The 247,925-nt window shown below is 52.4% G+C and overlaps 4 protein-coding genes and 1 long non-coding RNA gene across 15 annotated transcripts; 3 read left to right on the top strand and 2 right to left on the bottom strand.

The window, feature by feature from the left end:
* The first annotated feature begins 8,344 nt into the window (after positions 1-8,344).
* SLC25A47 (solute carrier family 25 member 47) lies at positions 8,345-14,659 on the top strand. 2 transcript variants are annotated; one of them, XM_082648309.1, is made up of 6 exons: positions 8,345-8,484; positions 10,586-10,629; positions 10,939-11,010; positions 11,695-11,877; positions 12,531-12,861; positions 13,160-13,578. In XM_082648309.1, the coding sequence occupies exons 1-6, from the start codon at positions 8,457-8,459 to the stop codon at positions 13,438-13,440; spliced, it is 939 nt and encodes a 312-aa protein (XP_082504435.1). In that variant the 5' UTR covers positions 8,345-8,456; the 3' UTR covers positions 13,441-13,578. The 2 variants fall into 2 exon arrangements, with proteins under 2 accessions (XP_082504435.1, XP_082504434.1); XM_082648308.1 differs by having other exon boundaries at positions 12,531-14,659.
* Positions 14,660-17,750: 3,091 nt separating this feature from the next.
* Positions 17,751-51,160, bottom strand: WARS1 (tryptophanyl-tRNA synthetase 1). Of its 2 annotated transcripts, none has more exons than XM_082682012.1 (11): positions 51,098-51,160; positions 45,533-45,711; positions 39,587-39,800; positions 38,451-38,559; positions 30,343-30,462; positions 29,453-29,635; positions 24,455-24,555; positions 22,433-22,545; positions 22,072-22,245; positions 19,194-19,334; positions 17,751-18,025 (listed from the first exon to the last, which is right to left on the bottom strand). In XM_082682012.1, the coding sequence occupies exons 2-11, from the start codon at positions 45,644-45,646 to the stop codon at positions 17,864-17,866; spliced, it is 1,431 nt and encodes a 476-aa protein (XP_082538138.1). In that variant the 5' UTR covers positions 45,647-45,711; positions 51,098-51,160; the 3' UTR covers positions 17,751-17,863. The 2 variants fall into 2 exon arrangements, with proteins under 2 accessions (XP_082538138.1, XP_082538139.1); XM_082682013.1 differs by lacking the exon at positions 51,098-51,160 and adding an exon at positions 50,078-50,234.
* Positions 51,161-51,284: 124 nt separating this feature from the next.
* Positions 51,285-191,984, top strand: WDR25 (WD repeat domain 25). The gene is made up of 7 exons (XM_082648319.1): positions 51,285-51,332; positions 54,327-55,169; positions 133,142-133,289; positions 145,323-145,453; positions 188,206-188,376; positions 190,793-190,933; positions 191,524-191,984. Exons 2-7 carry the CDS (start codon positions 54,363-54,365, stop codon positions 191,743-191,745), a joined length of 1,620 nt encoding a protein of 539 aa, XP_082504445.1. The 5' UTR covers positions 51,285-51,332; positions 54,327-54,362; the 3' UTR covers positions 191,746-191,984.
* Positions 191,985-197,979: 5,995 nt separating this feature from the next.
* On the bottom strand, positions 197,980-241,164 carry BEGAIN (brain enriched guanylate kinase associated; the record flags this gene model as incomplete). 9 transcript variants are annotated; one of them, XM_082648800.1, is made up of 8 exons in its annotated part: positions 197,980-199,341; positions 200,289-200,372; positions 202,755-202,862; positions 203,318-203,384; positions 204,588-204,749; positions 208,883-208,972; positions 224,368-224,396; positions 241,123-241,164. In XM_082648800.1, the coding sequence occupies 8 exons, from the start codon at positions 241,162-241,164 to the stop codon at positions 197,980-197,982; spliced, it is 1,944 nt and encodes a 647-aa protein (XP_082504926.1). The 9 variants fall into 9 exon arrangements, with proteins under 9 accessions (XP_082504926.1, XP_082504925.1, XP_082504927.1 ...); XM_082648799.1 differs by lacking the exon at positions 241,123-241,164 and adding an exon at positions 225,640-225,699; XM_082648801.1 differs by lacking the exon at positions 241,123-241,164 and adding an exon at positions 225,392-225,415.
* LOC309819419 lies at positions 217,375-218,934 on the top strand. Its single transcript, XR_014296428.1, has 3 exons — positions 217,375-217,482; positions 218,101-218,173; positions 218,518-218,934. It is a non-coding gene; the product is annotated as an uncharacterized lncRNA (long non-coding RNA).
* Positions 241,165-247,925: the final 6,761 nt, after the last annotated feature.

Genomic DNA, 247,925 nt, shown 5'->3' with positions numbered 1-247,925 from the left:
AACCTCTAGGATTGGAGTCTCCCAGAGAGACCGCTAAAATGCAGATTCTAGGGCCCCACCTGGGCCCTCGGAGCAGGCAGAGGCAAAACTTGCATTGAAACTGACCTCTTCAGGGGCCGAGACCGTTTCCAAGGACAGGTTCGGGAAGCTCTGGCTCAGATTTGCTTTTCAGTCTCAACTTGGACCCCTCCTGGCTGTGTGGCCCTGTGAGCCATCTTTGTCTCAGGTTTGTCATCTGTCAGATGGCTTCAGGAGGATTCTAGGGTCCAGAGCAAGTGAAGGAGGCCACGCAGAGTGGGCACAGAGCAGGCGCAGACCCGGCCTTGCTGTCGTTCCTCCAGAGCAAAGTGCCCGGCTCTCTGCCTTTATCCATTGACACCTTTGCAGGAAACATGGAAGATCAGAATTAATTAATCAGCTGAGGTACTGAAGGGTTTCCTAAGGGCCTTTTTTTTTTTTTTCCTAAGGTCTTCTTAAACCCTGACCCCACAGCTGGGCTCCAGGCCCTGGCTCAGGAGGGCCCTCTAATGGCTGCTGAAGATGCTGCAGTGAACAGGCGTGGTGGCTTTGTGCCGGTGCCGATGAAGGGGCTCTGCCCAAGGGGCGTCTTTCTCCCGGTGGATAAACGTCTGCCGTCTGCGTGACCCTCTGGCCTCTGGTCCAGTCTGCACTGGGAGTGACTCAGCCACCCCAGTGAGGGTGTCTGCGCTGGGCCTCAGAGGGTGGAGGGCCTGGGACCCCTTAGGGACAGTCAGCCAGTGTCCTGGCGGCCCCTCCCGAGTCCACGGCGCCCAGAGTTCTCCTGTTGGGTAGATTTTGTGGAATTCACATCTCAGTTGAATTTAGTCATCCCCAAAGCGGCCACCGCGCTGTGTGTGTGGGTTTCTTGCATCTTCCTTCAGCTGCAAACAGTCACAGTTTTCCCCAGGGCCACCTCTCCAAGTGAGCTGTGGCCTCCGCTGCGCTCCGCACCCACTTGGCCTTGGAGTGAGTGGACCGAGAGGCAGGATCGAGGGAGGCTCTGGCCAGAGTATGAGATGAACAGAAACTCAAGATGGGGAGTGATATAAATAGACACGGCAAGTGCTCCTGGTGTAAAAATAGAGCTAAGGGGAAGTGCCTGGGGCGCCCTGGACCCGGAAGGCCAATAGAGGTGGACCCCGGCTTGGGTTGGGCTAACTGGCCAGCACAGAGGGGCTGGGCTGGGGGGAGCTCGGCCAAGCGTGGACACGTGTGCTTGCTGCCCACGGGCCTCCTGGGGCCAGGCCTGATCGGTGCCCTCTGGGGGCTCCACTGTCATGGTGGGGACAGCTGGGTGAGCAGACCGTCCCCGGCTGACGGGCAGTGTGAGCAGGCACCCAGCGCAGTGGCCAGAGGAGGGCCGTGTAACCCCACCCAGGCGGAGTCGGTGGGAGGGTGGGGCCCCGGGCAGGGGTACTGGGTACTGAGCCCAGGGGCGTGTCCGGACAGCAGGGTGGCAGGCAGGCTCCTCGCCAGCGCCGGAGACCACGGAGAAAGGGGCTGAGAGAAAGACATCAGCACCCTGGAACCCAGGAGCCCTGCTGTGGTTGTTGGACCCAGAGTCCAAGCTCCCCTTTTCCAGAACCTGTCCGGGTGGGAGGGGCCTTTGTCAGCGCTGTGTCCCTCCTCCCTCCTGTGGCTTCCTCTGTCCTGCCTGCCCAGCCTGGGGCAGTCACCCAGCCAGACGTGAGCCAGCGCCCGACTGGGGCAACCGAGCAGGGAGAACGGTCCCCTCTGCCCGAGCCAGAATACCCCCTCTGCCACCTGCCCCGCTGCTTTGGGCTCTGCCCTCTGGAGCCCCTGCCACGGGCCCGGCCTTGGGCCCCTTGGGTGCCTGACACTCGGCTCCTGTGCCACTCAGCCAGGGGCCAGGCTCCCCTCCCAGGTGAACCCCTCTCGGGGCCTTGCTGTCCAAATGGAGGGTGGCGGGCCGGCTTCTGTCATCCGCCTTTGAGCATCTGTTGTGCCAGCGGGGGTGCAGGTGAGCCTGCCCTCAGGGGCTTCCTGTCAGAGTGTGCCTCTCTCTCCTTCCCAGCTGGCTCAGGTGTCTCCTCCGCCCTGACACTTTGTCCCAGCCTCCCCTCCTTCACTGGCCACTGCCCCCCCAGGCCCGCCGCTTCCCCTGGATGTGCCCGTGCCCACAACCAATGAGATGTGTCCACATGCTCCAGCCAGGGTGGTCCAAGCCCCTCCCAGTCCTGGCCCGCCTTCGGCCTTCCCCCACCGCGCTCCCTGCCGGTCTCGTCCAGGTCTCATGTGCTGAGGACGCCCGTCCAGGCAAGCGCTCCTCTTGCTGCCTGTGAGCAATTTGTCTTTTTTTTTTTTTTTTGGCTGCATGACGTGGCCTGCGGAACTTCCCCGGCCGGGGATCAAACCCAAGCACCCTGCAGTGGAAGTGCGGAGTCTTAACCGCCGGACCACCAGGCAGGTCCCTCTGTTGCTGCCTGTGCAGAAACCACCCCCTTCAAGAGGGCCACAACTGCATAAAGGCACTGTGGCCGGACCCCGGCTGTGTGGGAAGCTAGGCGCCGTGTTCTGAGCCTGCTCAGGCGGCCCTGTGGAGCAGGTCCATTTGGCCAGGAACTGAGGCCCCCAGCCGACAGCCGTGTGAGCGAGTCAGCCCGGAACATGGTCCTCCGGCCCCCGGCAGGCGTCCGATGGCGCAGCCCTGGCTGACAGCTTGACTGCAGCCTCACGAGAGACCGTGAGCCAGAGCCCCGAAACTAAGCTGTTACCGGATCCCCGACCCTCAGAAATGGTGAGATAATAAACATTTGGTATCATAAGCTTCTGAGGAATTTGGGGATAATTTCTCATGCAGTAATAGATAACGAATACACTCCCCAGCCAGGCCGGGGCTGCCGGGCAGCATCTGAGTCATTTTTGAATCCCAGCACCCAATGTGAGGCCTGCACAAGAAGGTGTGCGCTGGAATGAATGAATGACTGACAGACGTCAATAGCTTGCTCTCCCCACATCATCGGATATGCTAGGCCTCAGGCCCTGCTTGGGACAGAGCCTCATTCCTCAATCCACGCCCCTGGGTCTTAGGTCTGGGTGGTGTCAGAGGTCATCTTGTCCAGGCGAGAAGCCTGAGGCCCAGGGGGTATGATCCTCTCAGCCCTTCCAGCCAGTGGACCCCAGGGTTGAAGATGCCTCCTGGGCAGGTCGTGAAGGGGTCACAGGGGACTGGAAACAGGAGACGCTGCAAGAAGTGACCGGAGGGTTTTGGCTATGGCCTGGGTGCCGGGGAACTGGGGAGACAAGGCCGGCGTGTGGGTGGAGGCAGGGCAGGACTGGAGGAGCCTGACCGCAGGCCCAGGAGCAAGCCAGCAGCGGAGCCGGGCCTGAGGCTGCTGGCTGGCGCTTCGAGGGTCTCTTCTGCTCCATCTGACAGCCGGTGCCTGGAGCCTTCAAAGTCCTTACTGGCATTGGGACTTCCCTGGCCGTCCAGTGGTTAAGACTCCGCGCTTCCACTGCAGGGGCTGTGGGTTCGACCCCTGGTCGGGGAGCTAAGATCCCACATGCTGTGTGGTGAGGCCAACAAAATAAGAAAAAAAGAATTTTAAAAGTCCTTATCTGCATTACCCCTGCCCTAGGTAGCTGTCGTCCCTGTTCGCAGATAGGGAAACTGAGTCATGGGGTCCAGTTCATCGGTGTCACCGGTGGCACAACGGGGCTCAAATTCCAGGTCTTCCCCTAATTGTCACTGGCCCACGGTGTCCTCATCTGTAACACAGGGGTGGCTCCAGGGGGCCTGGCGCTCTGAGCTGAGCTCAGACGTAAAGGCAGCACCATCTGGCACCCCTAGTGGGAGCAGTGGGAGCTGGGGGCAGCCCTTCCTGTTCACCCCGTTGCCAGGGCACGGCAGACAGCAGGGGACGCCCTGTCATATGCTTTGCAACCGAGGCCCTGGGAGCCAGGGCCCTAACCCCTCAGGATATCAGAGGGGGGCTAGGGTGTCTGGGAGAACTGAGGTGGGGACTCTTCCACCCCCTTTCCCCCGAACCAGTCACACCCTAGAGATAGCCTCCCCACCAAAGGTGGGTGCAGCCTTGCCTCCTGCCCGTGGCCGTGTGGTCTGTAGCACCCAGCTGGGCATGGTGCGATTGCGCAGAGCACGGCAGGGGTCGAGCCAGAGTGTACAGGCTTCTCACCCGTCCCATTTTACAGATAAAGAAACTGAGGCTCGGAGAGTCACAGGGTGAGCCAGGAGAGCACCCGGGCCCTCCTGACCTTGTCCAGTCTTGCCAAGGAGCCCCATTTTCTGGAAATGCCAATCTCCGGAGCCAGCCCAGTCCTCCAGTGCCCATTCTGGACTCATTGCCTGGAAATCCCACTGTCCCCCTCACCCCCGCCCCTCTAAATCCTGCCAAAAATGGCAACGTATGTGACAGATAAAAATAGTTCAGGTATCCTTGACCCAGCAGACTCCTCTCTGAGAACGTGCCCACTGAAACGCCAAAGACTCCAAAGCGTGATTATTGGAGCACTTTCTGTAATAGACCGGAGTATCAAGTACAGTCCAAAGGACATCACTAGCTCCAAGGACACCACTAGCAAGTTGAATCATAAGGGTGATATTCAGAGCTCCTGGCTGAAGGCATGGCTCCAGGAGCCTCGTGGCTGCTGACGCTTTAGCTCTCTCAAAGCCATACGGTGGGAAGCAACAGAACTGCTCTCTTACAAAGACACTGAGGCCCCAGCGGATCACACAGTGAGAAGCGCAGGGTGAAGGCCACGCCCGGGCAGCCTGGCTCAGCCTCCTGTCCACCCAGGCCCCGCGGCCACCCCACGGGCACTGTGTTCATGCAGGAGAAGGAAGTGAGTCCCCAGGTGCCACGGTGGCAAGGCGTCCCAGATGTATTGATAAGGAAAGGAAGCAAGTCGCGAAACGATGGTAAAAAAGAACTTGTATCTGCCTGCGTCGTGCTGGGAGGCGGGACCCGCGCCTGGGTGGCGGGGCTCTCACTTCTGTGCCAGCTGCATCTCTTTGGTCTGGACTTTTTGTTAGTAACGTGCAGTCATTCCTTTTGCTATGAAGTGTAAGAACGCGTTTTAGGATGTGTCAAGCTCCTCCATGGCGCCTCGGCCAGCAAACAGCCCCGCCATGCCCAGGGGGGTCTCGCTCCCCCGAGCCCTTTGCATTGGCGGGGCCACGGTTGTCTGTGCCATGTCTGTCTCCCCCTAGAGGGCGGTTCGGAACTCCTCGCTCGGGCTTTGTAGGGCCGCACGTGGTGGGGCTCTGCCGTTGGTGGAGGAGGCCTACAGCCGACCTTGCTGCTAGTAATAGTAACCCTTGCCACTGGGAGGCGTGGCCCCAGCAGCTGCCCATGGGCTCTGTCTCCTGTCATGCATGCAAGACTCAGAGAGGTCATACCACTGTCCGAGTTCACACAGCTGGGAGAGGTGGAGCCAGGAGCCAAGTCTAGGCTGGGGTCTCCCCCAAACCATGTGGGGTTCTCCTGAGCCAAAACCCCTGCCCACCCTGCCACCAGACGGCCTCTTTGCCAACTCCTGTGTCAGGGGTGAGCACATGACCCTGCCCTGGGTTCGTCCATCTGTCCATCCACTATCCATCCATCCAACCATCCCTCATCTAGCTACCCATCCCCCACCTTTCCATCTCTCTGTCTGTCCTTCCATCTACCAGTCCTTCTCCGCTTCCGTCTATCCATCCATCCATCTCTCCATCTATCCGCCCTTCCATTCACTGACGCATTTTTTTCACGCATTTACTCATCCAGTCTCGCCAGGGTGCTCGCCCTGGGCTGGGTGCTGTGGGCTCAGGGACAAGTCCAGTACGACCCTGCCTGCAGAAGCTCACAGCTGGCTGGGGAAACGTGTAGACCGGCACAAAGCAGCCTGAACAGTGAGGTGGCGTGTTTTCTGTTTCTGCTGTGGAGAAGGCTAAAGTTTGGGCATGTTTGTTCAGGAGACAAAGGGCAGGTGAAACCTGGCTGCAGTGACCAAGAAAACACGCCTGTCTCAAATGCCACCTCTTGGGGTGCCCTTTCTAGCACTGTCCCCGCCCCCACCAACACCCCCTGTCCCCTCCCTGCTCTGACTCTCACTGGCACTTATCGCTCTCTGGCAGACTCTTTATTTTGGATATTTATTGTGTTGGTTTTCTGTCTCCTCCCCTGGAACGTAAGAGCCAGGAGAGGACCTTTGCCTGTGTTTACCGCAGTGGCCCAGTGCCTAGAATGTGGCATGTAGCAGGCATGCAGCGTTTGTTGCCCAGGTGGGGGGCATGGGTGGGGTGGGCTGTTGTCCAGGGGTGGAGACCATGCAGCTGGGGGCTGTGCACATGGGTAGCGGGAGTGGATCCCAACGTGAACTTCAGAGGGTTGACCTCAGGACTGGGTGCCTCACAGGTTATGGGGTGCAGGGGGAAGGGTGGCCAGGGCAATTCCTGGGCTCTGGCTCAGGTGCCTGGGGCTGGGTGGCACTTAACTACATTAGACACTGCAGGAAACATGAGACTAGACAGTTCCCTGTTCTTTCAGTTAGACAGCACGCCTCAAGCTCCCTCATCATCCAAGGTTCCGGTCCCTCAACTGTAACATCTGCAGTTGAACCCATGTCCCAAATGGATTTGCCCTGCTCAGAACTGTCCTGTCGTCACCTCCCTCCTTCTAGAACCTATGCTCCTACTAATGCAGCCTTAGCGTCTGGCTGGCCACTCCCACAGGGACACACGCGGGGTTTGCCCTGAGTGCTCACAGAGAGGCAGGCACTGTCCTCATTTCATGGGTGCAGAAACGGAGGTTCAGAGAGGTCAAGGGCTTGCGCAAGGTCTCAGAGCTGGGATTTGAAGGCAGACAGCCTGGCTCCTAACCAGATGCTAGCCTGAACCTCTCTAAAGGCCAGGATGGATATCAGGACTGGCCTTGGAAAGGCTGCCTTTTGCCCTTTGTCCTCTGTCGTGGCAGCGGCCACTGCCAACCTGTGTCCCCCGCCTTGCTCCACAAACAGCTGGGCAGGTGGAGGCAGGGCTCCCCCTCTGTCAGCACCAGTCAGTTCAAGGCCAGCCTGCAGATCCTTCTGTCAGAGGACAGGAAATGGGCGGACACATGGCCCCTGCCCCAGGGCCGCCTGGACAGGGCTGCCCAGACACTGCCATGTCAACACCTCCCCACCGGGGGTGACCCTGGGCAAGTGCACAGCCTCCCTGAGCCTCAGTGACCTCGAAGGGCTGTGTGGGGTCACGTGGGGGCGTGTGGGTCGATGGCCATGAGCGCAGGGCTCACGGGCGTCAGGGCCTGGCCCTCGGCAGCAGAGAGGGGCTGGTTGTGCAAGTATCCAGCGATCAACTCTGGCCCTGCCGCTTGCATGGCCCTGGACGAGCCCCTTTTCCGGGCCTCAGCGGCTCCATCTGTAAAATGAGACCATCAGCCCTGCCTCCCTCCCGGGGCTGTGACGGGGACCCCCTGAGCTGGTGAAGGAGGGCTTGGTTAACTGAAGCGGGCTGCAACTGCCGGGGGGTGCGTCACCATTCTTTACAGTGGTTTCCAGTGCCCAGCAGACAGAAGTGGCCTCTTATTGGAGCGGCGTCCCCTCCAGGAGTGCCCTGGTTTGGTTAGAGGCCAAATCAGCAGCCCCTGCCCCCGTCTTTCTGTTCAGTGAGCCCTGTTCAGAGCTGGGTCCGTGTTGGGCGCTAGGGACTCAGAACAGAGGCAGACCTGGCTGGGGCCCTGGGCGCAGGGAGAGAGGTATGGAAGCGGCAGGGGAAGTGTGGGCCCAGGGTGGTGTGAAGGGCGTGGAGTAGAGGGTGGGCTGCCCGTGACCTCTGTTGGGGCTGCTCACAGAAGGGCTCTGGCCAGCCTCCTGGATGCTTAGTCGTCGGTGGCCTGTCGCCCCCAACTCCCTCCCTGCTAACTGGAGCTCCTTGGGGACAGGGCCGGGGTCTTATTTGCCTCAGTGCAGCCTCAACTCAGATAGTGTTTGTTGAATGAATCAGCGACGGAGCTTTGAGGGTTCCCTGGGCAGGAACAATTCCAGGGGAGTCGAGGAGGCCCCAGGACACGGATAAAGTCTGAGCTTGGGCTGGGAGGGATGGGGGCATCACAGCCTCCCCAGGAGCTGCCTGGATGTGGCCTGGGGCCAGGCCTGCAGGCGGTGCAGACGGTGATCCTGCTTCCCGAGCTTAAGCCTCCCGTGGTCTCCCACACACTTCCCGACACCTGGGTTCTGAGCACACTGGAACAAGGGTCCTTTGGGGTAGTGGGGAGGGAGTCCAGGTGGGCACTGACCTGCCTGCTGCCCAGCACGGCCTCTGCCTTCGGGGCCACTGGTCAGCAGGCTCCGCCCCCCACCGCAGGTATAAGGTCTGAGAGGAGCCAGCGGGGAGCTGTTGAGGCCACCCTGGTGGTGGCAACGTACCTCCCTCAGGCACGCTGACCGCAGGGCCTTCCCTACCAGCCACGCTGTCCATGGAGTTTGCTGCTGGAGCCATCGGAGGTAACAGTGGGGACAGAGGGGTCTCGGGGGGGACGCTGCTCCTGGGGCCTGCAGGAGGGGCTGGAGGGGGTGCTCTGCCCGGGCAGCAGTGGGGTTTGAAGCCCCCCGGAAGTGGCCGGCACCTGGCGTGGGCCACAGGTGCTGGGAGGACAGAGCAGTCTTCCCGGAGGCTCGGGGCAGGCGACACAGGGCCCAGGAGGAGCTTTTGGGGGGCCGGCGGGGGGGAGTCTGCACTGGCCTGGGGGGGCTCAGCCTGGGAGGCTGAGGGGCTGCTGGGTGGGAGCAGAGGGTGGTCTCTGCGTGGCCAGGGGGAGCCTGGGAGCTGTAAGCATGGAGTGGGATGGCGGAGTCATGGGAGGGGAGGGGAGGCTCCAGGAGAGGATGGACAGTCAGGACAGATGGGGCCTGGGTCCTGCCACACTGACTGCAAGGGTGGGTGCGGAAAGGGAGGGTCCCAGCCGAGCCCGGCACCCCCGTCCGCTGGCTGTGTGCACACACAGGGCCAATCCTGGCCTTGCTGACCCCCGGACCATTTTCACTTTCGGGGAAAGGGCTATTGTGAACGCCCGATGCAGAGACAGCCGGCCCACGGGGAACGGGTTCCTACCGGCATCGATCACACACACACAGGCTATTTTGGGCGAGGCGCCCTTGGCCTTGCTCCTCTTGTGAAACAGCAGCGGCTGCCCGTCAATACTTCTGGGAACGGTGTGGGGTGTTTTCAGAAGGGGAGGGCGGTGCCGAGCCAGGAAAGACCAGGGCCCTGGCCTCATCAGTGGGTTTCCTGAGGTCCCGCTGTGGGCCGGGCCTGAGGCCAGCTGCTTCCCTGGACATTAGCCCCCTAAGGAGGAGGCTCAGAGAAGGGGCTTGACTTGCCCAAGATCACACGGCAGGAAGGGCTCCCGAGTCCTGCATCTTTTCTCCAGAGCCCAGGGAAACCCTAGGTGGCAAGGGCTCCTGCTCTGTGCCTGGCTCCGGGTCATGGGGATCAGACCTGGGCCTCTTCCTTGAGGAACTCTAGTTCTGGAGTCAGAGACGGCAGGCGGTGGGACAGCAGCAAAGCCATATGACAGGGGCTGTGACTAACGTGTTTTCTGGCACAGAGGCAGCCCGGAGTATAGGGGTCAGGGAGGGATCCTGAGAGGAGGTGATGCTATGGCAGGCCTTTGATGGATGAGTAGGAGTTTGGTGAGGTATATGTAAGGGTCAAGGAGGGGTAATTCTACCCAAGTCAGTCAGTCAGTCTTTTGCTTCACTCTTTGTTCCTTCACTCATTCATTCAGTTTATTCTTTCATTCATGCGTATTTCGCGAGTCCTGGGATACACAGTAAATAGGGCACAGCCCCCACATGCCTTACTGTCCTCAGATGGCCCTCACCGCCCCCCACAACCAGGGATGAAATCCCAGGGACCTGCCCACTAGCTCTCTGTCTTTCTCATGGCAGTGCTGGGGGCTTGGACGTTGAGACCCTGGTGTCAAGACAGGAGAAGGAGATAGGCGGGTGGCACCTGGCCCTCTTTGCAGGAGGCAGAGGGCCCTGGCCCAGGAAGCCTTGAGTCCTACTCTGTCCCATGCAAACTTGTGCTTCCAGGCAGCTCCTCACAGAGGCCTGGGGTGACCCGGACTTTCCCAGCCCCCAGCCTCTGCTTGGGCTGTGTCCCCCCGCCATCACCCCCAGAGCTGTGAGGCGCAGCTGCCTCCTGGCTTGCAGACAAACCCTCCACAGACTGAGACTTGAGGGCGAGCTCGGCCTGGCTTGGAGACAGGGCCCAGCAAATTTTGGACCAAGTCTCCCAAAACACACCGCCAGAGGGGAGGCCAAGGAGTGTCCCTGGCTTTCAGAATGAGGCCCCAGTGGGCCAAGACTCGGGAAGGAGAAACCACTAGCAGCCTGGCAGACATCAGTTTACCTCTCTGAGCCTCAGTTTCCTCATCTGTAAAATGGGGGTCACGCTCCCTCACTGATGAGACACGGTGTGGAAGAGAAGAGCCAGGTGTGGCCTTTCTCAGCAGAAGCACCGTCAGGGTTCACCCGCCCCCTCTCCCTGGGACGGCTCAGGCTCCCGCTCCTCTCACCGGTTTCTCTGGTTTCCTTCCAGGCGTCTGCGGTGTTGCTGTGGGCTACCCCCTGGACACGGTGAAGGTGCGGTCATCACCAGGCCCCTGCTACCCACCCCAAGGCCCCTGCCTGGGCTTAAGCCCCCCATTCATGGCCAGAAGACCTTTCTAGCCTGCTATTCAGAGCCAGTCGCCCCAGGCTCCTCGGGACTGTAGTGCCCCTTTCTCCCCCTGTGCCTCAAATTTCTCATCTTAAATGGGGCTCACTGTCCCTGCTCTGCCCACAGTCAGCAAGGCTGCGACAATCAGGTGTTGGCTCTTCCCCTCCCCCAGGGCCTGCCAACCTTGCCCCTGGCCTGGAGCCACCCCTTCCTGAAGCCCACTTCTCCCACAGGTCAGGATCCAGACAGAGCCCAAGTACACGGGCATCTGGCACTGCATCCGGGACACGTATCGCCGAGAGCGGGTAGGCCTGGGGAGAGGGTCACGGCAGCAGGATGTTGGGGCCTCGGACCCCAGGGCTGCCACTCACCAACCAGCCTGGCAATACTGAGCTCCTCTCTGAGCCTCAGTTCTCTCACCTTCCAAATGGGAAAAGTTGTACCAACCTCCTGGATTCCTCCGAGAACAAGAGCCAGGGTGTCTGGCACACAGGAGGTGCTCAGAATGAGGTCCTGCCTCCAGAAGAGGGTCTAGAGGGGACATCTGGGGACTTGGAAGGTCTGGGGAGGAACCTGTTTGCATTTCTGTCCCCTCCAGCCTGGGCACCCCTTGAAAGAATGCTGGGTGGAGTCATCAGGGGTCCCAGGGTCCAGCTCGGAGCCCCGTCCAGAGGAGGGTCTCAGGGACACTTACCAAAGTGAACTTGGGAATCAGTGCCGACCAGGGGTGAGCAAAAGAGAAACAGCAACGACCAAGCTGCTAGTTCAATGTCATCGTCATCAAACAGCTGCCCTAGGTCAGGCCTGGCCCCCCGCCCTTCAATCCCTCAGCACAACCTCACGAGTCGGGGGTTACAATCCCCATTTTACAGCCAAGGAAACTGAGGCCTGAGGCAGTCTACATGACTTGCCTGAGGGAGGACAGGGCAGGGGCTCAGCTGGGCCTCTGGCCTGACTCGAGCCCTCGGGCCCCCTCCACCTGCTGCCAGGTGTGGGGCTTCTACAGGGGCCTCTCGCTGCCCGTGTGCACCGTGTCCCTGGTGTCGTCCGTGTCTTTCGGCACCTATCGCCACTGCCTTGCACACGTCTGCCGGTTCCGCTATGGCAGCGCCGACGCCAAGCCTGCCAAGACGGACATCACGCTCTCTGGATTCGCCTCCGGCCTCGTCCGCGTGAGTGGGGCGGGGTGACGGGGTCCCGGGACCGCAGGGGTGGGGAGACGCTGGATGGATCCTGGGGGACTGTGGCTGAGTACACAGCTGACTCGGTAACTGAGGGCAGGCTAGGGAGCCTCTCTGAGCTTCTGTCTCTTCATCTGTAAGAGGGGTGGTGAGGTCACGCACGTGAAGCCACCCAGCACGGGGTCTGACAGGTATGAGCGAGCACGACATGTAGCCAATGTTATTAGTAAAATTATCCTCTATGTTATCTATTAACTTTATCAATGCTTACATTAAGTGTTACATTATTCTTACAGTAAATACTTACATTAATTAAATAATACATTAATATGTCATTAATAGATTAATGATGAGATTAAGCGCTTTCGTGAACTGGAGTCACATTTACCCGACACCTACTGTGTGTCAGGCCACTCTGCCAGCAGAGAACGTGTAGCTAAAGGAAGCACTGGCTCCGGCTGGGTGGGCGCAGCCGCCTTTGAACTCCACTCCACCATGGCCCGTGGGCCAGCCCGGAGCTTCCTGGGGCCCAGGCTCCCTGGCGGTCACCACGGGCCACAGGGGCGGAGGGAGGCCAGGGGCAGGGAGTGCGGGCAGCGGGCAGCGCTGCATCCTCGTCCCTGTCGGCCCCGCCCCTGCTCCAGGTGTTCCTGACCTCGCCCACCGAGGTGGCCAAGGTCCGCCTGCAGACGCAGACGCACACGCAGATGCAGACGCAGCAGCGGCGCCCCTCGGCCTCGGGGCCCTCGGCTGCGCCCCCCACGTGCCCTGCGCCCGCTGTGGGTCGGGCGCCAGGGCCCAAGTACCGCGGGCCGCTGCACTGCCTGGCCTCGGTGGCCCGGGAGGAGGGGCTGCGCGGCCTCTACAAGGGCAGCTCGGCCCTGCTTTTCCGGGACGGTCACTCCTTTGCCACCTACTTCCTCTCGTACGCCGTCCTCTGTGAGCAGCTGACTCCCGCTGGCCGCAGCCGGCCAGGTGAGCGGGGGCCAGGGCCTGGGGCGGTGCTGGTGGCGAGGCTCAGCCTGGCGGGAGTTGACGTGGGGGGAGGAGACGGGCTGAGGTCACACTGGCACCCAGTGCCTCCCAGGTGGGACGCTCATTGCCCTCAACAGGAGTCAGGACAGGCCTGCTCTGGGTGGCCCTGGACAGGTCATGTCGGTGGCGAGAGCCCAGGGCTCCCTCATGGCCAGGCCCCGCCCTGGGTGCCCACCAGCTCTCCTCGGGGGCCCCAGTGCGGCTTCCAACCAACGTGCCCGTGGGGCCCTCCCCGCAGACGTCTTGGGCGTGCTGGTGGCCGGTGGCTGTGCAGGGGTGCTGGCCTGGGCCGTGGCCACCCCTATGGACGTGATCAAGTCGCGCCTGCAGGCGGATGGGCAGGGCCAGCGCCGCTACCGGGGCCTCCTGCACTGCGTGGTGACCAGCGTTCAGGAGGAGGGGCCGAGGGTGCTCTTCAAGGGGCTGTCGCTCAACTGCTGCCGCGCCTTCCCCGTCAACATGGTGGTCTTTGTCACCTACGAGGCCGTGCTGAGGCTCATGCAGGGCCTGCTCTCATAGCTGGCGCCCATCCCCCGGGGCCAACCCGCCAGCAGCTTCCAGAGGCCGCAGGGGCTGGAGGGGGCGGAGGGGAGTGTCGGGGTCTGGGCCCCAGGGGGCCATCCCCCCGACTGACCACGAGGAGGTCAAGGGGCCCAGGGCTGGCCTGAGGGTCACAGGAGCCAGGGAAAAGCGGGCCTCTGGGATGAGGATGCGGCCGCCTGCAGCCGTCTTTGCGTGTGGTCAGTGGCTCGTACCGGCTCCCCTCCCACCTCGTCCCGCCACCCCCTCGGCTCCCCATCCTTCTCTCCCCGCTCAGCTCTCCCTGCTGGGCAGCGTGCTCTTCATTCCTGGTCCTCAGACGCAGCCAACTGGTCTCCCCACCAACCGGAACCCGGGTGCAGCCGCCTGGCACCCGGCACGCTTGGTCCCCACACCAGGATGCTCAGGGAGGTGTCGCCCGAGCCCGGTCACCCCGCCTCACTCCGCCTGTGGACCCGAGACTCAGCGGCGAGCTGTTGCCAATAAAACGTTTCTCGGGCAGTTCGGTGGTGTTGCTCCGTGGTCTGTGGGGCTGGTGACTGGGTCCCCATCTCCAGCTTGTCCTCAGAGGCCAAGCCCTCCAAACCTGTGTGACCAGGGCTCCCACTGCACTGACAGCACGCTGAGGCCCCGCCAGCTCTCCGGCTGGCCCCGCTCCCTCGGCCTTTGGGGCCGGGGGCCACGCCTGTGCGCTGAACCTGCCCCAGGGGACCGTTCAGCATGATGCCTGCTCTCCTCACCACCTCCATCCCAAACCCACCCCCTTTCTGAGTGAAACTGATCTCCAGCCAGTTCCAGACACCAGGATGTGAGCTGCCTTTCCATGGGGCCTGGAGGAGGGAGGCTCCGTGTGTCCTCAACACCGCTGGGTCCGTACACAGGTTATCACAATGGCTCAGAGAGGACCGGCCTACCCAAGGCCACCCAGCAGGGAGAATGGGGGTCTCACACCTGCACTTCTGAGGCCCCAGCCCTCTCTCTGGCATCACATGGCTTCCGGTGACGGTCCAACACGAACCTTCCGGGTGCCCACAACAGCAGCCCTCTGGTAAAGCCAGACAGCACCTGCCTTGATGCTCACTCAGACACTAGCCTTGACCGTGACTTTGGACTGAAGTCCAGTGTTCACTGGTCCACCTCCAGTGTTCTGGCTGAACACAACTTTCCTGTTCCCAGAACACGTGGGTGGACCCTCTCCTCCGGCCTCTGCTGTCGTACGGACCCAAGCATTCGCTTACACCCTGCGCTCCCTGCCAGGGACGCCCTTCCCTCCGCTCTGCCTGGCTAACTCCACGCATCACTAATCCCAGACATCACTTCCCCCAGGAAGCTCAGCTGCTTTGAGGTGTCTCCTGCTCTGCTCCGTGGGGCCTGGTTTGTGGTCTGGTCACTTACCCACCTCCTGCACCCCCCCGCCCCCGCTGCCCCGAGACGGTAAGCCGCGCACGGGCTGCACATGCCTGATGTCAGGGCCCGGCACGCAGCAGGCGCTCAGGGAGCGTGGAGTGCATGAATGCATGAGGGAGTGAACGAAGGCCCGCGGTGGATTCCTGGAAGTTCATCAGGCTGCGGTTAAAGACACTGGGATGCTTTGGCCAGGTGCGGGGAAAAGGGCGTCTCCTAACAAAAGGTTTCAATATTCGTCAAACCCTGTGTCCACTTTTGGCAAGAAGACGACTAGTGTGTCCTCCTGCTTTGGCCCTGGAAGGAGAGTTACTCCTTCCTCATGGGGAGGGTGGGGACCGTCGGTCACGGAGCACCAGCTCTGCTGTGCTGGGGAAGTGGCTCTGCAGGAAGGCCCGGGCCTTGCTCCGGCTGCATCCTCTGGGAAGCAGGGCCCTTTGGAGGGCGGATGTGAAGGGACAGGGAAGAGAAGGGCTGGGCCCAGTGTCAGCGGGACAGAGCTGGGCTCTCCTACTGAACGGGGCCACCCTAACCACGTCCGGGCTGCACCTGAAGTTTCAAATGGGAGATAAAGGGTGGTCACCCAAGGGCTCCCAGAGCCTGTGCTGACTGGGGGTCATGGGGCCTCCGAGCCGCATGTGCCGCAGTCTGCGCAGGGCCTGGCCCAGCTCTCCACTGCCGTCAGCGGGCTCCTCAGTGCCCCTCAGATGCAGCTCCACTGGGCTCCCCCAGACTGGGGACAGAGGCGGAGCAAGGTCTGAGGGGTGGACATTAACAGTCACGGGGGCTGGGGACCGACCTCCCACTTCAGCCCCCAGACACCGCCGGGCCGCACACCTGCCCATCCTCATCCAGGGCATCTCTCGGGGAACTTTAAGAATCTACTGGTTTGCAGCAAAATGTGGCGGGTGGGAGGGTCTGTGGCCCTTACCAGCAGTGACCTTGGGCAAGTCACCTGACCTCTGGCCCAGGGCCCGGCTGACCCAAACATGAGGTGTCAGTGCTCTTGTTTTACGGGCAACGGGGGGTCCCGCCCAAAGTCACTGGCCTGTGTGGGGCCTCAGCCCTGCCCTTCTGTGGCCCTGGGATGACACCCACTCCTTCTGGAGGCTCTGGCTGGGTGAAGGGGCGGCTCTGCCACCCCGGGGACTTTGTTGTGGTCCCTCCTGTGACGTGGACACAATGGAGCAGAGAGAGGTTGTCTCAGCTGCCCAGGCCACACAGCCTCGCCACCTTCTGGGCTCACTTCCACGGGCCACATCCGGTCCAGCGGGAGCTGAGGCCGGGAGAGGAGACGGGATGAGCTCGTGCCGCACACGGCACCCGGCCACCCAGGTGGAAACCTCAGGGCCCTCACGTGTAAAACAGCCTGTGCGAGGAGACAGCACACGAGACAGGATGGGCATGTTTGGTCGCAACTCACTGTGTGGCCTCGGACAAGTCACATTCCTCTCCTGAGCCTCAGTTTGCCCACGTGCAGTACAGGGTGGGCGGGCAGAGCGAGCCCAGGGCTCCATTCCGGCTGGGCCCCTGGCCTGGGCCCTGTCACTACATGGCGCTGCTCTGACGCCCCCGTGCTGTCTGCGAAACAAGGACATCTGCTTGCATTCTCCAGCAGCTGCTGGGGACCTCCAGGAGGGTGGAAACCAGCACGGGGAGACCGCTGAGCGCCAGGAAGGCGCCGCTTCCAGCCTATTCCCGAAGCCTGCACCTCCACACCGTGGGGCTCCTGGGACCACGCTTCCATCCCACACGCATCCCGGTGTGACCCGTGCAGGAGCTAGGGCATCCACGGAGGGTCAGGCGCAGCACGGCCCTGGGCTGGAGCGAGGCCTCTGCTCACCCCTCAAAGCCCAGACGGAGCACAGTGACACAGGCGGGACCAAAGGAAGTTTATCTGTCACGAGCGAGACCAGAGCGGGGCACCCAGGAATGGACCCTGCACCTCCAGTCAGGGCAGGCTCTCGGACCCAGGGCTTCCCCGGGACAGGCCATTGCTTTTCTGAAAGTACACAGGGCGCTTGGTTAAACAGGCCTCCCACAGACACACAGCCGAGGGCCTCGAGGGCTGCTGCACGCTGCCTAGCTGTGCCCACCCGTCTGGGGCACAGGCAGGGCACTGCTCTGTGCAGACAGACTTCCACGCCAGTCAAGTGTCAAAACAAAAGCACCTGCAAAGGCAACAGACTCCCCTCAGCGTCTGGCACCATCAGAGTAAAGCAGCCATCAGTTCTCAGGATGGAGTGTCTAGGATTACTTTGTGCAAACAAAATATTAGTACGTTCAGGGAAAACAGCATGATTTCTGGAGTACAGTACATGCACGGTCTGGAGTCTGGCACGCAAACTGGGAAGTTTCACCCACAGAAGACTCAATTTAGTAAAAACTGGCCCACTCTGGCCAATGTTCAGAAACGTTCAAGGCCGCTTCCAAGCCGAGAGGTCTCTTGGTGAAATGCTTAGCAAAGCTCTTGGCCAGCACTTCTCTTTTGATTTTGGGGGCATTGCTGAAATGCCTCTTGTGCCCATTAAGCTTCCCCACAACAATTTTTCGAAGCACTTCTTTTTGGTTTTATGATAATAACATCTTGATTCCAGGTATGCATACACAGACTACATATTCTTTGATAGAGCACGTTTAAGAGTATGTTTGGATGTAGGATGCTTTCAAACAGGAGCTGTCCTGTGGACCAGAACAGGCTGGCCAGTGGACATCCAGCCCAAGGCTGCACATCCTTGGGGCTGCTTTGTGGGAGAGACTCCAGCTGGACTTGCCTGTGTGACCACTCAGTGTTACCCGGCACCCAATCACCCCACAGGGTTATGCTCACAGGAGACAGGGAATGACATTCAGCAGAAGAAACAGCATTGATACACACAGAGGGCTTATAGACACCAGGCCAGTAATTACCGTGTGACACAGCCTAAGGGAAGTGGTGATTCGACTGGGCTGGGATTCTTGGTAAATTACATCTCAGTAAATGTATAGAAAGTGAGCGTTACTCAAAGTCGTAGGACAGCTTCCGGGGAGTCATGAACTCTTTCACTATCTCGTCTGTGACCTCCTTGCGCCGGGCCTGGTGCTCGGCGATCAAGGGCTGCAGAACTTCTATGAGCTCCTTCTTGAGCTCGCCGGTGAGCATGGCCCCGCTGGTATAATCCTGCCCGGGAGGAGACAGGCCATGTGAGAAACGGCTGCGCACGCCCTGGGTACCTCCCTTGCCCGGGCACCACCCATGCAGAGCCTGGCACACGGGCGGCATAGAAAAACGAGAACCTTAAGCCATGCCTTTCTTAAAATGACTCTGGGCCCTGGTAAGCAGCCGCGACTCAGGCTGGCACAGCGAGGGGAACAACGGGGTCCGCCCCCCACCTCGCCCACCCTCCTGCGGGGTCGGGGGACTCCAAGCCCTGAGCCCGGGGCTGCCCCCTTCAGCCTTACTGGCTTCTCTAAAATCTCTGCCGAATCTTTTTTCATTTTCTGATCGTGATGGTAACATGTACTTACTGAACAAACTTAACAAGGTACCGAAACCACAGAGCAGCAGCAAAGTAAAGAAAAAAACCCCCTGCGAAGCCAGTGCCCAGAGGCTAAGGGCCACTGCTACTATCCTGGCATGTCTCCTTTTAGACTTTTTCTGGTGTGTTGTATTTAAACATAGTGGATCTCACTGCACGTCCAATTTGGGGTCCTTTTATCACTGTCACTGGCGTACTCCCCCGTGTGATCATAAACCTCACACATGTGTGATAATCCCTCCTGACGATTCTCAGTTAAGGTTTCCTCTGTTGTACAGAGTCTCTTCTGAACTTTTTGCTACTGTCATTTTTACCGTCTTTGCATAGAGAGCTCTTTCTTATTCAGGATTAGTTTCTTGGAAAAGATGCCAAGAATTGGAAAACCTGAAGCGGGAGCTATGAACATTCTTCGGGCTCTTTGGCTCGCTGAGAGGCACGCAGGGAACGCTCGACTCACCCGGGTGAGCCCCAAAGCGTCTGGATTACAATCAGTGCAAATACGGCACAAACCCGCTAAATTGGTAGTGGAATTGTTTCAACATTGAAGGCGTCCTGATTTCACTTCTATTTCTCGATGACTCGTGGGATTAAACCTCTCTGTGTGGCTACTCACTAGCGGTTTGTATTTTCTCTTTTGGGAACTATCTGTTCATGAGGTTTCTGGGCACGTGGTCAGAACACGACAGACCTACTCAACTCTAATCTGGTCTAAGCTGAGCGCCTGCCCCTCAGGCACCAGGGACACCGGCTGCCCCCAGCGTGGCTGCCAGGCCTTCCAGGTCCCGTGTGGGCACTGGGCCCCCGCCTCACCTTCCTGATCTGCTCCAGCCTGTCGTCATCCTCCAGGAAGAAGGTCAGGTACATGAAGGACACGTCCACGTCGCAGTTGCCCCCAAACTGCCGGTGCTCCTCCGTGGTGTCTCTGCCTCCGGAGAACGCGTGCTTGTTGACCTGCGCCAGCGAGAGGACACACATGCTCGTCGGGCCGCCGCCCTGCGCATGCAAGCCGGCCCGAGCAGTGGGGGGAGGCCTCGGACGCTCCTTCCCACCGAGCCCGGGACGGGCCACCACGGGGCTCGCTGCGGAGAAGGGGGGACCGGAGGGGGGATGACCCCCCCACTCCCCAGAGACACAGAATAGAATCGGGAAAGCCAAAGCACCACCTGTGCTGAAATTTGGGGAAAATGTCCTGAAGTGTCCTCGGATTCAGTAAGAGGACAGATACGAGCCATCTTCAGAGCAAAAGGGACGAGCAGGGAAGCGCGGCTGCTGCCTGCGAGGGCGCGCTCTTGGCGGAGGACAGGAGAGCAGAGCACCCCCCCACCAGCCCCCCACCGTGGACGGGAGGACGCGAGGCACAGGACTGGGCTCCCGGGAGGGCAGAACCCGTGAGGAGCGCCGAGGTGGACAGGGCCCGCAGGCGGTGCCCACCTAAAGACAGGCACTTCAAGAAGCTGAAGAAAGACAGACTCAGAAACTAACAAAATGGTTTGTAGGATTGAAGATAATCTTAGAGAAATCAGGATCAAGAGGTAAGAGAAGAAAAGCCAAAAAGGGGAGACAAAGTTCCTTCAGTGTTCTTTCAACGACTATTTGAGAAACCTATCACGTACAAATGTCACCCTCATTTTCTTCCGGAAAAGGGTGTGTCAGCAGTCTCAGTGGAGACGTTTGGTACAGCAGGACTCCAGAGAGGATTCCTAACCGGATCATCCAGAATCGCAGACTAACGTCGGGGGGCAGAGGCTGGCGGCCACGAGTGAGGCCAGAGAAAGCTGGACTTTCTGGTGGGAGTGCCAGCGGCTCTGAGGGACAGCAGAAGCTCCGACCTGTCCCTGGGCGTGACGTCCCAGGGAGGTGGGAGGCACGTTTTGGCCCGCATGACAAAGGAGCGGTCCAACGATCCACATTTGAACTGAAATCTTAAATTTGGGTGGTACTCTACAGTTTGCAACCACTTTATATGTGATCTCATGCAAGCCTTGCCCCTAGTCTGCAGTTTTGTACAGCTGCTCCCACTTGACAGTGACACCTGGACAGCCATGGTCACCCACCAATGGCAGGTAAGTGGCGGGGCCCAGACAACCCAGGGCTCCTGCCTCCAGGCCACCCGAGGGCCCAAGCCGTGCGGGACCCGGGTTATGGCCCTGCCCCACTGCTTCCCAGCTGTGTGAAAGTAGGGAAGCTGCCGGACCCCTCTGAGCCCTACGTCCTTGCTTCTGAAATGGACGCAGCCCCCGGGGTGGCTGTCAGGACTCAGTGAGCTCGCACAGGTGAGCACATGGCAGGTGATCACGCAGCCAAGCTGCCGTGTCCCCAGCACTCTACTGTTGTTATTCGTGGGAGGGGCCTGGAGCAGATGCCCCCTCTCCTGGCTGGCGTGGAGATTCTGCTTCTGGAGTTGAAGGTGGGCTTGGGGATTGGGAACAAGGGTCTGGCCTGACCCTGTCCTGCCCCACAGGGTGCTCATGACCCTGGCAGCCTGGGTGGCTCCCGACCCTCCACTCACTGCTCACCCAGCCCTCGGGTCTTTGCTCATCCTGAGTGAATGAAAAATGTCCCAGAGCCAAAATGACTTCTTTAAAACTTCCAAAAACAAAACAAAATGACTTCTCTGCTAGAGGGGACAGGAGCTTCCCGTCCCCTCTAATGCACTCCGTGCTCTGGAATTTTCGGCCAGAAGTGAAAGAGAAAGGAAAGCCCTGCCGAGGCTGGGAAAGCTGGTGGCTACCACTTCCTGGAAGACAGTTCTGATACTAAGGGTTCCCCATTGTCAACCAGAATCTGGGACTTTCCAGAAGGCGTAGGGGCCCGGTGGTCACTCAGATGGGTGCACTACATGCCTCAAATCCAGTTTCTGTCACTCCTGTTGTGATCGTCCAACCCGCAAACGTGCACTTGGTTCCAAATGAAATGTCAACAGCTTTGTGGAACAGAGAGGGGACTGAACACATACTGGCAGTTCAGAACTGAGCAACAGAAGTGCGGCCCTGAAAAGTAAGGAAGTTCAAACTAATTCTGATTTCCAGTTTCTCTGGTGACCCGGAAAATATTTACTGAGCTCCTGCTGCATGCCGGGCCGGGCATAGCACACCCAGGCGGGACCCGACTGTGGAAGGAGGCTGATCAGTCCTGAGTCTCAGTGAGAACGCTCTGGAGAAAACTAGCCCCTACCAGCTTGGTAACGGCAGCTCGTGGGCCGTGGGCCAGGAGGGCATCTCCTGGCTTCCGGTGGAAACCTGGTCAAGCTGGTCATCCTCTCCGGGCCTCATCCTTCTTGTCTTTAAAGGGAACACACCACTATCTCCCAGTGAGAATTAAAACCTAGAAACATAAAGAAAGCACCTGGCCCAGCTCCTGGAATACGGCTGACGCCCAGAAATACACTACATTTTTTCTATTGTTTAACTGTAACTAAAGAAAATTGCCGTGATTTTGCTTCCCGAACAGGGTTGGTGAGGAAATCAGAGAAGAAAAAAAAAGAAAAAAATTCCAAAGCCTTGCCCACATGAAAAGACACAAATAAGAAAATCCCCCTGTCATCTGGGAACGGGGACAGGCTGCCTGGACCCTGGAATTCAGGGCCCCCGTGGCAGCGGAGGCCAAAGGGCAGAGCAGCACCACGCGTGCGTGTCTCCCCGGGGTGTGGCCCTGCGCAGGGGCCGCCCGCGCCCCGGGTGCCGCTCACCTTGGTCTTGATCTGCTTGGCCGTGTCTGTGAGGAAGATGGAGGAGTTGGGGTCGCTGGCGCTCATCTTGGTCTGGGCCCCCTGCAGGGCGGGGAAGAAGGTCGAGTGCAGCAGGGCTGGCTTAGGGTAGCCGATCCTGGGGGCCACGTCTCTGGTCATCCTGAAGTATGGGTCCTGTGGGGAGGGAGGGGACGGTGGGAGGCGTGGGCCAGCTGCTAGCCCGTGAGCAGCCCCAGCTTCCGGTGAGCGCAAAGAGTCAGCCCCGCCCCGCGGCACCTTTTAGACCCTCCTTTCCCACCGAAGAGGGCAAAGAGCCTCGTGCAACACCCAGGATGACACAACCCTGGCCCTGCCTCCTGACCTGGTCAATGGCACACGGGATGAGGCACTGGACATCTGTCCGGTCTCGGAAGATCTGGGGGAACGAGTTGCTGAAGGAGGGAGCGGCCTGGATGGCAGGAAAACTGATCTTCCCTGGAAAGGAGGACAAAACATCTTTATACACGAGACCGCTTCCTGCTGGAACTGTAAAAGGGGTGAACAAAAATCGGCTTTCTCCCCACTGGAAAAGTAACAGTCATTAAAGAAAACCTGAAAACTACAGAAGAGTAGAAGGAAGAAAAAACCCCCTATAGTCCCGGTTTGTGTCTCTTTTCACCCATTTCCTCTCCCTTTCACACTCTGCATTTCAGTTGTGATTCTCCTCCGGTCTGTTTTTACAGGCTCCACTTTGTACCCACACTCTATCCCATCCACGTGCCCTGGAGAGTCAGCGGTTCTCCACCCCCTGGGCGTCTGGGGTGTTCCTCGGCTTTAATTATGATACATTATGACCTCCTGGTGCATAAAACGTTCTCAATATTTTGGATGCTGCTGTTGTTAACACTGCTACTGCTATTTGCTTAGACCTGCAGAAGCGGAACTCTGGGGTCAAAGGGCATGGATCTTGGTGTGACCCTTGATAAGTGGAGCTGGGCCAGTCTACCCCTCTGCGCTGCTCAGGCATTTCCCAGGTAGCCCACGTGGCTCCAGCCCTGAAATGCTGTCTCTGTGATGCTCTTTCCCGGCAGCTGTTCTCTCCCCTCTGCAGAAAGACATGCCTCATTTCTGGGCTCCTTTCTGCCTCTGGGTGTCCGCGTGGCAGCTGCCACTGACACCAGCACCCCATTTACAGCACTGAGCAGCCCCGGCTCTGGCTCAGGGCCTTCCCTGGGCTCGTCTACGCCCCACGACTCTATGGAGAAGGTGTCACTGTCGTCCCCATTTTATGCACGTGGACACCAGGCTCAGACTGCCTCTGTGGTTTCCTGGGACTAGTGTGCAGTCAGTGAGTGGCTGAGCCAGGGTTGGAGCCCGGGTCCCCTGGCAGCAAAGTGTGTGCAGCTCCTCGTCGCGCCTGCTGTCTCCCTACTCACTTGGGCAGCCTTCAGGGAGACACCTCTCCACTCCATGCCGGGATTCCCAGGGTTAAAAAACCCTTTCAAAAGCACCGGGTTTATGCCCCAGTTGTCAGGAATGATCTGACCGAAACATCGAAGGGTTCTGCTTACGTGAAAAGCCTCCCAGTAAGGCCTCTGCACATTTCTCTCTGCACTCTTCCTTACAGGCCCCTCACGGTGGGCCCTGGAATGTGCTCCGTCCCAGCAGGCACACCCGGCACAGAGCGCCTGCAGGCACATCCTGGGAGCTGCCTGGGGCCGTGCACCCAAAATAAAGGGGAGGGGGTCCGGAGGCCCAGCCGCTAGTCTCAGGATTGATTCTCTGCCCAAGGAGCTAAGGGTCTCAAAGGAGAGAAAGCCAACGCATCTGAAGGGGGCGTGGAGGGAGACACAGGGAGAGGGGCGTAAACGTGGGCAAAGGGGCCTATCTGCTGCAGACAAGCCTGGAAGGAGAGAGAGGGAGCGCAGGTAGGGTGGGCTTCCCAGGGCCTCCAGTCAGGACCCTCCTTTTGCAGGTGGGGAAGCTGAGGTCCAGGGAGACAAAGACGGCAGGTTCCGGCCATAGAGCAGGCCCTCCTGCAGCCCCTGGGCCCCCACCAAGGCCTCCCACGCGGACTGGCGTCCCAGGAGCAGGCGGAGGACAGAAGTCATCCGTACCCTTCTCTTCCTTCTAAACCTTAAAACGAACGGATAACTAAGGAGAGGGACAGAGGGTGTCCCGAGGGATAGCTCCACATGGCCCAGAAAAGGGGCCAAAGGCATCACACCAGCTCTTGATGTTCCAGGGAAAACCCACCTATTTAAAGAGACAAACTGCAAATGCTACCACCTCAGAGAGAGCTCAGCCCCGGGCAGGCACCAAGCGCGTCAACCTGCCTCCTGCTGAGCTTGGCTCCTGTCTGAGGGCAGCGGGGCGGGGACCGCGGGCAGCAGCGGCTCCTTACCGATGCAGTCACTGTCAGTGAAGCCGAAAATGCCTTTCACCTGGTTGAAGGTGACGTGCTTCTGTATCTTCACCACGTTCTTGTAGAAGCCTGGGCTCATCCTGCAAAGACAGTCAGAATCAAACTCCGGACCCAGAGGGTGGCGTCCACTGAGGGCAAAGCAGCAGATGGTACAACATGGCAGGCCAGACACAGGCCGGAACACACTGGGGAGGAAGGCGCTGTGACGCCCCCTGTACGCAAAGATGCCTGCGGCAGGCGAGGCGAACACACCTCTACCTGTGGAAGGAAATCAACATGAAGCTGATAAGCAACTAAGGCAAGAACACACCGGATTCAGTGGTTGACTCAGCGGCTAACATGAGATATTGAGATTCTGCCAGGGTCACTGCTGAGCTTATGGGGCTGTAAGTTTGGGGGCCCCAGTGCAGCTTTTCTGTTGAGACGGACCGTGTGCTTTCTCGTGGGAGATTACCGTTGACCCTGGAACAACGCGGGTCCACTTACACGTGGTACTTTTCAGTAGTTAACACTGCAGTGCTACATGGTCTTGGCTTGTTGAATCCACGGATGTGGGGAACTTAGGCTGTGGAGGGCCGACTGTGAGTTATACGTGGATTAACCTTCTCATTGTTCAAGGGTATTTGCAACCTGTTGCTGGATGTAGTGTCCGGATAGCAACTGACGGGCCCAGGAAGGAGGGTCTGTCTCAGTGCAGCTGGTCCTCCCTGCATCCGGCCACCACTGTCCCCTCCACCGTGGGGCAGCCAGGCTGTCTGGACAGGGCGAACTCTCCTGGGTGGTGAGGGGTGTGAATACAAGGCCTGGATCTGTGGCAGCCATTCTGCTATTAGAAGGAACTAGGCTGAAGGGGCAAAACCCAGAGGGGCTTCTTACACTGCATCTTTTGACTGACATATTCAGTAGCTTTTCCTCCAGGCCCTATTATGTGTCAGGCACCATAAAGATAAAAGGAAAAGGCGGGAAAGCTGCCGTTTACTATCGGGGGCAGGAGCTGTGCTGAGTGCGGGAGATACACTGCCACTGCCCCGCTCCCCTGTGAGGAGGCAGCTTTGCCTCCACTTTCACAGAGGCTCAGAGAGGTTATGGTCATAGACCTAGTGAATCTAGGACCTGGGATCCAAACCTAGGCTCGTCTGGCCCCAAGGCCTGTGCTTTTCTCACCACATCTCACAGCGTTTGAAGAGTTTAAGGCTTCTGGCCTGACGGAGGGCCACCGAATGCCTCTGGGCAGGCACGGGGCGAGCGTCAGAAGCGCAGGGATGCCGGCTGCCTGCGTCTAGGGCAGCCACAAGGCAGGGAGGCCGGTAAAGGCCAAGGCCACCGCAGCAGGGTCTGTTTGAGTTGAGCAGAGTCCCACTCAGACAGGGAGCAAGGGCGGGGGAGGGATGGTGGCTTCCACTTCAGCCCTGGGGGCACCGGCCAGGGTGGGAACAGCGCTGCGAGGACGCGCCAGGAGCAATGGCAGCAAAGCGCTCCCAGCACAGGTCACCCCCCCCTACACCCCCCGACGTACACTGAACACACCAGAGAGCAGAGCGGGATAGCCACCTGCAGAGATGCCCGCTCGTTCATCCTGCCGGAACAGGAGCGACCTCCGTGCCAGGGGTCTCCTGGGGGAAAGCAGCAGGCCTCGTGCTGCCTACGCCTGGCGAGGACCAGCGCTGTCCACCACCGGGGGGGGATGGGCAAGAACTCCGTGCATCCTGGGGTTGAGGCGACCGTCAATGCTAGTCCCCTGGGCAGGTCAGCCGGTAGGCCCATCCTCTTGTGTCTGGGGTCGTGCTGCATAAGATGGCCTCCAAGGCCCACAAGGAGGGAAAGTCTACAGCAGCCCTAGTATCAGAAGCAGTGCTTCTGAAGAAGACCGCCTTGACCGTTCTTGGAGGCCGGGTCGCTCTCTGGCTGCACCGAGAGCATGGCCACCCCCCCCCCAGGGATGTCTGTCCCCCGGGCTCGCCCCTGTGCTGATGCAGCGTGACGCACCCCGAGGCTTCGCCTTGGGGACCAGGAACAGACCCAGCTGCATCCTGTAAATGAGGGCTGGGTACCAGTTTGTCCCCCGAGAACACCTGCCCCTCACACTCACATAGCTTGGAGAACATGGCCTGGATTTCCTCACACAGGCAGGCAAATGAGCGACAGGGTTCTAAGTTGGAAGAGATTTTCAAGAGTGACACTGGGCACTCACCAGGGCCAGGCTCTGCTGGAAGCGCCCCACATGCAGCAGTTCAGTGGTCAGTCCTCATGAAGCTGCAGCGTAGGTGCTCCCGTCCACTGAGCTAACCACCCTGTCCTTTCTGTTCTTCCTTTGTCCTTACAACACTCATTCTCACCTGGTTTACTACCTGTTAAGTCCCGTTAGAGAGAACCTGACGGAGCGGCTGGATAACTGTCTTGGCTGCTGACCCCCAGCATCATCTGACATGTAGCAGATGCTCAATAAACACCTGTCCAACATTCACTGCCCGAGTCACACAGGAGGTGGCGGTCAGGATGCGAGCCCAGGCGGGCACTCTGAACCCCTCAGCTAGACCACCCCTAACTAGTAGTAACCCCCACTGCATAGGAAAACGGGAGCTCAGAGAACTGAAGGACTTGCCCACAGGAACCAAACCAAGCCCGGCACAGAGTTGGGTCTGGACCACTGGCTTTCAGCGTCCCGGAGCAGTGTCCTTCCACCCCTCGGGGGTCCTGTCAGGAAGGCCCCTCGGGGCCCAAACGTGTGGGGGGCAGGGTGGCGGGAAGCCTCAGCCCCAGCACCGACTCCTTCCCCCATGGAGCCCCCGAGGGGTGGGGGAGGTTTTGTTGTGTTTCTTGTTCGTAAGGAAGACTGGCTTGGGAAGGAGCTTTATGAAGTCAGAGGTTTAGATTTTGAGTTAAACTTCCAGAAAAACAGTAAAATGCTTGAGTGTTTAGAAGAAACTCTTAAAGGGAAAAAGACACTTGAAAACAGACTTTAACATTTAAATGTCCCTCCTAACTTTAGGTTCAACATAAAATACCTAAGAAGAGCTAGGACAGGCCCTTTGTCTGGGCTTTCATCTTTACCCCACGTTCATAAAGAAAAAGGGAGTTCTTAGGGAGCAAAGGTGGCAGAATTGAAGCTGCAGGTACCAGAAAGACAGGGTGGAGACCAGTCGCCACAGACGCCACATTCTCTCAGAACGAGCTGAAAGCACGTGGGCCATGGTGGTCTTCTCACGCGGACTGTTCAGAAGTTCACGCCCCCGCCCTGACATTCTCACGGACTCGTCAGAGGTGTTTGTTTCTGTCCTATCAACATCTCAGCACCGCAACAGGGGACTTTGTTTTGCTCAGTGCTGTGTTCTCGGGGCCTCGGGGGGCACCTGCCACGGCGAGCACCCCGTGACGGCTGCTTTACTGGTCTAGTGTGAGAGGACAACCCCTCACACTGCACCAGAGGGGGGGCCCGGGGCGCAGGGGGACCAGAGAGGGGTACCTAAATCTGGCTGCAGGAGGGACAGCTCCCAGGAGAAGGTGGTGCTTGACCACGTGTTTGGAAGGCAGCATAGGAATCCGCGGAGCTGGGAGTCCTGGGGTCAGGGCAGAGAAGAGCAGGGACAAAGGCGAGGGTGTGGAACAGCAAATTGTTCTGTATAGCTGCAGGGGGCGGTGACCAGAGAGGAACACAGGTCAAATCACAAGGGGCTGGTGTGCAAAGGAGAAAGCGAGAACTTTATCCTGATGATGATGGAGAACCAGGAAAGCTGTGAGCAGGGGACTGAGCCACACCTGCCTTTTAGAAAGATCGCTGGCTGGTGGGGGACCAAGGCTGAGAGGGGCCACGGTGGGTGGGAAGAGGCTGCACAAAAGGATGCCAGTGACTGTGTGATGCCAGTACTGCCTTGTCCTAAAAAGAGCAGAACCCATGGTGTGTCTATGGGTTCAAGCAGTTGAATCAGGTCCTTTTAAGGAATAGGGGGAGAGAAATAAAACTAAGTGTCATGAAAATGATAATAACGGTGACAACTAAGGTCTCATCTAACCCTATTTCATGGACCAGACTTGCTGACTCACAGACCCTGAACAGAGGAGACCTGGGACTCGAACCCAGGTCTATTTTCCTCCCTTGGAAGGTCATGTTTCTTCATGGACCCCACAATGCCTCTGTGCCCACAAGAGAGTGGTTAAAAAAATGTAATAGGTAAAATTAGAAAATGCATTCATTTACTGGCTGCTAGAAAGGTCAGATTTCATACCAAGGCGTGTATTCCTCTCAATGGCTATAAAGCTCCCCCTCAGATCTCAGTAGTTACAGAAGGGACCCTTCTGGGCAGTGTTAACCAGCAAGCTCCTCTGCACCTACTGCTCACGCAGCCTTTGGTGTTTCCACTACACCCCGTCTGGGCCTCTAACGAATCTCCTAACAGGGGCCACACTCCACCAGCAAGGTGGGCCCTCAAGCACTGTCCCCCACGGGCGGCCAGACCCGTGCAGGGAGCGCCATATCTTAGGGGCTCATGCAATACTTGGTGACCTGAAGAGCATTCTTCTTGGGATGGTGGACAGAGTCTTACTTTTCTAACACACTTCTTGGTAGTCGTCTGGAATGAAGTTCAAAACCGCAGAAGTTACAGTTTGAGGACTTCCAGAAGGAAATCTTTTGGACTATTAAGTGTCTGGTTTAACTAGACTGTGAGGGAACTGTGTCACCAGTGAGTCTTTTCTCTGTAGGGAAAAAGGTACACTGAGAAAGAGAAAGACACCCAAATTGGCACAACTGACCATCCGTGGAGAGAAACTACGACACAGATGCACATCTGTCACAAGCTGAGGATGGAAATCGTATTTGTCAATAAACCAATAAACCAGACCATAACATTTAATAAGGGAAGAAAAACACCTTCCAGACCTCGAGATGCTTCAGGTGTTTCAGCTGCAGCCGTGGCCATGATGACTTGTCTACAATCTGCATCTACTTATTTAAAAGGCAGGCAGGCGTTCTCTCCTTACCCCATGTAGTCAAGGTCAGAGAAGATGAAAGTCTTCTTGATGTCAAAGCCGCAGGCGATGATGTCCTTGGCGTTCTCCACAGCGTAGCCATAGGCCTGGTCCAGGGTCAGGTCCTTCCACAGGTACTTCTCGTCATCGGTCATCTGGATGACCAAGGGCACATTGAACACATCCTGCAGCCACCTAAGAGAGGGGGGGAAGAAGGCCGTCATCTCATTTCCCTGCAGAAAAACGCCACTGTGCCTCTGAAAACACGGTTCCTGCTAACAATGTATGTCAAAACGTCCCTGCCCACAAAATCACACGCTCTGATCACACTGTGAATTTGACTCCTGTTAATAAGGGCTACAACTGTTTATTACCATGTCAGCTCTGTGCTGGTTTCCCTGCACACTTTATTTTGAAGCCTTACAAGAACTGTAGGTGGTAGGTATTATTACTCCCTCTGGCAGATGTGGAAACTAAGGCCCAGAGAAGTAACTCTTCTATGGTCACGTGGACAGGGGAAGAGGAGGACGCAGGTCCACTGACTCCAAAGCAGTGCTCTCTCTACCACCCACATCCCGCTAAAGCGACACCAGGAACAGGGTGAAGAGAAGCCACAAAGGCAGCAACTCCCCAAGACCTTGGTTGTTCAAGCAGATGTGAACTAGTACTGTCTTGTCAGTTCTAGACAAGGTTTGTGACTAACATTTCTTTCTTTTTTTTTTTGGCAAAATAATACATATATTATCTATGATTGGCAGATATACTGCTGATTTAGTCTCTCCATGGTTCAAAAGAATTTCAAAATAACAAAGTAATTTTATACACCATACTCGATCAGTAATGTGACTAACATTTCTGATTCACTAATACAAGTGAGAACAGTCACACGACGCAATACTTACTTTGTGAAGATAAACGGGATGAGATGACCTACGTGCATTGCTTCAGAAGAGGGGCCCCTGCCCGTATACAGGTAAAATGGTTTCTTATTTTCATAGGCATCAAGAATTTGATGCATGTCTCTAAAGGAAAAAGGAGAAAAGAAAATAGTGTGATGTTCTGAGAAAAAAATCGCGGTGTGAATGCTCATTTGGAAATGGTAAACAGACAAAACAACCCGGATAATCACTAGAGCTTGTTATCCTTGGCGCTTATGCTGTAAAAACAACAGGAAACTTCTTCTGAGCTGGTTCTCCTGTGATTGTTTTAAAAGTGGAAGACATGCAGATTGGGAATAATATATTTAAATGTTGGTCAGACACTGGATCTCTCTTGGAATTCCTCCAAGTATCGATGTTGACATACTGCCTGCTTCACACACTTTCCTGGGAGTGACACCAGGCCAACACCACCCAGTCCTTGTGGAGAACCGCACAGCGCCGACACTCTGCTGGCCCAGATGGGGGAAATCACAGGGCTCCCACAGTCCTGACTTAGGCAGGGAAGTGAGGGATGCCCCCAGGTGGAGATCTGCTTTGGGCTCCCTCAGCTACACTGGGACCAGGTGTCTTCATCTGGGAGTTATTCTGGAATCATCCACCCTCCCCAAGGACTGGGGTCCACTAACAGCACACACGAAGAGGCCTCCTCCCTGGCGGTGCATCAGAATCACCTGGCCGGCTGTTTCCACACCACATCTGCCTGAGCTGTGCCTCCACAGACTCTGGTCCAGTGGGTCTGGGGTGATGCCTGGGAATCTGTATTTTTAAAACCCCTGCCGGTTCAGAATGGCCATCATCAAAAAATCTACAAACAATAAATGCTGGAGAGGGTGTGGAGAAAAGGGAACCCTCTTGCACTGTTGGTGGGAATATAAATTGATACAGCCACTGTGGAGAACAGTATGGAGGTTCCTCAAAAAACTAAAAACAGAACTACCATGTGACCCAGCAATCCCACTACTGGGCATATACCCAGAGAAAACCATAATTCAAAAAGGGTCATGTACCACAATGTTCACTGCAGTTCTATTTACAATAGCCAGGACATGGAAGCAACCTAAATGCCCATCAACAGGTGAATGGATAAAGAAGATGTGGCACATATGTACAATGGAATATTACTCAGCCATAAAAAGAAATGAAATTGAGTTATTTGTAGTGAGGTGGATGGACCTAGAGACTGTCATACAGAGTGAAGTAAGTCAGAAAGAGAAAAACAAATACTGTATGCTAAAGCACATGCATGGAATCTAAAGAAATGGTACTGATGAACCTAGTGGCAGGGCAGGAATAAAGATGCAGATGTAGAGAATGGACTTGAGGACACGGGGAGGGGGAAGGGTAAGCTGGGACGAAGTGAAAGAGAGGCATGGACATGTATACACTACCAAATGTAAAACAGCTAGCTAGTGGGAAGCAGCTGCTTAGCACAGGGAGATCAGCTCAGTGCTTTGTGCCCACCTAGAGGGGTGGGATAGGGAAGGTGGGAGGGAGACGCAAGAGGGAGGAGATATGGGGATATATGTATATGTATAGCTGATTCACTTTGTTATACAGCAGAAACTAACACACCATTGTAAAGCAATTATACTCCAGTCAAGACGTTAAAAAAATCCCACAAAACAAAACAAACCCTGCCAGTGACTGCAACGTTTGGCAGGGTATGAAACCACCCTTCCAGGGTGTGAATGTTCTTTGTTTCTGGGCAAAGTATGCCCAAATAAAAGAGGAATAGCTGCCTTTTCCAGAGGTCTGGGTAGGAGAACCCAGACAAGAGTATTCTGAAAGTGACTTCTCCTTATGCCCCAGACCAGGGGCTAACAGTGCTTATCTCTGGGCTGATAGGATTAGGGGGATTCTGGTTTTCGTGCATAGTTTTGATTTTTCCCCAAGGAATGATCACCCAGTGCTTCTGAGATAAGGAAAGAATGAAACACTTGATTTTGGAAGAAAAAGAGTCCTTCTTTGGTTCTCATGAGTAACCAAATCAAACTTTTATCAGCTTATAGAAAAGAAAAAGAGCACAGCCGTCCCATGAGCTGCTCTTTTTATTTTTTTGCCGCACCGTGTGGCATGTGAGATCTTAGCTCCCCCACCAGGGACTGAACCTGTGCCACCTGCAGTGGGAGCACGGAGACCAGGTCCCGGCTGCGCTGCTCCAGATGGCTTTGCAGGAAGTCTCTGAGCACTCACGACGTGCTGTCCCGAGGGGTGCTGTCCCGAGGGCAGGGCGCCGACGAGGCTCCCGTGCTGGGCTCAGCTTTGTGAGGATGGCTTCCCGCAGGGCCCCCTCGGCTGCAGAGGGAGACAGCGCGTGGCAGATCTCATCAAACGCCTACTTCACAGACCTGAGAGGCGTTCTTAAATCTGAGCATGGCCAAAGCTTCAAGTCCTATGCCTCCCTAAACCAAGAGCCCACAGCATTATTATACTGAAGTAAATACGTCACAGGGCAGTGAGAACTGTAAAATGCTAAGATAAAAATTTGATTTAAGATCAACAAAATTGATAAAGCTTGAGCTAAAAAAACAAAAGACTCAAATTACCAAAGTCAACAGTACTAAACACTTTATAGGAGTAAAAAGGATTATAAGGGAATAATACTAGGAACAGCTGTATGCCAGCAAGTTAGACAACCTTGATGTAATAGACAAATTTACCAAAACTGACTCAAGAAGAAATAGAAAATCTGAACAGATCTATAGCAAGCAAAGAAATTGAACTAGGAATAAAAAAAAGTCACACAAAGAAAAGCCTCGGGCCAGATGGCTTCACTAGTGAATTCTCTCAAATTTTCAAAAGAGAATTAACAACAATCCTTCACAAACTTCCAGAAAAATGGAAGAGGGAATACGTCTCAACTCATGCTATGAAGCCAGTATTATTCTGATACCCAAAGCAAAGACATCAAAAGAAAACTACAGACCAATGTCCCTTATGAATACAGATGAAAAACTCTTCAGCAACTCACAAACCAAATCCAGCAACATATAAAAAGGATTACACACCATAATCAACTGGAATTTGTTCCAGGAATGCAAACTTGGTTCAACATACAAAAATCCATCAATGTGATACACGGTATTAATAGAAAGCATGACAAAAGCCACATGATCATCTCAACAGAGGAAGAAAAAGGATTTGATAAAACCCAATATTCTTTCATGATAAAAATACTCAACAAACTCAGAACAGAAGGGAACTTCCTTAAAATGAAGGGCATTTATGGAAAACCCAAAGCTACTCAATGGTGAAAGACTGAAAGATTTCCCCCTAAGATCAGGAATCAGACAAGGATGCTCACTTTCACAAGGACTGTACTAGAATTTCTAGCCAGAGCAATTAGGCAAGAAAAAGAAATCCAAATTGGAAAGGAAGAAGTAAAATTATCCTTACTCGCAGGTGAAATAATGCTATATAACAAAAATGCTCCAGAATCCACAAAAAAAGAAAAAAAAAAGAGAGAGAACGTTAAAAAGAAAACCACAGGCCCAAATGGTACCATGTTAAAGCCCATGACACTAAACCTAGACTTAATATCTGATTTAACTGCACTTTCCACCTTCCCCAGAAATGTAATCTTAATCAACCAGTCTGGAATTTTCTGCTCAGCACCTATGAGGTAAACTGTCTCCTGCCCTACACCTTCGATCCCTCAAGAATCAATCTGCGTGGTAAAACCCTTGCCATTCCCGTCCACAAAAAGATGTCCTGGCCTAAAAATAATCCTTTTTTCCCTTTTGCTAATTCCTCCCTTGCCCCACCCCTCTCCCTGTAAAAAGCTTCCATTTTGTAAAACCCCTTGGAGCACCTTTCTAGTTGCTAGATGGGAGGCTGCCTGATTTATGAATCACTGAATAAAGATAATTAGATCTTCAAATTTATGTGGCTGAATTTTGTTTTTTTTAATAAGAACTAATAAATGAACTCAGCAAAGTTGCAGCACGTACGATCAACACACAAACATCAGTTGTGGTATTTCTATACAGTAGTGCAATATCGTGACTGATTGTAAGAAATATACATTTGGTCTTCGTTCTATCCTGTTTCAAGCACAGAGCTCCTTTAACCATTGTGGGAATTTCCTAAGTGAAAAGAATGATAAAGATAGGAGTGTTATTCATATAATAAGCTCCTTTCAACCACACCAAAATTTATGCTACTTAAGTGACTTTTGGAAAGCCCGTAGATAACCTAAGGAGGCGGGCTGGTTCCCAGGGGAGCTAACTCTGATTAGAGGATTGGAACTTTCAGTCCCCCCTGCCTTCGCCCCACTTTCTGGGGAGGGCGGAGGGGCTGGATATTGAGTTTAATTACCAGTGGCCAGTGATTTAAATAATCACGTCTATGTAGTGAAGGCTCTATAAAAACCCAAAGGACAGCTTCAGAGAGCTTCCGGGTTGGTGAACACATGGAGAAGTGGGGAGAGAGGTGCCCAGGGAGACCATGGAAGCGCTGTGCTCCCACACACCCTGCCTTGTGCACCTCTTCCATCTGGCTGTTCTTGAATTATACCTTTTATAATAAACTGGTAATCTAGTAAGTAAAATGTTTTCCTGACTTACGTGAGATGCTCTGGCAAATTCACTCCACGAAGCAGTCATGGGACCCTCTGATTTATGGCACGGGTAACAGTCCAGACCCGTGATTCCTGTCTGAAGTAGGGAGGTGGGGGGCAGTCTTCTGGGACTGAGCCCTTAACCTGTGGGATCAGACGCTATCTCCAGGTAGACAGTGTCAGAACTGGGTTAAATTGTAAGACACCAGCTTGTGCTGCAGAACCTGATGTGTGGAAACCCCACACATCCGGTATCAGAAGTGAAGCAGAGCTGCAGTGAGCACTGAGCTAGAGGAAACACACAGGAGTGTGCTTTCCCTTCAGAAACAGCAATGAACAATCCAAAAAAGAAATGAAGAAAACGTTATCTTCAACAGCATCAAAAAAAACAAAACCTTAGGAATAAATCTAACAAAAGAAGTGCAAGGCTTGGGGCTTCCCTGGTGGCACAGTGGTTAAGAATCTGCCTGCCAATGTCGGGGACACGGGTTTGAGCCCTGGTCTGGGAAGATCCCACATGCCACGGAGCAACTAAGCCCGTGTGCCACAACTACTGAGGCTGCGCTCTAGAGCCCACGTGGCACAACTACTGAAGCCCACGCACCTAGAGCCCATGCTCCACAACAAGAGAAGCCACCGCAGTGAGAAGCCCGCGCGCAGCAACAAAGACCCAATGCAGCCAAAAATAAATAAATAAATAAATTTATTTAAAAAAAGGAAGTGCAAGACTTGTACACTGAAAACTATAAAACACTGCTGGAAGAAACTAAAGACCTGGTGAATGGAAAGACGTCTATGTGCATGGATAGGAAGACTTGATATTTTAAGATGGCAACACTCCCCAAATTGATCTATAGATTCAGTGCAAAATCTCTACCAAAATCCTAGCTGCCTTTTTTATAGAAATTAGCAAGTTGATCCTAAAATTCACTTGGAAATGCAAGGGACCTAGAACAGCCAAAATAATCTTGAGAAGAACAACGTTGGAGGACTCACACTTTCCAGTGTCAAAACTTACTACAAAGCTACAGTAACCAAGACTATGTAGTATATTTAATAAACCCTTAAATATACGGTCAATTGATTTTCAACAAGAGTGTCAAGAAAATTCAACAACAGTCTTCAAAAACTGGCGCTGGGACAACTGGATATTCACATGCAAAAGAATGAAGTTGAATCCTCCCTCACATATATACAAAAATTAACTCAAAATGGATCAGAGACCTAAATGTAAGGGCTAAAAGAATAAAACTCTTAGAAGAAAAAACAGGTGTAAATATTCATGACCTTGAATTAGACAATGGTTTCTTAGATATGACACCAAGCAACGAAAAACAAACAGAAGAAAACTGGATTTCATCAAAATTAAAAATTTGTGCTTCTAAGGACACTGTAAATTAAGAGCTAATATTTGAAAATCAAGTATTTGATAAGAAACTAGTATCCAGAATATATAAAGAACTATTATAACTCAATAATGAAAAGATAAATAACCCAATTAAAAAGTTGGCAAAGGATCAGAGGAGACAGTTCTCTAAAGAATACATAAAAACAGTCAATAAGCATATGAAAAGGTGCTCAACATCATTAGTCATTATGGAAATACAAATCAAAATCACAGTGAAATACCACCTCACACTTACTAGGATGGTTATGGAAAAACACAAAATGGAAAAGAATAAATGTTGGCGAGGATGTGGAGAAACTGGGACCTTTGTTTGCACTTTGCTGGTGGGAATGCAAAATGATGCAGTCACTGTGGAAAACAGTTTGGAAGTTCCTCAAAAAGTTAAATGGTTAACTTATGACCCAGCAGTTCCACTCCCACATACACACTCAAGAGAACTTAAAATATATGTCCACATAAAAGCCTGTATGCAGGACTTCCCTGGTGGCGCAGTGGTTAAGAATCCTCCTGCCAATGCAGGGGACACGGGTTCGAGCCCTGGTCTGGGAAGATCCCACATGCCGTGCAGCAACTAAGCCCGTGCACCACAACTACTGAGCCTGCGCGCCACAACTACTGAAGCCCGAGTGCCTAGAGCCTGTGCTCCGCAACAAGAGAAGCCACTGCAGTGAGAAGCCCGCCCACCGCAACGAAGAGAAGCCTCCGCTCGCCGCAACTAGAAAAAGCCCACAGACAGCAATGAAGACCCAACACAGCCAAAAATAAATAAATAAAATAAATAAATTTATTAAAAAAAAAACCTGTATGCAAGTGTTCGGAGCAGCATTATTGATAACCCAAAAGTGAAAATACCCCAAATGTCCATCAACTGTTGAATGGGGGGGTATGTCCATTCAATAAAATATTTTTCAGGTATGAAAAGGAATGAAGGACTGACATATGATACGTCATGGAGGAACTCTGAAAACATGATGCCAAGCGAATGAAGCCAGACACAAAAGGCCACATGCGGTATGATTCTATTTATATGAAATGTTCAGAACAGGCAAATCCACGGACACAGGAAGTAGGTTAGTGGTTGCCAGTGGTGCTGGTGGGGAGGGAGGAACAGGGAGTGACTGCTAATGGGTAGAGGGTTATTTTTTGGGGTGAGGAAAATGTTCTGGAATTAGACAGTGGTGATGGTTGCACAACCTTGTGAATACACCAAAAACCCCACTGAATTATGTACTTTCAGAAGGTGAATTTTACGTCATGTGAATTAAATCTCAATTAAGGGAAAAGCTTTGACTGCATTCTGCCCAGAAGGAGGGCTGAGCGGGGCTTGGAGCTCTCGGCCTGTAGAATTTAAAGCTCGGCAGACTGCCGGGCTCTGTCCTGCGCGCTCTCCGTAACCCTGCTGTGCGGGCGGAACAGAGCAACCCGACCTCCGACTACAAACTCCACGAACACGGCCTTGAACCCAGCCCGAGGCGATGTGTGGGGCGGGAGAGGCAAGACCTCACTCAGAAGCTGGCTGTTCTCTGATGTTATCTGCATGGAATTTATGACCTCAGGTAGGGATATTCTGTGCGTGTTCGCTCTATTAGTTTCTCTCTCTTTTTTTAACTTTTTTTTAACTTTTAATTTTGTATTGGTGTATAGCTGATGAACAACGCTGTGATAGTTTCAGGTGCACAGCAAAGCGACTCTTTGGCTATTATTTATGAGTAGGCCAGAACAATAGGAGGAAGAAGTATGTAATTTCAGGAAGCCTCCTGCTTATCTCATGGGAAATGCTGAACTTGGACACGTTGATCTCTTTTGTTTTGTGACATTTTATAGTTTATTGCACGTAACCTGGCATGAATCTCATCTGCTGTGTACTTGACCTTCACCTTGTGAGGTGGGCAGTTTACAGGTGAATAAACTAAGGGCCAGAGGTGAAGGGACGGGCACCATCCCATGGCCAGTCACTGCCAGCACAGGAGGTGGAACCGGCCTTCTGCCAACTGGCAACCACTCGCCGCAAGGGCCTGGAGGTCTGAGGGAACAGCACCCTGATAGTTTTCTTCATTAGAAGAAGAGGAGGGGTGGGAGGCCCTGCAGTGAGAAGACCCTGACCTGTGTGAGAAGAAGATTCCCCTGCGCAGGAAGCGGTGCGGCCTCTGACCCGTGGCTCTCTCTATTCGGTTTATCAGCTCCTTGTCAATTTTACTGCTTCCGAACCGAACTGGAAAAAAAAAGAAGAGATGCCGATCTCAGGTGGTGGGAGGTTTGGTGATATTGCTGAAACGAGAGGGAAAGCCTTGTGATCCACGCACAGTCTCAACAGACCCAGGCCTCTTCAGGCCTGAGGCTCTGGTCCCTTCCACCAGCCCAGAGTGGAGGTCACAGCCAGCAGAACAGAAAATAAATTACAGAACAAAATGCTCTTTTGTCTGGGATGGGATTCTGACAGGAAACAGATCCAGAATGCAGTTTAGCTAGCAACTCCAGGCAACCACACACACACACACACACACACACACACACACACACACACACACACACACACACACACACACACACACGCCCCCGCTGCTGACTGCTCATTAAGCTATCATTTATATTCACTCACAACCATAAATTTAAATAGTCTTTAACCGAATTAACAGCTGTCTTCAAGAGAATTTTCCCTCATTGATAGTCTATAATAAATCATGGAAAATGGCTTAGACTTAGGTAAGAACATTTTAGTTCTGTTTCTTTTTTGACAGCCATCAATGTTCTCAGAGTAAGGATTTTCCTGAGCAGGAAGCCCTCCAGTGAAGGGCTTGGCAGTGAGGACCTGCCCCCTGTGAGGAGTCATCTTTCTTAAGCTGACTTCCAGCTGTTTAGCTCCACACTCAGTATCACACTGGAGGAGAAACCTTAAGTAATCTATGACTGACTTGTACCCACTAAGTTAGAGACAACTTAAGTGACTGTAAAGATGCCCAGTTCCATGGACCTTCCCCAAGTTCTGAATTGCTCAAAAAAAGGAAAAAGCTTCTACCAAGCTCTCTACTATAAATCATTATTTTGAGATTTATTTTATATTGTTATGTTAATTAACAATAATCCTCTGGGAATAAAATGCACCACAAAAGATTTTAGGATCTATTTTCTCCTTGGCATTGAAGCTTGACTGGATGTATGATTAATTCAAATTAGAAAACATCAGTGGAATCAACTCAATGGAATCACTCCTAAAAGCTGGGGCTTTTCCCATAACGTACCGATGAGCTTGTCATAGTCAATGCCTTTTGCACTGCTTGTCTGTACTGTCCATGGGTCCACAAAATCCTCGCCTGCTTCTGTGGCATCCAGGCCACCATCACTCCCAGGTGCCGGGTCCCTTGGAGGGTAGTCAGCCTTGTAATCCTCCCCCGTGGCAGCTTTGTAGCTCATTTTCAAGGATAACAACATCTCCACTGCGGAATCAATTTCATTCTGCACAAAGGAGCAAGGGTGAAGGCTGAGTGTATTAACAACAACTAACATTTGCCGAATGTTACTGCTGTGGGGCAGGTGTTGTGCTAACTGCTTTCACACACATTACCTCCTTTAGCCTTACAATGACCCTACGAGGAAGGCGTCATTGTCACTGTTCTTTTCCAGTTGAAGAACGTGAGACTCAGAGAGGTGAAGGAGCTTGCCCATGGACACACAGCAAGTCATGGGCCTGAACTTATTTTAATTTATGATTTAAAAAAAATCTATTTATTTTATTTATTTATTTGTGGCTGCGTTGGGTCTTCGTTGCTGCGCGTGGGCTCTCTCTAGTTGCGGAGCACGGGCTTCTCATTGCGGTGGCTTCTCTTGTTGCGGAGCACAGGCTCTAGGCGCGCCAGCCTCAGTAGTTGTGGCTCATGGGCTCTAGAGCGCAGGCTCAGTAGTTGTGGTGCACAGGCTTAGTAGCTCCGCGGCATGTGGGACCTTCCCGGACCAGGGCTCGAACCCGTGTCCCCTGCATCGGCAGGCAGATTCTTAACCACTGCGCCACCAGGGAAGCCCCTTTGTTTTTTTTATCTGTTGGTCTAGTGCTACGGATTACTACCACAAACACTATAGGATACGTGTAGCGACACAATTTACACCGTTGTTTATGACAGAGTTAATGTGCTAAATGTTACTTAAACACCACCAATGCCAGCGAACATATGGGACAAGCTCCACTAATCAATTACACTGAGCTCTGCACTGGAACTTGTTTTTACAATCCACACAGGTTGAGATGAATATTTATGGAAACTTAAACAACGATGCCACCAAGGACAGCAACAGCAACTCAAGTAGACATTGTGAAAACAGATAAAGGCAAGGAAAAAATACAGACTTTCAGGTCATAAATTAAGGAGGGATTCACTGGGAAACAGTTATACTACAGCATTTTGGAGTCTTATCAAGCTGTCCAAAGTGTTTGCACATTTAGTGTTTTAAAATAAGCACAAGAAAAACAAATGTAAAATATATCCTTGGGTAAGCTGGAAACCCATTAAAGACCTCCTCTCTTCCAGGAGCCCACACTAGCCACCCCTGGAAGCCTGGCATTTGAAAAAGCAAACCTAATTAAGCAGATCAGTCATGCTACGCCCTAAGGCTCTACTCCCACAATTGGCCTTGCTGGGTTAGACCACAAAGAATATACACAGTCCAATCTGCTTGCCAAGGGAACTACAAACACTTCCATTTAGAGTTTATACATAATGTGCTATAAACTGGGCTTCCCAGTGGAGAAACATCACAGCACCAAACTCCATTCAGAGAGAGCTCCTCTGTCAGGTACGGCACCTGGGCCACAGAGGACTGTTACTGTAGGGTGATTTCGCAAGCACAGATTTGTGTTTCAAACTCCGAAACCATCTGGAATTCATCGTTTAAACGAGTCAGAGTTGTGGCATCAATAGCCCCATGGATAGACCTCATGCAAGAGACAGGATGTTGGCCTACCTTAGACAGGCAAGCATGTTTTCCTCACCTCATTACGGTAGTGCCTAGGCTGTACGTGCAGCAGAATAAAGGCTTAGCAAGCATGATCTATCAAGTTATCTATGGGAGAATTACCTTGCTTTGAAGTGCCCTGAAGTCACTACCCTTTAATCACCAGCTGTGTGACTTGTTTTTCATACTCTATGTGGCCTAACTCAGCTTCCAACCAGGTGGCTCTTTGAAAGTCAAACATCTAACCAGGGTCCCAGTTCAAGGACCACCTGTTAACTGGAATGGGACCAAAACAGACAAGCAGGCTCGTCTTGTCCGTTTTCTTGTTCTCAATCTAACATGGACCAGGACACTGAAACAGATTTTAAAAGCTGATGTTCTGAAAAAAGCCAGACATGAAAGACTCTATATACACTACCTGATTAAATAAAGTTCCAACACAGAAGGAACTATCCACAGTGGGGGAGGCAGGGTGGAGGCCTCTCTTGGGAGAGTAGAGGCAGGGCCTGAAGCGGCCCGAGGGTGGCTTCTGTGCCATTTCTCCAACTGGATGCTGGTTACACAGGTTTGGTCATTTTGTGAAAATTCAGTGAGCTGCCTGTTTGTGATCTCCATATTTTTCTGAACGAATGATGTATTTCAATTTAAAAAGTTTACTTAAACTAAAAGAAGAAGAAAAAAGGCTCTGTTCTCTACCTTAACCCCTACGATCCAGTGTCATTTCGTGAATCCCGCTCTAACTGTCTCCCATTAGAGCCCCCAGATTCCGACCTACCCGCCAGGAGAAGCTTTGTGAGCTACTGTTTCTGAAAGCAGTGGGTGTTATTCTCTTGGTACACGAAGGAGAAAGAACGCCGAGGGCCATGACCTGGACAGACGGCAGAGAGAGTGGAGGAAGAGCCTGCGGCACCCTCACTGGACCAGAGATCCCCGAGTAGCTCAGCTATTTCACTTAAAGTGAATTTCCAAAACATCAGGTGCTTCTAGTATGATACATTTCAGGGTCAGATACAAACTTACTCCATTTAACTCTGGTTTCATCATGTAACCTCTGATCTCCCTTGTTGAGTCAGCTGACTATGCATTAGTCAAAGACCACCCTCGAAAGAGTTATTCTAAACTGTGTTAACAATGTTCATTGCAGCACTACTTACAATAGCCAGGACATGGAAGCAACCTAAGTGTCCACTGACAGATGAATGGATAAAGAAGATGTGGTACATACATACAAGGGAATATTACTCAGACACAAAAAGGAACGAAATTGAGTTATTTGTGATGAGGTGGATGGACCTAGAGTCTGTCACACAGAGTGAAGTAAGTCAGAAAGAGAAAAACAAATACCGTATGCTAAAGCACATGTATGGAATCTAAAGAAATGGTACTGATGAACCTAGGGGCAGGGCAGGAATAAAGATGCAGATGTAGAGAATGGACTTGAGGACACGGGGAGGGGGAAGGGTAAGTTGGGACGAAGTGAGAGAGAGGCATGGACTTATATATACTACCAAATGTAAAACAGCTAGCTAGTGGGAAGCAGCTGCTTAGCACAGGGAGATCAGCTCAGTGCTTTGTGACCACCTAGAGGGGTGGGATAGGGAGGGTGGGAGGGAGACGCAAGAGGGAGGAGATATGGGGATGTATGTATATGTATAACTGATTCACTTTGTTATACAGCAGAAACTAACACACCATTGTAAAGCAATTGTACTCCAATCAAGATGTTAAAAAAAAAACCATGTTAAGTATTGTTTGCTAAAATGCTGAACATAACTGGAGTCACTAAGAGTTACTAACTAAAAGCATTTATTAACATTATTCGAATTTAACGTCAAATGACAAAAATATCACCGTCAGGTTCCTAAAATGGGTTTATAGAGTAAATGATCAACATTTCGGTCCTTTATTTATTTTAGGTTTTCAGATTTTTTTTTTTTAAAACAACTTAGCCTCATCTATTGAGCCCTGCCTGGTGTTGTAAACCCCTTTCTGTGAATAATCAACTCCTTTTTTTGGATATCACTGTTTCTTTCTTTTAAAATGTAATGGATTATTTAGGGTCCAAATAGTCAAAGTAAACTACTGGAGTGACTGTGATATGGTTGATACCATCTGGTGAGAACCTAGGAAGAGATTTTTGAAAAGACGACGACAGGGATTGGAAGTGACAGACGAGGAAGTCATGGACATGAAGAAGCTGGGTGACCGAGAGTGAAAGAAAGTGCTTAGGTGATGGTTACAGACGCAGACTGAATGGGTTACACTTCTAAAACCCACTGCAGCAACAGCAAAGAGATCTTTAAAAAAGGCATAACCCACGAGGACCAAGGGAACAGGAAGAGGATGACAGCAACAAGATTCAGAAGCTGGAAAGCGGAGGGATGAGTCGTACCTGACCGAACACGGGAGAAGAACAAATGCTAAGACAACACGGGGAACCTGGGCAGCGACTGGACTTACATTGCTGTGGAATCCCTGAGAGGTCTGGGCATTGGCGGCCCTAGATACTCAAAGAAGTGAGGGTGAAAGCGGGCTGTAAAACTAGGAGCACTTTGAAAGTCTGTCTAAGAAGCAGTTACTGAGATCTCCCCCCTACCCGGTACATCCCCCCTCCCCCATCCAGAGGTTTAGTGTCTCATCAAGGAGAGTAAAAAGTGTCCAGACTGGAAGCACTTTGCTCAGCGGGGGCGGGGGCGGGGGCAGTGCACAGAGAATGGGGGCTTCAGCGAGCGATCACACAGCCCAGCTCCTCTGCCCCACTCAGCTCACAAGGCTGGCGGCCGGACCCGCACCCTCTGGACAGCAGACTGGAGGAGTCCTCTCCGGGGACTCTATAAGCCTCAAAGAAGAGCTAAAGACCCTGACACTGAAGCCTTCCCAAGGCCAGAGAGCAGCGTGGCTGCCGTCCAGGGAAGGGAAAGCCACAGGACAAGCCCCTCCCAGCTCTGAGCGCTCCCGCTAAAGTGCCGCTACATGGCTGAGCGTCACCAAACACCAGACGACGGCATCTAATACAAAAGGCAGAAGGAACAAAAAGCTAACTTGGAAGAAACCGAGTTTATAAAGTGGGTGGAGAACACTGGAAAAACTATCACCAAGATCTCAGAGACAGAAGGACAGTGTACCCATGAAATAAGAGCAGAGAGCTATGAGGAAAGGCACGTTCAGAGATCAAACGGCTCTTGGAAGCCAAAAATGACAGAATAAGTGAAAAACCATAGGAGGGTTAGAAGTTGACGAAACATACCTAAAAGAAGAACAAAAAGAAAAATAAATGAGGAAAATAAGTCAAAAAATAAAAAATTCAGAGGACCAGTCTTTGAATTAAAAAAATACACAAAGAAACAGAAACCAAAACAAAAAACCCAGGATACATCAAAGAAATAATATAATTTCTGAGAATTAAAGGTCATGAACTTCTGGTTTGAAAGGAACAAACTAAAAGATCCTGTACGATGCAACTAGATCCCACGTGCTATGACTAAGAGCTGGCGGGCGCAGCCAAATTAAAAAGGAAAAAGAAAGGCCAAGCAGGGGCGTTCCCAAGCGGCCTGGGTTTAGGATTCTGGGCTTTCGCTACCGCGGCCTGGGTTTAGGATTCTGGGCTTTCTCTACCGCGGCCTGGGTTCAGTCCCTGGTTGGGGAACTGAGATCCTGCAGGCCGCAAGGTGCGGCCAAAAAACCCCAAAATGAAACAAAGAAAAGCCAAGCAAAAAGCAATTAAGACAACTATCAACTCTGGAGAAAACAAAAGTTGGGCAGGAAAGGAGAAGCACTTATGCTATACCCAGTGGGTCAGCAGCGTTTACATGGAGACTGGGGGGATGGGAAGTGCTTATGAAAGTGCTAATTCCTTGTCGTCCACAGTGAAAGCCCCAAACCCGAACACCTATCAGGAGCAATATAATGTGTGGGTTTTTTTTTTTTTTTTTTTTTAATGTGTGGTTTTGAGAGACGTAGGGGTTATATAGCCAAAGAATCAGCTAAAAGAATTGAAAATCGTTGTTTCTGGGAGCAGGAAACAGAGAGAGGCGGGGTGGACGGCTGCTGTTTCCCAGCGGCTTCCCTTTAGACTACACGCATCGATGCTGATAAAGGAGAAAATACATTTAAACTGAGAGCCAAAACACCTCAGGTGGTGAGGGAACGGAATCCTGGTAACATGACCCTACAGACGTGGCTTGGATGTGTGTGTGTGTGTGTGTGTGTGTGTGTGTGTAGGACCCAGCTAAACGACATACCTTCGCCGCGTTTCTGGCTTTGAGGGCCCTCACGAGCTCCCCTTGAGCAGCAATGTTCTTGAACAGCTCCAGTGGAGACCCACAGCCCTGCTCACCGTTGGGCACATCTGCCATTTTCCAGGACCTGCGTTCACAGCCGGCTAGGGTGTTGGCAGATTTGCTCAGTGGTCCAGACAAGACTGTGGGGGGAGGAGAGAGAGAGATTAACAAACCATCGCAGCTGTTTTTCCCTTACCGTAGCTAGTTCTTCTTTCCAAAAAGGTTGGAGATGGGTTATAATAAAGGGCATAGATAATATAACATTAATAAAAATATAAGCAGAAATTTGGAGCCATGAAACAGGGGAAAAGAGGAAGAACAAATGCTAATGATGAGGTCGAAAGGAATCGCTGTGATATACAGACTTAGGGAGGGCAAAGAAAGACCCCTCCTAACCGAGGGCAAGTGTGCATCTGCCGAGGTGCCCCTGTGCCTCGGCCAGTGCCCAGGACACAGGAAGGACTCGTGTCTGCTCAGGCAGCAAACACCAAAGTGCTTTAGTAACCCTAAGTTCACCACAACTAGAAACATTTGGCAAATGGCTATTTACTCTTTATCTTAATTGCTTTCGGGATGAATTCCCAGGCCTTTGCAGTCATAACCAACATACTGCTGAACAAATGGCTTCCTTTGCTGGCCAGCTGTTCCGTTCTCAGACGAAGGGAAGTCTGGGTGGAGGCAGGGCCTTATCCCTTTTGGGTTCCAAATGAGGTAAGAATCATATACAGCCTGTCCACTCCACATGCTGCCTTATATAACCGCAAACCTCTGAAGGTGTCCCTGCACCTCCTATTGGTCATTATTTACTATTAACCTTAAGAAAGGTGGGGCACATGGCAGGCTACCTGAGGCCGCCTTGGGGCCCCTTTTGGGTTGGTCACTTCCCTTTTCTGAGTGTCAGCTTCCTCAGCTATAAAGCAGCAGCATCGGGAACTCTGTCACCTACCTCAAGGGCTGTTATGAGAAGAAATGAGAAAAAACGACATGGTGGCATTTTACAAAATGTAAAGTAAGGCACAAACCCATTGCAAGTATTACTTGTTAGGGTTCCAGAGCTTGGCTGAGCTCCAGTTCCATCTGTAACTTGCTGTTACACCTTGGACGAGGAGGATGACCGTGACAGTGCGGCTACACCAGAGCAGCTAACCTCCGGCTCTTAAGTGCCTGGTATTCTTCTAAGCACCTTATACATAGTAATTCACTTAAACCTACAGCAATCCTATGGGACAGATCTGTTATCTCTGTTTCGTAGATGAGCAAACTGAGAGGCTATAACACTTGCCCAAGATAACGCAGTTCGTGAGTGGTCGAGATGAGATACAAACCCAAACAGTTTGACCCCAGAACCTATGCTCGCAAACATTACCCTATGGGCTACTTAACTGTCACACGCCTCAGTGTCTCAACTGTAAAATGGGAGTAACAATAACAACACTAACTTGCAGGACTGGTCACGGAATAAGTGTGATAATGTCGGTAAGTAAATAGCAAAGCATCAGCCACAGAGGAGAGGTTTAACGAATGACTATTTTGTGTCTTTGATCATTAAAAATTTTTTTTCTAGCAGCTCTATGAACAAAACACAAATTTGAGGGGTAATTTATTTTTATTCATCCATTTGTTAAATATCTGTTTAAAAAATACGTAAAATTTAAACCAATCTTTATATAAGTCAATGAAACCGTAATACTGAAACCAGGATGGAACAGTAGCCAGTTTCTTTCCCCTCCTTGCTGAGAATTGCCTCAATTCCTGGAAAGGGAGGCCCGTAAAAAAGAGAAGGAATGTGGAAGAAGCTTCTGACTAGCGCTGGAGAGGAGAAACACTCAGGCCCATATCAAATAACCACCAAAGTGATGAAAATTACTTCTAGCCACAAATGCTCAAACATCACGCCCAGATGCTTTACCCATGACCCCCAATTCTCCCAACCTTCAAAGCTGGGTGGTACAGTATCTGCTCTGCATTAGCGACCAGAGGCTGACGGCTCAGGGAAGTTAGAACCGTCCTCTGAGGTTCCATGCCAGAGTAGCCAAACCGGGATCCGATGCCAAAGCCCCCCTCGAGCATGTGCTCTCTCAAATTCCAGCTGCTCCCCCTGCCCGGAACGTCTCATACCCTCCTCTGCCCGCTGTCTTACTAATTCAAACCTCGGCTCCTCTTTGCGGCCTTTCCTGACCCCTGCACCCACGGGGCCAAGCTGGTTGCTCTGTCCTTGGTGATCCCTGAGCACTCGTGAGTGAGGTTATTAGAGCACTCACACTGCATGTAGTTATTTATGAAAATCCACCACACAGAGAATGCAAGTACTGGGTTTTATTCTTTCATGTGCTTCTAGCACCTGGTACAGAGTAGCTCATCAACAGACGTTTACTGAATGAATGTCTCACAAATCATCTAGTTTAATTTTCCCCTTCTGGTTTATATCCTCTTATAATACCTCTGCAGTATTCCAGTTTAAGGTAGATTTCTCCTACCTGGACTTTAGAAGTCCTCTTAGAACGTCCTGACACTGCACTGAGCCTTCCGAGACTTGGGAAGAGCCAGGTTAATCCCACGTACCCAGTCTTGTTTCCTCACCCATTGCGAACATCTGCCCACTATCCTGGTCACTCTTTTTGGAATTCCCTTCGGTTTACCCATGTCCTTCCAAAAATGTGGTGTCCTGAACAGAAGGCAACAAGTGGCTTTTGAAGTCTGCGAGTAGGACCCAAATCAAGCACAGATTAAAATTACCCTTAAAAATTCCTAGGGAAAGCGCCAGGTAGAATGACTTGGTGAGCCCCAGACGGCGAATCTACCCCTGTGAAGGAGCAGATAACTGCAGAGGATCAGCTAGATGAACTGAGCCTGCATTTAGGGTTCCTGTTGTAGGGAAAAACATGTATCTTTAACTGTCAGAATCCCATTTAAGGAAGAAGAGGCACACGGGAATGAAACTTGACTGAGGAAACAGCAGGTGAGGTCTCCCTGCTCTCAGGATCACGAGGCATGTACTCACTGTGTGGGAATCACCCACACTGGAATCTCGTGTGTGTGCGCATGATGCAACTTCCTGAGTGATTACAGTGCTTCGGCAGTGATCAGAGACAAAGAGAATAGAACTATCACTTCCCTCATGTCAGGCATCCTTTCATTAGCCCATTTATGGGCACATATTCTCCTTTTGTCCTCCTATCTAGTCAACGTTCTCCTTTATTTCTTTGTTAACTAACTTTTAGAATTTAATTTAGCTTCAGAGGTTTTTAACCCAGAGTTCAGAACCTCTGAAATGACATCAACGGTTTGCCCGCACGTTTGCGGTTCTAAGCAGAGTATCCAGGTTTTACTACTTTCTCAAAGTGGTCCGAGATGCCAAGAGACTAAGGACCACTGCCTTCAGTGTTTACTGTGTAAACTGCAAATAGGGCTTTGAATTTTTGTCAAGGAAAACTGCTTTATCTATTTCACAAATACTACAATCTAAAACAAAGAAATGAAGCTATATCTGTGAAGTAATGTATCATCTCCTCTAAAAAAGGACTGGGAGTGAAAAGAGCAAAACTGCAGAGTCCACAGCAGGTCAGCACACAGCTAAGGAGGAAACTACAAGACTCTTCAAAATGAACTCTCCGTCCCTCTTTTTAAGGAACTTGAAACTTGTGCTCATTTTGAAAGGGTCCACTGTTCCCAAGGAGCATAACAGGCACCTGAAGAAACTGGGCACAGTTTGGGGATGAGGAATGGAAAGAGGAATTACAGAACTGTTTAACAGAACGGCAGGACAATCCCTTGGGCCACAATGAAACCATCTCACAGATAAGATCAGAATACACTGATTCTGCAATTTGGGGGAAGGGTGGCATTATGCACTACAGCCAATTCTGGAGCAGCTGAGAAGAGTGGGGTACCCAGAAGATCCTGGACGCCTGGAATATTACCAGGAGGTGGGAGACCATCTTCCACATCCTGACCCCTGAGTGTGGATGACAATGGCCTTGGACTGTCAAGTTTCCAGAGGACAAGAAAATGATGTCTTACCAGCTAGGAGTCCTTTAACGCTTCAAACCTTGGAACAGATTGAGGTCACTTTTTCTTTTTTAAACACTGAGAGGAAAGCTTACTTTCCCCTCCAAATAATAAAATGAACATCATCTTAAAAGGCAAAGAGGACATTAATTTATATGAAGCCAGGCATAAGCTACTTATGAGTATCACAATGAGACACCGTGGATGGATATCGACTATTTAAGGAGGGCTCATCAGTGAAAAATAGGATAGCCAACATCAAAGTGCTGAAAGTCAAGCTACGAATCCAAATAGGCAGCTACTCTTCCAGTATCTCCATTCCCTACAGAAGCTGTGAGCCACCTGAACTTTGGGACAATGAGATGAAATAAAATGCACAACACCCTGGTCCTAAGAGATGCTACTCCTCATGCCCTAAGCCAAGGTTTCCAGTACTTTGGGAAAAGGCTGGTAGAAATGCTAATAAACTCTAAGCCTAGCAAAGACGGCAATACATACCCAGGTTGCAGGAGGTGCTGCAGAGGTGGCCACTGGTCACGCTGGGCAGTTGAGAAGCTGAGACTGCCCAGTGCAGCTCGAGCTCGTCTTTAATAGTCTTTCCCTTTTTCTTTCAGTTTCCTTTCTAGAAAAGACTCTTCTCTTTTTTTTTCCTGTTTACCCCACCCTTTACTACTTGCATGTAGGAGCTTCTCGTAAATCACCCAATTTCTCAGAAACACTTGAGCCTCTCGACCAACCTCTTCGATGAGACTGTCCAATCAGGGGTGGGCGGAGGGGGGGATGCGGGTGGGGACCAGGGAAACTCTCTCGGGAAGCAAGACATTAGCTGGTCATTGCATCAGCCACCCCGTATCCCAGGTTGGCCTCCATATAACCTCCCCACCCTCTTCCCGTTCCCTATTCTCAGGATCAGTATGAATAACTGTGTTTGTGTATAGTCTTGGGGCGGGGAGGGAGGGGGTTGGGGGGGAAGGCGGATGGTAAATTCCTCGCCGCTGCTGTTCACGGAGGCGGCACAGGGCAGTGGAGAGATCATGAGTTCTGGGGTCAGACCCGGATTTCAAACCCAGTTTGGGAGTCTTCTTGTTACAAGACCTTGCGCAAGTCACATTCCCTCTCCGCTTCATCCTGCGTTTCCTCATTTGTGAAATGGGCATAAAGAAGCCTCGTAACTTTATCGTGGAGGGGACTAAGTGCGATACTACCGGCAAAGCCCCTGTCACATGGCAGGCACTCGTTAAAAGTGAGGGCCTCTCCCCTCGGCGAACGAGAAGAGGAGGGAGACGATGAAAGGTCGGTGCCGGTGGCAGTGGGCGACAGGCCAGGTCGGCGGCGCTGGGAGGACGGGGGCGATGGGCGCCGTGGCAGCCTCCGCGCACCCCGTGGTGCCAGAACCCGGCGAGCAGCGAGCCGGGCTCTGAGGAGGATACTCCGGGCCTTCGCGTGCAGGCGGCTCCGGGAGGGCCAGGTCATCTGGCGCCGCCCCGGCCTCCCTCCCTCTTTCATCCCCTCACTTACCCGCCCAGCCGGGGCCGTCAGCGCTGCCGGCTCAGCCACGGGTGGCCTCCTGGGCGTCCGTGGAAACGCCTTCCGGCCGGAACAACTTCCGGCCTGGCTGCGCCATCATTGGCTGTTCGCGTCGCGGGGCCGGGCGGAGGCCGCCGCTGATTGGCTGGCGGCCCCGGCGCCGGCAGAACGCGACTGGGTTGCGGGGTACAGGCAGGACAGCCTCCGGGAGGACCGAGAGCTTCCGGTGCGTGTGGTGAGCGGAGGGCCGGGGGCGGTAGGGGACTGGGATCTGGCGGTGGGCCGAGCGCTCCACGCCACTCCGCGCGGGCAGTTCACTGCCGCTCGCCTGTCCTGTGTCTCCGGTTACTTCCGAACGCGCAGTGCTCTGGACGATCCTCACCTCTCACTCTTGACAGCCCGGCTAACTCCTTTGCATTCTTCAAAACCCATCTCTGGTCGTATCTTGTTTGTTGCCTTCATCAGTCTGTGGCCTCCGGCGCAGGATCCGTGTTTTGTGCTTAATCTCTGTCCATAAGACCTAACATAAGGCTTGGCACAGAGTAGGTAATAAGGAAATATTTGTTGAATGAGAATATCCTATTCCTTTTACTTTCTCTGTGCCCCCCCACCCCCCAGGTTGCATTTCACAAATATTTCTAGGTGCTGGCGATCAAACAGTGAACAGAACACAAAAAGTCCTGCCCTGGTGGAGCAGACATGCTGATGACTGCCAATGCCACTCCCCCCTTTTGTAGTCTTATTTCTCCAAAGACGACTTTTTCTTCTGGCTGTTCTTCTTCTTGGTTTAATCGCTCCCTCTTTCCATGAAAAAGTTTCCTTTTCTTCCCCCTTTGCCTTAGAAACATAAAAGGCAGCAAACACTTTCCCCCTAAAGTTTACGTTGTCCCCAGTGGCTCACAATCTTCTCTGTTTTTGCCTGTTTTTCTTGAGTCATCCTTGCCTCCTTCTCTCTCACCCCATTTGATCAGTTTTGTTGGTCCGGTCTTCAGTGTTTTTTTATCACCTCTGCTCCCTCACCTGCAGAGCATCACCTTCTGCCTTAGGCCTGCCTCGGCCTCCCAATGTTAAACTGCATCCCAGGCCCACTACCACGCCTCCTTTTCTTTTCTGTTTTACTTTTCTCCTTAGGATTTCTCACCTCCGGACATGCTCTGTTTCGCTTGGTTCTGATCTGTCTCTCCCCACTGGCATGTGAGCATGGCGAGCACAGGGCATCGTCGACCGTCTCATTTGCCCTGGTGTTCCTGGTGCCTCGTGTGGGGCTTGGCTAGTAGCCCATGCTCTGTCAGTGTTTGTTGAATGACTGAATGAAATGTACATGAAGCAGATAGGGAGCCCGTCAGTGTTTGTTGAATGACTGAATGAAATGTACATGAAGCAGATGGGGAGCCCTATCATCCACCTGCCTGCATTCATTCAGTCCTTGCTGCCTTGCCTTGTAGGAAGTGGGACTCATGGGCCCCAAGCCCACTACTCTCTGATCTTTTGCTGTAGACTTCATCTTTAGTTCTGGTTATTGGCGTCTCCTGTGATTCGACAACTGTGGACAACTGGGTGGGTAGGAATCCATCCCAGTGGCTGCAGACAGGAGCCTTTGTGGTGGGAACCTGGTGGGTTCCCTCTGACAGGACGGAATGCTGTGGTGGGCGGTCCTGTGCATAGGAATTGAGACAGATGAAGTGTCTGATCAGGATGCAGGACCAGACTAAGTAGTGAGAGAAAAGAAATGCCAAATCCTTCACAGTGCACGCTTCCCTTTGTTTATAATTCGTCCGTTATATTAGTTCCATTTGAGATGGGCTGGCTTGTTGTGGAAGTTTTATTTAGATAACGGCTCTGTGTGTGGAAGGTGTTACCTGCCTGGATTGGGCTACAGGTGGGGGTGGGATTTTTGGAGGAGGCAGGCAACAGACATTTTTTGAATGATGACATAACTTGTTTGGTACCCTTTATGGGAAAGGCATGGAAGGGGTGGGATGGTTGATTCCAGGGGACATGAAACCCACTGCCCAGGGGAAGACGTGGGTGATAGACAGGCTGTCTGGAATGGCGTAACCGAGGACCCCCAGGGAGTCTTCAGGCCTCACCTGACCCCACGTGTGGGAAGAGGAGCTCAGGATGGTTTATTAAGGTAGGGGACGCAGGCTTTCCCGGAAGTGGCCTGTTGCCTGAGCTTTCAGGGCTGCTCCACCGCGCCCTCTGCTGTCCTGGATGTGTGCAGCAGCGTTGTTTTCCTCTTGATTACTTGCTTCATGTTAACTGCACAGAATTGAATTCCAGGAGGAAGTACTTCTTTGTAGAAACTAGTTGGCTACAACTGATTCTGTAGGATGTTTCAGAATTCCAGGAAGAGTTTTTTAGAAAGGGGAAGTTGTTGTGTGAGCCTGTGTTTGGAGTGAAACTGGCAGATTTGGTTCACACCCTTGGAATGGGGTGGACCCATGCCTCAGGCACCTCTCCGCCCTGTGTTGCCGGTCTATCTCTCCGACTGGCTTGTAGTTGAGATGGGATATCTGGGGAAGAGTGTTCTAGGCAGAGAGAATAAAAGGAAGGACTGGAGCATAAAGGGAGGACAAAGGTGAGGGCAGCTGCTTTTAGCACATGGTGGGTCCTGGTCATCTTTGCATTTCAGTATTTTCAGAACTAACCTCGCTCGCGTTGATGAGTGTATGCTCTTCTTGTCTGTTGCTCATAAGCAGTGCTGCAAGCTCTCTGTACACCTGTCTTTGCAAACACGTGCTAGTATTTGTGTAGGACAGAGTTCCAAAGTGGGTTGTGGCAGTAAAAGCTATGTGTGTTTAAATTTACAATAGATCCTGCCCAAAGCGCCCTTCCAAAACGTCTCTTTAAAACCATGAGTCTTTCTGTCCAGGCACCCTGTCTCCATTTAGTCAGGTCCTCTTTTATATCTTTCAGTACATTTTTAGTTTTCTTTGTGTAGGTCTTACTATTTTCTTGTTGTTAAATTTTTTTTTTTTTTTTTTGGCCGTGCGGCACAGCATGTGGGGGGATCCCCGACCAGGGATCGAACCCGCGCGTGGAAGCACGGAGTCTTAACCACTGGACCCCCAGGGAAGTCCCAAGGCCTCATTTTTAATGTGTTTATTCTTATGGGTTTTTCAGTCTTGGATTTGCTCTGTGGCACGTTTGCTTTTGGAACGTGGTAGGAAACATTCTGCCATGCACATCTTCTGACACTTTGTTTGACCTTAGGTAGTTTGCCCTTGACGGACAAGGAGAAACTGTGTCTTCAATGGCTTCGCTGGTGGCTTATGACGACTCGGACTCAGAGCCTGAGACTGAGCCTGGGGGCAGTTTTAATCCTGCCGGCCAGATGAAAGATGCTTCAGATGCCATCAGACCTCCTGGGCGGGATTTTGCCTCGGAAGTCCTGGATGCGAAGGACGGGGGCGCACTGCCCACAAAGCATGGTTCTTGTGAAGATGCAGCCAGCTGTCGTCTCCCTCTGGCTCGGCTCTGGAGCAGTGACTCAGGATCTTGCCCCAACCAGAGGCTGCAGTGGCCCAGGACAGAGCTTGAGGTCACCTTCCCCACCAGCCAGCCTGCTCGTCCTTCCCTGTGGACCAGCCATGCTCCAGCTGGCCACGTGCCCCTGGCAGCTGCCCGCTTAAAGCAGGTGAAACTCTCCTGGGGAACTTCTGGCTCCCCTGAGCCATCTTTCTGTGCCCGAACTGGATCTGAAACCCCAGGTAAAAACGGCAGCTCTCTTCAGAGGCAGTGGTGTGAGGACTGTGTTGTACCCTATACCCCGAAAAGACTAAGACAGTTGCAAGCATTAAGCACGGAAACAGGCAAGAGTAAAGACATGGAGCCCCAGGGTCCCTGTGCAGGGCGTGCCCCAGCCCCTCTCTGTGTGGCGCCCCAAGTGTCCGAGTTTATTCAGCCGTATTTGGACTGTCAGTATAAGGAAACCAAGATTCCCAGGAAGGTACTCTTCCATCTGAGAGGCCACCGGGGCCCAGTCAACAACATTCAGTGGTGTCCAGTCTCTTCCAAGAGCCACATGCTTCTCTCAACTTCTATGGATAAAACCTTCAAGGTAAGACTTGAGTGAAATTGCTCTTTTCAGCTGCTCTTAGGAATAAACTGCTGGGCTGTTTTGTTCTTCAAAACGGTGAGGTGGGGCCTGGTTACAGGTTTCTTTTTGGGCATTTCTGGAGTTCTCTTTGTTGCCTTTGGGAGAGGGTTTTCAATGGCCCACCTGGACGGCTGGTGCGTCCTGTCCCATCGCCGCCCCCCTCCCCCGAGGCGGCCTTGCCCAGGCCACCAGAGGATGCTAGCCCTGCCCCCTGCTGGGGGCGCCAGGGGCGCCCAGACACACTCACGCCCCCGGAGGATGAGGTCGCTGAGTGAGAGGGAGCAGAGGGGGAAGAAAGGCCCAGGCCAGGCCCCAGGACCTTGGGGACATCCACTGCGACCCCCACTGAGTGCCGAACAACAGTTAGCTCTGTACCAGGTGCTGTGCCGGATGCAGGGGGTGTAAAGGTCGCTGAGCTGACCCTGGCTTCCAGGCCGGCACAGTGGACTAGGGGCCATGGACTAGCGGAGAGGCGCTCACAAGCCTGCGTCGGGGCCGTGAGGATGGGGCCCCAGGGGGTTCCATGGGGGCTGAGGGCACCCGGGGGAGGGCAGCAGCTCAGCTGGAAAGGGCTTGGTGAAGGCTTCCAGGAGGGAAGTTTCACTTGGTGAAGGGAGTGGGCTTGGCTCTAAGCATGGGCAGCTATGAGGCCCATGATGGGGTGAGGGGCCCGAGGCTGGGGAAGAGGGCAGGGTCAGAGCAGGGAGGGCTCTGGATGCCCCGCCGGGGACTTCCGGTTTACGCAGAAACTCTTTTTTGGTTGTTATTTATTTATTTTAAAAGCTCCCGAGGTAAGGCAGACTTGTAGTAAGCAGTGCCCATGTGGACAGGTAGGTAGTGTGACAGGTGTGTCACACCTGCCTGGAACCTGCCCTCCAGCCCCCTCGCCTGCCCCCCGCCCCGCCCCAGACTGTCCTCTGTCCCCCTCCTCACTTTCCTCGGCCCCTAGCAAAGCCCAGTACATAGTTGGTGCCAAATACACGTGAGCCAAGCAAAAGCTTCCTGGAAAGAAAGTAGCTTTGGAGTTGCAGGGACGGGGCTTCGAGTGCAGCTTTGCTGTGAGTGGCTGGCCAGCTGCCCAAGCCGCCCCCTCTGAGTCTGGAGGCTCATCTGTGAAGGGCCTGGTTGTACCTGGGTCATGGGACTGTGTGATGAAAACGCTTCCAAAGCCCCTGGCGCAGAGGCAGGAGCCCCATAGGTGCTCAATAGATGTCAGCTTCCCCGCCTGTTTTCCTCACGGTTCTGGATCCTGCCTGCCGAGGACACTGTATTTGCACGTTTCATTTTGAGCTTTTTTTCTCAGGAGGCATTTTTGGAAGCTAAGAAAGGAAGCCCAAGTACAGTGAAGTCTTGGAAACGACCTCTGTCGATGAGTGTCATTTTAGGTGGCACGTTTGAGTCCTGGAATGACGTGTCTGTGTTCTTGTCTGCGAGGCTGATGGAGTTCTGTGGGGACAGTGTCGTGTCCCGTCTGCAGCCTGGAGCCCCAGGGTTTACATGCATATTTTTGTTGCTTTTCCTGCGAGTTCGGGGGCCCTGTGGTCCGCTCAGGAGGCTCCTCACGTCCCTGGTGTGCGTTGTCACGTGCTTGGACCCATCCCCCAGTCCTGGGGCTTCTTGGCCCTTCCTCCCGCGAGCCTGCACCTGTCCCTCTGGTCAGGAGCCTGTCTGGAGGGTTCCTGGTGGGCAGTGTCTGGCTGGTCCCTGGAGTTAGAATGATCTGGGCTCAAGGGCTGGCTCCATCCCCAAAGCTTCGTGATCTTGGGCAAGGCACTTGACCTCTCTGAGCCTCTTTCCTCGATGAGACAAGCTTGTGAGACCTACGGCCGGGGCTTCTCAGGTGGGACACACGCCCAGGTGCTGTGTGTAAAGCCCCCAGTCTGATGCCGGGCCCGTGGTGTGGTGGAGTTCTGTGGAGAGTGGCATGGTTACAGGTGGGCCACCTGAAGGGCGTGGGCAGCCCCTTCCTAGGACCCCAGGGGGTGGGGCCAGTCTGCCAGACATGGGCAGCCCAGGCTTTTGTGTGTGTGTATATGTGTGTATAGTATGTGGCGTGATGTGTGTGTGTGCACGAACATGCAGGTATTTAAATTTTTCTTTTTTCTTCCTATTTTTTTTATTTTTTTATTTTATTTTTTTATACAGCAGGTTCTTATTAGTCATCCATTTTATACACATCCGTGTGTACATGTCAATCCCAATCTCCCAATTCATCACACCACCCCCACCCCGCTGCTTTCCCCCCTTGGTGTCCATACGTTTGTTCTCTGCATCTGTGTCTCCATTTCTGCCCTGCAGGCCGGTTCACCTGTACCATTTTTCTAGGCTCCACATACATGCGTTAATATACGACACTTGTTGAGGAGGCGGCAAGCTTGCCGGGGGCCTCAGAGGACAGGCTGGGTCGCTGTGGGCAGAGCTGGGTGGAGGGATGTGTCTGCCCACCCGCCCTCGGGGCTGTGTCTCCTGGTGGGGAAGGGCAGGCCTGGAGCCCTGTGGGGACCGGTCTGCACCCGGCTTCAGTCAGGTGCTCTGCGGGCCCTGCTCCGGTGACTTTTGCCCAGAAAGTTTAGATTTGCTGAGCAGGGGCATCCCATGATAGTTTTGGAACACAGAGCGTCTGAGTGACGCCGCTGACTCGGGGCGTGGTGTTTGTTCGGCCGTGTAGCGGGTGTTCGCGCAGAGATGAGCCTGCGGGCTGTGTGCTGGGGAGGCGGGGAGGCCCCGCGGAGGGGACCTGGGAGCAGCCAACCCGCTGTGACAGCTCATGACCAGAAGAGGGCGCAGTTGGTCCACCTTGGGACGGCTGCTCAGGCAGAGGGACTATCTGTTACAGGAAAGCAAGCCCTGCTTGGGGCAATTCCCTGAGGCCTCCCCTGGCCGTGGGGCTGCCCTGGGCGGGGCCTGGCACCGCTGCGTCGCCCATCTGTCCCGAGGACGGTGGTGTGTGCTGCAGGCAATGACGCGGGCACTGGCTCCTTGCTTGGCCTGGCACCCTCCAGGGAGCCCTGCCCCCGGCGCTGTCCGTCTCTCATGGTGGGGCTGCAGAGTGGCGTTGGGGGTGGCCCCAGGGGCAGAGTGTGGCTGCCGTCATGGCTGCTGCGGTCCGCATCTCCTGACCATTTTCTTACCGTGGGTGTCTCGAAAATCAGGGCCTCTACAAGCCATAGATGCAAATAGTCTGGCCAGGGTCCTCTCTGCTTTATGATGTTTGACAGTTTTCAGTGACAGAATTATTTGGCAAATCGACCTTAAGCAACTTTTCAGTGTGAAGACCTTGAGGCAGGGCTGGAGGAGCCAGGATGGGAAGATGGATGGAGAGCAGCTGGGGGCGGGGGGCTGGAAGCCCGGGAGGGAAGTCCCGGCTGGGGCCTTGGAAGCGCTGGGTCCTCAGGGTTGTGTGTGTACCGGTGGGCAGCTGGCAGCTTTTCCCTCCCTGGTGTCGGAAGGTGGGCCACGTGGGGGTCCTTGTGGTCGGGTAGGAGCTGGAGGGGTGCTTGGGAGGCGCTGCGTGGATGCTTCATCTGAGGTGGGGACAGGATCGTGGGCGCAGGCAGGAGTCCTGGCTTGCTGCAGCCCAGTCCTGGGCGGAGAGCAGATGCTGGGTGAGTAGGAATGAGCTAGAAGAGGTGGGTGCGACAGGGCACGCCCCCCCTCCCCTCCCTTCGCCACTCTGCACTCTCTTTGGAGGGTACCTTCCCCTTGTCTTTCAGTTAAAGTCTACCAGAGTGCCTTCTTACCGGCCCCCCCCCCCCCCCGCCTTGGTCAGGAAGGAGGGGAGAGCTTGGGGGCTGGGGTCCTAGGACTTCAATTTGAATCCTCCCTCTGCTGCTGACTGGCTGTGTGATATCAGGCAAGTTACTTCACTTCTCTGAGCCTCAACCTGTGTTATGTAAAGTAGAGGTAGTTATGCATAGCTTGCTGGGTTTTCATGAAAAATAAATGCTATTAGTTATGAATTACCTGGTGCGGCTCCTGGCACATAGGAGGCACTTACTGCGTGCTCCCTCTCTTGCTCTCCCTGGGAATTTTCACCCTTCCTTAACCATGGGGTGGTATCTCTTTCTACCTGCATTGCCATGGAACCGTGTCTGCTTGTAGATTTTAAACTTCTTGAGCATGGGAACTGTACCAAATCCACTTTTATATTCCCCAGAGCACCTGGCACAAAGTTTTGTACATGTTAAGTGATCAATAAAGATTAAAAAATTATTTTGGATTTTACTTCCAGCCTTTGGGAAAGGATTCTCTTTGACGTGCATAAATGCTCTTTGCCACTAGGGGGCACAGTAAGACAGTATAAGCTGCTCACCCAAGCTTCTAGAACGTGGAAGAATCCTTGATTCAAGGTAACATTTACAGAAATACGATTTCTTTTCTGATCAGGAGAAAAACAACACAATCCATGTGATTGATCTAAAGAACGTGGCGCGCCAGTTCCTTCATTGCCTTAAAATGCAGCTTTGGAATTCATAAAGTTCAACTGGGCACATTACAGCAGAAAGATACTTATTTTAATATGTTCTAAATGTTCTGTGAGCGGTAAATTATGGTTATATTAGTTTTGAAAAATTTACAGCTGGAGAAATTAAGTAAAACAAAACAATGACTCATAATTCCTCATCGATGCTCCGTTTTCTTTCCTGCCCGTCCCTCCCTGGCCCTGTCGGTACTGTGCGTCTGTTCCCGTAGTTGTAATCCCAGCACGAATACCCTGCTGTACACTCTTTTCATTTCCCCCCTGTCTTCACTTGGCTTAACATGCTTGAATACCCATTCCACGTAAAGGTAGACTTCAGACTTTGAGGCCCTTTTTGAAGGAAAAAGCACAAACGGAATGTATCCTGCTTTGGCCAAACACGGGCAGCCCTGATGGTCAGCCCCGTGTGCAGAGCCCTCTGCCAGGCACCGAGAAGACTCCCAGAGGCATACGGCATGTTTCTTGCTGCCAGGGACCGACTTTGAAAATGCAGAAAACTCGAAGAATGAAGGAGAAAACAGAAATCACTGACAATCCTCACCCGAGCCAGCAGCTCATTAACACAGGGAGCTCCCCTGGTCAGGACAGCGCATCCCTCTGCGTTTACAGAATCGGTCTGGCGCTGCAGAGCGTGTGTGGTTTTGACTGTGCGCTTCCCCACCCGCATCTTTTTTTTTTTTTTTTTTTTTGCGGTACGTGGGCCTCTCACTGTTGTGGCCTCTCCCGTTGCGGAGCACAGGCTCCGGACGCGCAGGCTCAGCGGCCATGGCTCACAGGCCCAGCCACTCCGCGGCATGTGGGATCTTCCCGGACCGGGGCACGAACCCGTGTCCCCTGCATCGGCGGGCGGACTCTCAACCACTGCGCCACCAGGGAAGCCCCCCACCCGCATCTTTTGTACTGTTTGTAAGGGGCATTTTTCTACCTCATTCAAAACTTTCCCCAAACATATTTTTCTCACTCTCTCAGATTCCAAACTTTGCTTGGTCATTTCCATGTTGTGTCCTATTGTTTCCTGCTTTTGTTTTTCAAATAGTCAGTACGGCAGTGAACATGGCTATACATAAATGTCTTTTTGCTGCTTTAATGCAGTTAAGGAGGGCTTTGATTTGAACGCAAGCTTTAGCTGAAACCTTTGTGTGTGGTGAGTAGAACCTGATTAGATTGGCCAACCTCCATCAGTGCCATTGTTACTCGAGACTCCTGGGTTGCCATTTCGTATCTGTGCTTGGTAGCTTTGTGACTTTGGGAAAACCACCTAGCCTCTCTGATCCCACATTTTTTTACTGGTAAAATGGGGATAATGGCTACCTGTTAGGGTTGTTGCTGTGGAAGAGAAATGAGAAGATGCAGCCCAGTGCCTAGCAGTGGGAGGGGCTGAAGAAACAGGTTCCCGACTCCCCTGCATCTGGATCTGTTAATTAAAAACAACTGGATGACAGAGAAGTCACCCAGAATCCTCCGACTTCATGTAACTCTTGTTCTTGTGAATCTCTTCATAATCTGTCTATAGCTATATAGTTTTCAAGAGTTTCAATATTACTTCCTGAGATGGCTACTTTTAAAATTTAGAAAGTTTTTGAGATTGTCTGTAGCAAGCCATTTACCCGCTCCGTTTTCATGCACCGTGCGCTTGGAAGTTTACATTGGAGGGCTGGGTCCACGTCTCCAAACTGATCGCGTTCAAGTGTGATGGAGGAGCATGGACCCAGCGACATTCGCCAGTTTGCAGAGTGTTTCTGTGTCTGGGCCTCTGGCAGTGCTGGGGGCAGCGATTTCCCACCCGAAGAGACCCAGGAGAGTGAGTGCCCGGTAGGGTAGGTGTGCCGCCAGGTGGGCCTCGGGTCCCCTTCTTATGTACGTTGTCCTGGAGGCTGCGACCTCTGCCTGTGATACAGATGAGAGGATGGGGAGAGCCAACCATCCTGGAGCGCCCCCCACCTGCTAGGCACACCCCTAAAACACCCCATCTCGTCTTCATAACAGGCGCACAAGGCAAGCGCTGTTATTATTCCCATTTTACAGGTGCGGAAGTCGAGGCACAGAGGGTTAAGGGATTTGTCCACGGTGACACAGCTGGTGAACGGTAGAGGCAACTGGCTGTCAGGCTCCAGAGCCTGAGCAACAAAAGCTAGAAGACCCATTCTGCTCCTCTGCCTCTGAGAATAAAGGATGGAAAAGCGTATCCCCTCGCCTCGGGGGTGCCCAAGCACTGCCCAGCTTCAAAGCCTTGTGGTTCTTGTCAGGGGCATCAGGAGACGAGGTGATTTCCGTGGTGGTTTGGATTTGCATTTTTATGTATTACAGGATCCCGTTGATTTGTCCTTGTTAGCGTATCAGATGATGTTAGGGTGTCTTAGATGTGCTTTGTAGCAAGTAGTGTATCTCAGATTCAAAGACAAGGAATTTATGGATTCAAGTGCCAGAGTGAGGGTTTATTTCAGTTTTGAAAGAATTATTCTTGACGGATTTTACAAAATGAGATTGAGAAAGGACGTGGTGTGTACAGTGAGGAGTCGTGGAACATTATGCAGATGACCGGCAATGTATTCCAAGCACGAGGCAGATCTATTGGAAATGAGAGCCGCACAGCTGGGGAGGAGGGCTGGGTTGTGGTGGTGGGCGTTTGGTATTTGGGGAGTGAATGATTAACAGTGCATCGAGGGTAATTAGGTGAAGGCGAGGAGAGAATGGGTGGTGTGTGCGCGCGTGCGTGTGTGTGCACGCAGAGATCATCTGGTTCCATCTGCATTTGACAGAAGCCCAGAGAGGGGAAGACACTTGCCCGAGGGCACGCAGGGAGGTCAGGTGTAGGAAGTGTTCGGCTGCTTCCCTCTCTGTACCCTACGTTTGCTCCTCTCTGTTCCCATCTTTTAAGGGTTTTCCTTCCAGGGAAAGTTCACGACCATCTGAATTGTAACAGACCGGGGAGTGAGGGCTTTAGACTGGTCGACAGCAGGGCTGCCGAGCCTCCGGGAGGAGCTGTGAGATCCTGGGTTGGAACCTTCTCCTCGTGGGAAGTGAAGTTTTGACACTCCTCTCCCCCATATGAAAGCTGCGACGTTTCTGAGGCCAACAAATGAGATATTTCCCACTTCTCCCTCGCCTGCCAGAAGGGCCTTGTAAGCTTGTGACTTGCAGGAAAAACCCTGGGTTGAAAGAGGGATAAGAGAGGAAAGTGTGGCAGAACCCAAGCTGTGTTTTCTTTATGTCTTTTGAAAACTTCATTCGGTTTAACTTAAACAGTTCAGTGTCCCCAGTGCCAGAGGCTGATGGGGAGAAAACAGTGCCGTGTGAAGGTGCAGACTCTGTTCTCCGGGAACCGGCCTCATCCAGTCTCATCTTGTGTCATTAAGGGAAGAATAGAGCAATTTGGGAAAATGCTTTTAATGTAATTGAAAAATGCTGATTGCAAAATTGGCACACTTAGGAGTTGAGACAATCTAGTAAATTATTTCTTGCTGCTTTTAAAACTTGGACACCGAAGACTCTTAAAGGCCCCTATCTAGTGCCCAGTGATGGCTTTGTCCTCCTTTTTTTTAAGAAAAAAGGCAGAAAATTAAAGATGTAACCATAGACCCTCCACTCAAACATATGGACTATGAACATCGGGCAGGGAGTGTTTCCCTCCAGTCTTTTTCCCCCTGTGCATCAGCTGATTTTAATCATAGCCTAGGTACTTTATTTGTGTAACCAGCATTAAAAACTGTCATGGTGGTCATTTCCTCTCCCAACTGCTAGGATTTTTATCCCTTAAAAGAAGGAGTGGATGAGTCTCTCCAACTTCTCAGCCTTTTCTCCCGGCTTCCGCAGTTTGTAGTTTCGTATCTCTCCCAGATGAACACGGCTCTAGCAAAGACCCCACGAACTGGGGGAGTAGAGCGGGTTGCAGGGGCCAGAGCCCTTGAGTGAGGCCGCGGTGTCAGCCCAGCATCCCTGGAAGCCTGCCTTCACATAGCTTCCCTTTGGCAAGCTTCCTGAAGTTTCTTTACTCGACAAGAAAAAAGAGAGCATGCTTCAGCCCCCTCACAAGATACTGTGACCCAGCATGAAACGGAGGAGGGGCAGGAGGGCTTTGGAAACCTAGCACCGGGGAGGGTGTAGCTCTGCTTTGCCAGGGGTCTTGGAGCTGGTCTAGGGCTGTCTTTCCTCACGAGGAGTGAGGTGTGGGGACCTCAGGCCCTCGCAGGGAAGGGGGGCCACGGGGAGATGGGCGACACCCCCCGTCTATTGCCGGTCAAGGGCGTTGACTCTGGGACTCTGATTAGTTAGATGATCTGCGTGTCCCTGGATTGCGCTTCTAATTTTTCTTACCTAGTTTTCTGTTGCTTTGCGTTTCTGTTTTATTTTTCTGGGGAATTTCCTCCTTTATCTTTCAATCCTTTTTTTCCTGGGATTTTGTTATTTCTGATGTCCTATGCTTAAACTTTTCTACTGAAGTATAACATATATTCAGAGAAGTATTCGGTTCTATCATATTTTTACATTCCAAGAGCTGTTTATTTTCTGAATGTTCCTTTTAAAAGATATTTATAGGGTATTATTTTTTATTGCATGTTTACAAGGTCTTTTCTTAGCTCTCTGAGTTCTTTGAAAGTTTTCCCATGTTTTCTGAAATGTTTCTGTCTTTTTTCAGCTCCTTTTGTCTTTTTTTTTTTTTTTTTTTTGCGGTACGCGGGCCTCTCACTGCTGTGGCCTCTCCCGTTGCGGAGCACAGGCTCTGGACGCGCAGGCTCAGCGGCCATGGCTCACGGGCCCAGCCGCTCCGCGGCATGTGGGATCTTCCCGGACGGGGGCACGAACCCGTGTCCCCTGCATCGGCAGGCGGACCCCCAACCACTGCACCACCAGGGAAGCCCTGTCTTTTTGTTTTGGTGTCTGTGTTTCACATTAGAGATTTTCTGCTACTCATTCTGATTCAGGAGGGAGACCCAAAAAAGCTGATGTGACCATAGGCTCTGTGTGTGCGTGTGTGCGTGTGTGTGTGTGTGTGTGTGTGTGTGTGTGTGTGTGTGTGGCTTGTCCACAGTGACGTTGTTGCAGAGTGATGAGGTAAGCTGGACCCCCACATGTGAACATCTCTGATGATTTTCTCTCAGCCTAGTCAGTTTCCCAGAGAGGAACCTTCCACTCCCTGGGGTGCGCTCAGCCCTGCTACCTGCATTCTGGCATCTGAGTGGGAAAGAGGACTGGGGTCTTTGTTTAGCATGCAAACTGCCCTCTCCGTGCCGTCCTCCAGCTGGATTTTTCACTCACGTGTGGTGCACATCTTTCCCTCTCAGTGCCCAGATCTACTTCCTTCTTTCTTTTTTTTTTTCTTTTAATTGGCGTATAGTTGCTTTACAATATTGTATTAGTTTCTGCTGTACAATGAAGTGAATCAGCTATATGTATACATATATCCCCTCCCTCTTGGACCTCCCTCCCCCCGCCCCCAATCCCACCCATCTAGGTCCCCGCAGAGCACGGAGCTGAGCTCCCTGCGCTATACGGCAGGTTCCCACTAGCTATCTGTTTTACGCATGGTAGCGTATATATGTCATTCCCAATCTCCCAATTCTGTTTATGGCACACAGCATCATTTACGAATGTGATCATGTCTCCTCATCCGTGACAGCGCTAGAATTATTACATCTTTAAACGCTTGCTAATCTAGTGGTATCTTGTTTGAGAACCAAATGAGTTCATTTATGTGCAGCTCTTTTAGAACTGAGCCTGGCACCTCGTTAAGGCTGAAGGAGTGTTTGTGGTGGTGGTTCTTGCCCATTAATCTCCTGTAGTCTTGGTGTTTCTCTTACCAGAGCAATTTACATACTAATGCTATTGACCTGTCAAAATAATCGCCCCTCCCCACCCCCTGCCATGTGGTGTTTGACTTTGGTATTTCATCGTTTTATTTTATTTTTTGCAGAGAAAACCTAACATTTTTTGTGGTCAAGTCTGTGGACCTTCCCCTTTGTAACTGTCCTCTGGCTTTAGAGCATGTCCTCTCCCATCCGGGTGCTGATAAATAGTCACCTATATTTGACCTTCATCTAGAAGTGATTGGCTGGGGCCCGCTTCAATTCTCGTCATCTCTCCCCGGCTCTCCGTGGGTCTGGACAGGCCGTGCGTGCTGTGATGGATGTGGTCCGGGTACCAGCGATCGATGGGTATACCAGGAGCTGCCGCGCTTGGTCACGCTCCCCACACGGATGCTGGCTACCAATGATTCAAAATGACCTTCTTCCCATCGGCTGCTTCCATAGGGCACGGATACACCGCGGCTACCCAAGCCATTCCTCCAAAAAGAAATGTTGTTTTTGACCATAAAAGAAATACACATACACTATGGAAAAAACAGGAAGGCATAAAGAAAGAAATTGCCCAGCGTCTTTCCACCCAGAGGCAATGACTGCAGACTTTTTAGTGTATTTCCATCCACTCTTCAAAAAAATTCCATGTTGTTGAGTTCCAGCTATACATATCATTTTAAATCGCCCCCTCCCCATTACAGCAGCAGTTTTCAATGCTGTAGTTTATTGCAGTGGTTTTCAGCGTGTCTGCAAACCCCTAGGGGTCCTCGAGACCCTCTCATGGGGGTCTGTGGAGTGAAAATTATTTTCATAATAACACCTAGAAGTTCCTTGCCTTTTCACTCTCATTCTCTCATGAGTGTACGTGGAGTTTTCCAGAGGCTATGGGATGTGTGCTGTTGCCATTGATTAAATGCAGAAGCAGCTATGAGAACGCAGCTGTCTTGTATTAAGCCAGCCATTAAAGAGATGGCAAAAATGTAAACAGTGCTTTCTCACTCTTTTTTTTTTTGCCTTGGAAAACAGTTATTTTTCATAAGAGATACGTTATTTATGTTAACGTGTAATGAGTTTATTATTGTTACTTTTACATAAATTAGTAAATATTTTAAAATGTCCTCGGTTTTAATTTTTAATATGCTAAATGTGGAGGGATTAAAACTCACACAAACAGCAGCTCTTTGGAGTCCTCCCTCGCTTTAGAGAGTGTCAACGGGACCCAAGGGTTTGAGAACTGCGGTTTTATCCTCATCTGTAATTCCATCTGGGGGCATGTTTGTAGTGTTCACAACGGTGTCACATCCCCGCTCCGGCGCGTGTGTGCAGGTCAGCCCCAGCTCTGCCACTGCCGCCTCCTGTTTGGTTGGATTTCCAAACTGTGTGACCGAAACACGACCCTGCAGGGTCCAAGCCTCCCTCGGTCCCCCTGCCTCTCCTCCCTGCCCTCCATTTTGCCCTTTACAAAGATGATTTAACAGCATTACAAAATGATGGGGGAAGATCGCCCAATTCCAACGTACACTAAAATTATGATTATCCTTTTAACACCCTCCCATCAATTTCTGGTCCATATGGGCTTGTGTTTCTCACAGGGTGCACGCACAATTTTGCAGCCTGCTTTTCCCACTTAACATTCTCTCCCAGCCTCTCCTGCCACAGCGCTACCGGCTGCCTCTGAGTCGTTGGAGGACCGTCAATTTCCACTGGTTCCATGATACTCTATCGAGTTGATTAACTGTAATTTACTTAGCTGTCCTTGGACACTTAGGTGGTTGCTAATTTTTGCTATTATAGATAATGCTGAAGTGGTTATCTTCATGCATGAAACCTTTTCTGTTGGATTATTTCTTTCAGATTGATTCCCAGAAGTGGGACTGCTGGGTCAAAGGGTTGTACATTTCCATGGGTCCAGATACATCTCCTGTCAGATTGCTTTCCAAAAGGATTATACCAATTTGCACTGCCACCACAAAGCCTGCGTAATAACCAACTATTTTGCTTAACTATCATGCCTAGAATTTTCCCTTGGAGCCCCGAGGGGGCAAAGGCTCTTATCTAAGTGAATGTGACCTATAATTATTTAGACTAACACCCAAATTGCTTTCAGAACATTTTTAACCTGCTGAGTTTAGGATTCTAATTCACATAGGTGCCAGCATTAAGAGTTTCACAAGTAGCAATTTCTCTCTCCCCGCTCACAGTGTGTTTACACAAGCCCTGGCAACTGGAGGAAAACTCAAGGGCTTTTATAAACAGAAGTGGTTTCTTTCTAAACTAGCTGAAGTGTTATTTTGAAAGGTACAAAAACACAAATTAAAACTCATTTTCATTGTAACCTTTGGTTAGAGAAGTTGTTTGTTCTCATCCTGGTTTCTTTTCATGTTCTTTTGCTCTCCCCCAAGTGTGTTCTGAAATGTCCTGGCTCCTCAGGGTCTCGTTGTGATGCTCTTAGCCAGGTGGTGGGGGGGACGAGTGGGGAGCACGTGGTGCTGGCAGGGCCTTGGTGGGGAAGAGGAACGAGACGCACTCTGATTTGCTCCTAGGGCAGGAGCAGGACTAAAGGTGGAAATTGCAGGGGACAGAGTCAGCACAGGGGAGGGAGAACCTTCCAGCACTCAAGAACTGGTCACCATGGCGAGCGGATTCCTCTCAAAAGGGCTGAGGATGGAAGGGTTCAGGGCAGGCTGGAGCCCACGTGGCCAGTGGGCAGGGAGGTGGGTGCGGGTGTGTGTCGAGGCTCCAAGGCCCCTTCTGGAACAGTGGCTCTGCTGCCCACGGCCAGCCCCAAGCTTGGTCTTGACACGCGGCAGCCCTGGCCTGCCCGTGTTCAGAATAAGGTCGCGAGTCCTCCCCTGATTTGTCTGGGCTTCCGTGTTCTCATCTGTGAAATAGTTACCTCACAGGGCTGTAAGGATCAGATGAGGTTAGATGTGTGAAACCACTTTGTAAACTCTAAACCCTTACAAATGGAAGGTATTATCAAGAAGCTTCAAGCCAGGGTTTCTTCTGTAATTGCCTACTAAGCCTCGTTCCTAAGCACACGGGGCTGGCGGTCCAGTCTGCCTCCAGTTGCCTCGATTTGTTGAACGAATAATCTGGCGGGCGCCCACTGACGCCAGCAGCCTCTCCAGGCACCTGGGCTGCGCCTGCCTATTTTCCGGCTCAGCAGCATGACGTCGGCCGCTGGTCATTGGGGTGTAGACTTGGGACGTGCAAGCCAGGCCTTCTGGACTCTCTGTTGTACGGCCAGTGAGTTGCTCGGACCTTGTTTTAGGCTCTGTCTGTGGTGTGAGCGGCGAGGGCCCCAGAGGGGCACCAGGTGCCAGAGTGCATGAGTTGCCCCTCCGAGTCTGTGTCAGGAGACCTGCTTCCCCTAGCACTTCCTTTGATTGAGCATCCGTTGGTCCAGCCATTGATTAAATGCTGGCTCTGGACAGGCTCGGAGGGGGTCAGACACCCTTGCTGGCACGAAAGCTAATGGGGGACAGGCATCAAAACAGACTGACAGTGTGACAGGCCCTCCAGGGGCCCCCTGTGCTGGGGACGGGAAGACAAGGGCAGTGGGGTGGCTCTCTTGGGGACAGGGGCTGAGGGCCAGCCAGACTTCAGGGAAGGGGAAGGTTGAGCCGGGTCTTAGAGGACGAGGCGGTGGGCAGCTGGCTGGGTGACAGGGATGACCCTGCGCTGTGCTGACTGCCACACTGTAGGGGGGCCAGGGAGGGTGGGCCTAGGCAGTGCTGGGGCCCACCGAGGGGAGCCAGGCGGGGGTTCTTGTGGGCTCTAGGCCTGGACAGTCGGTGGCATGAGGCCAGCGGCTGTTTCCTGTGTTGGGTCAGCCTCCATACGGGCTTTTTCATCTCATTTACCCCCAGCTGCGGCACAGGGCAGTCAGCAGAGCTGGAGTCTCACTGTGGTGGGTGAGGGTGTGTGCTCAACCCTGGCCCCCGCACTTTCTAACTGTGTAGCTTTGAGTAAGTTACATAACTCTTGGGACCTCAGCTTCTCCATCAGTACAGCAGGGGTAATCATAGCATCCATCTCAGTCATCTGACAATTAAGCAAGAAAACTCGTGGAAAACTCTTTGGCGAGCATACAGCAGGCGCTCCCTAATGTAAGCTGGCACCGCCATTAGCAGCATCCTTATGTCCATTTTACAGGTGAGGAAACTGAGGAGCAGAGAGGGGCAAGCACAGAGCTGGTATGTGATCTCCCCTCTCTCTGCTCTTGCCTTCTGTGGTTGTTCCCTGTGCCCTTCCTGCTTGGGAACTCCAGAAGGCAGTCACGTGTGTGTTGGCAGGGCCCTTAATCTTCGTGAGTCTTAACTAGTTCATCTGTGAAATGAGAAGAACTCTAATAACAATTCCATGATGGCAGGCAGTTTATTTTCTTCCTTTGTCGTATCTCCCCTTCTGGGAGGTGAGCTGAGCACATAGTAGGTGCTGAAGAAACATTTGGGAATGAATAAATAGCACCTACTCGGTCTGCCACACTTTTGTGGGCCTCCTTGGACCTCAGGGGCATGGAGGCTCTTGGGGCTGGTCTTGTCCACACACCTTGACGCCGTCCCCCACCTCCAATCCGTGCAGGAAGCATCCCTGCAGAGGTGGCTGGGCTTTGGAAAGGGCTTCGAAGATCATAGCTGGACACTAAATCAAAGCAATGATTGTTCCCCATCTGTTGAGATGTTTGCCTGTACACTCTCAGGTAATGGGCTTGGGCCGACGCTTGCAGCTTGCATGTTTATTTATTATTTATTTATAAATCATAAATCGAGAAAAGGTTTGAGGAGGCTTACTATAAAAGACACGAATACAGTAAAGCTGTTAAAACAAAACACAGCATGAAAAGCCACCCTGAACGGAGAAGGAGGCACCTAAATCAGGGCTGAGCACCGCCGTAGGGCTGGCGTGGCTCTGCGTGTCCTCGCGGCCCCAGGGCAGGGGTGCAGGGATGCGCAGTCTTGCTGCCCGAGCGTAGCCACAGCAAGTGGTCCCGAGCCGGGACGTGGGCTGGCAGGACGGTGGGGCTTGGGGACAGGCATTTTATTCCAGGGCCTTGGCTGCCCTGCGATGAGATCTGAGGGTCAGGGCGGAGGCTTGGGGCAGTTGTGTAGAGACAGCCTGAGGAGTTCGTGTGCTCTCCCTGGGGCCCTGGGCCGAGTGGCCTGGGATGCCCCTCACTTTTCTGCACCTCAGTTTCTCTCCTGTCAAATGGTGCTAAGAATACGTACCCGGCTCGGCGGACTGTTGTGAGGATTAAACGTGGCCCGAGACCTGGCACTTGGCAAGCGCAGTTGTTGCGAATCTGACCTGTGTGGGCTGATTCCCTTGATGAATGTGGTCCTGGGCAGGTCCTCACCCGGGGGCCCCGCTGGAGGCGGTGGCAGGACGGGGTGCCCCCGCATGTCCTCGGCTCGTCCGTACTGACGCCGTGCACACGGAGCCTGGCCTGTTCGTTACTGCTTATAAACACTTAAGGAGTTCGAAGCAAAGAGAACATACTTTTTAATTATTTCCCTGCTTGTCTCCAGCAATGCTGTTGTCAAGGAAACCAAAACCTTTGAAAAGCTTTTCAGCTCTCTGGTCAGAAGAGGATACTTGTGCGGGACTCGTGTTATCTGTGGAAATGAACCCGTCATTCTGTAACAAAAATCTGTTTCTCTTAAAAGGGCTTGCTTCCTTCACTTCTGACAAATAAGACCTTTTTGACCCTTTAACGGACGATGGAAGGTTGTATACTGGTATTTTCTCTTTTAAAAGAGTTGCCCATATTCTTGACTCTGAGGCTTTCATTCATTGAGTATCTGTCCCAAGACTTGGGTGCTGGGGATGGCAGTGGGATGCAGAGACGAATACAGCGTCTCACCCTTCCTTGAAAGACTCCTGACCTCTTTGGGAGAAAGAAACGGGTGGACGTATACTTCTAGTGCATCATAGCTGCTCTGGTGGGTGGAGGATAAGATGCCATGGGGCACAAAGGATAGCCCTGGGTGCGCAGTTTCAGCCTGAGTCACAGGGGGTCTTAGAGGATGGGTAGAAGTTGTTCAGCAGGAAAGAGATGGAAGAGCATTCGGGCAGAGGGAGTGGACTGTGTGAAGGCTGCGACGCGTGGAGGAGCCTGCAGATTAGGCAGGGCTGGTCGTTGGACCCATGGACCGAGGGGAGCGAGGTTCTCTGGAGAAGGCTCAGGAGGCAGGGAATCCAGAGCGTGCAGTGTGAGGAGGTTGTAAAGGCAGGCTCTTCAAAGCTGTTCTAGTTCTGTCAGACAGAAACCTCGCTCCTTGATGCACGGGGACACGCCACTCCTTATATCCCAGGTGCAAAGCGCAGGGACACTGCTAACATGTTCCGAGTTCAGTAATTCACTTTTGCTGCAGGAGTACAGCTTTCGCTGTAATGTTTCAGTCAGCCTTCCAGGAAAGCTTTAGGATAGTTAAACCCTATCAAGGGCGTTGGTTTTCTATGAAAAAACTAAATCAGTGGGAGAAAAACAGGAGTCTCGTTTTTAAACAGACCTCGTTGTTTTTCTTTGAAAACTTTAAAAAATAATTTTAGATTTATAGAAGAGTTGTAATCCAGAGAGTTCCTGTATACCCGTCCCCAGCTTACCGTGGGGCGTTTGTCAAAACCAAGATGATAACATCCGTATAATTCCGTTCACTAAACTATAGGCTTTCCTGGGGTTTCACCAGTTTTTCCCCTCATGTCCTTTTCTCTTTCAGGATCCAAGCCAGGATCCCATGTTGCATTTAGAGCGCTTGTTATTTTTATTTGTTAATTATCCACTCTTGGGGGGGGAGCTGGGGGGACAGGAAGTGGACTGAATCTTGTCCTGGCCACTTATTCTGAGCTCCTTGCACTGAGGCCCCCCACCCCCTGTCCCCCAGTCCCTGGCTGCTATCCCCTGTCAGTGCCCTACAGCCAAACTCAGGCTGGACACTTTTTGGTTTTCAGGACCTGTTTCCTTGTGGAATCTCGAGCAGGACCCGCAGGTTGGCCCGTTAATGAGGCTCAGCGAGCACGCTCACTCATCAGGCACCAGTGGGTCCCTGTCCTAATGGCTGTAGGTCAGTGATAGCAGGTCTCCGGGGCCTTTTCTTTTTTCTTTCTTTTTTCCTTCTGGATTTAAGCCAGCCAGACCTTTGGGCTGATGTTGACATTAGTGAGGGTTTGGAGTTAGACCTCTCACTGCACTGACGTTTTTACACAGCTTTCCTGGGGTTTATCAGATAATTGAGCGTGTCTCGGGGCACTGACTGAGAGTTGAAATGTGTTACATTTAATGACTGAAACTAGAACATTCTTTGCGGACAGATAGAAGCACATCTGTAGGTGATTTGGCCTGACTGAAGTCTCAGCTTCTGATGTTTCCTCCCCTCCCTTCCCTTCCTTCTCTCACACCCCTCCCCACATTCCCCCATCCTTTCTTTCGCTGTCTTTTTCTGTACTTCCCCCCCGCCCCCCCCGCCTTCCACCACGTCCTGTCCCCGTTTGCCCTCTTTTTAGCTTTTCCTCCTTTCCACTCCCCCCTTGCCTCTTTTCCCTCTCCCCCTCCAGTTTCCTCCTTCCATTCCTTTCTGTGACAGGCCAGTGAAGCTGTTACCACAGAAACAGAAGCCCAGCAGAAGCTCTGCTCTGCTTTCCGGACGCTTCTAACGATGATGACGCAGATAATGTTGAGCTCTAGAATCAGCTGAGCCCCGGCCTGTGGCCTTCAGAGTCCCTTCATTTATCAAAGGCCAAGCTGGTACCACGGCTCGTAAGTCTGTTCAGTAGACGGTCCCTTTTGATTTGGCAGCTTCAAAATTTTGAGTCATCCACTTCCCCGTGGCCCCAGAAGACTGGTTGCAACCCGTGTGAAGAATACTCGGTGGAGTTTACTTATATTAACGGAGGGAAAACGCCAGGGGAACGGCAGTGGGGCTGCCCGGTTCAGAGAGTCATTTACATTCCACCTGGGAGGGGGGTGCTGCACGGTGGTCGCGTTCTTGGGGTGGGTGACTGATTGCTTTTAAAGGAGGTTGGGGGAAAGAGAAATACAGTTGGGGCCTTAAAAAAATCTTCAGATACTTAGTTTCACTCAACAAATGTTCAGTGAGGACTTGCCAGTTCCAAGACAGGCGCTGCTCCTCTGGAGAAGCCCATACTTGAGTAACAGAGCTGGGGTACGTGTGTGTGTGCATGTGTATGCAAGAGTGCACGCGCGAGCACCCCCCCCCCACACACACTTTACTGCAGAGTCACATTCCTTGATATTTGTCATAGTAATCCAGTGAGTCCAGCTGTTGTCAGTTCTGCGGAACAGCCCGCATGCCTGCACATTAAGTAGGCTTTGTGGTCCCCTCAGAGGGCTATTGGCTTCTGCGTCTTCGTGGAGCTGGTTTATAGTGGTGGCAGCGTTGCTCCTCTCTGTTTGTTCAGGGTCTGACTTAGGCCCAGCTTATTGGCATTAGCTCAGATTTGGAGTTTTGCCATTCAGCCAATAACCCAGCTAATAACCCAGCAGGGAAGAGTTAGTTCATGGATTATATTTAAGTTAGTACTTATTCCCAAAGGTAACTTTACTTAATGAAAACCTTAAGCCTTTATTACTGTGCTTATGGGTATCTTAGCTCCAGGGTGTAAAAATAAGACTTGTAAAATCCAAGCATTATTTGTGGAAATGCAAAAACATTTTCATTAATAGAGGGTGTGATAAAAAGCAAAAGGTGCTTCTCGTTGATGCCTAAGTGGTCTTTCCGCACTCGGGTCTTTTTATTTTCATAGTCATTTCGAGCTTATTTAAATATCGTCCTTTCAGCGGTGAGTTTTAAAGGAAGGAAGCTTTGGTGTGTGAATAACTTTATCACAACCCACGGTATTTCCAGCCAGTTGCTGTGACTTAAGTTGATAATGGACCCCACACAGCAGTCACTAATGGCTGATAATCTGGAGTGTTTTTGTTATTGTGGTTTTTATTTTAGAAGAAAGGATTGAAATTAGCATAGTAAATCTCTGTGGGATCTTTGCAAATAAAAGAATATTCACGTTAAAAACAACTTTCAGGAAAGATGTATGGTAATGAATAAAACATCAGTGAGTGAAAATAAGCGTGTTTAATTATTCAAGTAGAAGTAGTAATTTCAACTAATTATTGCTTGCGGATTTCATAATTCAGTTTTCGTCTTGCAATAATATTTCCTCTGGGCCTCTGGGGCGCATTGGCGGCTGCTCCCATTCCCGGGGCGGGGCCCCCCTCCCTCCCCACCACAGCCCCTTCTCCTCTGAGCATCTGCACGGCCTCCTGGGTGGCCTCGGGCCCGCGTGGATCCCCCCTTGCACTGCTTGATTAAGCATTTCCTTGCTTATGGCTTTCTCTGGCTGCTTCAGGGAGTCCCAGACCAGTCCTGCCCACGGGTCCCAGGTGTTATGGGGGTAAGACACCTCTCCCCGCCGCAGTGTCTTAGACTTCTCTCCCCTACCCTGGCAGAAGTGACCCCAGGGCCCACGTCCCTGCATCCCCAGTTCTTCACGAGGCAGGTCCTTGCCTTCCTGGGCTGCCGCGAGTTCCCTCTCTGCTGGATGGCCATCCTCACCCCCTGCTGGAATTGATCATTTCTTTCTCCTCGTAGCTTTGGACCAGTAGGCTCTTAGGACCAGTGGTCCGTTAAAAAATTTTTTTGTTTGTTTACAGTTTTTTATTTCTTTGGCTTTTCACTTTGTTTCTGATTCTAAAAGAAAAACATGTTCATGTGGAGGAATTGAAAAGTCCTGGAGAGGACAAGAAACTGCGGGTGATGAATTGCCCGTAACTCGCGCCTGGGCCTCTCTCCTCCTTCCGCAGCTGCCCTCTGCCCTCGTAGTTCAGCTCATCCTCTGCGTGCTGGTGCTTGCCATCTTCCCCCTGGATTTTGGGGGGTCATCTTATTTATTTATTTTTGGCCACACCGTGCGGCTTGTGGGATCTTAGTTCCCCAACCAGGGATCAAATTCGGGTCCACGGCAGTGAAAGTGGACCGGGACCGCCAGGGAATTCCCTCGGGGTGTCATTTTAGCACGACTCCTGGGAGGGGCTCTAGCTCACTCTCCTTGGTGCACCTTTCTGGGGTCTGACTGGCATTAGTAGGTGCTGGGGAAGGAGTAGTAAGTGCTGGAAAGGACTCGTGCTCAATCGTATGGGGCTTTTAAAACCCAGTGATTACTGCTGCTGCCATGAATGCCTGCGATGGTGCGGGAGCTCTGGAACCTCCCTTTATTACACATATGCCACCCTGAACAAGTCTTGACGATTCAGGTGGATTATTATTCTACCCCTCAGAAAGTAAAGGGAAAGCTTTCTCTTTGTAACTTCTTCTTCCCAAGTGCCCTCTGTCAAAAGGTAGTGACATCTGCTCTCCTGACATGTGACAGCCATTATTAGCTTGGTATAATCACACACCATTCCATCTCATGCCCAAAAGCTTTCCATCCATCATGTCAGGAAGGACAGGCTTTATTTAAGACACCCCCCCTGCCTCTGTTATTACTTTTTCCTAAAAAAACAACCTTCTGATTTTACAGGCATGATCTGGGTGAGCAAGTGACTCATTTCTTTGTGCAGCTATTACTGTGGACGGGAACAAGACAGGAGAGCCACGGGGGTGGGGAGAGCCGTGGGCTGGCTGTCGGGGCCGGAGTCCACGTGCGGATCTGCGTCTACCAGCTGAGACCCTGAGAAGTCAGGCCAGCTCTGGCTTTGGTCTCTTATTGGGAAAACAGGAAGGTTCCACGGATCTCCAGGGCCCTTTTAAGTGGTTTTGTGATCTGCAAACTAACTTTAGCTAAATGGGGTAATGAGAGGATTACAGGTGTCACCCCAGCTCTTGCTGCAGAGTCACTGAAATGAGCTTTCCGGATGCTGAATCGGAAGTCGTTAAGCGAGCAGGGAAGTTACTAACACCTTGTGACCACCGTGAAAGAAAATGCCACGGGGATGAAACCGAGGCAGCAGCACCGTGTGGGTCCTTACCTCTCGGAGGAACTGACGGCTGAGTTTCACTGCCTTTGTGACCTGTCTGGCCGAGCTCAGGGCCTCCATAACACAAGAGCCCAATAAATGGTTGTTGGGGTGAATGAAATTTTTCCTGTAGATCAAATCTCATCTCCCCTATTTGACTGTAAGCTTCCTCAGGAGGAAGAAACCATTTTTACTTATGTCATTAAAAAACTTATTTTTAAGAGTAGAAATACATGAATTTGGTACAAAATTCAAAAGAAATGGGTGAACTGTTTTTAATTTTTTTAGTTTAAATAACTTGGGAAAAAAATAGGCAATTAAAAGAAATCAAAGGAGACAAAGGATGTACAGAGAAAAATGGGTCTCCTCCTCTCTGCCCTCGTGCCCCCCGGTCCCCTGTCCTGAGTCTGGAAGAGCCACTCATCACTCATCTCTGAACCTTGGGGAGCAGTCCGCCCAACCGCAAACTGACTTGGGCTCAGTCGAATTAGAAGGACCTAGCTGCCTTTCCAACCAAAGCACTTATGGCCACATATTGAGAGAGTGAACTGGAGGCAAAAGCCTTCGGAATTATTGGGATCAGTGGGACTCCTGGAAGAAGCTAGCGGACTTGTCCTTTAGCGGCCGGTCTACCTGGGGCCTAGGGAAGGCCCTTGGCCTCTCTCTCCTGTGTCTTGTGAAGTGAGGCTAGTGCCACTCCGCCTGCAGGGCTGCTTTGCACAGTCAGCAAGATGGCAGCCCTGAGTGACGCCCGGAGCTTCGCGCAGCCATGGTAACTCCCGGTTCCTTCCCGGTGCTTAAAATTCAAGATGGAGAATGAATATGCATCGTTTTGAATGATAATGTAAAATCATTGTGGAGGTGTGATTCCATTAATAGATTGCTGATTAACTCAACTTTTTAGGAGCCCATTTGTTGCCCAGGGTGAAGCTGGCTGGAATGAAGTGGAATTAGAATGGCCAGCCTACTCTTCTAATTGAAACGTACATAAAGTGCTTGGCCCTCAGACTTCCATCGAGATGATTGCGGCGATCAATATTCCAGTTTGTTTGGCTGGCAGCTTGCAGGGAATAGAATGGATGACGGACCTAGGGAAGCACTGCCAAACGGAGCATTAAGTTAATTCTCGTTGGCCTGGTTTCTGCCTTGCCTGATGAAGTGTCTCGAGGAGAAGGGGCCCATGCTGGTGCAGACTTTACCATGGGCCGCCTCTCGTATCACCAGAACTCAAGGTGAGATGGAATTTTGGTGGGATGATAAGTCCCACTGGCTGAGATGAATTTTGGTGGGATGATAAGTCCCACTGGCTGAGATCCCACCATGTTCCCAGCTCAGTGCTGGCATCACACACATGATCAGTCCTCCCCGAACCTCTGAGATGTTGATGGTCTGCCCATCCTACAGTCAAGGAGCCCAGGGCTCAGGCCCATCCTACAGTCAAGGAGCCCAGGGCTCAGAGGGCCTAGGGGCTTGCCGCTAGCAGGTGGCGGAGTTGGGACTGGAGTCCGCGACTGTTTACTTCCAAAGCCAGCGTTCTTCCCACCCTCGCGTGCTGAGTAAGTCACATATTTGGATTCTCCCAAGGCTTTGAGGCTCCAACTCAATCAAGACGTGTGGGCCCCGAGTTCAAAGCAAAGGACGGAGAAGGGAAGTCTGAAGTCCTCGTGCTCACATGGATAGACGTGTGCCAGCACTGAGACCTGGATGACTGGCTTTGGAGGCCGGTTGGGCTGCTGAGTACTGATGGAGTGGGCTCGCTGCAGGAGCACAGGGCAAGCGTGTGTCCTGGTCGTCATACACCCAGGAGGGGGTGTGGGACGATTCAGTGACATAATTCAGCAGCAGCTGTTGACTGTTCACCGTGCGCGTGGACCTTCGTGTGGATAGCCCCCACTTCTTCAGGAGCCACTTTTAGGTGTTCTGTCTTCATTCTGCAGTTGAAGAAATTGAGACTTAAGCTGGCGGTGTCTGTATTTAGTGTGAGGAGCTGGGAGTTGAGTGGGAAATGCACGTGTGGCAGCAGGTACCAGGTCCCTCCTGGGCGGCTTGCCCAAGGTCAGGCTGCTACCGGTGGTAGAGCAGGAATCCGTGCCACCCAGCTTCATTAATCCCCACCCCTCCCCACGCACCTCCAGAATTTGTGCCTGTCGTATGTGCGCAGCCTGGGTCCCCTGATCGTCTTCATGTCCTTTTGGACTGGGTTCTTTAAGGTCGGGGCCGCGTCTGCACTTCCCGGGCTCTCTGCCTTGCACAGGGTGGGTGCCGGCTAGGCATTGGTGCCGTGAGTGAATGAATGGCACACCATGGGGACAGAGAAAGGAGGGGCGGGCTCAGGGCAGTTGGGCAGATGTGAAACATGATTTAAAGACTCGGCAGTAGATCTGTAGTTGGGTCCCCTCCTTTCTCCATTCCCTTCTTTTTTCCTCATTGTGACTCAGAATTGCTGTCTGGGCAGGGGGCCACCGAGCAGGACCAAAGGTGGGGACCTGGGATGAGCCCAACTTGTTAGGGAAGCCCCGAGGCGTGCGTTGTGGGGATTCAGCATGGTGGTGGCTGCAGTTTGGGAGTGGAGTGAGTTAAGCGCAGAAGACAAAGTTTGCTGAAGTCCTTTCAGGGGAAGAAGCTCGATGCTGGGCTGAGTCTGCAGTTAACGTCGTGATAGTAACCAAAGAGTTTCTCAGAGATTAGGTATATATATATATATATATATATATATATATATATATATATATATATATATATATATATATATATATACTGATGTATGTGCAGTGCTCATTTAATTTGCATTGTGTCCTATATTCCTGAAAAGTTGCTTTCACATTCTTATTGATGTGCTCCCATTCTGCGGGGTACTTGTTCTCCTTTGACATGAATAACTCCCCTGTTTACTCTCAGGCCCACATACCTCTCACAGTCCGGGGGCAGTGAGGAAAAGCTTTTAATTCTAAGCGCTATTCACCTTCCCAGCTCAGGGGAGATGGGGATTGGAAAGTCAACTTGGCTTCGATCAGCGAGGCTGGCTCCTGGCTGGCTGCTGTGGGCTCCCTCGACTCCTTCTTCAGGGTGCCCTCGTTGGGAGCTGGTGCATTCCCAGGGCAGCTGCTACTGGTGGCTGCTTATTACATGCAAATCAGAGAAACCTGCCAGGCCACCTGTACTCTGGGAGCTCTGGCTATGTCCTTTCTGGAGGCTTTGGAGGCAGCTGTCCCCTGAAGCATAAATGTATTAAGAGCGGGGACCACAGTTTCACACTTTGGTGCCCAAACAGGCTCCGATGCCCAGTATTGCTAGGTTGAGTCTGGGTGCCAGAGATTGGAGCGGGGACAGAGAAGTGGCCAGGCCCTCCCCTGAGCGCTCATGGTGTCTGGTAAACGTCCAGACAATTATAATAACGTGGGCTGTAGGAAGGACCCTTGGCTGGCGTAAACCGGGTGTCGGGGAGCAACGAGGAAGAGAGCCAGTCCTGATGGGGGCGGGAGGGGACAGGTGAGCTGGGCCTGGGGGTTGGGAGGTGGTTGGGGTGGGAGAGAGACTGCAGGCCGAAGGCCCTTGGGTGCAGAGTACAGATGCCTGCACATCAGAAGGGGAGGAGGGGTCTGGGGTGGGGAGCCGTGGTCATGGTAGTGGCCTGTAGTGGGGGGTCGGGGCTTTGTGGGGCATGTGGCTGGATCTCAAGTGTTTCGTATAAGAAGTGGGAGCCGTGGCGAGTTTGTGTACTGGTGTGTACGCAGTTGGAGGGAAACCCCCCTGGGGAGGCCTCTTCTGAGGCTCCTGCGATAATGTAGACCCCGGGATAGAGCAGATGGGGAACGGGTGCGGCAAGCCCGGCTTCAGACAGCTTTGCCCACTCCTTTATTGCAGACTCCCGAGATTTAGGTATAAATGTAATCAAAATTTAGGGGCTTAAAAATGCCTGCATTTACTGAAAATCCACTTGTACGTATATTGAGCTCCAGTATTGCCTGGCCCTGTGTGGCGGATGTTAGGGGTGAAGAAACCCGAGGTGCGGGAAGGCCAAGATCTTTCTGGAAGCTTCCACAGAGCCCCTACCCTCTTAGTGCCGGCTCTTTTCCTTCCGGTGCCCCCCCTCCCGCCCCCAGTCTCTAAAGCTGAAGGCGGCTGGGGTTATGAGTGTTTACGCAGGCCTGCACAGGGCTCGGTGACGCAGCAGAGAGCCGCAGAGCGCTGGGTGACTCATCAGACCTTTCCAGACGCCGTGGTATTTTGCTGCTCTGAAGGGACGAAAGCAATTAGCTGTTAACGCTGGCAGATGACGCTGGAAGAGTACAAAAACCTTCCCGGCTGGTCTCTTCTGTGCCTCGGGTGTTTTTGTTTTGTTTTTTTTAAAGCCATGTGAATTATTTTCTTTTTAATAATGTTTGTTTTCTTCCGGTTATTAAAATAATGTATGCTTATTGTATAAAATACACAAATGCATTAAATAGGAAATAAAATGCATGAATTATTTTTCCATTACAGTCCTATTAAGAGCGTTTTGCTTGTGCAAAGGAAACTCGGAGCACTAGACTTATTTTATTGGAGGGTCCTGTCGAGATAACTCAGATGGTTGGTTTGCAAACTGTGCTTTGGGGGCTCTGAGGGCTTCATGGAAATTTTCGGGGGCTGCCGCCAAGGAGGGAGAGCTGGGGGGCTCGAGCACCCTCCCCCCTCGCCCCGCATAGTTCTGCATTATCTGTCTCAGGTGGGCTTCCTCACATGGCTGCCTTGGAGCAAATGGCTCCGTGGCTTATATCAGGATGGGGACTCAGTGATCCGAGCCCAGCCTGTCATCTCACAAGTGAGGAGTCTGAGGCCGTGGGGAGATGTGTCTGGCCTAAGGTGACATGGTGGCTTGGGGCTGGTCTCTGTGCTTTCTGACTCTGCATTGCCTTTTAGAATATGCATCAGAAATATTGGCAGACTTGAATGTCGTTATCCCAAGCTATGCCACCGTGCAGAGATCCCCCGCAGGGTGAGCAAGGATCTCTAAAGGGCGTGCTTTGGAGGGAAGGGGAGACCTCAGAGCAGCTGGCCCTCGAAAAGATGAAAAGTAAAGCTCCATCATGACTGTTAGGCACACAGAGGACGAGAAATTGCTCTGGGTGATCCCTGGTTGTATGAATAATGAGAAGAAATTAAGTAAAGGCCGTGTTTCCTGACACTGATGTATTAGAACACAGAGTAGCTTTCTACAGGAAATTGGAACAGGGATCCCTTTAAATTGAATTTGAAGCTGTGAATAGCAAGCCTACATTGGCCCTGCTTGTCCTAAAGCAAGTTAAGTAAGCAGTTTCCTGGGTAGGAGTTAAGTACTTCAGGGATACAGGTTAATGCTGAGGCCAACATGGCACGAGTTAATAAATGACCTCTCCCGTGTACTATCTGTGAAGACGCAGAAGAGTAATTTGCTGCCCGCAGAGCCGCGCCAGATTTCTCCTACTTGTTTTATTAGATTTTTGGCCCAATACATTTGTTCCCTCTCGTTGGTTTCGTTGATAATAATTACCCACCCTCCTTCCATCTCCCCATGGATCGCTTTCGATTTTAATTGTTCGCAGTAGCTGAAAAAGTTTACCATTCTAGAAAACAAGTGTTTTAAAATAAGAACAGTCGGGGCCAGAGCCCTTCTGAGTTTCCAGAGGGAGATAGTTAAAGCTCTGTTTTAAAAGGGATTCTGAGGATGACAGCCACTGAGATCAGGAAAAAGAGCAGCCCCCATCTACCGTGTGAGGCCAGTCCCTGGCCTCAGGGAGCTGCTTCCCGGTGTTTGGAGCTGCTCGAGGGCCTCGCAGGGGAGGATGGAGGCCAGAGCGCACGGCCTCCACTATGCTGCTCAGGTGTGGCTCTTGACCCTGCGGGCCCAGGGGAAGACAGCCGTTGGTAATGGCAGCCATACGCACTGAGGGCCTCCGGGGTGCCAGACACCATGTGGGGCCGCTGTGCCTAGCTCACAGTCTAATAACTTAACTCATTTACAAGGTAATTATAAGTAGCAAAGCGCTCTTTACTGGGAAATAGAGGAAAATGGCCAGTAGGTAGGGGAGGACCCGTGGAAAGACAACATGGAAGCTGAGCTTGGAAGTGTGAGGGGAGGAGCGAGAATGGAGGGGGCAGGGCAGGCGGTGGGGCACGGAGGCTGGGGCTGGGGGTTGGTGTGGCAAGGAGGGAGACAGATGCAAGACCCGGCTCGTCCTCAGGTTCTCCTCAGACGAGGCATTTCCTGTATAGTTGAGTCTGTTGAAGTTTCTCAAATTATAGGACACTCTTAATTTTGGGCCACAAAGTTTAAGCAGATCTTTTGATATTTTGTCTATCACTTAGTTTGTTCCAGCCCATCTCTCTCTCTCTCTCTCTCTCTCTCTCTCTCTCTCTCTCTCTCACACACACACACACACACACACACACACACACTCATACACACAGTCTTGATAAAGCATTTAGCAGTAAATGCATCTGTGAAGGCCATGTTGCTTTGTGCTGGGTTTGGACCCCAACTTCTTAGCTCTGTGGTTTTGGGTGAGCAATCGCTTGGTGCCTCAGTTTCCCCATCTGTAAAATAGAGACAGTGGTGCAGAGGGTCTCAGTTTACAACGCTCTTAGTGTCACAGTAACGTCTCCCACCTTTCTCCAGGCCAAAGGAAGCCCCTTAGTGGTCCTGTTTACTAAGGAGTTCGGGCCAAACAGCTTAAGTATTTGTGTCCTAACAGCTCGGCACCTGTTGGACACGCACAAGTTCTCCAGTGTCAGGGGCGGGCCGGGCACTGCCACCCACATGTCTTGTTCCACCTTGATTTTCATGTGATACTTGCTTTTTATCACAGAACCTCTGATGAAAACCCAGCTTTGCATAGATATGACCATGGAATATAGAAACGCAGAATGATCTAACGTTGAAACGGTTAACGACCTCAGCTAGCAGTCTGCATGGGGTCAACAGATAGTACTGCATTTCCTTTAAAAAGTTAAAATATCTCTTGACACTCACCCTGGTGAGTTTGCTGGTGTGCCTTGGGGTGCCCTGGTGCAGAGTTTGGGAACTGCAGTGATGTTTACCTCTTGTGGTTTTGTGAAGGTTTAAATGAAGTGTTCATTGCAAATGCTCAAGGCAGTGCCCTATACTAGGTGCTTAGTAGCCGCTGGGTTCCCTTTTGGACACGCGTAGAATCGTCTCCTTGGAGTGGTGAATACACTGATCTTGAGGAGGCCTAGGGATGGCAGTGGAAGGAGACAGTATTTCTGCACTTGTCATAATAGGTGATTCTAAATATGCGTGTGTGTAAGTTAATAAATTAAATATAAATATAGATATTTGATTATTTCCTCAGTATCTCTACAAGTGTATATGTTCAAGATGGCCTCTCTCCTTTTTGTTTTGTTTTTAATCTTCTCATTGGGAAAATGAGGGAGTTCCCTACAGTTTGCCTTAGATTTGGGATATTAGCAAAGGGGAGAGTGGTGTGAGTTGAGGTTGGTGACTTAGGCAGGAACCAGATTGTGAGAGGCCTCGAAGGACATGACCGGGCCTTAGGATTTTGTTTTAGTTTTTAATTTTTTTGCTAGGCACTGTTTTATTTATTTATTTATTTTTTCCTTTTTTTTTTTCTTTAACTTTTTATTTTATATTGGAGTATAGTTGATTAACAGTGTTGTGATAGTCTTAGGTGTACAGCAAAGTGATTCAGTTGTACATATACACGTATCTATTCTTTTCGATTCTTTTCCCATTTAGGTTGTTACATAATATTGAGCAGAGTTCCCTGTGCGGTACAGTAGGTGGGATTTTATTCATAATGAAGTAGAGAGGTTTTACATTTTTTAAAAAGTGAATTAACTTTATTAAGGTGCAATTTACATGTAATGAAAGGCACCCATTTTAAGTGTGCTGTTGGATGAGTTTTGACAGATCTGTACACTTGTGCAATCATCCACCCCTTCTGCATCATCAAGATACGGAACATTTCCACGACCCAGAAAGTTCCTAGTGTCCTTTATCAGTTACCCTCTTCCTCCTAACCCCAGCCCCAGGCAACCATTGATCTGCCTTGTTATTATAGATTAGTTTTGCCTGTTCTAGAATGTCACGTAAATGGAGTTATGCAGCGTGTAATCTCTGTGTCCGGCTTCTCGCACTCGGTGTAATGTCTTGGAGGCTGGTCCACATCGCCGTGTGCATCAGTAGTGCGTTCCTTTTTATTGCTGAGTAGTACCCATGGCATGAAAATGCCACCATTTGTTTATCTGTTCTTCTGCTAATGGGCATTTGGTTTGTTTCCAATTTGGGGCTATTAGAGTTAGGACTTTTATGAACACCTGTGTGTGGACATTTGTTTTCGTGCCTCAAGTAAATATCTAGGAGTGGAACTCCTGGGTTGTATGGTCATTGTACGTTCAACTTTGCAGGAAACCACCTATCTTGAGCAGGGGTGCGACCTATTACCTGTGGGCATCTGCTGTGCCGGGCCTGTGCCGACACCAGCTGAGGGAGGAGTGCTTTATAGCAGGACACTTAACACATGCTGGGGGCTTCGAGTTCCTCAGTCTCCCATCACCCAGCGAGTCCCTGGGGAGGCAGAGGACCTCAGGCCTGCAGAGCTAGAGTTGGAGCCATGTTTGGGGCCAGGCTCTTTCCCACAACCTGGGTGACTTGCCCCGAAAGGGCCTGAGCCTCCAGGCTGTGGATCCAGCCGCCCTGGCCCTGGCCCTGCCCCTGCCCCGATGCTACTGTGAGCATCTCCCTCCCACAGGAAGGAGAGCTGTAAGCATTACCTCGTCCTGCGGATAGGGGTGCTAGAGACCGAGGCTTGTGCCGGCTGCGTCTGCCTGCGAGGTGGGAGAGCGAGCCTTTACCTCGACGCTGCCTGGTCTGTCTGTGTGACAGACACAGAGCCGCCATCGCATTTTCCGCCCGACTTCTCTGGGGCCGCAGTGACCCTGAGCTGTTCCTGGCCACTGCCATCTACCTTCCACTGTCTCTGTGATGGTGACCTTCTCCCCGCGCTGGGCCCCGACACTTAAACTCCGTGCGTGTACTTTTAGGTTGGCATGAAGGTCATTACTGAATTCCTCACATTCTGCTTCCCTGCCCGTGATTTTGTACATTATGCACACATTGACGGCCCTGCATTCACTTCCCTGCATCTATTAAAAGTGACGACTTTGAGCAAAATGGTGCCGTAGTCCCAGCCACGTGCGTAAAAGGCAGGATGTGTGACTGGGACACACACCTGGGACAGGCCTAGGGGTCACCGCAGGCCGTACTGAGTGGAAGTCTCCCCCCTGCCAGCATCACCCCCGATGGCAGAGCGGGCCGGGGAGTGGTCTCCACGCCGCAACTCACGTGAATCCCGTCCCCTCTCCTCTGTTTTCTCACGTGGGACCCCGGCCCTGAAATGCCGCGCTCCAGGGCAGCTCTGTTCCCCTCTCCGAGGGGGCTTCCTCTCTCTGGCTTCCTGGTGCCTCTCACGGCCTGCCTCTCACTGCCTGTCCTGTAATGTGATCTCCTTCTCAGGGAGTCTTCAAATGAACAGTTTTTAGAATTGTCAAAAGCTCTGTTGGAAAACAGAAAAGGCTATTTCATGGGAAGATGATGCCCTTTTTAACTATAATTAGGCAATTCACAGAGGTTTCCAGTACAGTCCAGCATCTTGCCTGGTTGAAATTCGGGGAAAATTCTATGGTAATGTCTTTGGGGATGTAATAGTCTTTAACACATTAACAGTTTAATTTCTTCTTGAAGGTTTGGCAGCCTGGTGTTTTCATTTAGCAAGCCGAGGTGGAGTTTTACAGTCAGCCACGTTAATATAATGGTTATAATTGTGAGCAAGTCATTTCAGACACTGACATCAGGAGTTGTTTTTCTAGCGGGAGGAGACCTCAGGTGAGAAGGTGGAGCCCCACGTCTAACGCCCGCGAGGAGCGCGATGCGGCACACACAGGCGGCTCACGTCTCTGGGCTAGACGTATTTCGGGCCGGGATGTAAATGCTCGGAGACTCTTTCTGCACTCAGTCCTCAGAGAACACGCGTAGTTGAAGTTAATGGGAAACTTGCTTTTCTGAAGAGTTTCAAGTACGTGAGCCCATGCTCTGAAATTCCTTCTGGACTCTTTGTATCAGGTTGCCCCGTGCCCCGGGGTTGTGTGAGGATGCACCTGGGAGGGGGCAGCACCCACCGAGTCCCACGAGAGCTTCCCTCACCAGGCTGTGTTGCCCAGACCTCTGAGGGCCCCTGGCAGCCTGGAGCTGCCATCTTCTGGGCAAGGAGGCTGTTACTCCCCACCCCCCGGCCCCCTGCACCCCTCCCCTCCGCACGCATCAGGCCCTGGCCGCTCCCTTTCCTCTCAGCTCCTTTTGCTGGCTGGGCCGTCCCTGCCCACAGCGAATAACCTGGGTTTTGTGTTTCACCTTTCCCTTGTGAACAGATTTTTTACAGTTCTGTAGGTATTATTCATATATCATTTTGGATCCTGTTTCTGAAGCTTAATGTCTCTCCCTCTTTTTATAGCCTTCCAAATAGACGTCTTCTTTCATGTGGTTGCACCACAACTTACTAAATCGTGTCCCTATTGCTGAACATTGAGGTTTGTTCCAGCAGGTTTTTTATTGTTGTTTTATAGGCAAGGCTGCGGTGATCATCTTTATGTACATAATGTTTAGCTTCTGTGTAGTTATTTTCTTGGGCTTGGTTCCTAGGGCTGGAATTTCTAGCCAAGACTCGGATCAACTTAAAGAAAAACATAAAAATTTTCTTATCATGGTAACAGCATTTGGAAAATAGGAAAAGGGAGAAAAGGGAGAATAAAGATGGCCAGTTGTCCCCTCACTTGGCGTTTGCACCCTGTCGACTAGGAGTGCCCTAGGCTGCACATAACAGGAAACGCCCCCCCCCCCGCCCCCCCAGGGCAGCTCAACCAGGTGGAGGCGCGTGGCTCAGGGGACAGGATGCTCGAGGGGGTCCGTGGCTGGCTCCTGGGTACCGCTGAGCCGTTAGAGGTGCTGCCTGTTCTCTTCCACCCCCATCCTCAGTGGCTTGGCCGTGGTCCACAGCCCGCTTCCTCGTCCTCTGCTCAGCCTTCCCCATGCAGCAGCTTCCTCCTTGCCTGGCTGCAGCCTTCCCCATCCCTTCCTCTGGATGAGTCTTTTGATTTCTGTCCGCTTCTGCTCCTCAGACAGACCGTCTCCGTCTCCTGCATTTGGGCTGTTATTATAATGAGATATTTGCTGCTATTTTCTGTACCTTCTGCATTTGCAGCTGCCTGTGTTTGTGACATACCGTTTGGCCAAAGCTGCAATCTTAACAGTGTCCAGGCAGAGAAGGGGGAGCCGTGCGCCTCAGGCCGAGGAAGGGGCTCGTCTTTCTCTTTAGTGGAGCTGTCTTTCATCCTGCGTTTTGAGGCCTGCCGAGTCCCTTGGGTTAATTAGCGCATCTCCTTTGCTCTCTGCTTGGCTCCCATGCACCAGGGGAGGGAATGCACTCTTCCTGCGGCCTGTTGGTTTCTCCGGTCGACCTGGCAAAGGGAAGTCCGTCAAGCACCAACCGCGTGCAGTGGCGATCTCGAGCACAGTCCTTGCCTCAGGGAACTCCCAGGAGAGTGGAGGAATCAGCCAGAAATGCCATCACCAGCCTATCATCGTGTAAACCAAGCTGAGCGGCACAGAAATGAGCAGTTAGTGACCTGCTCTAATCCTACAGAAAATAAAAGATAATAAAAGGCTCCCATGGACCCCCACCGGATCTAACTGTTACTAACGTTTTGCCGTGTTTGTGTTGGGTCCCTCTTCTTGTTTTGTAAGGAGTAAAATATTTCTGATATAGCCAAAGGCCTGCCTCCCTCCCTGGCAATGGCTGCTCGCCTGAGTCTGGTGGATCTGCTTTTGAACTTTACTGCATGTGCTTATCCATAAACAACGTGTAATATCGGCTTTGTACTTTAAAGATTTATGGAAATATTACCATGCGCTATATCCTTTTGTAATTCGTAAAACATTAAACATTATGTTTTTGCAGTTTTTCCACACACACAAACACACACTCGCATCTGTCTGTTTTTCTGGATTATTCATTTTTAACTGCTGTGTACTATTCCACAGGATGGACTAACCTATAGTTTGTTTATTCATTCCGCTACTCATGGAAGGTTGTTTTTCGCTTTTTATCTCTTGCAAACAATATTTCAGTGAACGTGTTCCAGTCATCCACTGCTGTATAATAAAGCACCTCCAAATTTAGTAACTTAAAACAGTAATGTTTCTTTTGCTTGTGAATCTGCAATTTGGGCCGGGCTTCGTGGGGAGAGCTCATCTCTGCTCTGCGTGGCGTCATGTGGGGTGGAGTCATCTGAAGGCTGTGCGCTCACATGGCCGAGGGTGACTCTGGCTGCTAGCCAGGTCCTTGACTGTGCTGCTGCCTGGAGTGCTGTGGCCTGGGCTTCCTCACAACGTGGCGTCTGGTTCTGTGCGCAAAAGAGCCAGGCCGTAACGGGATTGCTTTTATGATCTTGGCTCAGAAGTCAGGAAGCGTCCTGTTTGCTGCATTCTGTTCGCTGGAAGCCAGTCACCAAGGCTGACTCCCATTAAGGCTGGGGGGGATCCGGCTCCATCTTAACGGGACAAACGTCACAGCTTTTAGAGCTGCTTTAAAACCGACAGCCTTAGCTCTGCTTCCTGTACACACCTGGGAGGGGCTCTTGGACCCCTCTGGGTGGGCTGACAGGCCTTGGCGTGTTGCCCCTTTGGCCCACCCTGATGTTGCCAGATTGCTGTCCTTGGTGTTTGTTCTCCTGACGCCACCACAGCACTCGAGAGTTCCATTACTTCACACCCTCTCCAGCCCTTGCTGGTAGGGATTTTGAGTTTTGCCCCTCTGGTGGGTGTGAAACAGGATCTTGTTGTTTTAATTTGTCTGTCCACCAGTGAGGCCAAGCGCCACACTGCCTCCTGAGATGGTGTTGTGTTCCCTTTCCCAGCTGGTTGCCCTAAAGAACACAGAAACGTCAAAGGGCTATTTTTTTGGCTTATGATGTCAATTTTTCAAAAGAGAAGTGGTGAGTATCCCACAGAGTTTATTGAAAACTATTATAAAGACCTTGGAGTTATTATTGGTGTGACTCACTTATGAAAAAAATATGATCTCAGTAACTGCAGGCTGAATTTGTAATGTGATAGATTTTCATTTAATCTCTCACCTCTCTATAATTTGCCCAATTTAAAAATGCCCTGAAGCTTGCTTTCTCCTTGTCTGGGAGTCCTGTTCTTGCTGTGTGTTATCACAATAATAGTAATAAGAAATGATGCCGATATGAGTCTGTCTTCGAGCCTTGCTGCCTCCTTGGTCATTTAATTACTTCTGGTACCGATTCCCCCACCCTGGTCTCCTGCTAGAACAGCGTGTACGTGAAGCTTCTGGGCAGAAGGCCATCCAGGACTGGTAGCCATCGGGGTTGGCAGGCCCCAGGTTGGGAGGCTCACCGTGACCCCCAGGCTGGGTTGGGGTCCTCCCTGGGCCGCCTGGCACCCCACCACTCAAACACACCTTGCTTAATGACGCTATGAGGTCCAGTGGGCAGTCTATCGCCTTCAGAAAGCCTGGCACCTGGGAGCGTTCAGGAAATGCTCACTGAACCAAATAATTCAAAACGCTTGATTATTGTAATGATCAGTCTGACCTACTGGCTTCTCTCCCAAACATCTGGAAAATAGCCACATCTGATCACGAGTTTTAAAATGAATCCCTAGGCCTTCCTTGAAAAGCGAACTTTGGGCTACTTTTAAATTTAATCAGGTTCCGTCTGAACACTCTCTCCGCGGCTTGCTGGAGAACATTATCTTCTCCATCGCCCTCCTAAGGGGCGCTCGGCTTCTTATCTGTGCTTAGAGCCGGAGCCTCTGTGCCGGAAATGAGGCCTCGTCTGTGTGCTGAGAGCTGGCTCAGATCCTCTGCAGACGCTCTGGAAGCAGCCTCTGCCTCCAAACCAGGGCCCCCGGTGAACCGTGCATGCCACTGCCTGAAGCTTCTAGGTCGGGTGCCTGCAGTGTCCTCATGCCATCGCTGCTGCCTTGCTGTCCAGACCTTGCAGCGGGCGCACAGGTCACTGCAGGAAGCTCAGGGGAGCTTCTGTCCTGGCCAGGCTCCATGCTGGTCCTGGGGAGCTGGTGATGGGTGTTGCTTCACAGAACAGGGCGGCCAGCCAGGACTGTCAATGCTGGTCTCACGGGGCTTGCCCTGTACCAACCAGAGTGGGTATAAATGAATAGTTCATTATCTGTATTTTTCAGGGGAGGAAGGCTTTGTGGTGGTTCGTTCGCTCCTACGTGGAGCCGCTGGGTCCTATTTGGGTTCTACTTGGGCAAGGCCTCCTAGGCTGGGGGGGTGGGTGCCCGCAGCTCAGGCACTCCCAAGACCATCCCACTTCCGGGGAGCCAAGTTTCAGAGCCTGTGGAGTTTTCACACCACATTCCAGGGGCCAGCAAAAGTCTAACAAGGGCAGGGCATTAGCTCTATTTTTGTGACAAGTTTGTTCACGGCCTAACAGTTTGTATCCCGTGTAAGCAAATACAAGTACCTGCTGTCTTAAACTCAGACCTCATTTGCATAAGGAGAGTAAGCAGGACATATCCTTTGCTGTTGGGGACCTACCCACTGACCCCAGGGCTTCCTTATCTGATGACCCAGGTGTGACCTGACTATGCTTTGCCAAGGGGCCCCAACCTCCTGTGGGTCTTGAAGGCGAGGACCCTCGCCGTTGCTTGGCATTTGGGCCGGAGCATCCTGGGCCCAGGGGTCTGGGGCCTGCGTTCTGGGACAGCCCTTCCCAGCTTGGGTCTTGGTTTCCTAGTCTGTGAGATTCGTGGGTTGGGCTGATTTGGGGCTCCACCAAACAGCAGCTGATGCTGTCATCACCTAGAGGGCACCCGCGATGGACCAGCCTCTGCCAGGTACCTTGCAGTCACGCAGGGCAAGAGTTTAATCATTCATCGCCCTGGTAGGGATACGTAGGTCCAACAAGGTGATACCTTGCCCGGCACACCCGCCCCTCCTGCCTGCCCCTCACAGCGAATGATCCCACCTCCTGCTTGGTGGTTGGGTGAAGATACAGATGTTGCTGTGGGGTGCACAGCTAATAATTAGGGAGACCAGGATTTGGACCCACATCTGTTAGATTCCAAAACTTCGAGGTGTGATGGGGAACGATACCCAGGCCAAAGCCCGCCTTGTGTATTTCGAAGGAAGCGTCCCTGGCAGCCTGACTCGCCTCTGTGTGAAACCCATTAGGCAGGGCCGTCCCATGCTGACGACGGTGGGACCCGTCCCGCGTTGACGCGCACTCGGCAGGCTGTTATGAAGGCCTTGGCAAATTTTTGTTTTAAAAGAGTTCTCGAAAATGACAGCCGTCATTTCGGGGGTCTTTGTTAATCTAACAGTGTTTCCTGGCTGAACAGTGTGGACTGTGTGGACTGTTTACCAAAGTTCTTGCACATAATGAGCTCGGGGCAGAATTAAAACAATTCTGGCTTGTTTCAGGCCCGGTGTGCAGCCGGAGAAGCCATCTGGGGGAAGGAGCCCTCAACACGAGCCCAGGGCTATCCGGGTGGTGCCAGGGTTAGACCTTGAGGCTGTCGAAGGCCCCGTGCTAACATTTTCACCCCCAAGTGGATTTGCATCAGCACAAAGCAGTGCCCGGTTATTCTCCGCACGGTGTCACTGCACATATGCATTCCACGGCTTCGCATGGCGTAGTTTAAAAAATTAATAGACGAGCCTTTATTTCTCTCTCTGTGAGCCAATGCTTAGAATTAATTTTTTCTGGCCCACTAACTCCTGTGGTTAAAAGTACAAATTAAGCTTTCTGGGAGAATCCATCACAAAATTATTGAAAAGTCAGTGTGGAGAAGATAATGGGCCCTGTATTGGGTTATGTCTATAGGGTTATTGTTTTCTGCAATTACGCTTTTCTTTGTTTTTCTTCTTCTGTGCTTTGGGAAATCAACCCTAGAATGGTCTTCCAACTCGGAAGAGTTATGGGCTATTTTTCCCGAATGGGATTGCCCTTCCCGAGAACAGTGGGCATCTATTTGACAACAGGTTATAAATTTGTGCTCCATGTTCTCTGAAGAAAGCATGAATCTCAGACAATGGTGCTGTGGTGCGATATTTCAGGCGGGCGTGTAGAGGTGTCAGAAGTCAATAAAGTCCTCAGGCTCCAGCGTGTACCCAGGCAGCATCTGTCAAGCATTCTGTGTGGACTTTGCGCGGGATTAGAAGGTGGATTACAGCGAGTTCTCCAGCGTTTCTTGCCCTGCAACTTCCCTGTGCCCCAAAGCCCATCCTAGAGCGTGCTCCGCTCGAGCCCCAGCCCTCTGGGGGAGTGTGCCCGAGCCGCGCCATCTGTCGGCCACGCTCACAGCATCTTTCCAGTCACTAGACCCTGCTGGGTGCCAGGCGTGGGGCCGGGCAGTGGAGCACACAGAACGCAGGTGTGCCCTGCCCCGGAGAGCAGCTCCCCTGCCAGGTGGGCCCTGTGCCTGTTTCCCGCTCATTTCTCTAGTGGCAGCTACTGAAGTTGCAGGCAGAGGGGCTCAGAGGTCCTTGATCACTCCCAGTCTTGCTTCAAACCATCCAGAGGTGCCCCTGCATCTCCAGAAGAGAGTCCCGATTCCCCCGTGCGCCTCTGAGGCCTTCTGGGGCCTTCCTCTTCCCTTCTGCGGTTTCATCCGCGTAATTCCAGCTGGACCTTTTCCCAGGGTCCACCCCCCCACACTGGGTTGGGTGCCCCTCCCAGCGTGTCCCCACTGCCCCTAACCTCTCCCCTCACCACACTTGTCTGTCACCTCTTGGAATGTGTCCCTTTGGTTAACATGGGGGCAGGGCCGCGGGGTCTTTCTCATGGCTGTGTCCCCAGCATGATCATGGTGCTTTGTCAGTGTTTGTGGAGTGACACACGGTGCCCTGCGGGATGGCGCCGGCTCCGTGGGCTGAGCGTGACGGCCCAGCAGCCGCCAGCATGTTAGCGGGGGTCTCAGGGAAGGAGCTGGAGGTGGCGTGTAGGTGAAGGATGTGTGCTGGGGTCCCAGTCATCACTTTCTTTATTAAACTGGGCCTATCACTTGACATCCTTCGCCACTGAGGGAAAAATAGCCTGTTTCAAAGTACAAGTTCAGGGGTGTCTGGGCTGCTGCCGCTGGGAGAAAAATGACTCCTGGCGAGAGTGCTGGGGTGGGCGGGGCTGCCGTTAGGCTGCATTGACGGGCTTCCTTCCTGCTGCCCGCTCCGCTGTACCCACAAGGACACTGGGGCCAGAGGGCAGGGGGAGGAGCTGGGGCCCTGGCTGCCTGACTCCTGGTGCAGGGCTCCTTCCTGCTGTTTTTCCAGGCAGCGGAAGGGCCGAGCAGGCAAGAAGGCAGGCCTGTGCGCTGGAGTGGATGTCTTTGGCCCAACGGCCAGGTGGGTGCTTCTGGTGATTCTGCTGATGCCCCGCCTGGGGTGGGAGGCTCCTCCTTTACCGTTCCCAGCCTGGTTCCCCTGGGGAGCGCCCACCAAGGCCACTTTTCCCTCCCGGGGAAACACCTGTTGTGTGCGCCCATCGCGAGATTTGAGGCTGTGCTGTGGGTTCCCAGACGCCGGCTAGAGGCAGGCGGCGTCCCCTCTGCCCCTGGACGGTGAGGGTGGCCTGGGGCCCACGGGCAGAGGGCCGGGACGACTGGGCTCCGGTGTGGGTGGGCGGGTCAGCGTGGAGTGCGCGCTGGTGGGTGTGCGGAGCCACTGTCCCGGCCCCTCTGGGCTCCGTCCCCTCGTCTGCGGAGGGCTGGCCCCTGAGCTCTGTGCCTGTCGAGGGGAGCAGACCCCTCCGTGTGGTTCCTCCCGGTGCCGTGCCCTGCCTGCAGCTGCCCCTGAGCGGAGCCCTCTCACTTCTCTTTAATCAAGTGGATGCACATGTGTTTTGTTTTTTTAATCTATAATACGTTTTTCAAAAGTACCGCACCTTAGTTTTTATTCTACTTTGAATGTAAGTTTAATTTCAACGCACATTTATATTTAAAATCTCATATGTATTAATTTCATGATACTGGTTTGCTTTTCTTCTCACCTTCACGAAGCAGTATTATTGAGCGTTCTCCTGCCTCTCTGGCACCCGCGTCATCACGATCCCCCAGGCCACTCTGAGACATCTGATAGAGTTTTCCAGAGCGTGGCAGCTTCACTTCCACCTAAGTCATTTCAGATCCTGCACTTATTGAATCAGTGAACGGTGCTGTCACTGGAAGCTTTCTACCGGGCCGCAGGTGCTCATTTGTAAAACTTTTGGACATTTTGTTTTTCTATTTGGCACTTTGTGGACGTGGTCCACCCACCTTCTAGAACTCTGACCTTCAGCTTGTCACCACTCCCCCTGTCCTTGGGGACCAGGGAGGTATGGGGGCAGGGTAGCACAGCAGAGGGAAAGGGGGCCTTGCATACTCCCACCGCTTGGGGCTCACAGGAGACCTACCTACTAGCAGGTGAGCAGGGCCCAGAGTGAAAGGAAAGAGATGGTGCCATCCCCTCAGGGTTCAGGGGCTCGAGTGGTACAGGATACAAGCCTGTCCTCTTGTAGGACAATCCACTGTTTATCTGCAAGATGCCTTTTTTTTTTTTTTTGAGGTACGCGGGCCTCTCACTGCTGTGGCCTCTCCCGTTGCAGAGCACAGGCTCCGGACGCGCAGGCCCAGTGGCCATGGCTCACGGGCCCAGCCGCTCCGCGGCATGTGGGATCTTCCCAGACCGGGGCACGAACCCGTGTCCCCTGCATCGGCAGGCGGACTCTCAACCACTGCGCCACCAGGGAAGCCCTGCAAGATGTCTTTTATAAACAAGGTCCCAGTGGCTTGTGGGGAGGCCTAGGCAGTCCTACACATACAGCTTCTAAGAGCCTCAGAAAATCAAAGATTCAACCCAGTGATGTATGTGAAATGCCATGTCTTAGTCTGCCCGGGCTGCCATGACAAAATACCACAGACTGCGTGGCTTACACAACAGAAATTTATTTTCCCACAGTTCTGGAGACTAGAAATCCAAGATCAAGGTGCAAAGGGTTGGTATCTGGGGAGGGCTCTCCTCTTAGGCTGCAGACGGCCACCTTCTTGCTGTATGCTCACGTGGCCTTTTCTCCTGCATGGAGAGAGAGTGAGCAAGCTCTCTGGTGTCTCTTACGAGGACACTAATGCTGTCAGATCAGAGCCCCACTCTTATGACCCCATTTTATCTTATTTACTTCCTTAGAGGCCCTGTCTCCAAATACAGCCACGCTGGGGGTTTTAGGCTTCAACTTATGAACTTTGGGGGACACAATTCAGTCTGTAATATGTTTAGCACATTGCCTGACACATGGTGGGTGCTGCTCAGTGAACATTTGTTGCACGTGAATCTGAAACGTCTTAGGTAAGATGGAATTTGCCCCAAAGGCTCTAGCCAAATCCTGAAGATCAAGAGGCCCTGGGGAGTGGTGTGTCTTCCTAGGAAGGCACATCCTGAACCTGTGCCCTTTAATCTGAGCCATCTCCAGATGCCTTGGTCTCTGACTTCCTGACCCTCCTGGGGAAGTGGAAGAGTTGCAAGGTTTGACCAAGGTGAGGGGATGATACTAATGGGGCCAAATACTGTGAAGCCCAAATTCTTAGTCTGTTTGTTAATCATGATACCTTATTTCTGAGGAATTAGCTCCAGGAAAGCCAGGAGTTTGACTGTTTCATGACCAGCATGTTAAACAGTGCCCCGCAAAAATTAGGTGCTCCCTGAATGGATGTTGAATGGGTGTTGACTTAATCGGAAGAGTTGCAGGGTCCTCATGGACCGCTTAATGCTTCCTGCACTGGCAACTTCGGACGAGGCTGGCACGGCTGCTGTCCCCGCTGGTAGGTGAGGACACAGAGGCGCAGACGGGACCGGGGACCGTGTAGGTGATCCAGTAAGGAAGCCTGGGCCTGCTGGACTCAAGGGGGCGACGTGGGGCAGGTCCCAGGAGGACCGGGCTGGGCAGGCGTGCACGGGAGGGGCTTGCTCTTCGGGTCCCCCCCCCCCCCCCGCCCCCGGCGGCCTGTGCCTTTCTGGCAGGTGGGGAGGGCCCCGGGAGGTGCCCACTCTGCGGTGCTCCAGTCCTCAGCCTGCAGGGACAAACCGCTGGAGAAAGCCTCCCTTCTGGCCTGCCTCGGGTCTCCATGGCCAGCCCGAGGCAGGGGTTTCCTGAGTGAGTGAGTGAGTCAATGCAAGGACACGTTAACCACCCTCGCAGGTTTAAATGGAGGCCATTTCTGCTCAGCTGGTTAACCTGTCACTCCCTTTGGCCCCTGACATTCATTCTGAGGTGCATTCTTCTTTTATTGGTGTGGCTAATTAATGCATGACATTAAAATATTGACATGGATTGATTCGGGTATCTGAACCCTTGGAGCCTCAGTTAATAAAACAACTTTTGATAAGACTAGTGGTTTTAAAACGTTTAGACTTAATTATATTTTCTAAAGGATTTTTCTAGACTCATATGACTGCCTGGCAAGGTACTTCAATTCCCTAGTTAACTGAAAGAAATTGGTTTTTCATTTGGTTTTGCTTAATACAAATTAAAAGTCATATACATTTGATGCAAGTAGTTAAAGGATTATTTATTAAAGTCTCCCTCTTTATGTATTGGGGGAAAAATCTGTCAGAACTGAATTAACTTTGAGCATGATGTGAGGAGAATCTGACAGTTGGAGAGCTGTTTGGCCTGGCGAAAGCTCATTTCTGTCTAGAACTCCCTTTTCGATTCTTCCTCCGGGATGACTGCATTTCTTCTTTGAGTTTCTTCTGTGCGGTAGATGTGTTAGCCCACGTGCATCTCACTTTCAGCGTCAGCAAGTTGTGAATTAAGACAGTGCTTGAAATGGGAGAGCTGAGGAGAATTCAGGTGTTTTATTCTCATCTCACTCAGGTTAGGAAGCCTGCCAGAGGTAGCAATTTCAAAAGAAAGAAAAAAAGAGAGGAAATGAAAAGGAAAGTATCCTCAGAAACACTAACTGTAAGAGGATATAATAAGTCAATGGATATTACCCCACTTGTAAGAGTCAACTCCTCTCATTAATTATGTTCAGAAAGCTCACTGTCACAATGCCAAAATCTCCCAAAAGCATAGCCTAACAAAAGACCTTGCAAATAACTCCATCAAATTTACCAGCCTTCAAAAGAAATCTTTTCTCCTTTCTTCTTCTTTTTTAAGGTTTTGACATAATTTCAGCCTTACAGAAAAGTTTTGAGAGTAGTGCAAAGAATTTCCAGACACCCTTTACCCAGATTCCACTACTGTTAATACCATTTTATCCTCTCTCTTTCTCTCTCTCTTGATATATAGATGTACGTGTATATACATTCGTACATACATACTTAGGTACATTTTTTTTTCTGAACCACTTAAGAGTAAGTTGCAGACTGATGGCCCTTTACCTCTAAATACTTCAACGTGTATTTCTTAAAAACAACAAATTCTCTTTCATAACCACAGTGCATTTATCAAAATCAGGAAAATAACATTGAAACAACATTATTATCTAATCTCCTGTGTATACCTTACTGAGATTTTTTTTCAACAATGTCCTAATAATGTCCTTTATAGTGAAAGAAAACTCAAGATCATGTGTTACCTTCATTGTCATGTCTCTTTAGTCTCCTTTAGTTTACAGCCTGTAAACATTCCTGTATTTCATGACATTCACATGTTTGGAGGGTACAAGCCAGTTATTTTGTAGACTATACTTCATTTTGGGTTTGTCTGGTGCTTCCTCATGGTTAGATTCAGGTTGTAGACTTTTGGGCAGGAATGTCCTAGGGGTGATGCTGTGTCCTTCTCGGTGCCTTGTGTCAGGAGGCACATGCTGTCAGTTAGTCCTATTGTTGGAGTTACTGGCTTTGTTTGGTTAGTGTGATGTCTGCCAGGTGATGTCTTTCCAGTATAGTTACTGTTTTGCCTCTTTTTTTTTTTTTTTTTGCGGAACGTGGGCCTCTCACTGTTGTGTCCTCTCCCGTTGCGGAGCACAGGCTCTGGACGCGCAGGCTCAGCGGCCATGGCTCACTGGCCCAGCCGCTCCGCGGCATGTGGCATCCTCCTGGACTGGGGCACGAACCCGTGTCCCCTGCATCGTCAGGCGGACTCTCAACCACTGCGCCACCAGGGAAGCCCGTTTTGCCTTTTGTAACTCAAAAGTATCATGTAGGGAGAAACTTTGAGACTAAATAGCCTGTTATCCCTCAAATTTTATCCACTAGTTTTAGCATACACTGATGATTCTTGCTGTATCAGTTCCTATGATGATGGTTGGAAAATGGTGATTTCTGACTCTATCATTTCTTCCTACTATAAAGAGACCCCCCGCTCCCCATAAGTTTATTTATTTTATAAGAGTGTGGGTTCATGGACTCTTTGTCTAACAAATTCTAATTTTTTTTTTAAATAGAATTGCTGGGATTCTTTCTCCTGTGGGTTTTTTTTTTAATTATTTATTTTTGGCTGTGTTGGGTCTTCATTGCTGCGCGCAGGCTTTCTCTAGTGGTGGCGAGTGGGGGCTACTCTTCGTTGCGGTGCGTGGGCTTCTTATTGCGGTGGCTTCTCTTGTTGCGGAGCACGGGCTCTAGGTGTGCAGGCTTCAGTATTTGTGGCACATGGGCTCAGTAGTTGTAGCGCACGGGCTTAGTTGCTCCGCAACATGTGGGATCTTCCCGGACCAGGGCTCGAACCCGTGTCCTCTGCATTGGCAGGTGGATTCTTAACCACTGCGCCACCAGGGAAGCCCTCTAATCTCTTTTTATCATTGGACCAGTGGAAGCTCCTTCAAGCTGGCTCCTGTGTCCATTTGTCTCCATCATTCCGTGAACACCCACTTACTATTTGGCACGGCAAAATAATCCGGTCTCATCTTGTTCTATCCCTGTCCCATCTCCAAGGAGCTATCTCCAAGGAGCTCTAAGGAGCTCTGCCTTCTTTTAGTGGAGAAAGGCATTTAGAAACCAAGATTTGGGTTTTAAGTGTGCTCACCACTGCTGGGGTGTCAGTGCATCTCAGAAGACAGATCAGTAGATGTACACGTGCACATACCCATATATACCTCTATCTAGTTCTTTCCATTAAACCCACGAGTTCATGTGGGCTTCTCTGAATCCTACCCGGTATTGTGGGGTTCACTTCGCCCTTTTCCATTTCCATATTTGTGACTTCCTTCTCTAGTAATGTGAAACTTAGCTCCCATTTTCACAACATATTTATATAGTTGCTCAATTCTAGAATGTCAAAAAGCCATTTCAGAATTGTTAACCTCTGTAAAAAAGCCTACTAATTAGAATTCATTATTAAGAGTTCTTTTATGCCTTTAGCCTGAGGGTATATAGTCCAAATGTATTCAGATGTTCCTTGGGCTAAGTTCTTTTTCTCTTTCCCTTTCAGTGTGATTTTGTCGTTTGTTTGAAATACCATTTGGTGCATTTGTTTTTCTTTGTGTTCTATTTTTTCCTTTTCCCTCCCTTCCTTCCTGCCTCCCTCCCTTCCCCCTTTCCTTCCTTCCTTCCATCTTCCATGTGAACCACTCACATATATATGCAAGTCAAATCTATAAAAAAAATTCTATTTAGAGAGGTATCCCCCATCCCCACACCATTTTCTCTATCCCATCTGCCCACTTCCCAGCCCTGCCCTGTAGGTAACCAATCTCATTAGTCTTTGGCTTTTCCTTCTATGTTTCTTTTTGCTCAAATGGGTAGTTTCTTTTTTCTTTTTCTTTCTTTCTTTTTTTTTTTTGATGTGGACCATTTTTAAAGTCTTTATTGAATTTGTTGCAGTATTGTTTCTGTTTTGGTTTTTTGGCCCCGAGGCATGTGGGATCTTAGCTCCCCAACCAGGGATCGAACCCGCACCCCCTGCACTGGAAGGTGAAGTCTTAACCACTGGACCACCAGGGAAGTTTCTTTCTTCTCCTTTTTTTTTTTTTGTGACTGTGCCATGAGGCTTGTGGGATCTTAGCTCCCCGACCAGGGATTAAACCGGAGCCCCCGGCAGTGAGAGTGTGGAGTCCCAACCACTGAACCGGCAGGGAAGTCCCTCTCCTTCTTTCTTCATGAAAACATATTAGCATATTATAGATCCTCTTTCACATTTTGCTTTTTTTTTTTCCCCTCCCACTTAACAATGTGTCCAATCAGGCCACACCAGTCCCTAGAGCCCCCCTGGTAGCTTTGTCACAGCTGCAGAGTATTCCATTGCATTCTCCTTCCTTTTGGCTATCATTTGGGTACATGAGAATGAACTATACTGCGTGTATCTAGGTGCTGGTAATAGTACAGTCCTTCCTGGATGTCACCTCGTTTCCACCTGATGGTGGAAGAGTGGCAGTGTGCTTGGAGGAGGAAACTGAGGCTAAGAGTAGTAGCATTGACCCCATGTTATGCACACTGAGCTGGATCCTGGGGTTTGAGGTCCGTCTGTGTGGTGCTGGAGATCGAGCTCATGCACGACGGCTACATTACACGCCCTAGTGGCCCGTCCTCTGTCAGGAGACGGGGATCAAACGGAGGGTGCTCCTAAAAGCAAGGCTCACATCCCTGGGTGCCATGATCCTGGGGGAGGGAGGGTAACCCAGGAGAAATTGTTGTGCATTCCATTTAGAGCTACTTTTCATATCATCATTCTGAAATTTCTGTTTGTGTGTGTACGTGTTTTATTTTTTTATTTTTTATTTTTTATTTTTTTGCGGTACGCGGGCCTCTCACTGCCGTGGCCTCTCCCGTTGCGGGCCCAGCCGCTCACGGGCCCAGCTGCTCCGTGGCATGTGGGATCTTCCCGGACCGGGGCACGAACCTGTGTCCCCTGCATCGGCAGGCGGACTCTCAACCACTGCGCCACCAGGCAAGCCCTGTACGTGTTTTATAATGTATCTAATGTGTCGGTAGAATAGTATTTCTGTACTCGAGGTTGTGTGCTCAAAAAAAAATTTTTTTTTTTAATGCTAGTGATAAGTGATCAAAAAAGTTTGGAGGCTACTGAAAGAGTTGTTCTCTCAGCTGTCCTGGAGTGGAAAGAGCCTGGCTGGGCCTTTGGTCCAGAGGTGACTCTTGTGACCCGACCTGTCCCTGCCAAGCGGGGTGAGGAGCTGGGCACTCATTGATTCATTTACTCAGCTCTGCTGGGTGGTGGGTTAATGCGGTGAGCAGTGCATTGCCCAGACCTCATCTAGTGGCTCCCAGTCCAGATGGGAACTCCCAGGCCTCTCAGGGAAGAACACGGTGCTGCGGCCCACCTAGGAGAGGCGCCTAAGCGAGATTTGGTGGTTGGACACGTCTTCCAGGGAGAAACGAGTGACAGCGCAGGAGACACCTGCGAGCCTTCAGCTGAAGAGGGGCCTGGAGGAGGGAGAGCGCAGCTGCGGATGGAGTTCACCGTGCACAGATCTTTAATCTCCCCGGGGCCTCAGTTGACTGCTGTGCACCACCAGCCCAAGGGCGAGTCTTCTCAGATGAGTGTAGATGCTTCCAGCCCGGACTCAGGCGTCACCCTTCCAGACTCTTCCTTCTACTGACCAGCCACGTGAGCTTGAGATGTGTAGTGTCTGAGCACGTAACTTTCTCCCTCTCCACTCATCTCATTTAACCCTCCCATCAACATAGCATTTTTTGCATACGGGATCTTGAGGCTCAGGGAGGTGAAATGCTTATGGAGGGTCACACAGCTAGCTGGGGATTGAGGCCAGGCGGGAACTCAGGGCTGATTGCCAAGTCTGGGCTCAGCTTTTCACCACAGACTTCGTGCTTTTTACTTAGAATTCTCTTGAGCTTGAGAAAGGGGTTGTTTGCTTTAACGTTACTTTAATGTTTCTTGGAATCTATTTCCTTTGTTTATTTTACAGCAGTATAATTTGCAATAGAATAGTTTTGCATTGAGCTTCCATGTTTTAATGGTGTTTTAATGGCCTCTTAATGGTGTCTCCATGGATTTGTAGTCAGATACTTTTGTTATCCTAACTTCCTCGCGGCCTGAGCACCCCTCCAGGCCTGTTGGACAGCTCTGCGATGGGTGCCGCGTGTCTCAGGGCGAAGAGGCCTCTGTGCGCTGGGGAGAGGAGAAGGGGACGTAGGTTGCCCGTGCGCCTGGGTTTCACTTTGCCACGTCATTGGGTCGCTCCTGGGGTTGATTTCCACCTAACAGCACCTGCCCGGGCATCATCTACATAGAAGAGAAAGTCCGAGTCTCTGTCCCCGAGTCCTTGGGGATGTGGAGGGCGTGCACCCACCCTGGAAGCCAGGACGCTGACCCCACAGGGCCTCGGTTTGCTAGGATGCCCTGCTTGCAGTTGTCCCTGTGCCACACCATAGGCTGAACCATCTGTTCTGCCTTTCTGTTTTGGAAACCGTGACACAACAGTTAGGGTCTTGCCTGGTGGAGCACAGAAGGCCCTTTAGGTCTGCGGCTGGGCCTCAGCCTTTTGGGTCCCCCCAGTGCTTGGCATGGAGCAGGGGCTCAGTGCTTGCTCATTGAATGAATGAATGAATGAATGAAGGCTTGAATGCTGAAGACGATGATAAGAAACGAGGAGGTGAAACCCAGTCCTGGGGACTTCTGTTCAGGATGAGCCCACTTGTTGGCCTTGCTCCTGGGACAGTGTCCAGCTACAGAGAGCAGGTCCCTCCATCTCTACCGCCATCCAGCCTCAGCCCTACTTTCTTCTTGGCTTCAGCAAGACCCACGTCCAAGGTACCAGCCGGTGCTCGTCGAGGGCCGAACCTTGCTGTTGTGGTGGTGTTGGCACCCAGTACGTGGTGCTCGTGCGCTAGGGAAAGCTACCCAAAGCTGGGCTCGTACTCCCGCTCTGGCGCTCACTAGCTGTGTGGCCTTGGACCAGGTGGGTGCCGAGCTCCGGCACCTCAGTGCCCTTATCTCGAAGTGGGGACAGTGTGTCCCCGTTTGCAGAGAGTGGCTGTGGGGACTTGGAATGCTGTGTGTCCTGCCCAGCACCCAGACACGCGGACATTAGTTGCTGCTGTCATCATTGTCATTACTATTACTGTGCCACCCCAATGTGATTATCTGCTGTCCCCCACTAGCACACTCCCCCCACTGCGTGTTCACCCACAGCCCTGGCGCGTTAACTCTCCCTCAGTGAGACAGGAGAGACGCTGGCGTCAGTGTGTATGTCTGCTAAGCTGCTCAGAGGCCCCAGCGGATGACTGGGGATTGAGGACCGGAGGGGCTGGAAGGGAGCGGCTGCCCTCCCTTTTCCTCGCCTTCTCTCTCTCTCCTCTCCTGACGCACCACACTTTTCTCAAAAGAAAAAAAGACATGGTTTGAGTCAGGGAGAGAAATCCCCAGGGCCCTGTTTCACACAATTGTCCCATTTCTAAACTTGAGTTAATAAGAATAAACAAAGTAGTAGGAGGGTTTGCACAGAAGAATATTATTCTGACGATTATGTAAATATTTATGTGTTCTGGCTTTCTCATTTTGTTACTGGTGTCTAATTTCTGAGTCTCATAATGAAGTGTAATTTGGAGAAGATTTGCAAAGACAGGCGCAGCCGTGAAATAATTTGATTTGTTCAGTAAACTTGGTTTCAGCTATTCCTTTTCATCAGTTGTTTTAGAACCGCTTCAAGTTCTTTGTGATTTGACAACCGCTTTTAGCCTGATGAAGATATGACTCTTAAACATTGCCAGGAATTCAGAAGAGGTTTATAATATTGTTGCTTAATAAGAAAATGCATTCATCGGCAGGATATAAAATTTATGGGCTTCAAATGGATTTGAGTTTGTAGTTTTAGCCTTCTGTGCTCCTGCCATTCTTGAGGCTACGAGTGGGGTTTTTTCATTAAGTTAAATTGAATTGAATGAGCTTTTACTGAGAGCCCACTCCCTGCTAGACACAGTCTCCTTAACCCGTGCACTGCCTGTACGGTGGCAATGGGGGGCGAGCTAGCGGAGGCCCAGCGAGGTTCTGCCCCGCGCTCACGCACATCCGGCTGGCGAATCTGGGAGGTGGGATCTGAAGTTAGGGCTGAGGCGTCTGCTCTTTCATCCCCTGCTGATTCCAGGCAGAGCTGATTAGAGAGAAGAGACGGGTTGAGTGGCTTTGCATATGTTACCTGGTTTAATCTTCTCAACCACCCTGTGAAGTTCAAGTTTGTTACATTTCCTTTCCTTTACATCTGAGGAAACTAAGGCTCCGAATGGTGTGGTGACACGCCAGGTCACAGAGCTGGTGAGAGACGGAGCTGGGATTTGAACTCAGAAGCCTCTGGCTCCAAAGCCAGCGTTCCTTCTAGAACTCCTGGGGGGAGGTGGGGGGAGGAGTGTCTGCATTTCCTCCAGCATGTGGCTGACCGCCTGCCGTGAAAGTGGCCTAGCACTAGTGACTGGGGCACCTTCCTGTAAACCGAGGCAAGGGGAGGTATGGAGGCGGGGCTGGCCTTCAGTTTCCTGGGCACTTTCTAACTCTCTGCCCCAGCCAGGGCCATCTGTCCTCTCTGACCCTCCCTTTTCCCGCTGGTGAATGAATGGCCACGATGACACATCCTGGGTTGTTGGTGGGATTACAGAGAGTATGTGTGAGGCACCTGGCGGTGTGTCTGGCGCGTGGCGGGCCCTGCAGTGAGGAGCCCTGCCCTTTAGAGACCCGCTCGCTGCCGCGGCTGAGAAGCTGCCATTGCTTCAGCCCCGGGACTCCTGTGCATCATGGAGCTGATTGCCAGTGGAGACGGGCGATTCATTCGACGGCCTTTTGTGTGGCATTGTGCAGTTCAGCCTGGCACAGCACGCCACGTCCACAGCAGGTATTCAAGAGCCATTAGTGTTTATGAAGGTGATAAAATTGCTGAGATGGAGGGAAGCCGTCAAAGTTAGAGCCTCTGGCTGTCTTGTAAAAGTTAACTCGCAAACCTAATGACTGTTGCGCTGTCGAAAAAGTGTCATCTGGGTTTCTCGCTGGAGATGGAACCCTCTGGAAGGGTAGTCGGGCAGCCCCTGATGGCTGCGCGGGGGCGGTGCTTTTTCTATGACAGTGAGTTGGAGAAATTAACAGTGGTCTCTGAGGAGCCGCACTCAGCTTAACCCTTTGAATGGCAAAAGCTTTAAAATGGATCCTGGAAATAGCTGTATATTCTTCATACCCCGCCACGTTTTCTCTGAAAATGAAAGCGACTTTGAATGTTTGAGGTTTTGGTGACAAAGATCCCTCTCCTTCGTAAAGCATGTTGCAGTGGTTGGGAACGAAACCAGCACAGCGTGTTCTGTGCTGTAGGGGAGGCTGAGAGATTCGTCCAAGCCCCACTTCTGTTCGGTGGGGGGGAAACAAGGACCCCGACTTTTGGTCCGTGTCCAGATCTATGTCAAGGAGAGGATTCATTCTTTAGAAACAAATGTGAGTAACAGCCCCTGAATAGTCATTTTCAAGTCATTCTCTGATAAAGATAGAATGCTTAATTGAGGCACATTGAATGGTTTCAGGGCATTTGGAGTAGTCCCAGGGTGGAACGTTTCTACCTGACTTCATTCTGCCATGTGGGTTAAGTGTCGTTATACCAGGGGAGCATTTTCCTCTTGGCTGCGTTTGTACCTGGCAAGTTGCGCAGGAATTCCTTAATTGCAAAGTAGCTGCTCTCAGAATGCAGCCAGGCAGCCGCACTCAGTAGCCTCTTGGCCACGGGCAGCGGGCTGGTGCCAGACACCTGGGCTTGAGTCCTGTTGCGCACGCTGCTTAGCTGTTCTCAGCTGCCATTTGCTCGCTTGTAAAATGGGGCTAGGATGGGACCCCTCGGAAGGTTCTGGGGGGCACGGAGGCCGGCTAGTGTGATGCGGTGTGTTAGCTCTGCGGGGGCCGCACTGGGCGCTGAGGGACCGTGGGACAGAAAGACAGGCCCCGGTCCACTGAGGTGGAAGAAGCTCGTGTGTCCGGGGCCGCGCGACACCCACCTTTCCCGGCGACCTCTACCTTCTGGGGTATTGCGAGGCTCGTTCCTTGTTTTTGTTCCCTTTTCTTATGTAGGGAGAGTCGGAGCAGCAATTCTCAGGTCAGATTATTTGGAAGATCCATATTACCACTGATTATTTACGAAGGGACAGGCCAGGGGGAGGTAACCAACTCGATTAATTTGTCAGCGAGGCAGCTGGAAGGATGTGTGACAAACAGACCAAGCTGTCATTTGGCCAGAGATTGTCAGCGCTGGGGTTGTTCCCCCAGGAGAGCCATGATGGCAAATGTAATTGACATTTTTTATTAACCCTGAAATGATTAAAGATGCCACTGCTGACTTTGTGTCAAAGTGCCCAGTCCCTGGCATTTTGAACCAGGGTTCTATGTTGGAGCCAGTAAACAGCCTTGTGTTTACTTCCTGCTCATCGCTTTAATCAAACAAGGCATACAGAGACCTGCCTGATTTGGTCTTGAAACCAAGCCAGGGAGCCAAGGCTCTGCTTCCTGGCTTAGGTTCTCAGAACATTCTGGTACGAGCGTCATGATGGACACTTAGAAGGCACTCTGTTCATTGACCCACTTAGGCATCAAGCGTTAGCTGAGCTCCTACTGTGTGCTGGGTACCGAGGTGTACAGAGGTGCAGGTCGGGGGCCCTCCTCTCGAGGGAGGTGTCACTACAGAGCGGGGATGGATAAATGTTCATCACTAATTGCGTGACCCAAGCTGTTGGGACCGCGACCAGGGCTGCCCTCATTGCCGGGGGAGTGGGGAAAGTGGCACAGGGGTGATTTGGGTCTCAAAGGGAGAGCGTCTCCTCACCATGCAGGACTCACCTCAGGGGCTTTCCAGGCAGAGGTGGAAGCAGCCGTGCCTGGGGTGAGCGGGCACGTGGAGGGGCGTGAGGGGGGAGGGTGAAGGGCACATAGGGCCGCTGGCAAGAGCATCCCTGCAGGTGGGCTGGGGGCTCAGTGGAGAGCGGCGTGGGCCTGCTGCTTCCTCTCCTGCCGCCCGTTACTGAAGCTCTGTGTGCTCAGTTTCCTCATCTGTGAAGTAGAAGCAGTCATAATCTCCCATCTGTCAGGGCTGCTCTGAGGAGGGAATGACCCTGGGGGTAAAGCTCCCGACCAGCCCGGGCCTGGCAGAGGGCCTGCAGGCACGCCGACGGAGGAGGAGGGAGGTTTGCGGCCATGCAGAGTCCTCACTCTGACTCTCTGTTAGGTATTTTTATTCCCATTTTATAGCGGAGAAGCCTCCTCGTAAGAGGGTCAAGCAGCTGCCCAAGGTCGTACACGGCAGTGCAGGGGCTGGGAGGGTGCAGGGGGGCTCCCGGAAGAGGAGCGGGCCTGTGTAGCAAGGGGGTTAGGACGTGGCCCATCACGGCGAAAGTCGGTTTGTCGCACCGCCCCTGAGTGGAGCAATGACTCGTATGTTTCCTGAGCACCTGCTTTGTGGCCCGCTCTCAGATGGGCGGTACACACGTTCACTCAGTCACTGAGCAGTATTTAGTAGGCACCGACTGCATCCCAGGTATTCTACCAGATCCAGAGTACCCTAGTGGGTACCTGGCGGGGAAAGAAGGAAAGAAAATAAAATTATGACATGTCCAGCAATGTGGATAATTGCTGTTTCAGCCTTGAAATAGTGGGTGCGTGTCATTAAAGTTTTATATACTAGCTCCCCTACAGCCCCAGCTAAAGCCCCCTCTGTCGCCCTCCCCCACTCCCCCCCTCCTCCCCACAGTACAGACTTAGAACGAGATTTATCGCTTGTGACTTAGACCTGTTGCTTGGGAGCCTTCCCCATCAGTTTAATCTCTTCTCCCTTTTAATCCTGTGGCTGGCAGGATGTTGCAGGGGCAGTAATTTAATAAAAGTACGCAGTTTGTAAAGCAGCTGCTATTCTGTGTACTAAGCACATTTGCCAACCTGTTCGGGGAAACCTCCAAGCTGTTCTAGGAACTTGGCGATATTGCAGGAAGAAAAAAGTTATATTTAATTTCATCCTTTGGGTTCTGCGGCTAATAGAAGCGTAAATGCGAGCCATGTCTGAAAGCCATTTCTTTATGTGATTCAGAGAATCAGGACGCTGCAATTACCCCGTGTATGAGATTTATGAAAACATTAATGCCTAACGAGAAGAAAACATCTCGGTAAGTTATTTAATTTGAAGTTGCAGGCCTGGCTGCTGGTTCCTAATTCAGACCTCGTGCTCTGCCGCCAGCCCACAGGCACTCACTGCCCTCTGGCTCGCCCAGGAGCAGGGGTGGGGCAGGGCAAGGCGGAGCTGGGTTTGAATCCCGTCCGTCTGATTCCGAGCCCACCCCTCGCTCCCCAGCCCTGCACGGGCAACCTCTTTAGGTTTGTCACATGTGGCAGCTGCATGATCTGCACACATTTAAAAAAATTTACGTGCCGCATGCTTTTCCTTTCTTTATTTCGCTTTCCCCTGAACTGACATAAAAAGGGGAGTCACACACAAGCAGATGTCAAAATGACTGCCGTGCTTTGCCTCATCAACTGGAAAAGCCACCGACTGAATTACTCGCGACACCATTTCTGTTTACGGCAGATGCAGAGCGGGCGCTCGGGCTGGGGGCCGTATGTTTTCCTGTTTTTGGCGATGGCTGAAGCCTTAATTCAAAAACAAATTAAGTCCTTCAGCTGTCACTTGATTGTTCCCTCCGATCTTTGGGGATAAATATCATCGCTCCTACCTCGTATCTCTTCTCTCTCCTTTTCCCCAAAGGTTTTCCCCCCTTAATTTTTTTCTCTTTGCCCAGAACTGAACATTTTTTTTTGACAAAAGCATGCATTATTTAGAGCCTGTCGCTTCCTGAAGTTCTTTAATTACAGAATTAAACCAAAGTAATGACAGTTTAATTTGTTCTTTCATTAATTGGGAGCGCTCCGGGCCGATGTGAAATGAATGCATTTGGAAGGCATGAGGAATGTGCGTTGAGTGATTGGAGCATGGTAATAATAATCGCTGTCGTTTAACGCCTGGCACTGGGCAAGGTGCTCTTAAAGCATATTCTCAGTTTATCCTCCTAGCCACCTTGAGGAGGGGGTCACGCTTCTCTGTCCTGCAGATTAGATCTGGAGGCCAAGAGAGGAATGACAGGGCGAAGTCCTCCCGGGTGCCCAGAGGGAGGGTCAGGCCCGCACACCAGGTCGGGCCGCCGAGCCCCTGTCCTGTCCACAGCACCACTCGGTCCTCAGGCCCGAGCAGTGGTCTCAGTTCTACAAGGAGCTGCCCACAGGAAGACAGGCACAGCCTGGTGGGGTGTGCCTGAGAAGCACGCACCCGTGCCAGGCTGAATGCTGAGGTTGAACCCGTGGAAATGAAAGGAAAGCTGGGCAGGAGGGGGCTGATGCTTCGCCGAGGCTGCTGGTGGTTTTTCTACTTTGAAAGTAGCCATGGGGATGCAGAGAGGCGCGCTTGCAAGCACGGCCCGTTCCGTTTCGTTGTGGGTCAGGAGAGCTGCCCCAGAGAACCACAGGACCTATGTCTCTCTGAAGCCTGTGGTTCAGGGTGGAACCCAGGTGTGTGGGGCTCTGTCAGGCCTGCACTCCTGGGCTCCACTCTGTCCAGGGCCCGGTCCAGGTCTGCTCCGGCTTAGGATGGGTCTCATCTCCAGCTGAGGCCAAGGCCAGGGCAGCTGCTGAAGCCAAGATGGCAGTCATCAGGGCAGCTGCCTTTCCACGGACACACGTGGCCCGGGCATCGTCCTCCTCACACTGGCCTCAGGGTCCGCCAGACCTTTGGACCCTTCTGTGCAGACTTCGGATGTCCCCGTCATGTCTGCATTGGCCCTGGGCTGGGGCTTTGGTACTGGGCTTCTGGGACCGAACTGAGGGTGGACACTTGGTACCTTCACTTGTGCAGCTGAGCCATCTGGCCCGGCCAGCATCCCGAAGGGAGGCACTCAAGAAGGACCTTACTTTGTAGGGTCTCGAGTCCTGTTTGCTCCAACAGAGGGTCATTTCGGCAGCAGGTGGTAAAAGACGGGAAAGAGAACAGACGGCTAGTGGCGCCTTCCTTTGTACCTTCTACCTTACCGTAATGCCCTCTGAGCCTCCCTGCAGCTCTGGGAAGCGGTAGGCCTGGCCCCATTTTCTAGCTGTGGACATGGCAGCTCAGAGACGTGGTCGTCTGCTCAGGCCATGTCAATAGAAGGGGCACAGCGGGGTTAGGATTCGGGGTGTCTGAAGTGCCCTGTGGAATCGGACCTTGATGTCCTTGTTGCTCTCATCCGGTGTCCCCCAGGCCGCCTGCTTGCTCTCACGGTTCCCAGCCCCCGGGACTCTCAGAGCCCCGCGCTACAGTTCCCCTGTGAACTTGGGATTTTATTATTAATGCGTTCTCTGCAGCCACGTCTAGATGAGTTTAGGGTTAGAGGATTCAGTTACACTTTATTATTGTTTGCCATTAAAAATCATGCAAATAAGACACAGAACAAAGCAACTTGTACTGTTTTGGACAGCAGACTTACATGCCTACTGCAAGAAAATGACACCGAACGCCTGCAAGGTGGTAATAAGATTGTACCTCAGAGCTTTCGTTTTGTTGGTCTTTATTCATAATTTATGCCACGACAACTTCCAAAAGAGGTTTTAGACTAGTTTATCATAAAAACTTACAGCACAGCAAGAGGATTTTAAAGCTTACTGTTGTAGAGATGAAAAGAAAGCCTGGAAGCCATGTAGCTCGGGGGAGGGGGTGGAGGCGGCAACACATGCTGTAGCCGGCTGACCTGGGCCCCGAAACTGCCGCAAGCTTCCTGGTCGCTAGAGCTGAAAGGAGGCCTGCTGGGTGGCAGGCTTCTCAGTTTTGGATTAACAGGAAGCCCTCCTCCACCTTCGTTCTCAAGCCCTTGGGTTGCCTTGTTGGGCTTCTGACTTCTCTCTGGGAAGAAGTGGGCACGGAGCCTGTCTGGGAGCATCTGGGCGGAGAAGGGCTGGTGTAGAAAGACACTCTGTTCCATCCTAACCCGAGTGTCGGAGGTGGTGCTGGGGAGCTGTTACCACGCCTTGGAGTTTAGAACCCTGGGCTTCTGACTTGGTGGTGGGGCTGCCTGGGCGATGCCAGCCTTAGGGGCAAGGACTTTAGGTCGGCCAAGGAAAAGGAGGCTCAGTCCACGGTGACCCCAAGCCTTCAGTTAACTGCTACGTCTGGTGCTTCCCCAGCACTGTGACCACCTGATGTTTCAGCCCTGGGCCCACCTTCCGGCGGGCAGGGTGGGAAGGATCGACCGAGGCCCAATCAGAGTCCAGAGCAGAAGCGGGCTGGCCTTGTGCGCCTGCTCCTGGGGTCCCCAGGGGTCTTCACAGATGATGTGGAGCCACAACAGGTGCACTGCCGACGTTGATGGTCATATCAGTAAAAATATATAAATCACAGCACACGGTACACACAGCGCAGTACTGGTAATAATTAACTCAACAAAGGACAGCTCGAAAGCTAAGCAGCAGCTGTCCTGCTTTCCCTCTTCCAAAAAAAAAAGTTGGAAGCCGCGTGCCATGTCTGAAAGCTTGTGATCAAGAGTGTAGGAGAGACAGATTGACTAATGGCCAAATGAGCCTTCTGTAATCACTACAGGTATTGCTGACCTCACCTGGCTCTTGGGGGAACTGCTGTTCTCTGATGTGTGAATCCTTGTTGCTGTCAGCACAGGTTCAGGTAAAGGGATTTCTGGCCGTTAAACTCCCAGCCAAGCAGCTTCTGTAAACTACAGGCTGTGTGACCACAAAAATCATTGACCTAAGTGCTATGGACTTATTATCCTATTATATAACTTTTCTTAATCCTTTAGAATCACTTGTTAGACTTTTATAGGTAACATAATTTTGTGCTCATTGAAGTAACGTAATTATACAGACTAATTCAAGACTATTAGAAATTTTGGGGACACCATTTATAATACCACCGAATGCATTCCAGGCACAGTTTGTTAGGGAATAATGAATATTCAACCCCCAAGAACCCCAGGCCTGGGCGTGAGCTTGGGCGCTGAGGAGGTTTGAGTTGACCGAAAGCTACTGGAAACTGGTTAGTTAGTCCTTAGCTGGCCCCTTCAGAAGCCATTAGACTTAGGGGTTGTTTCTGAGAAATGAACTTGAGACGCATAAATGTACTATGATTTTATTTTTGGGCACCAGCCTGGAGATATCACAAAGATAATTTCTGGGGAGTTAACAGCAGTGCCGGCCGCAGAGCAGGAACTTCTGCTGCCGGTGGGCATGGTGGGCATGCGAGCTTTCCGGGGGGAGATGGGACTTGTTCCTTGTCAAGTGTCAGCAGCTCTTTTACTGTCTGTGAATTGAGCAGATCAGAACCATCTCCTTGTCTTTCAGGAGGGATTTGGGGGTGATCTGGGCCGAGGGGCTCAGCCTGCTACCACCCCGGGTGCGAGTGCTCTGAGTTTGTCTACACCTAATGCAGCGCCGTGGGGCACCACTGGGCGGGTCGGGGAGGTGGCAGAAGCCGGGCCTGCAGAATGACATTTCTGTGGCCTAATGATTTTCAAAAACCATTTGTGAGATTGAGGTAATGTATTTCCCAGGCACAAGCAATTTACTCCTTCCCACCGTGCTGAACCAGGCTGTTAAATCCTCTTGCTGTGTGCATATAGCTGTCGGCACCAGGGGGAAATGGTCAAGTTCAAGGCCCCTGCCATAGCCATGCTTGGCTTTTCTGGAATTGATGAGTAACTGCTCTTTTGGAAAGGAAGTTTTTAAGAACACTGGAAAGTGTTAAGTGAGGAAAGCAGGAGGCCAAATTGTATATTCAGTGAGATCCCAGGAAAAACCAAGCCTGCAGAGAAAAACACTGGGCGGGTGCTGGCAGCAGGGTCACAGTGGCTCCTTCGCCTGAGCACAAGGATTAGATTCAGTGTCCCCTTCTGTACTTTTTCAGTCCCTTACCCACTTCCCACTGCCTCGAGTGGCAACACCTGGCACCCAGGCGAGGAGCACCCCAGCGAGAAGCACACAGATTTGGACACTGGCCATGAATCCTGGGCCCGTTACTTGCACATTGTGTAACCTTGGGCAACTCTCTTCATACCTCAGTCTCTTCACCTATCAAATGGCCCAGTTACATCTACCTCAGAGGGGTGCTGTGAAGATTCCATCACTCGGCTCAGCACCTGGCAGTGTGGGGCAGGTGGGGGTCTAAAGAAGTGATAGCCCCGGGCTTCCCTGGTGGCGCAGTGGTTAAGAATCCGCCTGCCAATGCAGGGGACATGGGTTCGAGCCCTGGTCCGGGAAGATCCCACACACCGCAGAGCAACTAAGCCCGTGCGCCACAACTACTGAGCCCACGTGCCACAACTGCTGAAGCCCGCATGGCTAGAGCCCGTGCTCCACAACAAGAGAAGCCACCGCAATGAGAAGCCCGCGCACCGCAACGAAGAGTAGCCCCCGCTCGCTGCAACTAGAGAAGAGCCTGCACTCAGCATCAAAGACCCAACGCAGCCAAAAATAAAAAAGAAATAAAATAAATAAAAAAAAAGAAATGATAGCCCTTGTGGGGGTTATTATATAAGTGCATGTGTTTCTTTCATAATCTTAAAAACATTATAAATAAATAATGGGAGAAAGGAGTAATGACTGAAAATGGAAGAACAAAGCAGTCCATCCAGCTGCACAGTGCCACCGACCACTCTGTCCCGACCACAATGACCACTCTTCACTTGTCTTCAGGAAAGAGGTCAGAGGGCAACCACTGCCACATGGTGCATCCAGCCCTCCAGGAGGGAAAGCATGGAGCGCGATGGGAACATCCACTGGGATTATATCCCAGATAGTCAGGAGGGCTTCCTGGAGGAAGGAACATCTCAGCTGAGACTGGAGGGAAGAGTAGGGGCCAATGTGGTGGAGAGGGAGGAATTTGCTTCGGGTACAGGGAAGGGCATGTGTAAAGCCACAGGTCGCAAAGAGCAAGGTGAGTTTGGGAAGCCTAGCTAGAGGGCGATGCGCAGGTGAGATGGTGGTGAGAGGTGAGGCTGGGCAGGTGAGTAGGTGGCTCTCAGGTCAACTGGAGGCTTTCCCACTAGACTGGGTCCATTTGCAACCCGTATGGAGTCCCTGAGCGTGGCCAGCAGAAGCCCACAGCCAGATAAGGCCTTAAGGCCAGAAGGCTCTGAGCGTACCTCCTTGCTGGGTGTCTGCATGCGTTTTAGGGTGAGGGGCCTGCGTTTTTTGTTTCGTTTTGTTTTTTAATGCATAGTGAGAAATCATAATGAGAATGACCACCCCCATCCAAACCCCCTCACGGAGGGCTGGTGAGAACCGTGGCTTTGGTGGGCAGTGTGGGCCTGACGGAGCCTGCCCTCAGGGCTGCCCTGGAAGGCCTCTTTGGGGAGCAGAGACAGCCTGGCGCTGGCCTGTGGCGGTTGACGTGGCAGCAGGACCTGAGTGGCCTCACTTTCTGAGAGTGGTCACCCTGTTGGGGGGTCCTGCCCTGGCTGGCGTCAGGTGGGGTGGGGGACTTAGCTGGGTCTCTGGAAAAGCTGTCAGGAGGTGCTCCCCGGGGACAAGGCTGTGTGTGACAGCCAGGACACCAGGGCCCCCCAGCCTGGGCCTGCACAAGGATTAAGTTGGAGGCCACTGGAAATAAGTCAGGCCGTGCTCTCAGGGGCCCCCACTCAGTGACTGCTGCACGCAGCCCCTCCCTGCCCGTGGGTGAAGCAGACACGCTGATCACGAACCGGCTCCTCCCCCGGCTCAGGTGGCGGGTGTCCCACCTCCCTGCCACTACTGTCCCTTGTCCCCGTCTGTCTTCCCTGCCACTCCTCCAGTGGTGCCCCCTCTGCCTGCAGCACCCCACCTTCTCAGCTTCTCTCCTTCCACCTCACTGCCAGTCAGATCCACCCCCAGGTCCTGGTGACACTTCTCCAAAATGACGTCCAGTGTGTCCTTAGCCCCGGCCTGCTCCCTCCCCTCTGGTCGTCCTCTTCACTGGTCTCCCCACAGGTTTCTGGCCTCCTGTGCAGACTGTTCTTTCAAAAGGAAAGCTGACTCCTGCTTTTCTCTCCTATGTTTAACCCTTCAACAGCTCCCCATCTTTTGTGGAGGGAGACACTTCCAAAGTTCTCCGATCTGTTTCGCCCGCCCCTGCTGCACTCCCATCCACAGGGGGCCCCTGGCCTCTCTGCAGTCTGGCTCTCCCCGCCCTCCCACCTCCCACCTTCCTCAGCAGCCCGCCCACCTCCCCAGTCAGAATTAAGCTTCACCTGCTATTATTATCTCTTGGAGGCCAGCTCTTTTCTCTTAGCACTGTCCCCAGTTGTAATACCCGTTTGTACATTTGCTTAATATCTTTTTCTTTCATTAGACTCTTGTGAGCTGTTTTGTTCCCCGGAGATTCTAGCAGTGAGCAGTGTTCTTGGCACGTAGTGGACCCTGAATAAATAAATATCTGTGGAATAAACCCAGTGAATGAATGAGAGTTGCCCAATTTTCAAAGCCTCTGTTTGCACATCTGTAAAATGGAGGTAACTTCCCTGCTGACCTCATGGGTCTATGTGAGGGTCACATGGTTCCGTAATTTGGAAAAGTACTGTGGAAAGTGATGCACAGACGTTAAAGTATGATATTATGACTCCTTCTAGCCAGGTCACACCCTCCTCTTTCCCCGGGCATTTTTTGAGAACGAGTACTTCTTAGCATAAAAGAGTAGGGAGCAGTACGAAGCCCCTTTTGGTGATCTGGCTTTAGGGTAGGCGCGCCACGGAGGAGAGAGGCCTGCGGCTCAAGGGCAGATGTGACATTCAGCCTGGAAAAGTCCCTAACTGCCCTTCCTGTTCCCCCTGAGGTGGGCTGGTCTGGAAGAGCACCTGGCAGTGCTTAAGTGAGCTCCAGCACTGAGACCTAGAGCATTCTACCTATGCTGATGGGCTGCGGTAGTGCTTAGAAACTGTGGAGAAGGGGGGAAATTTGAGGAGACGAGATGGGCTTTCCAAGAGAGAGAAAAGGTGGTGTTAGAAGCTAACTATCAATAAAACTAACATTGACCTCTGGAAAGACTCTACAGTGGATTTGTGTTAGAACTCTTGGTTCCAAGGGCTAGAACACTCAATTCCTAGCAGCTTAAAGCAAAGAAGTGAATCTGTGGGTTCAAGGGTGGCAATGCTGAGGGCTGTTTAGCTTCAGGCGCGGCTGCACTCAGGGGTCAGATGTCCTCATGTCTTTGTCTCACCTTCTCTGTCTCTAGGTGTGCCCTGGTCCCAGGGACACACCACCCCTGTGGTGGCTCCCTTTCAGCCTCAGGGCTACTGCTTCGCAGCCCCAATAGAGAGGAAATGCCTCTTCCCCTCTACTGCCTGCTGCAGCCCTGGGCTTGTACCCCAGTGCCTCGGGTTGTCCAGGACTGGGTTACGTGTCCTTTGTAGAAGCTTTGAGCCAGTGCCTCGTGCAACACACTAGCCGAGTGGGGCATGCGTGGTTCTCCAAGGAAGGTGGGCGCATGGACACCAGGCAAGCAGTAGAATCCATGGCACTGCAGGACTAAAAGACAGGTGTGCTGCTGGGAGCCAGCATTCAGTCACCAAAACCATTCATTCTTTTTTGAGTTCTTAGACTCATAGGATCTGTGTATATTGAGGCCGGAGACCAAGTGTATCTTAATTTGCAAAGGCACCTGACACTCATGGGGCCCAGGTCTTTAGAATCTTGACGATTCTATCTCATCCTTATTTTGCAGAAGAGCTGGAACCCCAGGTCCTCCTGGTGCCAGAGAATCTCAGGCTGTTCTTGCGAACATGGCAGGGGGGTGGTGGTGGTGTCTACCATGCGATAGTGTCCAACTAGATGGCCGTGGCTTGTTCAAAAATAGCACCCAACCTAAAGAATTAACGATTTACTTCTAGGGTGGTAGAGGTTTCTCATGACCAAAGGGCACGATACTTAGCATTCTTCTGTTCCACAGCTTAATAATAAACAAATTGGGTAGCATTTCAGAAGGGAGGTCTGCTTGTCCAAGCTATAGAGGACTCAAAACTAGGATAGCCATCCTTTGGTTCCTCTGTCCATTTGTCCATACATCTGTTCATCTGTCCATTTGTCTATTCATCCGTCCCTAAAGGGCTGTCAGTGGGAAGAGGGCTCGGTCTGACTTTGTGTTGTATTAGTCCAGAGCCGTGTATGGGACCGCAGAGCACACTGCAGGTGGGAGGTGGGTGAGCGTTGATGGTTAAGCCTGAAGGCTTTCCAGCCAGTCTGCCCCCGTCTGATTCTCTGCTCCACCTCTCACCATGTGACCTGGGGCAGATAACCTCTCTGTGCTTCAGTTATCTCAACTGTCAAATGATGTTTATAATAATACCCACCTCCTACTGTGCGGTAAAGATTGAGTTAATTCTTGTGAAGTGCTTAAAACACGGCTTCTGTGTAGTACGGTTGAGTGCGTGATTACTGTTACCTGGAGGTATGAGGTGAGGTGGTATTTTGTCTCAGAATAATGTCCAAGGTTGCAGTGCTCTCAGAAGGGGCTCCAGCTCCTCCTGGAGTCGGGCAATCCCCACCGCTGGACAGGCTGCACCACCTGCTGGGGGCCCTGCAGGCCGCCGAGGGCTCCTCCCCACTCCACAAGGAGGGTGGAGTGATGACCTCTAGAGCCCCCGCCTCCACTCTCCACACATTCTTCAGCAACCTCTGCAGACATCTTGCTCTTAATCCTTTTTACGCAAAGAAAACTCTTTTTTGCTCCTTTACATCTTCTACTGGCATTTAAAACTCCTTCCCTTTGTTCTGACCTTATTGAACGAGAGAATAATTTCTTGGAATTCTCTGTCTAATGAAAATGCTCATGTACTTACAGATTCTGATCAAGTTTCTCCTCAACCTTTACTTTGAGGGAACTTGCATCATTTGGTATAGAAAACATTTTTTTTTTTTTTTTTTTTTTTGCGGTACACGGGCCTCTCACTGCTGTGGCCTCTCCCGTTGCAGAGCACAGGCTCTGGACGCGCAGACTCAGTGGCCATGGCTCACGGGCCCAGCCGCTCCGCGGCATGTGGGATCTTCCCAGACCGGGGCACGAACCCGTGTCCCCCGCATCGGCAGGCGGACTCTCAACCACTGTGCCACCAGGGAAGCCCCTGGAATGGCATCTTTAAAGTGCTGATAGAGAAATAAAAATTCTCAACTCATGATTCTGTATCCTTTAAGAATGAAGGTGAAATAAAGACATTTTCAGATGAATGAGAAGTAAGTGAGAATTCATTGGAAGCAGATGTGCACTACAGAAACGTTAAAGGAAGTTCTTTAGGATGGAGGAATATGATACCAGATAGGAACTCATATCTTTAGGAAGGATTGAAGTGGCTGTCAATGGCAAATATGTGGGAAGATATAAAAGACTATTTTTTCCTCTTAAATTAAAAGAATACATATGACTATTTAAAGCAAACGTTTTCACATTGCATTGTGGGGTTTATAACATATATGGGTGGAATACACATGACAACTATAGTGTAAAGAACGGGGGTTGGAGAAGACATTTATGGTTGCAAGCTTCTTATATTTTATGTAAACTGGTACAATTTACTATAAGAAGACTTTAAAATATTAAGCATGACATATATACAATGGAATGTTACTCAGCCGTAGAAAGAATGAAATTGAGTTATTTGTAGTGAGGTGGATGGACCTAGAGTCTATCATACAGAGTGAAGTAAGTCAGAAAGAGAAAAACAAATACTGTATGCTAACGCACATATATGAAATCTAAAAAAAATGGTACTGAAGAGCCTAGTCACAGGGTAGGAATAAAGACTCAGACGTAGAGAATGGACTTGAGGACACGGGGGGCACAGGAAGCTGGGATGAAGTGAGAGAGTAGCATTGACATATATACACTACCAAATGTAAAATAGGTAGTGGGAAGCAGCTGCATAGCACAAGGAGGTCAGCTCGGTGCTTTGCAATGACCTAGAGTGGTGGGATAGGGAGGGTGGGAGGGAGGCTCAAGAGGGAGGGGATATGGGGATATATGTATACATATAGCTGATTCACTTTGTTATACAGCAGAAACTAACACAACATTGTAAAGCAATTATACTCCAATAAAGATGAAAAAAATAAAATATTAAGCATGTATATTATAATCCCTAGAGCAACCACTTTAAAAAGGTTAAGAGGCATAGCTAAGAAGCCAATAGATAAAATGGAATTCTAAAAATAGGTATTTCAAAAGAAGGCAGTAAAGGGGGAAAGGAGGAATAAAACAGAGGTAAAACAGAAAACTAATAGCAAAATGGTAGATGTAAATCTGCTCACATCAACAATTACATTAAATGTACATGGACTAAACACTACAATCAAAAGAGATTGTCAGGGCTTCCCTGGTGGCGCAGTGGTTGAGAGTCCGCCTGCCGATGCAGGGGACACGGGTTCGTGCCCTGGTCCGGGAAGATCCCACATGCCGCGCGAGCCATGGCCGCTAAGCCTGCGCGTCCGGAGCCTGTGCTCTGCAACGGGAGAGGCCACAAAAAAAAAAAAAAAAAAAAAAAGAGATTGTCAGAATGGATACAAAAGCAAGACTAAATTATATGCTGTTGACAAGAGGTTCACTTCAAGTAAAAAAGAAACAAATAAGCTAAAAGTAAATAGGTGGAATAAAGGGATATCATCCAAATAGTAAGCATAAGAAGACTGGAAGTATTATAATACTAACCAATAAAATAGACTTCAAGACAAAGGGTATTACCAGAGATAAGAGGGACTTTTCATTGTGATAAAATGATTAATTCATCAGGAAGACGTAACAATCTGTGTACCTAAAAACAGAGCTTCAAAATACATGAAAAAGTTTTCATAGAATTAAAGGGATAATAAACAAATCCATAGTCATAATTGGAGATATTAACACTCTTCTCTAAGTAGTTGATAGAACAACTAGACACATCAATAAAGATGGAAGATCTGCATAACATTATCAACTACCTTAACTAAACTGACATTTATGGAACACTATACATAACAATGCTGGGTGCAGATGCTTTTCAAATTCAAATAGTACTTCTCTAAGGTAGGCCATGTGCTAGGACATAAAGCAAATATAAATACATTTAAAAAAGCTTAGAGACTTCCCTGGTGGTCCAGTGGGTAAGAATCCATGCTCCAAATGCAGGGGACCTGGGTTCAATCCCTGGTCGGGGAACTAGATCCCACATGCATGCTGCAACTAAAACATGCTGCAGTGAAAATCCTGTGTGCCACAACTAAGATCCGGCACAGCCTAAATAAATGTAAATAAATGAATATTAAAAGAGGGTTTAAACAATAGAAAGCCAAGTCTTTGATCACAGTGGAATTAAATTAATAATAAATAATAATAAGATACTGAAAAGTAAGAAAAACTCCATAAACATTTGACGGTTAAATCACATACTTCTAAATAACTTATGGGGATTTATGCTTTCGGCTAAGATGGAGTAATAGGGACCAGATTTATGCTTCAATCTTAAATAATTAAAAGAAACAGGTAAAATATAAGGAACAGTGGTTTTCAGGCACTGAACACCAGGTAGTGTAGACAGTGATCCCTGAGAGAGGGGAAACAAAATGGGATGAGCCCTGAGATTGTTGCAGCTTACAGCCCGATGAGAGTTTCTGGACTATAGCACAGGGAGAAGAAACCCAGATGGGTCCCAGTGATCTTCCTGAGTTGAGGAGACAGAGCTGGAATCCAGGAAGGGCAAGGCAGCTAGAGTTCTCAGAGTTCTCTCTAGAGTTCTGGTTCTCAGAATAGAGAACCAGAGACTAGAGAGCTGCCCAGAGAGAGAGAGAGCTCCAGAGCCTACAGGAGGTTCCCTCAAAGTCTTCAGTGAAATACTGATCAGCACACGTGTAGGAGGAAACTCCCCAAGGTGGGGAAAGAGCCACTTGAAAGGAACAGGATGAACAATCCCCAGAGCTCACAGGACCAAGAATACGTCATATTCCCATAAGCCAGAGTGGGAAATCCTTGTAATTCACAAGGGTATTGCCTCAGGAATGGAGTAAAACAACCCTAGATAAATGCTGCTCTTTTTCCTCCTATCAAAGCTTAGAGACTATCCTGGCGAGAAGTGAACTGTTTCCAAGTAATTTAACTGTGTCCCAGAACAAACCTCAAGACTATTATAGGAATACAAAAATAAAAAAAAAATCCACTAAAGTAAAATTCACTGTGTCTTGCTTCCAAACAAAGATTACAAAGGCATGTGAAAGAAGAAGAAAAATCTGAACCATGATGAGAAGAAAAATCAATAAATAGAAACATACCTAGAAATGGCAAGATGATACAATTAGTAAATAACGTTATACCAGCTGTTATAAATATGCCTTATATATACAAAGAGGTGGAGAAAAGTATGAACAGAATAAGGAGAGACATGGAAGACAGAAGAAAGGTCCAAATCGAACTCTAGAGGTGAAAAAAAAATGTTTTGGATGAAAACTACACTAGATGGAATTAATTGCAGATCATAAACTGTAAAAGAAAAGGTTAGCAAATTTGAAGACAGTTATAGAAACTATCCAAAATGCAGCACAGAGAGTAAAAAGCTTGGGGAAAAAAATAAACAGAGCACCAGTGAACTGTGAGATAACTTCAAGCTTACCCAATATACATGAAAGTATATGTATACATGGAGTATACATGTATACATATACTTGGAGTATACATGGAGTCTTCAGAGGAAGAGAGAACAGAAAAAATTATTTAAAGAAATAAAGGGTGAGGGCTTCCCTGGTGGCGCAGTGGTTAAGAATCCACCTGCCAATGCAGGGGACACGGGTTCAAGCCCTGTTCCGGGAAGATCCCACATGCCATGGAGCAACTTAGCCTGTGCACCACAACTACTGAGCCTGCGCTCTAGAGCCCACAAGCCACAACTACTGAGCCCGCACGCCTAGAGTCCGTGCTCCACAACAAGAGAAGCCACTGCAATGAGAAGCCCACATACCGCAACAAAGAGTAGCCTCTGCTCACAGCAACTAGAGAAAGCCTGCATGGAGCAACGAAGACCCATCACAGACAAAAATTAAAAATAAATAAATAAATAGAAAGAAAAAAATTTTAAATAAAAGAAAGAATGGCTGAAAGTTTTCCAAATTTGATGAAAATTAGAAACCTATATATCCAAGAACCTCAATGAACCCCAAGCACAAGAAATATGAGGAAAAAGTTTACCAAGGTACATCATAATGGAATTTCTTATAATCAATGATAAAGATAAAAATCTTAAATGCAGCCAGAGAGGGAGAAAAAGACAAGTTACATACAGAGGAACAAAGATAAGAATGGCAACAGACCTCTTATTGGAAATGATGCCAGTGGAATAGCATACTTAAAGTACCAAGAGAAAACAAACAGACCACTGTTAACCCAAAATTCAAAACCCAGCAAAACATCTTTTTAAAACAAAGGCAAAATACTGTTTCAGACATTTAAAAGTTGAAGCAATTCATTTCCAGCAGACCTGCACTAAAGGAAATGTTAAAGTTCTTGAAACAGAAAGAAGGTGATGCCAGATAGAAATTACATCTTCACAGAGGAATGATGAGCACCAGAAATGGTGAATATGTGGGTAAATGTAAATATTTTTCTTTTTATTAAAAAATCACTTTAAATGATGATTTATGTTTAAAGTAAAAATAATAACAATGTTTTGTGGAGTTTATAACATATGTAGGTATAAAATATATGATAACATGTATAAAAGCTGAGATAGGAGGAATGGTGTATATTGTTATTATGATTGTTATGATTCTTAAGGCAAGTGCTAATATTACTTGAAGGTAGACTGTGATAAATTACAAATGTATGCTGTAAGTCTTAAAGCAAATAGTAATAAAACAAAACCAAGATTTATGGTTAGTAATCTAACAATGGAGATAAAATGAAGTAACAAAAGATACTCTTAACAAAAGATAAAATGAAGTAACAAAAGTTACTCAATCCAAAAGAAGGCCAAAAAAAAATTAGGAAAGAGGGAACAATCGAGATAAATGGAAAACAAATAGCAAATTTAAGCCCAAACCATATCAGTAGTGGATAAAATGGCCTAAATACCCATTTAAAAGACAAAGTTTGGGGACTTCCCTGGTGGTGCAGTGGTTAAGAATCCACCTGCCAATGCAGGGGACATGGGTTTGATCGCTGGTCTGGGAAGCCTGTGCCACAACTACTGAACCTGCTCTCTAAAGCCTGCGAGCCACAACTACTGAAGCCTGCACGCCACAACTACTGAAGCCCACGTGCCTAGAGCCCATGCTCCGCAACAAGAGAAGCAACCGCAACGAGAAGCCTGTGCACTGCAACGAAGAGTAGCCCCTCCTCGCCACAACTAGAGAAAAGCCTGTGTGCAGCAACGAAGACCCAACACAGCCAAAATAAATAAATTAAAAAAAAAAAAGACAAAGTTTGTTAGGTTGGATAAAAAGGCAAGACCCAATTATACAATACCCGCAAGAAACCTTAAATGAAAAGACACCAAAGGTTAAATGTAAAAGGATGGAAGAAGATATACCATACTAATAGTAATTAAAAAAAAGAGTGGCCATATTAATATTAGACAAAGTAGATTTCAGAGCAAAGAATATTAGCAGGGATAAAGAGAGACATCTTATAATGAGAAAGGGGTCAATTCATCAAAGGACATAACACTAGATACTTAACTTTGGGCACATAAACATTAAGGGCATAAATATGTATACATCTAATAAGAGAGCTTTAAAACACATGAGGCAAAGCTGATAGAACTGCATGGAGAAATAATCATATATACAATTATAGTTGGAGCTTTCAACACCATTTTTTCGATAATCAATAGATCAAGTAGACAGAAAATCAGTAAAGGTGTAGAAGACTTGAACAACACTATCACCAACTTAGCCTAATTGGCATTGATAGAACAATCCATGTAACAACAGCAGAACACACATTCTTTTCAAGTGTACATGGAATGTTTACCAAGATAGACCATATTCTAGGCCATAAAACAAGGCTCAGTAAATTTAAAAGGATTGAAATTATTCAAAGTATATTCTCTAATGGTGATAAGATTAAATTAAAAATCAATGACAGATATCCCAAATATTTGGAAACTAGACAGCACACTTGTAATTAACCTCTGGGTTCAGGGAGAAACTGATAGGGATATTAGAAAGTATTTTGAACCAAATGCAAATGAAAACACAACATATAAAATTTTGTGGAATGTAACTAGAGTAGTTCTCAGATGGTAATTTATAGCATTAATGCCTATATTAAAGAAGAAAATTTCAAATCAATGATCTTAGCTTCCACTTTACATACAAAAGAAAGAAAAGCAAATACAACCCAAAGTAAGCAAAAGAGAGGAAATAAAGAAAAAGCAGAAATAATTGAAAGAGAAAACAGATAAACAGTAGAGAAAAGTCAGTGGTGCCAAAAGCTGGTTCTTTGAGATCAGTGAAAGTGATAAACCTTTAGCCACTCATCAGGAATAAAGACAAAACATACAAGTTACCAATATTAGGAATAAGAGAAGTGACTTAATTACAAATTCTAAAGATATTAAGAGAGTACTAAGGTAATATTATGATCAACTTTCTGTCAATGAATTCTACAACTTAGATGACCTGGATAAATCCCTTGAGAGACTCAAGCAATAAAAGCTCACTGACAAAATTAGATAACTCCAAAGCCTTTTCTCTATTAAAGAAATTGAATTCATAGTTAAAAGCCTCCCCATAAAGAAAACTCCATGCCCCAAAACTTCACTAGTGAATTTTACCGAACATTTAAGTAAGAAATAGGACCAATTTGTTATGAGTTGAATTGTGTCTCTCTCAAAATTTGTATTTCTAAGTCCTAACCCCCAGTGCCTCAGAATATGTCTTTATTTGGAGATGGGATTTTTTTTTTTTTTTTTTTTTTTTTTTTTGCGGTACGCGGGCCTCTCACCTCTGCGGCCTCTCCCGCTGCGGAGCACAGGCTCCAGATGCGCAGGCTCAGCGGCCATGGCTCACAGGCCCAGCTGCTCTGCGGCACGTGGGATCTTCCCGGACCGGGGCACGAACCCATGTCCCCTGCATTGGCAGGTGGACTCTCAACCACTGTGCCACTAGGGAAGCCCTGGAGATGGGATCTTTATAGAGATATTCAAGTTAAAATGAAGTCTTTAGGCTGGACCCTAATCCAGTATGACTTTCATTTTCTTTTCTTTTTTTAAAATTTATTTATTTATTTTTGGCTGCATTGGGTCTTCGTTGCTGTGTGTGGGTTTTCTCTAGTTGTGGTGAGCAGGTGAGCAGAAGACTGCTCACCACTCTTCGTTGTGGTGAGCAGACTTCTCATCGCAGTGGCTTCTCCTCTTGCAGAGCACAAGCTCCAGGTATGCGGGCTTCAGTAATTGTGGCTCTTGGGCTCTATAATGCATGCTCAGCAGTTGTGACGCATGGGCTTAGCTGCTCTCTGGCATGCGGGATCTTCCCAGACCAGGGCTTGAACCCGTGTCCCCTGCATTGACAGGTGGATTCTTAACCACTGCACCACCAGGGAAATCCCTATGTTTTCATAAAAAGGGGATATATGAAGACAGACAGGCATAGAAGGAGAACACCATGTGAGCGTGAAGACAGCCATCTACAAGTCAAGAAGAGAGGTCTGGAACAGATCCTTCCCTCACAGCCCTCAGAAGGAACCAATCCTGCCTTGATTTCTGACTTTTGACTTCCAGAATCACGAGACAATACATATCTATTGTTTAAACCAGCCAGTTTGTGGTATTTTGTTATGGCAGCCCTAGAAAATTAATACACAATTCTTTTCAAACTCCTCCAGAAAATCAAAGAGGAGGAAGCACTTCCCAACTTGTTCTGTGAGGCCACCATTACTGTGGTACCAAACCAAGAGAAGAAATAAGATTTAGCAAATCAATCCAACATTTATTTATTTATTTATTTATTTATTTATTTATTTATATGTCATGACTAAGTAGGATCTGTCCCAGGAATTCAAGTTTAGCTTAATATTTGAAAATCAATTAATATAATACAACCTATTGATGAACTATAAAAGAAGAACCATATGATGATCATCTCAAGAGATATAGAAAGAGCTTTTGACAATATCCAGCTTTCATTCCTGATAAAAAGTTTCAGCAAACTGGAAATAGAAGATAATTTTCTCAAACTGTTAAGGAGCATTTATGAAAACATAACCTCTAGCATCTTACTTAACTGTGTAAAAGACTGACTGCTTTCCCCATGAGGTCAGGAACAAGGCAGGGGTGTTCACTCACACCGTGTCTATTCAGCATTGTTCTGGGGATTATAGCCTGTGCAATAAGGCAAGAAAAAGAAATAAAAGGTATCTGGATTGGAAAGGAGGAAGTGAACTTCTTTTTGTTCACATATGTGATTGTCTATGTAGAAAACTCTTCTGAATCTACAAAAAAAAACCCTTTAGAACTAATAGTTTAGCAAGTTTGCCGAATTCAAGGTCGATATAGAAAATTAATTGTATTTCTACATTAGAAAAGAACCTGAAATTTAAAAATTTTAAATACTATTTACAGTGTCATCACAACATGAAAAAAATAGGGATACATTTGACAAAAGTTGTGCAAGATTTTCTATCAAAAAACTATAAACCATTGCTTAGAGAAATTAAAGACCTAAATATTGATAAAAAGAGAGATATATCCTGTTCATGCATCAGAAGACTCAATATTGTTAGGACATCTCCCCAAATTGGTCTGTGGATTCAACGCAATTCCAGCCCTTGAATACACACACGCCCTGAAGGATTCCCAAAACTTTTGCAGGTAAATGGCCTGATGAAGGCTTGGGCACTGGCTGCACAGGCTTGTGCTAAGCTGTGCAAGCCTGACAGCAGTCTCTAGAATGGTATCCTGGGACAGCAGAGACTGTCGAGGATAAACAGGAGTCCATGAGCTGGGACTGAACTAGGCGGGTCCGTGAGGCAGGAGCTGGCAGGACAGGGCCAAACGGGAGGCAAAGATTCACCCAGAAGTCTGACAGCTATTATCTCCAGGTAGTGGGATGATAGCTGCCTCTTATTTTCTTCTTTGTGTTTTTCTGTTTTTTTTTTTTTGTTTGTTTTGAAAAATTTTTTGCAGAACACTTATTTACAATGTAATCAGAGAAACAGCCATCCTGTTGTTGATTCCTATGGGGTTTTACTTTTTGCACTTTTGTATAATTTGAGTATTTTTTACAGAGATTGTATTTGTTTTATAATATTGGGTTGGCCAAAAAGTGCCTTCGGTTTTTAAGGAAAAATAAAAGACACATTTTTCATTTTCACCAAGAACTTTATTGAGCAACATATTCACCCTTTTGTTCCACTACCTTCTGCCATTTTTTAGGCAACTTCATAATTCCATCTTCCCAAAACTTTTTATCTGTTTGAGCAAAGAACTGTTCCAGGTGCCTTTTACAGTCTTCTAGGGAATTGAAATTTTTTCCCTTAAGAGAATTTTGTAAAGACTGAAATAAATGGAAATCCAAAGGTGCAATATCTGTTGAGTACGGCGGATGAATCAGAGCTTCCCAGCCAAGCGGTAACAGTTTTTGCCTGGTCATCAAAGAACATGTGGTCTTGCGTTATCCTGATGGAAGATTATGTGTTTTCTGTTGACTAATTCTGGATGCTTTTCGTCAAGTGCTGCTTTCAGTTGGTCTAACTGGGAGCAGCACTTGTTGGAATTAATCGTTTGGTTTTCTGGAAGGAGCTCGTAATAGAGGGCTCCCTTCTAACCCCACCATATACACAACATCGCCTTCTTTGGATGAAGACTGGCCTTTGGTGTGGTTGGTGGTGGTTCATTTCACTTGCCCCACGATCTCTTCTGTTCCACATCATTGTACAGTATCCACTTTTCATCGCCCATCACAATTTGTTTTAAAAACGGAACATTTTCGTTATGTTTAAGTAGAGAATCACATGTGGAAATGCAGTCAAGAAGGTTTTTTTCACTTAACTTATGTGGAACCCAAACATTAAAGTGATGAACATAACCAAGCTGTTGCGAATGATTGTCAACGCATGAGTTGCATACTTTGAGTATGTCAGCTATCTCCTGAGTGGTTCTCAATTAATGTCTCGATTTGATTGGTATCAACTTCCACTGGTCTACCTGACCATGGAGCATCGTCCAGCGAGAAATCTCCAGCGTGAAACTTTGCAAACCATGTTTGACATGTTCAATCAGTCAGAGCATCATCTCCATACACCGCACATATCTTTTTTAGTGTTTCAGTTGCATTTTTACCTTTCTTAAAATAATAAAGCATAGTATGCCGAAAATGTTGCTTTCTTTCTTCCATCTTCAGTATTAAAATGGCAACACAAAAATTCACCAATTTTGATGTATTTATTTATTTATTTATTTTTATTGGGGTATAGCTGTTTTACAATGTTGTGTTAGTTTCTACTGTACAGCGAAGTGAAGTAGAGTTCCCTGTGCTATACAGCAGGTTCTCATCAGTTATCTGTTGTATACATATTAGTGTATATATGTCAATCCCAATCTCCCAGTTCATCCCACCCCCCCTTTCCCTCCTTGGTGTCCATACATTTGTTCTCTATGTCTGTGTCTCTGTCTCTGCCTTGCAAACCGGTTCATCTGTACCGTTTTTCTAGATTCCACATATATGTGTTAATATACGATATTTGTTTTTCTGTTTCTGACTTACTTCACTCTGTATGACAGTCTCTAGGTCCATCCACGTCTCTATAAATGACCCAATTTCATTCCTTTTTATGGCTGGATAATATTCCATTGTACCACATCTTCTTTATCCATTCATCTGTCAATGGGCATTTAGGTTGCTTCCATGACCTGGCTATTGTAAATAGTGCTGCAGTGGACATTGGGGTGCATGTGTCGATAAGTCTTTTTTATAAATGCATGCTGATATGACAGCTGTCACATACAATCTAACAAAATCGTTTTGAATAAAGTTAAAAACAACTAAGTGCTACCACAGCCATCTTATGGAAAAAACTGAACAAACCTTTTGGCCAACCCAATAAAAAACAAAAGTCAGGCAGGTAGGCAGAGAGAAGGTGACCCGTGGCTAAAGCTATAGGTCTTGAGAGACTGTTAGGAACTCCTGGTGGGGCCATATCTCAGTAAGCAGAACACGGAAACTGCAGTGAACGTGCACCTGCACCACATTTCACTTGTCATGTTCTTTCTAAACCTGACTTTTGTTGGACACGTAGAATGTCTCCAGTTAATACAGCAAGTCATCTTAGCACATGTGACAGAAGACTTAACTCCTTAATTCCATGAAGGCAGATTGGGCTCTCTAATTACTTAATTGAAAAAAGGTACACACTTCAGGCTGCCTGGTGTTTGGGAATTAATCTTTAAAACCTGACAGCAAACATTAAATCCAATTAGGGAGAGCGATTAGCAAAGATTCTTCTCTCCCTCACCCTGGGTACTTTGAGAAGTGGCTGACTGGGGTGCATTGATTCTGATGCTATCGTTGTGTATATATCAACCAGGAGAGCCAAGTATGCATTTTTCATTTCAGAGGGGAGTTACTGGATAATTTACGGATTGATGGATGTCCTTAAGCATGTCTCCGCGGCTGATTTAGGAGGCCGTGGCCAGGAACTCGGACCTCTCTGGTTGCTGCTTTCGGCCTTGGTGCCACCGGGTTTAAGGTCTCTTTTTCCCTCCGTCTTTCATTAGGGTTATGAGCCACCCCCTCCTCGTCCCCCACCACCTCCTTCTCCTTTCCCAACACCTAGCTGATAGCAGGTACCCAGGAAGTGTTTGCTGAATGAATGATTAAATGAATGACTTTAATAGATGGGGACATTTGGGCATATTTGCTTTGGAGCACATTCATTTTCTCACGCTCTTTTTTTTTTTTTTTTTTTTCTGTACGCGGGCCTCTCACTGCTGTGGCCTCTCCCGTTGCGGAGCACAGGCTCCGGACGCGCAGGCTCAGCGGCCGTGGCTCACGGGCCCAGCCGCTCCGCGGCATGTGGGATCTTCCCAGACCGGGACACGAACTCGTGTCCCCTGCATCGGCAGGCGGACTACCAACCACTGTGCCACCAGGGAAGCCCTCTCACGCTCTCTTTGCCTCTCTTTAGGGGAAATACAGTGTGGTGTTCACAGCTCCCATCCCCCAACCCTGCCCCTCTCCCTCTCCCCTCTCCAAGCATATTTTTTATAGTCTGACTACAAGTACACAAAGAAACATGATAGAGTTTTGCTTCATGTGTGTTTTTAAAATTGTGGTGAAATACACATAAAGTTTACCAGCGTAGCCATTTTTAAGTGTAGGTTCAGCGGCATTAAGTACATTCATTCACATTGTTGTGCAGCCGTCATCACCATCCATCTGCAGAACTCTTCATCTTGCAAAACTGAAACTCTGTCCCCATTAAAGTCTCCATTTCCCCCTCCCCGCAGCCCCTGGTAACCGCCGTTCTACTTTCTATGTCTATGATTTTGACTACTCTAGGGACCCCACATATGTGGAATTATACTTTCTGTCTTTTTGTGAGTGGCTTATTTCACTTAGCGTGTTGTCTTCAAGGTTTATCCATGTGGTGGGTTGTGTCAGAATTTCATTTCTTCTTAAGACAGTAATATTCCATTGTGTGTATATATATATATACATATATATATGTATATATATATCACATTTTGTTTATCCATCTATCCATCAGTGGACACTTGGGTTGCTTCCACATTTTCACTGTTGTGACTAATGCAGCTGTGAACATTGGGATACAGATATCTCTTTGAGATCCTGGTTTTAATTTTTTGAGCGCATACACACAAGTGGAATTGCTGGATCATACTGTAAGTCTATGCTTAATGTTTTGAAGTTCTGCTCTGCTGTTTTCTCTAGTGGCTGGACCATTTTGCCTTCCCACTAACAATGTACAAAGGTTCTGATTTCTCCACCTCCTTGCCAACACATATCTTCTTTTTTTTTTTTTTTGATAGAAGCCATTCTGCTGGGTGTGAGGTGGTGTTCCATGTGTTTTTAAAACTTAGATGGCATCGTACTGCATATATGCAGTTGCCTTATGTATTCAATATTATCTTTTCACTGTTTAGCCAAGTTAACCCTGTAGATCTAGCTCACTCATTTTACTTTATTTTTTCCTTTCAAGTCATACTTGCACATCGTTTTGAGAAAACAGCAGTTCCCTGTGCTCTGCGTTTCTGCCATGAATTCTCACTTCACTTTGAAGTCTTCTGGCTCTTTCCTCTGTTATCTCTGTTCGTATTTCTAAATGTAAATGTTGCTACTTTTTGCTTTTCAGTCTGAAACCCCAGCTGTTGACCCCTAATTAGGAAGAAAGGAACTGAGCTGTCTTACCATTCTTTCAAGGCTACCCTTGACCTCTTGTTTTCTTAATCTTAGACATTTCCGTATGCCCGGGAAATACGCGTTCAGAGCTCTCATCCTATGCATTTTGAGAACCTTCAGGATGTGGCGGGGTGAACTTTCTCATCTTGAAAGGGGAGCTTATCTCTCACATCCAGTTTGTGGATCTGTGTGGGCACGCTTTGGGTTTACTCTTATCAAGGAAATAAGAGAGGGTCAGGGAATCCTGCTGTTAAGAACCGCATGCACTACCTGCCTCAAGGAGCACAGCCTCCGGCGCCGTGGCTCCTGCTGTGCTCCAGCTGCGGTGCGGTGTGCCCAGCCCTCGCTCATTCCTCACTACTGCCCTTGGGACGGGGCTCTTCTTATGCCCATTATATGGACGAGGAGACTGAGGCCTGAAGAGGCCAAGCTTCAGCCAAGTCACAAGGCTGGAAGCATCACACAGGAGGCCCTGTGGGTGCCTTCCTGCTTCTGTGTTCAGTCCTCTGACCCACCTTGGATGGCAGGTGAGAGCATCCCTTTCTTCCAGCAGTGACACCAAGGGAGGACAGTAGCACTGCTGAGCATCTCCGCGTGCCAGGCCCTGGGCCAGCCTGGTTGGGCTCCTCGCCTGCCGGCCTTTCCCTGGGGTGTGTGGTGGTCGGCAGAGTTTCCTGGGAGAGCCGGTGGGAAGCCGAACTCAGCCCTTTCATGCACAAGTGGTCCTGGCCCTTGGAATGTACAGTTCTATACTTGAGGGCCTAAAAACACATTTCAGAGGTCGTTAAGTGTACATAGGGCTTTCTGCCACAAGCCTCGCTCCCCAGAGAAAGCAGAGGGGAGTGAGGGGCAGTACTTTCTCTCCCAGAAAAAAGGCCAGCTTGCCCCTCGGGCAGAGATCTGCTCTGCCTGGTTGCAAACACAGGTGTGGCAGACTCTATTTTGGATCTTAGTCTTAAAGCGGGACCCGTGCAGGTAGCCTGGCCTGGTGCGGCATCCACTACAGGTCTCAGAAAGTCCTGTCTCGGAGGACACATGTCAGAGGTGCAGGTGAGGCTGGGCTGGAACTTTTTGGTGGTGAGCAGGTGTGAATCAGGTGTGAAGGGCTGGGCAGGTGAGCGGCAGAACACAGGACATGCTGTTTCCTTGTGAGCTCCCTTAACCCCCAGAAAAAATTTTGTGAAAGTCTCCCCCTCGACTTGCCAGTCCCAAGGCCTTATTACATTTCCACGAAGAGAAGTTTAACATCTAGATGTTGCTTTGATGGTAAAATATTGGGAATCTAGTTCCACTGTGAGAGCCTTTTCCCCGTGCACAGGGGCTGAGCTGAGCCCCCAGGATCAGGCCCCCGCTTGTGACATCTGGCGCTGTGTTTGCCTCGTAGGTGTGGAACGCCGTGGACTCGGGAAGCTGCTTGCAGACCTACTCCCTGCACAGTGAGGCAGTGCGGGCCGCCCGGTGGTCCCCCTGTGGCCAGCGCATCCTCAGTGGTGGCTTCGACTCCGCCCTGCACCTAACAGACCTCGAAACAGGTGTGTTTCATTACCCCGAGGCGCCCCCTCCTCCGAGTTGGCGCCTTTCTCACTGGGGAGGTTTCTGGGAGGGGGATTCTGCAGCCGCCAGCTGCAGACGGTTTCAGGGCAGGGGCAGACGGGACGAGGGGAGACTCATACTCGGCAAGCCTGTCTCCAGGCTGTTTGCCTGAAACCGAGACTGGCCCGTAGGCTTCACAGTGGACCTCTGCCAACCTGCCCGGAGGACAGAGTCCCAAGGTTGTCCCAGCCCCAACCTGTGGAGCTGGATAGAGGTGGCTTTTTAATCAACTTCTGACATGCAATTTGTACTGAGATAGATTTAGCTTTATCACAGCGTCCTTTGGTTGGAATCAGTTTAGAATTCCTGTCAATTCACTGTCGCTGAAAGGCTGTAAGGAATGATTCCAGCTCGTACGGAAAGCCAGCAAATGAGCTCTGCTTTCATGCCCACACTGAAAAGGCATTTGGGCAAGATGGATTCGCGCTGGCTAAATCCTAAGGGGGCTCTCAACAAGCAGCGCGAGGAGGAGAGAGGAGTCAGTGGGAGGAACTTTCCATTCCCCGGCATTCCGATGCAGCCGGCACGTTGAGCACGAATCCCGCCACAGCCCCGGAGTGGGGGCCTGTCTGTGCTTCGGGCGAGAACAGAGCCAGCGAGCGCAGACCTGGGTTCCAGCCTTGCCCCTGACCCCCGGGCCGGCTGCCCTCAGCGCCCACGTTGCCTTTTCCTCCCTGGGTTCCTCCTGGGTCACTTTTCTGCTGGGCATCGCTGCCAGCACCAGGAGGGGAGGCCTGGGTTCACACCAGTGCCCGGGGCGTCCCTCGAGCCCTCAGGCAACCCCTGCCTGCCTGGCCCAGCTGTGGTGGTCCTGGGGTCCGTGCCTCTCCCAGAGCCTGGCAAACAGGGGGTGATCACTCCGGGGTCCAGCCACCCAGCTCCGCCCCGCAGCTTGGATGCAGCGGGTTTGTTGCTCACCTGGTGTCCTCCTCTCTTGCTGGGTCACTGAGGGACGACCCTTTTGAGGCCATGCAGCTCCTTTGGCTGGGCCCCGTGTGCCGTCAGTGGGGTGTTGACCAGGCTGTTGGCTGTGTCGGCGGCTGGTACTGTGCCACAGGCTTTGCACACATTTCAATCCTGCCAGCCATTGTTATCCCCATTTCACAGGCGACTAGACTGAGGCTGCAAGGGCCGAGTGACTGGCTCAGGGCCTCCAGTGGTGCAGGGCAGGTGGGGGTTTGGAGCCACGTCCGTGCAGCTGCAAACCCTGGGCCCTTTACACAGTGCTGAGTGTACGGTGTTCTTTTTGGCAACAAAGACCACGCTCTTCCTGTGAGCCCCTCTGAGAGGGAGTCGAGGCTTAGGGGGTTTGGTGCCCTGGGTGACGGTGACAGTTGGGTCGCTGGTGCCAGCAGTAGGTACTGTCACTGAGCACCGACTGTGTGCAAGGCATTCCTCTGCAGCTTAACATGTGGGGTGAGGGCCCATTCACCCTTTGAGACTGGCACCACCGGAATCCCCTCGTCACACACAGGCACGGGGCACAACCAGGAAGTGGCTGAACCAGGATGCACACAGGTCTGCCAGGCTCTGAAGCCAGCTGCCTGACTGTTATACTTTGTTACCTGTGTGTCCAATAAGCCGTGCTCGGTATTGGAGACACAGAGGTGAATAAGTCCCAGGATCCACCCTGGAGGAGCTCACATCCACTGGGGGAGACAGAATTGCAGAGAGTTCCAGGGTACAGTGATGGAGAGAGATATAGGAACCGCAAGGACATCTAGCCTGGGAGATCAAGGAAGGCTTCCTGGAGGAAGTGGGACCCAAGCTGAGGCAGGAACTGGGGGACAGAGAATCAGGATGGAGTGGGGCTGGGGAGGGGGAGGGAAGTGGGTTCTCAGCAGATGGAATGAGGACGGAGTTCAGGAACATGAACCACGTGGTGTGTGTGGAAGTGTGGGGTGCAGGGAGCTGGGGGAAGTGAGTTTGGGGGTGCAGGAAGGGGAGCTCGGGCTCCATGCGCTTCCTGGCCTGTGGGGTGTGCATTCCCCAGATGCTGCTCCCCAGTCCAGTGTCACTGAGCACCCATGGGTACCTGCACTGCCTGCCCAAGAGTGGAGAAGGGATGCTTCTCACATGCTGGTGATGCTGTCGTGTTAATCAAATACAAGTTCATTTGATAACATTAATGGATTCCTAGCGGCCCTTTGTCATGATCTATCTTCTCAATCAACAGATGTTAAGCAGACATTGCCATTGTGTGTGTGTATGTGTGTGTGTGAGTGAGTGAGTGGGGGGGGGGCTCTGACATTTTCAGACGTTCGAAGAGAGTCCTCTCACCTGGCCAGTTAGGCACTGCCGCAGCAGGTGGCAGTAGGGGCCATTGCTGAGTTTGGAGCAGGAGAGAATCATGGCTCCATGTGCACCCTGGGCAGGCCTCCCTGGTGGCTGTAGCGGGCTGGGGGTGACCCGAGGCTGGGTGGGGAGCTTCAGGAGGGGATGTGGCAGCCCTGCCCAGCTGGTGGTAGAACTCGCTGGAGGGAACATTGTCTGGCCCGGTCCCAGCTGCTCCTCTAGCTGTGGTGTGTTGGGTGGGACAGGGAAAGCATGGCCGGACCCTCAGGGCTTTGCCGTCCCCCCGGGGAGGTGAGGGGGCACTTTTGCCCCCCACCCCTCTGCTGGGAATGGGCTCACCACCCGGTTTGCCTATTGAAGGCCCCCTCTCATTCCTTCAGCAGCTACTCGTACAGGACCTGGGCTGGGGCTACCATGGTCAGCGTGCTGGATGTCCTTTGTTGCTTGGTGCGTAGGGTCCAGGGGTCTGGCCTTGCCCTTGGGGAAGGCCGCCAACCCCTGGGTGGGGCCTCTGCCACTGAGAGGTTTGGTTTCTGTGTCCATCTCCATGGCTAGTGTGGGAGCTCCTTGAGGATGGGGCCCATCCAGGTGGTCTTTGTGTCTCTGTCACGTGGCCAGGCCTGGCTCGGAGCAGCTGCTCAGCGTGCGTGCACGTGAGGCAGAGCTGAGGAGGCCCTTGCCAGGCGGGGGTGGGTTCATCAGGGGCCGCCGGAGTGGGGTCTGCACGCACGCCCACGCCGCATTCTGGCACCCCACCTGGCCCAGGGCGTGCGGGGGCTGTATACAGCCCCCGTGGCTCTCGGCCTCGTTTGACTTCTGTCCTTTCTTGTCACCGAGTCTGATCTTCCTTTTCACTTGCTTTGCCTCTTTCCGCCCTTGGTGATTTGGCTGTTCCATTTCAATCTAATTAGAACTCCCCGCCAGGAGAAAGCAGCGCAGGGCGTTCTCACCGCAGCGCTCTGGGAATTAGTCACTCGGTGCCCATTGTCGTTAATGGGAATTTGGCGCCAAGGCCATTTATCCTGGTGTCCTCAGTCAATACAGTTAAAAATCTGTGGATTCTAAAACGTCAATACCCGGCCTGAAATATGGAGGGCCAGCAACATTTTATCTCGTTAATTTATGGTTCTGACGGGCTGTTGGCTTAGAGAACAACCATGAATCAACACTTAAATAAAATCTGCTCACAGGTTAATTATTTCTGGTGCTATCATTTCAGTCTGTAATCTTCCTAAGGAAACGTCTCTGATGCGTCAGGCTGAGGCGGCCTCGGGGAGCGCTGGTCTTCGACTCCACCAGGGCCCCGAGTGCCGCCGGCTTTATGAGTCAGCTGTCCGGCACACCACATCAGCCCGTCTCCTCAAAAGCCCCCGAAGAGCTTGAGCTCGTTCAGTTCTAAGTGGTACTGGTTCTTGCAGATTCCACCCCTTAGACCATCGCCCCCAGCCTGGCTGTTAAGGCCTGGGAGGCACACGAGGCCTTGAACTTTGCATTTGTTGGCTGCAAAGGAGATGGTCCTTTCCCTGGAGCCTCCAGGGCCCTGGATGGGCAGGGCACCCTGTCCTCCTTCCTGTGCCCAGTCAGCTCTCCTGACGTGTGTCCAGCCCATCCGGGGCATCCAGGCCGTGCCACCCGGTCCCAGCTCCCGGATGCTGGAGGCAGCCCAGTGTGGTAGGAGGAACTTGGATGGGGTGGAGACACGGCTCTTCCACCTACCCAAGCCGGGCGTCCTCGGGGAAGCTTCCTTTACTTCCGTTTCCGCATCTGTGAGATGGGTAGCAATGCCCAGCAGCTGGGGTCATGGAGGGGAACAGCTGGGATAACGTATCCAGAGTGCCTGCTGCACGGCAAGCACTCAGCAAAGGCTGCCCTTCCCTTCCCCGCCCCTGCCCCACAAGGCCCTTCAGAAGGTAGGAAATCATAGCCGTGTTCCTCTGAGCATCCGGAGAGCCGCAGTGGCTGGACCACGTCCCCAAACGGGGCAGCTTTGGTGGCTCAGTTCCAAAAGCCCCCAGAGGTCCCCCCGAGCCAGCTTCCTGGTGTCGCTCTTGATCCCACGTGTGGGTCTGGGGGCAGACCAGCAGGAAGACCGCCTTTCAGGGTCTCCCAGCCTCTCCTACGTCCTCCGCTGCTCCGTGACAAAATGGCCTGAGCGGGGTAGCAGCTTCCTCCTCGTGATGGGTCGGCACGTGCCTTTCACTTGAGCGGGCGTCCTCTTCACTCAGACCCCGCTTCCCGCGCCCTGCTGCCCCCGCCCCTGCCTGGCTCCTTCTGCTCTGGGGTCCCTGTGTCTTTCCGTGGGGGTCAAGGTGCGTGGGCCCGAGTGACCGACTGGAACTGGACCCATGAATGATCATGACTTTTCTTTTCCAAGAAGTGTCTTCTGGTGTCTCCCTTGTTTTTGCGTCATGACTGGGGCCTCCATCACAGGAATGCTCCAAGGAAAAGGGGAGTGACAAATCGGCTGGGCGCTCCCTGTGGGCCAGGCTGTGAGCCGTGTAGCCCTGGTTCCTGGCACCCTGCCTGGCCTGGATCAAGCCAGAATGAATAAGTGGATGTTAGGCTCTCTGCTTATTACATAGTTAGTCTTCACGCTAACCTATGGGGGAAGTGTTTTCATCCCTATTTCATGGGCTCAGAAACTGAGGCTTGGAGCGTTGGATGACTTGCAGTGACAGAGCTGGGGTTCAGCTCCGGCCCGTGTGACTGGCAGTGGCTTTGGCTGTTCAAGGACAAGAGTGGGTACCCTCAAGCACGTGTGTTTCTGGGCTGTGACCGAACAGTTTGCTTAAGCTGACTCCGGGGGAGCCCGCTCTCACCCGGGCAGCTGGCTCACCACCTGCCGAGGATAACTCGGGGCCTCTGGGAAGAAAGCGCGCCCAGACTGATCCCTCTGATGAAGTGACTGGCTGAAGGGTGCTTCTCCGGCTATCGACAGCCGCCGTCCCAGCAGGAGAAATGTTTGCCCTGACGATTTTAAAACACTTGTCAGAGGAAGGGTGAGAAGCGTCCATATTAAAAGCCCGGAGAAGAGTGTCAGGGGCTCACTCGGCTTTGGAGAAGTGGCGGCAGGGGGGCTCCTTGTTGGGCTAAAGCCTTCAGAGTGGTGCCGCCCCCTGACCCTGGGTCTCCTGGGAGGCGCTGGTGAGAGGGGCCTGGGCTTTTCCAGCCTTTAGGCTTTCCAGCACCATGACTATTCTCTGGAACAGCTCAGAGGAACCCGGTTAGGTGTCCTTCACGCGCCCGCGGACAGCAGCGGGCATGGACATGGAGCTCCCGAGGGTGTGGGCAGGTCTCGTGTCATTGCTCCTTTGGTCCTCGGGGTTTTACTACTAGATCCAGATATGGAGGCTGTGCAGAGCTCTGTGCCCCAGTGAGGTCTGAGCTGATGGCGGTCCCTGGCTGCCGCCCCTCCAGTGTCCTCTTGCCCTGGGAGCAGCCGCCTGCCCTCCTGTCCTCCGTCCCACAGATACAGGCGGGACCCCGCAGACTCCTCTACACAGTGGGGTCCCACTTTCTCCTAAGCTCGCTCCTTCACCGGCATCCCTTTCCCAGCCCTCCTTTAAACTAGTCTGTTCTCAAGGCTGTGCCCTTTTGATCCCGGGCACCCGTCCCCATTCCCACCCACGCTCTTCTCCTCCGCTGAGGAGTATTTCTCTCCAGTCCCAACCTCGATTTCTCCCCCTCTTTCCATACAGCTTTGGAGTAAGAAGCTGACCTAGTTGTGGATATTAAATCAGATGTTACCAAGCTTGAGTAAAGCCCCTGCCAGCCCCGTATCTCACACTTTAGAACCTGCCTTCGAGGTCCTTCCACGCCTCCACAAACCTCTGACTAGTCATCTGCCTCTAGTTAAGCTCGTGCCAGCCCTCTGGATAAATCAAAGGTGGTTTTTAATCAACGGCACTATTTCATTCATTACCATTATTGCACAGAGGTGATGTTTTTATCTGTGTGTGTGTTTAATTGTGCTTGCACTGCAGTTTGGCTCCCTTTGTAGGTAGGACGACCTCTGTTGACTGACCCCGGAGGCTAAACACAGTCACGGCTTGTTCGTTGTCCTGGTGGTAACTTCTGAGTCCCAGAAAACCAACATAAGTTGTACCTTTGGGACCTGTTTGCAAGTTGAGAACTTTTTTTTTTTTTTTAATTTTGGCAAATTCAGTCTTGTCCAGTTAATGAAATGCAGTGGCCAAACTTGATAGGAAAGAAATTTCTACAACAGCTACTGCTGTTTCTGCTGTGACTACTGCTGCTGCTGCAGCCGCTGTCTGTCGGGCCTGTCGTTTGCCTGGGGCTTGCTGTCTTATGTGCATTATTTCTAATTCTCACAACAAGCCCTGAAGGTAAGATTTATTCTCCTGAGTGCACGTATTAGGAGCCCACGGATCTGAGAGGCTTGCCGGCGGATCCCGGGGCTGCTAGCTTACCTACAGGGAGCGTGCAGACGCGGGCCCGTCTGACTCTGGCCTGGACCCTCCCCGGGACTCTGCCCGGCGTGCCAAGATGGTGCTCATTTCTGATTCACAGAGTTTGATTTGAAAGTTAGTAAGCTCCTTTCTTCGTTAACTTTGAGTCAGGAGGGTTAAATTTACGGCTGGCTGAATACTTCCCAGAGGATGAGTGTAACGATATTGATTTTCACAGGATGAGTCATACACCGCCTGCCTGGGAACACGAGCTCAATCACCACCAGCCAACAGCACCAGCCAATCCCTCGTCAGCATCTCCCCTACCCGCTCCCGAGCCTGTGATGTGCGCGCAGTGCTCAGCGGAAGGAAAGGTCACGAATCGCTCGCGGGCGGGCTCCGGGGTCACAGGGGTCCAGCCTCTGTCCCAGCGTGGCCGACTCACAAGGCCCTGGATGAGGCCTCACCTCTCTGGGCTTCCATCCCTCATTCCCCCAACGCTGAGAAATGGGGTAATTACACCTCCCACGCAGGGTTGTGGCATGACACGTGCAAGCCCCAGGCAGGCCTGGAGGCGATAGGCGCCATCTCTCTGGAGAGGAGGGCATGAGCTTCCCTGCTCTTTCTTGGGGCCCCCTACTTGGGTTTCACCTGACCTGTGTCAAGTGCTTCTTACGTGCCAGGAACTGGGCCGGGGGCCAGACGTGCTGGGACAGAGGAGGCCCCTCAGGGCCCTGGAGCCCTCGTGACCATAGGGTCCCACAGGGTAGGCGTTAGGGTTGACAGGCAGTGTTGCCTGGCCACGCAGGTGGTCACCCTGGGAAGCTCAGTGTCTCCACCGGAGAAAGAGGGGGCTCCCCGAGGAGGAGCGCGGCCAGTGTTACAGCTGCCTTATCACAGCAATATTGGTGACGGTGCATTGCCAGCACTAGTCGTGTCAAGAGACCCAGTTGAGTTTCTGCGTTCTGTCTTAAACAGGCTTTTGTTTTAATGGCGATGTGTAGTTTATCTGTATCATTATAGATTCAAGGAGGAAAAGAAGTGGTTTTTCCTAACTCCAAGAGAGTCTGAGCAGTTCTTTTATCCTGGTTGAGATCATTAGAACAAGATCAATAAAGTCAGTGTCAGTGGACTAAATATTTTAAAACTCGGTTTCTTATAAGCAGCATGCAGTGAATAAATGGAATTTTCCATAACAAACATGTAAACAAGCCAGATAAGTCTCACGGTTAAAGGTTATATACAACTAACCATTGTGCTCAAAGTAGCATTGCCCAGGAGGGGGTGCGATAAACAAGCTACTCCTGGCTTCCCTGGTGGCACAGTGGTTAAGAATCCGCCTGCCAATGCAGGGGACACGGGTTCGAGCCCTGGTCCAGGAAGATCCCACGTGCGGCGGAGCAACTAAGCCTGTGTGCCACAACTACTGAGCCTGCGCTCTAGAGCCCGCGAGCCACAGCTACTGAAGCCCGCGCGTCTAGGGCCTGTGCTCCGCAACAAGAGAAGACACCACAGTGAGAAGCCTGTGCGCTGCAAGGAAGAGCAGCCTCCGCTCACCACAACTAGAGAAAGCCCGCGCACAGCAACGAAGACCTAACACAGCCAAAAATAAAAATAAAAAAAATAAAGAAAATAAATAAAGAAAAATTAAAAAAAACAAAAACAACAAACAAAAAAAGCTACTCCATTTATGAAAAGTTGCAGAGTAGGAACACATCTGACAGCAAAGGACCTTCACCTCCAGCGTGGCTATCACCTTCAAGACAGTTTCTGATAAGTATTTACCAGCCTTTATTTGTATCTCTTTAACTAAAGGTAAAGGCAGCCCAAGGCATTGTATTCTCATAGCCTCAGAACAGAAACTCAACGTCAGTGATCTCTCAAGTTCCCTCAGAACAGAAACTCAACCGTCAGTGATCTCTCAGGTTCCCTCAGAACAGAAACTCAACGTCAGTGATCTCTCAGGTTCCCTCAGAACAGAAACTCAACGTCAGTGATCTCTCAAGTTCCCTGCTCTTAAAAACTCACATCCCTTGGCTTTAGCTTTCAGTTTAACTGAGGGTGAATTCAATAATTTGAGGTTTCGTTTTTTTCAAACTGTAAGAGTTTTCCCCTTTGTTGTTTGCTGTCTGCCAGGCCCTCTAGAATGCTTTCCGTACAGCCCTCCCGACAGACGTGTGTTTATGAGGGCGCGTGACACAGCAGGGAAGGGCCCTGCCCAAGGTCGCTCCACTGGAAGTGACAGAGCTGGGGTGGGACCCGGGTGTGTGTGACTCCCCACCCCTCTGCTGTATCACCTCCCACTTTGAACAGGTTGCTGGGTGACAATGGCTGGGGTCCTGATTTCTGTGCCACAGTCTCGCCCCAGACCTCCTTACCTCGTGTTTCCCAATAGGTATCTGTAATTATTATTCAAAACTGGAAAAATTTCATTTTGGTCCCTTTTAACAAAGAAGTACAGTGAAGGCCTAGTTATTACAAGTAAAAGTAGGAAAAAATAGAAATTACAGCTTGTCTTCTAACTGGAAAATTTTAGTACTTAAAAGACATAGATTCTCTCTCAATCTCTTTGGGGGATTGAGGATGAATAACGTAGTCAGAAATACATTTTTTCAGCAAAAAAGTCCAGTCATTATCTTTTAGCAACTCGACTTTCACTTTTCCTCTCATCTTTTTCCCCCATTATTGGCAAGACTGTCACGGCACTTTTTGAAAAAAACATGGCTAATTCACTGCTTTTCCTGAAATAAGCATATGGTATATGCTATGGTCCAAGAAACAGGGAGAATTTTTTCTCCAGGCATATAGAGTTTGTTTTTCCTTTTGGACTTAAGGGTTGGCAGTGAGTTCCAAATGAGCAAGGAGTCGGCATTAGGCGCGGCTGTATCTGTCTGGAGAGAAGACTTCTGGCCTACAGGGGCCTTCTTGCGCCGGTGTGAGGGTCGCAGCGACATCTGTGCTCCTTTTCCATCGAGGGGATGTAGTGATAGTCCCTCGCCCTTAGCCCCCATGTGGCTGCCCCAGCCCCCTGGCTGGAGCGAAGCTCCTGCAGCCAGCGCTGCAGGCACGAAGCCCATCCCCAGGGCACGCGGTACCGCACGGGCGGGCGGCCCCCTGCTCCATCCTCCCTGGGCGGGGGGCTTGCTAACCGGGCATGTCACGCTTGCTTTCTGACCCCGAAGTGTAGCAGAAAAGGCGAGGAAGAGTTTGGGTCCCAGACAAGTTTCAGGAAAGGAAAAGAAGAATAAGAACTGGGAATACCAGGTTTCCAATTAGACCAGTTCCTCGGGAAGTGATTTTTCTGGTCTATTTGAGAGTGTTGCTTGTCTCTTGACCTAATGAGAGGGACACAGCACACAGAATACGACAAGTCTGCTCATCTTCCTCGTGCTTTTATAGAAGAGTTCTTTACTTATTAGAAAAACAGTATTATGACAGCCATATTAGTATAATTTAAGAAGTTACCTTACTACCCCTAGAACAGCTCATTTCCTGTGGGTGAATCACGTCTTCCCTATCTTTGTTCATGTCAGTCCTTCTTTAATACTCCTGCAATTTAAGAACGGGTATCGAGCTTTGTCCCTCTTGCCACAGAATGCTATTTATCATTCCAGTTGGAAATGGCTTTTCAACATCCCACCAGGCAGAGAACCACATCTGCCTTAACTGCCCTCTCAGCTCGGACAGCTAGGCTGCTGTCTATAGTCCCGTCACCGTAGTCAGTGCAACGACCCAAACTGGCCAGGTCTTGACAGCATTGTGATGACATAGGATGACCGTGGAAATCTTTGTGAGTTGCATTTTGTAGCAAAATAGTTAAGGGGCTTGTTGAGCTTAAAGAGGTATAGAGTCTTCATTTACAAAAAGCCAAGTGTTTCCAGAGTTTTCTCTGATGACAACTGACTGCCAATTGTAGGCCCTTAGAAGATACTAGAAAAAAATCCACACAGTTCGTCATCCATCAGGGTAAAGGTGATGCTTGAACAAAGAACAAGGGAGCAGCCTCTTTCCAAGAAATCTGCGCTTTGGAGAGACCACTTTGAAAACAGATGTTTTTAATTGTTTATACCACTCTGTAATTTTTGTTGCCAAAAACTATGTGAACGTGTCACCTATTAAAAACTTCAGTGTCAGCACTGTTAACCTGGGAACAGTGTTTTTCTACTCCTGCTTTAAAATCCTGTAAATGAAAATTTCAGTGGATTTTGAATTAGGTTGTTAGAAATAGGAGCATATACAGCAATACCCGCTGATTAGTGGCAGGAGCCATTATTTGACATTAGGGGAACTGGAGCTTCATTAGCGAATTGTTCACAAAATCCTTTGCATCAGTGGTAGAGGGAAGCGGAAAATGTCTCCCCTGTTGCTAGTGGTAAACGTCTCTTCCATTCTGGGTCCTCACATCTCTGGAAGGAGGCTTTGGGGCTCTGACAGTGTTCAGTGTGTAAACTTAAGCTGTAACCGGGCTACTGTCAAATCACTGAGTCACAAAAAGGTCCCTACGTTTTAAAAAAGTGTAAGCATATTCAGTCCTGTTGCTCTTACTAAAATTATTATAACTCATTTGATTTAATAATTTCCAAGAGGTTTGTTGATACTCTTAGTAAATGGCATATTAAAATATATTTTAAAATGTTGTTTATTTTATCCTTGTCTCATCTTTCAAAATGTTCTTATTTTGGTAATTGCTTTTAGACTCATAATATACTGGTACAGTAGCACATAAATAAATATACACGTGTTGGCGGTATGTGCCTAAGGGTTTCTCATGGCTGGGATGTACTGTCAGACAAGTTTGGAGACCAAGGATCTAGGCAAATTGGATTTGTCAAGGCTTCTGCTGTAACTCTCGAGAGGACCAATTGATGCCTTTCACTTCCTTACCTGGTGAGCCGGTGGAGCATTTAACTACAGTGTGGTCCTAAGCACAGAGCAGGGCAGCCTTCCGGAAGTGCTCTCTGAATTGAAGGACCAAGTGTACTTCCTGGGTTCCCGTAAGAGGAGGTGATGCTTGAGATCTTGGCGTTGCACTGGTATCCAGCTTCTTATGTCCAGGGGAAGGGTTTCAAGCTAATTGAGTACCAGGTGGCCAGAGAGTGAGGGCAAATGCCGCTGCTGTTGTGTTTCCAGAAAGTCTCCATTGGCCGCCTCAGGCCCAGGTGGGCTTGTGCTTTCCTGTGGCTCCGTATCAGATGGCATCTTAGTGTCAAGGTATTTCATTTGTGATCTGAGTAGTTTCTAACCCTCTCTTCTCTTTTCGTGTTGTAGGAACCCAGCTCTTCAGTGGTCAAAGTGACTTTAGAATCACTACCTTGAAATTTCATCCAAGAGACCACAACGTTTTCGTATGTGGCGGCTTCAGCTCTGAAATGAAAGCTTGGGATGTAAGGACCAGCAAGGTAACACCCCTCTTCCTCACATGGCCTTTCCAGCAGAGCTTGCCTGGACGTTTTGAATGATTGGGAGTGGGTCAGCATCTATATATAGGACCCTTGAGATGGAATAATTACCACTTAATATTGAATCAGTGGGAAGCATAATTTTTAGATGTTTTGAAAGAACATTCTTGAGTTGTTAGATTATTAAAGCACCATAGGTAACAATTCTATACAGCATGTTACTAAACATATTTGTTGAGCACCTACTGTGTGCAAATGCTTCCCGATGTTATAAGATGAATCAACCTCAGATTACTCAGGGGAATAATATGTAGATACAAATAAGTGGGGTGGAGAAGTGCTCTGTGTGTGTATGTGAGTGAGAGGAGGGGTGGTGGGGAGGGAGGGGCTGGCATTCAGAGCAGGTGAGCTTTCAGTTCAGCTCAGTGTAAGGAAGGCTTCTCGGAGGAGACAGTGTTCCCGTTGGGGCTTAAAGGCTGGTCACCGTCAGTCCCATAGAGAAGTGATGTCCACTCCCGTCCTTCACCACAGCCTGCCACTCCTGTTGCTTCCCTAACTTAGGAAATGGCAAGTCCAGGACTTCCCTGGTGGTCCAGTGGTTAAGACTCCACGTTCTCAATGCAGGGGGCATGGGTTCGATCCCTGGCCAGGGAACTAAGATCCCGCATGCCACACAGTGTGGCCAAAAAAAAAGTGGCAACTCCATCTTTCTGGTTGTCAGGCCCAAACCATCAGAATCATCCCTCTCTCCACTCTTCCTGTCATCCCCCCAACACCCAAACCATCAGCAAACCCAGTCGTAACTCGGGTTTAAGCTGCCGTTGTCTCTTGCTCAGATAATTGCAGTAGTTTCCTCTCTGGTATCTGTCTTCCCCCACCACAGCCCCCCACCTCCCCCGACCCCTTACGGTTTGTTCTCAACACAGTAGCCGGCGTGGCCTGTGACAGTGGAAGTCAGATGTGTCACTCTTCTGGTCAGAACCCTCCAGGCTCAGGTCTCACTCACAGGAAAAGCTGTGTCCCTAGGGCGGCCCACAAGGCCTCAAGATCTCCGCTCAGCCTCAGCCCCACCCGCCTCCTTGCCTTTCCTAGAACACACCAGCACAGTCCTGCCTCAGGGCCTTTGCACTTTCTGCCTGGAAGGCTCTCCTCCCAGTTTTCTATGGAGAGGCTCCCTCCCTCCTACAGGGTTCTGCTCAAATGCCACCTCTGCAGTGAGGCCTTCCCAGACCACCATGCCAGCCACCCCTGGCATTCACTAGTCCCCCTGCCACCTCTTTTCTCCCCATAGCACTTATGATCACCCGGCACACTATGGATTTTGCTTGTCTATTTGCCTTGTCTCCATCCCCTCGAATGTAAGCTCTTCCAGGGCAGGGATTTTTGTCTGTTTTGTTTGCTGCTGACTCTAGCTCCTAGAACAGTGCCTGGCACGTAGTAGGCACTCATCAGACCGTGGGTGACTGAATGAGTGGACGGAGGCAGAGGGCAGTCACACGGGATGGGGGATACAAGGTGTGTGCAGGGCCAGTGGCCTGCTCAACTTGGCCAGGCGTGGGCCCCAGGCAGTGGGACAGGCCGGGCAGAGAGGTTTTTAATGCCATGAGTCTGGGTTTGGATCAGCAGTGGGGAGCCATGGGAGGTTTGTGAGCAGGGGTCTGGGATCAGGGGTGCAGAGGGGCTCAGGGAGGGGCAGTGGGGAAGAGCCTGACTGCCTCCTGCCTCTGGGGGGCTCAGTGATTTCAGGATGGCTGTTTCAAGCTCTGAGAAGCACCGCCCTGGTCTGAAGGAGGCACACAGCCACTAGAATGCTACAGGGTAGTTCATGATGATACCGGCATTGATCTTGACCTTGAAAGAAGAGGGTGTGGAACGTCAGAGAGTGTCGTCCTCCATTAGGGATTCAGGGGAGTCAGTGGTCCCACGCCAAAGGGCTCTAGCCTGCTGCATCTGCAGCGCCAAAGACTCTACCTAAAGGCATCCCCCTCCAGGGCCGCCTCCTGCCCCATCCTGGGCAGGTGCAGCCCCGCATCAGGTCTTCACTGAGCAGAGGCCGTTCTGCGTGGCCAGGATGGAAGGAGGTGGGACAAGACCTCCAGTGCCGGATTCGAAAGGCGAGTTGGTGCGTCAGACCGGCTGCTGCAGAAAGGCACTTTCCCCCCAGGCTGTGGGAAGGGGCTGCTGGTGTTTGCAGGAGAACCTAAAACCAGAGACAGTTTCCTTAAAGAGAACAGAATGTTCTATCCGTAGGTATTTTGCCTAAAGTACTTCACAAGTGGGAGAATTAGAGCATAGAGAGATGTACTCTTTTTAAAAAAACACACATTTTTCTTTTACAAGACTTTTTAAAAACAAGAACATTTGGAAAAGAGAGAAAAGTTACCCGTAAAGAAGTGGATGTGTGGACTTTTAAAAGCACTTGAACACTTGTATATGGGATATAAATACATGATAAATGAAAGAAGACATTGGAAAGTGCTGCTGGAGTTAGAAACTCTTAGTCATGCTGTTTGAAGCAGGGCCTCCTGATCAACCAGCCCCTGGTGACAGCCACGTCCCTTAGAGGTGTGCTGTTTTTAGCCTCAAAGAGCAAACACGTAAGAAATTACTCATCAAGGACGCCATCTGATTTAAGACTTTGTTAAAAATATCGGATTTTCTCCTAGGGCAGACGCCAGCTGACGTGTTCTGAGAATGCTGGGGGAGAAGCAATTAGGAGCAGATGTTGCTGTGACTGGTATCGGCATGTTTGCCAGTCTCTCCCCAGCTAATAATGTGGGTAAAGGGATCTGTGCAATATTTGTTTTTACTTCCTTTTTACCAACAATCTGACTGCCTGTCCTCCCTTGCTGGGTCACAAGGACTGTTTCCATGTGCATCAGCCAGACTCAGGGGACCAGTCTCTTTCCTGCTTCAGTTCTGTTTCCTCTGATAGGTGTGGCCCAAGTGCCTTGTACGGACCCAGCAGGAGGGCCAGAGAGGAAAGGTGTGGACAGCCACCTGGGGTGGCTCTCTGCCCTCCTGCTGGGCTCCCGTGGGGCCTGGGGCTCTGTCCCAGGTGCTGAACTTTCCAGCCCTCCCTGGTGAGCGTAGGAACACCTAGGGCTGAGCGGCTTGTCTTCTGACTGCCTTCAGGGGCAGCTGTGGAAACTGCAGGAGGGACACAGACCTTAGCTTAAAATCAAGACGGGTTTCCTCTTTTAAAAACAACGGAAGGACTGTTATTATTATAAAAGTAATATGCGATTATATGAAAAAACAAATAGAAACAGAGAGAAGGGGTAGCTGAGCCAGCCAAAGGTAAACATTAGTAACATTTAAATATTTTTATTTCATTGTTCTTTTCCACTGTGTGTGTGTTTTTTTTTTTTTTTTTGCGGTACGCTGGCCTCTCACTGTTGTGGCCTCTCCCGTTGCGGAGCACAGGTTCCGGACACGCAGGCTCAGCGGCCATGGCTCACGGGCCCAGCCGCTCCACGGCACGTGGGATCATCCCGGACCGGGGCACGAACCCGCGTCCCCTGCATCGGCAGGCGGACTCTCAACCACTGCGCCACCAGGGGAGCCCCACATTTAAATATTTTTATTTCACTGTTCTTTTCCACTGTGTGTTTTTCAAAACATTGTTTGGTCTTATTTTGCTTTTCACACAGCATTGCAAGGGTTTTCCTTGCAGTGAAATGAACTCTTGTAGGTGTTTAATGCGTCCCTCTGACGCAGCTGCTTGGCTAATTCGCTCCATGCTTTAGCCTCAGCACTCAGGGCCGCGTCTGACACAGCAGGCACTCGATAAATATGGCTCGAATGAGTCAATTTCAGATGGTTGAGCTTATTAAGCCATTTCCTGAGGTTGGATTTTAGGACATTTCCTTTTGTTTGGTTTGGTTTGCCATTTAAAGTTAGTAGATGTGAAGGTGGAGATCAGGGATCGGCAAGTGCAGCTTGGGGCTAAATCTGACTTGCTGCCTGTTTTTGTAAATAAAGTTTTATCGGAATGCAGTTCCTGTCATTCATTTGTGTAACGGCTGCAGCTGCTTTCACACCACAGTGGTAGAGTTGAGTAATTGCACCGGAGACCACATGGCCCGCGAAGCCAAAAATACTTAGGATCTGGCCCATCCCTGCTAAGACGTATCTGGCTGTGGTGTGTGTCACGCTGTGGCTTGTGGGGGCTGATCCTTCTGACCTGGCTGACAAGATGGGTGCCCCTGTGCCTCACCCTATTATGGGCACCCTGTGGAAGCCGTGTGCTCAGAGAATGGCTTTTCCAGAGAGCCGCGCCTCAGTCGGGTTTGTGGGCTGTCTCCCCCTCTCGCTTTAACCTCCAGACAAACCATCGCAGTCTACTTTGTGATACATTCCACGGTGGGACACGTCTGTGCATCTAGTGTTGTCCACATTTGCAGTTTCTTTCCTGCAGCTTGTGCCCCAGAACTCAAACTGCTGGGTTAAAAGTGAGTCAGCATTTTGAAGGTAAGGGGTAGGTTTCCGACGATGGAGCTGAGCCCACCACTGGAGCAGGACGGTGCGGCCAGACAGCCTCTTGGCGGGTCTGAGGAGTAGTTGGAACAGATAACTTTAAAGCTACTTTCCAGTCATAGACTTTCATTCCTTAAGCTTAGCCACACGATGAATGTTGGGATTCTGGACTTCTCTGGTCCAGCCCGGTGCATTACAGCAAACGGGCTCTTTGGTTCCCCTGTCTTTTCTTGGTCCATCTCTCTCTGCTCTGGTTTGATGAGTGGATCACATCCCTTGTCGCCGCAGAGCGCCTGGCTTCATTTCCGGCAGGTCGGCAGGATGTGTTCTGCACGAACCCTCCGAGCCTGCTTACTCGTGCCGGCCCCGTGCTGCCAGTGCAGGGTCTTCTGACTCTTCTGTCTCCCGACGGTCTGCTTGAACGTGGGTCTGGTCTGGAACCCAGGATGTCTGTGGTCTGACCTTCATGTTACCACGGGGGTCCAAGCCCCTCCGGGCTGCCAGTGCTTATTGGCCTGAGATCCAGCAGCCCTGGGTTCCCATCCTCCCTCTCCTACTTGCTTAGCTGGCTGATTTTAGGCAAATCTCTAAACTCAAGCCTCTCCCAGTCAAGGGTTTCCCCCGTGGTATAGTAAAGGGGCAGGATGAGGTCATCTTTCAAGCAGGGCCTCTGAACTCTCCTGTGCGTAGGAGAGCGCCTGGGACTCTTGTTAGGATGCAGACTCTGTTTCAGCAAGATGATGTCTTAGTCAGCTCAGACTGCTGTAATGAAATACCACAGCCTGGGGGGCTTAAACAGCAGACATTTATTTCTCATTGTTCTGGAGGCTGGAAGTCCGAGATCAGGGTGCCAGGGTGGTCGGGTTCTGGTGAGGGGGCTCCTCCTGGTTTGTAGATAGCTGCCTCTTGCTGTGTCCTCACATGATGGAGAGCGAGCAAGCTCTGGCCTCTTCATCCCTTAGAAAGGTCCCATCCACTCCCATCATGGGACCTCCACCCTCATGACCTTATCCAAACCTAATTACCTCACAAAGGCCCCACCTCCAGATATCATCACACTGGGGATTAGAGCTTCAAAATATAGATTTTTGGGGGGACACAAACATTCAGTCCTTTGCAGGTGAGATCCTGCATTTCAACAAGCTCCCAGGAGATGCAGAGACAGACGGACCATGGACCACACTTTGAGAAGCCAGGTCTCAAAGGGCCTCTGAACACAGAGGTCCCATGCTTCTCTCACGTGAGCACCCTTGGTCTTCGTCCGCGATTGACCTGCACCACCTGTGACCTATCTCAGCGATAAACAGGTTGTGAGCACCTTCACCTGACAGCTATTCATTGACAACTGCCTGTGAGGGGGGCTCGGTCCAGTCATGTCTGCGCCTTGGCATCTTCCACAGGACCTGGAACCGGAGCAGGTGCTCAGGGGGTAACTTGGAGTGAGCTGCTGGGGTCAGCCGCCCCTCCCATCACGATGGAGCCCTGCAGGAGCATCCACCTGCCCACATTTCGGGGGGCAGTGGCCTCCCTGGGATTTCTGCAGAGGGAGTGGGCCCTCCAACAAATGGGAAATAAAGGCTAGCTGCAATTCAGCTGTAACTGGTCATTCCAGAAGTGTAGACAGAGGCCGAGGACTTGGGAGATCCTGGGCCAGATGAGGGCTGGTGCAGTGGTTCTAACACTGCAGCCCTCAGCCAAGTCTGAGCTCTCATGTGCCCCAGTGTCTCGTAGATGATGGGGTGTCCAGCCTCGCAGGGCCCTGGCTCTTTGCCCGGCCGGGAATGGGAGCTGGAGAGTTCCAGGTCTGCAGGGCCCACCAGCACTGTGGGAAAGGCTCCAAGGCAGTTACTTTTAGGTTTGCTTTAAGATGACTATGTAGTTTGAGCCAAAAGTTAGGATAGGTAATGAAATTTCTCCCCTGTATCATGCATGAAAGTTGTAGAAAAACTCCTACAGAGGCTTAACAATCCTATTGCGTATTTCGTGAATCACCCTTTTTGCGAGACCAAATTCTGGAACCCCAACCTCAGCAAATGACCTCTCGGCCAAGCAAAACTGAGCACTGCCAATTGGAGCAGCCCTGGAAAATCTGGGACATGTGGCTCCCGACACTGGGAGCCTGGCCTCTGCTCCGGTTCTCTTCCCTTCCGTGGGCAGGGCCGACACCGGGCAGGCTAGGGCCCAGCACGACTTCCGATGCATAGGTCTACTCTGTTCCCGAGAAGGAGGGTCTCAGGTGCCCTCAGGTCCCCACTGGGCCTCGAAAACACCGACCCCCACCCGCTCGGGTAGTTCTCAGGGTGAGATCTACTCTGACAGACCAGCTCACTTTCTTTGCTCTAGTGTTGGTTTGACCCGAATCATCAATAGTCCATGCTTGTTCTACATCTTTCTCTCCTTTTAAGTTTGTAAAGGGCCGTCTTGACGTCCAGATCTTGAGTTCATTCCTTGACCTCCTTTGGGAGCTTTGTCCCAAACCCACTGCAGGTGTGTGTCCTATCATGCAGGTGACAGTGGGCGAGGCCTCTGGCTCGTCCTTCCCACCTGCTTGGGTTCTCATCTCTGCCTGTTGTTGCCACAGCCCCTCACTCTGCTGCAGTTTCCCCACAGAATGTAAGCTCCCTGCAAAGGGATTTGCTCCTTTCCTGCTGTTTTCCCTGAGCCTAGCGAAGTGCTGGCTGGATGGGATGGGACTGTTGCAGGAATGACTAACGGCCTTAATCCAGGCCAATTAAAAAAAAAATCCCAAGTGATAAGCCCACCCAGGTGAAGTGGAAGCTGAGTCAGCATCTGTTAACACGCTCTTCTCCGGCACTGACCGACCTTGGCCGTCCTGCCCCGAGGGGGAATGAACCAGCTGGTCATGCAGCCAGTGGTTGCTGGTCTGGACTGGCTGCCCTGGTGCCATGGTCAGAGCACCCGGAGCCTTAGAGGATACCCACCCGCCCCTGCAGGTGGCCTCGGCCTCCAGCGTTGTGAAAACTCTCCAGGTGATTCTAATGAAGAGCCCGAGTGGCGAACCACAGCCCTGGGGGCCAGGGTTTGGGAGCATCAGTGTGAGTCCCGAAGGGTGTTTTGCAGGGTCTCTGCTGTGTAGGTGAGGGTGTCCTGAAATGTCCGTTCCTGCCGTGGCAGCTGTCGGGAAGACTCAGCACCTTCACCTCCTGGTTCCTGGGCGCCATCAGTCTTCGTGGCGTTGTAGGCAGGTTGCTTATTTGCCCTAATGAGGTTCTGATTACTCTCCATTTGTCTCTTTCATCAGCTTTATACTAAAAAGCCTTTTGTTTGGGCTCTTCGTACTTCTGCAGTTCTGGCTAAGTTTTGCCTTCAGCCAAACTTCTTATGAGATGAGAGCGGGAGCCTAAGGGAGGTGGAGACGGGGAAGGGCGTGGACAGCCTGGTGGTGAGGGGAGCGTGATCACCGCTCCGTGTGACTCACCATGGGTCCTTGTCCCTTCCGGGCTCCCATTGCCCCATCTGTCAGGTGGTGGTGGGGTGCTCTCGGGTGGCATGGACTGGGCGGCCACCACCTGCCGGGCTCTGTACTGGACCCTCCCTGTGTGTCATCTACCGCGACACAGCAGTCCTTGGAGGTGTACCAGGTGCTGCTGTCACCCCATCCCCCTGGCGGGGTGCCCGAGGTTCAGAAAAGTTCCAGCAGCCAGCACACGGCTGGTTGGTAGGGGGGTAAGACCTTGACCCGGTGCCTCGATTCCCGCGCCCTTGCAGGCCCTCCTGTTCACAGGTCGAAGGAAGCGTTGGTCTTGGGTGTAAGTAAAGCTTTGGCAGTGAGAGCCGTGTGCTTTCTTCTTGGAGAAGCCTGCAGGGGGCAGCCCTTGAGTTCAGACACCTGCTCGGTCCCGCCGCTTGCAGCTCGATGCCTGGTGTCAGGGGCCCCCCTGTGAACTTGACAGTGGTGGGCCCTGCGGCCTCAGGCCTGAAGTCACAACCCCGGCGCCTCTGTGAGGGCAGCCCTTTGGCCTCCACAGGTGGATGTGGAAACCAGTCCTGAAAGGCTCAGCTTTCAGCGCAGGGGTGGACGGCCACTGTGGGGCCTGGACCTGATCTGTCGGCCTCACCGGCTGCCTTCACAAGCGACCAGGGGGTCCCCATGTGTCTCCTGGGTCATCCAAAATCTTGAGCAAAGCTGGGGAAGGGGTCCCTGGAATCCAGAACCTCAGACCCCTGCCCCCAGCCCAGTCCTTCCCTTCACCTTCACTCGGCAGCACTTGTCTTGGGGTGTCAAGCAGACTCCAGTTAAAAACCTGAAATGTGAGTTGCCACCTGGAGCTCAGTGTGTGACAACGGGAGAGCATGGCACTCAGGAGGGCCACATCCCTGTGTGATCACTTGGGCTCTTAAAGATGCAGTAGGATGTATCAGAAAATATAAAGCAGACTCTGGACCCGTAATGATTATATAAATAAAATATTTATGTAATGCTGATGTATATGACCTTTGTAATTTGTTTTGCCACTAAAATAAGCTGTGTTACATACACTGAACATCTCTCGTTGAGATTTTTTATCTCCTTGAGATTTTTAAAAATTTAATATCTTTATGAAATAGATTCACAGTTTTTGTTTTACCTAAAAACTTATTTTAGTTTGCCATAACTAATAGTATCCAAAAAAAATCATGGGTTTGATGCCCTAGTTATTTTTTGTCTTAATATACTTTAAATACTTATTACGTTTTTTTGGTAGCAGCTTTTTTTCTTTTAATTAATTAATTAATTAATTTTTTGGCGGTACGCGGGCCTCTCACTGTTGTGGCCTCTCCCGTTGTGGAGCACAGGCTCCGGACGCGCAGGCTCAGCGGCCATGGCTCACGGGCCCAGCCGCTCTGCAGCATGTGGGATCTTCCCGGACTGGGGCACGAACCCATGTCCCCTGCATCGGCAGGCGGACCCTCAACCACTGCGCCACCAGGGAAGCCCTAATTTACCTATTTACTTGCCTGCTCCAGGTCTTAGTTGCGGCATGCAAGATCTGGGTTGCGGCGTGTGGGATCTTTAGTTGCGGCATGCAGGCTCTTTTAGTTGCAGCATGCGGGCTCTTAGTTGCGGCATGCAGGATCAAGTTCCCTGACCAGAGATCGAACCCGGGCCCCCTGCACTGGGAGCGCGGAGTTTTAACCACTGGACCACCAGGGAAGTCCCAGTAGCAGCTTTGTTGAGATGCAATTCATATACCATACAATGCGCTCATTTAAAGTATACAATGCGTTCGTTGTTAGTATATTTACAGAGTTATACAACCATCATCACTGTCAGTTTAGAACATTTTCATCACCTCAGAAAGAAACCCTCTACCCTTTTTAGCAGTCACCCCAACTCCCCTGCCTCTATCCCCTACCCCCAGCCCCTGGCAACCACTGATCTACCTTCTGTCTCTGTAGATTCGCCTATTCTGTACATTTTATAGAAACAGAATCATACAGTATGTCACTTAGCATAATGTTTTCAAGGTTCACCTATGTTGTAGCGTGTGTCAGTACTTCATTCCTTTTTACGGTCAAATAATATTCCATTGTACGGATAGATGCATTTCGTTTATTCATCAGTTGATAGGCATTTGTGTTCTTTCCATTTTTTGGCTCTTATGAATAATACTCTTATAAATATTCATTTACAAGTTTTTGTGTGGACATGTGTTTTCGTTCCTCTCGGACTCCACCTGGGAGTGAAATTGCTGAGTCCTGGTCCCTCTATGGGTGACCTTTTGAGAAACTGCCAGACTGTCTTCCAGAGTGGTTGCACCATTTTGCAATGTATGAAGGGTCCGATTTCCCCGTCCTCGCCTTACTTGTTGTCGGTCTTCTTGCTTTTCCCCATCCCAGTGGGTGTGAGGTGGCGTCTCCTTGTGGTCTCCTTAAGGTTTGGCATAGGACTGTGCACACTGTATATTTCTTCATGAATGAGCTCTGGTAGTTTGTGTCTCTCAAAGAATTTGTTCATTACATCTAAGTTATCAAATTTATAAACATAAACTTGTTCATAATATTCCTTTATTATCCCTTTTGATGTCTTTAGGTTCTATCTTCTCCTTCATTCCTGATATTGATAGTTATGTCTTCTTTTTTTTCCTTAGTCAGTGTGGCTAGAGATGTATTTTCTTCTACTTGCTTTGGGTTTAATTAGCTCTTCTTTTTCTCATTTCTTAAGGTAGCAATTTAGATCATTGATTCAAAATCCTTTTTAATGTAAGCATTTTAATGCTATACATTTCCCTCTAAGAATGCATCCCACAAATCTTGATATGCAGTATTTACATTTTCATTCAATTAAAACATATTTTCTAATTTGATTTTTACCTCCTCTTTGAACTATGGGATATTTAGAACTTATTACTCAGCTTCCGAATTTGTGGGGATTTCCCTGATATCTTTCTGTTGTTAATTTCCTTGTTATCAATTCTGTTATGCTCAGAAAACATACTTTATATGATTCAAATACTTCTACGGCCCAGAATATGGTCTGTTTCGCTGAATGTTTCATGCGCTCTTGGCAAGAATGTATATTTCACTGTTGTTGGGTGGAGTGTTCTATAAACGACAGTTTGGTCAAGTTAGATGATGGTATTGTTCAGTTAGTTCTTCTAGATCCTTGCCGATTTTTTGTCTACTTGTTCTTTCAGTTATTGAGAGAGGAGTGTTGAGGTCGCCAGCTATAATTGTGGATTTGTGTATTTCTCTCTTCAGTTCTGTCTTTTCTCCCTTATGTATTTTGAAGCTGCTACCACAGCTCCACTGGGGGCCTGCTTGCTGGTCAAAGCTGTTAGACAAAATAAGAAGAAGAAGAAGAAAAAAAAAGACCAAGGAAAGAAAATAGCAGCTCGTCTCCGTGCTGTGCACTCCTCCAGCTTTGCCCTCTCTCCGGGGTCTGTCTGCTTGAGTTCACTTTCAGTGTTCTCAAACGCCAGAGCCTGTCGTAATCAGTGGGCAGAGAGGCTCTGGTGGGCTTACTGGATCCCACGTGGCCCCAGGTGGACTTTGAACATATTTTTTTCCTGGCCTTGAGTTTCCCCTCTTCTGTTGGCTGGATGCCACCTGCCCGTGGGCCTCCACTGCTGTCTCCTCTCCAGGGGCTTTTCCCAAGGCCCCCCTGGGTCGGGTGCCCCCCTCCTTCTCTCAGTCTGGGTTGTAGCTGCTTGGCAAGTGTCACCCCCGCACTGGAATGTGAGCCGCATGAGGGCTGGGGGACACGATGGCCTTGTCCAACCTGGCATTGTGTCCCCAGACTCTGTATTGCTGGCATGGGGTCAGCGGCTCAGTCAGTGTTTCTCGAACAAATGGTCACAGCAACCTCCGTGAATCTGCAGCCTAACTCTGCAAAGATGCTATGACTTTAGGAAAGTTTGTGCGATCCAAATTCGTGCCCCAACCAAGAGCCCCCCAGTTAGAGGGCGGTGTGGACAGCTGTGCTGTTTCCAGTGCATGGATGTTCTGTGTACCCTGCCAGTGGGCAGACTCTCCCGGTGGCCACAGCCTTCCCTGCCTACCCTGAGGGAAGACTGCCTGGTGCCTTTCACAGACGTAGTGCGCAAGCTGAGAAGGATGAGGGGACGTGTGAGAGGAAACCTCGTGGTGCATCCTGTAATTAGGCTGTGCCGAGCTGTCCACTCATCACGCTGGATTCAGAGAGGAGATGAAGGGTGGACATCTCTCCTCACCCGCTGTGTGCCCTTTTTATATCAAGTGAATTTCTCAGTTTTTAATTCTAGTATTTCACTTAAAAAATTTTTTAAAAAAGATGTGGTTACCTGGTTTGCCTCATTCATTTACTCATTGAACATTTGCTGAGCACCTGCCACGTGTAGGGCATCTTCCTAGTTTCCAAGACTCAAAGAAGCTACAGGAAACGCCACGCCTGCTCTTGGCACCGTTATCCACCAAGTTGCTAGACCATGTGGGAAACCTCCCTGGCAGCTTTAGGATTGCCCTCCCCATACCACCCCCATACCCTGTGCTTCCCTCTTCTGGGGTCGTGCACGCTGTCCACTGTGCACAGGCACCTGGCCAAGGGGGTGGCTGGGTGCTGGAATCCAGCCTATGCTCCGCTGCCCAAGCGATGGCCCTAGCATGGGGTGATCTCCACCTGAAGGAGGGTCTTTTCCCGATATGCACCAAGGGGCCAGGTGGGCCAGCCGTGGCCCCATCCCTTCCCCCCTGTCTGCTCCATCCACTCCCTCTCCATCCCCGCAGCCTCACCAGGTCTGCCCCTCGCCCTCTCCCCCCGGGATGCCAGCGCTGCCCACTGCCCACCGCCTTACGTCTTCCCCACCACGGCAAGTATCATCATTTGGAAACGCAAATCCGAACACATGGCCCTTGGGCTCAGGGCTCTTCCCGGCCCAGCACCCTGCAGTGCCCGTGAGAGCAGGTCCAGGCCTTCCTTCCTGGTGAGGACAGCTCCGCACCGCCCAGCCCAGCCTCCCTCACCAGGCTTGGCTCTGAGAGCCCAGCCTGTCCCAAGCCACCACCTCACAGGACTGGGGGACTTCACACCTTTCCAGACTGTTTGACTTGTCTGCCACGAGTGGGATTTACTCTTCAGAATAAAAGAGTAGATACATTATTTTCCAAAGAAGATAGAGGAAGGGGAGCTTGCAAAGGAGCAGCCAGAGACCTGGGAGGAGAGCTGGGTCCAGGGCTGCGAGCTGATGGGGATTGGGGGAGGGACTGTGGACTCGGGGTTCCAGCAACATGCAGAGGTAGAGATGTGAAAGGATGTCAGGGACCTGGAGACGTGGTGTGCCCGTGACATGAGAGCAGAAAGGGAGGCTGTTCTCTAGACGTTCAGATTACAGAAGTAATCTGTGCTTTTTGCAGGCTACTTGCAAAATGGAAAACTGTAATGAGGACGATAACGCATTCAATTTCAACACAGCCAGAACCACCGTTGACAGTTGGGGTCCTTCCTTCCAGTTTTTCAATGCATATATTTACATTTTTAAGTAATTTCCCCCCAACTGAATATATCCTTAGTGTTTCTGTATTGTTAAACAGTTTTTGGGTGGTGTAATTTTTAATAGTTACCCAATATACTGTCATGTATTTAACCAGCCCTCTATGATCGGGTATTTATCATCTTCCCAGTGTTCCCTTTATGACAGCACTAAGGCGAACATCCCTGTGTGCAAATTCCCAGATGCAGACTTGATCAAAGGGTACGTGTGCTTTTAGGTTCTGGATCGCACTGAATCCAGAAGCCACTCCTTCCAGAAGGGATTACCAGTTCACCCTGGGAACGGGCTTGGTGGGCTAGCTCGCTTGTTTTGGGCATAGGCGAGGCGCATGCAGGCTCACCACCGTCCGGGGAAGAGCTGGTTCAGGGGGAGGGGCTGAAGGTTGGGGTGGGCGGGGCGACCGGAGGTGGAAGGAAGTGGGGCGGGGGGGACCAGGGCAGCCAGGCCAGGGGGGCCTGCTTCCTTCCAGGGCCCCTGTCTCGGCCATGGACTAGGTCCCTTGTGCTCTGGTTTCCTTCTCTCCGGCCCAGGCAGGACAGCCCCACACTCTCCGTCTGTCCTGTCCAGAGTAGGCCTGAGCCTCTGTGCGTTGCCCCGTGTTGCTTCTTGAGGGTCCGAGACGCCTGGAAGAGATGGGTGCATACCGTGCACGGCGCAGGCGCCCAGACTCCGCCGAGCTGCGCTGCCCTTGGAGGTGGCTGCATTGTTAGAACCCTATTTTAATTCATACCTCCATTGTGAAGTGAGGAAAACCAATTTTTCACTTGAGAGGTTCAGCAATGTGGATACATGTGTAATTGTCTATTTCTGCCTTTCTTCCTTTCTCTCGTGTTCTGTAGCCGTAATTTAAAATTTCACGGTCTCCAACCTGATGGCTTCTCTGTGGGCATGTTCAGATCCGCCTCAGGTTCAGCAGGCACTAATTGAGCAGCTACTCTCTGCCTCTGGCTGGGCAGCCTGTGGGGTGCGGTGGGGGGTGGGGACGGGCTCCGGTGTCGGCCGCAGATCGCATGTCACGCCGGCTCTGCCTCTACTCAGCTGTGTGGTCACCGGCAGGCCCTTCCCGTTTCTGAGCCTGGGTGTCCTCGTCTGCACAGTGGGGCTGGTAATCTCCACCCCGCAAGGTGGTCATGAGGATTAAGTGAGGTCACACGTGAAGCCCCTAGCAAGGCGCATGGCACACAGTAGGTGTTCAGTTAATGCACCCTGCCGTCTCCGATGATCACCACAGGGTCGTGCTTTCCATGAGCTTGGGATAATTGGCAGTTAGGAGCTGCCTTCAGCTTTGCTAAAAGCTGAGTGGGGATCGTACCTTTCCCCCAGCCAGGCAGCGCGCCTGACCGAAGTGTCAAGTGCCTGCTTCCGGCTGAAGACGTTCTAACCGGTTGTGATTACACGGGCTCTCTCAAGCTGATCAGAGGCTCAGATATGCATTCCCCCGCGTCTCTGATTAATTTTTAAAAGAGAGAAATGAATTAATTATTGCCTAGTGAGCATGGATGCTCAGAGTACAGGGGAAGAGCAGACAGCGGGACCGCAGGAGATGCCTCGTTGGGAACCTAGCCCCGGGCGCCCAGGAGTTGTCCCAGGTCCGGTGAGTCCCAGAAAACTGGCCAGTGCAGAGACAGAGGAAGGTGGCGACTCAGGCCCTATCCAGGGGTGACTGTGTGGGTGTGGGTTTCCTGGATTCCCTGGGGCTCCTGGACAGTGAGATGCAGTTGGCTGCTTCTCTCCAGGTGTCCCCTCATGTCCCCCTCCCCCAGGCCCGAGGCCCACGACCTGCCCTGCTACTCCCTGGCCAGCTCCTCGGGCTACATTGTGGAGGGTCACACCTAGGAAGGCGGTCCTTGGGGGCCATATCCTGCTCCTGCTTGGCCGTGGTGGAGGAGCCTGAGGCAGTTTCTGGAGGTGCCGTGTGGGGAGAGGTGCGGTGCCCTGGGCCTCCCACCCAGCTGCAGACAGCTGGTGGCTTCCTTCTCCACGTGGTCTGAGGGACAATCGTCCCCGCCACTCCTCCACCCCCACCCCCTTGGGGAAAAGGCCCGTCCTCTGGGCCGTAGTCCTCCCATCTGTCAGGAAGGGGCTGGACTCTGTGATGGGGTCTGCACCGAGCAGAGCCCCCTCCGCACAGGGTGTATCTGGGAAGGGCTCAGCTGAGGCTTCATGCTGCAAGCAGTCAGCCTCCTGTCCCACGCTCAGGGGAACTGGAGGCCCAGATGAGGCTGCTCCCCACCCGCTGACTCCCCAGGGTCCTGGAGTGCTTGGTCTAGATCCATTCATCAGGGGCTCCTTCAGACGCTCACCAAATACCTGCCGGGTGGCATGTGGCCACAGGATGGAGGGAAACGAGGCTCATCCCTGCTCCGAGCCCTGAGCTCACAGTCAAGGGGAAGAGACAGAATCAGGCAGAGTGTAGTGTGATGGTAGCTGCCGTGGAGGGGATGACGAGAGGCCCACAGAGGAAGGAACTGATGAGTCTGCCTGGCACTTTGGGAGGCTTGGTTGGCAGAGGGTTTTAAAGGATGCATAGGAGTGTTCTAGGCATCAAGTCTGGGTAAGGAATTCTAGGCATAAGGAATGCACAAAGGCACAGAGGCGTGAAAGGGCTTGACAGGTGAGGGAATGGTGAGGGGTCTGTGTGGCTGGAGTGCGCACAGGATGTGTGTGTAAGTCGATGTGGGTATGTTTGTGTGTGTGTGTCCAGGAGGGTTAGGAATCAAGGTGGCTGTCTGTGCAGGGCCTCCACCCCAGCCATGTTTAGTTTGTGGCCCAGGGCTGAACACCTCGAGGGAGGCTTTAGAGACAGGGAGCCCTCGGACACCCCCGGTGCCCTCAAACAGGCACGCAGGCACCCCCAGTGCTCACGACATTGCCTTTAGGGAAGGCTCAGAGCAGAGGCTGGTCCTCTGGGAGCCCGAGCCAGCTCATCAGTTACACCTAAATGTAAAAGGGAAAGGTGTCCTCCCCCAGCATATGGTTATTAAAGCTCGCCATCTTTAAACCTCATTAAGGAGAGTTAAATGCTAATGAATTTACAGAAGGGCATCTTGGGGCCTCTGTTTCCTAGGAAACATTTGAGAGCAGGTGCTTTATAATGAGCTGTACCTATTTTAAAAGTGAGCCACGAGGCCCACTTTGATAGGCTGGATCTCAGATGCTGATGGGTAAGTGTGAACAAAGCCGGTGGAGGCCAGTGGAGATGCTCTGAGCTCTCTGAAATATCATTCTCTGGTGGTTTCTATAGAAACCACTGGCACCTAGGTAGGAGAATTGCCGAGCTCTGGAGTCTCATTTACGCAACACAGCGTTGCCTGCAGCCTCAGCAACTCGGCCCCAGCCTCTGAAGACCACTGGAGTCCTGTTGGCACGTTGGGACTGGGTTCTGGACAAAACAGGACAGATGTGTGTTGCCACAGCTGTAATTTTGCTTTAATTATGTCTGTTCTATACCTGCTGCTTGATTTCCGCTGGTCCCCACTCTGCTTGTTATTTCAGGCCCACTGACAATGAGAAGAATTAACATTTGTGGAGCTCATTCCTCCCCACAGAGCACTTTAAAGAAACTTTTTATTATTGAAGCAGTTAAATATATACCAAAGTAGAGAAACTGATGAACCTCCAGCACCCTGTTTAAACAATTATAAACATATGGCCAAGCTTCTTTTAGCTATAATCCTACCCATTTTCCCAACAGTCTCTCCCTCTGTGCCCCCGCTGCTGAATTATTCTGAAGCAAATCCCAGAAACATGCTAGTATTTCATTTGTACACACTCTTGTTTCTTTAAAAGATAAGGACTGAAAAAGATGATTATCATACTGTTGTCCCTTCTAACAATTTAGCAATAATTCCTTTATATCATCAGATATTCAGTACATCTTTCAGTTTCCCTGATTGCCTCATAATTTTAAACATTTTAAAACAGTTGCCTTGTTCAAATGGGCATCTGAACATTTGGTTGATAAATCTCCCAAGCCTTGTTTAATCTCTGGGTTTCTCTCCTTCTTTGTTTTCCTTGTAACTTATTTACTGGGGAATGAATTGGTTGTTTGTCCTTCATTTTCCTCACTGCATCCCCTGTGGTGTGATTTAACACATTCCTCTGTTCCCTGTATGTCTTATAAACCGGCAGTTAAGGCCAGACAGGGCTTCTCATGCTGTGGCGTGCATGCAGATCACCTGCGGAGCTTGTTACTCCAATTCTAATTGACTCTGTGGCTCCAGAGAAGGTACATTTCTAATAAGCTCCCAGGTAATACCTATGATGGAGGCTTGATAAGATTCAGGGACTTATTTTCTCTTTCCTTTTTTAAAAAAAATTTTTATTATAAATTTATTTATTTTATCTTTGGCTGCATTGGGTCTTCGTTGCTGCGCGTGGGCTTTCTCTAGTGGCGGCGAGCGGGGGCTACTCTGTTGTGATGCGGGGCCTTCTCATTGCGGTGGCTTCTCTTGTTGCAGAGCACAGGCTCTAGGTGCGTGGGCTTCAGTAGTTGTGGCGTGCGGGCTCAGTAGCTGTGGCTCATGGGCTCTAGAGCACAGGCTCAGTAGTTGTGGCGCACAGGCTTAGTTGCTCCGTGGCATGTGGGATCTTCCCGGACAGGGCTCGAACCCATGTCCCCTGCATTGACAGGTGGATTCTTAACCACTGCGCCACCAGGGAAACGCTCTTTTCTTTTTTTCAAGAATATTTGATCAGATTCAGGCTCAGTTTTTTGAAGAAGAGGTCATAGGTGGTGGTACATACTTCCATCAGGAGGCACCTAATGTCTGCTTGAACCATTTTTGATGATGATGTGATTGATCAGGGAGTTCAGGGGTTGTCTGCCTGGTACCTCATTTATAAAGTCCTCATCAGCTTTGCACCTAATGGTCTCAGTAGTTACTAATGATCATTGTCTAGATCTATGAAGTCATTAGAAGTTGGAAAATACTGGACTACTTCTATAGAGAAAGATTTGCTTTCAAACTTAGCTACCCTGAGGTCAGGAAAGCCAAGAGAAAGGCTTGAGTCTTTTCCTTTATTCACAAGTAAAGGGTTGCTTCCCTAGCATCTCCAAAGGTACCTAATTGGGTTTTCATGGGTGTTCTTTTTTTTTTTTTTTAGTGTCATTATGAACTTTTGGCTTTATAAAATATTTGCTATGTCTCAATCAGTTGTGGCCCTTATTACCGCGGTGGTCAAATTGCCCTGTATTTCGTGAGTGAGCCTGTTTAAATATGCTTCTGAATCTTTTTTTTAAACTCAGCTTTACTGAAGTATAACTTAATACAGTCGACTGCCACCCATTAGGGCGCACAAGTCAGTGAGTTTTGACAGATGTACACATGTGTGGAGCCACTGCTACAATCAAGACACAGAACATTTCCATCACCCCAAAATTCCCTCGTGCCCCTTTGCGATGAATCCATTCCTCTATTTCAGCCCCTTGGTTACTACTGATCTACTTTCTGTCACTAAAGAGAGGTTTGCATTTTCCTGGACTTTTCTATAAATGGAATCATAAGTAGGTAATCTTCTGTATCTGGTTTCTTTTAGCATCATTATTTTTGGGTTCATCCATATTGTTGTTTGTATCAGTATTCCTTCTTATTGCTGAGTAGTATTCCATTGTACGAATATGTCACACATTGTTTATCCGTTTACCTGCTGATGGACATTTTGGGTTGTCTCCAGTTTGGGGCTGTTACAAATGAAGCTGCTGTGACTGTTCATGAGCAGGTCTTTGCGTGGATACGTATTGATATTTTCATTTCTCTGGGGTATGTAACTGGGAGTGTAGGTGTTAAGTGGTCTAGTATGTGTAAGTTTACATTTATAATAAACTGCTAAGCTGTTTCCCAAGTGGTTGCACCATTTTGCATTCCCATCAACAGTGCAGGAGAGTTCCGGTTCCCCCCACGCTCTGACCAACACTTCACGTTGTCGATCTTTTCCATTTTAGCCATCGTAGTGGGTGTGTAGTGGTGTCTGATTGTGGCTTTCATTTCATTTTCCTGATGACTAATGATGCTGCTCATCTTTTCCTGAGTTTGTAAACCAACCATTTGAATATCTTCTCCTATGAAGGTCTGTTCAAATCTTTTGCCTATTTAAGATGATGATGATGATGATGAAGAAGAAGTTCTACGAATTCTTTGTATATTTTCTTCTCCCATTCCATGGCTTTTTGTGTCCTAGCTAAGAAATCTTTGTCCACTGTAAGGCTGCAAAGATTTTCTCCTGTTTTCTTATACAAGTTTTATAGTTTTTCCTTGTTTTTTTTTTTGTTTTTTGTTTTTGGCTGCGTTGGGTCTTCGTTGCTGTGTGCGGGCTTTCTCTAGTTGCGGCGAGCGGGGGCTCCTCTTCGTTGTGGCGCGTGGGCTTCTCACTGTGGTTGCTTCTCCTGTTGCGGAACACGGGCCCTAGGCTCACGGGCTTCAGTAGTTGTGGCGTGCAGGCTTCAGTAGTTGCGGCACATGGGCTCAGTAGTTGCGGTGGGCTCAGTAGTTGTGGCTTGCAGGCTCTCGAGCACAGGCTCAGTAGTTGTTGCTTGTATTTTTAAGTCTATGATCCATTTTGAGTTAATTTTTGTGTATGGTATGAGGTAAGGTTTTTTTTTTTATTTTTTTTTATTTTTGGCTGTGTTGGGTCGTCGCTTCTGTGCAAGGGCTTTCTGTAGTTGCGGCGAGCGGGGGCCACTCTTCATCGCGGTGCGCGGGCCTCTCACTGTCTCGGCCTCTCTTGTTGCGGAGCACAGGCTCCAGACGCGCAGGCTCAGTAGTTGTGGCTCACAGGCCCAGTTGCTCCGCGGCATGTGGGATCCTCCCAGACCAGGGCTCGAACCCGTGTTCCCTGCATTGGCAGGCAGGTTCTCAACCACTGCGCCACCAGGGAAGCCCTGAGGTAAGGTTTTTATTTTTGTCACAGTATTTTGTAGGATACTCAGTTGCTTTAGCACCATTTGTTGAAAAGACATTCCCTTCCCCATTAGATTGTTTTAGGACCTCTGTTTGAAAATCAATTGGCCATGTAAGCATGGTCTCTTTCTGGGTTCTCAGTTCTGTTCATTGATTGATATAGCTATCCTTTTACCAATACCATTCTCTCTTGGTTACTGTAGCTTTACAGTAGTTCTTGAAATTGGAGAGTACAAGCCCTCCAACTTCGTTTTTCTTTTTCAACATTTTTCTGGCTATTTTAGGTTCTTTATCGTCCCATTTCAGTTTTATAATCACCTTGTCAATGTCTACAATAAAGTACCTTCTGATATTTTGATTAGGATTATGTTTAATTTATAGATTGATTTCAGGAGAACTGACATCTTAACAATATTGAGTCTTCTGACTCATGAGCATTATATCTTTGTTTGTTTAGATCTTCTTTAATTTCTCTCAGCAGTGTTTTGTAGTTTCCAGTGTTCAGATGTTTCACATATTGTATGACATTTATTCCTTGGTATAAACTATATTTCATGGTTTTGGATACTATTGTGAATGAATTCTTTTAAAATTTCATTTTCCAATGTTTGTTGCTTGTATATAGAAATACTATTTACTTTCTCATTTGACATTGTATCCTGTGACCTTACCAAATTAACTTCTTAGTCCTAGTAGTTTTTTCATAGATTACTTAGGAATTTTCATGTACATGATCATGTTGTCTGCAAATAATACAGTTTCATAGCTTCCTTTCCAATGTATATGCATTTCTATCTTTTTCTCACTATATTGCAATGGCTAGCACCTCCAGTACAGTGTTGGATAAAAGTGGTGAGAGTGAACATCCTTGTCCTTTTCCTGATCTTATGGGGTTTTACCATTAAGAATGATGTTATATGTGGGGGTTTCTAGATATCTTAAATTGGCTTAAGGGACTTACCTTCTAGTCTTAATTTTCTGAAAGTTTTTATCATATGTTGGTGTTGAATTTTGTCAAATCTTTTTTTCCTAGATTCAGTTAATATGGTGGATTACATTGATTTTTTTAAAAATGTTAAATCAATATTTATGCATTTCTGGGATAAACCCTACTTGGTTGTGATATATTATCCTTTTTATATACAGTTTAATTCTAGTTGCTAATAATTTGTTAAGGATTTTATATCTATGTTCATGATGATTATTGGCTTATACTTTTTTCTTATGTTGTCTTTGTCTAGTTTTGATGTGAGGTTAATATTTTCCTCACAAAAATGAATTGAGAAAGGTTCTCTCCTTGTATACTTTCTGAATGTTTGTGTAGGATTGGTGTTATTTCTTTCTTAATGTTTGATAGAATTCACCAGTGAAGATACCTGAACCCAGGGTTTTCTTTGTTGGAAGGCTTTTACTTATAAAATAATTTTTTTTAAGTATAAATAAGGAAACCATAAACAAAATGAAAAGACAGCCCACAGAATGGGAGAAAATATTTGCAAATGAAGCCACTGATGAGGGATTATCTCCAAAATATACAAACAGCTCATGCAGCTGAATATCGAAAAAACAAACACCCAATCAAAAAATGGGCTGAAGATCTAAATAGACATTTCTCTAAAGAAGACATACAGATGGAATAGACACATGAAAAGATGCTCAACATTGCTAATTATTAGAGAAATGCAGATCTAAACTACAGTGAGGTATTACCTCACACCGGTCACAATGGCCATCATCAAAAAGTCTACAAAAAATAAATGCGGAGAGGGTGTGGAGAAAAGGGAACCCTCCTACACCGTTGGTGGGAATGTAAATTGGTACAACTACTACGGGGAACAAACAGTATGGAGGTTCCTTAAAAAACTAAAAGTAGAAGTACCATAGAATCCAGCAGTCCCACTCTTGGCCATATATCCAGAGAAAACCATAATTCAAAAAGGCACATGCACCCCAGTGTTCGTTGCAACACTATTTACAATAGCCAAGACATGGAAGCAACCTAAATGTCCATCAACAGATGAATGGATAAAGAAGATGTGGTACCTATATACAATGGAATATTACTCAGCTGTAAAAAAAGAATGAAACAGTGCCATTTGCAGCAATATGGGTAGCCTAGAGATTATCATACTAAGTGAAGTAAGTCAGACAGAGAAAGACAAATATCATATGATATCACTTATATGTGGAATCTAAAAAAAATGATACAGGTGAACTTATTTACAAAATAGACTCACAGACTTCAAAAATAAACTTATGGTTACCAGAGGGGAAAGGTGGGGGTGGGGGGCTTCCCTGGTGGCGCAGTGGTTAGGAACCCACCTGCCAACGCAGGGGACATGGGTTCGAGCCCTGGTCCAGGAAGATCCCACATGCCGCAGAGCAACTAAGCCCATGAACCACAACTACTGAGCCCGCGTGCCACAACAACTGAAAGCCCATGTGCCTAGAGCCCGTGCTCGGCAACAAGAGAAGCCACCACAACGAGAAGCCCATGCACCCCAACGAAGAGTAACCCCCTCTCGCTGCAACTAGAGAAAGATCATGCACAACAGCAGAGACCCAACTCAGCCAAAATAAATGAATAAATTAATTAATTAAAATTGTTTTCTTAAAAAAAAGAATCTGAAAAAGGATGGATATGTGTATATGGATAACTGAATCACTTTGCTGTACACCTGAAACTAACACAACATGTAAATCAACTATACCCCGATATAATATAAAAAGTAAATTAAAAAAAATTATATATAGGGCTATTCAGGTATTCTATTTCTTCCTCATTTTTGTAACTTTTTTCTTTCAAGGAATTTGTCCATTTCATCTAAGTTGTCAGATTTGTTGGCCTAAAATTGCTCTTATCATTATTTCTTTCAATTTATTTTTTAATTGGCTGTAAGGTCTTCATTTCTTCCTGTTGATCTGAGTACCAATCTGCTGTCATTACCCTTCAGCCTGAAGAACTTCCTTTAACGTTTCTTGTAGTACAGGTTTGCGGGTTGTGAATTCTCTCAGTTTTTGTTTATCAAAAAAGTCTTTATTTTGCCTTCATTTTTTCCATGTCAGCCCTTTAAAAAACACCTTTATAGAAGTACAAATGACATATAATAAACAGCACATATCTGAAGCATACAGTTTGATAAGTGTCGACATGCACATATGTGCATGAAACCATCACCACAACCAGGGTTAAGTATTGATACATCCATAACCTTCAGCTGTTTCTGTGCCCCTTCATAATGCTTTCCTCCTACCCCTCCACTGATCTGTTTCCTGTCACTGTAAGTTAGTGTCCATTTTCTAGAATTTTTGTGGAAATATGGTCATATGGCAGGTGATTTTTGATTTTGCGTGATTTTTCTTCCCATTCAGCATAATTATTTTGAGATTGATCCATGTTGTTGTGTATCAGTAATAGTTCATTCCTTCATATTGCTAAGTATTCCATAGTATTCCACTGTAAGGATATACCACAGTGTATCTTTTTACATATTGATGGACATTGGGTTGTTTCCAGTGTTTAGTTATTACAAACAACGTTACAATGACCATTCATGTACATGCCTTTGTGTGGACACATGTTTTCATTTCTTTAGGTGTTATGGGCCGAATTGTGTCCCCACCCCCCGGCCCCCTTCCCCCAAACTAAACTGGTATGTTGAAGACCTAACCCCTAATGTAACTATATTTTGAAAGCAGGACTTTAAAGACATAATTCAGGTTAAATGAGGTCATAAGAGTGAGGCCCTAAACCAATAGGACTGGTGTTCTTAGAAGAAGAGGAAGAATCACCAGAGCTTTCCCTGTGCACCGCATAGAGAAAAGGCCACGTGGGAACACAGCAAGAAGGCACCGTCGTCAAGCCAAGGAGAAAGGCCTCCCCAGAAACCAGCCCTGTTGGCACCTTGATCTTAAGACTTCCAGCCTCCAGAACTGTGGGAAAATAAACGTCTGTTGTGTTAAGCCCCCAAGTCTATGGAACTTTGTTATGGCAGCCTGAGCTGCCTGAGACATTGGGTAAATACCTAGGACTGGAATGTCTGGGTCATATGCTGGGGTACGTGTAACTCTTTTAGAGAAACTGCCAGTTTTCCAAATGATTGCACTATTTTACATTCCCGCCAACATTTTGTGAGGATTCCGTTGCTCTCTGTCTTAGCCAACATTTGGTATGGTCAATCTTTCTAAGTTTAGACGTTCTAAAATGTACTGATACATAGTGTGGTATCTCACTGTGGTTTTGATTTGCATTTCCCTAATGACTAACAATGTTGAGGATGTTTTCATGAACTTATTTGCCATCTGTTGATTTTTTTGATGAAGTGTTTGTTCAGATTTTTTGCTCATTTAAAAAATCGGACTGTTTGTTTTTGTAATACTGAGTTTTGAGTGTTCTTTATATTTAGAATATAAGATGTTTATCACATATGTGATATGCAGATACTTCCTCACAGTCTATAGGTTGTATTTTCATTCTCATAACAGTTTTTTTTTTAAAGAGCAAATTAAAAAATTTTTGGTAAAGTCCGATTTATCAACATATCTTATTGGTGTACAATCTAAGTAAACTTTGCCTAACCTAAGGCCACAAAGATTTGCTCCTGTTTACTTCCAGAAGTGGTATAGTTTTGGGCTTTATATTAGTCTGTGGTCCATTTTGTATTAATTTTTATTTTTGGTGCAAGGTATGGATGGAAGTTAATGGTTTTGCATATAGATATTCAATATTCCTGTAACATTTGTTGAAAACAATATCTGTGCCTTTATGCCTCTGTGGAAAATCAGATGACTAAATATGTGTAGGTCTTTTTTGAACTCTCTCTTCAATTCCATTGTTTCTTTGTCTATCTTTACCCCATTGTTTCCATTATTGTAATCTTATAATGGGTCTTGTAATCAGGTAGTGTAAGTCTTCCAATTTTTTTCTTTCGCAAAATTGTTTTGACTATTCTAGGTTCTTGCATTTACATTTCAATTTTACAATCACTTTGTCAGTTTCTACAAGAAAAGCCTGCTTAAACGTTGAATGATATTGCATTTATTTAATCTACAGATCAATTTGGAGGAGGACTGAATTCTTTTTTCTTTTTATATTGACTTACAGTTTTGTTTCAGTGTTCTTATGTGAGCTTATGTGAGCTTTATGAGGGAGGACTCTACCCTAGTTTTATTTATACCTTAATTACCATTCCTCCAAAAACCAACCAACCAACCAACCAACCAGCACTCCTTATTGCTATCTAAAGGGACATTTTATATATATATATATATATATATATATATATATATATATATATATATATATATATATATATATAAAATTTTTAATTTTTGAATTTTATTTTATTTCTTTTTTTATACAGCAGGTTCTTATTAGTCATCAATTTTATACACATCAGTGTATACATGTCAATCCCAATCGCCCAATTCATCACACCACCATCCCCACCCCCCTGCGGCTTTCCTCCTTGGTGTCCATAGGTTTGTTCTCAACATTTGTGTCTCAACTTCTGCCCTGCAAACTGGTTCATCTGTACCATTTTTCTAGGTTCCACATACATGCGTTAATATACGATATTTGTTTTTCTCTTTCTGACTTACTTTACTCTGTATGACCGTCTCTAGATCCATCCATGTCTCAACAAGTGACCCAATTTCATTCCTCTTTATGGCTGAGTAATATTCCATTGTATATATGTACCACAACTTCTTTATCCATTCGTCTGTTGATGGGCATTTAGGTTGCTTCCATGACCTGGCTATTGTAAATAGTGCTGCAATGAACATTGGGGTACATGTGTCTTTTTGAATTATGGTTTTCTCTGGGTATATGCCCAGTAGTGGGATTGCTGGATCATATGGTAATTCTATTTTTAGTTTTTTAAGGACCCTCCGTACTGTTCTCCATAGTGGCTGTATCAATTTACACTGCCACCAACAGTGCAAGAGGGTTCCCTTTTCTCCACACCCTCTCCAGCATTTGTTGTTTGTAGATTTCCTGATGATGGCCATTCTAACTGGTGTGAGGTGATACCTCATTGTAGTTTTGATTTGCATTTCTCTAATAATTAGTTATGTTGAGCAGCTTTTCATGTGCTTCTTGGCCATCTTTATGTCTTCTTTGGAGAAATGTCTGTTTAGGTCTTCTGCCCATTTTTGGATTGGGTTGTTTGTTTCTTTAATATTGAGCTGCATGAGTTGTTTATATATTTTGGAGATTAATCCTTTGTCCGTTGGTTCATTTGCAAATATTTTCTCCTGTTCTGAGGGTTGTCTTTTCATCTTGTTTATGGTTTCCTTTGCTGTGAAAAGCTTTGCAGTTTCATTAGGTCCCATTTGTTTATGTTTGGTTTTATTTCCATTACTCTAGAAGGTGGATCAAAAAAGATCTTGCTGTGATTTATGTCAAAGAGTGTTCTTCCTATGTTTTCCTCTAAGAGTTTTATAGTGTTTGGTCTTACATTTAGGTCTCGAATCCATTTTGAGTTTATTTTTGTGTATGGTGTTAGGGAGTGTTCTAATTTCATTCTTTTTCATGTAGCTGTCCAGTTTTCCCAGCACCACTTATTGAAGAGACTGTCTTTTCTCCATTGTATATCCTTGCCTCCTTTGTCATAGATTAGTTGACCATAGGTGCATGGGTTTATCTCTGGGCTTTCTGTCTTATTCCATTGATCTATGTTTCTGTTTTTGTGCCAGTACCATATTGTCTTGATTACTGTAGCTTTGTAGTATAGTCTGAAGTCAGGGAGTCTGATTCCTCCAGCTCCGTTTTTTTCCCTCAAGACTGCTTTGGCTACTGGGGGTCTTTTCTGTCTCCATACAAATTTTAAGACTTTTTCTTCTAGTTCTGTAAAAACTGCCATTGGTAATTTGATAGAGATTGCATTGAATCTGTAGATTGCTTTGGGTAGTATAGTCATTTTCACAATATTGATTCTTCCAATCCAAGAACATGATATATCTCTCCATCTGTTGGTGTCATCTTTAATTTCTTTCATCAGTGTCTTATAGTTTTCTGCATACAGGTCTTTTGTCTCCCTAGGTAGGTTTATTCCTAGGTATTTTATTCTTTTTGTTGCAATGGTAAATGGGAGTGTTTCCTTGATTTCTCTTTCAGATTTTTCATCATTAGTATATAGGAATGCAAGAGATTTCTGTGCATTAATTTTGTATCCTGCTACTTTACCAAATTCATTGATTAGCTCTAGTAGTTTTCTGGTGGCATTTTTAGGATTCTCTATGTATAGTATCATATCATCTGCAAACAGTGACAGTTTTACTTCTTCTTTTCCAATTTGTATTCCTTTTATTTCTTTTTCTTCTCTGATTGCCTTGGCTAGGACTTCCAAAACTATGTTGAATAACAGTGTTGAGAGTGGACATTCTTGTCTTGTTCCTGATCTTAGAGGAAATGCTTTCAGTTTTTCACCATTGAGAATGATGTTTGCTGTGGGTTTGTCGTATATGGCCTTTATTATGTTTAGGTAGGTTCCCTCTATGCCAACTTTCTGGAGAGTTTTTATCATAAATGGGTGTTGAATTTTGTCAAAAGCTTTTTCTGCATCTATTGAGATGATCGTATGGTTTTTATTCTTCAATTTGTTAGTATGGTGTATCACATTGATTGATTTGCGAATATTGAAGAATCCTTGCATCCCTGGGATAAATCCCACTTGATCATGGTGTATGATCCTTTTAATGTGTTCTTGGATTCTGTTTGCTAGTATTTTGTTGAGGATTTTTGCATCTATATTCATCAGTGATATTGGTCTGTAGTTTTCTTTTTTTGTAGTACCTTTGTCTGGTTTTGGTATCAGGGTGATGGTGGCCTCATAGAATGAGTTTGGGAGTGTTCCTTCCTCTGCAATTTTTTGGAAGAGTTTGAGAAGGATGGGTGTTAGCTCTTCTCTAAATGTTTGATAGAATTCACCTATGAAGCCATCTGGTCCAGGACTTTTGTTTGTTGGAAGATTTTTAATCACAATTTCAATTTCAGTGCTTGTGATTGGTCTGTTCATATTTTCTATTTCTTCCTGGTTCAGTCTTGGAAGGTTATACCTTTCTAAGAATTTGTCCATTTCTTCCAGGTTGTCCATTTTATTGGCATAGAGTTGCTTGTAGTAGTCTCTTAGGATGCTTTGTATTTCTGCGGTGTCTGTTGTAACTTCTCCTTTTTCATTTCTAATTTTATTGATTTGAGTCCTCTCCCTCTTGATGAGTCTGGCTAATGGTTTATCAATTTTGTTTATTTTCTCAAAGAACCAGCTTTTAGTATTATTGATCTTTGCTATTGTTTTCTTTGTTTCTATTTCAATTATTTCTGCTCTGATTGTTATGATTTCTTTCCTTCTGCTAACTTTGGGTTTTGTGTGTTCTTCTTTCTCTAGTTCCTTTAGGTGTAAGGTTAGATTGTTTATTTGAGATTTTTCTCGTTTCTTGAGGTAGGCTTGTATAGCTATAAACTTCCCTCTTAGAACTGCTTTTGCTGCATCCCATAGATTTTGGATCATCGCATTTTCATTGTCATTTGTCTCTAGGTATTTTTTTATTTCCTCTTTGATTTCTTCAGTGATCTCTTGGTTATTTAGTAAAGTATTGTTTAGCCTCCATGTGTTTGTGTTTTTTAGGTTTTTTTCCCTGTAATTCATTTCTAATCTCATAGTGTTATGGTCAGAAAAGATGCTTGATATGATTTCAATTTTCTTAAATTCACTGAGGCTTGATTTGTGACCCAAGATGTGATCTATCCTGGAGAATGTTCCGTGCACACTTGAGAAGAAAGTGTAATCTGCTGTTTTTGGATGGAATGTCCTATAAATATCAATTAAATCTATCTGATCTATTGTGTCATTTAAAGCTTCTGTTTCCTTATTTATTTTCATTTTGGATGATCTGTCCATTGGTGTAAGTGAGGTGTTAAAGTCCCCCACTAATATTGTGTTACTGTCAATTTCCTCTTTTATAGCTGTGAGCAGTTGCCTTATGTATTGAGGTGCTCCTATGTTGGGTGCATATATATTTATAATTGTTATATCTTCTTCTTGGATTGATCCCTTGATCATTAGGTAGTGTCCTTCCTTGTCTCTTGTAACATTCTTTATTTTAAAGTCTATTTTATCTGATATGAGTATTGCTACTCCAGCTTTCTTTTGATTTCCATTGGCACGGAATATCTTTTTCCATCCCCTCACTTTCAGTCTGTATGTGTCCCTAGGTCTGAAGTGGGTCTCTTGTAGACAGCATATATATGCGTCTTGTTTTTGTATCCATTCAGCAAGCCTGTGTCTTTTGGTTGGAGCATTTAATCCATTCATGTTTAAGGTAATTATCGATATGTATGTTCCTATGACCATTTTCTTAATTGTTTTGGGTTTGTTTTTGTAGGTCCTTTTCTTCTCTTGTGTTTCCCACTTAGAGAAGTTCCTTTAGCATTTGTTGTAGAGCTGGTTTGGTGGTGCTGAATTCTCTTAGCTTTTGCTTGTCTGTAAAGCTTTTGATTTCTCCATCGAATCTGAATGAGATCCTTGCTGGGTAGAGTAATCTTGGTTGTAGGTTCTTCCCTTTCATCACTTTAAGTATATCATGCCACTCCCTTCTGGCTTGTAGAGTTTCTGCTGAGAAATCAGCTGTTAACCTTATGGGAGTTCCCTTGTATGTTATTTGTCATTTTTCTCTTGCTGCTTTCAATAATTTTTCTTTGTCTTTAATTTTTGCCAATTTGATTACTATGTGTCTCGGCGTGTTTCTCCCTGGGTTTATCCTGTATGGGACTCACTGCGCTTCCTGGACTTGGGTGGCTATTTCCTTTCCCATGTTAGGGAAGTTTTCGACTGTAATCTCTTCAAATATTTTCTCTGGTCCTTTCTCTGTCTCTTCTCCTTCTGCTACCCCTACAATGTGAATGTTGTTGTGTTTAATGTTGTCCCAGAGGTCTCTTAGGCTGTCTTCATTTCTTTTCATTCTTTTTTCTTTATTCTGTTCTGCAGCAGTGAATTCCACCATTCTGTCTTCCAGGTCACTTATCCGTTCTTCTGCCTCAGTTATTCTGCTATTGATCCTTTCTAGTGTAGTTTTTCATTTCAGTTATTGTATTGTTCATCTCTGTTTGTTTGTTCTTTAATTCTTCTAGGTCTTTGTTAAACATTTCTTGCATCTTCTCGATCTTTGCCTCCATTCTTTTGACAAGGTCCTGGATCATCTTCACTATCATTATTCTGAATTCTTTTTCTGGAAGGTTGCCTATCTCCACTTCATTTAGTTGTTTTTCTGGGGGTTTTATCTTGTTTCTTCTTCTGGTACATAGCCCTCTACCTTTTCATCTTGTCTGTCTTTCTGTGAATGTCAGCACTGAATTCTTAACTTCAAGTCTTCCAATCCATAATCATAGTATATTTCTCCATATATTTAAACCTTTATTTTTTCTCACCAATGTTTTGTAGTTTTTATTGTACAACTCCATCACATTGTTTTTGTTTAGATTTATCCCTAAGTATTTATATATTTTTATGCTATTGTAAATAGTATTTTTCAATTTCAATTTCTGGTTATACATTGTTAGAATATAGAAATATAGTGGATATTTGTATATTTACCTTGAATTCTGCAACTGTGGTAAGCTCATTTATTAGTTCTAGTTGCTTCTTTGTAGGTTCTATTTCTGCAAAGATGATCATGTCATCTGTGAATAAAGGCAGCTTTAATTCTTCTTTTCTAATTTGGATGTAATTTCTTCTTTCCTTCTTCCTCCTGTTACCTTATTGCACTGGCTCAAACCTCTAGAACAGTGTTGACTTAGAAGTGGTGAGAATGGACATACTTGCCTTTCCAATCTTAGAAAAAAAAATTTCATTCTTTTTCATAGTTACATATGATGTTAACTGTAGTTTTTTTCGGTAGATGCCCCTAGCAGTTTGAGGACATCCCCTTTTATTCCTAGTTTGTTGAGATTTTTTATCGTGAATAAACGTTGGATTTTGTCAAATGCCTTTCTCACATCTATTGAAGGGATAGTGTGGTTTTTCTCTTTTATTTTGTTAATATGGTGGAATTTCTTGATAGATTTTCAAATATTAAAACAACATGGTATTACTGGGATAAATCTCATTTTATTATGATACATTCTCTTCTTTATATCTTTATGGGATTCTATTAGGTAAAATGTGTTAAGAATTTTTAATGTATGTTCATCAGGGGTATTGATCTATATTTTTCTTATAATATCTTTGTCTGGTTTTGGTATCAGAGTAATTCTGGCCTCGTAAGTAATTTGGGAAGTTTTCCTTTCTCTTCAGTTTTCTGGAAGAGTTTGTGTATAATTGATATTATTTATTCCATAAATATTTGCTAGAATTGACTAGTGATGAGACTGGCTTGGCCTGAAATTTTCTTTGCGGGAAGATTTGAAACCTCAAATAAATTTATTTAGTAAATATAAGGTTATTCCAATTTTCTGTTTCTCTTTGAGTGACCTTTAGTAGTTTGTATCCTTCAAGAAATTTATCCATTTCATCAAAGTTATCTCTTTGACATAAAGTTTTTCATACTATTTTAATTATTTAAAAAATATCTGTATAATCTGTAGTGATGTCACCTCATTTCTCTCATTCCTGATATTGATAATTTGAGTCTTTTATCTTTTTCCTCTGATCAGTCTGGATAGAGATTTATCAATTTTGTTGATCTCCTTTAAGTATACATTTTTGTATCATTGATTTTTCTCTATTTCTTGTTTTTAATAAATTTATTTATTTATTTTTGGCTGTGTTGGGTCTTTGTTGCTGCACGTGGGCTTTCTCTAGTTGAGGGGAGAGGGGGCTACTCTTCATTGTGGTTTGTGGGCTTGTCATTGGGTGGCTTCTCTTGTTGCGGAGCGTGGGCTCTAGGTGCATGGGCTTCAGTAGTTGTGGCTTGCGGGCTCTAGAGCACAGGCTCAGTAGTTGTGGCGCATGGGCTTTGTTGCTCTGCGGCATGTGGGATCTTCCTGGACCAGGGATTGAACCCATGTCCTCTGCATTAGCAGGCATATTCTTAACCACTGGGTCACCAGGGATGCCCTGATTTTTCTCTATTTCTTTTATTTAAAAAAGTGATCAATTTTGCTTTTAAACATTTTTTTTTCTGCTTAAAACTTAGGTTTATCATTTTTTTCCATCATAAAGTGGAAGTTGAGGTCATTATTTTGGGATTTTTATTCTTTTCTATTATAGATGTTCAGTACTTTTAATTTTCCTCTAGGTTTTGCAGCTGCATTACACAACTGTTGATATATTGTTTTTCATTTTCATTCAGTTAAAAATACTTTCTAATTACGTTTTGTATTTCTTCTTGATTCATGGATTATTTAAGAGTGTTTAGATTACAAATACTTGGGAAATTTCTACACACCTGTTAGTGATTTCTAATTTAACTCCATTGTGGTCACAAAACATACATTGTATGTTTGAATCCTTTTAAATTTATTGAAATTTTGTTTGATGTCCTATAACATGGTCTATTTTGGTAAATGCTCTGTGTGCATTTGGAAATAATGTATATTCTACTGTGTTGTGTGCAATGTTCTATAAATGTCAATTATCTCAAGTTGGTTAATAGTGTTATTCAAGTATTCTGTATCCTTTCTGATATTTCTATTTGTTCTGTTAGTTATGAGCACCTAGTTGAAATTTGTGACTATAAGCGTAAATTTGTCTAATTTACTTTTTAAGTTCTGTTAGTTTCCCGTCACTTACTTTGAAGCCCTGTTATCAGGTGCATAAACATTTAGGATTGTTATGTTATCCTGATGAATTGATTCTTTTATCATTGTGAAGGACCCTTTTCATCCCTGAAAATATTTTTTACTGTGAAATCTACTTTGTCTGTTACTAACAGGCATTCTTGGTTTATTTTGATTACTGTTAGCATGGTATATCTTTTTCATCTTTTTACTTTAACCTATTTGTGTCTTTATTTTTAAAACATGTTTCTTATAGACAGCATTTAGTTGGGTATTGCTCTTTCATTTTAATTCTATATAACAATCTTTTCCTTTGACTTGTGTATTTACCCTATTTTAATTTAATGTAATTTTTGATACGGCTGGGTTTAAATCTAGCATCTTGCTGTTGTTTTTTGTTTGTTCCATCTATTCCTTTTTCTCCTTTTTTTGTTTTTATGGTTTCCTTATAGATTAATTTAGCTTTTATTTTGTGATTTCTTTCTTATCTCCTTTGTTGCTTTATTATCTGTGGATTTGTGTTGTGGTTTATTTTTAGTGGTTGCTTTAGAGTTTATAATATATATTTTCATCTCATCAGTCTACCTTCAAGTCTTAACTCTTTTTCTATTGTATGAGGACCTTGGAACAATATGCAGATTTTCAATTTTACCCCTCAGGGTCTTTGTGCTATTTTTGGCATAAATTTTACTTGTACGTATATTACAATCCCCTACAATACATTGTTATTATTTTTGCTAGAAACAGCAAGTTATCTTAAAAATATTTTAATAATAGAAAAGCATTTTTTATTCCCTTCGTATTTACCATTTTTGGCTGCTTTTCATCCTCTTGTGTAGATTCAAGTCTGGTATAGTTTTCTTTCTGCCTTAAGGACTTAGAATTTTTGTTTTCAACAGTCATGCATATTTTAAAGAATTTAACTGGAGAAAAATGACCTTTTATATTTGCCCAATCGTATGCCATTTCTGTTGTTCTTCCTTCATTCCCGAAGTCCCAAGTTTTCCTCTGCTATTATTTCTCTTCAACTTGAAGAACTTCCTTTAGCGCTTGTTTTAAATAGAGCAGGTCTCCTGATGACAAATTCTCTTAGTTTTTCTTCATCTGTCAAGGTCTTTATTTCACCTTCATTCCTGAAGGATATTTTTACTGTCTATAAAATTCTGGGTTGACACTCCTTTCTTTCACCATTTTCAGTATGTCCCACTGCCTTTTAACCTCCATAGTTTCTGATGAGAAATCCACAGCATTTAAATTGTCGTTCATATAATGGTTCATTTTTTCCCCAGGTGCTTTCAAGATATTTTTCTTTGAGGTTTTCAGCAGTTGGATTGTGGTGTGTCAGGGCTTGGATTTCTTTGATTTTTACCCTCTTTGTGGCTTGCTGAATCTCTTGACTCTAAATTTATGCCTTTCACCAAATTTGGGCATGTTCAGTCAGTATTTCTTTTCTGCACTGCTCTCTTTTCCCTCTCCTTCAGGAACTCCATTGACAAAAATATTTAAGCTTCTGATATTATCTCACAGGTTCCTAAGTCTTTGCTTATTTTTTCTTTAGATTGAATTATTTCTATTGATCCTTTTTCAAGTTCACTAAGTCTTTCTTTTGTCACTTCCATTTTGTTATTGTGCTTATCCCATGATTAAAAAAAATTTTTTTCGTTCTAAAATTTCTACTTAAAAGTATATATATAATTTCTGTTTCTCTGTTGAAATCATCTCTCCATTTATTTCAAGGGTGTTTATCTCATTGATGATTATTATTTAATAGCTGTTTAAATGTGTCTGATAATATGGGTCAAACATCTGGGTCACTTCAGGGTTGACATCTATGGTTTCTCTTTTCTCAAGGGTACTGTTTACATTTTCCTGGTTTTTGTGTGTCAAGTAATTTCAGAATATATCCTGAATATTTTGAACATTATGTTGTAAGATCCTGGGTCCTATTAAAATCCTGTAGAGAATAGTGATTTGTTTGTCTTAACAGGCAACCAAACCTGCTGGATTCATATTGCAAGTTCCTTCTCTCCTGTGGTCAGTGGCTCCATTTTCAGTTCTGTATTAAAAACCTTTGTTATGTGGAGCCACTAAAGGGTTAGTTTCGGACTGAGGCAGCAGTCATATGGTACTCCACTTCTCAAAGCTCTAGCTGTGCCCCTTTGTCCATGTTCCATCCACATGTAGCTTAGGGATTGTCCTGGGATGTGTGTCAGTTCATATACAGAAGTAGAGGATTCCCTTCTCAGCTATCTCCTCTTTGGAATTTCACCCACACTGCCTGGCTTCCTGGGCCTTCCTTTCCTCCTTTCCTTGCCCAGAGCAATGGAGTTCTTTCAGAATGTTAGCCTTCTCCCTTGTCACACAGTGTCCATGACCAGGATCCCTTCCAAAGCAAATGGGCCAGAGAAGATAGAGGAAAAAATAACATGAATTTCCATCCCTTTTCCCAGTTCTTCTCTTCAGGTTTTTTTCCCTTCTGGTTTTTAGGTATTTGTGCTGCACTGCCAGAGCTGTTGGGATTGGCATCAGGGCAGGGCTAGGAGAGCAAGGAGATATTTTTAAAATTTCACCTGATACTCTCTGGCTTACAAGGACCCATTTTCTTGTTCCTCTGGCCAGGATGATGGATTTATTTCAGAAGCTTTGCTGTCCATGTCTACTGTGTAATTCCTTGATTCGGTCTGTCTGTGGGTCAACACCAGGAGTTAAAAGACAAAAAAACTCCCCCAAACCCCCAAAGTAAAAACTCAAACAAAAAACTAGAACCTTACCTGTCATATGGGTCTTTCTTCAAATTTTGACTTCCCTCTTCAACCTATCAGCTGTTATTTACTTTTCAAAATCTTCCGGTAGTTGCTTCTTGAATTTCGTCCAGAGTTTTTAGTTGTAATTTATGAAAGAGAGTGAGAGACCGTAGTGGGTTTGCTCCATTTTGGTTTAAAACTAGATTTTGTTCATTTTAAAAATTCAGTCTTTTTTCTCTCCAGTATGTTTTGAAATTTTCCATTGCTATGTCCTCTAGTTTCAGTAATGTTCTCTTTTGCAATGTCTCATCTGATGTTAATCCCATCTAATATAGTTTTTCCTCAAACATTGTGCATTTCATCTTTAGAAATTCAATGAGGGGCTCATACATCCTCCATGCCTCTACTAACCTTGCTCAGTCTTCCTTCTACCTTCTTAAACATATGTTATGTATAGTTGATGACCATTGTAATGCCTTGCTCTGTCATCTGTGTCACTTGTGGGTTTAGAGACCAGAATCTGAGTGTTGTGGTTGGTCATTGTTTCTAGACTTCTTCTGTGGACAGAGCTAAGAAATGTGTTTCTTGTTAAGAAAAAAATATATCATTGTTTATGCTGACTTGTCCAATTCAAATTTAGCATTACAGAATTTTTCTTTAGCTTCTTTGTTTTTATATATTTTTGATCTCTTTTAAACTGAAAAATTTTATTTCTGTCTTCCTTACCACAATTTTTTGGGTGAATGTGGACACTAGCAATGTAATGACTGAAAACAATTGAAGATTTCTCACAGTTCTTTTTGTCCATAAGGTATATCCAATTAGGGTTTACCATCAGATTACTGGTTTTCTGTTCATAATGTATATTCAGCTGAGGATCTGCCTTAAACTACTATGCTTTAATGTCTCTTAAAATAAACCCCATTTGTGTGATTAAGCTACCAACTCAATACATGTTTAGTTTCATTTGCTTAATTTTGCTTTCACATTTTAGAGCCTGCTTTTTAAGTTAATTTTGTTGTATAATTTTATAAAATACGTACATGGTTCTGGAGAAGGGATTGGAAAACTACAGCCCATGGGCCCAGTCTGGCCTACGGCCTGTTTTTGTATGGTCCTTGAGTTAAGAATGATTTTTACATTTTTAAATGGCTGTAACGCGCACACACACACACACACACACACACACACACAAAGAGAATGCAACAGTGACTAAATGTAGCTTCCAAATCCTAAGATATTTACTGTCTGCCCCTCTATAGAAAGCCTCTACTTTCTGCCTCCAGCCCTGTCTCCCCCGTTCTGTCCCCTCCCCTCTAGAGGCAGTCTGATTTATTTATTTAGTTTCTGGTTTATCTTTCTACTGTTTTTTATGGAAGCAGACACAAACCTCGCGTGTTTCCTGTACGCCCTTTCGCTCTCCACCTTGCTTTTGCACTGAGCAGTACCTCCTGGAAGCCAGCCCACAGCAGGCGGGGAGATGGGCCTCTTTTTTACAGCAGCACACATGGTATTCCAGAGTGTGTCTGGACTGATGTCTGTGTAGCTGGTCCCTTCTTGTACATTTGGGTTATTTCTGCTTTTTAGTTGTACAGGCAGGGCTGCTTTCAGCGGCCTTGTGCGCGTGTTTCCTGGTGTTTGCTGCTGTAACCTCGGGGTCAGTGCCTCCAAGTTGGTTTGCTGGGTTATGTATATTTGCCGAGTAACAAGGCACATGCTGTTTTGCTTGGTGTCACCCTAATTCTCTCCATAGCGACCGTACCATTTTGCATTTCTGTCAGCAGTGTGCAAAGTAAGTAATGCCCAACAGCTAGCTAACGGAGCGTGTTGTCAAACTTCTGGCTTTTCTAATCTGACAAGTAAGAAATGATATCTCCATGTAATTTAAAGTTTCATTTCTTATGAGCAAGATTGAAGGACCAGTTACATTCCCTCTCATATGAACTCTCTGTTCACTTCTCTTGCCCATTTTTCTGTAGAGCTCTTGGTCTTTTTCATCGATTTTTAGACCCTGTCTGTGTACTAGGGACAGTGACCTTTGCCTCTAATATAAGTTGCAAATATCTCTCCCGTTTGTCTTTTTTATTTTTCTTAATTATTTACCTGTTTTTCATGCCGTGCAATAATGTTTATTATTATTATTACTACCACTATTATTTTCATGTAGCCAGATTTATGCATCTTTTCTTTTATTGCTCTGGCCTTGGCGTGATGACCAGGAAAGTTTCCCCTACTCTCAGATTGTAGAAAAATTCAGTCATACTCTCTTTTCATACTTGTATAGTTTCTTTTGTTTTAATATAAATTTCTGTTTTTTAAAAGAAATTATCCACAGAGCACTTTTTTTTTTTTTTTTTTGCGCGATACGCGGGCCTCTCCCTGTTGTGGCCTCTCCCGCTGCGGAGCACAGGCTCCGGACGCGCAGGCTCAGCGGCCATGGCTCACGGGTCTAGGCGCTCCGCGGCATGTGGGATCCTTCTGGACCGGGGCACGAACCCGTGTCCCCTGCATCGGCAGGCGGACTCTCAACCACTGCGCCACCAGGGAAGCCCCACAGAGCACTTTTGGTGTACACCATCCCATGTGATTGGCTACTTTTACTTGTGTGATTTTAAACCGTAGAAAGGGGCTCTTTACTCACCTCTCCAGTTTGCCATTGTGCAGAGACTCCTCGCATCTTAGAGTTTGAAGAGACCAATATATTCAAGGGGAAGGAATTGAAATCTGGGGAGAAGGGACTTGCCCAGGGACCCCCAGCCCCATCCCAGGGACTAGCTCTGGCCGGCCTGGGAAGAGGTTTATGAGCATCTGCTGTGTGTTGGCCTCTTGGCCAGGCCTGTCACCGTCCTTCACGCCCAAGCTCTAGGTCCTGCTATTAGCCCCACCTTATAGGTGTGGAGACTGAAGCGCTGAGAGGTGAGCTGCCTGCCCAGCGGCGCGCAGCCAGTGATAGGCTATCAGGCTCAGATACCCGGGTGTCTGCCTGAGAGCTTGGCCCTCCCGCCTCCGGACGTCTGGTGGTGGCGTGCATGCGCTGAGCCCTTCCCTCCCCTCCCCCCTCTACGGTCTTGGAGGACCTTGGCGGATGAGGTGTCCTTGTCTCCACGCCGAGGGCCGTGGAGGGCCCCGTGAATGAACATCATCTCCCAGGGCGCCTGCTGGAGCCAGTGGCAGCAGGTCCACGTGCATTGCCTCAGCCCCAAGGGCCCGCCTGTTACTGGCAGCCAGAGGCCTTTCAAGCTGTCCTTTCGTTCGTCCGTCCATTTGGTTATCTGCTCATTCACTTATCCAGCCCTTAATTCAGCACAACTTACTGACGCCTGCAGTGTGCAGACCCAGTCCTGGCCAAGGGTGTCCCAGAAATGTGACAGGCGTCTGTCCCCAGGAACTCACAGTCCTGTAGGGCGGGCAGGTGGCCTCGGCCGTCCTGGGGGGCCCAGAGCAGTGTCTCCCTCATTTTCCCTCCAGGCTTGGGTGCAGAGGACTGGCCGGGGTGGAGGGGAGTGGGGAGCTGGGCCCCCAGCCTCCCTCTTTCTGGGGTCCGGTAGCGCATAGACGCGAGAGGCTGGCTTGTTGTCCAGTCCAGGCCCCTGGTGGTGATGACTCAAAACCAGCCGCGGAGCGGGCAGGGATGCCCCAGGCACACAGTGAGTCAGCAGCGGGCCAGGACCGGAGCCTGCCCCCCAACCCCTCGCACCTCGGAAGCGGCACGGCCCGGGGAAGGGAAAGGCGAGCCTTCGGAGGTCTGTTTGGTGGGCCAAGCAGACAAGATTTTAAGGATATTAGGTGATTTTCATCACACCTGAATGTGTCTTGATCACGTCTTCCATTTTTCCCAAAGCCGTAGACTTTTGGCCAAGTGTCTGCAACTGTCTGCCGACAGGGGCCCTGGTTGCCAGAAGGGTCTGAGTGAGGTTCCCTCCGGCTCCAGCTAGTTAGGCCCTGCAGCGCTGTCCCACGCCCCTGGGATGGGACGTACCAGCTGTCGGTGTAATTAAGGTTGCCATAAAACCCACCAGCTAGACACACAAATGGCTCCTCTGCTCTTTCCCGGGGCAGCAGCAGTTGTGAAGGCAAGTAAATCATGTTCGGCGGCAATCACTTCAAAGGTCAGCCTTCCACTTACAGCAGCACTGTTGGCAGGGATCGCCCGTAACACGGCTTGTTTCCCGGCCATTCGATTTTACGACGCCCTAATGAATTGGGCCATTTCCATCCATTCTCAGGAAGTGTACAGAACGAGGGTTTTCGTTCTCCTGGAAAAGGCAGGTGGTGTGTCGGTGGGCACGTGGGTGGTTCTGCCGGGGACAGGCCAAGGACCCCGGCACGTTGCTTCTCTGGGCCTTCGCACCGCCCTCTGGGAGCAGCTGCCCCCTGCTGCCATCAGGAGATGATTTCTGTGAAACCCCCGGCCTGTGGCTGGAACTCAACGGGCCCTCCTCTTCCTCCAGGCTTTCCTGGGTCAGTGTGTTTTCCGAGTGCGTGTGGGGATCCAGGTGCCGCCGCTGGAGAGGGGCTCAGGTGCCCACAGATGTCACGGTCCTGCCCATCGGCAGCCACTCCCTATGGGCTCTTGGGGCTGTGTCCCCGCCGCCCGGGAGGAGATGCGCCTCAGTGCACAGGCCACATCTAGGGACGTGAGTTGGGCCGGACTTATCCCTCTCCCTTGATTCCCTGCTCCTCGCCTGGACTGTGGTGATGGGGAGGGCGTCGGGAAAGGCGGCAGGAAGGCCTTCAGGCCCCACGTGGCCTTGGCAGATGGAGGCCTGGGGCTGCTGGTGGAGAGGGTGGTTTAAGTCAGAGGTGACCGTGGCGCTGGGGATGGGAGGTGGGGATGGATCTGGAGCCATGACGACGGGCCTTGCTCCCTCCCCTCCCTTCTCTTCCCACCAGAGCAGATTCCAAACCCTGCCCTGGGATGGCGCTGTTCTTTGAGTCGGGATGTTGTGCACTTCTCAGAGCACGTGTTGGGGACTCTGGTGGTCCACGTCCCCTCCCAGGTCCTAGACCGCTGCCCCAGCTCCAGGCTGGGCTGGCCAGAGCATCTGCCAGCAGCACGGCTCCTATGCCCCTCCTGGCGGGGGCTCTGGAGCTTTCCTTCCAGTCCACACTCCAGGAGACTCATGGCTACCTGGGAGGGCAAAGCGGGCATGTGGGATCCTGGTGCACAGAGTGGGAGAGGAAGGGAGGGAGGAAGGTGGGCAGTTCCACGCTGCCTGGGGTGCAGCTACACAGGCTGGCCAGTGTTCAGAGGCCTGCAGGACTGCCTTCACTTTTCTACCCCTGGACTACTCCTCAGGCTCCAGGGGGCCCACCCTGAACTCGCCCTAGCTGAGGGCTGCTTCTGAAAAGGCTCAGAGAAGGTAATCGTTTGTTCCCCACCCTCCACCAGGAATTTGCCCCAGCGTTTACTGAGGCAGGACTTGGCCAGCAGGAGACGGGGATGTGGGCCCCAGAGAAGCACCACACCCTGGCCCTGCGCCCTGAGTAAATCCCTGCATCTCTCTGAGCCTCAGTGTTCCTCATCTGGAGAATGGGTCTCAAAATACCCCTCTGTCTAAATTGGATTTATGGAGTGCTGCATTTATTGTGAATTTGACTTATATATATTTGAAAGAGGATGATAGAAGATCTATGTCTGAAACATTTTGAAAGTTTGTAAACTCCAGTTTTTATTTTATTTATTTTTTTAGATATTTACTATTTAAAATTATGTTTATTTATTTATCTTTGGCTGCTTTGGGTCTTCGTTGCTGCGCGTGGGCTTTCTCTAGTTGTGGTGAGCGGGGGCTACTCTTCCTTGGTGTGCGCAGGCTTCTCACTGCGGTGGCTTCTCTTGCTGCAGAGCATGGGCTCTAGGTGCCGCAGGCTTCAGTAGCTGTGGCGGACGGGCTGAGTTGCCCTGTGGCATGTGGGATCTTCAGGGACCAGGGCTCAAACCCATGTACCCTGTCTTCTCAGGCGGATTCTTAACTACTGCGCCACCAGGGAATCCCTAAACTCCAGTTTTTAAGTAAGTGTGAAGGCAGCTCGTTTCACGGCCGGCTGCCAAGGTGCCGGAGAGCTGTGTTTATGCTGTGGCCACATGGTGGCGCCCTGGGAGCTGGTAAACAGGCCGCCAGACCCGGCAGGCGGGCCCGAGGCACTGTGCCCGCGGCCTGTTGCTCACTATTGCAATTTAAAGTCGTGTTGCCCAGGAGTTTACTGCATGGAGGTGCGTGTTAGTCCGGGTGCTGGGACCTCCACCCTGCCCCTGCCCAGCCCAGTTGCTGTAGGCTGGAAGGTTCAGGTGAGAAAACGCCCTGAAGGAAGCGGGACAGCAGCTGGCCGCTTGATTGTGTTAGTTTAGAGACTGGAGGCTGTGGAGTGTTGGTGATGACGTAAGAAAGAAAGAGTGTCTTTAAAGCTAACTTCCATGCTGCGGTTCTGTGGGCTCGAGAACACTGGCTCCCACGATGCACTTATCGCTCCAGGGACGTTAGGCTGAGGCTTTGAAAGCTGTGAATTACGTGACCTCTTCAGAAGCAAGACCCTCGCACAGAGTATGGCCCTGGCATTGATGGGCATCACTGGTGCCTTTAGGTGCCCTGGGCTAGGCGTGGGCCCTTCCCTAAGCTCTCCTTCGCTGGACCCCCGCTGCTCTCCAGGGCACCAGTCTGACTGGGGAGATCTTCATGCCTCCCTGCACCCATGCGCCAGTGGGTGTGGGGAGGGGACGCGGAGGACCGCCCACTGTAGAGGTATCACGGGGCAGGGCCTGAGGTCACCCCGCAGCAGCCCCACCTCCACGCTTGGGCTCCTCAGCCTGGGGGCGCATTTTCCAGCACCAGCCTCTCCAAACTCTCCAACCCTCGGGGCCCTCAGCGGCCCTCCTTGTCCCTGTCTGTGGCACCCGCCCTGTACCCCTGGGGCCCACCGGCATGACGGGTGCCCACTCTTGCAGGTGGTGAGAAGCTACAAGGCCACCATCCAGCAGACCCTGGACATCCTCTTCCTCCGGGAAGGCTCCGAGTTTCTGAGCAGCACAGATGCTTCGAGCCGGGACTCTGCCGACCGCACCATTATTGCCTGGGATTTCCGGAGCTCCGCCAAAATCTCCAACCAGATTTTCCACGTGAGAAACCCTGTTTGGCATTGCTTCCAGTTTCAGGGTGCATCCGTGTAGTCCCAGGCTGTCCGGGGCCCCAGGTCACTTCTGCGGAGATGGTTCAGCAGACAGGACCTTTGGAGACAGATGGGCTGCCTGAAATCTGCAGGGTCGGGGAAGGCAAAATGCAGGTCCAGGCCTGCCCAGAGAACCTTCCACTGACTCCCAGATCGGAGTGACTCCCTAACGGTCCTCTCACTCATCCTCTGTCCAGCACAGCCTGGCTCCGGGGTAAGCGTGTGGAGGGGCGGCCTGGTCCAGATCCACGGGAACGCGGATGCACCCCCGAGACACCCCTACCCTCCCTCCGCCACCCCAGCCAGCCTGCAGGGTTCCACCTTGCCCTGGCTCAGTGGTTTTGGCAGGGGCTGTGACTCAAGGGTTCAAGCAGGGACCCTGAAGGTAGGCCACCTGCATTAAAATCCTGCATTCACCACTTATAGGCAGAGGGCCTGGGCCCATCATTTACCCTCTTTGATTCTCATTTTTCTCTTCATAAACTGAGGGTGAGAATGTTTCTTGCCTCATAGAGTGGCTTTGAGAATTAAAAGACATAAGTACTTATAAAGAATCCAGCACAGTGCCAGGCACAGGGAGTTCTCCATAAAATGCACCACCTGTCACCACCCCACCTCTATTACCATCACCACTGTCATCATCATCACTACTGTCATCACCATCACCTTTAGTACCATCACCATCTCCAGCACCATCACCATCTCCAGCACCATCACCACGCGTCACCGCCATCACCGACATCACTATCGCCACCCACCATCATCTTTTAAGGTTTCAAATTAGCTATGGCTAGTCTCTTTGGTGCTGCCACCCTGAATTTAAAAATATATGTCACGTGTATATATACACCATCTTCCTCTCCCTGCTTTTCCCCTTGTTCTTAGAGGATTCTAAGTGACCCTGAGCCAACCTGCCTCTAGACCTTCACTTCAGGGTTCTAGTGCAACCCACCGAGAACAATAAGCCCTGGGAGGGCCCGGAGGGTCATGTCTAGCCATTGGGGCATCCTGCCTCTGACGGCCCTGCAGAGACCAGGGAAGCAAGTGAGGTAGAGAAAGTGCTGCGTGCCTGAGCCACCAGCCCTCCTAGGGTCACACCTCCTCACCTTCTGTGCAGGCAAGCAGGCACTCCGCCCGGTAGCATCACACCAGGAGCTCATTATCAGGTTCCCATGTGCCTCTGACAGCACATTAGTCTGCAGCCATGGTTCCACCTGCTCCTGACATCACCCTCTGAATTTGGGCTCATTTAGAGGCTGTGGCTTCAGGACATCACCTAGAACACGGAACGCGTACAATGGAGAAGGGAGCTTTTAGGGGTGTTTCTGTGTGACCGAGCCTGTTAAACAGTGAGATTTTCCCTCCTGTTTGGAACCCCTTGTGCAGGCGTTTACCTCCCCACTTGGCCAGTCACCTTCTCACTTACTATGTGTTCTGGCTGCGTGGGACCCTGGGCTGGGCCGGGGACCCTCGACGGCTCACTGTGGAGGTGGGGAGATGGGCGTGTGGATTCGTTTTCTATCGCTGTATGACAAATTACAAATTACCATAAACCTGGTGGCTTAAATCAACAGAAACGTGTTTTTTCAGTGATGGAGGCCAGAAATTTGTAAAAAGTATCACGGGGCTGAAATCAAGATGTCGTCAGGGCCCGCTCCCCTTGGAGGCTCGGGGGAGCGCCTGTCCCTTGCTTCTTCCAGCTTCTGGTGATACTGGCTTGTGGCTGCATCACTCCAGTCTCCGTGCCAGCATCTTCAGGTCTCTCTCTGCTCCGTCTTCACATCGCCTCCTCTGTGTGTCTGATCTCCTCTGCTTCCCTTTTATAAGGGTGCCTGTGATTGCATTTAGGGCAGTAATACACGATAATCTCATCTCAAGATCCTTAAGTTAATTATACTTGCAAGCTCCCACCGCCTTTTTTTTTTTTTTTGACATATAAGGGGACATTCACACGTCCCAGGAATTAGGACATGGAAGTATTTGGTGGGACATTTTTCAGTCTACTCCAAAGGCCATGAGCCGAGGAGTGCAGGGGGCCCCTAGAAGCCAGAAAAGACAAGGGAACAGATTCCCCCCTGAGGACTCCAGAAGGAACGAAGCCCTGCCGGCCTCTTGAGCTCAGTTAGCCCAGAGAGCCCGTTTCGGACTTCTGAGCCCCAGAACTGTAAGATAATACATGTGTTGCTTTAAGCCACGACCCTGGAGGCATTTTGTTACAGCAGCAGCAGGGAACCCACACACCCCTAAGCCAGGTCTGGGCAGAGGGCCCGGGGCCCCGCGGGCAGAGTCTGGGGGGCGAGTCCGTCAGAGGCAGAAGCCCAGTTGGGAGCCTCCTCCGCCCTCTCTGTGGCCCTGCTGTTTCTCAGGAGCGGTACACCTGCCCCAGCCTCACCTTGCACCCGAGGGAGCCTGTGTTCCTGGCGCAGACCAACGGCAACTACCTGGCCCTCTTCTCTGCCGTGTGGCCCTACCGGATGAGCAGAAGGCGGCGCTACGAAGGCCACAAGGTACCTCGTCCCTGTCCCCCAGGTGGAAAATTGTCCCACTGACAACGCCAGCAAGGGGCTTGCGGCCCCCGAGGGCAGGGACCCTCTGTCCAGGCAATTCGTTTTTTCTCTTTCCTGGGTGACCCCATGCCACGTGGCCTGGTGTCCACTCGAGGCCCCGGGCCACATCTGGGCAGGGACAGTTTCGTTGATCTGTCAGCTCACGTGGACAGGTCACGGGGCTTGGGGAGGGACGCAGGACGGAACGGGAGTGGGGCTGTTTCTCCATCTGCCCCCTTTCCCTGCTGAGGGCTGCCTCATGGGGCAGAGCCAGTGGGGACCCAGCGCCTGGCGCGGAGGCCAGACGCCATCAGCTGTGCTGGAGCTGGGCTGTCTGGGGTACACTAAACCAGCCTTGTGGCACAGGCCGATGCCGGGGCCCTGGCCTCAGGGCAGGAGCTCGGCCGCTGGGTGTGAGGCCCCGCCCTGCTCCTGGCCGGCTCTGGGCCCCAGCCCGCTCCCCTGTGGGAGGGGCAGGCGAGGCCGTGCGCCCTGTGCCGCGCGGCCTGCTCACCCCAGGTCGCCCTCTGACCCCGGGTCGCCCTCTGCAGGTGGAAGGCTACTCGGTGGGCTGCGAGTGCTCTCCAGATGGTGACCTGCTGCTGACGGGCAGTGCCGACGGCCGGGTCCTCGTGTACAGCTTCCGCACCGCCAGCCGTGCCCGCACGCTGCACGGGCACACGCAGGCCTGTGTGGGCACCACCTTCCACCCCGTGCTGCCCTCCGTCCTCGCCACCTGCTCCTGGGAGGGCGACGTTAAGATCTGGCACTGAGCCTCCCAGCACGGAACCTTCCAGACACCGGCCGGGGTGGGCGGGTGTGTGTGATGAGGAGGCTCTGAGGTTGGCTTCGGGGTCCGGCTCGGGTGGCCGCTGCCTTCTCCACCCTCTGAGCCTCAGCGTCCTCATCTGTAAAATGGGGACAAAACCCGTGTGCCTCGGGGTTCTGAGGACTGTGTGAGCGAAAGCGCCTGGCACGGTGCTGGTGACGCTCAATAAACGTGAGTGTTTTGCTCTTTCTTAGGTTATTTCAGCGACAAATATGTATCGGCTCCCCACTCGCAGGCCTGCTGGAGCTTGGAGACAAAACCTGGGGTGGGAGCTGGAGGGGGGGCAGCCCCCGGGGGCGCTGGGTCCGGGTCTGCCCACCCCCGGTCTCACAGGGCCTGCTCAGGCGCAGGCCGCCCTCTCCCTCCCCTGAAGTGTGGCCAGCGGGGTCCCCGGGTTTGTCCGAGCCCTGGGCCATCTGCGCTCCTCCTCGCCCACTGCCTGTCAGGTGTGCGCGCTGCCCCCGGGAGTGCGTCTGCCCCGGGGGAGGGAGCAACGTGCAGACGCAAAGGTCCCTTGAGGAGCCTCGAGGAGCCGTAAGCCCCAGGAGCCCAAGGTCCACCGATGGGCGAGGGTGGGGACCAAAGGTGCGCACGTCTCAGGACGGGCATCCCCGAAGCCTTGGGAGTCTCCCTGGAGGGGGCAGACCGTGAGCCTGTTAGGAGGGTGTCCCTGGCAGGGGGTCAGTGAGGAAACACAGGGGACCCGAGGAGGAAGCCACAGGAGCAGCTGGTGCCCAGCCTGGCCTCTCCAGAGCCTGGGCTCCAGGCCCGGCTCTGCTGTCCGTGTAGCCGAGACCAAGTCATATTTCCTCTCGGAGCCTCAGTTACCCCCTCTGTAAAGTGGTGTCAGGACCCCCAGCCTGCAGGCTTGCTGTGAGGGTCCAAGAAGGTCAAGTATGTGGGGGGTGTCAGCACCCTGGGAGCTCCAGTCTGGGGAGGGGCTCTGGGCAGATTGGGGGGGGGGCTCTGGGGCTTGCTGGGGCTGGTGGTAAACGTTTATTTCAGTGTGTCTAACCCACCCCCGGGCCCTCGGGAATCTTGGGGTCCACAAGCAGGGCATCCCAGGCAGAGGGAAGGGCAGTGCAAAGGCCCTGAGGCGGGACTCATCCTGAGGGCCGACCCCTTTTCTGTCCTTCATCCTCTTCCCCTGCAGTCAGCACGAAGCCTGGCCTGCAGTGGGTGTTGAGCGGACGCTGTGTCCCCGAGCTGGGCTGGAGAGACCAGGGCCAAGCGCGTGGGTGGGTGGCAAGCACAGGATCCCGGGTGTCCCTCACACCAGGGAGGTGAAGAATGGCTCAAGAATGGCTCAAGGCTCAAGAATGGCTTCTTTGGTGGAGGGAAAGATAACCGCACCCCACGCTCAGCCCTGGCAGAATTGGAGGCCCGCACGGAGGGCTGCCCCAGCCTGAGCAGAGGGGAGGCTGAGTGTGCATCCGCTCAGAGCCTGGGCAGGCAGTGGACACTCCTGCCTCGCCCCTCACGCCCCCAGGTGGCTTCGCTTCACAGAGGAAGTGACCCGCCCTGGGGTCACTTCCTCTGTGAAGCCTTCCCAGGTTACAGCTGCCTCCCGCCGCCCCCTGTGCTGGGCCCCTCTTCCCCCCATACCCCGCACCCCGCTCCTTCAGGGCTCCGAGTGTAACAGGCGCCCTGAGCCCCGCCCCCTCCTGACGCTGCCTCCCAGCGTGCGTGCTCAGTGCCGTGCAAACTTCCCGGGCTCGCAGGGCCCTGCTCCCGGCTGCATCCCTGGCCCCTGCGTGCGGGAGGCATTCTGTGAATAACTGCAGGTAAGACCTGCCCACAGGATGGGGGCTTTGGGATCAGACGGCCATGGACTTCAACCCCGTCACCCCCTTTCGCTATTGTGCGGTCACAGCCAGTGCTGAGCTGCCCCGTGCCTCAGTGTCCCCTGCTGTAAACGAGAACTCACAGCACCCAGCTTGTGGGGATTCGTGAGGTTGGGTGCGACGGCTCTCGGCAGGACGTGTATGCAGCGGGCGCTCAGGAGCAGCAGTGGGAGTATCAGTATTAGCGATAGTATTAGCATCAGTGTCAGCCCAGCCACTGGTGCAGGCGTTGAGCCAGTTCAGGCCAGAGGGCGCGGTTGGGTTCATCCTCAGACCTGGTCTGGCGAGGCCCCCTCTGGCCAGCTCTGGCTCACTCTCACGGCAGAAGCCCCCAGTGAGCTCCTCCCACTTGACAAGTCTCAGGGAAGGCCTCTGACTGGCTGGCTTGTGTCACATGCCCGCCCCAGACCAGGGGTCCCTGGCCAGGCATAGCTGCCACTATGCAGCTGGAGGGGAGAGTGACGGGACCCCCACAGTATTGTCATGAGGGTGTGTCCCCCCAGGTCCAGCCCGAACAGCCCCTTGGCTGGCATTTGTCGGATGGATTGACCACGTGTGAATGAGCCCAGACACAGGCCGGGAGGGGAGGCTGTGCTCGTCTGGGGCGTAGCGGGGCCCAGCCTTCCCAGGTGCCTCTCGCCCGCCTCTCCTGCCCCCACCTTGCATCCAGCCCCAGATCCTGGGGTCCAGACATCCTACTTTCTAGCCCAGCCCGAAGCGGGCGTTTTTCTGCCTTCCTTGATGTGGAGTGTGTACTGAGTGAGAATTTCATCGCGTGGTTTGCTGACTGCTCTCCCCACTGTGATATGTCAATATGACCACTCCTTTGTTTAATGAGCATCAGTTACACACGTACTCGACTAGCTTTGGCGTGGCTGCTGGGGTGTGGCCAGGGGATGACCTCCCTGTCCACCGAGCTGCCCGGCCCCTCCCGTGTGCTGAGTCCACACCCCGGCTACCTGCAGCCTTGTGGGACACCATGGGTCCCAGACCCGTCACCTGCTTGCATGGGGCCTTTGTGGGCTGGGACCCTTTTGACTTCTCTCGGGGCAAACAGCAGCCAAATCTCTGTCCTCGGAGGCCGTTTCTTTACCACACTGGTCACCTGGAGCCAGCCGAAGCTCTGACCCTCCTGGGACAGGGATATCCAGGGATCCCCAGACACCACTGCAGCTGCTTCTTAGCACCCCTCCCCTGTGGATTTGATTTCTTAACTACGTGCCCTGCAAGCCCTACCCCTTCTTAGGTTATTTTACTGGGAAGAATGGCAGGTGCTCTCCGTACCCTGATCCTCTGCAAGGCGTCTAGGAGTTCACCATTTGCAATTTTAAAATAAGAGAGCTAAATTTAGAAAGTATGGAGCCAGAAAGAAAAAGGAGTGTGGGCTGCCCCTCCACCCACCTTCCTGGGGCTGCGTGCCTACCTTCGCCTCACCCGTGAATCTGAAATACAGATCCGAAGCCGTCGTGGGAGAAGAACGCTTTCATGTTGAGATGCCAGCGTGGCTGTGTCTGTTGCTGAGCGAGGCTGATGCTCGCAGCCCCCGTGAGGTGGCTGTGGGCCCCACCGTCCCGGTGGGCAGAGGGACAGGCCCGGGAAGCCTGCGCTCCTCCCCTCCCTCGGGACCCATCTCTGGCCCAGCCTGGGGCTCTCCATGCAGTGGGATAGCCACCAGTCTCGAGGGCCCCTGGGAATCTCACGAGTCACAGTCCTCAGGCTCCAGAAGGGGAAACTGGCCCAGAGGGCCCAGGACTTGCCCAAGGTCACACAGCCCTGCACTGCCTGCTGTGGGCTGAGAAGAAACATGGACAGAAGGGTCGGTGGACGGTGGGTGCACAGCCAGGGTCCTGTTGGGAGGGAGGCAGGACCGGAGTGGAGCGAGGGGTGCTTGGGGAAGGAGGGAAGGAGGGAAGGAGGGAAGCCCATCCCGGCCGTGGCTGGCTTCAGAGGCCATGGCAGGACAGCTCTGTGAGGCCTGTTGGCCGCCTGCAGGGACGAGCAGTCAGACTCTGAAGTGACCATGTAGGGGCTCGCCCTTCTGGGCCCAGACTGCAAAGTCCTCGGGGTTCCCAGCCCTGCTGTCCGGTCTCCCAGCCCACGTGGTGCTGACGAGGCTCAGGGCCCCTCTGGGAGCGTCTCTGAGCGAGAGCCTGCTGGGTGCCGGGGGCCATGTGTTTTCCCCTCCACCCACTCATTTGCCCCCCAGTTCGGTGAGGGTTCCTTCCCCACCTGCCCACAGGGAAACCGGGCCCCACACAGGGGAGCTGACTCGGGAGCCTCTCCACAGCCCCTCCCCCGCCAGCAGGCTGCTTCCTGGGGCGCATCTGCTCCTGGGGGTGGGCAGCCGGGCCTGCAGTGGCAGGTCAGGTGCAGGCACCCTGGAGCTACACAAAGCTGGGTGGGCCGGAGAACTTCAGGTGTGCACCTGGGCCGAGGTGGTCCCCTCCCAGTGGGAAGAAGCAGACATAAAGCCCCCTGGGGGAGGGGCCCTCCATCCTAGGCCTTGCAGAACGTTCACAAGTACTGTCTCAAGGGCATCAATGAGCATGCTCAAAGATAACCAGGCAGACAAAGAAACAAGGCGACATGGGCAGGAGCCAAGATAAACAGTCTACACAGACCCCACCTGATGGACGTGTCAGGCCCAGACCGTGAGCCAGCTGTGCCCGCTCTGTTTAAGGAAACAAAAGACAAGCTTGGAAATCTCTCCAGGGAATAGGAAACTATTAGAAAGTGGCATAGTGGGTTTGTAGAATGACCAGACAGAACTTCTAGAAATGGAAAACGTTAATAACCAAAACTAAAAACGTGGTGGCTGTGTTGGGCAGCTGAATGGACGCAGCAGAAGAGAATTAGTGACCTGGAAGAATGCAGGTTGAGCACGGTGACACCACGGTGTGGGTCTCAAGGAGGCAGGGACACGGAGGTAGAGGACACAGAGGTTCTGATGGCAGTCCCAGGAGGAGGGAAGGGTGGAGAAATAGTTTAAGAAGCAGCTGAGGATTTTCCTCAACTACTGAGATACACCAATCCACAGATGCAAGACTCCCTGTGAATTCCCAACAAGGAGGAATCCACAGCGAGGCACACCTCAGGGAAATTGCAGAAAACCAAAGGGAAGATCTTCCACCGCTGGAGAGAAGAAGACAGATTAGCACCAAAGGAACAACTCCTGGGAAGGGGGGGGACTGATGGCGAGTCCCACCCCAGCAGGAAGCCAGGGGACATCTCTGTGCACTGAGGATAAGAGACCCCCGCTGACATTCTCCCCAGTGAGAATATCCTTCAGAAATGGGGCAAAGACATCTTCAGAGCAAAAAAAAAAAAAAAAAACCAAAAGAGTTTGTCACTAGCAGAGCCGAACTAAAGGACATCCTAAGGAAGCTTGAGGCAGAAGCAAAGTCTATAAGCAACATTGTATGAAATGGCAAAAACAACGTTTAGTGGGTTGAGACGATGGAAGAATTCAAACACTGGACGACACGGTGCCAGGGCGGGGGAGGTTATCATCAGGCTGCCCTGGCCTCAGAGAGGGGAGGATGGGGGGAGACACCCAAGGCCACACGTCCCGAGATCAAAAGGCAGGGGGGAGAAGAAACTACCCAAACCCAAATTCTTTCCACCGACGTCTTTTATTAATGAATGCAAAATACAGTACTGAGACGGGGCATGCATCACAGACGACAGGAAAGCAAGCTACAGAAACCGGGGTCGGAGGGCCTCATTACATCTGAGGTAGAGCGAGGTGGTACCGGGGAGCGGGACACTGGGGGGACGAGCACCGGCCCCACTTGGGACTACGGACCACGGGGGAGCTGGGGGGTGGTCGGTCGTCGGCCACACGGCAAGAACAGCTGAAAACGTTACACATCCCTCCACCCGTTCCAGTCCCCCTCTTTGTGGACAGAGCGTCAGGGTTCCCTTGTCACTGGCTGGCGGGGGGTCTCCGCAGGACACCGTCCTTCCCTCTGAGGGGCAGGCCCCACTCACCCTCACCCGAATATCAAGGAGCGTCGCGTCGAAAACGCCTAGGCCACCATCCAGGGAGCTGGAGGCTGAGTGCGTTAAGAAAGACCCTTTTGCTCTATAAAAATAGTTGCGCTTTATAAAAGGGGGGATGCTCATCTCCGGTGGGGAAGGAGGCTGCTGTGTGAGAAACGGTCCACCGTGGCGGTGCGGGGGCGGACGAGACACGTGGGTGGGGTGCGCCCCCTCCCCCGGCTCAACGGGGTCCTCGTTTGCGGGGCCGGGAGGACGGGTATCAGGGAGGCGAGGCAGCACCCCTCGGGACCTGGTGTGCGGGGTGGCCACGGCCGAGGCCTGCACGTGGGTGCTCAGTTGAGCAGGGTTCCGTAGAGCTGGGCTTTTGTGAGACTGTCCTTGCGGCTGAGCCCCGAGCCGCCAGTCCGAGGGAAGGCGGGCTGCGGGCTGAGGCGGGCGCCGGGGTGCATCTCCGGGGAGGCCTCCATGGAGCTGGGCTCCAGGGAATCCCTGGAGCTCCGAGGGCTGTGCTCGGGCTCGGGGCTGCCCCCCGCCCCACAGAGCTGCACCCCGAGCCTCTCCCGCTCCCCCTCGCTGGCCGCGTAGCTGGGCAGGGGCTCAGCCGAGCGGCCGGGGCTGAGGCTCAGGTCACCGGCCGCCCGGAGGTAGCGGGGCTCGGCCAGGTGGCCCTGGGAGAGGTCATCGCCCTCCGAGAAGCTGTCAGCCTTGTAGCTGGCATAGAGGGGGCTGGCGCGGCCCTCGGCCTTCTCGCCCGGGCCGCCTCCGGCCCCGAAGTAGCGGTCGTTGAAGCCGCCGGGCGAGGCGCGGCCGGGGGCGGCGGCGGCGGCCGCAGCAGCGGCCGGGAAGGGGTAGGCGCCGATGTCCTCCACGCTCAGCGGCCGCCACTGGCCGCGCACGTCCTCTGCGGCCAGCCGGGCCGACCCCGGCTTGGCCCGCAGGTTCCACAGGTTGGGGGGCATCAGGGCGGGCTGGGGGCCGGGGGAGACCGGGAAGCGGTAGGGCTCGGCGGGGTACGGCGACACAGTCCTCGCGAACCCCGGGGCCGCCTCGGCCTCGAGCGGGGCGGCCACCGCAGCCGCGGCCGAGGCATAGCGCGGGCTGCCCCCGTAGGCCGCAGGCGGCGTGCGGCCGAAGAGCTCGTCGCGGCTGTTCAGGTAGATGGCCTGCTGCGAGGCGGTGAGCGTGCTGGCCTGGGCGTGCTCCTTCTCCTCCGACGCGGCGCTGAAGCTCGAGTAGGAGCTGGACGTGGGCAGCGAGGCCGCGTAGCCCCCGAAGGCCCCGTGCCGGTAGCCCGCGGGGTAGGCCGCCGCCTCGGGCTCCTCCTCCTCGGCCGCGCTGTCAGTGGAATTCTGGGCCCGCAGGAAGCCCACGTCGGTCACGGGCCCGTCCGCACTGGGCCGCCGGTCACGGCGCCGCTCCTCGGGGCAGTAGAGGGCCGTGTCGCTGCAGTAGATGTCCCCCTTGTAGGGGGGCCGGGGGCCCGGCTTTTCCAGCCTGTCGCGGAAGGCCAGGTCACGGGCTGAGGCATCCGACAGATGGGAGGACAGGCTGCCGGGGTCTGGCTTCTCCAGCACCTTGGCGAGGACGCAGGGGGGGACGCTGTCAGCGTAGGCCGGGCGGCAGAGCGGGGAGGGCAGGCTGCAGCCTTGCTTCTCCATGTGCAGGCTCACGTGCTCCTGGAACTCTGAGGGCAGCTAGAATGGGATGCCGCGAGGAAGAGGAGGGGACGGGGGTCACGGTCGGCCCCGGACCGGCAGCCGAGGCTGACCCACCGGGGACCTGCCCAGGGCCTCTCTAATCCCACCAGCTGGAGCCGACGCCCGGGATGCTCTATTTCGCAAGCTCCCGGGATGTGCCTGTGAACCCCTGGTCACCGCCACCCACCCAGGCCCACTCCAGTGGGGCACTGCAGAGCCTGGAGGCTGGAACCCGGCTCTGACTCAGGCCTCTCTCGGGCCTTCCCCTGAGGGGCTGACTTGCTCTCCCAGCCCCAGGGTCTCTGGGAGGGCACCCCTGGCCCACGCACGTGACTTGGGTGCTCCCAAACCAGACAGACTCAGAAACAGATGCGACAAAGATTGAGGGCCAGGCGCCCAGCGGTTTCCGCAGGAGCGCCTGGTGCCCTGTGGGGGGGCGTCCCGCTACTGTTTGATCTATTTTGTGAGCGTCTTAGGTGTGGCCCAGGCTCGGGGAGGCGGCAGGTGGAAAGGCCTGGGTGAGGGGAAGGGCAGCCTGGCTGGGGTGGGAGCCCTGGGTCCGAGGCTGGGCCCTGTGGCCTTGGCCCAGTGACTCCTGTGTGAAGCCAGTTTCTTATCTCTGAAATGAGCACTGTTAGGAATTGTACCCAAACCAAACCACAGGGTTTCGGGGGGGGGCTCACACAGCAGGTGGGGACTGGGGGCTGTGCCCGGAGGAAACGGGGTGGGGGGTGCGCCGGCTGTCTGGGCTTGGCGGGGAGGTGTGTATGCGGTGGTCCCTCCACCACGTACCCAGAGAGGCCAGGGCACGGCAGGATCGAGTAGGGCCAGGGGGCCTCGGGCGCAGCCAGCCCCTTCGCTCTCAAGGGTGGGACCTGCGAGGAAGGGGCCCCGAGTGGTGGCAGGGGCAGCGGTGGGCCTGGCCGGGGCGGGGCTCACGTTACCTCGGACACCTTATGGCCCCTGCCGTACGTCTGGCTGCACTGCAGCAGCTGGGCCGCTAGATTGCAGTCCTTCCTATAGAGCTCCTAAAAGACAAGAGAAGCTGTTCTGCACAGGCTCGCCCCTCGCCAAGGTCGCTGCCACCCTGACCGGTGCCCAGTGGCCAATGCGGAAACCGGCGGGCAGAGCCAGCTGTGCAGTGGGCAGCACGAGGACCCTCTCTGGGCCTCACACTCTCGCCTGCAGAACGGGGGCCCCTGCTCTGACCTGCAGCCGCTGGTGCATGGAGGGCGCCCTCCCAGGCAGTCCCACCACTGACCCGGGTGGGAAGCTCCCACAGGGTGGGGGGCAGTGGGAGAAGAAGGGCCCGCAACGTGCCCTAAAGTCCCAGAGGCCCCAGGCATGGACACCAGGCCCGGTCTCCCTGCCCGCGGCCTCTGAGTCCCTCCCAAGGGAACACAGTGGAGAGCGCCGGCAACGGCGAGGGACGAGGAACGGGCCTGCCGCTCCCACGTCTCAGAGTGAGGCCTGGACTCGGGCGTGGCTGCAGGGCCGGGCAAGGGTCAGGGCGAGTGGGGGGCAGAGGGCCTGTGTGACCCCGGGTCCGGGCGGGGACCAGCTCAGCCTCCTGAGCTGAAAACAGATGCAAACAGTAGGCCTCGAGGGGTTTTGGTTTCATCTTTGGAAAATCTCTGTTGCACGTGCCTGCCTCTGGGCCTTGGTTCCCACTGCCGGCCAGGGACCCTCTGCAGCCAGGGCTCTGACGGGGGCGGGGGGTCTGGGGTCCACCGATGGGCCCTGAGGTCCACCTGCTCCCATAGTCTCAAGTCAACCAGGCCCAGGCGTCCTGCAGCTCAGGCGAGCTGCTGAGGGCGTGGGCGCCCCTGCCATGCCCTGACCCTGGTCCTGGTGGCTGCCGCCCCTCCACCTTCTGCACTGAGGCTGGTGCCCCGGCTTGGCCTGAACAGTGGAGGGAACCCGGGTCTCCCACTCCTTCATGCATCCCTGAAAGGGTATAGTTGGTTGAGAGCTGGGAACTGGGCTCCTGTGAGGCCCCAGACTGGCTGCCGCTGGCATCAGAGGGCTGCAGGCACCGTCTGGCCAGCCCAGACCTGCCACCAAGCTGTTAACGGTCTTCTGAGAGCCGCCCCTCATCTCTGTGCACTCTTCCGCCATCTCCTACCTGTGGCATCTCCACCTGGCTGTCCAGGGCCCGGCTCCAGCCCTATGCCTGCCACCCCTCCCACGTCTCCCCCAGAAGGTCCCAGCCCAGGAGACGGCAGGTGGCTCCCTTCCAGCAGACTCTGACCCCTGCAGTCGGGCTGGACCCATTTTTTCTTCTCATAACCCACATCCCAAATCGGTCAATCACTTTGGTTCCAGCTTCAAAATATAACCAGAATCCAAGCCCCCCTCTTCCCACCTCCCTGGCCGCCATCCTGGCCAAGCCACCATCGTCTTTCTCCCAGGTTGCTGTCTCATTGACCTTCCCACTCATGGCTTTGTCCTCTACGGTCTGTCCTCAGCAGAGCAGCCACTGGAGCCCAGTAAGAGTAAGTTCAGTCAGGCTACCCCTCTGTTCAAGAACCTTCAGTGGCTCCCTACTTCACTCAAAAAACCCCCCAGATTCCTATCGAAGCCTATACAATGAGGCCTCCTGTTTTCCTTCTGATCTCAGACCCTCGGCCTCTCCTCCCCACAAGAGCCCCTTCTGGTCTCTTTGCTGGTCTTCAAGTTACTCAGACCCACCTTTGCCGCTGTGGCTCTTTCTGCCTGGGAAGCGCCCTTCCCCGCTGTCCCATGGCTAGCTCCCTCATCGCTTTCAGGTCTCAGCTCCAGCAGCCTCTTCCAGAAGCACCCGACTGAGATTCCCTAACCCTGCAACTGGCAACTCCCAGCGCCATCCCCTGCTTTATTTTTCTCTGCAGCATTTAGCACTTCTAAGTCACTACACAGTTGACATATCTATCCTGTTTACTGTCCGCCCTCCCCACTCCCCTGCTCAGATGTAAACTCCACGTGGGCAGGGCGCTTGCCTGTGTTGTTCACACGTATTCTCAGAGCCTCGTAGGGTCTGGCCCGGCGAGGAGCAGATGCTAATCAGTGAGTGTGTGCTCAGCTGACGGGTCTGTGGCGGGCAGCGGGGCCCTTCTCGCGGGACCCTGGAAGTCAGGACCCACGGGTAGCCACAGGACTCTGATGTCCACTGCAAGTGGCTGAAGGCAGGAGTCCTGAGTGGCCACGCCCCAAACCTGGGGTCAGGAAGCCCTGCCTTGACTGGGACAGCGTGGCCCCATGCTCCCTATCTCAAGTCCCATCTCCTTCCAGTAGAGGGTCTCGCGGGATGCAGTTTGTGAGGCAGCCCCGTCCTTCCCCGACTGCCCAGGTACTCCGTGAGGTCCTGACCATCCCGTCTGTCCACCCGGCCCTGCGCCAGCCCCTCAGGGTCAGAATGGCCCGGCACTCACGTTGTCCTCCGATAGCTTGTCGATGGTCACCTTGGCCTCCAGCAGGTGGCTGTTGAGGGCGACGATCTCGTGGCTAAGCGCTCGTTTCTCTTCCTCATAGTGCTGGCCCTGGAGGTGGGGGACAGGCAGAAGAGGGAGGCGCTCAGCAGCCAGCCAAGGCCTGGGGCCTCCTGGGTCCCCTCTCGCAGCCGATAACGAGGAGGAGTTTGGAGGCCAAGGCACGCAAGGGTCAGAGCACAGAGCAGCCCATGGTCCAGTCCCGCTCTGCCAGGGAGGAGCCAGACGGCCTTGGGCAAGTCACTGCCTCTCTGAGCCTCAGTCTCTCCTCTGCACCGTGGGGACAGTGATAGGTGAGTGCTGGAGAGCACCCAATCAGGGCAGAGACAGGTGGGACTGGCCCAACCCCGGGGAGCAGGGAGCGGGCAGCGTGGAAACGAGGCCTTTGGCCCAGCTCCTCATGGGCAAGGGCATGACCACCAGGCCCAAGGTCCTCACCATGGTTCCAGAGCTGGGGGCCCAGGGCTGGGAGTGCTGGGGTGTGGGGGTGTGTGGCGTGCCCTCACCATGCGGTACAGCTTGTCCTCCAGCTCCTGGTTGATCCTCTGCAGCGCCATGTAGTTGCTCTGAATCCTGGAACGGAGGCCTTGACGTCACTGCTGTGCCAGGCCTGACCCGCCCACGGCCCCTGTAGCCATACAGCCCGCTGAGGGCTCAACACAGGCCCCACCCTGCTCTAACTGCTCCTGTGCTAGAAAGCATCTGATTGAAGCTAACTTGTTGCAACATTTCCTGGGCCAGGGCCGAGGACCCCTGTAGATGAGAAGGGAAGGCCTGTCGTTCACGAGGGACTCTGTCGGGTCCTCACTCAGAGCCGGTTAACTCACAGTTTACACACAGTCCTTACAAGGCTGGCGAAAGGGTTCACAGTTCAATAGCAGGTTAGCAGGGGTCTAACCTTAAGACTGTGTGATGTGCCCTGGGGTGAGTGCTGAGGACACACAGTGAATAGGATACGGTTCCCCCTGGAAGAGGCTGAGACGGAGGCAGGTGTTGGGTGGGAAGCCGTTGCCGCCATGCGGTGTGACGGTGGAAGGGGCAGTGTCCATCCTCTCGACAACCTATGTGTAGTGTTATTGCCCCTGTCTTGCGAGTGGGGAAACTGAGGCTGGAGGTGCTTAAGTAGTAAGGGACAAACAGCCTCCCTGCAAATCCAGTGCTCTATAAACATTTATAACAAACCAAGCCAACAGCAAAGTTTGCGTTTTCTTTACATTCTTCCTAAAAGAAGCCTGGAAAGCGTGTAATAGTTTTTAGAAGAATACCCATCTTACATGTGCAGCACGATGTTTACAGAAGTTTTGTTTTTAAGGGAGCCATTGCTCAGGGTCCCGCACCCTAGCCTGCTGTCACTGGCTGCTATGCTGCTCAAGGGAACCGTCTCTAAATGCTGGTTCACCTCCAAGGCTGGACATCATTTCCCGGTCAGAGACCCAGGCGCCAGTGGCTGGGGTCTGGGTGTGGGGATGGCTGCTCCTGTCTCATGCTGCCGCCCCACCACATAAATACAAGAGAAGGAATGAGCAGGGGCCGCAGAGGTGCCTGGGAAGAGCCTGTACCCGGCGGTAGCCAGCGCCAGTTCAGATCCTGGTTTGGCAGCTCTTGGCACAAAGCGCGACTCTTGTCAGAGCCGCCTGCCCTCGCTGAGCCTTGGACTCCCCGTGTACGAATGGGGTCACCAGCTCGGGCGGGAGGCACGGCTCTGCTAGCGGCAGGTCGCCGGCCCCGCGCCCCGCGCCGCCCAGGCCCCGCCCCTCCCAGGCCCCGCCCCCTTACCTGCGCAGCTTCTCCGTGACCTTCTCCAGCTCCTCCTGCGCTCGGCGCAGCTCGATCTCCAGGTAGTGGCGGGTGGAGTCGAACTCGGTCTCGAGCTTCTCGAGCTTGTGCGTGGTGTAGGACAGCCGCTTGCGCAGCTCGCCCTTCTGCTCCTGCAGCGCGCTGCAACGACACGCGGCGGCGGCGGGCCGGGCCGCGGCGCTGAGCTCGAGGCGCCGGTGGGTGCGCACGGGGTGCGCCAGGCCGCACCAACGCACGCGCACACGCACCACAGGCACGCACACCGCCCAGCCCCCGCCCCGGGGGTCAGGGTCTCTGACCCTGAGCCAGTCTGGCACTGGGGGGGGGGGGGGCAAGTGCTTGGGGCGGCTTAAAGGACCCTGGTTTAAAGAGCACCCATCGGCACCCAGTCTCTCGGTCTGGGAGCCGACCTCCAGATGGCATCGCTTACAGGGTCCCCCACTTTTGCTCCTCCACAGCGCTGGCTGGGGACGCTGAGGCCCAGAGGCACTAGTGCCACACCCTAGACCAGGATTGTCTTCCCCAAATCGACTGTGTGGTCCCAGCAGGCTGTGTGACCTCTGGGCCAGGGAGAGGATGAGCCTGGATGCCGCACATCCAGGTAGCATCCGCCACAGTGGCCAGCTAGCTGCACAGAACATCAGACACTCAGAAAACCACTGGCCTGCTCATGTCTCCCTTCCTCCAGGAAGCCTTCCAGGGCCAGGCTTGGCTCTTGAGGCACTATTTTCCCCACAGACTGAGGGCTCCTCTGGGACCCCGGGCCGCCGAGTTCCCATGCTCAGGAAAGAGAAACGGGATGATTCACCCTCTGAGCCATATGCCATCAATTCACATCAGCTACCGTTGGGCACAAGGCAGGAGGGACAGGTGTGGTGGCCACACCCAGGGGACTGGCCGCGAACTCCACCAGGGCAGGGGCCACACCCTCCTGTCGGCAGCCACCCAGCTCCCAGAGAGCACCTAACCACGGGCCGACCTGAGGCACCTTTCCCCTGACCGGCTGAGCACGCAGAAGGGGCCAAGGGGGAAGGACTCACCTTTATAGCCGGGAGGGCTGATTTCTGCAGGGAAGGGAGAGCGGCCCGGTGGGTGAGGGGCGCCAGGGGAGTTCTGCTGGCTGTTAGCCACGAGTGAGGCTAAGGTTCAAGCTGCCGTTCAGTGCCCTGGGTGTGCGCTTTGCTCCGTCACTCCCTGCACTTTGCCCCCGTCACCCCCTACGTTACAGTCACAACGAAGCCCAGAATGGTGCAGCCTGAAAGTGAACTCCATGGTGTCACGGGGTGGGCGGGGTCCCTGCCATCACACAGACCTGGCTGCTGGTCCCCGCCACGCACCCCCCCCAGTCCACCTGCGACTGTCCCCATCTTGCCCTGGGGACACAAAGCCCTGGCTTCAGAGAGGTGTCCGGGTCGGAGTAGGGGCCCAACTGGGCTGTTTGCTGGAGGAAGCCCAACCCTCCTCAGGGGACCATTTGGAGCTAAGACTCTTTGGATGGTAACTTCTGGTGGGTTTGCTGTGGGCAAGCAGGAGGCTTCCTCCAGAGCCCGGGGTAGAGTGAGCTTCAGTCTCGGGCCCTGCCTGTAAACCACGCGTGTTACCATAGGCGCACACCCAGAGAGCCCCGATTAAGCCTTCCTGGATTCCTGCCCAGGTCTACAGTCTTAAAAATAAATAAAAATAGGGCTTCCCTGGTGGCGCAGTGGTTGAGGGTCCGCCTGCCGATGCAGGGGACATGGGTTCGTGCCCCGGTCCGGGAAGATCCCACATGCCGCGGAGCGGCTGGGCCCGTGAGCCGTGGCCGCTGAGCCTGCACGTCCGGAGCCTGTGCTCCGCAACGGGGGAGGCCACAACAGTGAGAGGCCGCATACCCCCCCCCAAAAAAAATAAATAAATAAATAAATAAAAATAAAGAGTTGCCTACGTTTTGAGAACCTCAGAGAAGGGCGGGGTGGGTCCTCCCAAGAGTTGGTCCCCAAGGAAGATGCAGAGTGACAAGCAAGGAGGGAGACCAGTGGCAGAGTACCCGCCCATGGCTGCCAAGCAGGCCCTGCCGCTTCCTCCAGGCAGCACGCCTGACTGATTCACTCCAAGCCCCCTGCAGCTACAGGTCCCAGACTGCCCCTGGCCCAGGCCTTTCTCCCCAGGGGGCTGGCGAGCTTCCTGGGGGCTCTCCCATGTCACCCAGGGCCCCCTGCACACATGGGGTCAGGCGTGGGAGTGGGGCGGCGGCCCCTGAAGTCAGTCATCCTGCAGGGGCTGCAGGTCACCCACAGCCCTCGGTCACAGGGTACAGACGGGGTCCGCACCCTCGGGAAGAGGTGAGAGCACCCGTGGGGCCACCTGAGCCCCCGCCCTCCCCCACCTTGGTCACTCGCCTGCAGCCACAGCTCGGACCCTGCCGTCAAGACTGTCCACCCCTGACGTGACCCAGCCGTATCCCCCTACGATGCATCCACCCGTCACCCTCCTTCCTTCCTTTCCTGCCCTGTCCCGCCATTCCCTGCGCCTCACAGCACGAATGAGACAAACGTGGTCCCCGCCCCACGGAGCTTATAGTCTCGAGGGGAGACAAACAGTGAACAAGGGAGCAGGTTCACCAACAAGGCACGTGGAGGAGGAAAATATGACAGGGCTGTAAGGTGGGCTCCGAGCAGAGCCGGGACCCGCCAGACGGGCATCTGAGCCGCGACGGCCCCTCGCGAGGCAGCCAGCTTCATCGAGCCGGCCCACCCCAGCCTCAGTTTACCCCTGGCCTCCGGATGGCCTTCCAGACATACTGGGCGGCTCTGTCCCACCATCCTTCAAGTACTGCTCTCACCTCCTGAGCCCCACCCACCCACCCCTCAGCCGCAGCGGGTCCGGCCCTGGGCTGCCACAGCCCCCAGCCCGCTTGCTGGAGGTACCTGGGCCCTGGCCCTGGACACGCCCCCCTGGTCCCTCAGTCACAGCAGCGCCAACCCCGGTGCCCCACCACGCCTCCCCACCTCTGCCGCTCCAGCTCCGTCGCCCAGGCTGATCCTCAGGGCCCCGGTTTACCCCTCGCCCCCTCCCCGCACACCTCAGGCCTAAGGTCCTCTGTGCCCAGCCACACACGAACCCCTCCCCAGCCTCCATCTGCAGCCCCGACCTCTCTCTAGGGCTCTACTGCCCTCCACGTCCAGCCGCCCACCGGCCTCTCCTCCCAGAAGGCCTACAGGCACCTCACAGCCAGTGCGTCCAGTGCTGACTCTCCTCTGTACCCTGTGCTCCCCAGCCCCGGGAAGGTCACAGCTACCAGCGGTCCCCAGTCAGACCCTGAGAAGCTGTGGTGACTCCTCTCACTGCCTGTGGCCACCCTTCACAGTCCTTCACCAAGTCCTGGCCATCAACTACTCCAGAGCTTTGGACATGTCCCCTCCCCTGCCTGGTCCAGGGAGGGCCCTGGGCTGGGCACCCTGAGGTCTTCAGTCGCCTGTTTGGTACCACCATCCTTTCCTGCCTTTCCCTCCCAGGGAATTTGCCCAAGCCCTGCCTGACCTCAGCCTCAGTCTCCACATCTGTAAAACGCGGATGTGTGCCCCCACACGCTGAAGTACCCACCCTCAGGGAGCAGGGCTGTCACCGTGGTCCCTGCACTCCCCGGATCATCAGAACCGCCAAGAGACGATGCCGGGGGCAGGCACCATGGGGGGGAATGCTCAGTGCCTCTGCCTCCCCCCTGGTGTGGAGTTGGCTCAGGGGGCCCCTCAGCAGATGCACAGGGAGGGCCTGGAAACCCCTCATGTGCCACCCTCCGGATCAGGGTCACCCTCCCGGCTGGGGGGCTCGGGAAGCCCTGCTCACACTGCTGCCTGGGGGTGTCACCTCGCTTTGACCTGGGTCCTGGTGAATTGATCAGTATCTGGCCTCACCCGGCAGGGTGTGTGCTGGTGGGTGCGTGCTTCGTGGTGCCCTCCTTGCCCGTGGGAAGCCCCTGGAAGGCTTCCCCACCTCACAGGGGAGAAAGATGAGCTCCCTCGGCGCAGAGTGGGACCCCGCCTGCCTCCCACCAGGAGCCCCTCTGGCTGCTCAGCAGAGGCCTGAGCCCGATGACCGAGCCCGGGGCTGGTCTGTGGGGACACCGGGGCCTCGCCTCCAAGACCAGATGGCCGGAAGCAATGGCGAGGGTGTGCTGGCAGCCGACACCCTCCCCCTCTCTGGGCCTCGTCGGGGGAGTTGATGCAGATGTGGGATGGACGTCTGGGGACAGGCGCAGAGACACCGAGGAGCCGGGGAGACAACAGGTGTATTACCTGTCCCAGAGCGAGGGTGAGGACCTGGCCAGTCGGCCCTGCAGGACGCGGGGTTGCCCGAGGCACGAGGGCACCCAGGGGCTGCGCAGCCTGTGGGTGAAGAGGACAGAGCTGCTCAGAACGGGGACCGGGGGCCACGCCGGGCCCGCCGTGGGCACGCAGTCACAGAGACGTGGGGGATCGTCCCCCACCGGCAGGAGAGCTCCTTGTCATCAGCAGGGTGGCAGGGTAGGAGCGTAGGAGCTGGGGGGTAGGCACCTGCCAGCCCCGGCTGCCCGACTGCATTGCTGTCACCGAGTCCCACCCCAGGCCTGCATCCCCATCTCAGCCTCAGAGGGGAGCCACGGGGGGCAGGCTCCCCCAGCTCCAGGTTTCTGTCCGGCTACTGCTCCTTCCTTGCAGGACCCGTTGGTCAGAGAGCCTGGGAGGCAAGGAGGATGGAGGGCGTGTGACCCCCGACCTCTGCTGACGGACACCAGTGGGGTATTCTGGAGGTTGTGGGACCTACTGGATGTTAGGGGTCCAGGGCAGGACCCACTTCACCCCTCCTGGCACCCCTTCTCACTCACCCTGCCTGTGGCCTGTCTGGGCTGGGCAGGGGGTGGGACAGAGGCGGGTGGATGACCCACCCCAGCCCCATGGTGCCACCCTGCTTGGGGGCAACGGCACGTACATCCCAGCTTTAGGCGCAAGTCGGCTTGGTCGCCCCCTTCCTGTAGTCTCTCCAGGGAGGGCTCCCGGTGGCCTGGCTGGCCCCGGAGCCGGAGCAGAAATCTGACGGGAGGACGCTGCCCCGGACATCAGGCGTCCAGACAAGGCTTAGAGACACGGGCGAGTATATGTGTTAAGAGAAAGGGCAGCAGAGTCCCATTTACAAAGTAACTGCGTACAGACGCCACACAAGGTAACAGAAGGGAAGCAACGTTAATGTCGTCTTGGGTGGGTGGTGGGATTCTGGGCAATTAAAACATTTTCTTTTATACTTTTCTGAATTTGTCGTATTTCCTACAGCGAGGATGAAAAATCCTCACTGGCGGTCCAGTGGTTAAGACTGTGATTCCACTGCAGGGGGCGCGGTTTTGTTCCCCGGTCAGGGAACTAAGACCCCACATGCTGTGGGGTGCAGCAAAGAAAAAATTTACTAAGGATCAAATTTTGCCCCTCCCCCCAGAAAAGGTTGAAAGTGTTGATTTGATAGGCTGGGGGCTGAGGGGGCCGCGAGCTGCACGTCGATCACCACTTCCGTAAGCCCCCATCTGCTCATCTGTGAAATGGGCTGCCCCTGGCCCTGGTCTCCTGGGCTGATCTGCAGGCTGGGCTGGGGGAGGGGTGGGGGGAGAGGCGGCCGCTCGATCTCCATTTGAACTGGACTTTGGAAGCCCAGGCCCAGGGTTCACTCTTGGCCCATGACCCCGACGCTGCTGAGTGAACGGAGAGGAGGGGCAGGACTGGCCCGTTCCCGTGGGAGCAGCCAGAGACCCAGTCTCCCCTTTGGCGGCTCGGCTGGGTCCAGCAACCCCTGGGGGAGTCCCCGTCCCAGCCCTCGCCAGCCAGTCCCCACCCCAGAAGGCCTTTCCGCTGGGGACTCCTGGCAGGTGAGTTCTCAGAAGAGTAGAAGGGAGACTGGGACCCTGGGAAACTGAGGCCCAGGGAAGGGGCGGGGCTTGCCTGGAAGCACAGAGAATGGGGAGCATGGCTGCGACTTGACCCAGACTCTGCCGCTGGTCACACACAAGGCATTTATCCCTGACAACCGCTCTTGTTCTGACGCAAATTCTCATTTCAGGCCTATGGCATGGGAGCGCCTCTTCCTAGAGATGAGAAAACTGGGGCCCAGAGAGGTTAAGCGAGATCACACAGCAAGTCTGGGATGAGGCTGAAATCCCCCGATGCCTGTGGTGCTGTGCTGGGCACGGGTGGAAGGACATGTGAGCTCTGGGGCCCGGGGGCCATCCTTCCCTCCTCCGCGGTGCGAACAAGGTTCCTGGGGGCAGAGGTGCTCCCTGGTGGGCTGTGGTGATGGGGCGGGTGGGGCTGAAGGAGTGTCCGCCCTCCGGCTCCCAGGTACCAGGAGCCGGTCCCCGTGGCACCCCCGTGGCACTGCCTGTCTCCACACGCACTGTCCGCGCTCAGGCTCTGGCCCCCAGTCATGCTCCAGTGACACCAAATTGCTTGTCATTCTCCACACGCTGCAGGCAGCTTCTCATCTTGGTGACTTTGTCGCTGTGTCCCCTCTGCCAGGACGGCACTCACTCCTTCCCGCTCAGGTTAACTCCTCCCCACCCAGGGCTCACTGGTGGGACCCTGACACCCATCCCGCCCCAGCCTGCCCGCCAGGGAGCGTCACTGGGGTTGAGCCTCTGTCCCGGGGCCCGGTCTTCTGCCCTGTGCCGGCCCGCAGTCCGGTCTCCGCCCTCCGCCAGGTCATGAAACCCAGCCAGACCACTCCCGCCTCTGGGCAAAATTCCCCAAGATTCCTCCCCAAAGCCCCCGTCCCCTCAGACCCCCCATGGCCCCCACCTCGCCCTGCGCTGGCCCCCTTCCCGCGCGCTGGCTCCAGGCTGTGCCCGAGTTACCCTGAGCCCCTTCCTCTCCACCTCAGGGCCTTTGTCCTCGCCGTCCTCTCGGCCAGGTACCCCCCCCACACACACACCTCAGGCCCCTGCAGCCAGGGACAGCATACCCTCCTCCACCCTCTCTCATTCCTGCGGGGACAAGGACCTGGGGACCTACCTGCCTGCCCTCCCCTGGGACCACCTCCCTCCTTCACCGACTCGTCCCGGTGCCCCGTGCTGTGTCCACGTGGAGCCAGAGACCAGCAGCATGTGTTGCGTGAACGGCTGCAGAAACATCTGCAGAAACATCTGCAGGAGAGGAGCCGATCTTGTCTCCGGGGCTGCAAGGTCGGGTGCATTTTTGTATCCCCGGGGCCTACTCTGGGGTTGGATACATGGGGGGGTAAGCCCCCCCAAGTCCTCCTTGCTCCCCTGAGGTGCTGGTGAGAGCACCCGGCTCCTCCCCCACTGGCCTCTCCCCTTCCCGCAGGGGCCGACACCCTGGAACTCATGGCACAGGGACTCGTGCCAGCTCCCAGTGTCAAGGGCAATGCCCAGCAGAGGCAGACACCATGGAACCACCCTCAGAGCTACCATTGACGGGCCACCTTGGCCAAGGTGAGCCCAGCCCTGGGAGAAGGTCTTTGCCCCCAGAGCTGCTCAGACCCAGCTGGTCCTCTCCCAGCTGGGCCTCCAGTGGGCACCTTGGGACCACCGCATCAGACTCTTGGGATGCCCTGCGTGGGCCCGGGGGCGGGTCCCTGCAGAATAGCCTCTGGCCCTGTCCCATGCTGGCATCATCTCTGAGTCTCCCTGTAGAAGGTCTGGTACCACCATCCTTCCACAAAAGGAGCCAGAGGCAACCCCTGCAGGGCCTCAGAGCCCCCTCGCCCCTGCCGCGGCCCCCTGTGCCCTGGCCTGTGCCCCCGTGCTTGGTGGCCACCACTTTTCTGTGTCTCAGAACAAACAGTCTTTCTCTATTCCCCTTGAACTTGTTCACTGCCGCACTGATTCCATCCTGTGTCCCCAGTGGGAACCTACTGAGGACCCTTCTCGAGGGGCAGGTGGGCATGAATGGTTCACCAACGCCCCAGCACCTGCCGAGGGCCTGCCCTGCCCCAGGTGCCCACACATACCTACTCATCTAGTCTCAGGTCACCCTGTGAGGGAGGCGTGCACCACACCCATATGACAGATGAGTAAACTGAGGTTCATGGCAATGACGTCACACAGCCCTCCTGGGGTTCAACACTGGGCCAGCTGTTCTTCCCCTCACGTTGAGATGACAGATTTTAGCGCAAATCGCAGCCCTTTACTTTTCCTTGAACCGTCTCCCGCACGTCAGAATCACAAGGCACAGCCACGGTCTCCCTGCGAGGGTCGACCGCGGCCAGCTTGACGGGGCAGAGGCTGGAGTCTAAGAGGTGAGCCACCTGGCAGGGTCAAGGGCAGGGGCCTGGAGTCCCACAGGACAGCTCATCCCGCTTCCTGGTGGGCCGTGAGCTTCTCCTTGGAGGGAAGCAGTCCTGGGCCTCCGGCTGGCACTGGTCTGCGCTCAGACACGCCTGCGCAGCCCCTGGGCAGCCCCTGGGCTGACTCTGTAGCAATTTCACCAGCACCGCCACGTGCACGGAGAAGGGGACTCTGGACACGCCAGGCCACTGTGCAACAGCGTGTGTGTGTGTACTGGGGGAGGGGACTGTCACAGAGCTGGCCTGGGGGCCCACAGCCAGGAGGGGTCACCCACTCAAGCCAGACAGGGAGTGACCTCAAACTCTACGCCTGCTCAGGCCCTGCTCTCTCCTGGTTTGCTGACCGAGGTCATCCAGTGGAACCAGTCCCTCTTCCCTCCTCGCGGCCCGGTGACACGGACGCTCCACTGCTCTCCTGCCCAGACAGGAGACGGGAGACGCTGCAGGGAACATTTCATCTCGCTTCTGCCTCATCTTATCAGGCGGCTGCAGCCCTGCTCCCGCCACCCCCTCCCCCCACGCCCATCAAGGCAGAACCACGTGCTGGGAGCTGGCAGCTCTGCAGCCTGGGAGCCCTCAGTGGGCGGGTGGACCCAGGGGTGCTCAGGGCCAGGACAAAGAAGAGCAACCTGGGCAAGTGGGCGGAGCAGCTGCAGAGTCACGGCCGGGCCTTTGCACATGCTTCCCCTCCTGCTGAGAACACCCCTCCCCTGTTCTTTAGTTCATTCTATCTACCTCTTCCAAGAAGCCCTCCCGGACCTCCCAAACCCCACTCTGGTTAGGGTCAGCTCTCCATAGACTCGGCGCCTGCATCTGTACAGATGGCAGGAAGTCACACAGCCGAGCTGACAGGCCTCCCTTTCTGCTCATCCGGCAGACTGACCCGGGAACCTTACTACATCCCCTGTTCCGTTCCTTCACTTTCTCCTGTCTGCTCAACCTCCCAACGCCTCCTCCCACACCGCCACTCACAGCTGATGACCTCGCTTCCTTTTCCACGGCAAAAAAGAAGCCACCCCTAGGGAACTTTCGCAGATGCCACCGCCAGGTCTCCCCACCTACCAGCATCTGCCCGCCTGTTACTATAGACAGCCCGCCAGGCAGCCCCTCCGCCCACTCCAGGCGCGGCTCCAGCTACCCTCCCCTCACTCCCAGACCACCAATTTTCCCCTCTTTACTGCATCATTGTCTCCAGCACAAGAACATGCAGGTACGCTTGCCATATTGAGAACAACCCTCTGCTGACCCTCCTGGACCTGTCCTCATTCTCTGCTCCAAGAAACGTTGCCTGTCCTTGCACCCAGCCCGCCAGGACCAATACCCAACCTGGCTCGCGTCCCCTCCACGCGACTGAACCAGCTCTCGCCGGTCCCTGACCTCAGTGCCCAGGTGACCTGAACCCTCAGCGGCCAACGGCACGGTCGACGCCTCCCTCCTCATGCAAACACCATCCTCACCTGGCCATCCTTCTCAGCCCCCTCTGCGGGTGGCCCTCCTCTCCCTGGCCTCCTAACCAGCAGGACCCAGGAATAGTGCCTCCAATCTCTCTCCTGCCCTGGGTACACTCACCCCATGGTGGCCCCAGCCACAAATACCATCGCTCCACTGAGGGCACCCAAATTTGTGTCTCCCCGACTCCAGGCGTGCATACCCTCAGCTGCCTCTGACTCTGCTTGGATATCTCGCAGGCGGCACAGACCTGCGGGGCCCACTGTATCCCACTCCGCTCGCCCTCCCCAAATCCACAGCCTTCCCTCCCCAATCCCTGCCCCGACCCAGCAGGGCCAGCACTCCTCCCCGAGCCTGGAGGCACCCTTGACTCCTTTTCTCTTTCCAGCGCCGCCCACCACGCTGAGTCCAACTTTTCTTGTGCGGCATTGCTGCACACCCTCCTAACTGGCTCCTGCCCTCACCTGCTCTCAGCCAGAGGGGTCCTGTTGAAGGCTAAGTCCAATCCACCCTCCATCTCCAAAGCTCCTGCATCGCTAGAGTCAGGCCCAACGTGCTCACACGGATCACCTGATGGCAGGTAGCCTTCCCATTGCCCCCTGGACCTCACCTTCCAGCCGCATTCAGCACGGCCTTGCCTCAGGGCCTTTGCACGTGCTGTTCTTCTGCCTGGATCTGTCTCCCAGATAGCCCACGGCTGCCCCTCTCCTCCTTCACTCAACATTCAAACGCAACTTTCTTGGCGAGGCCTTTCCTACACTCTGCAGGCATCCTCTCTCCCCGTTTCCCTGCCGGGCCTGTGTGTCCTTGGCCTCACCCCCTGGAGTGGCAGCTCCCCAGGACAGGGATTTCTGTCTGCCTCGTTCCCTGCTGGGTCCTCAGACCCTGCAGCAGAGGCTGGCAACCAGGAGGGCCCAATAAACATTCGCTGAATGAATGAAAAACACAGAGTGAATGCATTTTACAGATGAGCAAACTGGGGCTTAGAGGGAGAAAGCGCGCCCCGCCCCAGGTCAACAGGCTGCAGGCCTCCTGGCAATCAACCCGAATTCCCCTCCGCAGCTTCCAGTGCTTTGGGCTTTTCCTTGCCTCTGAGGTCAGTGGCTTTAGGGGGTTGGCTTTGTTTGTCTGGCTCTGCCAGAAGAAGTTGCTCTCTGATTTCCATAAGGGCTGAGCCCCCTGAAATGATCATGAGAGGGTGAAACGTGAATTTCAGGTCCATAATGAGTGTTCAGTGTAAGTACGTACAAAACACGGCATGGGAGTACTTACACTAAGTAAGCATCCAGCTGTTTATTGAGGTCGGGGAGCCCGACAAAGTAGAGGATGCCCAGTGAAATTTATTTAAATTCGCTTAAATTTCACTGGCCATTCTGTACTCTATCTGGCAGCCCGAGTACGGAGACAGAGGTGACCCCATGGAGGAGGGCCTCCAGCACCGGTAGGAGAGGTCATCCCGTGCCCGTCATGAAGAAGGCCGGCCATCTGCGCGGGAAACACAGCTTGGGCAAAGGCCGGGAGATGAGTGTGGCCAGAGCCCAGGCCTGGGGCAGCTGGCAGGAGGCCGAGAGCGCCTGGCCCTGAGTGTGGGCCAAGTGTCCGGTCCCCTTGCTCGGGGCGCCGGGAGCCCCAGGGGAGCTCCACAGCGGAAAGCACTGGCGACAGGCTCCGGCCTGGGGCTGCCCCTCTGGTGGGTGAGTCGGGACAGGGAGTCCCAAGGAGGCTGCCTCAGGAGAGGTAGGGCCAGCCACACAGCGGGCCCCAGGAAGCCCCCAAGGCCCCCCTTTCTGGCTGTGTTGGGGCTCCTTGGGCACCCCCGCCTGGCCTCGTCTTTCCCAGCACCCAGCCCAGCACCGCTGCTCATCTACTCTCTTTCCTCACCCCCTAGACTGAGGGGGCCTGGAGGGTGGGACTGTGCACACGTTGGCCCTGGACCCCTCCCCTGCCCCAAGGCCACACCTGCTCTCTGCCCAGAATCCATGTGCAGGGGGCGTCCGCTGGGAGGACAGGTGGGTGGTGTGGTGCTACCGCTGGTGGGGCTCCCAGATGAAGCTCCCAGCGCCCGCCACGCTGCCCTGGAGCCCAGGTGAGAAGAGGCTGCCGTGCAACACTCTGATGATCAGGTTCTGCCCACCACGGAGCCCACGCTGGCTTCACTCATGTGACCACCCCACCACAGACACGGGCACGCATTAACTGGACCGGCGGTGGGGCCCGCTTTCCAGAATTCTGGGGATCATAAAGGTAATCAGGGCTGTGGGAGGCTTGTTGATGACCCTGGAGTGCGGGGCATAGGGTGGCCTGCCCCATCCCGGCACTCTCTACGTGCCCCTGGGCCCCTCCGGGATGCCCTTGGTCCCTGGTCCCTCTGCCCTCACCGCCCCACCTACCCGCACCTCTCCACACCCACAGGAGACAGTCCTGGGGGCCAAACTGAGTCTGGAAGGAAAGAACACTGGCGTTATGATCATAGATTTTAGCAGCAGCTGGTGGTTGCAAGGCACTGGGGCCGAGGAAGGAGGCTGCTTTTCTGGGCCTCAGTTTCCCCATCAGTAACCAAAGCCCAAAGGACACCTGTGACCATCACCTCCTCTGGAAGCTTCCCCCGAGATCACCCCCATTCAATCACTCAATCACCCAGTGAGACCTACTGCGTGCCCTTGACAGTCCCCTCACTGAATCCTCACCCGAGGCCTGGCAGGGAGTGGGGAAGCTACCCATTGTACAGATGAAAGAATTGTGGCCTGGAGGGCCAGGGCCTTTCTCAAGGGCACCCAGCTAGTGAGCATGGGAGCCAGGATAGAACCCTCCCCATGGCAGCCCCTCTGGCCAGGACACAGGGCACAGAGGCGCAACCCCCTGCCCTGGCAGGGCACCCCCCCCGTGCTGTCTGCCACGAGGGCTGAGGATACCTGCTCCCGAGCACCCATCCCACAGACATCTCGTGCATCCCCGCCTGCCCCATCTCCATCCTCCCCATGTCAGGTAGCAGCAGCTCCATCGCTCAAGAAAGACACCCAGGCCTTGTCCCCGACACCGGCGCCCTGATGGGCAACGCCTCCAGAGCCTCAGTGGGCCTGTCGAGGGATGCAGGCAATGCGGCAGCCCTCAGGCTGTCATGAAGGTAGGGTGAGAGCGTGCAGGAGGGGGCCAGAGATCTCAAACAGTCAGGGCTGGCTTTCTGCCCGTGGTCAATGGGGGTGAGGCAGAACGCCGAGAAACAGGTACACGGCACGTCCTTGCTCTGAAATACTCAGCCACCACCAGGACTGGTGATGCGCCCTCTCTGGGAAAGATGCAGTCTGGGGGCACAGCAGAGCCGGCTCGCTGCCCCCGACCCTGAAATGCTCTCGCAGTCCTAACTCAGTCTAGGTCTGCAGGTCACAGCCCGACACCCCCCTCGCCAGGTGGTCCTCTCCTTCACGATGGGAATAACGCCATCTGCCCAATGGTTGGGGAAACAGGGTCTGGGAACAAATGAGACCATGTGAGAGGCGGGCAGGAGGCTAACAGGGTGAAGCGGCCCACACAGCGCCAGCCACGTGCCCAGCTCCACGTTCACGAGTTCATTCGCAAAACAATCTTCCAAGTTAGGTGCTATTATTATGATCTGCGTTTTAGAGATGCAGAAACTGAGAATCAGAGAGGTTCAGAAACTTGCCCAGGTCCACACAGCCAGTAAGTGGCAGGTCTGGGATTCAAATCCAGGTAAGTCCACCTTCTTAACCACGTACTTCATCAGGGAGCCTTTGCAGAGGAGTGGGACTCAGATGGGCTGTGAGGACAGGAGACTTTGAAGGGCAGGGCAGAAGAAGGTAAGAGAGAACAGTCCATGTGGATGGTCCCTTTATAATGCCCTGACTGCCAAAGGGAGAAATCAAAGTGAGGCAGTCATTCACAGCTTAGTAAGAATTCGCGCATAAGACTTCCTCTGCTAGAATCATGTTTAGAAGTGAGGCAGAGCTGGGAGGAGCAGCTGGGTCCAGGGATCAGGTGGCCACACAGAGGGGCGCTGGGTGCCACACAAGAGCTTTGGGTTTTCTGAAGGGTCAGTGGGGGCCAGAGGCCTCGGAGGTGCATCCTCACTCTGGGCTTCGGGAAGGGTGCGGGTGTGGCCCTCAGGAGGGAAGGGGCAAGTGGGCTGCAAATTTTGGCCCAGACACAGAGAGGCCTCCTCCCACTGGGAAGTGTCCAGCTGCTCTGGGAGGCTGTGGCTGTCCTGACCCCGGAGACCTAGACAAGCCCCTTTCCGCCTCTGGCCTCTGTTTCCCCAAACCCCTTCGGCTCCGTGATCCCTCCTGGCTGGCAGGGGCGGGAGGCCGAGAGCCCGAGAACGGCAGAGCTCAGCTGCCAGGTGAGGAAGAGCATCCTCCCTGCCTGTGGGCCTTTGCCCACGTCGTACCCCCTGCCGGGAATGCCCTCCCCCCACCCCTCCTTATCTCCGTCCAAGCACCTCCCTCTCAGGAAGGCTCCCCTACGTGCTGCTGAGGCCAGATCCCTCCGGTGGAGGCTCTCACACCTCTGAGGGCCTCTCACGGGGTGATTTTTTTTAAAAACCACTACTCCCTGAGGGGGTGGGGGGCAAAAGTGTCCCCAACACTCCCCTTCCTGGGGGGCAGAGTGGAGGCCCCCCTCTCGGGCATCATGAAGCGTGGGGAATCACTGTTCCCCATCCTCCTTCCTCACTGTGCACCACACTTTGGTCTCATTCCAGAGCATTTACTGAGCATCTACTACGTGACAGCTCTAAGTGCTGGGGGTCAGCAGTCAGTTGCTGTTCTTGGCGGGGAGACGGATGTAAATAAGATAAATAAATAAGACAAATTGAGAGTCAGGTGGGGATGAGGGAGATGGAAAATCAAGGCAGGGAGGAGGAGGAGGCTGGGGGAGGGGCTATAATTGTACATGGAATGAGTGGTCAGGAGCACCATCCTGACCAGGGATGACATTTGAGAAAGATGTGAAAGGAGGGGAGGCAGGGAGTCACGTGGATATCTGGGGATGAACATTCCACGCAGAAGGAAAGGCACCTGCAAAGGCCCTGGGGCAGGAGCCTAAAAAAAAAAAAAACCCAAAACAAGGAAAACCAAAAATATTTAAAAAACAAAAAACGAAAAAATTAAAAACACAACAAAAACACAAAACAACCCCCCAAACAAAAAAAAGCCAAAAAACAAAAAAACCCCAAACTCCCACAAAACCCCAAAAAACACAAACCCAAAAAAACCCAAACAAAAAAAACGAAAAAATTAAAAAACACAAAACCCAAAAAATCTCCAAAAACCAAAAAAAAAATTTAAAAACAGAAAACCCAGAAAACCAGAAAACAAAAAACCGAAAAAAATTTTTTAACCCAAAAAACAAAAAAATCCCCAAAACCAATAAAAAAAAAACCCAAAGTAAAAACCCACAAAACTCCAAAAAGCAAAAAAACACATACACACAAAACGAAAAACCAAAACCAAACCAACCAACCAAACAACAGCAGCAACAAAAACCCACAGAGAACGACGACCAAGAGGAGCCTGACCTCAAAACCATACGCGAAAATCACTTTCAATAGCTTCATGACGTCAGAAGGGTTTCTTAAACAAGACACAAAAAGCTTTCATCAAAAAGTGAAAGCCTGAAAGATTCAAGAGAAATTCAACGGAATTAAAATTAAGAACTTCTGTTCATCAGAGGACCATTGAAAGAGTGAGAAGCAAGCAAACCAGCGGGAGGTGCATTTGCCACACGTGTGACTGACAAGGGCTCTCTGAAGAGCTCCAAATCAATAGGACAAGCGATGGAAAAACACACAGAAGTCACAAACGAGGAAGCCCAAACGGGCAGTAATCCAGGGCCGTGCAATTAACGCTACAGCTACCGGAGGAGCAGCTCCCCGCCTGTGGCCTGAGGGAGCCCAGGGAGGGGAGGCTGCGGAGACACAGGAAGTCCCAGCGCCGCGGGGAGGGCGTGGCCTCATCTCCTAAAGCTGGCGGTGGGCGTGCCCTGTGCCCCCGCAGTGCCGCCCCGAGGTACCCCAGGAAGGCTGCACGAGCTCCCCAGCACCTGGACAGGCACGGTCACAGCAGTTTCATTCAACAATGGTCCAGGCTGGAAGCCGCCCGTCCGGATGGCCATCAGTGAACAAAGAGGTATAACTTCACTCACAAAATGCCGTTCCCCAAGACAGCCAGCAATGGGCAGCTCCACGCACTCTAAGGACACCTCTCGAAAACATGATGCTTTAGTGGAAAAAAAAAAAAGCCAACCTGAAAGCACAGGCTAATAGACACCATGTATGTGAAGTTCCAGACCGGGCAAAACAAAACGATGTCTGTTAGGGATGCTCTCAGGTGGCCAAATCGGGAAGAAAACAAGCAACCACTTTATCACAAAAGCCAGGATCCTGAAGACTTCCGGGGGAGGGGGAGGGGGCTGTGACTGGGGAAGGGTCTCGATGGGGCTGATCCCTGGGAGGTTGGCAGCATTCAACGTGTTGACCTGGGTGGCGGTCGTCCTAAAGTTAACCTCTAAACGGCACAGATGTTTTATTACTTTTTCTAGATGCCTATCACAGCTCACAACTTTGAACAATTATATTGTGGGGGGAGGGATGGACTTGGAACAGGAATAGCTCTGGGTTTCCTAGGCACCTTCTGTGTCCCAGGTGCCATGTGAGGCGACTGACCCACTTTGCTCTATGACAGAGGAGAGAACTGAGGCTCCCACAGAGGAAATGGCTTGCCAAAAGGCATGCAGCAAAGCGGCCACGGCGGTTGTTAAAACAGGCGGAGCCGGGGCAGACAAGGCAGAGGAGGGGATTAGCTTGGGATTAGCGGTGCAGCGGCTCCGCGTGCTGACAGCCAGCCGGGACTCGCTAATATCTGCAAATATTTGAGTGTCACAGGAAGAGTTTTTCAAGCAGTCAGAGGCAGGAGAGCTGGGTGAGCGAGGGGCAGGGGGCATGCATCAGGCCAGAGCAGAGGCGGCCAGATCTGGGGCTGGAGAAATGGACCCCATGCTCTGCTCCCAGGGGCTTCCTTATGGGGCGGAGAGGACAGAGGACACCCCACCGACCTCCACTCCCCACCCCTCACCGGTCTCCCTGAACACAGCCTTGTTTCCTCAGGCCCCCAGGACTCTGCACCTCTAGGAAGGCTCGTCCTATCTGTCCTCCTTGCAAACTCCTACTCATTCTTTAAGCCTTGGCTCAAGTGTCCCTGCTTCCAGGAAGCCCTCTCTGATTCCCCAGGCTAGTGTCTCCAACCTGGGATCCCTGGGGGCCTGTGTTTTGGGCCTGGGTCCCTGTTCTGGAGGGCTGACCTGTCTCAGCATCAGCGCAGGACCTGGTACACAGAGGGGGAATGAGCCCATCTGGGGGTGAGGGATAGGAGAGTCACAAAAGCCTCAGAGAAAAGTGACAAGGAGGATAACTAGTCTGTCATGTGGACAAGAAGGTGGGTGGAAGGGCATTCTGAGCAGAGACAACAGCATGGGAGGCCTGAAAGGCAGAGAGGCATGAAGGTGACAGCTAGTTCGGGACTCAGAAGTGGGGCTGCAGCGTGGGGGGGTGGTGAGGAGAGAGGCTCGGGCAGAGGGAGCCCCAGCTGGGTACCTGCTCACAAAGGGAGCCGCTGAGGGTCACAGGACACAGTCCTTGTGGTTCGGGCACTGCGGGTGGGTGTGTGTGTTGTGTGACAAGTGTTGGACGGGGCAAAGGGCCTGCCCTCTCGGAGCTCAGTTCAGATTCCTAGGCCCAGCCTGCGATGCGGGCCCCAGAACAGGAGGAAGGACCCCAGCACAGAGCCATCCTGCTGGACAGCCAAGACCCCTTCACTTGGACCACAGATGAATCTTCTCCCGCCTGAGAACCCAGAGTTGTGCAGGTCGGATGCCCCACAGTGAACCTCTACCTGGACACCTGCTGTGGGCCAGGTCCCAGGTGAGGCCCGTCAGACCCCAGTATCTCAGGTCGTCCTCCCAACAGCCCTGCAAGGTGGAGGTGCTCAGGATACCCACTTTACAGATGAGGAAACTGAGCCCCAGAGAGGGTCAGGACTTTGCCAGAAGACCCTGTGACCTACACCATGGGAGGCCATGCTGACCAGCTTCCCCTACATCCCTGGGGGCCTCTTGGTCCTGGACCCCCGACACTAAGTGCAGGGTAGAACCCTACAGGGGCAGCCCCAGTACTGGCTGGGAAGAAATAGTCTGGAAAGGCCCTCGAGGTCGCTCTGAAACTACTAATAGGGTGAGAGGGAGAGGAGAGCAGGATGCTCCCCAATTCTGGGAGGCTATGCTGTGTCCTGGCCACACGGGACCCCCAATCCCACCAGCTCCTGAGCTCTGCTTCCGATGCCTCAGTGAAGCCAAGAAGCCTGGGCCCTGGCCACTGCGACCAACCTTCAGGATTCCGCTCAGGGAAGCCCTGAGCCCACCCAACAAAGAGATGCTCGTGCCCTCAGCAGCTGGGACAGTGGATCTGCCCACCCGGCTCACTTGTCCACCTGTGTTCCAGCCAGGCTGGGCCATGTCTCTGTCCCTACTGCTCACAAGCTCCAGGCTGGGCATGGAGAGAGAGGGAAAGAGAACCAGAGAGGGGCCCCCCACCAGGCTGGCCTCAAGGTGCCCCATGAATGCTACCTTCTTTTCAAGTCCCAGCTACGTAGTGATGCCTCCTCCACAGACAGCCCCATCCAGTAGGGGTACTGGTGAGATGATAGCCGATGGGGGTATAGAGGAGGGTCCTGGCATGAGGTCAGAGGCCGGAGCTCATCTATGTGGCCAGAGGCAGAGCTGCCGCTGTCTGGGCCTCATCAGCCCCACCTGGACCTTGACCATGATAAGGTGGGCCTGGCTGATGGACGTTTGGTTTTGTGTCTGAGCTCCTACGACCTAAGAGACTGGACTCCTCCTCCCAGCCCAAGACAGATGGGTTCTGGTCCTATGGGACCCACAAGGGAGGGCTGCACTCCAGCTCAGCAGCCAGAAGAAGGCCCTGCTCTCATGTCCAGTCTGGGGCCTCCGTGTTGGGCCCACCTGTCCCCAGGTCCCCTGGGCATTCCCGAGTGACTCATCCACAGCACTGAGGGTCACTTGGGAAGGCCCCGGGGCCCTCTCCCCTAGCCCGTGGGACCTGCACTGGAACAAGCTGGGCTCTGCTGGGTCCCTGCCCCCTGGGGAATGGGTGCACCCGCTACCGAGCTGCCTCCCCAGGGATGCTGATCCTGGCCTTGGGAGGGGGGAAGAGGGGGGAGGAGGAGGCCAAGAGACCCTCCAGGCCCCGCGGATCTTCCTGAAACCCAGCAGCCAGAGCTGGGCCTTGGTGCAGCTTCCGGAAGGAAGACACAGGAGGGGTGATCCCAAAGTGGGGGTCAGGGCGCCCAAGGGAAGTTGTGAATATTCAAGTCGACTGATCCCGAGCCAGCCGAGAAGGGCGCCCAGTGGAGTCCTTAAGGCTCAAAGTTTAGCACCTGGAGGGAGGCCGAGGGGGACTCTCCCCAGACGCCCTCTCGGGATTCCCCTAAAATGGCTCCAAGACGCGACTGCCTGGCCCGCCGGGAGGACCCCCTCCCCCGCCCCTCCCCCCACAAGGTGGAAACTTAAAAACTCAGAACAGGCAACTGTCAGCTGGGGGATGGGAGACCGGCCGGCGCGGGGGACTGATGCGTAACGGCAGGAGCAGGGTCCCGGGGGACAATCCAGAGTCCAGGGCAGGGCCCGGGGTACCGCGTAAACCCGCGCGCGCGCCGACCCGGCCCTGGGTGGCGCACTCCCACCCGCAGCTGCATCGGCCCCGGCCCGGCCGGGGACCCCCCGCGCGGCGCTCCCCGCGGTCTAGCCGAGCGCGCGCGCGCGCACACACACGCACCACACACACGCATACCGGCCCGGGCCAGCCCCGCCGGGCGGCCGCGGGCCGTAGATGCGCTCGGGCAAAGCCCTCTCCCGTCGCCCTCCCTAGCGCCCCCATCCCCGACCCCGGCCCCGGGAGCCGCGGCACGGAAGACGCTCCACTCACCTGAGTTTCTCCATGTCTGCGGCAGAGGCCTGCGAGAAACCAAACGAAAGGGTCAGCAGGCAGGAGGCGTGCGCTCCGCGGCCGCGCCGGGCGGAGCTGGGCACCGCGGGCACAGGCGGGCGCGGCGGCGGGTCACCCCCGCGCGGCTCGGTTGTTGGAAAGTCCGGCCCGCGCGCCCCCAGCCCACACTCACTGGCCGCAGTCCCTGGGACTCAGTGGGTGCGCGGGGCCTCGGCCGAGTAACAGGTGAGCCCGCCCGGGCCGCCGCGCACCGAGTTACGCCCCCCGGGGAGAGGAAGGGGCTGGCCCGGGGACTCGGGACCGCGCTGACCGGGGCGATCCCAGTCTCGCCTGCCTGAAAAAGAGGGGACCCGGACTGGCTGCGTTAACTCTCCGGCGGCCGCGGTCCCCGCTGCACCCCCCCCCCCCGCCCCACCCCGCCCGTTAACCCTTCCAGCCCCGCGCTCCCTCCCGGAGGAAGCCAAACCCTGAATTGCAGAATCTCCGAGTCGGAGAATGTTCAAATCGGGCAATTGGGGGCCATATGGAAGTGCAGAACCTGACACGCACACGATCCGAGGGTGCTAGCAGTCGGGACCTCAGACTCCTCAATCAGGGACCCTGCTGCCCTCAGCTCCTGGGGTCCGGGCCTGGCTCGCCCCTCCGGGCCCAAGGGATTAACCCTTGCGCGCCCTGTTCGCCAGCGGGGCTCCCTGCCGGGCTTGCGCAGACCCGCCCGCGCGCGGCTTGGAGACCCTCCCCGCCCAGCCCGGCGCAGCCGGGAAGCCCCTCCGAGGGCCGGACGGGGGGCCCACCGGCTGCCGTTAACCCTGCGGGCGCCGGCGAACAACCCGGACCGCTAGCGGCCCGGGCGGGATCGCACTTCCTGCGCGAAGCGGGGGGCGCGGGGAGGGCTCTCCATCGCCCGGGAGAGGCCGCTCCCGGGGGCTTTTCCCCGTCCTTCCGTACCATGGCCGGCATTAAAGGGGGACGGGGGGCTGAGCCCAGGGACCACGCGACACACCTGGGAAGACTGATGGCTGCCCATCCCGGCCCCTCGCGCCAGGAGCCGCCGCCGCGTCCGCCGGGAGCGCGCTCCGCTCCGGTCGGGGCCCCACGCCGCCTCCCCACCGCCCCGCCGGGCGAGGGCGCAGCCCGGCAGCCAGCGCCGAGCTGGAAGGCCCGACCGGGGGCCCTTCGCCAGGCTCGGCCACCAATTCCCCGGGTGCTGGTCAGGCCCTCCCGAGACTCCCCTGGCCTCAGTTTCCTCACCTGCGAGCTGGGCTTGGGGGCAGGGGGAGCAAGACAAGGCGCTCTGCTGCCCTTCTCCATCGCGGACTGCGGAGGGGCTGGGGTGCGGGAAGGAATTCCAGAGGAAAAGATCCCCGAGGCGTCTGGACTGGCGGCCAGACACAATCCCCGACGCTCTAAAAGTTGTCGGAGACCACGAGCCCAGACCCCTCTATATACCCTCCTCCCCCAAGACAAAGAGCTGGCCGATTGGCCAGCATCTCCCCGACGCCCCCTATGTACCCAGGCCCACCTTTCCCAGGTTCCCATCACCGCGCTCAGCACACTAGATCCCAGCATACAGCAGGCGCTCAATAAACACGGATAATGCATGCTTGAATCCTACACCTCTCTGGCGTGTCTTTCCTGCCTCTTCCCTTCTGGCTGTGAGTTCCAGGCAGGAGCCCGGTCCCTTCACCAGGGCACCCCCAGCACCCAGCAGGCCTGGCTTCCACCCCGCCAACGCAGGGTGGGAGGAGCCCTGCGCTGCGAGGGTCAGCCCCAAGCCCCAAAGTCCAAGTGTTCCATCATCCACCCACGGTGGCTCGCTCATTCATTAGCTCTGGGCTTGGTTCTTGCGGTTCGGAGGCGGCAGCAAATGAGGCGAGCCCTGCCCTCAGGGGCTAATGGTTGAGAAATGAAACCGCGGCTCGCCTCCCGGGAGTGTCCACTCACAGCAGAACGGCAGAGATAATAAGGACACCACCGCCCAGCAGCCCTGCGTTCACCGCACTGTCCGGCTCTTCCTCAGGGAAGCAGTCACTCGCATTTTAAACATAAGGAGAGCGAAGCTCAGAGACAGAGCCCAGCCGGGCCTGGACCCCATTCCTCAGAGACCTTTCCCACCCAAAGCCTGGGGACACCCCTCAGATGCCTCCAGTTGCCTCAGTCACTCACAGTGAATGACCTGCCAGGGAGTTTGTCTAAAATTAATAAGAATGTATTAAAATTTAATTATAAAAATCTCACATTTATTATTTATATTGAATGTTTCAGCTCTTCTAAAAGGCCTGTCTGGGAATTTCTTCCCCAAGAAGGGACTCTAGGAGAGGCTGCTGAGTCGCCCTGGTGGCAGGGGGTGGGGTGGGAGGGGCAGAAGGCTGACAGGGAATGGGAGGGGGGGTCCAGCCGCAGCACCTCAGCAGCCCCTGCCTTCACACTGCTAATCCAGACCCTGAAGCCTGGCTCTGATCCTACCACGCAGTCTCCCCAGACCCAGTGACTGTGTGGTCACCACCGCCCTCACCCTTAAAGGCTGCTTCCTCCAGTCAGCCCTCCATGATGGAGGCCCAGCGGAGTAGTTGGGTTTGGCCTCCACACCAGTTCTGTACTCCCTGGGGCAGGGCCTGTGTCTTGCCCAGCTGTGTCCCGGGGCTAGCCCAGCACCTCACCCAGGGGGTGGGAGCTGTGCGTGAAGCTCTGGGTGTATGTGCAAAGTGCAGTCACAGCTGTGTGTGGCTGGCCCTGTGCGGAGGGGCTATGCCTTTGGCAATGGTCTTGGTATTGGGGCCAGAGAACCACGTTTGGGTCTTGACTCTGCAAATCCTAATCACAAGATTTGGGGATATTCCTGACATGCCCCTCTTTTGGATGAGGACACCTGGGCCAGAGCATGAAGTGGCTTGCCCAGAGTCACCTGAGGTTAGCTGAGGCCTGCCTGTTGGGCTGGGTGGAGGAGAATGGGTCTGCGTGGGTCTCAGACCAGAGGTGGTGCCTCCATTATAGAAGGGGGGCCGGGGCTGGTGGAGGCCATGACTATGAGGGACCTTGAGATGTCTAGGGTCCCCAGTGTGAAATGATGGGGCAGGAAATACCTTCAAGGTCCCATCTGGCCCCTCCAGGGACCACAGGCAAGTGGGGCCCCAGTGCTCTCCTGATACAGGTAGGAACACAGGCTGGCACTCTGGGTGCCCTCAGAGGGAGAGTTCATCCCTGCCCTGGGCGCTGTCCCTCTGGTTCACCCCATACTCACAGCCCCACGCCTATTCCTGCGACACACCTGTGACATTGTCACTGTCTGTCCTAGACTCTCCTCTTGTCTCTTCTAGGTGGTCCAGCCCAGTGGCCATCTTTATTTCACACAAGCCTCACACAAGCCCCACTTGTTGGCTAAACCGGACCACACCATGCATCCCTGCCTCAGCCCACCTGCTACGTCTTCCTCCATGCCTTTGCTGGCTGGCCCCTGCCGCCCCGAATGCTCACCCTCCTTCACCCCGAGCCATATTCTGAGCTCCCTGCCGACCACCACGGCCCCACCACCTCCCTCCTTTCCCTATTCCCTGAGAGACTCTGAGCTTCCCGAGGGCCAGAGACAGGCCCCTCCACCCTTAGTTGCCTGCTGTACAGCCAGCGCAGCCTTTGGCCGTTAAGGAAATCAATCCTGTTTAATCCCCATCGTGACTTGCGAGGTGGGTCTTACAACCCCCATTTTACAGATGCAAAAACAGAGGCTCCAAGACGCAAACCCCTGCAGGTTGGGTGCAGAAGCGTGGAGGGTTGGGGCAGCTTCCCGAGCGGCCATCCTCCCGGTGGCATCTGGGCACGTGACTGATGCACACAGTAGGTGCTCCCAAGGGCAATGGAGGGAGGCGACTCTGCGTCACAAGTCAAGCCTCAACGAGGGGTCGGTAAATACTGACTGGGCCCGGCCTAACCCTCTGACCACACCCCCACCACCTGCCCTTCACTTGGCACACATTGGCCACACTGGCCACTTTGCTGGTCCCAAGCTCACCCAGCTCACTCCTGCCTCAGGGCCTTTGCACTTCCTTCCCTCTGCCTGGATCTTTCCTTCTCTGACTACCCACCTAAAGTAGCTCCTCTCTCCCACCAAATGATTTCTCATCACGCCCTGTCCCTTTGGACGCATCCTCTGTGTCCATTTGCCTGCCCTCGCCCCTGCACCTGCACTACAAGAGACATCCCCGAGAGCAGGGCCCCTCTGCTTCAGCCACGGTGTCTCCATCACTAGGGCCTGTTGCAGAGGCCTCTGATGAGCCGTTGGTGACGCCTGAATGAATGCGATCGCTCTTAATCCCCAGCCAGTGGCATCTGATCTCCACCTCGAGCAGCCTCTGGTCTGCTCTCACGGTCCCTGTCACTCACCCGTCGTCCCATCCCCTCCCCCAAGCCCACCCCCACGTTGGGGGCACCTGAGCCCGCTTGGTACCCAGCACACACACACCTGCACAGAGCCCTGCCCAGGGAACCCCTCTGCTGATGGGGGTCAGTCCCACACTGGCCCCCACGAGCAGATGTGTGAACCCTCTACTGGACCATCTGGCCCGGGTGTGTTGCTGCCCTTTCCCACCCAAATCTTGTGATGCCTGGAAACTGTCGCGCGAAGGAAAGCGGGTCCAGGTCAGGGAGGGGTCTGCTGGGTGCTGAGGCCTCCCCTCTGCCTCCGACTCACCCTGTGACCCTGGGCGAGTCCCTGCCCTCCCTCAGGGCCTGTGATGGGTCCCCTGGGCCCTCCTTAGATCTACTCTGAGCTCCAGCTTCCTTGGTTTCTTCCTGACCCTGTTCTCTCACCCTCTTCTCAAGGGGAGGAAACGAGCCGACGAGTACAGAGGGCAGAGATGGGGGGGACCAAATCCCAGATGTGGCCCAGGCAGCGGCCACCCACCTCCCACTGACGGAGACTTGGGCTTCCTATGCAGCTATGTGAACTTGGGCAAAACCCTCAACCTCTCCGAGCTCAATCCCTCATCTAGGGAGGATGGAAGGTCTTCAAAGGACGTTGTGAGTGACACGGTGGCCACGCATGCGTATGGGCCTGTCTTGGGGATAGGGCTGGTGAAGGGCTGCAGCCACTCCCGAGCCAGACTTCAGACGTCATCACTCAGGGTGGACCCTCTTCTCAGAGGTTTTACATCACTCCTTGCCTTCTTGCATTCACTCAACAAACATTCACCGTGTGCCCTGTTCTAGGGGACTCAGCAGTGAACAGACTAAACTAGAGGACCTTCTCTGCTCTCACGGTGCTGAGATTCCCACAGCGGGGAGGCTCGGGGCATCAGTGCAGTGCCCGTCCTGCCCTGAGTTCAGGAAGCGTCCGGTCACCAGTGGGGAGCAGAGGTTGAGTTGGGGGCCCCTCGGGCTGCTGTGCGGAGGACGCACTGAGGGGTGAGGGCAGGGCCCAAGGAGTCCAGCTGCAGGCACCTATACAAATCCAGTGGGGACCAGGGTGGAGGCGGGAGAGGCACTCAGATGCCCTGACAGACTAGAGAAGGGGGTGGAAGGAAGAATCGCCAAAGATGAGGCCATGGGTTTTGGCCTGAGCAGCTTGAAGGGGGCTGGGGAGAAGCTCAGGGTTCGGGTCCAGACATCCCAGCAGGGATACGGACAAGAGGGTGGGGACTGGGGTTTGGAGTTCAGAGGAGGGTCCAGGAGATGTGAATCTGGGAGTGGCCAGCATGGAGACAGCAATTAGGCTCAGAAACTGGATGAGGTCGCCAAGGGAGTGAGCGTAGATGGGGAAGAGGAGGGGCTCTGCCAGGCGAGGGTTCAGAGAGGGGGAGGGGCAGGCGGGGAGGTAGGAGGGGAGAGGCGGTGTCACAGACTGTGTCATGGGTGAGAAGCCAGCCTCGGGTCCCTCAGCATCCCCCGCAAGGCTCGCTGCGCTGGGCACACAGTGGGTCATCCCGATACCTTAGTCGGAATACCAAGGTGAGCACACGTGGATGGGAAAGGGGCGAGCACTGGCCCAAGGTCACTCAGCAAGTTGGGGACTTGAACCCATACCTTGGCTTGGGGCTGTCCCCAGATGGGGCCAAGAATGTCCTTCCCCTGGGGATTCTGGAGGACCTTGCTGCGGGCTGAGAGGTGCCTCGTCCCATCCCCCCGGCCGGGCCCCAAGCTTCTCTGCGTGGCCTGGGCAGGGCCTCAGCTTCCCAGCCGTGCGCCGGTACAGACGGACTAGGCCCGCGGCAGCAAACTGGCCCGCTGAGCTAAATCGGGCCCGCCGGCATGTTGTATTTGGCCTGCGAGAGGGTTTTAATTTTTTTTTTTTAAACGTTTGAGCCAACATTTAAAAATTGGGAGAGTTTACATTTTAAAATCCGTATTTTTGGCTTCTACTGAAATTTTGGAAGATCTGGCAACTCCGGCCCACATTCCCACATGGCAACAGTTGGGGAGCAGGGAAGCAGCTGCCCCCTCCAGAAGCACCTTGGGGGTCCCCCACCGGGGAGAGGCGCCATCACACCTTACGCTGGCCCTACAGACGGGGAGCCTGAGGCCCAGAGGGTGGAGGGGGCTCGCTCGTGAGGTCTCACGGTGGGAAAGCCCCTCAGGCCGGATCCAAACCCAGCCCTGGGGAGTTCCAGGCCTGGCGTCTGGGTCTTGTCACAACATCACTAAGGCCACTTCAGGGTCACCAGCCCGCCTCTCCTTCCTTGACCCCGGCCTGTGCTTTCTGCTCTCTTCCGCCCGTTTTGTTCTCAGGAAACACCTGGCTTCAGTCATTCACACTGTAGTACGAGTGAGCCTTGGTACCAGGTCTGTGACAGTGACGGCTGGAGGTCCCGGAGACCTTCCACAGTGGCTTCTTGTTTGCTGGACAGTGAAGGGGCGGACCAGAGTCCCCCACGACCGTGCCGCCAGGCGGGGCAGAGGCCTTCCCCCACCCTTGCCTGCTCTGCCACTTCCTCCCTGAACTGGCTGACGGCGCGGCTCCAGGCACTGTCCTCCAGAAAGGGCTTTCAGACTGCTGCCTGGAGCCCGGGGTCTCCCTACCTTCCCGGAGCCCCACCTTCACCCTGGGAACTGTTCCGAGGACACAAGCCTGTCCAGGCTAGGTAGAGGGACCGTCATCATCACCTTCACGGCCACCATCGTCCCAGGGACGGGATTCCTGTCGTGCGCCAGGCACCTCCACTGGCCACACACACGAAGACACTGGGGGATGCGGCTTGTCCGGGTTCCCTGAGCTGGGGCACAGCCCAGCCAGGACCCTGCCGGGCCCTGCTCGCTGAGCCTCAGTTCCTGGTCTGAGAAATGGGCCAGATCCTAGTATCTCTCTCACTGGCCCGTTTGGAGTATTCGGCGCGAGGCCGGAGCTGACCACATATGACGCTGGGCTGGGCTGGGCTGGGCTGGGGGCTGATGGCCACCTCCCGCTTCAAGGAGCCAACACCAGCTCCTTGGGAAGGACATGCTGGCCGGGACCCAGGACAGAGCCCTGCCCCCCAGCACCTGCTGCAGGACCCCGACAGGTCCCCGAGGCCCTGTGCTGCCTTCAGACAGAATCTTCCAGAGGCCTGAGCATCATGGGGCTCCCCCGGACCCAGTGGTCCCTGGAATGAGGTCTGCGTGGTGTGCAGAGCCTAGAGCGGAGGGTGGGGAGGTCCCGGATGGCCAGGCCCGCGTGGAGGAGGCTGGGGACACGATCCTTACTGGGTGCCTGCTGGATGCTTTCCCCGTGACAAGGCGAAAGAAAACTCGTGACCATGACCGCTTTTCCACAGCCGGGGAAACCGAGGCCCCGAGTGGGTGGGCAACCTGCCCAGGTCCTTGAGCTGGGTCCCCCTGAGCTGAGAACTCCCCGGCTGCACTTGGCCCAGCAGACCCCAGAGGAAGGGCTGGTGGTCTTCAAATACCCAGCGCTCCCCTCCAGCCACGCTGCTCCCTGGCTCTCCCTGGAGAAAGGCAGGTCAGGTCATTGGAGGCAAGTGACGCGGAGAAGCGTAGGGGGGAAAGTGCAGAGGGGGAGGTGAGACGGCCTGTGTCCAGCCCCGGCTCCTCCCGTGACCTCCCCTCGCCTGTCGCCTCCCAGTGCGCAGTAGTTCTGCAGCACAAGGATGACACCGACCCGCTGCGGGTGCACAGGGATGGAGAGTTAGAACAACTCTGGTAAGCACTAGGCAAGCATCAGCTCTCTGCTACCGCCCAGGATTTTATTTTTAAAAGAACCCCTCCGTGCAGGGCGGCCATTCCGGGAGGGGCCGGGACGAGATCTCCACCACCTGGCCCTGCAGCCCCACCTCGAGCCTGTGGCCAGGACAAGGCCCTCAACAGCCCATAAGGACCCGCCCTGGTCCCTGGGGACACAGGTGGTTTGGGAGACGAAGGCTAGCAGCGAGGTGGGGTGCCGTCATCCTGACACCTGCACGACCCGATCCCCCAGGACGGCCGAGCAGGTCTCACCGAGTCCTTCTTCCCACCTGTCTGAGGCTGAAGTGTGTGTGTGTGGGGGGTGATGATGTGCTACTTAGATTCGAAGACCTCAGTCCAAGCCCAGACTCCCCAGGGGCCCCGGGGCAACTCAGAGCCTCAGTTTTCCAACTCCATAAAATGGGCAGCTAGGAAGGACGTGGACCCACCCGTCTGCCTGACAGGACTGTGACATCCGACCTCACGTGGACGTGTCTGAGGTTCAAAACTTCAAAAGAATCATCATATAAAATCCCGTGGTGAAACACCAAGGTCTCTGCCACTGGGGGTGTGATATTATTGTTATCATTGTTTACTCGTGCGTACTCCAGAAATAGCCTGCCTGCCCCAAAGCCAGAAATTTCATCCTAGAGCTGCATTCTTCGGGTGCTTAAGGTCTTTCCCGTTACAGTGATTATGAAAGAGGGGTGATGAGGGAACTCGGAGGGGGTCAGCCAGAACTTGTGAGGAAATGGCCCATCAAGGAGAAGGGAAGGGGCCCCAGCAGACCTCTGTCCAGCTGCCCCCTAGGGGATGGGCGAGGGCTGAGACTCACCGGGCTTGGAGGCCTCTGGGGGGAAGCAGCTGGGCCTCCATGCTTGCCGCCGCCCACGCGAGTCTCCGTGGCCCGGCCCGGCCCCCCTCTGCTTGCAGCCTCCGGGGCCACCTCCGAGGACAGCTGGGGGCTCAGGGCCAGGGTCTTCTCTGGGGCTGCAGATCCTGCGAGGGGCTCCCGGGCCAGGCCTGGGTCTTCCTCGCCTGGGGAGGGCTCCGGGCTGCGGCCTCTGGGGCCCCGGAAGGCCTCCAGGGTCCCGGGGTCCAGAACACGCACGGCGACCTCATCCAGGAATCTGGAGAAGGGCAGCCTGGCCTCCTGTCGGCGGCTCAGCCGGGCGAGAGGGCCGGTGGCAGCCCTGCTGCCAGTGCCCAGGGGCTCCGGGATGGACAGCAGGCCAGGTGATGCATTTGTCTCCTCCTGGCCAGGCTGTTTCAGCCAGCTGGGGTGAGATGGTGGGCCCTTGGGGTTCTGACCTGAGCTGGGGCTCAGTCTGCAGCTTTGAAGGTCCTCTCTGCAGACCTCCTTCCTGGGGGCTTCAGCCCTAGGCTCCACAAGGGAGCCGTGGCCATCCTGTCTGCGGCTGCCGGGGTCAGAGCCCCGTGCCTGGAAGCCGGCCCCTGAGAGCATCCTCCTTGGGCAGTCCAAGGCCAAGCCTCTCCAAGTACCTCACTGACACCTACTTCTCTCCTCCCACGTGGCTGGGACCCCTTTGCCCTCTGTGGGGGGCGGCGGCAGGGCCACCCGTCCCTCACTGGCCAGAGTGATCAGCTGAACGCTCGCCCCCATCGATCCAGAGAGCACGTGGCAGGGGGCCTCCCGCCCCCTAAATTGATTCTCAGTAAATAGGAGCTGGACTCCAGGGCTTAGAAAGTGCTAGAGAAGGGAAGGTCATGTCCTGGGCTCTTCATCTGCCTGGGGAGGCAGCCTGCACTGAATGAGCACCTGCTGTGTGCCGGGGGGCGGGGGGAAGCCCTGGGCTGGGCCTCACACCCTGCACTCCCCACGTCTCCTCATCTCTGCCAGGTGTGGGGTTGGGTGCAGGGACATGGGTGAATATGGGGCCTGAAGGAGGGGAAATTAGAACCGCAACCATCTGGCAGAATGGGAGGGTGTGGTGGAGACTGCTGGCTGCCCACTGTCCTCCCACTCTTCCTTAGTGAAGAACCCTCCTTTTATTCTGGGAGGCAAGATACCCAACTAAAAGACTGCATTTCCCAGGCTCCTCTGCAGCCAGGGGTAGCCAATGAGATATAAACAGAAATTACTGGGTGTGACTGCTCCTTAAAAGGGATCAGAAAGCTTGGCTGTGCCCTTTTTGCTCCCACTCCCAAACCCTCCTGCTTCTTATCTAGAACATGGAAGTGATGGTCGGAGCTACTGCAGCTGTTTTGCACTGCGAGGCAAACTTGAGGCGGAAGCCATATATAAAGGCTGGAGGAACAGAAAGACAAAAAAGAACCTGGGTTCCTGATGACCACTGAGTCATCACACTAGCCCTGGACCACCTGCCTCTGGCACTGCCTTAACTTGACAGAAATAACCCCCTGTCTTATTTAAACCATGGTTATTTCCAGTCCCTGTTACTAGCAGCTGTGTGCAATTCCTCACTGATACACAGGGGATAAGGTTAGGAACCATGGTTGACAGCGCTATGAGGCAAGAGCCTTTGGCACATGGGGGCCCAGGGTGCAGTTAGATGGGGAGTGAGGTGGGGAAGAATACCCCAGAGAAGGGCCAGAGCCCTTGCTCCTTTGCGTGAAGGGAGACACACAGATCCCTGGCATCTCAGGAAGCCAGGGGTCCACGCAGAACTCCTGGGATGCAGCTGCATGAGTCAAAGGAAGGCTCGCTAGGGGGCGGCAGCCCCAGGCTCTTGGCCATGATCCCCAGCCCTGGCTTCTGGTGCTGCTTGGAGGATGGCCTAGGCTCTCTTTGGCACTGCCTGCTCACGGCTGTGTACCTGGGGCCTCTGCCCATGTGGCAGTGCCGAGGTGCCTCACATCAAGTGCTGGGGACCCTTCTTTTCTGAGCTCGGCTGGACACCTCTCTGGACGCCTCACAGCACCTGTGACTAAATGTCTGAAGAGCTTCGTGAGCTCACCTGCCCACGACAGGGATGGAAGCTGCCTGGACCTGCCCTCTCCCTCTCCCTCTCCCCCTTTCCCCCACTGTACCCCTAGCCGTCAGGCCCTGACTATTCAGCCTTTCTCACACCTGGCCACCTCCCTCCATCCTCAGCATCACCTTGCTGGTCCCAGGTGCCACCATGTTTCATCCGAACACCTATAATCACCCCTCCCTGGGGTCCCTGACCCCAGCTTGGTCCACCCCACAAACGAGCCAGTGTGAACTTTTAAAATCACAGACCAGATAACCAGACAACATCACACATTCATACGCCCTGCAAGGCCCCAGTGTCTTTTCTACCCTCCCCCACAGACCACTCCAGGAACTTCCGTCTAGTTCCTGGATGTGCCAAGCTCTCTCTGGCCTCAGGGCCTTTGCACTTGCTGTTCCCTCTCATCATCTAACTCCCAGCTAACTTTCAGGGCCCCAGTTCAATAGCCTGTCACCTTCCTGGCCCCAGTTCAACAGCCTGTCCCCAGGCTATTGAACTGGGGCCCTGAAAGTACATGATGCTAGCATGTACCCATTCACACCTGGTCTGATCTGGACTAGCCCCAGATCAGATCAGGCACCCCTGCAGCAGCCTCTCATAACCCCTGCTCTTCTTAACATGACCCCTACCTGTAATCGACATTGCAATTATTTGTTTATTATCTGTATCCCCCTAGAATGTAAGCTCTACTCTACCCCAGCTCCCTGCACAGGGCCAGGCACATAGGGGGCACTCAACAAGTAGTTCTCGAATGAATGAGTAAGTGAAGGCACCCCAGGTCCGACTCTCTCTTCACAGGCATCCCCAGCCTGGTGTGGGCCTCCTCTGGGCTGGGCACTGGGCAGGAGAACGTGGGGAGTCAGGGGTCTCAGGCTCTTTGGAAGGCCACAGTGCTCCCAGCCACTGCTGCAGGTCCTGGAAGGCCACCCCTTTACGCATGGACACCCCCCTCCCCCGCAGCAGTCATCCAGCCCTGCTCCATTACTAGTGGGAACTGAACTTGGAGGCCGGCAGGTCCAAGGTCAAATCTACCTCCAACACCCCAACTGATCCTGGGCAAGTCACGTCCCCTCCTCATTGCCACGTGGGGACACAGCAGTACCCCGCCCCGGGCAGTGATGTAGTGAGAGTGCAGAGAGCGCGCTGGGTGTCTTCAGCACAGAGCCTGGCATCTCGTGGGACCTCAGAACCCATCAGCCCAGGGCTCTAAGTTGGCCATTCCCCTACTATGTGCGGTCACAGGAATGTGCTGGGGGCCCTGGCCAGCCGGTCCTCTGAGCCTCTCCCAGAGTTGCTGGCTGTATCAGACAAGTTCCTGTTGTCATAACAACCCCCTGGCTGTCCGCCGCCTGGGCCCGAGGCCCCGGAGGATGCTGTCGGCTGCCACGGCTCGCAGCCTGGGCCTGCTCACCTCTTAGCAGCCCGGGCTGCCTCTCCTGAAAGGGCTTCCGGCTCCCCTGCCTCTTGACTCATCTGCTCCAGCCCCGCTTCCTGAGCCCCTACTGTGTGCCAAGCTCCACACCATCGCCCAGATCCTCACCCAGTCCTGTGAGGGGGGACAGCCGTGAACTGTCTTATGCTTAAAGGAGCAGCCTCTCACGGGGGGCAGGTGACTTGTCTGAGGTCACGTGGCTTGGAGGCGGCAGACCCAGGATGGGACCCCCAGAGGTCAGGCATTCATGCCCTGTTTCACTCCTGGACCCCCTCAGTCCCTCCTCTACCACCCAGACCCACCCTGCTCCCAAGGATGGGAAGCTGGTGTCTGTGAGCTCCGAGGGAGGAGGGACCCAGCTCCTGGTTGCCTCCTGGGGCTGGAACAGGAAAACCCGGCCACAGGGCACTGGTGGGACCCTGCAGCGGGGGCTGGGGGGTGGGGAGGGCAGGCTGAGCATTCGCTAAGAGCTCCAAACATCACCTCACTTATTCTCACGGCACCCCCCAAACTGGGCCGTGCTACCCTATTTTATGGAGGAGGGCACGGGCTTCGGGGGCTGAATGGTAAACAGCCATGGCCTGCCACAGGCCAGGGACTGCAGCCAACACCCACAGAGCGCAGTCACCTTCCAAGCCTCCCTCAAGCCAGCGCGGAAGTTCCTATTACCATCCCCCGCTTTCATAGATGAGGACTTTCCGGGTCTGAGGATTTGCACACTTTTCATCACCCTGCCTCTGCTTCTGGTTATTTCTGTGCTGGCCTCAGAACCCTCGAGGGCGGCCACAGCCCCAGCATTCATGCTCTGTGCCGTCATTCCTGCACTCTGAATTTGGCCCCGGCCTTTGTTCCTCAGAAGGGGGGTGCACTTGAGCCATCCAGACCTTCCAGAAAGTCTCCCGGGACAAGGAGCTCCATGCAGGAGTCCCCGCTGGTCACCTGTCTTTACAGAAGGCTATACTGCGGCTTCATCGTTCCCTGAGCATGTCTTCCAGCATAACTGGAGAGGCCTCATGGCCCCCTGCCCTCTCCCCAGCTCTGCAGCCTCCCTGCTATGGGATCACGGAACGGGAGGGACGGGGGGTTACATGAAAAGAGGCTCCACCCATCCATCCCCGTAACCATTCATCTGCTAGCACGTACCCATTCACGCCTCAGTGCGTCCTTCCGTGCCTGTACCTGCCATCCGCCTCCCATTCACCCATGTATCCATCCTTGTCATTTGTATCTTGTATCCACACATCCATCTGTCCATCCACGGTTGCATACCTCCACTGACGTGTGTCTATTCGTGCACTGATCCACCCTCAAGCATGTCTCCATCCACTCTTCCTGTACCCATCCATTCACCCATCCGTTCTTACATCCATCCCCTTATTGACATTATTCAAGTCCCCATCCATCCAGCCCGGCATCCACGTGTTGCTGCAGTGGCAGCCTCCAGGCGCATGGCCTTTGGGGGCTGGAGCCACTGCTGCGTCCCCTTCCTGGCTGGGGGCGGGGGGACAGTGAAGGTCCCCGTCACTCTCCTAACACCTGCCACACTAGTCAAGGTCCATGTCTCCTGGCGGTAGACTGAGATCTTGAAAGGTGAGGTCTGTATCAGAGTCACCTAAGTGGTCCCAATGAAAGGGGCAGAGGGGTACATGGGGAGAGTGCGCTAGGGGGATGGAGAATTCCTTCATTTATTTGCTCACTCAGCCATTCATTCCTGTAATATTGAACCAACAGAGACAGCTCTGGTCAGCTCTTCCCACCACCAGCTACCATCGAGGGCCTGCTCTCGGGTCACGGAAGCCACTCCTCTGACCGAGAGAGGTGTTGTGCCTCAGACAGTGAGCCCCAGAGGGGGCAGGGCCTTGCTCAAGGTCACACAGCAGAGGAGGAACTGGAAACCGCGACTCCAGACTCCTATCCAGGCCTCTCCTCCAGGCTAGTGACCTGCTCTGCGGCAGGAGGGGGAACCCGGAGGGGACCCTGGGGGTGATTCTAGGCCAACACAGTGAGCCTGGGGTCACCCTTGGATTTGTCTCCAGAGATCTTTACCTGCTGTGAGGGGAGGAGACACACACACACACACACACATGCCGACCCATGGCCATGCCCTTGACCTCCACACTCCAGCTGGACTGACCCTCCTCTGATCCTCGCACGCCCCCCTCTCACCCCCAGGCCTTGACTCAGGCTGTGCTTCTCAGGCTCCTCCACCCCTCCCCTGTTCAACTCCTACTCACTCCTGGGCTTCACGAGCCTCCTGGGATTTGGGAAATTGTGAACCATCTCCAACCAAGCCCTGGATCCACGGACTGCCCTCCTCCCCTCTCATTCATTCATTCTTAACCATCCTTAAGTGCCTACAGGAGTAGGGATGCTACTTCAAAGTGTTGCCGGGGAGACGATGCGTGAAGATGTTTATACCGGGCCTGGCACGTAGTAGGTGCTCAATAAGTGGCAGCTACCTGGGGCCAGACCCTGTACCCAAGGGTCTTTGAGAGAGGATGGGGTATCGATCACCTTCCAGACTGCTTTGACTCACTTCCGCTCCCTGACCCGGAAACGACCCACTCCCCACGCCCGGCGCATGGAAAGCCAGACCCACACCACTGAGGCTCTAGGCACCCCTAGCCCTGCCCACTCAGCATCCCAGGTGCGAACAGCTCCAGGTTCTGAGGATAAGAGGAACTCGAGCGCAGGAATCTATAAATATGAGACAATAGCTCGGGAGGGTCCCTCTGCAGCAGCGCAGCCTCCCCTCGCCCGGCGCCAGCGCTTAGCAGCCGGGAAGAAGCCGCATCTGCCACTGTGCCTGCTTTTCTGTGCCGGCCTGATTATAGTGAGACTTGGGGAAATTAAGGGTTTTCGGGGACGCTGCCAGGGCCCAGGCTGCTGCCTTCCCGCCCTGTGCGTCACAGATGCCAGCGGAGCCGCCTCCATGGGCCACTTGCCCCAGCCGGCAGGGCCGCACCCGGCATGGCTGGGACGGCACACCACAGTGTATAAGGGGCTTTCTTCCACAGTCCTCCCTGGCCCTGGGAGTGCAGAGGGCTCTGCTGCAGGCAGTGGGCAGGGGAACTGGGGCCCGGTGAAGGGCAAGGACCTGTCCCCGGCCCCAAAGATCTAGGGCACTGGGGCCTCCATAGGAGCCAGGCCCATGGAGACCCTGTCCTGCTGGCCTGGGGCCCCAAGGCCTTGACCCCTGGTCAGCTTTCGGTCTGCACAGCCCAGGTCTGTGGCTGACCTTGGCCATCCAGGGCTCCTCCTTTGTAGGCACAGCTCATTCTGCCACCCCCGCTCACTCCTGGGTGCCTACTCTGCTCCCATCCTGCTGGTCCAGGAGGCTCCAGGATGTCGCCCACGCTGTTCCTGCCCCAAAGGAACCACACTGGGGATGGGGTGGGGCCCAGACAAGGAAGGAAACACCTCTAAACCAGGCAGGAAGCGGAAACGCTAGGGCAGCAATTCCCATCCAACAGGGCTGGGGTTCAGGGAGGGAGGAAGCTCCAGTGGAGCGGCCCTGGGCGAGCCCTCCCCTCCCTGAGCCTCAGCGGCTTCGCTTCTTACTGAGGAGAAGGGGAACACCTGCCCCGCAGGTGCCGAATGAGACCACCGAGGGGGTCTGGGGCCGGCGCAAGCCCACGCGCTGCAAACGCTCAGTGAACCAGCCCCTGGTCCAGCCTCCTTCCGGCTCCTCGACCTCTCCCAGGCGGTCGGCCTCACCGAGCCCTGACCCCGGGCAGGAGGGGGCCTGCCTGCACCGCGGCCACCCGCCGGGCACAGCGGAGGGTCCCAGATCCCTAGGCCCCGCCCTGCCCCCCTCCCCCGTCCCACCCTCCCTTTCGCCGCAGGGACGCACGTGTTGGGGGGCGAAGACCCGGCAACTCGGGCCCAGGTGCTGAGGCCGGCCGCGTGGGGGGCAGGGCAGCGCGCTGAGGCCGAGTCCCCGCCCCGCCCCGCCCCGCAAGCGCGCCCCGCGAGTGCTCCCCGCGGCCGGGCAAGCGTTCCTGTTGGGGCCCCGGCGCACCGGCACCGGAGGGAGCGCCACGGGCGGGGGAGACGACGCTGGACCGTCGCCCCCCTAGCGGGAGGGGGCACGCGGGCCGCCTCCGGCGCCGCGCGGAGACCGCCCTGCCGCGTGGGTGGTGCCCGCCCCGCCTCCGCGCCCGTGCCCGCGCCCTGCCCTCCCGGCTCGCAGGTACTCACCGCCCGGCGGAGCCGGCCCGGCCGCCGGCCACCCGTCCACATGGCCCCGGGGCAGCCACGCCGCTCGCCGCCGCGCTCGGGTCCCGCCGCTGCCGCCGCCCCCGGCCCGCGCCCTCCCCGCCGAGGCCGAGCGCGCCCGGAGCCGGCGCGGCCGGGGCTCCCCCACCCCGCCCGGCTTCCCGCAGGGAGCGCCCGCCCCCCGCCCCCAGCCCGGCTCCTCGCCAGCCCCGGCCCCGCGCAGCCGCGGCTGATTCAGCGGCTCCCCCCGCAGCGCCCTGGTGGGGCGCACTCGGGGGCCGCGGGGCCGGACTGGGGGCGCGGGGCGCCACGTGCGCACGGGAACCGGGGAGGGAATGGCGGCGGGGCAGGGAATGAATGAACCTGCGTGAGCATGAATGGCAGAGCGCGTGAATGAATGAGTGCGGAGCGTGCGGGAGGAACGAATGAATGAGGAATGAATGCACAGGCCGAGCTTTGAGGGAGAGAGTGAATGAGCCCTTGAAGGCGGGAACCCTCAGTACTCACCTGTCTAACCCATTCACACATTCACTCAATCCATCCCTCAACATTTATTGAACACCTCCTGTATACCAGCCCTGCTCTAGGCCCTGGGGATACTCCGCCTCCTGGAGCTCACGCTTCCCAGATTTAGAAAATTCAGGGCGAAGGGCTCGACCCGCCGACTTCCCCCTGTCCCTTGCTCTGCCCCGCTTCCCACTCGGTGGCCCACTCCAGCACTGCAGATGTCTGCCCCACTTTCCCTCTCTGCCTGACCCGGCACACGTGTGCCAAGGTAGCCAAGTGATGGGGGAGGGGCACTCCCTTCCCCCACCCCGCCAGCAATCAGGAAGGGGAGGTGGCCTCTGGATGGGTCAGTGTTGCTCCGGGAACCTCTAGCTGGAGCACCCCTATCCCTGGCCCCAGCGGAGCCCAAGGCTGGCCCTTTCCTAGCCCTGAGGAAGGTGAACCTGAGCAAGGTGAACCTCAGCCCTTCCTCCCTGAGGCATTGGGCAAGGCGACCTTGCTGGTCCAAGCCAGGCTGGGGCCTCCTCAAGAAGCAGCCTCAGTTCTGAGGGCATCAGAACTCCCTGGGGGCAGCTGGACAAGTCTGCCAGCCCACCCAGCCCAGCAGCAGCCAGTATTCGAACCCTGGAAACAAACACAAGGGGGCCAGGAAGGATCCTGGCTGGTGCGAAGAGAGGTCACAACGCACAGGCACTTGACTCGTGTCCTCCCTCAGGACCTCCGGGCCCATCGTTCACACGTGTTTATATAATTCCCAAGCACATGCTACCAATGAATATATTTTTTGACTTTTTTCCATCATATGGTAAAACATATACACAGAACGTACCGTCTTAACCATTTTGCAGCGTACAGTTCAGTGGCCTTCAGCTTATATTTTATGTGTTGTGTACTTTGCAGATTCTATTCACTCATTTAATTAGGGGAGTAGGTTGCGACATTCAGGCATAGGACAGTGCTGTGAAAAGGCATTGAAAGCAAGGGAGGTGAGAAAAACAATAAAAGGAGACAGGAAAAAGGAGCCAGCAGCTGACTGGAGGCATGAATGTGGAGGCAGAGTCCTCTCTCTCCTCCCCCTCAGGCCCTGGGGACATTGTTGAGTAACAAATGGAGAAAGGGAGGTGCAGGGTGGGGTGAGCGTCAGAGGACAAGCTTCTGTCTCCAGGCGGGCACACAGGGTCTACGATCCGGACAAGAGGAGAGGTGGCGGCTCCGTGACCTTCACTCCTGCCCTTTAGGGTTCTGACACCGTTCAGGCCACAGGCAGGGGTGGGAGTGGCCCACAAGAGGCAGTGGGAGCCCAACCCCCCACCCGCCAGCCCTAAGGTCCCTGCCCTCCCAGGTCCCAGGGGGACAACAGTAACGGCGGAATGTGGATGACGTGTGCACACAGGGCTCTGCCCACATCTCCTGCCCAGACACTGGTCCTGCTCAGATGGTGCCAGAACATTCGCCAGCAGCCCTGGCTCTGCTGCTGCCAACGCTGCAGATGGCTGGGGAGGCGGGGGAGGGGCGGGGGCGCCCATGCCCAGCTCTGGCAGCTTGCACACTTGAGCTTGGGGCCGGCTTGGGGAGGCCCCAGGAGAGCCCTTCCCCCACGCTGCACACCTAATCCCCACCCAGCAAGCCCTCTCTTCTCCCCTCCCCCAGCTCACTGATGATGGGAAGGAGGGGAGAATGCCAGCACTGGCTGGTGGTTGGGGGGGGGGTCTCAGTTAGCCCCCATGGGACCTTGTGAGGGAGGTGGCACTAGCCCTCTTGGGCTGATGGGAAAACTGAGGCTCAGAGAGGCAAAGTCCCTTGCCTAAGGCACTCAGCAAATAGGGACTAAGCTGGGATTTAGTACCTTGGTCATTCTGGTCAGATGTTCACCCCCATTCAAGTCGCACCTTAGGACCCACCTCTAGGCATCTCTGAGGAGAAGGTCCAGTTGATGCAACCTGAAGATCCTTGCAAGACGGGCTGGTCTGGAAGGGCCTCTGAAGCCAGTGTAGCAGGAGCCTGGAGCATCAGTGGCATCCAGGCAGGCTTCCTGGAGGAGGTGGGGTTTCAGGTGAAGGTGGGAAGAAGAGATAAAAGTGGCAGGGCTTGGAGACCATGCCCTGGGGCGGGGTAGGTCCCTTGTCCCCTGGCCTCCTGCCCTCATTTGGGCGTCTGTGGACCACCCTGGCCACAATCCCTGCCCTCTATCTCTCAATCCCGTTCCCTGGTTTTATCTTCTTCATGGCTCTTGCTAATCTCTGCGGTTACCTGATTTACTTGTTTCTGTGTGTTTACTTGATCTCCCCAGCCGGAGTGTGTGCTTTGAGATGAGAGGAGGGGAGCTGGGGAGGAGAATGAACAAATGAGTGGAGGATTGATGGAGGGAGGGGAGGAGAAGGGGGGAGGGTTGGAGGAGGCCTCTGGTTGCGGTGGCCGAGTGGAAGAGGGAGGACAGCAGATCAGGGGTCATTGAGAGTGAGGTTCCTGTAGACACCCGGGTGTAGGAGTCCAGCCCGTCCCTGCCTCGGGCTCCAGAGTTGGCCAGTCTGGCCAGATGCGAGCCTTCTGTGTTTCCTGCTGCTTCTCAGGCTGGGGTGGAGAAGTTTCTTGGAATGTGAGCTCTGGACCTTGCGGCAGCAGAGAGGTTTGTTCACGCCATGCCCCTACGGATGCTGCGACTTAGCCTCCAGGCTGCCCTGCAGGGTCTGGTGGAGCTGCCCTCTGCAGGGCCAACGCCCCCAAACCACTGCTGCCCCATCCTGTTGCCCTCACCGTCCCTCACTCATTTCTCCTGGGAACACTTTCTTAGAAGTCAAGGATTCAGGGAATTCCCTGGCAGTCCAGTGGTTAGGGCTCTGTGCTTCCACTGCAGGGGGCATGGCTTCCATCGCTGGTCGGGGTACCAAGATCCTGCCTGCCGCACGGTACGGCCAAAAAAAAGTCAAGGATTCAGTGTCTGCTTCTGGGGGTAACCAGACTTCCAGGCAACCAAAGAACAAAATTGTACCCAATTCACTCAAAAAAATAGGGGAGTCAACGCCATGTAGCAAAGGCTCCAAGAAGAGTCCTGCGCTCTCCCGCCTCCCGCGGTCCTGGGCCCGCCTCACGGGATTGCATCCCACCCACAGGTCCCGGGGCCCAGCTTCTGGCCCAGGGCTGTCTTTGGGTTCCTCATCCTCCCTGCTGTGTCCCCACCCTGGGCCATCCCTGTGGGAAGCGGCAGCAGCCTCTCCAGGACTCTGCCCCGTGCTGGGCTGTTCTACCAGGTGAGGATGGACTGAGCGCTGTGACTTGGACTCAGAAACTATAAGGAGGGGAAACATTTCTACCAAATATTTATCAAAACAATACATGTGAATATACTTACTTATCACGTAGAAATAGACAAACCAGGTCAGGCAGAGAAAAATGAGGGCAGCCCTCCTGGAAGGAGGGGCTTCCAGGCACCACAGGACATGGATCATTTCATCCCACCGGGGACAGCTCTGGTCAGTGCCTTGTTCTCCCTCTGGACCACCTGTAGCCCCTGGGGAAGGGCAGCGTCCAGATTCCTGCTGGGAAGGGGCGCAGGCCTGGCAAGGGAGCCTCTCTCTGGGCCTGGATGTGGTGAGAGACACGGAGCACGGGATGGTACCAAGGTGGCCTCACTGGGACGAAATTGCCACTAAGTGTATACCTGCCGCCAGTGGGCAGGTGTTAAGTAAGGTCACACCTGGGGACCCAGGCTTCTTCAGCAGCCCACCTACTTGGTCCTGGTCCAGGCCTTGGCTCCTGGGGTGGGTGGGCTCCCGCCCTCCTGCCAGGCTGAGGGCCCTTCCGCAGCTGGCCTCAGCTCCAGCCCCATTGTCAACGTCCACACGTTCCCGTTTCTGGGCCTTTGCACCTGGTGTCCTCTCACCGTGGGACGCCTTTCCATGGAGTGTCCTCCTGGAAAACTCCTCATCTCAGCTCCCAAAGTTGCCTTCTCTCAGGAGGTGTGACCCCAATCGGTGTGTGTGGCTTCCAAACGGCAGCAGCCTGGGGGTCACCAAGCAGGTCGTAGGAGGGGGACCCTGCAGGGGCCTGGGCACTGGGGCAGGGAAATGGAGGCCAGCCCTCTGAGAGGCTCAGGAGGCAGGAACAGACCAAGAGGCAGAGCCTGAGGTCAGGGATGGCCACAAGCCAGGTTGCCTGGAGGCGGAGCACCGACTCCTGGTGTGCTCATCTGGCACTGTGCTGAATGGCATGGCTGACGGCGGGGGGCAAGGCAGTGCCGAGCGGGTGGGCTGGTCCAACAGGGTGGAAGCTGAGGGTGCCTGGATCTGGGCAGGTCGCTACACCCACTATTCCCAGCCCAGAAGCTCCCATCTCCAGGGAGCCCCCCCAGGTTCCCTGTCGCTCCCTCTCTCTGAAACCTGCCTTATGTCTATTCTGGGTCCTGGACAGTGTCCCCAGTACCCTTCTCACCCTGTCCCTCTATTGTTCAGGAACCTGCAATGGCTCCCCACTGCCTGACACATCCCATCCGGCACTCAAGGCCTTCCGTGGGCTTCCCTGAGTCTCCGGGAACCTGCAAAGGCTCCCCACTGCCTGACACGTCCCATCCGGCACTCAGGGCCTTCCACGGGCCTCCCTGAGTCTCTGGTGTGACTTAAACTCTTAACAGAAGTGGAGGCTCTTCTGCTTCCTCATGTCCCTTCCAGACTGCCTGCTGCCCCCCTCCACCCCCAGGAATGCCCACTCAGCTACTTTTCCTCTTGTCCCAGCTCAGAACAGGAGACAACACTCCAATAAAATAAAGGCATGGGCTTCAGAGCCCCTGGAATGGTGAGGGGGGGCCCCGGGTGTGGGGCGGGGTCCGCATGGTGCCACCTCTGTCCAGATGTCCCCCCTTCCTGGCCCCCAGCACACACCGTTTCACCACTTCATTCTTCAATAGCTGTAAACCCTCTTCTCCAACCAGAGGGTGACCCCTTCTGTGGTCCCTTCTTGGTGGCTCCCACCCAGGACGATGACAAGGTATGGGTGACCTGTAATCCCCTAGATGTCCAAACGACCACTGGTTAGGCCTCTGGCCTGGGCCCCAGGAGACCGCGGTTCCGGTCCTGTCTGCCTGGGATTCCCCGGCAAGACATTCTCCCCTCTGATCTGTTTCCTCACCTGGGGGATGGGAACCAAGCCTATGAGCCCAGGGACAGAGGAGTTTGCAGCCTCGGTCTGGGGGTCAAAGACCCCGGACGCCCCGTCGCTGGGACGCAGAGCCACGCAGACGGCGAGGTGGGCGTGCAGGCCGGGGCCGCTGGAACTGGGCGGGCTGTGCTTGGTGAAACTGGGCTGCAGAGGTGGACGCCAATTTTCTCCACTCCACTGGGCAGGAAAATTATTTCTTCGGATTCTTCTGTGTTCCCGCCGGTTCCGTGCCTGCAAGAGATCTAGAGGCTGGTCGGAACAGTGGCTGCGGCGAGCCTCAAAGTCACGCAGCGGCAGGGACACCCGCTCCGGCCGCGATTGGAGGCCGAGGCAGCCTGCCCGCAGTGGCCGGAGCTCTTCGGGGCCCTGGAGCATCTCCAGCTCCTCTTTCTGTGGGCTCTGCTCTGACGGCCCCCACGCCAGGGCAGTGGATTCGCTCTGGGCTTCTTACGTCCAAAACGAGGGGCCCGAAAGAAAAGAGCGTGGGACCGCCCCGCACGTCCTCTGCCCATTATTGCTGATCCCATGGCAGCCTTGCCAGGAAGAGTCTCAGCCCCACCTTAGAGGGGAAGCCGAGGCACAGAGGATGAGGTAAAAGTTCCCAGCGGAAGTGAAGAGGCTGCGATTTGTCTGCTACAACATCCAAGCTCTTCCCCGTAGCCAGTGGCCTCGCTTGTCCACAGATGGGGCCAGCCAGGCGGAGGGAAGCCGCAGCAGGTGAAGCAATGGAGGTGGTCCCTGTACTGAAGCGCCCAGGACAGAGAAGTCACGTCCGGGCGGTCAGACTCAGGGAGAACACAACCAAAGCCTCGCGTCTGAGGATGCAGGCCGGGGGTGGGGTCACAGCTGAGGTCTGGGAGCCCAGCGTGCTGCTCTGGGGCTGGGGGGCGGGGGCGCCAGGGACCAGGGCAGCCTGGAACACAGCTAGGGTGACTGACCCAGTTGGCACAGGACTGAGTGGGTTCCCGGGACCTGGGGCTTTCGGCTCTCAAATGGGACAGTCCTGGGCAAACCAGGATCAGTTGGTCACCCTAGGCAGATAAAGAACTTGCAAGGGTTCAAGTCCAAAACGGTAGACTGGGAGGTAGTGGAAGCTGCAGGGCTAGAAGGAATCAAGTGGAGGGGGG

Source organism: Grampus griseus, assembly GCF_964374135.1.
Source record: "Grampus griseus genome assembly, chromosome: 2".
Taxonomy (NCBI): Eukaryota; Metazoa; Chordata; class Mammalia; order Artiodactyla; family Delphinidae; genus Grampus; species Grampus griseus.
This window is presented reverse-complemented; position numbering and strand designations above follow the sequence as displayed.

What these genes read in the sequence shown, in the direction of transcription:
- SLC25A47 (XM_082648308.1), top strand. Translation starts at nt 8,457, where the DNA reads ATGGAGTTTGCTGCTGGAGCCATCGGAG. An exon ending in ACACGTATCGCCGAGAGCGG is followed by an intron (nt 11,011 to 11,694) that starts GTAGGCCTGGGG and finishes ACCTGCTGCCAG; the next exon opens with GTGTGGGGCTTCTACAGGGG. An exon ending in TCGCCTCCGGCCTCGTCCGC is followed by an intron (nt 11,878 to 12,530) that starts GTGAGTGGGGCG and finishes CCCCTGCTCCAG; the next exon opens with GTGTTCCTGACCTCGCCCAC.
- WARS1 (XM_082682012.1), bottom strand. Translation starts at nt 45,646, where the DNA reads ATGGCAGATGTGCCCAACGGTGAGCAGGGCTGTGGGTCTCCACTGGAG. An exon ending in ATCCCGTTTATCTTCACAAA is followed by an intron (nt 29,636 to 30,342) that starts GTAAGTATTGCG and finishes CCCCTCTCTTAG; the next exon opens with GTGGCTGCAGGATGTGTTCA. An exon ending in GGCTGGAGCAGATCAGGAAG is followed by an intron (nt 18,026 to 19,193) that starts GTGAGGCGGGGG and finishes CCTCCCGGGCAG; the next exon opens with GATTATACCAGCGGGGCCAT.
- WDR25 (XM_082648319.1), top strand. Translation starts at nt 54,363, where the DNA reads ATGGCTTCGCTGGTGGCTTATGACGACTCGGACTCAGAGCCTGAGACT. An exon ending in CTATGGATAAAACCTTCAAG is followed by an intron (nt 55,170 to 133,141) that starts GTAAGACTTGAG and finishes TTTGCCTCGTAG; the next exon opens with GTGTGGAACGCCGTGGACTC. An exon ending in CCTAACAGACCTCGAAACAG is followed by an intron (nt 133,290 to 145,322) that starts GTGTGTTTCATT and finishes TTCGTGTTGTAG; the next exon opens with GAACCCAGCTCTTCAGTGGT.